The sequence below is a fragment of the Sebastes umbrosus genome, chromosome 13 (assembly GCF_015220745.1).
Source record: "Sebastes umbrosus isolate fSebUmb1 chromosome 13, fSebUmb1.pri, whole genome shotgun sequence".
Taxonomy (NCBI): Eukaryota; Metazoa; Chordata; class Actinopteri; order Perciformes; family Sebastidae; genus Sebastes; species Sebastes umbrosus.
Genome location: NC_051281.1, coordinates 13,096,863 through 13,385,220, shown reverse-complemented (window position 1 = coordinate 13,385,220; position 288,358 = coordinate 13,096,863). Strand labels below are relative to the sequence as shown.

Below are 288,358 nucleotides of genomic sequence, written 5' to 3'. Positions count from 1 at the left end.
CCCACAGCTTGAGAATTACCTTTGTAAAGGTGCACCATATTTTTTGCAAGCCAATCAGAGCAGACTGGGCTTTTTTGGAAGGGGGGCTTAAAGAGACAGGTGCTAAAACGGAGCGTGACAGATAGTATGATAAAAATAATGTGTTTTTTTAACATTACAGCATGTAAACATATTCTAGTAGAAACCCAAAATACAAGTATGAACCTGAAAATGAGCATATATCCCCTTTAAAACCTGAAAAGGTCACAGAATACATTTTTTTTTTTTAAATCACACTTGCCAGGTCATCAACGTCTCCAGTATCTTCAGCTGGTGGTGCAGCCGCCGCCTCCTCTTTCTTTTCCTCAGTAACCAGAAACTGGAGGAGAAAATAGGCTTCAGTCAGTAGGAAAACAGTCTTAAGATCACCTTCATTTCAAATATGTAAAACAGTTTCTGTTTCAACAGCTCACACTGGTTTAAATAGGGGAATTACCTGCTTAGCTTCGGTTTTGGATACAGTGCTTCCTTCGACCTCGTCCTTGCTGATCAGAGTTATGGCATCTGTCAATCAAACAGCAAGAATTAAAAACAAAAACACCAAACTCCTTTTAGCAGACTTGTGATTGAGGCTGCAATGCATTTTTAGGCATCAATCAGCTCCCACTTTTGCATTATTTACTTATTTTTCACTCAAGAGATTATGTGGAAATTTCTTCCCATCTCAAGGGAGGAAATATTTGAGAGAAATCCTGCAGCCTCGAGTAAAGAGGCTTATCATACCTTGAACAAGCAGGTCCCAGAAGACCCCCAGCCCTCTGTTTGGGATGCTTCTTTTCAGGGACTGGAGGTAGCCATTGTACAGCTCCGCATCCCCCAGCTGAATTACCAAAGATATGAAACATTCAAAATCCATTTATGAGTCTCCTAAAAGCTCACAGCTACATGCAGACACATACTCACACAAGAACTGGTCTTGGTTCAAGTCGCGAGAAATGAAACAGACTCATTGCAATCTTCTCAAGTTGACTTATAATCTCCACAGCAAAACCAAAACAATGCGTTCTGATAAAATCATTTCACACAGACTCTTGTAACAGAAACCCCCACATCATCATGCATTTCCCCAAATGGGACATAGTGAATGTTTATTTACCTTTACGGACTGCTCTCTAAAAGCCTGGATGCAGGTGATGCTTTTCATGTAGTACTGTGTGCTCTTATTGCTAAGCAACTGCTCTATCCTGCGAGTCAGTTGCTGACAGACTGGGAAGGACACGGGGGTCACCACAACCAAACAAAGAGACAATTACAAGGGCTGAACATGAGTCACGATGGTTTATAACACAAACAGAAAAACTGTTTATCAGAGAAACTGGACCTCACCCTCTCCGAATGGAAGGCTCTTCTTCTTGATCAGAGTCCGGTAGTCTCTGGCTGGATCCACGCTTCCCACCTGGTTAAGTGTTTAAAATTAATGAGGACTGAAGTGAAATGGAAATTTTGAAGTATGCCTGTTCAAACAAGTGGTGAAATACTTTATTTAGAATAGCTGATTGTTATAGAAAGTGGTTATCTCTCTAGTATTATTATGCAATTCAGCTCCCCTGATTCTCACCGAAGTAACAGAGCCTTCAGCAATGTCAGCCAGGCTATACTCCTCCTCTTCCTCGTCTCCTTTTGCCTTCTTGGCATCTGGCACTTCTGCGCTGTAAATGGCAAAAGGGGTCAGTTAGAATACTGAAAATAGTTTTATTATCACTTAAAAACATCTGCACACACTCTTACAAAACACTACTGTAAGATAATAAAAAACAAAAATCACATTCCAAATGCTTTTACGTAATCTTATACATGAATATTTTGGAGTATTTTGTAACACTCAAAGACCCACCACCACTGAATCAAACTTACTCTTTGCCAAAAATCTGAGCACTAGTCTTAGGCTTCTTTTTCTTCTCCACTTCAGTAAGAGGAAACTTCCTCTTCATCTCCTCTAGTGGAGCCTTGCAACGTTCAGTAATGACATCAGGGCGCTCGAGAGCAGCCTTCAGCCATGGCTCCATGGGGGGAAGAGGGGTGCCGGGGCTTACTGCCCGATGATGCAGACACTGAAAGAAAGGTCGAGTAGGGGGGGTGAGACAGGCGGTGACAGAGGAAGAAGTTGAATATCAACAGCCTCCAGCTGGTGAAGCTCTAGTCAGACAGATGAAGTCTTTTTTTGGTGACATGAAAAAGTGACACCCATGTCTCCTTCAAAACTTTACCATCTGCCTTAACTCAATAGGCAAGTAATAGAAGTACTGTATCTCTTCAATACAAACTGCAGTACCTGGAAGTGCCTCTGGAAGGCAGGGTTGGGAATGTGGTGGACCTTGAACATGTCCTTTTGCTTTTCATTATCATCCTCTACCAACATCATGGAGTCAATGAGAGAGTCCACAGCAGACAGCTGAGTGTCTAGAGGAATCACATAACACGCAAAAGTCCATTCCTCCATCTCTTATTGAAGTCTTATCACTTATTTTTTCTTTAAAAAGGTACACACAGTAGAACTGAAACGATTAATTGATTAGTTGCCAGCTATGAAATTAATCGGCAACTACTTTGATAATTGATTAATCGGTTTGAGTCCTTTTTTAAGAAAAAAAAAGAAAAAATTCTCTGATTAAATGTAAATTTTTTCTGATGTCACATATAAACTAGTCAAGAAAGAGCAGTGGAAGTTAAGATCTGCAAATGTAGACAACCCAACAGTGTTGAAATTGCAACATCTTTCTGCACTTGAGGGGGGCAACAATGTCATGTTCACAACTGCAGGTCTAAATACTGTAGATACGACAATGACTGAAAAGCTTCCTCTTGCAGTCAGTTAAACATGAATGTGTGAGTTTGCGAGTTAGTTAAAAGTCAGTTCTGTGAGCTGCTTTGTACCTGATGGAGTGAACTTTTTGTTGTTTTCAAGAGAGGGAAATGTGAACTGTCTGAGGTCTTCCGTGAAGGGCAGCTGGACGTACATCAGACACTATTGAGGGTGAGAGACAGACCATTAGCTCTGAGATATCTGACATTGATTCAGTTAATATAGTTAAACAGCATGGTTAGGAGTCTGTGATTTCACCTCGTAGTCCTGCTTGATGCACGGAAAGGCTGCTCCTACTTGAGGGTCGCTGTCCTGCTTACGGGCGTAACATACGATGGCCACCATGTTGAGTTCATGTAGCGCTCGGATGAGAGCGGACAGCGCAACTCCTGCATGCTGCTCAGACAGAACAGTAGAAACAGAAACAGGTCAGTATCAACATGTAGTCACCAGAAATATGGCAGGTCTCTTCATTCGCACCTCGTCATCCTTGGCAGAAAACATCTTCATGACTTGAGTCCCCATGAACTGATTGCGACGTACCTGCAGGCAGACGGTAAAAAGAAACAGCAGGTGGATAAAGTAACCACCTCAGTCTCAAAAGTTTCCTTGATCTGAGATTTGTTTTGGATGCCATTTACGTCACACTATTATACAAATACCATGTTCTGTTTGGCGAAGCCGAGAACGGCAAAGCACTTCCCATCGTGCTTGTATTTCATCTGTTCTTGATCTACTTTGGAGAAGGGAACAATATCACTTCCATAACGAAACCCTGCAGACAAAAAAAGAAGCATTTTTTAGAGTGTTGTCAAGTGATAAGTGCAACATTAATTAATCTAATTTCAAACAACTTCCTCACCTTGGATGATATCATCCTTCTGCACCTCTGTCTCATTGTCATCATCCAGACAGTAGACAGTCTCTCTCTTCACGTTGTCTTTCTGGCTGGTTTGAGCATCAACCGTAGTCCATGTTTTCAGTTTCTCTTCTGTCACCTGGAATAACACGATGAGTAGTATTTGTGAATGAGAAAACCTTTATGTGAGCTACTACTGATGAGTTGTCATCTGTGCATTACAATAGTAAAGTGAAAGGATTCCTTTCACATACAGTAAGTGAATGAGCAAAACATACATTAACTGCTACACATTTACAATACTCAGGCAATAAGTACAACAGTACTATGCAATGCAACAAACTTCATTCTTTACTAATTTTATTTTAAGTAAACAAATAAAAAAAAATAACAAACATTTTGACTAAAATTCTCCAACATTATCGACTAACTGGTCTTTTTGGTCTTAGCCAACTAAGATTTCTTTAGTTGATTTGTTGTTCTTTATGCTTTTTATCATGCTGATTGTTTTATTTCTAAGGAACGTATGAGCACATCTCTGGTAAACACAAGATTTAAAGTGTTGCTTTCTTTGTGGAGAAACTCTTTAGTTCTACAGATCTGTTGATTAAATTAATCAACAAAATTGTATGAGTGTTAGTCGACTAAGAATTTCTTTGGTTGAGGACAGCCAGAATACATTTTTGCCATAAGGTGCGAATCGACCAGATTAAAGAACAACAATCAAATAGGCCCTACAGTAGTAACTGCAGAGTGACATGATTACATGTGGAACAGCACATTTTTCAGACATGACAGAACTCGTCATTCTTTCATTCAATAGAGACAGACCGCGCCCACTGGGGGGAAAACAATCAGCGCAATGATATGTAACCAAGGGCTGAAAAACATTAGATTTCAGCATGTCAAAAGGATTATTTTTAGCACCCAATATCTACCAGGGGTGCAGTTGATAACTAAAATAATGTTGGGCCAAGTTAGCAAAGCTGTTTGTTTTTCACTTGACAGAGATCCACACAAGAATTCCAATGCCCTTGTGCACTTTTATCTGAGCAAATAGCAAACAAAAGTCTTGAATCTTGTTAGCAAGCCAATGTTAGCCAGCTATGTGTTGGCAAGCTACTGTAGTTAGGCATTTTTCTGCGTGTTTGCTAACAGATAAAAGTGACAAAGAGGCACCTTCACAAAATCCAAAATCAAGGGAGAACCATGAACTTACTGCTATGTATCCAACAATACGGATGGGAAGACAGCTGCCGATGGTCAGCTGACAGGGCCAGGCCGTGGGTCTGCTCTGGATAGGCTTGAACATGCACAGCTGCTCAACTGCATTCCTACAGTGGGAGAGAAGCACATGGGAAGCCAAGTCATATGACATCATCCGATTAGAGCATTAACTACTTTTAAATGTAGAAAGCACCTTGTGATTCAAAGAGAAAAACACATGTGAAGAAGTGAGACATGAGAAATATCCTGTGTTTAACACGGACCCACCAACCTGAAGGTGTGAATTTGATCCAGGCCGTCCTCCTCATCCAGGCTTAGCATGATGTGTTTCACCATATCCAGGCCACTCTTCTGTTCCCTGGACAGACCTTTGCCCGGGCCCGGGTGACCGGGGCTTCTTCTGTCCCCATCTCCTCCACCATCTCCTCCACCATCTTCATCGTCCTCCACAGGGAAAGGCAAACTAAAATTGGTTTAGCGGAAGGAAGGATACATACATAGAGTAAATGCCATGAAACTTCACTCAAAGAACTTCACAAGAGACCCCTTTAACAAGAAGGAAGGTTTGTTCAGAATGGCTGTTTTATCCCGAGTGAAATACTAATTATTAGTGAAATATAATATCTCACACAATTAGCCTGATTTTGATGCTGCACAGTGGTGGTTCTGGATATTTTAGTCAAGCTCTCACAGCTCTGTTATAATCTAAATTCAAATAATAACTAAATGGCTGCCAATTATTACAAGAAGTAGTGACACACACAAATGCATTATTATTATCATTATTTTATAACTTCATTGGGAAAATGTGTGAGGCTTCTAAATATATTGTATTTAAAAATGACACATGGTGGATGTGTCTGAATCTTACAAAAACTGCAGGGTGATTCCAGCTTTTTTCAGATCTTCGATAATAACGTCCAGCTGCTCCGAGTTGGCCTCAGTGTTGAGGTCAGTCAGGAAGACAATGTTGAGACGATCACACTTCTTCCCCCTGAAAAGGAACCCCAAACACAATGTCAGATCACTGAAAAAACAATAATCCCATCAGCAAAATTAACATTTAAATGCATGGACCTCCGTTAGTTTTTTCTTTGAATCGTGAGAATTCTGTATGAGATACGGGCAGCTTCTTACTTTGTTCCTGTCTGAAGGAGATCCATGCACACAACAAGAGCATCCAGCCCTGTTGAACGGGAGTTAAGGAGATAACAGAGTCTATGATCCTTCTGACATATCATCTAGGATTAAGAAGCTGTACACAAACAGGATCTGACTTATGAATAAAGTCAAAGTACTTGGTCTTTACCTCACAATTCTAACAGAATTGCCTGCTTTATTGTACAATAAAGGCATATAATGAAAATAAAATGCAAACACACAGGAGAGCCCACTTTAGTCAATTAAATACAAAATATAATAAAAATCGAATTGCTATTATTTTTTGACTGATATTGCCACTGCGGTATGAGTGCCATTTAATATATTTATACCGGTTAAATTTACAGGGACAGTGCACATTAATAAATATTTCTGGAAAGCTTCTTGGCTAATTTTCAACTGCAGTATTGGTCAGACTAAACAGCTTAAAACACAACACTGAACCCAAAGATATGAACTCCGTAAACTGTGACGATGACAAATGTCTGCGGAGAAAAGGGTTTATTGAGGGGCTTCCTGTAAGCCAAATGAATGTGAAAGGAAAGCCTTTCATGTTGCATAGCCTGTGGAGTGAATGATGATAAAATCCTCTATCACAGTATATGTGGATTTATATCAAAATATCAATATCTATTGTCATATAATAATTTTTTTCTGGGAAAACAATAAAATAACAAACCAGGAATGTCTTTTTTGGCTTATTCAGAAAATTAAATACACAACAAAAGCACTATTTATTACTGTTTATGTCTGGTGCATTCACTATGTACGTGCATATTAATACACATGTGTTTTGTTTGATTTCTGTCTGTTTGTTTAATATATCATAACTACCATTTACTTGAATGTTGAAGTACATTTACATGTATCTGTACTCAGGTGTATTTTTTTCCTCGTCCTTTTTTCTTTTATATTATTTATTTCATGCACAAATGGAAAACGATACTTAAATCACATTGATGCAAGTGAGAACCTTGAGATGGGACTGATGAAAGTAATCTCAAAACACTAGTCAATTTGTTACCTGACAATGAACATTTTTATTTTTGTACCACATCTTCCACTATAAAATCTAAAGTATAATGTATATATATATATACATATAAAGTTAACTGAAAAAAACATTTATAAATTAAAAGTAATCGAGCAAAAGGATACAATCGGCTTGCTGACTCTCTGGATGGATCTGATTCTCTATTTCCTCCAGAAGCTCGAAATCAGCCATCATAAGGTGACGATGCACGGTGATGTTCTTGGTGGAGTCTGTGCCAAACAGAACTAAAGCCAGCTCATCCTTGGACTCTGCAAAAACCTGTCAAAAGGCATGTTCAGTGTTTGTCATAGATGACAGAGATCCTTAAAGTTAGCATAGATTTTGTTTGTTTTTGCAAATATGTATTATTAGTTTACCTGGCGCTGGACAAACTTCTGGATGACTTTTTTAGCAAGGTCAAAGGGAGGCTCTTCACCCGGAGCAGAGTTGGACATGGAGAACCCAACATCCATACACAACACCATTGCTGACTACAGAAAACAAACAATACAAGAAAGCATTTTACATTTTTACAAAATGTATTATTTTAGGCACCCAATTGTTCTTATTTTTTATTAGCACCAGGAAAAAATATACAAAACAACACAGGGAATTAGTATACATAGATGAAGGGTGGAGTTCAATCAACAATGGTGGAAATGATACTGCAACACAATCGGACACAAACAGTAAACAATAGAGGTACCATTATACTGAAAATCAAGAGAAAAAATAAAAACAAACCACAACAAAAAGAGAGAAATGATCAGGTCAACAGACAAGGCATTGATTTTGGTGTCTTAATGTTTTATGTTGGAGGGATGATTGATCATTTTGATAAATTCTCGAGTGGTATAATTGGTTACATTTAGCACCAAATCTGTGTAACAAATGGTATTAACCCATAAATTGCTGCAACAACTTATGAAATATAATAGAGAATAGGAATGGCCATCATATACTTCTATCATAATATTCCAAGCCCTTATACACTTTCATAAGTTATTATAATCTTTTTTTTTTTAAGATTATTTTTGGGCATTTTCAAGACTTTATTGATAGGATAGTAGACAGATTAGAAATATCTTAAAGGTCCCATATTATATTATTAAAAAGTGAGATTTTCATGTTTTCTTATTATAAAGCAGCCTTTAATCCTATATAAATACTGTGAAAGTATGTAAACACTCAATCCACAGAGAAATACACACAGCCCGTATTCAGAAACTCTGCATTTAAAAGAAGCAGTCGGGATTTCTGTCCATTCGTGATGTCACGAATATACAATATTTAGACTCTTGACACCATTTTAAACGTAAACATTCTAAATGTGTCCCAGTTTATTTCCTGGTTGCAGTGTACGTGATTGACATCAGCTGACAGGAAGTACACATGGACCCAAGCTGTTGCCTAGCAACACAATTCTGTTGCAATTCCGTCAAAATGCGCTAAAACGGAGCGTTTCAGACGGAAAGGTAAATACAAGCATATTCTGGCCGACAGTATGAGGAAAATAAAGTTTTTTTTTTAACATTACAGCATGTAAACATGTTCTAGTAGAAACACAAAATACAAGTATGAACCTGAAAATGAGCATAATATGGGACCTTTAATGAATTAATTCATGTTTATTTCTGATTTGACGCATAGGAGGACGGTCTGCAGGACATATAATAATGCACTTTAGACTAAGCTACTGGAGTTACCCTGCACTATACTCATTTTTAACAGTCTCTTCTGCACTTTTTAATAGTCCTGTATCACAGTCGTTACCCTGCACTATACTCAGTTTTAACAGTTTTCTTCATCTCCTTGTATTTTTAGATCTGGTATATGTTTTTGTACTTTGCACTTTGCACTACTAACTTTTTATTGCCTTTTTACTAACATGGTTTTGCACTATGGAACTGTGATGCTGGAAACTTGAGTTTCCCTTGGGATCAATAAAGTTACTATCTATCTATCTATTGCTGGGCCGCATTTCAAATTAATCCTCAGGTTCCCAGATTTCAGATGATGTAGCTACACCACATCTATGTGACATCTACTGTTGACCTGTTATCTCCCCTAAAGACCCCCTTAACCCCCCTAAAAAAAGCCCTAAACGTCGTCTCAGGTGGTGCAGGTTGGGTTGTGTATGCATGTTCAATGGGAGGGGTGTAGTGACAGCGTTAGTAGCTTCAGTCTCAACATGTCTCAACACGTTTATAACGCCTGAAGCTGAAGCTCATTGATTGAGAACAGTTTGTTTATAATGTTTGTAAACCGCCCGTTTAACACAGCAAACATTAACTAACAAAAGCTATACACAGTGGTAATTCATTTCTTTAAGAAAAGTAAGAGAAAGTAACTTACTTTAGCCATCGTCTTCTCCTGCTTCTGTTCCCAACACTGTGTGTTATGGCTCCGGAGAGAAACTGTGAACAAGAGTTCCGGTTTCCTGTGATAATTTGTTGTTGTCATTTGGTGGTGTTCTTGAGCTTTGGTGCAATGAAATGTACCGTGATAATCAAATATAGGTCAAACGCCCTCCAGTGTCTCATATGCTGCTGTGCACAGAGAGATTATTATGGGTGTGACTGCTCTGTGCTCTTATATGCAAATAGACTGGTAGCCAATTTCACGACTGTAGCCAGAAATTTTATATAAATCGAGGTGATCAATAAATACATAATAAATAAATACGAGCAATAATAATGAATTAATTCATGTAATATAATATACAAACAATTATTAAATACAAAATATGCAAAGTCACACCCACTCCCCCTAAAATAAATTTCTTTTAATTAATTGGATTTTTCCTATTCTATTTAATAATTTTAATTCTATTTTGTAAGTGAAGTTTTATTTCCCTACATAATGGTCTAAATGCAACAGTCTTCACACTTAATACTAAATACTAAAACCCCAAATTTCCGGAAAATAATATTAGAAATATCGAGGTCTAATATGATGATCAATAAATACATAATAAATAAATAAATACGAGCAATAAAAATGAATTAATTAATGTAGTATAATATATAAACAAACATAATTAATTAAATACAAAATATGCAAAGTCACACCCACTCCCCCTAAAATATATTAATTAATTGGATTTTTCATATTCTATTTAATCATTTTAATTCTATTTTCTATGTGAAGTTTTATTTCCCTACATAAAGGTCTAAATGCAACAGTCTCTACACTTAATACTAAATACTAAAACCCCCAAATTTACAGAAAAGATTATTAGAAATATCGAAGTCTAATATGATGATCAATAATTACATAATAAATAAATAAATATGAGCAATAAAATAATTAATTAATGTAATATAATATATAAACAAAATATGCAAAGTCACACCCACTCCCCCTAAAATATTGAATGTTTAATTAATTGGATTTTTCATATTCTATTCCACCCTATTTGAACAAATCTACCACGCTTTGTTTGTCATCTGTGTAGAGCGATTTAGTCTCTGTCTGTTCAGATGCATACTGCCATTAGATCAATGATATTGTGACATTTGGTATATTTTGTATGAGTCATCATCACAGAAAAAGCGACTGTGCAGAATCTAGGCCAGGATAGAGGAGTGCATCATTGTGCAAAGCTGTTTTTTAATGGCTCTCTCTCTCTCTCTGTTTGTGTGTGTGCTTTTATCACTTTGCTTTCAGCCGGACATCCTTCTTGAGATTGAACACTTCAACATAATGGGTGGACATAGTCTGTGCTGCATATAACCCATCAAAAAGCCGAGTTTACTGGATCAGGCCAGAGCATGGCACAGGTGGAGGAGTCTCAAACTGAGCTCTAAATGCAACAGTCTCCACACTTTAAATACTAAATACTAAAACCCCCAAATTTCCAGAAAAGCAATTCTTGAGGACAAAATCTTACTGTCCTCAATCATACAGTAGCCATGACCCCGGCTCATTTTGGGAGGTTTTGACCCATCGACTGTTCTGTGTTATAACCTTAAATTGTTTTCCTATTTTTAACTGAATTAGCCACCTTGTTTCTTCAGAGTATGTAGTTACTGGTTGTATAGTTTTTTGGATAAAATGTTACTTTTGTAAAGGCTTCATCACAGACATCCAACTGCCTTTGATTAAAAAAAAAAATTAAAACAAAAATAAAGCCCTGCAGTGTCCCTTTTGTGCCACTGTATTATTCCACTGGGTTTGTTTTTATATTGATACCAATGCATTTTCAAACAATGTCAGAATCATGTAAAACAACTTAATCAAATCTTTCATCATATAAAATCAATCAATCTTGACTCTAAATTGACCGTAGGTGTAAATGTGAACATGAATATTTGTCTGTCATGAATAGGATAAGCGGTTCTAGATAATGGATGGATGGATGTTTTAACATTAGTTTAACAAAAACAGACTGTAAAACAGGCCACTGCAAGCTGGTAAATATGTGTTGACCCTGACAGTGCTTTTGTCTAACATACTGTTTTGGAGCATATGGATTTTCTTCAGTAAGCATCCCAGTGTAACTCCAGGGTGCCAATAATCAGATCTCAAAGCACCCAAACCCCAGAGAGCCATCTGTATTTGTGTGCACCATGCAGGGATATGTGCTGACTTGTTTTTTCATAGGCATTATAAGCCACTCAGAAAACACTGAGCTGCTGATTTTCTTTTCCACAATATAGATTTAGAAATATTCACATAATTGTTATGTAATGACAAAAAAACACTTTATTTAATTTGTGTACTTCTTTACTTTGCATCCAGTGTTTTCACAACATGTAAAGTGCAATACAGACTCAGTCCACAGCCACTGATCCATGTCTCTGCCTGTATGAGAACAAAATTGAATCACTCCACTCAGCTAGGTCTAATCATAAACATTTGAATCACCAAATATTTAATCCAATCTACTTAAACCAACCCCATTAGCTATGCGTTTCAACCACTTCATGATAGCTGTTTGCAATACATTTACTCCAAAGAGCCAAAGTATAAAACACCTATAGCTAGAACAATTTAAGGTAGTGTACTAGACTTAAATATTCAAAATAAATTAAATCAACATTCAAAATATGACTGTGTGGAAAGGTGGAAAATTACAGTGACCTTCATTTTATTCGTGTGTAGAACAAAATAATGAAAACAACACAAGCAAGATCACAAACATCTGTGTTGATGATGCCTTAGATGAAAATGAAAAAACTTCACCAAAGAAATGTCAGTCTGTCCTGACTATGGCTTCAAATCATGGCTGGATCAACCTGCTAGAGGGCCCTGGGCCAAAAATAAGCAATGGGCCCCTATTGATCCCTCTCCCTCCCTCTCTTGTATGTACTCTGTCAACTACATGTACACATCAAGTACAGAGCACACAGCAGCAACACATGGCAGCTTAGTAATAATCAGCCTAGATGCCCAGAAACCAACAAGTACTCATACGCTGTGGTACTTCTTGATGAAACACAAATCTTTTTAGGAATATGCACCATGTAAGCACAACACTGAACAAATTAAATAGGCTCTGTACCCTGAACTGTTAGCACTGTTGTTGTCAACCGTAGTTTTAACTGTTTTAGTCCTATTTGTCTATCTATCTATCTACTGTATCTATCCATCTATCTATCTATCTATTTGTCTGTCTTTCTGTCTGTCTGTCTGTCTGTCTGTCTGTCTGTCTGTCTGTCTGTCTGTCTGTCTGTCTGTCTGTCATCATCCAGAATAATACAGGTATTAAAGGATAAGGTTGTAATATTCTATATATTTCTTATTGTCAACAAAACCCATGAAAAGGCCAAAGTCAACACCGGATGAATCCCTCTAACAAGTATTTCCTGTGTATCCAAAGCCGGATGTATTCCTCACTCCTCGCACTTCCATTGTTCTCAAAAAAAACAAAAAAAACACATCAATGAGCCACACTGTTGATTTGTTTTACAATAGGAAAAATACAGGGTTGGAAATTAGCATCAGCCACCAGCCAAATAATGGTAAAATATGCAAGTGGCTGCTCGATTTGCTTCAGTCACCAGCCAATAAAAACAATGGTAATCTATCTATCTATCTATCTGGAAGGTGGACAAAAAAGTGAATTTCCAACTCTATAAAGTAACGTCATCCTTATCCTTTAAAATCTTCTTTAGATGCTGACACAGAACTCCTTCACAAGACATTACCCATCTAAAAGGTGCTTATTGTTTCTGTCAATATTGTGCTCAATGGTGCGTATTCACAATCAAATCAGTAACTAATCAAATTTCCACAAAGTAATCAACACATCTGGAGCCCTTGGAGCACTTTTTTCAATAGTAATCCAGCCTTACTTCAAATACAACTTCACAGAGTGATTATGATGACTTGAAATGCATCCTGTTTTTGATCTCAGTGACCACATACATATAATTACAGATATTTACAGATGAAGTGAAACTTGGTTTGACTTTCAGGCCTCCAACAGCGTGTGTATCAGTGTCCATCGCCAGCTTATTTTACAACAAGATGCACCAAGGCCTACATGTATCAAAAGGTTATGAGGATTTGGTGATTGGATGATAACTCTAATGACAATAACAACCTAAAAGTAAAAAAAATACCCAACATTAACACTCCCATGCTCAGAGCAATAATGATCTGGATCCAATAATGATTTACAAAATTTCAGCATTTCAGGACAATTCAGGCAGTGTTTGATAAGTTGCCATTTACATAAAAGTATAGAGAAACAGCTTTCAAGTACTTTCCTGTGACAGACTTGAACATTCTGGCACATGTTTGTCACATTACTTCAACTTAGGCCGACACCAACATGTGACTTGGACCTCAGCGTCCCCCCCACTTCACACTGATGACGTCTGGGCGAGTTCACTGGGGGCCTTGCTGTGCAGAGTACCAGAGACAGTATCAGAGTCAAGCAGCTCTACTATGCTATAGGGGGAGCAGTCCTCCAGTCCCAGTTTCCCACAGGCCCATCCGCAGAAGCCTTTCTCCAGGTCCCTCACATCCTGCCACCACTCGCTGAAGGCCCAGGACACCTGCACCACAGCGGAGTACAGAGCCAGGGACAGCGCCATGGGCATGATGAGCATGGGGTAGAAGATGATGAGGAAGGGGCATATTGTAATCTTGTGCCAGAACGTCCGCTCCTCATTGTACACCAGGAAGACGTTGTACCAGGTGAGGGTGCCGTAGTAGAAGGAAGTGATGAAGGAGAGGAGGAAAATCACGGGAGCGCAGGAGAGGCTCCACAGGACAACATGGGGTCCCTGGCACATGCCTAAGCTGCAGTTGCGTTTATAGCCTTCCCCATCGCACTCTGCGTCAAGACGCTCCTTCGACTTGGCCAGATCCCTGAGTTCCTTCTCTGTCAAAGTGAGGTGAATGTCCACCACCTGACCCTTCTTCTTCCCTCGGGTGATGGTGCCTGTCAGGGTCACGTAGCGGCTGTCTGGAGGAAGGCTCCATCCTCCTCCTGTTAAGAGATAATACAACATAAGACATTTACCTATATGACAAACAACAAAAAAAGTAAAAAGCAAGGCAAGCAAGCAATAAGTATGGTAAGTCCTTGTCTAAAGGTCCCATATTGTGCTTATTTTCAGGTTCATACCTGTATTTTGTGTTTCTACTAGAACATGTTTATACTGTATGCTGTAATATAAAAAAAATATACATTTCTCATACTGTCTATATGCCTGTATTTACCCTCTGTCTGACATTTCACTCTGAAACATTTCAATGGAATTGTGTTGCTAGGCAACAGCTTGGATCCATGTTTACTTCCTGTCAGCTAATGTCATTCACTTCTGGTGCCTTCAAATGGGGGTCGTGTTTACCGTGTTCATGAGAAGAGTCCATATGAATGCCCCCCTCTTGTGGTATTCACAACCATGTAGGTGGAAAGTTTTGATTAAAGAGTTGTGACGTGTTGTTGACATTGTCAGAAATGGCGGAGGCCCTGGAAGTAAATTTTTCTGTACATAAAAAGTGAATATATTGTCTGCGGAAAATGTTGATATTCCCAACGGCGTCATCTTTTTCCTCTGACATTATGCCTTTGCATTTCCTGCATTATGTTACCCACTTACTAGCGTGCTAAATTGTTAGCTTCTATGGCTTCTAGACGCCGACAGTAACGTTAATATTGTCGTCGCTTAGCAGCGGTGTACTCACGTCTTAACCACTTGAACGCCAAGCATATCGTGTACACGACTTCCCATGTTGTAAACACAAGCTCACGAGTTCCATTTGAAGGCACCATTACGTTGCAACCCAAAATAAACTGGGACACATTTAGAATGTTTACCTTTAAAACTGTGAAATGTTGTACAGTTGTGACATCACAAAGTTACAGAAATCCTGACAGCTTGTTTCAATGGCACAGTTTCTGAATACGGGCCGTGTGTATTTCTCCATGGATTTAGTGTTTCGATACTTTTACAGTATGTATACAGCACTGAAGCCTGCTTTATAATAAAAAAAACATGAAAATCTAACTTTTTACCATATGGGACCTTTAATTCTTGCTTTTTCCTCAATGTAAAAGTATTTTATCTTTTAAATGATCCCATATTGATTGCAATACCTCAAATCCTTCTTGTTCATATGCAATCAATTTGCATGGTGTAAATTGCACGGTATATGTCGAACACAAGTGGCACGTGACTTCTTGTTATTAACACAATCTGACACCCCTCTCACCATCGCTTGTAGGTGTGCAGAGGAATTTAGCTCCCTCCTCTGTGCTCCTCTCAGCTCCCTCCTCACCGCCTTGGTCCTCTCCGGGCCCCCTCTCCATCTCAGAGCGGTACACAATGATGGACTCTGGACGCGGGTCTTTCTTCTTCCTCCTCTTCCTCCTTATGGAGGGTCCCACTTCTCCATCGTCCACATGGTTCCCTGACACGTCTGATCTTAAGGAGATCAGCTGGGGGCTGCCCTCTCCTTCAGTTTGAGGCTCCTCTACCTGTGCCATGCTCGCACTACCTGATCCAGTAAACTCTGCCTTTTTGATGGGTTTATATGCAGCACAGACTATGTCCACCCATTATGTTTTAAGTGTTCAATCTCAGGAAGGATGTCCGGCTGAAAGCAAAGTGATAAAAGCAGACACACAAACAGAGAGAGAGAGAGACAGAGACATTAAAAAACAGATTTGCACAATGAGTGAATGAATGAATGAATGAATGAAAGACTTTATTTCGAACATAAAAATAAATAAAAACAGATACAAAATAATAAACAAAACAATATATGCTCTTTGCCAGCTTTGTTCTTACATAATTTATCTGAGGTTTCCATCAGATTTTGTGGTCCAGTATTACACCCAGAAATGTATTTACATATACTCTTTCAATATTCACAATAATGCACTCTATGTGCAGTAATCCTGGCCTAGATTCTGCACAGTCGCTTTTTCTGTGATGATGACTGATAAAAAATATACCAAATGTCACAATATCATTAAATACACATTGATCTAATGGCAGTATGCATCTGAACAGACAGAGACTAAATGGCTCTACATATAGATGACAAACAAAGCGTGATAGATTTGGGGGGTTGCCCCTCTTATGCATGAGAGCACAACGGCAGACTGTGGATATATGCTGCAAGCTCAATAATCCTATTACATGTACATACTTAACGACATCAAAAACTACAAAATGCATAGACGGATTGTGGTTATTTTGCAAAAGAAAGCATCATTTGATAAGTAAAATCGACAATGCAACCCATTCTTCACACAGCTGATCCCCTCCCATTTAAATCCCACCCATGTCCGCTCTTTTGTCTGCATGCAGACGCGCAGCCGGCGAACAACATATTCTCTATAATAGAGTAGAAATAAAGATGTAATCTTACCTTCAATAGATTACACGAGCAGCGGGTAGATGAACTATGTCGTTGTGCGGATAAATCAGTGAATTGGTGTGGCACATTGCAGGAGCCCACACATCCAGAGATACAGATGCGCTGCTACGCAAAATGATTTCCAGAATAGCACTAAACCCGCCCATCTAACCTCTGTCACCATCCTGTCACCATCCTGTCACACCAATCCTGAACCATCAGCATCCTCCTGACTGCACGTCATGTGGAAACATGATGGGGGAAAAAAGCACTATTAAAAGTAGGCTACAAGCACATCTGTCCTAGAGAGAATAGAGAGAATATGACGTGGGAAACATCATAGGCCTAAAATAAAAAACAAATACATACCCTACGAATAATCTCTCTCTCTCGCTCTCTCTCTCTCTCTCTCTCTCTATATATATATATATATACATATATATATATATGTATATATATATATGTATATATATATATATATATATACATATATATATATATACTGCTTTTAATGTGTAATTAATATTGTGTATTTTATATTTTTATGATGTCCTTGTTTTATGATCATTTGTGATTTTATCTGTGTAAAGTGTCTTTGAGTATCCAGAAAAGCACTATATAAATAAAATATATTATTATTATTATTATTATTATTATTATTATTATTATTATTATTATTATTAGTGGTACCAGGCACCAGCAGGTCAAAGTTTTCACTTATGGTTTGGCACAAAATTTTGTAAATTCATGGTTCACAAATGATATCAAATGTTTAGATATAATTATTGGGTACAACTTTATAATACGGGTAAACCGTTCTTTTATTTTGAAAGGGTCTACTTATCGTCAGTGCCGTCGCCTTGACAACAGCAGCATCCCGCCAGAGCTAACGCTGCTAACTGCTAGCCTAAAGATGAACGACCAATATTCACTTAATCATATTGACAGCCTCCTCTTTCAGTTTGGTGAGTTAAGATATTGAGTTCATTGTGCGTTTATAGTTGTAGTTTGGTGTCAGTTGATGTTTGTTTGGTTTACAATGTAAAGGTTTAACTTTAGTTTAACGTTAGCTAACATTAGCTGCTTCAGTAGCTAGCTAGCTAGCTAGTTTTGGTTAGTTAACGCTAAGTGACTAGTTTATAAATTAAATATGCTAATAAATAGCTAATTCAGGTGAGGAGATTATTATTATTATTATGATTATTATTTTTATTATTATTATTATTACCATTATTATTATTATTATTATTATTATTATTATTATTATCATTATTATTATTATTATCATTAATATTATGATTATTATTATTATGATTATTATTATGATTGTGCTCATTATGATTATTATTATGATTGTGCTCATTATGATTATTATTATTATGATGATTATTATTTTTATTATTATTAACATTATTATTAACATTATTATTATTATCATTATTAGTATTATTATTAGGATGATTATTATGATTATGATTGTGCTTATTATGATGATGATGATTATTATTATTATTATGATTGTGCTCATTATTATTATTATGATTATTATTATTATCATTATACTTATACTACTATTAATAATGATATAGATATTAGTTCTTTTTAAATAAGATACCTGTTGTTTGTGTTTGATAGCTCTTCAAACCAGGGAGCTTTCCCTAAAGAAGAATGAAATCAACCAACAAATTAAAGGTGAGGTGATGTCTTAACAGTTCGTCTTCTTAACCCTAACTAAGATATAATTAGACATTTATATGAAAGGAAGGCTGACAAACAAATAGTTTGTTTACCATATATTTTATGTTGTAAAATGATGTCCATGTGTTCACATTTTTTGTCAACAGTTTGCAGAGATGACACTGCTGAGAGGAGGACTTACATTGAAACACTCCAGAGAAATATCAAAAAACTTGAGGAAGAAATCAGGGTGAAGCAGAACACTGGGATGCACAATAAAGCAAATGCTAAAAGGTATGATAACTAGTAGTCAGGGTCTGAAATTAAGTTTTTTTCCTCACCTGTCACTGTGGCAGATCACTGAACATTTCTACCGGCCACTCGATTATTTGTCTGCCACTCCTGAAATCTACGTAGAACGCTTTAGAATCGTAAACACTGAGTCAGTGGTACCAGACACTAAAAATATGGAATATATTATGTAACCTTAATCTAATCCCTGACTATTTTTAACTCAGGAATTGCCTTTTAAAAATAATATTTCTCAATATAAGGAAGTCCTATCTGCCATGGTGGTAGATAGGGTGACGCAATATATAGGTATTGACAATAACTATGATAATATTGTATAAATAATTCAACGCCTCTTAAATCATTTTATATATACAGTTATGGTTACAAACTCTCTCTACCTCCCTACACTTGGGTGTACTGTAATTAATTTGCCAAAAAAATAGACAAAAGGCACAATAAACAAAGTTAACGAAGAATTTGACTGGTAGCTTTATTTTTTATTTTTTCAAATTTCCTATAGATATCTGAATCATGAATTATATTGGCCACAATAATTGTGTTGTGAAAATCTGATATTGTGACATCTTGAGTGGGAGGTGACCTGCCACAGCCAACATTTACCCTGTATTTGGCAGGTGGCCGGTGCTAATTTCATTCCCTGCTAGAAGTAAATGGGCCAAACCATGATGGACCAAGTCAAATTTTACATATAAGCAGCGCAGTGCAGTATGGATATTCATATATTACTGCTTGTCATCCACTTTAGCATGAAGACAACTAACAGCCTGCTTCTTCAGTATGAGCAGACACTGAAAGTAGAACTGGAGAGCAGAAAAGCCAGCTACAACCATGACATGTAGGTTCAGTTAGCTGTGGTGTTAAATTGCATTTAATACATTTTGTGGGCCATAATAAACAAAGCGGAATTGTTGTTAATTTGTAACCCAACAAGGGAAGTCTACGAAGAGAGAATTACAAGCTACAGGGAGACATTCCAGTCGCATAAAGAATATTATTACCAAAATCCTCTTGCTCAAAAGCTCCTCGCGCTGCAGGCTGAAAAAGAGGAGATTGAGTGTAGGATCAAGGGTTGTGATGATCAAATAACAATGAAACAGAAGGAGCTGGACAGTCTCACTGGTAATAAACTTTTTATATCATCATAACTTGCTCTGGTAGTGCTGAAATATTTACAGCTCTTGACACAGTTAATTGAATTTCTGCCTGACCAGGTCCAGCAGTTGATTCTACTTCCACCATGAAACTATCAGACAGGTATCTTTCAGTGAATCTTATAAATAACAAATAGTCATGACACATAGCCTCCAGCAAAGTGCAGTTTTTTCCCTGATTGAGTTCACTTTTCTTTCTAGTGTTTTGGGCCAGCAGCCCATGGCAGAACCAGAGAAACAACTAGATCCTCAGACAGACGAGGAAAGTAATTCTTCCATTGACATCTCTTCTCTTCATCTTAACCAGACAAAGGTACTCAGATACATCGAACAATACTAATGGTAAAGTAAAGCTGGCAAAATTCTAGCAATTATGAAATGTAAAAGTTGAAGCAGGTCCTGTAGGCACTTTGATAAACCCGAACAGATCAACAGTGATGACCAATTTCCTTTACATCTGCGGTCATGAAGGTGTTTGAGCGCATCATTCTCTCTTATTTGAAATCCAACACCAACCCTCTGATAGATATTTATCAGTTTGCTTATCAAGCCAATAGGTCTCTAGAGGATGCTGTTAACATAGCCCTCCACGTCACACTACATTAGAGTCACCCAACACCTTCGCCCACATCCTGTTCATTGACTTCATCTCGGCCTTCAATACAATAAACCCGGTCAATCTCTTCAATACACTGTTGAACATGAATATTGACCCCTGCATATGCCTCAGGAGCATCCTCTGGAGAAGGCAACAGAGGGTTAAGATGAATAGCCTTTCATCTCGCTCTCTGACCCTCAGCACAGGCGCCCACCAGGGTTACGTCCTCTCACCCTGGCTCTTCTCCTTCCGCACAAACCACTTCACATCCCACCACAGCTCAGTCACCATTCTTAAATAAGACACAACCGATTTTGACTCATAGCCAACAACAACGAAGACCGATACGGCGAGCACGTAGCCCAAGCAGCCACTTGATGCCTTGATAACAACCTCCAGCTCAACACATCTAAAACACAAGAACTTAATATAGATTTCAGGCACATAACCGTCACTGATTCATTCAAATTTCTTGGCACACACACATCAGCAACACACTCAAATGGAATATCAATATAGACCACATCACCAAAAAAGCCCAGCAAAGACAACATTCAAAGTAAAACAAAGCCTCCTCCTTCAGTTTTACACCGCCATCATTGAGAGCATACTCACCTCATCAATAACAGTTTGGTACGGCAGTAAGGACAGTTGCACATGCACAAAACTGCAGCGCATAGTCAATAAACCATCCAAGATTATTGACTTCCCCCTCCAATCAGTTGAATCACTATATCAGAAATACACAAGGAAAAGAACAAAAAAAATAAAAAATCTCTGACCCCTCTCACGCTGCCCACCACCTCTTCCAGCTGATGCCCTCTAGGAGGTGCTGTAGGTCCCTGACAGCTTTACTGCACTTAAAACCTTTGTATCAATCTTGTAAATACTGTCACAGATTATACACACATTATAGGAATAATGTCTGTTTTGTTAGTCATGTGTCTAATGTGATGTTGATATGTCTGTTTGATGTTACTGACACTGCTGTATTGAGCTTACCCACTATGCCGTACAAAAAGTAAATTCAAATGACCTTGGTTTTGTGGTCATTAATAAATGATTGATTGAGTGATTGATCTTGCAGAATGGTTATAAAACTTCTGGAGAGGCAAATACTGAAGAAATGACCGTCGAAAATACCGTCTGCAGCCCTTCCCCAGACGAAGAAAGCAATGAGCTGAGGTCATGTCATCCATTGGATGGTAAGTAGAGGAAAGTCCACTATGTGTTTCAGTTAATACCGACACTTTACACACCAGATGCCATGTTTGGATGTTTATGTTACATCAAACCCATCAGAATATTTATTTCTTCAGAGCAAAGACGGCACGATGAAATGGACACTGAGGAGCAGGATCATGAATCTGGACAACAGGACCAAGTCTTGGTAATGTTTGTCTATTATACTTAGACTGTCCTTAAAATGGCCACTTTGTCCCCCCAAAACACAACCCGCTATCGAGTTGCATTATGGGAAACTTAGGAACTAAAAGTCAGGTAATCTAGGCATCTGCTGGATGGATTTTGACCATTTTTCTAAATCTGTCTCTACAAGTGTCCCAACTTTATGGAACTGAGATACTAAATCACGACTATTCTTTTATGGCTCTCACAGCATCCCAATCATATCTGAAAAACCCAATAGCAACATCTCTTTCCAGAATAAATCTTTAATTACAGAGGATAATCCACAGATGTCAATGTTAACAGTTTTCATTGAGAACTATTTTCTACCAAAGCATGATCATCAATGAAATCTCTTCCCGCCAAGATCGCTGGAATATTTCCTGACTAATTACATTGTGTTGGTAAAGAGTTGTTGCAGTTGAATATTTCAAATAACATTCATTTTTGTAATTGAAAATCTGTTGTATCAGATTGTATTAAATCGATATTGTCTATACTCCAAATGCTACGTAACATTTCAACTTTTCCTGTTGGAAATGCTTTAACACTCAAGATGTTTTCTGAGCAGCAATCCACTGTATCAGGAGCGGAGGAGGCAGTAGAGAGTGAGGTGGAAGAAGAAGTAGCTATAGATGAAGAGCAGGCACAGAGCGAAGAGGACAATGAGGGACTCGCTGCTTTTCAGTCATCATCTCAAGAAACATATCCTCAGTCGTCCCCAGCAAAAATGACATCTGTGGCTTCAACCCCAACGTTCCCATTTAAGTAAGTCTTTATCTGACTCGTCCAACACTTTGAATCACAGTCAAGACAGCCGCTGAAAACTACGTTTCATTTGTTCACTTCAGCTTAAGCCCTGCCAGCTCCCCACATGAAGGCACCTTTGATACCAAATCTCCAGCTTTCCTGTTCTCTCTGAACTCTGATCCCAGCACCCCGGGCTTCTCTGGGTTTGGATTTGACGTGGGCTCGTCACACGATGAGGTGAGCAAAAGGAATAAGTGATTTGACAGAAACCGCTGTTTCTTAGTTTTTGGAATTACCTCCATGTTTCTTTACAGGAGTCATCTTTCGCTTTTGCCAGCTCTTTTTTCAACGAGAAGGTACCGTAGTGTGTTTTTACTGTAACCTCTCTTTATTTCATACAGTATCACTAGAACAAAAATACCAAAATATATTTGTCTCTTTTCAGAAAACCACAGAATCAAAGTCTTCAACCTGTAAGTATCAAATCTCTATTTTTGTGATGTGTATTACCTGCTTTGAACTACAGGTATTTATATGATTTTGCAGGTCCTGAGTTCCTGTTTGGCCAACCAGAGCAAAGTGAAGACTTCCAGTTTGCCTTCACCTCCAAGAGCCCTCAGACAAGTAACAAAGATAACACCAGGGACGAGTTTCCATTTTCATTCAACTTTTGAGAGTCGGAAGAACAACATCTGAAATGAGGAATTATTGCGTTTTTAAGACCACTTGGTTACTTATTTTCTTCGGTAATGTTCTCATATAGTTACAGATACCTGAGGTAAGGGTTCATGGGTTAACACCATTATAAAACGTCAACAGTTAAAAATCTAACTTAAGTTTGACATGTAGGCTTTTTTGTTCTGTTAAATGGTATTTATTTCTCTGTTTAACTTAATATGTTATTTCAATAGCTATTCACACTACAAAGAACATATTTCTAACATTATCACTGTCCAATGATTGATTTTATTGAAGATATAGCTTTAGTGTCAAAATAATACACAACATGTGTTCACATTTCTTTAAAGATTTCTCTATTTAAAGTACTGTAGTTGTGAAGTTTATTACACTGTGGAATAATTGATAATTTGTGAATTGCTGTTCAGTTTGCATTAATTAAAGACAGAAGCAGTGTTTCAATCCTACACAGTGTACAAATAAAATGAAATTAACATCTCACTGGTCCCATGAGTCACATTCAGACATTGAGTGAGTTAAACATGAACCACATAGAGGAGGTCCAAACATATAGTAGCTCTCATTTTTAGCTGGATAACATGGATATACGTACATACTACATACTTCTTTTCCTGAAGGTTTCTGATCAGATTATTTCATACACACATACAATCTGCTTTATATAATATATTCAGTAGTAAATCAACGAGTTTTAGCTTCGTGGCAGACCTGATTGTCTTTTTAAGGCAGTGACACAGAGGCTTGCTTGGTACATGGAACAGCAAAATCTGCTCTATTGAATCCCTCATTCAATAAATGACTACTTGAAGTACATTTTTACATTATTATATGTACTGTAGCTACTATAGCATGACACTAACAACAGACTGAGATTAATGCCGGCTATAAAAAGTCTTCAGTCCTGTTGAAAAACATTCTTTAAGTATATAGTCTGCATAGGAGCAAAGGATGGACAGATAAGGGTTAAAAGGTGCAGAGAGCATACTGTAGTTTTAGAGAGACTAGAACCCCGGGTCGATGCTGATGGAGCGTCGAGTCACATGTTCAATCTCTCCTGGGACATATTCACAGAAGCTGGTTTGATACTTGGCCAACATTTTTAGCAGCGGTCGAAGATTATACCACCACTGGACTTTGGGCATCCGGTGCCTGAAAAAAATATAAATCAGATATTATTACGACATATTCAAAATTAATTGTTATTTAACTAAAACTGACATTGCTTACTCAAAATCAGTCACATCCTTCAGTTCAGTGACGGGGCTGAATTTGATGACCTTCCTGTTGAGGCCGAGCACACATGCTGTATCTGGTGAGTTGGCGAACACGCGGCCTGATGGGAAAAAAACTGTTGAATCAGTACATTGCTGTGGTTTGACTTTGGATTTCTGAGCAATTAATTTATGACTTTATACAGTAACTCTACCTTGTCGGAAGTTTTCAGTCAGTCTCTCTGAAATCCACTGGATAGCCTTAACACCCAACTTAGTGCCAAAATTTCTGTCAAAGGGAGAAGGCGACCCTCCCTGGAGCACAAACACACGAGTGGAGTATAAACATATTGCAAGACTCTGTCTCTTCACAGTATATGAGTGTCCCTTATATTGTCACTGTAATTTAAATCATTATTAAGTTGCTAAGCTGTGTGTGGTGTCTCCGTACCTGCTGAAGGTGTCCCAACACATTAACTCTGCAGTCAAAGATGCCCTTCCCCTCTGATGAATACAGCCTATGGATGAAGTCTGTAGTGTAGTTTTCGTGGCATTTTTCATTCCTGTTATGACAGAGCAAATAATCAACAAAGGAAAAAATAAATCGGACAATGTTTCATATATATACTGTGTGATATGTTTCATATATGCTGTACAGTATGTCCTTTTGATTTTGTTTTGTTGAAATCAAATAGTTAAGATTTGTATTATTTTCACTTCTGAAAACACTGACACTAATGATAGCACTGTCCTTCGGTTGGTCATCTTGTTTTTAAGGGGTGCAAGATAACTTTCTTTTTAAATATACAGTTGGCCTATATCTCAGCATTTCACTCATTTGTGAAGAAAACTAAATGAAATTGTTGTTCTTAAAGTTTGGATTATTATTTAAGATAAAAACGAGGTAAAGGCAAGGTGAAGACCTGAACACAAGTTATATTCACAGAGCTTTCCCTCTCTGCTAAACAGCTTCGTCCTGCATTAGAAAAGTATGAAGTTAAATCAATCAAAGACCTAATAGAACAATGGCCAAGCTTCAGGGAACACTGACTTTGTCAAATAAAATAAGCCTATTAAGTATGTATAATTGTTAAAAATTCAAAACAATACATGATACAGACAGTGAATAGTATTAAAAGTTCATAAAAATAACAGGAAAACTCATCGCTGATTCAATATTCACAGGAAATAATCTGCTCAAAATTCATCCAAATCACTCGTTTTACACAAACTTCCAGTTATTGTGATCATCATTTGGGTTAATTGTTCAGTTTATCAGTTGTTCTGTACTGTTATCGTTATGCATTGAATATAATATGAAATATCAATAAATATGCCCCTCAGTTTACTCAATAATATAAAAAGGGTCCCTTAAGGAAAAAGGTTGGGAACCACTTCTAGTCAAAATGTCCAGTCTGTCCAATTCTTTGGTTTATGACCAAATACTTGCAAACTACAAACCTTCCCATCAGCCTCAGCAGTAGCTACTTTGTTTTTAGCAAATGTTACCATGCTAACATTGCATAAGAATCTCCATCTAATCTCTAATGGCTGAGTGAGTGTTATATACCTCAGTACTAGACCCCGCTGGATGTCCTTCTTCATCTTTTCAGTCAAATGGTCCACATTGGTCTGTCAAAAAGCCAGTTAATTAAAGAGACAGTTAAAGCTGTGAACATTATGGACAAAAGTAAAGAAAACAGCAGAGGTTTTTCTTTTGGTCTTACCTTCAGGTCGTGGATGTTGAAGGGGTCTTCAAAGATGTAGGCTGCGTCAGCACCCACAGCTATACCCGTGGAGGTTGCCAGATATCCACAGAACCCACCCATAGTCTCCACCACAAACACTCGTCTCTTGGTCCCAGTGGCAGACTGCTTGATCTTGTCGCAACCCTGAGGAGGAAATCAAAACGGCAACGTGAAAGGAGACATTGGCAATTGAAGGCAAGGTCAAAAGTGTGAGTCTAGAAGTGGAGAAAGAGTTAACTTACTCCTAATTAAGCCTCACCTATACTATACTGTGTACAGTTCTGGAGCACATTATGCAGCCTCTAGAAAGAATAAGTAGTGATAGTGTGTTGTGCTTAAGGACGTTCATCCCTGTACGTCTAGATTTATATAGACGTACAGGGGTGAACTAGCGTGCTGCCTGTCTCCGTCTCCTTCCTCTCAAAGTTTAAAGATAAAAACAAGCTCTAAATACTAACTGTCACCCCTGTTTTCACTCAGTATACAGAGTTCAAAGTGTACCTTATTAATAATACACAGCTCAGCTCATATTACATGTCCTGTTTTCTGGCTTGGTTCAGTCTCTATTTGTGTTAATCCTGAAACATCAAAGTCACTCTGTTAATTTGCCATCTGCTCAGCATTACCTCCATGGCAGCATTGACAGCCGTGTCTGCTCCCAGGCTGAAGTCAGTTCCAGGGACGTTGTTGCTGATGGTAGCAGGGATCATACACATGGGGATGCAGAGCTCATCATAGCGACCCCGGGCTTCAAACAGCTGCAGCACACCTGCGTATGCCTTTGAAAGTCACCAAGAGGAAGATTGAATACCTCTTTGATGTAACACTGACACGATAAAATAATATACTAGTGCGGTTCTGGCTCTTTGAAGGGTTGTGTCTCAATACCTCAAACCCTCCAATTACAAGCAGAGCTGAGATCTTGAACTTGGCGAGGGTTTCCACAATCTTCTCCATGTGTTTGTTCGGAAGTGTTCTGAAATAGGACATGAAACAGAAATCAAACAATCACTTGAAGAAGCGCTCTGACAAATATACATGTCAAAGGTTATTTTAGAAGTCACAGCGAGTATCGCACAGCCTGTGAAAAAACAGTTGTTTCATTTCTCCTGTGGCTCCGGAGGACGTTTTGTCAAGTCTGACAAATGACTCAAGTGACATCACTCTCGTCTCTAAGCTTTGGCTTGGAGACTACATGTATTTTTTACCAGAAAATTTGCATTACAAAACTGGGGCTCTGGAATGGAGTGGTGCAGGAATGAGTCCCGGAAATGAGTTAGCATTTTAGCACTTTCACTTCCCTCGTCTCGAAGTCAATGGGTTTTTTGAATGGATTTTTTGTTAGATTAAACTTTATGGAAGTACAATACTAAACTGTTGGAGTACTCTTAAGATTACTTAAATATGTTCATATTATAGGAATAAAAGTGTCCTGTTGCTCACCGTTTTGTCCCCAGCAGTGAGCCCCCTTGGCCAGTCCATCCCGCCACACTGTGCCACTCCATCTCATAAACCTGCAGACAGACAGGTGTCAGTGCTGAACAGTTCCCTCTCAGTCTCATACAGGTTACGTGTTGCTAAACTCAGTGTGGTAATGAAGTAGAGGTGGAAGCCCTCACCTTTCCAAGGGCAAGTCCTTGAAAGCCATCATGGACAGTATAGACCTTGTGTCCCTGAGCGAGTGCTAACCTCACAGCAGACCTCACTGCTGCATTCATCCCTGCAGCCGGAGCGCCCACGTTCAGAATAGCCAAGGAGAAATTGCTCTGAGGGAACATGAGTCAGATATTAATAATAGGCACATTTGAATTAAGCATTGGTGATTCATTTACACATGTTAAGGCTACTACTGTCTGTATGTGTGTGTGCAGGTGTGTGTTCATGTTAGTGAGAGACTTACCTCAGACTGGACGGGCTTCTGGAAGCCAAGAAGCTTGTAGATGTTCCAGTTGTTCTCAAAACTCCTGCAAGAAAATCATTATTTTTAGCTCAGTCTTGTTGATTATTTGCTCAAAACAACAAAATTATGTGCATGATAAAATGAATATGAATGGATGATGCATTTACAAAAAGGACATACATTTGGCATTTTAATATAATGATATATTTTAACTATCTAATATTCATGAAAAGCATCTCAGCACTCACCCTCCACGCAGTTTGACAGCCTCATCAAACTTCTTCTCGTTCATGGCCTTCTGCACCAATTTAGTCTGCAAATGGTGGTACGGTCAAAAAAATACAGCAACCTCCCACTGTTCGCAAGTATGTCCATTAAAATCAATTATAGAAGAGAGGAGAGCGACTTACCATCTCCACACACTCCATTAGAGGCAGACGAACAGCGTGGTTACCCGACAGGCCGATGGCGCAGGCTGGGGTGTCAGGAGAGGCCTCCATCAGGGCAACCACCGCCTCCACACCCAACTTACTGCTCTGAAAACACAACAGTCCATACTGTGATAGTGCATTCACATGCATAGATAATGAACGTTGAACAGCATCACCTCCTACGCATCATTTTTATGTTACCTGAAGGTCACCCTAGTTCTCAGACACGATTGCAAAACTGAGGTGATGTGAGCCTCAGAGTGCAAAACCGTGGTATTGCCAGCTGCCGACTGACTTCTGTTGCTCCTAAAGTAGTGTTAATATGGTAAGGATGAACTCTGAGCGAGGCGAACGGCGTTACCACACTTTTGCACTTGGCGGCTCAAATTACAGCAGTCTTGGAAAGGGAGTAGTCAGCGTGTGTCATCATAGCTGCATTGTTGTAGTGTAAAATAATTCAGCATGTTGTCCAACTCACCAGTATTCTGTCAAACGCTGAGGGAGTTCCTCCTCGCTGAACATGGCCGAGTACCGTCACTCTGGTATCATAACCCAGCCTCTCTACCACCAGCTTCAAACACACATGGAAGCATTTCAGTGTGTTATGGGTTTGTCATTTAGCTGCCATTTACAACAGATATACTATGGGAGAAAAGTCCTTTACAAACAATTGAAAGCAAACTCTGAACACTGAACTGAACTGCTCTCTGCTAGTTCAACTAGCGCTGGGCGATAAGGCCAAAATCTTCTATCACGATATAGGTCATTTCATATCTCGATAACGATATATATCACGACATAACATGTTTCCCGGTAATTCTATAGATATATATTCTATATGAAATAAACAGCTTTAAGTGAAATTATAGAGAAAAAATAAATAAATAAATATAGACGTAGCCTATATCGCCATAGAAACGATATAGAAAAATATATACAACAGACATTTTGATATTGTTTTGACGATACATATCGTCATATTGCCCAGCCCTAAGTTCAACCTGTTATACATCTTTAAACTTACATCTTTTACGTAAGTTGAGGAGATGGGCTCGCCATTTCTGTCGATGGCTCCCTCTGCGATGATTACAATGTTGAGTCTTGACCCCTTTATGCGGCTCTGGAGATAAACAGATACACACATATTATCCAGTAAGTCAGTTAAGCACAATCCTGCTTCCAAGTCCTGTATTTTAAGAAAGGCGATTTAGCCTCTATTTCTGAAATGCTTATAGACGAAATTATTGTCTATATTTCTCCTACTTCAAAATAAAATAACCTCTCCTGGCCCCAGACACATACATATGTGCTATGGGCCAATCCCATACAGACATGAGTTGACTAGTTTTTATGTCTTACCGACTCTAGACGGGCACACATCCGGTCCTCCCAGCCCTCCTGAGGAGGAGCCTCTGGAATGAAGAGCCAGTCTGCCCCAGATGCCAGCGCAGACACCAAGGCCAGATATCTGCAGTAATAGAACAATCATGTGCTTTATTCAGGGGAAGTGTATGAAGGAAAGCATTATATGTCAGAGTGTTACTCACCCACAGTGTCGTCCCATGATTTCCAGAACAAAAGTGCGCTGGTGGCTGTTAGAAGAGGGTACACAACATTTGAAGCAAGTATGTGAGCATACAAACAGAGAATTTCAAGACTGGAGCAACATGCCGAGATCCAAGGGAGCAAGTCCAGGCAAGCTCATAGAGTTCAAGCCTAAGACTTGAATGGGTGAGTTGAGTTATAACAAAACTTGGCTTAGATGATTGCATTCCATCATTACACTATGCTTGCATTAATACAAATTAAAGGGATAGTTTGGGTGTTTTGAAGTGGGGTTGTATGAGGTACTAATCCATAGTAGGTGTAAATATAACGTACACTTAAACGGATAACGATTTTTTTAGGTGAGCCTTTCTTTTAGGTGGCTAAAATATGTTTTTCTGCCGTCCCAATCCACACTGGATTGCTTTGCTCTGGTACTACTGTCTGCTTCTCCAAGCTGGGGCATGCCAACCGTCATGTACTGTAAGTAATACTCCTACTATCTGCAAATTACTTTACAATCTATCATTAATCATTTTTCAATAAATTCTTTAAATATGCCCATGATCACTTCTCTGAGCCTAAAGTGACGTCTTCAAATGACACATTTTGTCCGAACAACAGTCCAAAATAAATACCTGTATATCTATTACTGATACAAATATATCTATTTACAACTGTTAGCACCAGCTGCTTCAGTGCTGTCACTGTTCAATATCTCAGTGTCTGACCTCTGTGCGGTGGTCATGATGGCATCGATTATCTCCATGATGCGGTGCAGCGCTGAGTCAGCTCCGATGGTCATGTCGGTGCCACAGAAGTCGTTGTCAATGGAGCCCACAAGCCCCACGATGTTCAGGTGGTCATGCTGCCTGGCCATAATGTCTGTGATCCTTCCTGAAGTAGCACACAAACACACACATACACATTGTTGTAGATGTTGTCTAGCAGATTACTATTATAAACACCAAAGCAAAAGGAAATAACCATATTACGACAAAATTATGTGTCCTCCTCGTACCTACGCCCATCAGCCATGCCGATATTCAGTACAACAGCATGACCTTGAGTGTGATATTGCTTTTATACAACAGTTCTACAAGTGACATTCATCAGTTGATAGTAATAAGCAACAACAGATTATGATTTGTTTGTTTATTTAATCATTTATTTGGCTTGATCAGACAGTACGTTGCTCCATCATTTCCTGCTCTCCAGTTTTTAGCGAGCTTTCAGACCTGCAAGTGACTCATCGTAGTCTCTGTATGTTTAAATAAAGCATCTCATCTATGCCCACTCACTGCCATGATCTCCCTCGCCTCGAGTCCTGCATCAGTCAGTTTCTGTATGACAGTGGCTCTCAGACTGTGGTTGATGTAAGACGTGTGTGTCCCTGCCTCTATGCACATTTTGGGTAACATCTGTGACAGCTGGTTTAGTCCCAGGGAAACAGCAGTATACCAGAAGCAGCAGAAGTCTGTTGCAGCTGTTGCTGCAGATAGATGGCTTTTGCACTGGGCGAAATTTTGCTCAGGAGTTTTTCAAGAGATGCTACCGGGCATAAGGGATTTCCTCTGTCTCTCTCCAGTGGGTCTTTATGCTTTTTTGTTTCTCCGTTGAATGTCATGGTGAAATACTTTGCTCCATTCTTGTCACGTTTTAAGATGAATGAGTCAGGTTTGAGATCACGATTCCCCTCTTTGCACCTGCGTCCAAAGTGCAATCTCTTTTACAACACCTTTGAAAACATGATTAGCTGATATGAATTCTGGGTCGTGCATTAAATTCCTGGACGGCTAGCTGGAGGCTCGCTGATATAAGAATTTACACCAGCCCGAAGCCCAAGGTAGCTGCTGATAAAACTGCCTCAAGGCTGTATTCAGCTCCTTCTTCTTAACAGACTGAATGTGGATGTTTATATTTTTGAGACTTAGCCAGGTCTGAAAGCAGTTCAAAGCCCATGTTGTAGTGGTTCATTTTTGCTCTTCTTAATTTGTCTACGTTAGCTGATGTCAAATGAGCACACCTGGAGTTTTGCACTGAAGTATTCAGGCTATTTTCCTTCCCTTCAACCTCTTCTGACAACCATTTATAATTTAACTCAAATGTTATTCGTGGAAATGTGATGCATAATTAAAAGTCTCATTGGTGTTGTACTCTAGATTAACACTCATGGAATGCCTCTTGTCCAATCAAATTACTTGGTCGTAACTGTTGTATAATCATAAATATAAATGCTAACTTTGTGGATGATACAGCTCTTTATCTGTGTTGGCATGAAATGATACAAAGTTGTAACAAGTCGACAATGAGAGCACTTTACCTTTCAGTACGAGCTCCTCCAGCAGACTGCTCCACTCATTGCGAAAGATGTTGGCTCCAGTGAGGCTGCCGTCTCCGCCACACACACACAGGTTGGTGATGCCTTTCTGCACAAGGTTAAAGGCGGCAGAAAGCCTGCCCTCACGAGTTGTGAAGGTCTTGCATCGGGCGCTACCTATCACAGTCCCACCCTGCAGCAGAGACGTCATATAACATGTGACAAACCAAACTGGGACAAACAGGACATTGTAATCTGTCACTGAAAAATGTCATGCTAAGTGACAGAAATATGTCATCTTGCTCTGGCTCCTGATGGTATTGTTAGATACATCTGATATCTGAGATGCAAGATTCACATTAGATGAAACAGATTGGAAACAGAGCCAGATCAGAAGTAGTCAAAACATATTTTTGCTTTGATGCCAGATGTGTACTGCCATGCACCTCCAATACAGCAGTGGTTCCCCACTTGTTGGTTGTGACCAAGCCCCCAAAAAGTGCGCCGGGCTTTGAAGCAAATTTTAGTAGTTGCCAAACGATAGAAATTCTGTGTCCGTCATGTGATGCCATTGGGCCCAAAAAGACCTTTTCCCATAGACTTACATTGGGAAGGAGACTTCTGTAACTCAGCGGATAATTTTAGGTAAATCAACTTCCCAGTATGAACACTATTAGGTCCTAAAAGTTGTAAAATGCACTATTAGCCGAATCCAGAATTATTTCCGTTCCTCTGTTCATGTGAATGAACCCCAGACCGAGGGCTGTACCGAGGGCTGGGACGTGGGGTTAAAGGAAACGCTACTGCGCCTGCTCTATGGGCCCAATGGATGCGGAAGATCACCGGATGATCTGGGTCACTCGGCAGTCGAGCCATTTTGGCTTCATGCGCCACTGAGTAACTTTCATAGGAATGAATGGGAGCCCACCTCTAACGCTGTATCTAGTTCTCTTAGTATATGTATGTATGTTAAACACAACAATATAGATTTGCTTTAGAAAGAGTAGCACATGCCATCCAACACATTTGATGCATAATTTCAAGACAACTAATTCAAAAAGGACAGTGGGATTGTTTAATTTTCTTTTGAATAGTGCAACTTGCTGCTTTTTTTTAAACTGATATTTAAAGCACATGCAGCAAGGCCCCTTACCAGGTTATAAACCAGTATTAGATGGGCAGGAAGAGAGGAGATGAGAGGAGATGGATGAAACAACAAAATTCCTATTAAAACCATAAAAAAGAAAGATAAATAGAGAGAGATATTTAGGACCAGAAAGAAAGAAAAATTCTAAATTGTGATACAATTAAGGCACAATAGGCCTTTTTCACAGAAGACATTTTGACGTGTACCTGTAAGAAAGGTGTAAATAATGAAAATGAATGATGGCCCTGCTTATAGCATAGCTTGTTACTGGGACACCTGTGCTTTTCCTAGTTTGACAAGTCAAAATGTCTACTGTGAAAAAGGCTTATTACAGCTACATTTAACACTGCTGTCAGCAGGGACCGACGGTAATATTTTAACCTACCTGTTGGATGATGTTGGACACACTGTGCCAGTTGGCCAGTTTGATGTTGTCTCCCCCATCCACCAGGCCCTGGTATCCCTTCAAATGAATTTCCCAAATGGTATGTTAATGTTAAAAAGAACAATGTGCGCTGGTCAAGCAGGAATAAAGACCGAACTCAATATTTAATAGGGTCCTTTTAATAGAAACAGCCTGTTTACCTCATAAATAAGATAGACCTTGGCCCCCACATAGATGCCCATTCTGGTCACAGCTCGGACAGCAGCGTTCATCCCTGGGTCGAGGATAGTTGCATAAAAATATTAGAATCACCTCTGCTTCTCGTTACACACGAGCTGTTGCACAATTTACTGTACCCTGCATGAGGAAATCAAATACTGTGGTGGACATGATTTCATTATAGGACCTTTTCACAGCAGCCATTTAGACATGTCAGAGCAAAGTAAACACAAGAGTAATTGATAAAAATTACTTTACTCATTATCATCAGTTTGTCACAGCCATTCCAGTGAGCCAGCGTGCACAATACCAGGGCCCTGGCACACCTACATGGATCTGGTGTTTACTCTGCATTGACATGTCAACATGGCTGCTGTGAAAAGAGCCTATGGGCAAAGGTGCCACCCGATCTGTGGAGACCGTAACCAAAGTCCTTGACAAGCATTACGTGAACATACCCCTGACACTGTATGTGTTACCACAGAGGTGGAAAGTACTCAGATCTTGTTGAGTAATAGTAACATTACCACAATGTAGAAATACTGTTACAAGTAAAAGTCCTGCATTTTGTAAACAATACGCTTATATTTAATTATATAATTGTATTATAATTATTGATGCATTCATGTGTAAAGCGCTTTAATGTTGCAGATGGTAGAGGCGTGGCTAATTTGAATTACAGCTGAATGTGAATGGGTGAACATAGTGTGTACAGTCCGTCAATAAATAAATGTAGTATGTACAATAAATGAATGTAATATGTACACATGTGCAGTCTATAAAGTGGTATATAGGATTTATAGTGTAAAGTAAGTATAAAGTAGGCCAGTGGTAAAGTACTTTACTTAAAGTAAAGTAAGTAAAAGTATAAACACAAAAACAAACAAGCAAACATAACAACATTTAAAAAAAATAATATAATAACGTTTTATCTTAACTTATAATTATATACACCACAATTCATGTGTTAATTACATTTTGTATTATTAATCTGAATCTGCAAAGTAACTAGTAACTAAAGTTATCAAATAGATGTAACGTTAGTAGAGTAAAAAAGTACAATATTGAGCTGAGTTGTATTGGAGAAGAAGTATAAAGTAGCAGAAAGTGACATTTATTTTGATTTAAATTTATTTATTTGACTTTATTTCATTTTAATTATTTGGATTGTTTAAGTATGTGTCCTCCCTTTTTCTCTGAATTCACTTGAAATTATAGTTTAAGATGAAATCTTGTTTTGTTTTTGTGTTTTCTCTCTCCCCTTTTATTTTAAGTTGTGAAATTGTGTAAAAACAAAGAGACAGCTGTAAAATGAAAATAGGAAATAATGTGATGATTATTGTATAAGTTGCTGAAGCTGCAATAAAAACTAAGTTACTTAAGTACAGTACTAGAATAAGTCTGCTTACATACCATATAAGTATCCTACAGTATGTATACAGTGCATACATGACCTTTGACCTTTGACCTTTGACCCATCTTTACAACACTATCCAACTTCCAATCTTGATCAGCTAGTATTCACTCCTCTCCTTTAACAAACTACGGGTCTATTTCATGCTAATGTTAACACATATGGTTATCTTAATGTCTACATGTACTTAGAGGGCTTCTAGCTGCTATATAAAGCTGATATATTGAGTATATAAGTCACCTTGTGCATCTCCACCGCTGGTCAGCACCGCCATGGCTCGACCAGCTCCCGTCATCTTCAGCTTCTCCAAGTCCACCGAGGACATCTTCACAGCCTCAGTTCACCACGAGGAAAACTAAGAAAAGAAAACTCCGTAAACTATCTAAATAAAGTGTGTTATTGAGGTAAATCCAGGTGAATCCAGGTGTCTCTTCCTCGTTAGCAGCTGTTGAGTGAACTGCCGTTTCCAGAGTGACTCCGCCCTGCTCTAAGGAGGAGTACAGGGAGCGCTTACTTTATGATCCCACACCGCCCGGAGGGCTCTGTTCCAGCTGCAGCACGTCTTACGACATTAACCCCGCCTCCCCGCCGAGTCCTGAAGATTAGACAATAATAAATCTCGACAGCAGCACGTACCACACGAGCTGATTTCAACTGTTTTTATTGCACTAGTCCAGGGCCGGCTCTAGACCCTTTAGGTGCCACTAGGGCAATATCCAGATGTGTAGCCCCCCGAGGTTAAATCCCCCCAGAACCCTAATCCTACTAACACACTTCAGATATCGAAATGGCTTTAAGACAACAATTAAGTTTCTTATTTTCATAAATAACTGTATTTATTTTAATATAAATAAACATTTGGTCCCTGATATTGTTGGCTTAAAAGTGTTTAATTAGTTTCACTGCAACTTAACTTTTTTTTTTTAAACAAATAACTGCGGCTGGGCAGATCAAATAGTGTGAGAAAGAGAGTTACAGGGGTGAAAAGTGTATTTATTTTTTTATTTGTTTGTTCATTCGTTACTGTATCTCAATGCAGAAAATGAGGAAGGGTGCCCGCTGGCATTTTTTTTGTTATTTTTAATTTTAACTTTGATTGACTTAAATTGTAGAACTATGTATCTAGAAATTAAAGAACTCAATACTCGGTATTGCCTTAAGAGTGCACTTCTATGATAGAATTTATACATCCCAAAGAATATGTTTTATTTAGATTATTATTATTTATTTTATATATATATATATATATATATAAAATCACCGTTTTCACAATAGTGGCTACTTAATCTGAGGGCCAAATAGAAAAAAGCAGCGAGCACGTCTCCAAATCTTGAACAGTATCAGGTGCCAGGTAGTGGTAAGAACAGAAGAAACAAATCACCGGCACTCCGGCAGATAAAGAGTCTTTTTTAGTTTATTTTAGGCAAACAAAAGAACACGTTTCGTTCTACTTAATCTGAGGGCCCTTAATTAAGGTTTTAATCTTTAATTGCCTAATTCAGTAATATTCTATACCAGTTAGTGCACACTCAAACTGTTTGAAAAAATACAACTCCATAGCCCTGTCCCAAACTTTTGCTTAAAAAAATTAAATTGTAAAAATGTACATTAATGTTTTTTTGTCTTTTTTCCTGTTCAGAATTTGTGTAGGATATTTTAACAATCTGAGGAGGAGTTTACATGTACAATTACAGACGTCATATAGTGTTTTTTAAGTCTACTTCTGGTATTCTTTATATTTAGCATCTTTAAATGTGCCTAGTGTTAAAATGAAGGGATTAAGAGTTCTCCGCCAAATCTCTGGCAGTTTAGAGAACACATTGATATAAAACTTTATGTAGGGAGCTAAACAGTTAAATAATTAAATATAATGTAAAACATATACTTCTTAGGGGCGTGAGGATGTGCGACCTGACCTCAGTACTTCTAAAATCCTGGCTATGGTTGTGTTTCATTGATGTTATATAAAACCTTTGGACTACGGATACTGTAGCCTCTGTGAATACACGTGAAATATGAATGGAATTGACCTTTAAAACTCAATAAATTACTATCAATTAATATCATTTATGGGTATATTTAATGAGATGTAAATCAACAAGCATCTATTGTGTCACAGAAGAGGCGGACCACAGTTCGCTGGGTACAGTACATCAGCATTTATTCCATGCAGTTGTTTGCTCTGATTTTATTCTCCCAGATACCCATTGCACTGTACACTGGATAATACAGGAAACCGACAGGATTGGTTGATCGTAATGCCATTCAACAGGAAAGGGAGTTGGAAATGAGAGTAACAAAGAAACAGATGTTTGATACATGGGATGAGGCAACATGATGTCTACAGTTAGAGACAATTTCACAGAAATTCAGATGTAAGTAACTGGTATTTTGATTAAAAACGAGAGGAAGGGATCTCTGCAGAAGTACAGAAATCGGCATCACGCGTGCCTTCAGGCTTAACGTCTCATTTACCCTGCTGTGACAGTCCACTGACTGGCTTTTGGTTGTACTAGAAGTTTTTTATAGCCTTTATGTCAAGATACAAAAGCTTTAGCAACGCCTGATGTTTCTAATTACGGATGTTAAGTCTGCTTAAATCAATACTTCATGATCTAAATGATGAATGGTCCCCTGCAGGGTCACAAAGACAAATGATGCCCATGATATGACAATGCTTTTGTTCTCCCATACAAATACTGTCCTCTTCCCATACCCATTCATTGTGCTTCCTTTAAATAATACTTCTCAGGAGAAATCATCTAAAGCTGCCTGAAATCAAAAAGAACACCTTACCAGTCATTCATAATAAATTAATTCAATAATCATGTAGGCCAGCTACAAAGAAAAAAAAAAAAAGAATCAAAATTAAATTATAACAATCATACTTCACAGGATATATGCAAGAAAGACAATGTTATTAACAGCTTGATCGGATTACCCAGTCATTACAATACACTAGGTTATTTCACACGTACGTAAACAGAAGGTTGAAGGAGGCTCGAGGAAAGGCAGCAGCTGCTTTCGGTACCAGGTGTAAGCCTTTCCAAAGCTTTCAAGCAAAAGGGTAATTGATCCATCAGTACAGTTTTAGATTCACCTTGTGCTACTCGGTTTCTCATGACTCACGCCCTCCTGCAGTGTTCAATACTGATGTAATACAGATGAAAGAATTTCCTGCTCATTTTCAACCAGTCGGGGCTGGTCATCAGCGACACAAGGCTCTGTCAGAGCTGTGCGATACGTTACAGAGAGAGGACAGAAAACAGATTACATTACATTTACAGATGTTTATATACAGGAGTAACTAACACTGAGATGAGGTTTGCTGAAAACCAAGAGCAGCGTTATTGCTCCGCGGCCTCGTCTCTGGCTTATATTCCTAACCTAGAAACACTTGAGCTAACATCTTGACATCATCGTTAAATTCAACCCTGGCTGGCTATTTTTTTCAACCGCAGAATCATTAAGGTGGATGACAAACACTCACTAATGGGGATAAAAATAAAGCTCTCGCAGATGCAGTATCCCTTTTCAAAGACAACAAGACAAAAATAGTAATATTGCTTGGATTCTGGGATTTGGATGGTCATGTGAAACATCAGATAAATTACCTTAGGATCAATGGAGCCAGGACCTTTTACACAACACAAGGAAAAGTAAGTCATTGTAACTGTCACCATCTAGTGGCTGTTGATATATTGCTCCTGCTCTCAACTGGCAACATAAAACCTGAGCATGAAACCCCCGGAAAGTTCATAAAAATGGGATAATTTAAAAATATATTTGCTGTTTGACACCTGCTACTCTCTAGCCACCAGTCACTGTACTGTGTCTAGCCAGCTAGACGCCCCGCATCCCGAGCGAGCAACTTCTTTCTCACCTGAGCGCCAACCTACATTATTGCCGTTTTATTACACTACAGCACAGAAAACAACTATTATTTTTGGACATTTGCGTATCAGACAGTAGAAATTACCCTGCTAGAAAATGGTAAGAGTGAGGCGCCGCACCAAGTGATTTCAAGAAATGGGATACTGCACCTGGATTGCAACAAAAACGCTCTACATAACATTAAAGTCTGTTACAACAATAAAGGGTTGAACATCAAGGCTATCTGTAAGACCTATTTTTTTTTTTATATTCCTGTATGGTCCATAGTATGTGCCACTCCAAGACTCCTACATAATTGGTCCAGTCCAGTTTCTCACAGTCCTCGAAACAATCCTGAGATGAGACTTGAAACTGTAATGTCTAATGGAGAGGAACGGGCTTTGTGTTCATACACACACACACACACACACACACACACACACACACACACTGATAACTCCCTAAACAACTCTGGTCATGCCATCTGATTGATGATGACAATGACGTTGGCGTGTCTTGGAGAAGGATGAGCTGGATCACAGAGGAAGAGAGTCTCTTTTTTTTGTTTGTTTTATCTTCTCAGCGGAGTCTTCATCTCTGTTGCTCTGCTAGCTCGTCCGCTTCATGCAGTCTTCTGGCAGCGTTAACGTTTTTGCGAGCTGCACAGGCATGCTTGGACAGTTCAGCGGGGATCCTGATGACCGACTAGAGACACATGTAGTGTTTTCTAGGGAGGGAGGGAGGGAGGGAGGGAGTCCGGTTGCGAGGCAGGTTGTTCATGCTGGTGTTTCATAAGCTCCCTGTTCCCCACTCACTATGGTGGGGATGGGATGGAAGTTGGGGAGGCCGTGTACTGGGGCTCTGCACTGTAAACTCATGATAAAGCAGGTTGAGGGGGGGTCCTTGTTGGTTGGGGATTTCGGTCTAAAACAATAAGATGCTGAGAGCCAGATCAAAAGGCTTGTAGTGACACTCCTTGTCTGCGTCAGTCACCTGAAAGACCAACAATCGCAGTAACTCCACACTGCTAGTTATCAGCCTCAGCACTTCCTTCTCATCATCCTCATCATCATCACAACACACACTTAGCCCATGCTCAGTTTCAAAATGTCAGTTTTTTTTTTTTTTCTCTGTTCAGATCAGAGAATTTACAGATGTCCTGAATTTTCCTTCAAAACTCAGACAAAAATAAATTATGAATGTTAAACTATCTACTGTACATTATCATTCAAAAGGGAATCCCTGCCATGGGTTGCCTGGATGCTGTGCTAGAGATGAGGGGGGGATGGAGGGGATGGGGGTTCATGAGGGGAAGGGTAGTTCTGGGAGAGATTGCATGGGGCTTTGCTATAAGGAGCTTTGTTTACAATGTCGTCCTCTTATTGCTGTATTTTCTGCAGGGCAGAGTGGGACACGATGGCCTCCAGGCAAAAACAGAACCGATCCATGGGGCGGTTTTCACCACGAGGAAGGAGCCCCGACTTTGTTGTTTCTAATGGTGGCATCGGAGCACTCTGCTTCTGACGAATCACAGTCTGAGTCCCCAAACTGTAGTGGATTCTGGGAGAAAAAAATTTGAGAGAAACGACAGATTCAGTATCAGACAACTGCTTTACAACACATATTTATAGCCCAATTTGTCATACATTTGGGAAGGTGGTACTCGGAATTTTTAACGATCAGAGATGGGCCTCAAGTTACAAAAGGTGGAGAACCCCTGTTTTACAATCTCAATTTTATCATTTGATTGTTGCTTGCATGGCTAAAATTACAGAGCTAACATGATGGGACCACACGCATCCACGGTACTGACCTCGTAGCTGTGTTCGTCGGAGCACAGTTTCCCCAGCGAGATCTGGGTCTTCACCCTGCGGACGGCGCACTCCTTGTCAGAGAGGCCATCTGACTGGGTGGAGATGTCGATGGGGATGTCCGGTGTGTGCGACAGCAGCTCGTCCAGGTGTTCCTCCTGACTGGCGCTCAGCCTCTCCAGGGGCCCGCTGTGGGAGTGGTCGCTGGTGTTTCCCTCCTCTCCATCAGACACCGACAGGTTCTCTGAGCTGAAGGTGGAGTAGGACTGGAAGCTGCTCATGCAGCGATGAGGTCTGTGAGGGAGCAGAGGAGGAATAAAAAAATGTTGATGCTGTTTTGATGCAGTAGTTCGTTTTAAGACTGCTTCACACCTGGTCCACTGTATTTGGGACATGTCAGTATTATTATTTTGGTTATGATGTGGTGAATGGTCAGACATTTTCTTTTGTCGCACCACATGATGTAACAGTGTTACAACACAGTGAAGGTCAGGGTCGGAAACTTAAAGCTGGGGTAGGCAGTTTTCTGGAAAAGGCAAATAAAACGCCAGAATTTGAAAATACAGACCTCCTCCTGCAGCTCTCCCCTCTCCGTCCTAATCTCCCCCCACCAGACGAGCACGCGCTTCATACAGTAACCTGTACGAGTACTAGTCATTGATTTCAAACATCATCCCGATCGTGATAGTAATCCTGATGCCGTTTTTATAGCGGCAATTCTATAAGAATTACCGTTATGTTTTCTTTGCAAACTTGTGGGCCTGTAAAGCCCAGACAGAGGTGTACTGGAGACCTTCTTCAGGATCCCGAAGATAAACTAGATAAACACATAAAAGGTGGAAAATTCTTTCTTTAGCAACCAACTGTATTTTACCTCTGTCTCCTTGGAAACTCCACTTCACTATCAACCTCCCCCTCTTCCTCTTCAGATGACTCATCGCCACCCTGTAATAGAAGCAATTACAGCTGTTAATCCATCATTTTACACAGTTTCCTTCACACAAACACAAACTACAGACTAACTGATGTAAGGCGACCAGCTTCGCTCACCTTCCTGAGAGGTCTGAGGGTGCGGGGCAGTGCGGTGAGCAGGGTGTGAGTGCGTTGGGACGCCTCTTGTTCCTGTGGCTGAGCCTTCTTTGTGGCCTCTCCGTCTAAGGCTGGATCTTTGCTGGGAGCCCCTAAAGAGGATGCAGTGTTTTCCTGGGTGTTGAGCAGGGAGTAGTGGGGCAACTCTGGGTGGCTGGATGCAGGAGGGGTCTCCTGACAGTGTAGGCAGCCAGGGAAGGGGTGAGCCTGGCAGCAGGGACACAAAGAACCAGCACCAGCACCTGGAACAAGATTGGAGCCGGTGATGGAAGTCCGCTGTCGCGTGTCTGCGTCCACAGCAGTGGATATGAGGTCAGGGCTGGAGCCAGAAACGCGGCGCTGCAGGTGGTCCGTCTGAGGACTACGGAGGGCAGCGGCGGGGCCGAAGTAGCGCAGGTTGTTGGCACAGTTGACAACGGCTTCCTCGCGGCCCTTCAGGGGGAGGAAGGGCCCCTCGGTTGGTGGGTGGTGGTGGTGATGATGGAGGAACGGCTGCTCCTGGAGAGACTGGGTGTCATCTAATGCCCCAGTAAGAGGCCTCAGCACCCCGGGGAACTCGCTGTGGCTTCCTTTACTGTTGGCCCGGCGGTGACGAGGCTTGCTTCGGTAGCGGGCTTTGCCAGGAGGTGTGGAGATCTTCGGGCTGGCTGAGAGAGGCGAAGGGGAGGGGAGAGGGTCGAGGCTGGGGATGCCATCCGAACGAAGCAGGTCTGGCCTAAAAGAAATGCATTCAGCAATATTAACATAATGTATCTACACACTGTATGTCCAATGTCTTCTAAGGACACTTCTGGCTTTACCAGAACATCTAGTAATTCATCTTATTTGACTGAGAATTGTCTTTTTTTTTTTTTTTACAATTAGTTGAATTCGGTTCAGACCTTCTAGTAGGGGGCATCCCAGGTTTGTGGGACATGCTTCCTTTCTTCTTGATGAGCTTCTCTACAGCGTTGGACCTGACGATGGGTCTGACCAGGTGGCGCTTATAGGTCCCGGGATATTTTTTCTCCACTGCCTGCTCTCTCCTACAGGGATGGCAGAATTAGTTTGGAGTTATATGACAGTGAACAGCATTCACATTCAGTTCTACAGAGAGTTGAAGGAAATCCTGACGGGTGACAAAATAGGTCACGGAATTGGCAACAAATCAAGGGAGGAAAAACTCAGTGAGGCTTTTTTATTTGAGTCTTTCCCAAGCAAAAACAAGTAAATGCCTAAGAAGTTTAGGCGGAAATGTGGGAAAAAAATGTCTGACAACTGTTTGTGATGTGACTCAAAAATGCCCTATTGTTCTAGTGACGTCAAACAGACTGTTCCTCTCACTAGTTGAATTTACGGTCAATTGTCTTGCCAGCCATTGTTATAATCTAAAATATTAAACATTACTGGAAATGCCTTTAACAAAGAGGAAATAGCAGTATTAACACAAGTAAAGGCTGATAATGAGGAACAGAGCAGGACAGCAGTAACAATAGCTGATGAATACAGTGATAAAGGATTTATTTACATACTTCATTAGTTCCTTCTCTCGGACCTCCAGCTGCAGCATGATGGCACTGAGCTCCATGTAGAGGTTGTTGGCTCTCTCCAGCTTCCTCTCATAGTGCTCCCGGATGTCCAGTGCATGCCTGAGAGAGTTTGGGAAATGCAGACAAATGTTCACTTCCAACAACTTCTGCTTCAATTTCAAAACTACATCATTAACACAAAGAAATAAATCCAAGCGAAAATAATTAAATTGATTAAAAATACACAAGTAGGGCGGCTGGTTAGCTCAGTCGGTAGAGCGAGCGCCCATGTATGGCCAAGGCTCAGTCCTAGCAGCGGTGGACCAGGGTTCGAATCCGGCCTGTGGTCCTTTCCGCATGTCATTTCTCTCTCTCCCCCTTTCCAACACTCTATCCACTGTCCTATCAATAAATACTTAAAAATCACCCCAAAAAATAACTTGAAAAAAAAAAAAAAAAAAATACACAAGTAATTTTGAAATCAGGAGGAGCTATGGATTACAAGGTGTTTATTATGGTTTTCTTTTCCTATAAAAGTGGTTATGTCTCCTTTCTTGCACACCTGAGTTCATCCCGCCTGCGTCGGATCAGCTCCTCGTCCAGCCTGTGGATACATGTGCCTTCACTTTTGATCTTCTCAAAATGTTTCTTCACTTCCTCCCTCCATTCTGCCTGTAATATGATGGACACAGTCAACAATCTGACAATCCACTCTCACACACAACGCCATCAGATGACTTAAAGGAACAGTGTGTAGGATCTGGCGGTATCTAGCGGTGAGGTTGCAGATTACAAATTGTCCCGTGTGCCAAGCGTGTAGGATTGCGACGATGGCTGACGTGAAAACGCGAATGGCCCTCTCTAGAGCCAGTTGTTGTAAGAGTAGAGTGCTTGGAGACTGTGTGTGTGTAAGTGGGAAGTGAGTGGTGAAGCAAGAGAGAAAGAGCAGCTGCGACGGGAGCGAGTAACGTTATCGACTCCAGCCCAAGCGGGAAAAGTTAAGAGTTTGGTTTGTCCATTCTGGGCTACTGTTGAAACATGGCATTGCAGCACGGCGGACTCTGTGGAGAGGGGACCCGCTCCCTATATAGATATAAACGGCTCATTCTAATGAAAACACAACGATTCTTATTATCAAGTGATTATACACTAAAAAAACATACTTATTAATATTATGTTCCATTTCTGCTAATAGATCCCTCTAAATGTTACACACTGTTCCTTTAAACTCAGCACTATGCCCAAGAGAACAATATTATCTCGAACCAGTAAATGCTGTCTATTGTGTACTACACTCATTATCGGTACACATCAACAAGTGTATAGAGTCCTGTGACTAATACGAAGTGAAGCTTATTGTGTTTTGCAGTTATAGTGCTGACCTGAGACTTGAAGTAGGTCTCCTGAGGAGCTCCTAGGATATCAGCAGCGGCGATGTCGAGGTGTAGGAGGATCTGACGAAACGAAGGCCTATTCCTGGGCTTGCCTTGCCTGGAATCAGCAAATAACAGTGAGAGGAGATTAAATGAGAACGGTAAAGGTGTAATTTTAGGCAATCCTGTGTGGTGCATTGTTAGCATTTATCTTGAAGTATAGACAGAGCACAAAACCTTTTTAACAGACGTGCTGGACAGAGATGCCATTACACATAATATATGATCCACGCTCACCATGTTTGTTTCATGAGGATTTTGAAGCCATCCGGGCAGGTGGAGGGGACAGGAAGGTGAAGACTGTTGCTGCCAACACCCCAAATGATGGCCGAGGAGTCCACGTCTTTGTAGGGAATCTCTCCGGTCAGAAGTTCCCACAACACAACGCCAAATGACCTTCAACAGGAAAGGAAAGAGAGTCAGGTCTCACAACATCAACATCAACAACAGATGACTCTTAAAATATTAGACTTTTATCTAAGATATATTCTGTAACTGTATGTAACTGTAACTTGTGTCATTTTAAGTACTCACCAGATGTCTACTTTTTCAGACACAGGCTCATTTCTTATCACTTCTGGGGCCATCCAGGCCACCGTACCCGCAAATGACATCTTTGTGCTTTTGTCACTGAGTTCTTTGGACGTTCCAAAATCGGAGATTTTCACATTGTCATTGTGGGTGACCAAAACACTAAAAACAGACACAAACAGAAAGCACACAGAGTTGTTAGAAAGGTCAGACTGTTTGATTAAGAGGACCAAAAAAGACACCATCTCATACAAGTTTACGGCAGTCTTACAATAATCTATATCAACTGTACAGTAATTCAAGAGTTGTTATAAAAAGCCACATTCACCCTTTCATATTGAAGCCAAGGACTGTCAAACCGACATGATCTGGGTTAAACCGTTCAGACCGATGCCAAGTTTTTCCTGTGACATTTCCACTGGTTTTAAAAGGGGTATGGCTTTTATTTTGTAGGAAAGACTGTTACAGAAGCACATTTCTGCATCTGAAACGTCCCATTAGCTGAATGAGACTGACCTTTCCAGCACATTCAGCCCTGCTATCATTCTGCTGACTAATACAGTGTTTAGCACTGCAGCAGCATGATGATATTGATTAGAGAAACAGAGCTACAGTGTGCAGGGGATGAGACAGGACTAGCTTTTAATTCTGAGAATGGCATTTGAGTTAATGTCAGACTACTCAGAGCTGAAAAGGATGAATTGTTGTTGCTGCTGTGGGCTAAGAAATCTTAAACAAGGCTGATCAGCTTTAAGACTCGACCACAGCACCCGTGGGCTGCTGCATAACAGCTGCAAACCAAGGTAACATACCGTACTCCTTTGGAAGAACATTTTCATTTCATTTAACTGTATTTCTATTCAACACAATTGTAAATTCTGCTCAATGGTTTTTTGATCATTTTCATAGCAGCAGATTAAACAGTGGTGAGAGTTAAACAGTTATAAAAATCAAACTGAAGGAAGAATTATAACAATTATAATAAACAAAAGAGGAAACTCACTTGGGAGACTTGAGATCTCTGTGGATGATCTTGTGCAGGTGTAGGTAGTTCATGCCGCTGGCAATGCCTGAGGCCCAGTCCACCAGCATCCTGGGGGTCACTTTCCTCCCCGCCCTCAGCACCTCATACAGCTGGCCCTGGGCACAGTACTCCATGATGATGCAGTAACAAGGCGCCTGGGTGCACACGCCCCTACGGTGGACAAAACACAGGAAAGACATTTATAGACCGACGGATCCTGACAATGACGAACCCCAATGTTTCATTTGGACGCCATCAGAGCTTCACCAGCTGAAAATAATAAGACAACATCAGGTAACGTGCAAAGTCAAGTGGTTGTGGACTTACTTGAAGCTGATGATATTTGGATGCTTGAGTTTTCGCAGGTGTTTAATGTCAGTCTCCTTCTGCTCACGCACCTTCTTGATGGCCACCTCCTCATTGCGTAACTTGCCCAAGAAGACAGCTCCCTGTGCACCGCTGCCCAGCCACTGCAACTCCGAAATCTCCTCAAAAGGAACCTCCCACATGTCTGGAAACAAGTAAATTACATTATATATTTTGGCTTTTTGAACTGTATATAAAAGTCTAATTTTGAACTTTAGCGGGGTTTTTTTTCCATCTAAACTTTTTGTGATGTCACATTTGCTCTTTAAAGGAATAGTTTGACATTTTGAGAAATGAGCTTAGTCGCTTTATTTCTGAGTTTAATGAGTAAATTGATAACACTCTCTTTTCTGTACGGTAAATATCTTGAGGAAAAAACACAACACTTTCAAAATAAATGTCATGTACTTTAAGTTTCCTACAACCTTCCTCATCTGAACATATTATTTCAGAATTACAGCAAGAAAAACACACCCAACATGGTTTACACTAGATATCATATTTTCTAGCCATAATGTGCAAAAATAACGGCCGGTGTACCACTGCTATAACTGTCAAACAGTGAGTCATATGCTGCTCCGTACTCATTATGTGGTTTTGAAACCAGCGTAGAGGAGAAGCTGAAATCTCCAGCCCACTACATTTGGACATTAGCTGCCCAACCACTAGACCCAGCCCAGTTCTGTCTGACCTCGACTCGTATCCTGCAGCCTCTGTGTCCAGCCTGCGCAGGCAGCCCTGCAGCAAGGTGAGTCCACCTTAGCCATGACCTCAATTCAAACTGACAGCTGTACAGATTCACCCACTGCGGCAATATGGTGAAGCTGGGGTTGGCTATTCAATTACAGTTTCAGACTACATTAGGAGAAACAGGAGGGAATCTGACGTTTGTTTTTCGGAAGCCTTAAAGAGACATTTGAATTAAACACAGAGCATTTAGTTTCCTAAAATGATGCCATGCAGAAAGAAATGCAACCCAGAACTAACCTTGCTGTTGTAGCTTGTATTCTGTGGAGTATGTCTTCCCGATGATGTTCCAGACAGGCCGCAGACAGCCAAACAGCCCCTCTAAGAACCCACCCGACCCCGGCCCCGCTCTGTGGAAGTGCAGCTTGATGTCATCAGGGTGGTGGTGGTGGTGGTGGTGGCTCTGCCTCCCCTCTCCACTGTGGTCCACGGGGCAGTCCCCTTCTCCCATCTGCTCCTCCATCCCACTGCCACACCCGCCGTGCTCACAGGAGGCCGGCGATCCGGCTTCCTCGTGGTCGTGCTCCTGCAGCTGGAGCACGCTGTTGTCAAAGTGCCCACCCTCGCTCCGTGTTGAGTCCACACTCAAAGCTATGTTTGGGGGACTTGTACCCCCCAGCACTGAGTCCTCGTCCTGGCCGGGCGTCTGCAGCGTCTGCAGGGGAACGGCCAGGTGTGTCGGCGGGGCCAGGTCTGTGATAATCTGAGGAGGTAAATTGGACGGAGGGGCTTGAAGAGGCTGAGTTTGGGAGTTGGGCGAGTTTGATTTCTTCATGGTGTCCCCAGCCACGGTGAGTTTGAGCTCTTCCTTCAGTTTGCCCACCAGCAGACTGGGGCAGGAAGTCCACGAGAGCACCTCGGGGGAGCTACCCATAGTGTCGTGCATGTGCATGGGCTACCCGGTGACAACGAGCGGGGTGCGTCCTAACACACTGTGTTGGCTGAATGTTGAAAATCACCTGCAGAGTGGGGAGATGGATACAGAACAAGAAAGAGAGACAGGTTATCTAAATTATGAAGTCCACAGAAAATAAAAAATGCATATTAAAATAAATAACGGAGTTAAATCCATTTGGATGATTGTAGACACCTCTGATGCAACATAAACACGATGGTAACTGTTGCCATGGGGCCCTATTACTTCCATAAAGAGAAATGCAATCCTCTCATTTCCTCTCATAGATCTGGGATTCAAGGAGCTTACATTAATGATGATTATTTTTAACTATGGAGGGCAAACACTGCAGGGTGGAGGAGGTCAGAAATATCAGAGAGGCTTTAAATCAGCGCACAAGAGACAGAGGTTCTGAATGAAAGATTGCAGAGTAGATACAAATAATGCAATTCTGGGAAATTTCTGGGAAACAGTTGGACTAAACCAATCACACACACACACACACACACACACACACACACACACACACACACAACCGGGGCTTTACCATGTTCTCAGTGAAGCAGTAACAGTATAGCAGGGATTAAAAGTCTTGCTGTGTATTAGGACCGCGGAGAGCAAAACATCTGGCATGCACAGCCCATTCTCACTGCTTAACCAGCAGGAACGGCCATAGCTACCAGCCAGCCAGCCAGCCGCAGAGCAAACATACAACATCACCAGAAGTAAAGTCCATGTCATCTTACCCTGCCTATTAGTGTACTTATTGATATGTACTGTGATACAGACATTTTTCTGATAAGATAATTGAGCAACTGTTTGTATAGATATCATATCTAGATAGGAGTATCTGTGTTTGGCTACTCCAGCAAATTAAAAATCAGAAAAATCAAGATATCATCAGAAGAAATTATCACACTGATGAAAAATTATATAAAAATTAGAGCTACAATGATTAATCGATAAGTCGCAAACTATTTTGATAATCGATTAATCAGTTTGAGTAATTTTTTAAGAAAAAAAGTCAAAAGTCTCTGATTACAGCTTCTTAAATGTGAAGATTTTCTGGTTTCTTTACTCCTCTATAACAGTAAACTGAATATCTTTGAGTTGCGGACAAAACAAAATATTTGAGGACGTCATCTTGGGCTTTGGGAAACACTGATAACACACATCAAAAACCCACAAAGGTTACAGTGATCCACGGCTATACGAGAGCAGGCTTTAATTTTGAAATTAGATGTAATTCTCTCATTGTATTTCCTCCAACACATATTTGAATTAATTTAACTTTAATCAAAACTTTTAAATAACTTTGGAGAGCGACGAGCATGGCAGCTGAAATCGGAGCGTATTCATTTTCCACTTTGATTACAGATTCCTCAGGCAGAAAATATCTTTAAGTACAATATGTCTGTTGATAAATTACATCGTCACTACCACAAGACAACTACAAAAATAATAAATCTGTTTCACCATTTTCTGATATTTTATAGACCAAACAACTAATCAATTTAATCGAGAAATGAATCAACAGATTAATCAACAAAGAAAATAATAGTAAGTTGCAGCCTTAAAAAAAATCCAATATTTCCATTAATTAGAGATGCTCTTTGATTTGCAATTTTGTCCGCACTGGCCAAATACACCCAGAAATATTAAAGGGAGCAGCTTCAAAATCTCCAATGAATTTAAATCATCAAACAGCCCCAAGCTCGTTGTCAAGAGAAACCTGAGAACACATATTTCTCAAACAAATGAGCTCAGCGCAAATATATGTACAGCTGTAAGAATATTTAAGAGCTTAAAGAATAAACCAGGATAAAGAAGGATAATACGGTGCAACATATTCATCTCAACTCGGGTCCACCTACTACCGTTTTCTGAGCTATTAATAACATGTTACAGTCTTCATAAGCAAATGAAACTGCCTTAGGTTTCATCACGTGACCTACAGGTGTGGAACTTTTTGGATACTGTTTTTTTTTTCCCGGCTATTCCTGCTCATGCTTGAATATCCTGTGCTTCACAATGAAGAATGGAAAATGCTTTTTTATTATATCATAGATGTAGTTAAGAAAACCACATCTGTCAATCTTCTTTTTCTTTATAATCTCATTAATACTTGACGCTTTGGTAATAAAGCAATAAAGCATATTGAATTGAATTGTAGCATTTTGCATGATTTTAACATCTAATTATTCTGATGGTAAATGTTTTTGTTTGTAGAAAAATGTGACAATCCTGAAAGAAAACTGGCAGCTGGTCTAAAGTATGTGTTTCTTTCTTTCTCCTCATCTCAGTGTCCCTGGATCAGATGAGATGCAATGTTGTCTGCCAGAGTGTCTTTTTCAACACTACCACTGGGAGTTGCCAAAGTCAGAAATGTTAAAACCCTACACACATGGGGGCTTTAATTTGTTGCAACTGTAGCATACACTGTGTTTTCAGACAAACAGATGGCCATTTATCCACAGTCTGACTGTGCTTGTTTACCAAATCTTGGCAAAAAAGCAGCACAAAGCAGTGAATCAATTGCTTTGTATAATGTCACTTGATTTCTTCCCTCCCTTTAAACCCTGGAGGACATGCCCTTAGAAATCCAATCAAGTTTGAGGCGGCGGTCGAAAACAGAGAGTGAAGGACACAGAGAGAGGGAGATAGATAGCGAGAGGCCGTACAGTGTGTACAGTCGGGAACAGGAGATCAAAGTCCAGGAGGGAGGAGACGCAGAGGCCGAGCAGTGAGCTGGCTCTGTGTTACGTGGAGGTTTCCTGAAGGGGACAGGCATGAAGTCCAATTCAAAACACACTTCGTTGATGTTGCCCTCTGTGGAGAGCGATGGCATGAACGCACAGCTCTTCCTCTTGGCGCAAGTCAAAGAACAATAAAGCTTTAGATAACTTGATTGATTAAATCAGTTTTTTAATGCCAGAATCAATATATTTGCTTCATTTGAGTCTATGTGGAGGTAGAAGAAAGTTATCGCTTTTATTGTTGTAGTCTGAGTAATGTGACATCCTATCCGATACGTATCCGTCACCAAAATAAAATGCCGCAGTTAGCTGAAACGACAAAGCAGAAAACGGTGAAGGTTTCACTTGGATATGACCTGCAATCTCACATTTTAAATCCAACGTGGTAAACACTACACATCCAGTAAAAGTATGGAAACACTTTGGGTTTCACACATTGCCAGGAAAATCAGAGCTAGATATCATGGCTAAAGCTGCATGCTAACTCTGTCATGGACAGGAAACGTTATCGTATTGCGGTAACGTGCGGTCAAGCCAGCTGTCACTCTTATCTCCGTGGTCAAATTAGCCAACGCTACAACTGTAGAGCACCCAAATACTGACATTTATGTTAAATGCATTCAAACGGCCCCGATGGAGCTGAGCATGGATGTATAAAGAGAACGGAGCTGACGGGAGAGCTAGCGACGGACTTGGCAAAGTTAGCGGAAGTATACACGTGTGACTATGTCCGGTGTTCAAAATAAAGGGAACTGTATATACAAAATACAGATATGGAAATAAGATTGATTGGATTACATTCACCAGAAGTATAAAACATTACGTGCCCCTTACCACTAATTTGTGAGGGAAATATATTAATAAACTAGAAGTGCACTCGGAGAGCGCAGACCTCCGCCAAGACAGGTTTCATGTACTTTTACTTTGGGATATTTGACAATACAATAAAGAACAGAAAATATGGGGAAAGACAAAAGGGATTATAAATTCCTGACAGGACTAAAAGTGGAGATGCTCACAGTTACAGGATATGTGTCCAAGTCCGTTGGTCCATCGAGATGCTTGTGCGAATGCATGTACTGTATCTGTGTGTATCTACTGGGGGTAACCCGAGCGCTGTGAGAGTGTGGTGGCTGCCAGCAGCTCATCTATAATGCAGGCCTGTCTCTAAGCAGGTTGCTGAGAGTGCAGGGGAAGGAGAGAATGCTCTCTCAGGTATCCAATAAATCCGTCCCTTCCACAGCAGAGACAATCGAGCTGTGCGAGTAGAGGCCCGTGCTGTAATTCCACCCCACGGACAATTCTCGGAGCTCGGCTTCTGACGTGGGCCGCAGTGGGTGGATGTGGTCGGCCGGACAGAAACACGCACGTTAAGAAATAAACCTGTACAGTAACCCAGCTAAAACTGCACAATTATCTTGCCAAAATAATGACTACAGAGCAGACAGAAAACCTCCATTCAGCCTCTTTGTACTCTCTCTGCCCAATCTCTTTCCTGAATCAGGACTGAGTCTATGCATCTATATCTGACGCCAAGAATAGGAAACGGACCTCTCGCTCTCTCCCATTAATCTCTAATGGAAGATCTCTATGTCCATAGAAATCCCATGAATAATGTCTGCGCCTCATCAAGAAAGGGCCCAGGGTTTCATTTACACTGTCATTTATTTACAGGACTTTCCGAAAGTGACCGTGACTGGGCGAAAAGGACACACTGACCGTCCCTCTGGTGTTCAAATTTGTATTTTGTTGCATGAAGTGCATATTGCTTCAGAGAAGGAAACAATGCAGATGCTCAGCAGAGTGGATAAAAAGAATAAAGAGGGAGAGAGAGAGAGAGCTGAAGAGAGAGAGAGAGAGAGAAATTATCAGGGGCTGATCCTTTAATCCCTCTACAGGGCTCTAGAGACAAGCTTGTACAAACACAGACCCTATTCATCCCTCCCCCTCCATATATCCTCTAAACACTTCCTTTCATTTCTTGCCTCTATAAAGGCGACCTAATGTCAGTGGCCAATAGCACAATGCATCCTGGTTAAGCACATCTTCAGCATATGAACACACTTATAGATGTGGAGCAGAAATACCTCTCTAATACTGTTACTGTACCACACTTTATACGAGTGTATGTGTGTGTTAGTGTGTGTGTACATGGCAGCTGGTGGTGCAGGGGATCAGATTCGGAGACCAGACATGCTCGCACACACACACAAACACACACATATGCCCGGGGCGTGTCCGGCCGGATCCAATAATCCCACTACTCCCAGCAATCCTCTGGGGAAGGGTGTTTTTTTGTGGCGCTCAGCAAACGCCAACGTGGTTGTTTAGATTCGACGTACTGTATTTTCACAAAAGCAGCTGGACCTTCCATAATATATTAATGCAGCAACGACAGACCTTTAACATGCACAGAGGTGCTCATTGCATTCATGCTCACACTCACACAGCAGCAGCAGTAGCATCATCTGTGTCTCCATCACTCTGCTCCTCATTAAGGGAAGCCCTGCTGGGACCCATAGGGGGAACCTCCCTTTAGGTGACAGCTGTGCCACCAACAAAGAACCAATTTAGCTGCTATCGCACCTCATCATTCACACGTTACCATGTCAACACAGCATCCATCCTGACCTTCTGCTACCAGTCACACTCGCTCTCATCCAACACTCAGGTTTGGAGAGGCCAAAAAAGCCCGGAGGTCACTTTTGAATCCACTAAAAGCCTGTCACACAGAGAGCAGAATAGTGTTGCTTTTTAAGAACATAGTGGTCTTCACTATTTTTAAAGTTAGGAAGGGTAAAAATAGTATCTTACATTAATCAGAATAAGGGCTGTAAGATTTCGAAAAAATATCCAATTGAGATTGTTTTTACTGCGATATGACTTGTGATATTAGAGGGAATGATAATTTTTACATTACTATTGTTATTTTCATTGAAAAACATATTAAAATAACTATGGTGTGATTTTTGCAGGGATCTGTACCAAACAAAGATGTTTTCCTAATTCTGTAGGATATGAAGTGCCGCCAGGTCATCTCTGCAGCACAATATTTAATTCAAAATGGTATTTTGACACACATTTCACCTTTAACAAATATTGCAATTTCCTCCTCATCCTGCGATTTGAAAATTGGAGTAGGACATAATGCGATTTCGATAAAATTTTGATTAATTGTGCAGTCCTAATCAGAACATATTGACATTTTTTTTCTGGACCGCAGAGGACCCGCCCTACAAACGCAAAAATCTGTCACTGAGTGAGTGACTGAGTGATGAAGTTACACGAAACTTGGACGAAGCTGTCAAACTAGGCGATCTAGTTCTAAAATTAAACGACATTCAGCCGTGACATAGCCTATTTCTAGCTTAAAATGTTTTCAGGAGTAGATTTTGGTGGACTGTCTAGACAGAATAACAGCAAGTTTACATGTTGTTTCCTGCTGACAAGCAGAAAACCAGGGACCAATCAGGTGCATTCAACGAAAGGAAACGTCACCGCTTGAACGGCCAGTTGAGTGGAGCAGCGTGTCCCCTACTGTAGTGTCCTCGCCGGACCTGGTGGACATGTACTGCTGGATATAACATAATGGACATGACCACGAGCTATTTGTGTAACAATTTAGACACAAATTCGCAGACTGACCGTACATGGTCCAGCCAGATACTCGGTTTTGACTGAGTCTTGTTTTTTGAACAACAAAGAACACATTACAGCTCTTTACCTCAAAAGAAGACGGATACAAATCTCAGCCACATGAGCTACCAACACCAGCACAGAAGATATATAATAAATCTGACTTTCATAGGCTTAAAGAGACATATGACTGCACACTGAGCCAGAGTCAAACCTTTTCACAGATACTGCCCAAGCAAAGATAAATACCAGCTCCAGACTGTTTCTATCCCTCCTGACCTCCTCCCTTAAAACAAACGTAGCAAAAACATGGATAGAGAGAGCAGCACTCGTCTCCACTGAGCGCCTCAACTAACCAATAAAAGGAAAAGTTTAGAGTGTAAAAACAACATAAACTGGACAAATACAAGAGTCTCTTACCATCAGTAGCTCTGGAGCCTCTATAGTCTGAACTACACGTGACCATCTCTTATTCTGGGTCACGGTTGAACAGCTGTACTCTGGTATCTGTACTTGTTTTCCTTGTCAATGCAGACTATGGACTTTCAGGCTCACTCTTCATCATGTGACTAATCAATGTTACGAAACAGAAATCGGGAGACATGCTGCTCACTGATTTCTTTGCCATTAGAGGCAGACAGAATTATAGCATATTTAGCAATATGAACATCAAGTGCAGGGACCTCGGAAACACGACTCTGCCAACAGTCCTGATTTGATTGTCGGGATGTGGGCCGATGTCTAAATCAGCTTTCCCTCGCTACCATGGCCGTGAGTCCTGCCAGAAGGGATTGGACAGCCTGCTGTAGGTGGGTGAAAGTAATAATCTGCTGGTGCGGGCACAGCAGTGGAGGGTAAAATAAACAAATTCTGGCACAGCGTTCAGGCATCTGCTGTCACATGGCTGACATTTCCCTATAATCCCTCTTTCTTCATATTCTGATTCCCTCTGGTGACTCACCTGAGTGGACTTAAATACCTGGTGGTGGCTGGAGGGGAAAGCAGGCCTTAGAGGAATAATCCCTGCCTGCCTACCTGCTGGCCTGCTCGGGGTTTGACTGGTGTTGCTGGGCAAATGGGAACAAGGTCAAAGATGCTCCTGTTAGAGGCCACAGGGAAAATGCCGGGTGGGATCACCTGGAATACGCCTGGATGGATCAGGTCAGGTGGATGAACGAAACTACCAGAGAGAGTTGACTGATAGGAGGATGAAAGTGTCAAAACTAGGGCTGTCAATCGATTAAAATATTTAATATTGATTAATCACTAGTTTTTTATCTGATCAAAATGTACCTTAAATGGAGATTTGTAAAGTATTTAATACTCTTATGAAGATGAGAGTGTGTAAATATGCTTACTTTATGCAAATGAATGTATATATTTCTTATTTGAAATCCATTAACAACACAAAACAATGACAAATATTGTCCAGAAACCCTCAAAGGTACTGCATTTAGCATAAAAAATATGCTCAAATCATAACATGCTAAACTCAAGCCCAAGAGGCAACAACAGTTGTCAGTGTGTCAGTGTGCTGACTTGACTATGACTTGCCCCAAAACTGCATGTGATTATCATAAAGTGGGCATGTCTGTAAAGGGGAGACTCGTGGGTACCCATAAAACCCATTTTCATTCACATGTCTTGAGATCAGAGGTCAAGGGACCCCTTTGAAAATGTCCATACCAGTTTTTCCTCGTTAAAATTTAGCGCAAGTTTGGAGTGTCATTTCGCCTCTTTCCTGCTAGTATGACATGGTTGGTACAAATGGATTCTTTAGGTTTTCTAGTTCCATATGATGCCAGGATCTTTTGTGTTAACGCGTTATTATCACATTAGCTTTGACAGCCCTAGTAAAAACAAAACAGCTCCACCTCGGCCTCTCTTTTTCTGAAGTTCAAAACATCGATGTCTGACGGTGTAGGTTTTCTAGTTTGTCAGTGAGTTCAACAAACCGAACCCAGCTGACCAACTGGTTCTAGAAGAATATGGGTTAACATGGCTGTGAATCATTAGCACTCCAAACACAAAACTTGTGCCTCAAATAGCCTCAGCCGGTACCAGCCAGAACTGGAGAAAATAAATAACTGAAGAAAAGAGTGCGCGCCATCGACACGTCACACACTCTCCCTCCAGCTTCATTCTCCCAGCCTCTCCTCTCAGTGAGGCTGCAGCCAGCGCTGCAACCAGGACACACAGCCTCCTAAAATCTGAAACTACTGTATCACGCATATACTCACAAGAATTCAATATCTGCCTTTTCAGTCAAACAGACTCTTTGTTCCCAGCAATGCTTAACGATAAAGCTTTACAGAGCTCTATTTCTGAATGCTAACCAGATCCGTCCAGATAGATGATGAATGCAAACAGACAGAAAGGGACGGTGGGGCCAAGGAGACAGTGAATGGCTTGGAGAGAAAAGTAGAGGAAGAAAAAGCAGATTAGGGAGACAGAAAAGGACATGAAGGGTTATGAATGAGGGAGATAGCGAGGAAAATTTCATGGCTGGAAACAGAAAAAGAGTGAGAGCAGAAAAAAAAATTAATGAGAGATGGGACACAAAGGAGAAAGAGAAACTGCTTTTTCTGCTTCTGCTGTGGCTGCTTGCGGCGTGATACTGTACCGACCACGCTCCAATGGGAAAGACTCCCAGAGCGACAACAAAGGACACAAGAGGAGCCGGCTCCATGTGAACTGGGCCTGTCTGCCCTGCACTGCACGGCCAGGAGACAGCAGCACACACACAAATAGAAAGACACTCAACACTGCACACCAGAGCAGCTGCTGCCACAACAATCCCCCTTGTGCTCTTTTAATAGGGACGGCCTGCCTGGCCCGCCAACAACAAGGGCCGGGGAGAGAGACGGACACACAAAAAGTGACACAACAGACAAACAACCATATTGCAGGAGACTGGCTGTGGCTGACACCATTTTTTATGGCCGCAATATGAAAATACACAGAGCAAAAGATAAAAATGGGGCATGTGAGTTTAACCAGAGGAAGTGGGTGTTGTACTACATGTCCTTTCATCTGCCTGAAGACAGACTCTACCACAGCAGAAAGCCAGGAAATCAATACACATTAGTGCTTCTATTAGCTCCTGGGTTCATACTATCCCTGCAACCTCATCTATATTTTAGTAATATATGTGGAAACCCAACTTAGACACTCTAGAAATAAAACCCACTCCTCATGGATATGAATATGCAGACATTATTCTAAACACTCTGTGGAGAATCTGGATGGATGGAGCTCCCCTCCTCCTCTCCTCCTCTTCCTCCTACTCCCCTCTAAAGCCCGGCTGCCGGCTACTCATCCTGTGCAGTTACATAAACATGCTTAGTAGCAGAGGACAGAGGTGGGCATACACGGAGCACTCCTGCTGCCAGGCCAAGCAAAATAAAGAGATGGATGCATATGCAAAGCGGGGGGGAGAAGAGTCAAAGATGGTGAAGCAGGCAAGGGAAGATGGATTGAGATAGAGTTAAGACAAAATCTGGGAAAAAAAGTGAATGTGATTTGTGCACTTAAAATGCCCGTGGCGTGTGCGCAATACACGTGTGTCCCAGAAAAGTCTGCCCTCTCTGACCACCAGCGTTATAACGCCTCCGGCTGCTCCATCAGGAGGTGGAGGGCGGGGGGGCTCTATTGGTCTATACCTTTACCTACGTCTCAACCCGTCCTTCAGAGGGCACAGAGACGTACTGCATCAAAAAGCAGCAGCAGCATCACCGCTGATCCTAAATATAGCTCCTGCACGCACCGACGCACGACCGCTCAACACACTCCTGCAGCACTGCTACTGAACAAACACTGACACAGCTGATCCACGTACACAAAAAGCACACACTTGAATGTCTCCTTGCACATACACACATGAAAGAAAACAATATATAAGAAAAAATTACAAGCAGGAGTCCACATCATACCGCTTCCACTCAGACATACAGCAAAGACACAGCATCAGCACATTACTCACAGCAGACAGAGCTCAGATTCATGGTCCTCTCTCAGTTCTGAGGGCAGGGACGGGAAGAAAAAAAGCCGGGGGAGAAGATGCTGAAGTGACGGTCAAGATGGTGAAAAACAGCAAGAAAAGCAAGGAGAAAAGGGGGACAGAGGCTGGAGAGTGACGGACATTCCTCTAACTCCCGCAGCACCTGGGATGTGAGTGGGTGGCTGGCAGCGTCACCGGGTCGCTGAAGACCTGCTCACGTCACACTTTTCATGAATGGAGCTGTCTGACGCAGAGAGGACGCGGCTCAAAGAGCAGAGGAGGAGGAGGAGGAGGAGGAGGGGTGGAGCCTTCTGCACAGACTCAGAGAGGAGGAGTAAAGAGAGATGAAGAGGAGAGGAGAAGAAAAGGAGGAGGAGGAGGGGGGGATGTATTTCAAAGCAGCACCAGCTGGGAACAGCAGGTTAGGCTGCAGTGGCGTCTCTGTAAGTAGGACAGACTGTTTCTGCACAAGAGAAAATCCCTTTGTACAAAATCAGTAATCAGTTTTCTCCATGCCAATTGTATCAACATCTCACATATGACTGCACACTGTGCCCTGTATTCTAGCACGGACTATCCATTTCTGTAGTCTAATTTCTTTAATGCATTAACGCAACTTGCGATTTTCAGGTTGCAGATGGACCGATGCCGAAGTCCAGGCCTTGTTGGGTATTTATGCTGAGGACGAAATCCAGCAGGACTTTGAAAAAGCATTTCGGGCATTTTAAAACCGCTTTGCTACTATCGCTCGTCTCTTTTCCAGCGTTGACTCAATGACCCCATTTGCAAAGAAGTAAATCACGATCAACAGCAGCACGACTTGAATCTCCTCCACGCTTACAGTTGTTGCAGTGTCGCACAAATAATGATGCCTGTTTCGTTGCTTTTTATGGCGCTTTTTGACATTAGTCGCAAACAAAAACGGCGTGTAAAACAGCTGTTGCTTTTTTCATACGGCTAATCTTCGTGGATCTTTAGACCAAGGTGGAAACGCAAACAACAATGGGCTGAAAGAACCTCTTAGTTCTTTCAAAAGTAGTTCCTGGGACTAAAAGTCCCTGGGGTGGAAATCCGGCTTTTATGTACTAATGATAGCAGTTGAATTTGGCCAATTTGCCAAGTTTCTCATGATGCGGAGGAGCACTCAAATCTCAAAGTAAACCCCCTGACAGGAGTCCAAACTCAGGAAGAATAAAAAAAGTTCAAGCTGAAGGTCTAAAGGGCTACGACAGTCAGAGAAAAATCAAAAGGTCAGATCCACAATGTCAGAAGATCCGCTCTTTTTTCTCCCCAAAAGGTCATTTAATGTCTCTCACAATATCTCACAATGTGCTGAAGTGAAACCACTTCATTCAGCCATTCAGCTTCTCAGCACATTTGTGCATTAGTCTGCATGTGTGTGCATGTACTGACCTGTCAGGGGGTTTCTGAGCATCTCACAGGTTTGCGGAGTGATCTGGTCCTCAGGTTCGGCTCCGTCTTGCTTCTCACCTGCACATACACACACACACAGAGAGGTTCATATGAGTGAGTGACATGTTAATGAAGTAAAGACCAGTGGGCAACACGTTGATTGTACTTAACTCCAGCCTTTCGTGTCACTTCTGGTTGCAAATAACCAAGATGGCAACAGCCAAAAACCAAGAAGGCGACGGCCAAAATGCCAAACTCGAGGCTTCAAAAGTGCACAAAGCAATGGGTGACGTTACGGGGACTACGTCCACTTTTTATATAAAGTCTATGGTACAGACCGAGGACTGGTATGAATGAAGATGCATGAGTCCATAACGCACAACTGGAGAGCTGACAAAGGTATCGCCATCTGCAACATTTTAATTAAGAAATTGACAGAACGGTTGAGTCATCAGATATTAAAAAAAGACTGAAGAGAAAAGGGGGTGCAGCTCAGATGGAGGGAGGTAATGGTGATATATACGTGTTTGTGAGTGGTGATGGCAGAGATTGAGACTGACTGCGACCAGAGGGGGTATATTAAAAAGAGACTGATTGAGAGGGAGGGCCTGCGGGTGAAAGGAAAGGCTCGGGGGAGCAGATGCTCCACCCCGTTCTCTCGTTACAGGCCCAAACCTCAGGGGAAGATGAAGAAGGGAAGGGAGTAGTAGGAAGGTAATGATGCATGGTGGGTGGGGGGTTGGGAGATTGGAGCAACATTGTTAAATCTCCATCCTCAGGTCACACCCCCGCAGGGCTGCCAGGGGGAGGAGATCTGGTATCCCGGGGCGAGGCTGAGGGGGAGACTTCCAAACGCGGCCTATAAATGGCGTGAAATGACAGTCAAATGAGTCACGGTGCAGATGGCCGAGGATGCTGCTTCTAATGGGACTGACGTTAAGGGAATGGTGAGTGTGTTTCGCTGATTGTTGGATCTGTGAAAACTACACCTTTGTGATGCAAAGTGCAAAATTAACACAATGTCAAGCATTCTTGTGGCCCCGAGGAGAACAAGAGAGGGTGTAAACCGGAATTACTATTCTCGGCATGTTGCTGGAGACACACTCCTGTAAACACCGCATACACAGAAACACAGCAGGGGAATTCCCAAAAATACTAGTTAAATATTGGCAAATATAGAGAGAGAGAGAGAGAGAGAAAGAGAGGCATTAGATATCCATAACAGCATCTGAGCTGTTTGCTTAGCGAGAACATCTAGCTCTGCTCTATGGTTGAAATTCCAAAGGTCAGCAGATCACAAGCCTGTGTGCTCACGTGGAAACAAGCAAAGCCACATTGTATTACGAAAACAAGCCAGAAACACCCACAACTAAGTACTCTTTCATAGAAATTAAACACTTTTAAAACCAAAACAGCAAATTCAGTTGTGATGATACAGTACAAGGGTTTTATGAGACATGGCCAAAGGATGCTCTGTACTTCTGTAAAAACGTTGTGAAAGAATAAAGAAAACAGGATATCATGAAGATAAAAGAGACCCAAATGAGGAAACATGTGTCAAACTTCCCTCTTGTGATTTCTGGAGCTTTTATGTGCCCAAATCTCTGCCAACAAATGGTTAACTGTCTCATCACAAAATCAGGTTTTGACATGTTTATGTTCCTCAAAGCCTCTCTGTCCTAATATTAGCAGTGATATGGCGATTTCAGTTTGTTGTCATGTTTTCATTTGCAGTATTGTTTAAAAATGAGCTTTTCCAGTGTTTTAAATATGTAGTTAACTGTTTAAAATGCTCCCCTAGTTCTAGCTTCGAACAAATATTGATTGTGTTTACTTTAAGCTCATCAAAGCAGCGTTGATTTGTGAGGATTAGGGCTGTCCTCGACCAAAGAAATTCTTAGTCGACTAACACTCATACGATTCAGTCGATTAATCGATTACTTGATTTAATCTACAGATCTTTAAAAAAATTAGTTTTTCCACAAAGAATCACACAAAAGCACCCCTTTAAATCTTGTGTTTACCAGAGATGTGCTCATAAGTTACTTGTAAATAAGTCATTTATCATGAAAAACAGCATAAAAAACAACTAAAGAAATCTTAGTTGACTAAGAGGGGGCAGCACTAGTGAGGACTATATATTTATACATCCACCCATCCAATACTGCATAAATATATACAGTAGTAAGCCAACATAAAACAGCTCATTTTCAGTACCACATCAAAAACCCATAGAAGTTACAGTGATCTATGTCTATACGAGAGCTGGCTTTCATTTTGAAATTAGTTGTCATTCTCTCGTTGTTTTTCTTCCATCCTTCAACTTCGCAACACAGATTTGAATTAATTTAACTTTAATTAAAAGTTTCAAATAGCTTTGGAGAGCGACGAGCTGAAATCTGAGCGCATTCATTCTCTGGTTTGATTACGACTTCCTCAGGTAGAAAAAATACATTTCAGTACAGTATGTCTGGTGATAAATGACATCATCACTACCACAAGAAAAACAACCAGAATAAAAGCAAAGTTCATTATGCTGAGATTACGAAACAATTATTTTGTGATGATGAGTAAACAAAACACTCATGGCCTCTCAGGCCCTCCTAACACACCTCCGCTGTACCGACCATCTGCTGCATTTACTTTATTTTTACATCATTATTCTCATTTTCATTGAAAAACATATTAAAATGATTATGGTGAGATTTTTTGCAGCAATCTGTACCAAACAAAGATGTTTTCTCAAGTCTGCAGCCCTAACATCGACTACTGGTCCACGAAACATAACCTAGACATTTTGGATCCAAACAATTACGTTTTACATTTACTCATTCCAAGCCCCATCTGAATTATAATCACATATTGATGTCCTTACTCAGCTTTTAGAGGGTTTAAAATGTCTTTGGTGGTCAAAAAATACTTCTTTAAACATTTCCGAACCAAAGAGATAAATAGAGTCTGACCTCTCAATCAGCTTTTCTCCAGCGGTGGCCAAAGCCTCCAATTCTGTCTGTCATCAGCGGCACACAGACATGTTGCACAGCCAGTCAGGGGTCCATGTGCCCTCGCCTTCCAAGTGCAACAGAGCTGTAAACCACACTGGCTCAGCTCCGTTATACACACTCATTACTATTTCACCAGCAGCGGAACAACAGCACTGACAGCTCCTGTGTCCTCCGCATTAATAAGAGAAAAAGCATCACCGCAGCTTACCGTGGTTTACCTTTACAATCTGCCACCGCATGCAGCGGCCAGGTATAGACACGCTGGCCCACACACACACACACACACACATCTATGATTACAGTCACATAAATAAGACTTCCATGGAGGTCTGCTCAGTCTAATGCTGACATGTTCAGGTACGGGGCAATCATACCGCGTCCCATGAAATTATGATAAATGCACTGGTGGAAGAAGTAATCAAATCTAGCAATGTCACCACAAAATCCTCTCCAATGCAAGTGATTAAAATGTCACGCAAGTAAGTAAAAAAAACAGTAATAAAGATTAAATTACACACAGTGGAAAAAAGCATTTTCACTTTCACTGTCAGATGACATCCATGTCTAGATCAAGGATTATATGCTCTTCTTTTTTGGACGCATGCTAGGTTTTTTATGTGACTAGTTTTTAGTTTTTAAAACAAAAAAAGTATTTTTTTTTTTGTTTAATTTGTTTCTAAATTGACATTCTGTAAAAACCTTTGTGCTCCTTTGAATTGAAGATAAGACAATTTGCTAAAACTGTTACGTTTCTTTAATCAGAAAACTTCTGATTTAATTTAAAACTTGCCAGTTTTACACTATTTTATGTGTTTTTTTTAAGGTCCTGAAAAAGTACTGAACCAGCAACCTCTAAAACAATCAATGTGATAAACTTGGAAGTAGTGTTTGTGCAATTAAACTGTCAATAAAAGCCTCTCTGTGATTGGCTCAAGGTCTATTGTTGGCACAGCAATAGTCTGTCTGCACAGAGACACACCAGATACTTCAAGGAGAGAGATCTCACTTTGCTAGAGAACTGAGTCAAACAGATTCATTTCTCAATCCTTGTTCACGTTCATGCAGTAGGGCAGTGAGCTGGTAATGAAGATAGGGCAGTATATACTGTAGATAAGCTTTATTTACTTATTTATCTATTGTAGGGGGATAGTTACTCCAACAAGATGTCTCCTTTATCTGAAATTACTTACATTTTTACTGTACAAAAATCCTTGGTGATGTGCTACTGTGTTGTTGTTTCAACACTTTCACCCAATGTCTTTTGGTACCAGCTGTAATCCTATAAAATCACACAGCCCAGAACCAGCTGCCGTTGGATAAATTGGAGTAATTGGAAGGAGGAAGAAGTCAGATGAGTCAGGGAAATACCTAAACTAATGAGAATAGATTGGTCCCGACGAGTATGTTGACTTTATGCACAACAAGGATAAACCTGTTTGGCTAAGACGGATGATAGAAACAGAGCGGCCCGGCTCATTGGTTGGGTTTTACAAAAGCAGGCATGGACGAGTGAGTCCTGCACACAACAACCACTGATTCTGAGAGACAGATAATGCTTGTGAGATTACCGTGCTGAGCCCACCAACAACCCCACACAGCCTGACCAATCCACACTGACAGGAAATTACATAACAATGACTGTTCAACGCTCCCGCAGGATTCTGCCCGCCGCACCACAACAATCCATCTATCCATGGTTCCCTCTTCATCATGAGACTGCAGGAGCAAACAGATGAGGAGCAGCAGACAGAAAGCCTGGCTGTGCCGTCCTCCCTCCCAACTCTATACGCACCTGGTAATCCCAAGCGTGATTTATGGGATTGCGTGCAGCTATAATGCAGAACACAGCAGCCAGTCTTAGATAACGTAAACATTTTATGAAGGCTCTCTCCAACCTTCTTGCTTCTAGTTATTTCACTAAATAGAAATACAGAAGTGGGAGGAAGTGAACACACGCTGGGATGTCATGTTACACTTCACCTCCTCCTTCCACTGCGACGGACGGAGGATGTAAGAAGTAGTGTGTGTGGCTGCAGTGGGTGGCAGGCGCTGAGATTACAACAGTGTAGCTGGGGGTGTATGGTGCTGCTGCTCGCTGGGGTGAGAGGTTAGACAAATATGTGAGGTGGTTACATGTACAGAGAAACAGGAGGAGGCGGCAGGGTAGGGACTGTGTATTGGCAAGAATCTGACGTATCACGATACAGGCGTTACGATTTGATATATTGCGATACTGTAAGCAAGGCGATATATTGTGATTTTTTAAATCTAATTTAAGAACACTGTCACAACATAGATTTGCTGTTCAAAATGTAGCATTATCAGGGAAAAAATAGTGCGTTTACTGCGTCCCAAAAACATTTTCTATCGTCCCTGGGACACGGGGACGCTGTTAGACTCGAGCCCTGACAGTACCTGCAGTATTGTAGAAAAACAAGTACTATCACATTGTCAGAATTTTGGCATTGATTATAAATAGTGTTGCAGATCATTTTTCTGATAATTGACTATTTGTAGCAGTTCTAGTCGTGTTTTTTTTTTTTATTTTAATTATCAATTAAGTATAGAGTTAAAAAAACAAAACAGTATCAGCTGGGCTAAATATACTGTATGTACATAGTTTGCTTGTTATGTAGGCTTGCTGCTGCTCCAGTTTACCATTAGTTTTGGTCACGTGGTGCCTGCTGCTGCACATTCACACCTTGTGACTGATTTCGGGAAAGTATCCCTACATTGCATTAGACAAGCATAATGTAACAGTGCATCCCTTTTATTCACATATTATTCTACAGATGCACACATCAGAGGTCAGAGATACTGCAAACCACACACACACACACACACACACACACACACACACACACACACACACACACACACACACAGCCTGTATGACTTGTGCATGTGCTCTGGTTCTTGCTCCTCCACCCGTGTGTGTTAATATGCTCCCCATGAGGCGCTGCAGGCTGTGGTAATTATAGAAGCTCGGCTAGCAGACGCATCACAAGAGAGAAGTACATTTAAAGCCATGTGCATTTGCGGGAATACAGTACATGCCTACACAAAACATTGTAAATGGTTGTATAAGAAATAACCAATCCACGTTAACTGCATTTTGATCAAACTTTCTCACGTAGAAAGGGTCTCCTGTGAAGATTTATCATGGTGTTAGGCCACATTAAATATTAATAAATATATAATTTTTTGGGATATATGACTGTGTCCTAACCCATAACCAGCAGACCACTCTCCAACATCCATCCACCATTACTCCGGGAAGTATAATATTAGCAGCAAAGCCCAGGCATGCTTAGGGTTCAACAATCCCCCCTCAAAACTGTAACACCCCTGCCCAAATATAAAGACACGTTGGGCTTAACCCACTTCAACAAAATCCCAATCTTCAAACAGGCTGACCAGCAGAGCGTCTGACTGCGAGCGTGTCCATTAAACCCTTTGACAAACAACAACTCTATCTCCAGGAGAGCCAACAGAACAGAGGGGCCCGGAAGATGGAGGACGCTTCCTTTTCTTAATCAAGCTGAGTTGCTATTATTGGCATTTAGTGGTCTGATATAGATGTGAGGCGTGCCAGGCGGGCTCTCGGTGTGACAGGCTGGCCCTGCGTGTGGCATACAGTAAGCTGAGGATGGGATGGAGGCAGGAGCTCAGACAGTGTCATTACAGAAATGTCAGTCAGAAGGAGGGAGAGGAGGAGAGGGCCTGAGGGAGGAGGGAGGAGGGAGTATGACGATACAGACAGAGAGGGAGAGAGAAGGAAGGGGGGCAAGACATTCATGTTCACATCTTTCAGCCCAACATTTGTTGTTTGGCTTTTTCCACTTAACTGCCCTTCAATGGCTGAGCTGCACGCGATGTGACCGTTCAGCACATAAACCATATATGTGATGTCTATTTTTAACAGCTGCCAGGCATTAACTGTAAACCGCACACACCTGAAACACAATATATTTGATTCTTTTTTTTTACTAAACCTGAGATGATGAACTCTTTAATGATGCACTTTTTTTGTTTTCGACACAAACTTTTATTTTATGATCCATTTGTTGTTGTTTGATTTGCTTAATTGGGTGCAGGACTGTAACTGATAATTATTGAAATGTTTCAATTAATAAATTAATCGTTTAGTCTATAAAATGTTTGTGGAAAGAATGGCCATTACAATCTCCCACAGCTTCAAATTTCTTGATTTGTCCAATCACAGACTGTATATAAGAAGTGGACCTAGTCACCCATGACGTCACCCATTGGTTTTGTTGACTAACATTTTGAAGCCATTTCGGCCGTCGCCATCTTGGTTTTTTGCAACCAGATGTAACACAAGAGGGTTGAGCTAAGTACAGCTCAATGCTGAATAAGACATTTTTTCGGCGACCAAAATGTTACACTTAACTTTCATGAATTGAAAACACACTGTGAAAGGGTCAAAGTTGTAAAACGAAAACACGGACAACTCCGTGACCGGACAAAGCTATTACTATTTAAGGTCTATTTGACTCTAAATGGGACCATAATTTACTAAATGAACATCATGATGTATTGAAGAAGACTTGAAACTAGTGATTGAGTCCATAAACTCATGTTTACAATGTTTACTGAGGTTATAAATCAAGTGAGAAGTAGGCTCATTTTCTCATAGACTTCTGTACAATCAGACTTCTTTTTGCAACCAGAGGAGTCGCCCCCTGCTGGCTATTAGAAAGAATGCAAGGCACTGCCGCATTGGCTTCACTTTTCAGGCCCGGAGGTTGCGCACTGGGTCCAACCAACAATCAAAAATCCAAAGGTATTCAATTTACAGGGACATAAAACAGAGGAAAAAAAAGCTAATTCTCCCATTTGAGGAGCTGGAGCCGGAGAATTTTTACAGTTTTTGCTTGATAATTGACAAATTGTTGACGATTAACTGTTTCAGTATTAGTTGGGCGTAGTCTACAACATATTACAGTGAATTAAAGCACATATTACATTTCATAATGTATCAACATTAACGACAATGTCAATGCCAATTTTCTAAAGAAATTAAAAAAGAGAAATGTAGTTTGACTGTACGAATGCATCAATGAATTGAGTTTACACAACTCAAGAAAAACACTGCAGACCCACAGAGGTGTTTTCAGTTCTGATTAGTCTTGTTTTAATGATGGCATCAAAGCTGACATCAGAGTGATGAAGATGTCAATCAAACAGTCTGCACACGTCAACGCCGTCCTGAGAGGAAGTCTAATCAACCAAAAGTGAAAACAGCTGTCAGGTTGAACCACGGGTGTGTAAGGGGAGTAACTACTTTAGACAAGAGTAATCACTCACTCCAATACATAACCTTTCAAATCAACAGTACTTTTTTCACATTACAGCCATCATAGTTGTAATGGATCTGCAGCACGCTACCGACGACACATAAATACCTTACATGTTAAACGTCGTTTCATCTCCTGAAACACAGAATGAGCTTATTCATTAAGCCTGATGGGACATGACACCGACTGGAGTCACTGCTATAGGCTATAAATGCGACCCAAAACAAACAAGCTGAGTCTCCGGGGCTGGGATTAGAACGATGAGACCAGCTGCAAGGCTACACTGCTGCTGTCGCCACACATGTCAATTACATAAATACAGCTTCCTGTCTCTACGCCAGCATCAGGAGTCAGGACCGCTGCCTCCCCCTCTTCCTCTGACGCTCTGCTCCGCTCCGCTCCACGTGGCACTCAAAAGCTCAGAGGTACAGGTACTCTCCTCGACACCTGGACTAACACCACGTTGCTATGCAACAGCAACAATGACAGCATCACCAGGGTGACCAACTTCTTCAAGCAGAGGGGATTTGAGCGTTGAACCACATACAATACAGCAGACATTACGACGTAATATTACATGAATGTCAGCCGGGTGTCAGCTCCGTGTACATCACCGGAACAAAAGCACCGACACATCTCCAACAGTATGACTATAATGCACTTCCTGTTCCTAGTCTGATAGTCTGTAGACTATGTAGCCTATAGATAAGACATATTTGAATAAAATACAGTTGTATCGACAGCATACAGTAGAGCACAGAAGCCGTTTCCATGCCGCGAGGCAGACAAGCGTTCACGTCAGCCTGTCTATTCACATGAGGAGCGCTGAGACCCGCGGTGCCCAGCAGGACGCCAGTTAAGTAGGTGGTCCTTCAGTTTGGCCCGGGACACATTCACGTACCCACTGCTAAAAGAAAGTGGTCATCGGATCTCAATGCATCCTCAATGCCAATACCAGGTCTGAACAGGGCCGTAGTCTCTGCTCAAGTAGACATTACTCATCTATATCTTTAAAAAGCAAATAGTTGTTTGCTGCTATATTAATGCTCTGGATATCGTATAGAGAACCTTTAAGCCAACATGAATGAGAAGTCAACAGAAACACATATAATATTTCTATTTTAAAAAGAGGTTCAATCCTTTTCTTAAACAGCTGAGCGCTGCAGTTGTTTTTTTAAATGTTACTAAAATGGGAGTAATACTGCGTTGCTGGGGACTATTTTCAGTCGTGGATTAATACACATTTGGTCAGTATTTTCAGCACTAGGATGGTGTATGTGGGGCAGAGCAAAAATAAACTACAGGGCCCATGTTTGTGGTAATAAAGAAAGTTTAACAATATGAAATTTCATTCCATTTGGTGTTCAATGTCAATGCTCTCCTTTTATGAAAAAGAGTTCTTCGCACATTAAAAAATATATTAAAAGAGCTTCAAAAGGCAAAACTGGCTCACGTTAGTAGTTGCTCACGTTTGCTGTGAACCTGGTGTCTCTTAGTTAAGAACACCTGAGAGGTGTAGCTTTCAATACGCTCCTCGTGGGGGACCACATTTGGCTGATTGATGCCGTGTGTGTGACCTGTAACTGCACCACACACGCAGCAGTTAACAAGAGAGGCAAGGCCATCAGTGACACACGTGAACACTTACTGGAAATGTCGCACTCAGCACAATGAGGGTGGAACACAATGGCCGAGCCGTGACAGTACACAGCATCCACCGCTCACATATGTAACGCTCTCCAACCGCTGACTGACCGTCAGAGCATGTGGGACAGAAATGAACTGTTGTGACATGATGAATGATCATCTCTGATTTGTGTCAGATGGTCACTGAGAGCTGCTCGCAGAGAGCAGTGAGATGTTACCAGTCCCACAGCTGACACAGGACCAGTTTAATAGGTACACCTCACTAAATCTAATGCAGTCTAATAGTCTAATATAGGATGTACTGCAGGGTTGTTGTATTAGACTGTACTGGTTTAAGTCTAAGGAGGACGGTCTGCAGGACAGATAATAATGCACACAGTGCACTTTAATAGACTAAGCTACTGGAGTTACCCCGCACTATACTCATTTTTAACAGTCTCTTCTGCACTATATTCACTTTTTTAATAGTCCTGTATCACAGCTGTTACTCTGCACTATATTCACTTTTAACAGTTTTCTTCATCTTCTTGTATTTTTAATATCTGGTATATTTTTTTGTACTTTGTACTTTGCACTACTAACTTTTTTACTGCATGTTTTGCACTATGGAACTGTGATGCTGGAAACTTGAATTTCCCTCGGGATCAATAAAGTTACTATCTATCTATCGAACGAACGAACGAACGAATAAACGAACGGACGATCTATCTATCTATCTATCTATCTATCTATCTATCTATCTATCTATCTATCTATCTATCTAACTATCTAACTAACTAACTAACTAACTAACTAACTATCTATCTATCTAACTAACTAACTAACTAACTAACTATCTATCTATCTATCTATCTATCTATCTATCTATCTATCTATCTATCTATCTATTTAACTAACTATCTATCTATCTATCTATCTATCTATCTATCTATCTATCTATCTATCTAACTAACTAACTAACTATCTATCTATCTATCTATCTATCTATCTATCTATCTATCTATCTATCTAACTAACTAACTAACTAACTATCTATCTATTTAACTAACTAACTAACTAACTAACTAACTAACTAACTATCTATCTAACTATCTATCTATCTATCTATCTATCTATCTATCTATTTAACTAACTAACTAACTAACTAACTAACTAACTAACTATCTATCTATCTATCTATCTATCTATTTAACTAACTAACTAACTAACTAACTAACTATCTATCTATCTAACTAACTAACTATCTATCTATCTATCTAACTATCTATGTAAACATGTTCTAGTAGAAACCCCAAAATACAAGTATGAACCTGAAGATGAGCATGATATGTCCCCTTTAAATCAGAGCCAACTTGTCTCTGATTTTAATCTTTTTTTAGTCTAAAATACTAAACAATTCAGAGTCACATCTTTACTAAAATAAACAAACACTTCTCCAGCACCCAGCACTATACTTTAGCCTCCTCTCTCTCTCCTGCAGCAGCAGCCTGTAATCTCCTGCTCTCTCCTGAGTTAACACAGACAAGGAAAAGAGTCTTTCTCTGCTTCACTATTACAACAAGATTGTCCACTTTAGTTACATAATGAAAGCAAGAAATAACTCAAACTAAAGCTACAGTCTCTGCCTCTCTGTGTTGACAGCTAGGAGTTGATTTGAGGCTGATAAACAGTATAAACAGTATAAACAGTTGGTCCACGGTCGTCGTGGTAATGCTCACAGACTGCAGCTCAACTGACAGCTGACAGCTTTATCTTCACCAAACCATCAAATAAACCCGTTTAACGTCAAACTGTGAACACGTGAAGGGTTTTAACGTCACTACAACGCTGCGTTTTAACATTAAATCACATAAAAGTCAGATTATTACCGTTTAGCTGCGCTGAATCCCTCCGAGATGTCCAGCTGCTCTCCCTCTTCTCTCTCTCTCTCTCTCTGTTCATCCAATGGTTAGGTCTTGTGAGCGTGCTTACGTCACTTCCGCTCACTCTCTGGCCCCGTACACCTGTAAACCCAGCGACACGTCATCGAAGATCGTCTATTAGAGAGAGAGATGAGTTCTGTTAGAGCAAAACAAAAAACTGCAAAGACTTTTAATATTTTAAAAGGAAATACATTTTATTAATTTTCTACTCTGAAAGGACTTAAAATGAATGGACTTTGGATTCCCTGGCTTGTAGTTGTAAGCTATTGAAGTTGACAACATATCTCAAGTGATACATCATCAGTAGTAGGCTCTTTAGAAAACAGAGGCAAGGCAAGGCAGCTTTATTTGTATAGTCACATTTCAACAACAGGGCAATTCAAAGTGCTTTACATAAACATTCAAGAACATTAAGACAAAGTGCAAAAGAACATTAAGACATAATTAAAACAGTTATAAAAACATTAATGATTAGAAAATAAAAACAAGCTAAAAATAAAAGCTATGATAGAAGCTAAAATAGAATATAACACACAAGAGTAAAAGTTATAATGCAGTATAAGATCATTATCTGGTTTAATAAAAGGCAGCAGTAAACAGGAAAGTTTTAAGCTTTGATTTAAAAGAACTCAGAGTTGGAGTTGGTCCTGCAGGTTTCTGGGAGCTTGTTCCAAATATTTGGGGCATAAAAACTGAACGCTGCTTCTTCTGCATGTTTAGTTGTGACTCTGGGGACACTAAGCAGACCTGATCCAGATGACCTGACAGGTCTGGATGGTTCATAACATAGCAGAAGATCAGAAATGTATTTTGGCCCTAAACCATTTAGTGCTTTGTAAACCAGCAGGAGTATTTTGAAATCATTTCTCTGAGCGACAGTACTGAAAGTACTGTAATAAAAATTATGAGGCATTTTACTTGAGTATCTCAATCTCAATTTTCACATTGAGGGAAAAAAATAAATCTGAGATTTCGAGAATAAAGTCATAATATTATAAAGTAGTAATTTTATGTGTTATTTTCTGTTTTTTCTCGTAAAGTTATGACTTTATTCTCGTAATATTACAACTTTTTTTCTCGTAAAGTGATGACTTTATTATCGTAATTGTTACTGTTTTTTCTCATAATTTTATGACTTTATTCTGGAAATCTCCGATTTCTTTTCCCTCAATGTGGCCCTAATACTCTGTCGTACATTTGCACTTGGGCCCTCACTGCATTAGACTTATATTCTATATACTTAGACTATAAACTGTGTTACCTTCATCACAATGCTCAAATGTTTTGCGGCTCCAAAATGGCTCTTTTGATAGTAAAGGTGGCTGACACCTGGTATAGCCTATAATATAGAATTGAGATAATCCTGTTTCTCTATTAATTTTGTTTAATGTTTGCTGTCCATAGACATAGAAATCAAAAATATGCAGTGGTCTGTCTCATCTTGCATTCTTGGGTGCTTTTCACAATTAGTGATTTTTTTTTTATTAGTCTACTTATGTATTTGCTTTTCCACATTTGATAAAATAAATCTGTCCAGACCAGCTAATAACTAATCTATTCACTGGATGTTAACATCTTTTTTATTGTATAAATGTGATGCAAAAAAAAAAAAAAGTCTGCTGCTCTTTGTGAGGCTGTTTGCAGTATCATGAAATACGAGCAGAGTGAGAGCTCTTCATTTTTTTTTCTCTTCTGTGCAGCTGTGGTTAAAAATAGCTCGTGAATCTTTTCAATGGTGCTGCACCGCCGGGCATTTACTGCACAAATAATAATAATGTTAGGATAGATTAGACATGTTGCTGCCCTAAAGAGTTTAATATTTACAAGTCTTCATTCAGAAGCCTGTAGGAACTTTGCAATCAGTTCATTAGACCATATGCATTAAAGTCCAGGCTCTGCAGATCTTCCCAGTGAGAGAGAGAGAGAGAGAGAGCATGCTTTCTGATTTACTGATTTATCTGAAGGAGGAAAAGCAGCAGCGGAATGAAGAGGGTGTGAAACCGATACTGCACTGTCTGGCTACCTCTGTCTGAGCCAATGAGCAGCCTCAAAGAAGCTGCTCCGAAACTACTGCAAGGCTGCACACTTGGCAGGTGGACAAAAAAACACACTGTGGAGAATAAAAACTGATAATATAAGAAGAATATGCAGGAGTTCACTTATGCTGAGATATAAGTGTTGAGTTTTGTGTTTGATTTCTCTGCAGAACAATGTGAGACAACACATGATTTTCTATTAAACACAAAAAGCAGCCAAGACAATTACATTTAAGAAGCTTTCTTTTTTAATATATATATAATTATTAAGGCCAGGAGTAAACTGCAGCATACACAGATACCTTGACATAAAGGCATATTGAGCAGATAAAGTATTTCAGTGGTGGAAGAGGTACTCCTTTACTTCAATAAAAGCATTAAATGCCTGCATTCAAAACTTAACTAAAAGTACAGACATATTAGCAGCACATATATCAGAAATAATAGTCCTCATTATGCAGTGTGGTCCCTCTCAGAAGTTTATTAGTCATGTTATTGCATTATTATTGAAAGGTGTCAGTACCTTAATTCAGCAGTTGCAGCTCGCACACTTTAACAGGCTACTCTATCAAAAAGAAAGTACAACTACAAGTCAAGTATGCCTTTCTGTAGGCCTATAAGGCAAGAATACTTAATCATACTTTTCTTAAGTATATCTTGATCAAAATATTAAGAACAAGTAGGCCTATAAGCCAAGTATACTTAGACTTTTCTGTATACTTGTCAGTATAAGCCAATTATACTTAGACTTTTAAGTATACTTGTCAGTATGAGCCAAGTATACTTAGACTTTTCTGTATACTTGTCAATATAAGCCAAGTATATTTTTGTTAAGAATATCTCTGATAAGTACATAAAAAGTAAACTGAAAGTATACTCTCTTATTTTAAGTTAAAAAGAAGTATACTAATAGCACAGTTGAATAAACTACTTTTTGGTAAGGGATGAGATGATCATCGCATGTGTCTTGGATATATTTATACGTATATCTTGGTAAAATATCCCACTTCAAATGTATTTTTGTATGCATTTCATTACATACATTAGGCCTACAGATGATACATACATTTCCACAGTTGTACATAAAAACCTTTTATGTAGTTATTGATACAAAGCAAATTGTACACAAATATAATATTGCATGTATGCTACAATAAAACCAACTTAAAATAACATATCTGTCTACAGTACAGATTTAATTGGATAATGAGAAGGAACACCAAAAGGCGTACCGGCCCATTTCAGGCACTGATTATTAATGCATTTCCTTGTAAGTGGCATTTTGGTGGAGCTAGTACTTATAGTGATCATCATCAGCATCATTTTATATACAGTAAGATGATTTGCATTTAGATATTTTGTATCGTAAAAAGTAGCAACTAACTGCACTGTCAGATAAATGTAGTGAAGTAAAAAGTACAATATTTGCCTCTGAAATGTAGTGATGTAGAAGTATGAAGTAGCATAAAATGTAAATACTCATGTGATACTCAAAATTGAGGTGTTTATTCTCAGTGTACAGGCTAGCACAGTGTGCGGGCTAAACAGTCTGTCCTATGTGCAAATAAGAAATAATCCCAGCAGCATCCATTATGGCTTCATAGTGTCTTGTTTCAAGTGCTTTCAGTGCAACAGAATGAATAAAAGGCCACATGAAGAGGCAGAAGAAACCCTGCGGTTGATGGAGAGAGGCACGTTTACAGCTGTAGCAGAGTTGAACATCAGAACTTTCTGTTGTGCAGCTCGGCAACCTGCCGCAAAGAGTCTCTTTGGTTTGAGCTGAGTCTGGTTTTGCCGCTCACCTCCCGCCACTGAAGACCGCCGTGGCTGATCGCCACCTTGAGACGGAGATAATCACAAAACAATGAGTAAATATTCACTGTATCATGACCTGAATTTCATCCCCAAATATCACCCAAATGCAGAGGAAACAAAATAATCCATCAGTCAAGTTCCTTCTTGTAAAACAATAAAATACTAATAATGTTCTCACCATGCTGTTGACGTCTACCATCACCTGGCTCGTTCTGTCCAGGTGAATGTTCAGGACGGTGGTTTCCACCCAGGCGTTATCGGTGTTCCTGCAGTCGTCCACATAACCCTCAAACACCTAAAACACAGTAACACAGTAACTGCAGGTCAGAATTTACATGTTCTTCAATATCAGAGTCAAGAAAAGCATGTTTGAATTAATTATGATCCATCTAACTCATTTCATTTTTACACAGTAATCAAATCAACAGGTTTGATGCTTCACAACAGAACAAGGCATCAAGTCTTCGGTGTGATCAGATGTGCCAGCCAGGAAGAGTTTGTTGTGTTGGAGTACACAAAGAGTAGCTTAGTGTTATCTATTTATTTGAGCCAGAGTATACGGATACTCAGATTTCACAACGAGACTCCTCCTTGAGCAAGACTTGGACTTGATAACAAACAGACCGGATCAAGTGAAAGGTCAGAAAGATGTGTTATTTCTCTGTAGGGTCCTTTCCATAATGTTGTCACACACTTATAATAACAATCTGAGCCTGTCAGTGGCAAAAACAAGCACTTTTAGTGGACGTAACGTTGCATTAATGTTGCTCACTTGCCCTCGCAACTCATTTTGCGGGTGCTAGTTACAGCGTTCTCCCTCAATACTGGACCAATTTCAAAAAAGTGTTGACCCCATTAGTCACTTAGACACAAAAACATGAGAAAATACGGTCTAGGTTGAAAAATACTTTTTTAAATGTAATTTCTTATTAGTCTGACTGCTGTCTGTAAACCAAATTGCCCCTCTAGGAACATTCAATCTCTTCTCTATGAAGGGAAATCAAAGTGTTGAACAGACTTACCTTTGTTCCCTCTGATACTATTTCATTTATTTGTTCATACAGCTTCTTCCCCATGGTTCTCTTAAGAGTCACTGGCAAGAGATCAGCAGACTGGACAGGCCCCTGAAGGATTCAAAAACCACAACAGAACGGTACATTTATTTGAACAGCTCAAAAAGTAAAAAAAACAGTGAAGTGAAGAAAACAGAAGGACTCACTCCAGGTAGAGCCAATGTTCCCTGCCTCTCATCCCAAACCACCAGATACTCCAAAACTGATCTCTCGCTGTCTCGCCAGCTAAAAAAAAAAGAAATGTTCAAAGTCATAGATCGGGCCATGCAATCCAGTGGTGGTGGAACAGCTGTTTTAAGGGACATGAGAGGACCTACCGTGTCAGCACGAGGTCTACATTCAGATTTGGACCGAGGTGGCTCAGTGCACCTCGTCCCCTGATGCCCGTCCTCCCTTCTGGGTTTCTAATGACAGATCAGATACTCATCAGACATCAAGACGTGCTGTAAGTGATATTTGATGCCTTGTGTATCTTATCTAGTATCATACTGTACCTGTAATCCTCTATGTCTCCTGATTCTGATCTGTAAGGAGAGAGATTAAATGAAACATAAGAGATAAGGAGCCTCGTAATGAGATAGTGGAGCCGGGGTTAGGTCAGACAGGTTAGTTAAAATATTTCAGATGCATTTTTATATTTGCTTTGATATGTTTTAAAGCGAACCTATTGGGCTTTTGTGCTTTTTCCCTTTCCTTTAGTGTGTTATATATATATATATATATATATTTGTGCATGTAAAGGTTTGTTAAAAGGCCCAAAGTCCACACGAAAGGGAGTTACTCTCCCCCACAGAAACACTGCTCTTGAACTGCCTAAAACGTCTGGATCGAAGTCCCGCCTTTTCTTCCGTAACGTGGTGATGTCACCAAGTAACACATTTGAATAAGAACATTGAAGCATGCAAACATGTTTTAGTAGAAACCCAAAATACAAGTACAAGTATGCACCTGAAAATGAGCATAATAGGCCCTCTTAAATAGGAACATCTTTTGTTATATTGACAAAAACACCCATAATGACTTGTCTTAGCTGCACATATACACACACACACACACACACACACACCAAGCCTAATAGGAACAAAACATCATGTATGGTCCTCTCTTAGTAAAAACATACCCATCTACATGGTCCCCACCGTCTTCAGAGGCGTAATAAGCCGGCATGTATGAGATGAAGCTGACCTGAAAAAAGAGGACATGAAAACAACCTGGATCTGATGTTGTGAGGACCGACAGCTGGTGGTTTTGTGGTGGAAATTTGTGTGAAATACCTCCCATGGCACTTTCTCCTCAGGCACAGGGAAGCGCTCGAGTTTGCTGTCCGGGTAGCGAAACTGACGGGCGTTCACGTGGAACCCGTCCTCTTTCTCTGACGTATTTCTCAAAGTGTCGGGGGACTCGTCTGTTGTAGTCAATACTGTAGAGAAGAATAACAGTGAGCACAAACAAGGAGATTTACATGTGATATGTTAACAATAATAGTGAATGAGGAGGCTGGTTGCTGACCCGGTGGTTGTGCTTCTTTTGCTGTAAAACCTCCACATTTCAGACTTTCCATAATCCACTGCAGTGCTTTGGCTGACTGGACGACCTGATGAGACAAAATAAAAGCGGGTCAAACACTTCTGATGACTGCTTAGACAACGTGGAAGATGACAGATTCTCCATCGGGGACATCTGGAGAGAAAACACGTCATGAAGTGTGTCATCTGTTTTTTGCATCGTGCCTTCAGCGTAGTGTGAAATGTTACAGACACAGGTGCCACATAACCAAAAATCAGGGCACAACCTGCTCCTCTAGTCGAGCCAGTCTTTGCACCACGGCATCAGAGCCCGTCTCCTCTTCCCTCTCCAGTCGATCAGATATGGCGGTAACCCTCAGGAAACAAAGAAGCACAGCGTCACTCCTAGACTGTTTAATGTTATATACTCTTCATGCTTAGTCAATTTGAGCCTCATCAAACCTTAAAAAACATAGACGATGTTGCTGCATTAAAGCAATAGTTTGTGAAATCTTGCCAAGAGTTAGATGAGAAAATTGGTAGGCTACAGCTTCCAGACACTTAGCTTAGCACAAAGAGGAGGAAACAACTCTTTGGCTCTGTCCAAAAGTAACAAAATCCCTGTTTTAGTCTTCATAGTAAACTGCTATGTGGCTCTTGCTTCACATTTAACAGACAGTGACATCGATCTTCTCATCTAACTCTTGGCAAGAGCGCAAATAAGCGCATTGCACAAAACATTGAACTATTCCCTAAAAAACTTGCATTAACTGATTTTTGCTGTGGCTGGTAACAACGCTGAAGACTGCGGTGCTGCAGGGGGAACCAAAACAATGAGCTGCACAGAGCAGAGGGGAACTGCAGAGCTGGGTGGTAATTCTCTGTAGGTTTTTATTGATTAGGGCAGCTTTAAAGTGTATTTCCAACTGGGTGTCAGGCTCCCGAAGGGGGTTGCAACATAAAGCTGAGGGGTCACAAGATGATTAATGGGATACAGGTCATAAAAAAGCTTTATATGCTATAAAAAAATGTTGTGTTGGTTGTAAAATACTGGATAGCTTTATCCCTACAGGACAATTTGTGGAGGTAAAATCACACTTTGGTTCACGACTAAAACATATTTAAGGTGTGACGAGGGGTCTCACATAGACAGCACTACTCTAGAGGATTGCTATGCAGCTACACTGGGCTACAATCCTGTGAGATCTTTACTTTTGGGCCGTGTCCAGGATGCGTCGCTCCATGCTCTGGCTCTCCTCCTGCTGTGTGGACAGCAGGTATCGGTCTTTCATCAAGGCCTCCCAGGACAGCAACTCCTCTTCCTCCACCTGAGGAAGCTCAGTCTCTGAAAAACAGCGCCAGATGCTTAGTCACTACCTTATCTAATACTGTGCATGTGTGTCTGTCATGCAGCATCAGACCAAAATCAGTCACAACATCGACCGTGAAGGGGTCAAAGGTCATTGGACAGCTGGAGAAAGGTCAAAGGTTGCGGTATCCCCTCATAAACAACCAAAAATCCATACTTAGGTTACATGATATTAACAACTGAACCATCTCTCAACTGCATCCTAACACATCTAGTGTATTACATGGAAATATATTTGGGAGGTGGGGGATGGGAGTCGCCATTATTATTATTATTTTTTTTGGGAGGGGGTGGGGGGGGGTATTTATTATTATCATTATTAGTAATAATTTTTTTTTATTTTTATTTATTATTATTTATTTATTTTTCAATTAATGTTTTTTTTTTTTTTTTTAATCATTTCCAGTGCATATCTTTAAGACCAATAAAAACACAAAAACAAACCAAAAAAACCCCCCAAAACTGATCCATTTCCGTGACGGCTGAGCAACCTCCACCCGCTGATGAAGGCTACGAGATGTGCCTGAAAGCTCTGGAAAGATTCCAGTAAGTGGACTTTGTGCTTGAGAATTATTTTTTTGTCAAACTACTACATCCAAGGTCAATAATTAACTTTCATCAGAGACAAAATCAATGCTTGATCTGCAGATCTGGGAATATGACTTCTATTTTTGACTATAACGACAACAATCTGGCTCATAAATGCACCATTGTAGTCTAAAAACAGTAAGAATGTTTTTGCATGAGTGTTTTAACAGAGTGTTGAAGCTAAAAGTAGAGAGGAAGTCTACTTTCAGCGTAGGCAGGAATAAATAAATCAACACTTACTAAACTCTTTGCTCCTGATGGGCGGCCTGCACAGCACCGTGTTCCTGATGAGGAGGTAAAGATGGCTGAAGATGATGAAGGGAGGAGGGGCAGTGGGGCGGCTGTGGTACTCCTTGATTAGCTCGTATCTTTGAAACTTCCAAATCCGGTCTGTGTTGTCCTGAACTTCCTGGAACGTAAAGCTGTGCAGGAACACAAAGAGAGGCAGAGGAGGATGAGAAGGGAGCGCTGGTTATAAAGTGGTATAAGAAGGTATTAGCATCGAAGCTGTCGCAGAGAAAAGCTCAAATTATGTCTGAATTAAGACACAAAGACGTGATGGAGAACTCACTTGAAGATGGCGATGAGCAGGTTGAGCAGCAGTATGTTGGCAAAGAGCAAGTAAATACAAAGCATGATGATGGTGAGCCACTCGGGGAAGGCTGGCAGTTGGTTTTCATTCAGCACAGGACACTTGGGCTTCAGGGGATCGGTGCCGTTCATGCTGCACTTGTCGATTTCAAACGCAGCATCTGCAGAGGGCAAATAGATTGTTTTCTTCCTGGTAATATCTTAATTAAACAACCAGGTCTGAGCCTCATAAATATTCGTACTTATTATAGTTATTTTTCACTTCAAACTACGGCGTTTCGACTACAAATAAGGTAATACTATTATCCATCTCCACTGACTCACAATCAATATTTGTGGGAAAATCCCCAAATATGATGAGGTACGGCTCATAAACAGCCCCGCGGATGATCCAGTCCAGCCGGTTGTCGTTGTGGATGAGGATGCCTTGTTTGGCCACGCCGTACGCCACCACCCAGATACTCAGCAGGAACATGAAGAAGAACATGTCCGTCATCTGGAGGACAAACAGACGTCAGTCACAGGGTAGAAACAGTGAAAAATGTGGACACATCTGAATACTGCAACCGGTGACATGTAATGTGTGTACAGTGGAGACTTTATTTTCTGATGGGTGACATCTACTGGGCTACGTTTTTAAATTTAAAACTTCGGAGAGTTGGATTTGTCAGTCTGCCCGCTGCCTAAGGGCGCTTTCACATGTCATAGTCCGTCTGGCTAGTCTGAATCAGAGTGAAATTGATAGTTTTGGTTGGTTTTCTATTTAGTCTGGTTCGGTTTCACTGCGCACAAATTAAAGTGGACTAAATAAAAATAAATTATCTGCTGAGGGCTGTGTAAGACGGAGCAAATTTATATTTTTCGTCTTGAGAGCTGCCACTTCTACGCAGGGAATCACGGACTTTAATGTATTGCTGTTGAAGTGTTTTCACTTTGACTCAGCACTGATCTACTGTACGCAGGAATCCAATTTATCTCCAATGACTTTATAAACGTCACTGTTTTTGTGGACTTTATTTTGCATATTCTGATGTTTTCTTCCCCGCCTTCGCCCAATGTCAGCTGGGATCGGCTCCAGCCCACCCTGAATAGGATAAGCGGTTACAGATGATGGATGGATGATGTTTTCTTCAGCCCAGATGTCAAGCAAACATCAGACTTGCATTTTGGTTCCCTTGGAAACGGCATGAAACCACCTCTGGCAAGGGGTCTCGGACTGATTATTTTGGTCCGCACCAGAGTACGATTACTGCGTTTGCAATTGCCCAAACGAACCGCATCAGAGTTTGATTAAAACAGACGAAATGTTGGCTTGTGAAAGCGCCCTAAAGCGTCACATCTATAACAGATTATATATTTAGCAGTGAGAAGTTTCAGTGTTTAAAAGGTTGCCCTGTTGCTTCACGTCTAATATCTGCACAAACAATAATGAGGTTTGACTGACTGTTTTGGGAACAAACAGACCAGCTGCGACACTTTGTTCAATAACACCTTTCATTTAACACAAAGTGCACATATTCATCTGCAGACACCAGACGGAGGCCCAGCGAGGCAGAAGCCTCTTTTTCTATAAGATAAAAGGTGTTTTGGAGCGTATAGCATTTGGTGCTCCGCAGTTGCTCCCACATTACATCAGGTCGGCATTCATCACATTTGTGTGCGAGCCTCTCACCATCCTCCTGACTATGATGATTTTGGGTCCCAGGGTTCTACTGATAGTGAAGATGGCCATGAGACGGAGGCAGAAGACCACAAAGTCGATGCAGAGGAGGATTTTACCAGCGTAGAACAGCTCAGTCGTCAGCCTGAAATGGAAAAACAGGGTGATTCATGGATAACTAAGAGAGTGGAAAGCACTTCCATGGCCTAAATTGATTGTCTGGGAGGAAGGAAACGTACCTAAATGCCAGGCCGAGAATAAAGAGGAGGATGGACAGAACATCTAAGATATTCCACAGCTCGTTGATGTACATCTTGGCTTTCTTACGAAACCCAAAGCCATCAGGATCATGAAACAGCTGAGGTAGAAAAGACAAATTGCCAGTTTAGTGATGTAAATATTTCTTAGAATAAAGGCAGCAATAACACGTGTCCCAGCTGCACTCTCTCACCTGTCTGACCTCCTCACACACTAGAGAGAGCAGCCAGATGTAGAGCAGCACCTCCGCAGCAGAGGGCGTAGTCTGGAAATCGATCATCAGCACCACAGCAAACAGGAAGAGGAAGGCGAAGTAAGACACGATATTCCAGTAAAACTTGACCTGCGGAGAGCTGTACAGGTGGACCAGCCGGGACCAGCCGCCCAGAGGCTTCAGGCGCTCCAGGCTGGAGGAGAGGCTGCGGACGGAAAGGTCACTGGATGTCAAAGACATTTCGGGCACTTAGTTCTTGCTTTCCCCGAACTGTCCTGCAAAATCACTAACAAGAATCTAAAATATTAAAGTGTGTATAAACTCAGGTCAGGAAATGGTCACACATTTGCTGTTAGTGTAATAAAAGATGTCTGTCTACTTACAGGCTACGAGAATTAGTTCGAACTGTACTTCCTGTTACCGTCTCCACCGTCTTCATCTCCTCTTTCATCTCAGCTTCTTTGTGAATGACTTCATCACGTCTGGGGAGAATTATAACTCATTAAGTAACCGTAACGTGTTTGAACATCGCTACAGATGTAGTAGAAGCAGTAGCACAAATATGTTAAAACATTCCTTGACCAACCTAATTTTCTGTCGATTAACACTCATACTGTATGATTTTGTCGACTAATCGATTAGTTGATTTAATTGACAAATCTGTAAAACTGAGTTTCTCCACAAAGAATCACATAAAAGCACCACTTTAAATCTTGTGTTTACCAGAGATGTGCTCATAAGTTTCTTGGAAATAAGTCATTCAGAATGAAAAACGCATAAAAATTGACTAATCAACTAAAGAAATCTTAGTCGACTAACCGTCTAAGAGGGGGCAGCCCTAACTTTCAGATATCAAATGACAAAGAAAACAGTAAGAGGTCTTGCTGTATTTTCCTAAGATATAAACCCCTAATATTACACCAAATGTATGCATCTATAATGAATGTTATTACTCTTTTATTACTGTATATATTAGGGCTGTTACGATATCAGATTTACACTATACGATTATTGTGGCCAAAATAATTCACAATAACGATATTTTCACGATATCTATAGAAAATTTGAGAAAAAACAATAATGCTAACAATCAAATTCATCTTTAACTTTGTTTATTGTGCGTTTTGTCTCTTTTTTGGTAAATTAATTACACTCATTTGTTTGTGGGGCGTTGTGGAGGAGAGAGAACAAGAGAGAACGAAAAGAAAAAGAAATGATTTAAGAGGCATTGGATTATTTACACGATATTATCATATGAGTATTATTAACATGACATCAATATTTCATTTTTATAATATCACGGTTATCGTCAATACCAGTATATCGCGACACCTCTAGTATGTACTGTAACAAACATACCTTAAATTTTATTCAGCAGAGGTAATAGGAACTATATTGACTCTTCTGCACAACAGAACAGACCCCCTTGACATGTTGTCATATAAATAAGTCCTAAACTTAGTGAAGTCAAATTTTCCAGACTGTTTCTCAAGAAGGAGCTGCACTACTGAAACTCCTTTATGACACTGATATGAATTTTTACGCTTGTGATTAAAGGAGAGGCATAAAAAGCATAAAACTACTGTCAATTTCATTGAGTATCCATAGCAGCATTATTGTCTTAGGTTTATATGATATCAGGAGGCTTTATATGTCTCTTACAGTTTCACATATATAACTTACAGGACTCACCTGAAAATCAGAAAGCCAGTGTAGATAAGAGGGAAGAAGACCATGCAGACCAGCACTCTCCACACATGGTTGTCCACTGAGAGCTCACCACACCAGATCTGAGTCAGAAGAGCCTTGAAGACAGACACATTATCAGACTGAATCTGCAGCAGTTAATGTTGCGGAGCTTAAATACTCATGACTCATATGTGGGTATCAAAATGAGAGTCTCATTCATCAGGTGGCAGGATTTCATCAGTTTTTCTAATCCAAAAAGTTGTGTTTTCTCTACGTTAAGGTGCAAACAGATGGCAAAATTTTCAAGTCTCAAGATTTCAACACTCCTGAGTTCTAAAATTGTTGAAAGAAAAAATCCCCTAAAGATAAATCTGAAAGTTTTATCTACCTGAACACCTGACTGAGCTACAAAGCTTTTATCATCAGCCTCCAGTGCCAGCCTCAGGCACGTCGTCCTTCCCCAAAACGGAGACGCACGAACCAACAACTTCCGAGCTCGCTCTTCGTCGCAGTTGTGGCACTCACTGAACACACCTGGGAAACACACACACACACACAATGAAGACAAATGCTAACCTTGTAACATCCATTTCACATCAGTAACGTTATCTCTGTAGTAGTATAATACCAATGGCGTGTTGCTCATAGTGATTGGCGAGCTCTAGCATTTCCTGGGCCTCGTCTGCATCACTTCCTTCCTCTGCCATTGTCTTCAGGATCTTACTGGCGGCCAGAGCAGCGGACATGCAGTCTCTACACTGTGCACATGCAGATACAGACACAGAAAGATGCAACGCCACACACACAACAACACACAACAACAACACAAAAACAACTATTTTCAAACTCTGTATAAGTGCTTTGATTACCTGCTCCCAGGCAATCTCAGCCAGCTCCTTGTTGTTCTGGACGACAGCCCAGAGGAAGAGGTCTCTGCCCGGCTCCCTCTGTGCTTCAGCATCCTCCTCCCTGAGTGGCGCCTGGGAAGCCGTCGAACTTTTAGACAGCTAGATGAAGAGAGAAGGAATGTGTTGCATCAAGTGCAGGTTTATGGATGTAACCAGATACTGTATAACAAGTCCAAATCCTCCAAAACATGTACAGACATCAACTACGATTTGTCATATTTCATTATTTTAGTTAACTGTTATTATACCTCCTCTAGATCTTCACATTGGGAAATAAAATGTTAATTCCCTGTCCACAATTCTGGTGGGAGAATAGTGAATCCTTCATCCCTTTATCTATTTGTTGGCCTAGAAGTAGTCTTTTGAAAAAATACTGGAATCAGAAAAATCCCACAATGTTTTAGTTTAAAAAGAAGAAGAAAAGAACAGAGTAGATTGATTTTCAAGTCAAGTCAAGTCAAGTCAATTTCATTTGTAAAGCCCAAAATCACAAATTTGCCTCAGAGGGCTTTACAATCTGTACAGGATGCAACTCCCTCTGTCCTTTACAGTACGACCCTCTCATCTCCCTTTTCCTCTTTTAATATCATCATTATTATTATTTTTATTATTCAGTGGGTTTTATTTTCCATCTTATGCTATGCATTCTATTTTTTAACTTACCTTTTATAATGTGTTTCTTTTGCACTTTGTCTCGATGCATCTAATGTTTTATGCACAGCGCTTTCAATAAACTTGTTGCTGAAATATGCTATAAAAATAAACTTGCCTTGCCTTATAGAAGGAAAATCCTCCCAGTGAAATATAGAGATGCAACAATTAATCGATTAGTTGTCAAAGTCAAAATTCTCTGATTCCAGCTTCTTAAATGTGAATAATTTCTGGTTTCTTTACTCCTCTATGACAGTAAACTGAATATCTTTGAGTTGTGGTCAAAACAAGAAATTTAAGGACTTCATCTTGGGCTTTGGGAAATACTGATCGACATTTTTCACCATTTTCTGACATTTTATAGACCAAACAACTAATAGATTAATAGAGAAAATAATTGACAGATTAATCGACAATGAGAATAATCATAAGTTGTGAAATAAACCCCCGGTTACCAGAATTAATACAGAGGACCTGACGTCAGCACCTTAAATACCACAACCCTAATTTGATTAGTAGGTATGTATACTGTAGTATGAAGCACTTAGTTTGGTTGTTGAACTAGATTGATTCAGCTGTAGATGATGGATAAACAAACTCACTGATACTGATGTTTCCTCCCTGGACATGTTGAAGTGGTAAGGCATGTCGGAGGGGGGAGGGTAGAGAGCCTTGGTGAAACTGCCCAGCAGGTGGCGAACCTCATCAGACACATGAGTCATGGAAATCATTTCGCCCTGCCCTAAGTGAGCCCTTGGCCTGATGCGGAACGCCTTCCTCCTTCTGCGGCAGGCGCTGTGGACCCGCTTGGCCAGCTTGCGGAGAAAGATGCAGCTGGGCAGCTGTTTGTAGAGCTCACACAGAGTTTCCTCGTCCTGCAGGAAATCCCTCAGACTCACACCGTTCTCCAGCAGCAGACTCACAAACTGAGGCTTGTTGCCGACCAGGGCTGAGAACATGGCCCAGTGGAGGTCACTGGACTGGAGGGAACAAGCAAGAAGAACACTTTTTCAGAGGAATACATTTCTCTAATTTAATGTGGAAAAGCTTCTGTCTGTTTCTCCAAGCTAGAGGCGTGCCGACCGTCATCTACTGTAGGTAATACACTGACTATGGATAAGTACCTCATACAACCCCACTTCAAAACACCTAAACTATCCCTTTAATACAGACAAGATGGGTTGCAACACAGGGTCAAGTTCAGAGGATGGCCTTTATTTGGCTATCCTGACAGTCTGACACAGATTGCTGCTGGTGTTAGTACGTTATATAACAGGCGAACCCACCTTCCACTGGCTCTCCTCAGTGAAGATCTCAGTCTCAGCGATGTCAACTCGGTTCCAGGCTATAGCCAGCTCCAGCTGCCTCTTCCAGGACTCGATTCCCAGCGACTCGCTGGTCCTCGAAGCTGAGTGGACAATTATAGTGACACAATTTATGTGACACTCAATTCTGTGTAAATTGAGTCAACAGAACAGATTGAATGCAGGAGAAATTATATGTTTCTGTTACAAGACAGTCTCTCTACTCAACAGTTCATCCACTCTCCTCAATCAAGGCATCTTTTACTGTATAATGATGCAACTATTCAAGTCTATTCTTTGTCAGAATATTCTTAAGCACACAGTGATAAACAGTGATGCTCTTTTTTTTCCCTCAAACCAACAGTTAAAAAGCCAAAGGTATTATTCAATTCACTGCGATGGTGGGGAATATGAATGGAGTAAAGCAGCAAATCATCACATTTGAAAAGCTGGAACTAGAGAACTAGTTTCACCATTTTTGCTCGATAAATTTTCTTTCCTGGGGATTAATTTTCTCTTAATCAACAAATCGATAAATTAACTAATTGTTTCAGCACTTTAACATAACATGTAACATAACCTGGGGTCATACTGCATGGTCAAGCAGCACGTACTTTATTCAAAAACAAAGATTCTACTATGAACTTTGGTGCAACAGAACAAAAAAGAGTGAGCCGGACGACTGCCTGGAAATGCATTTTAATTACATTATTATTGTTAATCGAGCTCAGCGATGGAAACTACAGGCAAAGCAGTTTAGCTGGAACGATGAGTCATCAAGATGAAAACACTTAGTGAATGTCCAGTGTGGTGGACACACTTTGGCTCAGTATACTTTTATAACAATATGCATTAAGCTTGCGCTCAATGGGTTTCATCTGTCTTTCTCAAGACCAGCATTAGGAGGAATTTGTTTGCAAGAAGCACTGCATATATTTAAAGAGTAGATTAAGTGCAGCTATCAGTGTCTCTCTGTATAAAAAAACAATCGTTAAGGTGAAAATATCTGCAAGAATATCCGTGTGGGTTTTTCCATCTTGATCTCGGCCCATTTGATACCACAGTCCATTCGATTAGACTTCTGAGAAGCAACATTATACTTGCTAAGAGCCGATTTGGCACCAAGCCTTTTCCTCTTTATACTATATCGTTGTGTTGTTCGTCTACAGACAGTCCAGTCTGGTGCTGAGCATCTGCATGAAAACCAAATCCCTACCTTTGAGTAGGGCTTGAAGAATAGCCATATCCACATCCCCGTGATTGTCCTCGCTTATTCTGAATATTGTCAGCAAGTGAGACATCCTGATGATGTCCTGAATCTGGCACAGAGAGGAGACACAGTGTGTAAGGTTTCACATCAAACCTGGACGTAGGAGTAGCCAGGAGACCCTTTCCTAGAGGACCTTAGGCTCTGATCGGTTACATAAGATGTCAAAAGTTCACAGGTGTGTTTTGAGGCTAGACTTTTAGCCTTGAAAGTAATCAATAAATTTGTGAAATCAATTCTGAAATCAACTGATTCAAATGAGAAGGGAGGCCAACACCCCCTTTGCACCTGGCATTAAAAAGCGTCTCGTATCCAGATTGTATCTAGATATGATTTAACCTGATTACATTTACACCTGGTATTAATATGTGTCTCTAGTGGCCACATTGAGATCTGATTGAGATCTCATCGCTCTGTCTGAAAGGGCTGAGAGGAAGGCTGCATTACGAACAGGCTGAAGCTTTCAATATTCGATGTTGATCAGCAAAAAATGGTACTCATGACAGCCCTTGCATTACATATTTCTGCCACACATAGTTGTTGTATGTGGACTGAAAACGCAATTGCATTTAAACTTGTGTTCAATGTGGTCACAATGCGTCCCTGACCATCTCCGGAGGTCGTTTGGCCAGTCAGATCACAATCCATCCTCAATACATTTTAGGCACACTTACACCTGTACTTTCATTTGGTGAAGCACTATCTAAATGCAATCCGATCACCCAAAACACATTTTAATGCCAGGTGTAAAGGGAATCTAAGATAGTGGTGATGTGATCACGTCTCCTTGAATTTGTTAAAATCCTTAATCGAGAGAGAAACCAGAAAACAGTAGATGACCTAAAATTGAGCCTTGTGGCACACCACAGTTGAGATAGGAAATGGAGGATGGAGGCCAATACTAATAGTGACCATTCTATCTTTGAGATATTATTGGAACAAGACTAGAGCAGTTTCTGTGCTATGATGGGATCTAAATCCAGATTGAAATTTCTCAAAAATATAACTGGTATTACTGTAATACTATTTTAATAATACTACCGGCATTTAATTTAGATAATACAATGTATTTGCCATGGTTCTGACTGACACTGACATGTCAGTCGGTTGGTTCACCATGTTGGTCCAGACTGAGATCCCTGAACAATTATTTGATAGATTTTATGAAGACATTCATAATCCCCAGAGGATAAAGCCTACTGATACTGGTGATCTTCTGATTTTTTCTCTAGCGCCACAATGAGGTCGACATTTTTGGTTCAGAGTGAAATGTCTACACAACTATGGGATGGATTGCCATTATTGTGGTACAGACATGATCCCAAAAGGATAAATTGTAATAATTTCAATCCCCTGACTTTTCATCTAGAGCCATAATCACCATCAATATGTCCAATACTTTGGTTTATCTCGTTCTCATCAGTCTCAGCTGAAACGATGGCTTGGAAATTGGTCTGTAATTGTCGAGGTCGTCAGTTTGCTCACATACCTTCTTGGTCCATTCTATGATCTTGATGTCGCGGAAGTTGTCATACTCTTGGCCAAAGAACTTTTTCAGTAACTGGTGGATGAGGGCGATTGTGACTCGGGTCACTGGCAGTCCTGCCACCTGGGCGATCACATCTGCTAGTCTCCCAGAGCCCTCCAAGATCACACATGGTGTACCATTCAGCATGGCATTAAAGATGGTCTGAGACGAGACACACAAGACAGTCAGACAAGACAGTGACAGAGACAGAGAGAGACAGAATACTGATGACTCACATTCAGAGTGCCTGGTCCTCCGTCCAAAACCACACACACCGAAGGGATGGTCACACCGCTCTCTGGAGGTTAGACGATAAAAAATCAATAGTAAAAGCAGGACAGATAAAAAAAGAATCAGATTTGAGATGTTATCTGTGACGGCTTGCTGCTTTTTGCAGACATCAGCCATTTTTAACCTTTAGTTCCAAGACGTTTTCCGGAGATGCATTTCTCCAGACGGCTACGCAGTTCAATCTCCACTCCGTAGCGACCCTGGGTCCCATCGTCCACCAGCAGGAAGTGGGTGTGGTTGTTATCGAGGCAGGAGAGTCGGCCCTGGCCCTTGATGTCCAACAAATAATGGGCTGGGAAACAACCCTGCAGACAAGAGGAGGAGGAAGAGGAAGAGAGAAAGGACGTATGCCATGCAGGTTATGAATCTCACTAAAAGAAAGACAAACCACATGTGTGAATGTGTTTATCGTACCTCTGGATTCGCCAAAGCGTCCTTGTTGTGAATTATTCCCCACGTTGCGACTCCGATAGCTACGATGTGGCCCTGCATGGAGCTGCTCAGGGCGTAGTCCCTCACAGCCTGCCCTACATGCTTCATCACACCTGTGTGCGTACCGCCGGTGATGATCCACGCACCTGAGTACAACATGGGCACCAAAGTCAATACTACATTTGGCCATGTAGTATATGTAAAGTATGTGCATATTGTATACTACATGGCCAAAATATGTGGATATCCACACATATGTGATTGTTGTAGTCTCATATCCAACAGACAAAACGAGGGTGGTATCAATTTTCTCGCTATAACTCTTCTGGGAAGGCCTTCCACAATATTTAGGAAGCTAGCAACAGGGATTTGCTCCCATTTAGCCACAAGAGCTGTAGTGAGATCGGCCACTGATACGGCGATAAGGCCTAACTGGCCTAGTCGGTGTTCAGATTAATTTCAAAGGAGTTGGATGAGGTTGAGGTCGGGACTCTTTGCAGGCCTATTAAACTTCTTCCACACCAAACTCAGTTGTGTGCATGGGAGCATTGTGATATTAAAACAGAAAACTTTTGGCACAAATTTGAAAGCACACTATTGTCTAAAATATCATTGTATGCTGTAGCATTAAGATGCCCCTTAATTTGAACTAAGGGGCCCCTAGGTCAAACCAAGAAAAAACAGCCAAAATCAACAAAGGTATGTGGACATGGACCACATACTTCACTACCGTACAGAACAGAACTGTACTCTACAGAAACTGGCAGTGGCTGATGAAAGCTGCTGCCAATTAAACTCAACTAAGAGCAAAATGATTTTCCAAATAAATAATTAATTTGTTTGTTTGCAAAATCCTTCATGTGCTGCCTCGCTACCAACTACAACTTGTTTTGTTTTTTATCTAGCTGTGAGTAGCTTGAAATCTGGCATATTTGAGTAGACACATGAACACACTATTTACTTAAAATCCAGTTTGACTGTACGCAGTATGAAATGGGACACAGTCAGTAAGATCAGTAAGAAGTGAATGAATAAACACCGCACTTTAAATAGCACCAGCTCAGGCAGAAGGAGAGGACTTTTGAGGTGGTATATTTTACCACATGCAGAAACTCCATAACTACACATGTACTCATAAAACATGCTGTCACAGACTCTCTGGCTAATCATTGGTACACCTGGAGTCTGACCTGTTGTCTGGGCCACTTTGATGAGACCTCTGTGGAACATGTTCTTGAGTCGAGCCTTCAGGTAGAAGTTCTTGGCTCCTCCGGTCACAGAGATCAGCAGGTTGGGAGGGGAAAGCTTCCACTGTTCAGTCAACAACTGGTACAGGATGTCTGGGCTGGTGTCTGTGGACACTCGTGCATACTGAGAATGACAATAAGGGGCGAGGATAAAGACACACACAGGCACGTATTCACATGTTATTATAGTGGACAGAAAGGATGGTTTCACCTTGCCAGTCTTCTGTCCCAAACCACCAAAGCTGATGTCTCCGAAAGCATCTGTAGGCACTTCTCGGACATGTCTGTGTCTGTCCCACGACTCTCCTGTGAAGTCCTCTGGCTTGATGGCATCGTCCACATGTTCTGTCTTTGGGTAGCCACACTTACACACACCCTCTCTAGGGGAGAAACAAAAGATAATGTAATGTTTTCATGCAGACAGAGGAAACCACTGGAAATAAGAAAACAGATTACATTAACAGAGTGATTGAGGGCGATGCCTCCTCACTACAGTGTCTCTGTAGTACTGTGCAGCAGCAGCAATATACAAAGTCAGTTCAGAGACTTTCATCACCAACACACAGCACAGAGCAGCGTATCCTACCTGACACCCTTTTCAAAGAAGCAGCATTCCTTCTTGTGGATGTTCTCCCTGGTCCAGGATGCAAAGGCACAGCGCTGGAAAGATGGGGAGGGAGAGACACGCTTAGTGCGTCTGGCTGCACTGATTGCCAGAGTATGAAACCGCCGTGACTTCACCTCAGGTTTGTCCATCCTGGATGCAACATGGAGGAGCTACAGTATGCCACACACACACAGCTGCATCAGGCTGAGAGTTGACAGCATGACAGGAGAGAGTCGAGCCTCTGCAGTCAGAGCTGTGGGTGCTGGCTTACTCAGCAGCACTGCATCAGTGATGTCAGAGCTGCACTGAAGCTGAGCAACCTCCTGAAGGCTGACTAAACCTCACATCTATGGGACAGAAAGGAGCTGGGCGCCAGCTCTGGATCGATACATAACTGCATTACTGAGAGTGGATTAATTACACGCCTGATTAAAAAGGATTTATTTTGTGGTTTGTCAATGATTCAAATCCAAACTATTTTTTGTACTTGTAAGCAAGGATATAGTTCAGGTTTTTCACAGACTGGCAAAAGCATCCAGTTGTGTGAAGTAACCAAGTACATTTAAGGGCTGTAACCAACAATTATTTTCATTGTAGATTAATCTGTTGATTAGTTTCTCGATTAATCTATTAGTTGTTTGGTCGATAAAATGACAGGAAATTGTGAAAAATTTCGTTTACTGTCATAGAGGAGTAAAGAAACCACAAGAAATGACTAAAACCGATTAATAGATTATCAAAATAGTTGGTGATTAATTTAATAGTTGACAACTAATCGATTAATTGTTGCAGCTCTAGTACATTTACTCAAATACAAACATTTATTAAATGGATTTCTGAGGTACTTTGTCCAAGTTATTGTATTTTATGGTACTTTATACTTCTAAAACCACATTTTAACAGGATATATTGTTTTATATATATTATTATTATATATTATATTATATATTATATATATATTTGACTCCACTACATGGATTTAACTGCTATAGCTACTTTACAGATTATAATTTTACATGCAAAACATATCAGATTATAAAATATGATGCATTACTATGCAATACCATGCTCCACCAGCAACAGCAGTGAAGTACTGCTTACATATTAATGCATCAATGATGATGATCCAGTAATATGATAACACTGACAGGGGCCATTCTTCATACAATACTTCTATACTTGACATTTACTTGTAATGAACTTGAATGAATCACACTGGTAAAAAGTAATGTGACAGGCGAACACTGACCTTTTTCAAACGAGTAACCACTCGATTTAGTTTAAGTTTGTGCTGCCGCAGCTGCTCGATCATTGGCTGCGGGTGAACCTTATTCTCTAATCCAGGCAGCATGTCTGTGGAGGTAGAAAAGAAAAAAAAAAGGTGGAGTTGAAACCCTCCTCTTGGAAGAAGTGCTTCTTGTGGAGGAAGTCTGAAGTGCCAAAGAGAGAGCATTTTGTCAGTTATGGACTCCTAATCTATAAATCCTGCAGAGCCTTGGACTTCAGTATTCTGACATACTGCTTTATCTTGCTGGCATGTGACCTCTTCAGCATTATCTTGACTTCCTGGAGACACTGGAGTTTTGGTTGGAGACGATAACGTAACTCGCTGCAGAGCCCCGTCACTTCACAAGACACGGGAAACCTCTGTTGGTCTGGAGGAGCTGCAGCATTTATTTCTGCACAAACGTCCACTGTACATTCACTAGATATTCTCAGAGTTAAACTAACTCTTCTGCAGTGTGTAGTGTGCGCGCATGCACGTCAGAGTGGAGATAAAGAGCGAGAACGAGTGCGGTGTGTGAGCGAAGGCAAGCAGGCAGGCAGAGGAGCAGAGTACAGCAGAGACTCCGGCCCTGGAGACCAAAGCTACGGTCTCCCCCGCGTCCTCCGACCGCGGCCAACACTGTTTTGCAAGACGGGCTTCACTAGATATAACTTTGTGGTTTTGGTGCTTACATGTAGTTTGTGTTGGAGTCTGAGTCTGAATAGCGTATGGGACACCGACCCAGATTGATTTATACGTGTAAGAAGTTACAAACAGTCCCTTTAAAGTCCAACCCGTTGATTCAGTGATTTCCACTGAACAGAGAGGCTGTAATTTCCTTGTTACTGTACGTCGCTCCACCATCTCAAAATAATATTAACCTCCTCCAAGATAATCTGCCGTCCAGTCAGGCCTCACATTACCACCAAACCAAAGCATTGTGATATAAAAAAATGTGAGCTTAACACAGTTTAACTCACAGGTCTGAGTGTTTAATACACATACCTTTACGCGTTTCAATCAGTGTTTTCAGACCCCAGGTGGAAGGGAAGAAAGCTCACTACATTTTGCAAACATTAGTTAAAAAAAACAACATTTAAGGATTTATCATAGTTACATTACCCTTTTTATTGCCTTCAGATCCTCCTTTCATTTGGACGAAGCACAGCAACAACATGAAGTCGTTTCTGGTGTCTTAACTTGACAAAACACACACACTTTGTGGCGTGTGACAGAGCTATGTTTCATTGTCCTTTGCCAGGCGGTTATAGCCCTTGTTGCCAGGTGACATCTCCAGAGTATTCAACTATAGGGATCTTATTACTGAATGCAGCTCTGATTGGCTCTCAGTAGCTGTTATATACTTGTGTTTATGGTTGTCATTCATTAAAATATCACAGTGTCTGAGAGTTCAATAGTTACTGTGCCTGACAGCTCAGCTATTTATCTGGTACAGGGGTCGGCAACCTTTACTATCAAAAGAGTCATTTTAGGCAAAAGAAAGAGAGAAAAAAATCTGTCTGGAGCCGCAAAACATTTGAGCATTGTGATGAAGGTAACACAGTTTATTGTCTAAGTATATAGTATATAAGTCTAATGCAGTGAGGGCAAGAGTGCAAATGAGTATTAGGGCCACATTGAGGGAAGAAACATCTGAGATTTCCAGAAGAAAGTCATACTATTACGGGAAAAAGTCATAACTTTGCGAGAAAAAAGTCGTTATATTACGAGAATAAAGTCATAACTTTACAAGAAAAAAAGCCATAATATTACGAGTATAAAGACATAACTACGAGAAAAATAGTCGTAATATAACGAGAATAAAGAAATAACTTTACGAGAAAATAGTCGTAATGTAACGAGAATAAAGAAATAACTTTACGAGAAAATAGTCGTAATGTAACGAGAATAAAGTCATAACTTTACGAGAAAAAAAGAAAATAGCATGTAAAATTACTACTTTATAATATTATGACTTTATTCTTGAAATCTCAAGTTTATTTTTTTCCCTCAATGTGGCCCTAATACTCCATCTTACCGTCGTACTATAGACCTACAAAAATGATAAATAAAAATGAAAATGTAAACAAAAAACAGTTATTCATTTCCATTTTTATAAATCCACAGGGAGCCACTGGAGAGGAGCTAAAGAGCCGCATGTGGCTCCGGAGCTGCAGGTTACAGACCCCTGACCCCTGACCCCTGATCTGGTACATAATACTGTTTCTTCAGTACAAAGAGTGATGAGTGCCCTGAAAATCTATTCTGTTTATTTACTAGTAAAAGGGGTCAGAGGTGAACAGCAGGAAGTGAGCTGCAGTTTGGTCCTGGGATATTTGATGTTTGAGGCAAAGGGCTCAAATCAATGTGGCAAAACACAATTAAAATTGAAAGGAAATTAAAATCTCAGTGTCTGTAATGGAAATTATTCAAATAAGTGACTTTTTTTCCCGTAAGAATCAAACATTCAGTAAACCACAGTAAAAGTAGATTGCAGACAAAAGGGTGAATTAGAATCGCTGTAGAGACAAATATGGGATATGAATTGTTTTAGTTATCAGAAAGCATTATGTCATTTTCAGGTTCAATTGATTTATATGCATATTAACTGTTGTTCTGAATTACCACCACTAGGTGTCAGCACATCACAACAGCTCCAATCACAAGCTGTATTTCTGCATTTAAGTATTGTCTACTTTTCTTACTGCAATACATTTTGACTTAGAGTGTGGCAAACAGTAACAACTTAAAATAAGATAAGAAATTAATGTATGAGTGGATATTTAACAAAACCTGTTGCATAGAAATAACATTTGACCAAAAAATAAGCTCAATTTACAAAAGATTAACTACAAAAACAACATTTAACTGATCAAATATGAATGCCACGCTTCTTGTTCTCAATTATTTTATTATTAAATATGCCAATATCATTACTAAGGTTGCATTTATTTGTATTATCAATTATTAAGTGGATTATTATCTTGACTGTTAGGTCTATGAAATGTCATTGTTTATTATCTCAGTAGACAATGAAGCAAATGCTCACATTTCAGAAGATGGAACCAGACAATGTTTTGGAAGTTTAAGCTTACATTTTTTGTATTATTATTATTTTATCTTTCTAATTGGCAAGCTATAGGTTATAAATGATTACATAAAAATAAAATAAATATTATATAATGATTATTTATTGCATCATCATATTGCAAAACTTTGGCTTCTGTTTGTAACTATTGTCTCAACCTTCTTAAATTTTGGATTAATAACAAGTAAAACAGTAGTTTAGTAAAACCAAACCGCACATACAAAGCAGACAGACACTCATTTATCCCTTACGGCACAATATTTATTCAACAATATACAGATTAATTTCTCTCTACATCTCAGACTGATCTTCAGTTTTTTATATTTATCTTGCTTTCACCTTTGTACATTTTTCTATTTACAAGATTTAAAATAAGTCTTTCTCTCCATTTATACAACATCAATAGTACAGTGTTATCACATCGTCCAGCAGCTTCCCTCGAAGCGCCTATAGATTAGATTCATCATTGATAATCTGTTTTATATTTCATACACCAGCTGACGTCTTTGAGCCACAGAGCAGCAAACTGACAGAAGGGCTCGACATGCACCAAAAGGTCCCGGTGAGGCTTTTCTCTCTGTGAGGGCAGTCGGATGACAAATGGATGGTCCTCTTATTTCAGAGAGGTCCTTTCGCTCTGTTAGCACCACAACAGGGTGTAGAAACAGAACTGCTGAATGGGGGACGCTGTTGCACTTTAAAAAAATCAGCTTAAATGCATCTGCCCCGTCCCACCCGACACGGATCAATGAAAAGCCGGTAACACCAAAAACTAAATAAGGGGAAAAAATGTTGCATAGAATCAATTCTGACTTCAAGAACAGAAATTTTGGTGCTGCCATTTTTTTTTTAAAATGTGGCTTTTTGAATAAACTCCTGAGACCTTCCAGACCCCCCTAACATTTTTTTTTTTTTTTGGTTTTGAAAAGAAAAAATAAATAGCTGTACCCTTAGAATTTAACAAAAATAGCATTGTGTTGGATGTGACATCACATAAAAGTACTACTTTAAAGAGACTAAAACCCTGCATTGAGTGTATACACGTTTGCACATCTATATATATCATTTCAATAACTATCTTGAGGAGAGAGGTGGATGGATTAAAGTGCATAAAACAAAGCCCACAGTTATCACATGCAGGACAGGAAATGAACTTCAGTACAAATTACTTTTTTTGAAATGTAAGTGGACCCTGTGTGGATTAATATTCTACCAAAATGAATAGAAGATAAAATTTCAGTCAAGTTTTTCTCAACATTCACAGGTCTGCTGTTCATTTCCCGCCCTGATCACATGCAAATAACACCAGACACTGAGGAATATTTGTCTATCCGTTACTCTAAACATACAGTACCAACATGGCTGCTGGTAACCTTGGTCAGGGGGCACTCATATTAATGACATGAACACGTCATCAGTTTTAAAAAACAGCAAAAAGGGTGCCACTCAACTCACGGCAAAATACAGCAAATGGGAACACGGCTCGTTGTGAGCCACACAGCACGAGGATGACAGCAGACAGGCCAGGTGAGAGTGTGAACTGTAGCTGCACTCCTCTCCTCTTCTTCATCCACAGTCCAGTCCAGCAGGAGGAGGAGGAGGAGGAGAAGGAGGAAGAGGAGGCCAAAGAGCCGACGATGGAGGCTTTTTGGCCTGAAATGTTTAAGGCTAAAGCGCACACAGAACTCACTCAGGACCGGGAGAGGAGCAGCAGCTGTGAAGGTTTTCCAGCACAGACTGTGTGGGATTTTCACTGCAGACTGAACTGACTTTTATATACATTTAAATCATCCTCACTTTAAACAAGCACGTGAGCAAGACGTGGGGGAAATGCAACTACAACAAGCTGACATCTACGGAACACACAGACGCATAATATACTGCTTTTACATGTGAACAGCAAATAGTGAGAGTACAGCGTGTCGCGCGCACACACACCTGTGATGAGTGAATTCATGGCAAAAAAGGTGAAGCTGCATCTAAGGGCACGTTGAGCCATATGCGTCCAAACATCCCTTTTTTTTTGTCCCTTAACTTTGAAATAAGACCAGTAAACAGAACAAAATAGGCATTTTTTTTTAAACTTAAGACACCCAAGCAAAATATAATTTCCTTAAGGAGAGGATGTGTATTGGCACATCTGGCGAAGACAAGGACGAGACTTGGGGTTTTGGCTCGCTGGCTGTTTCACGCATCTGAAACAGCAGTGCTTTGCAGGGCACTAAACATGCAGACAAGCACGCCATGTTCAAATCACTCAGCCTGGGCAGGGAGCACTACAGAAGGCTAGCTAGCACTGTGCGCAGATGCAGGCATTTAACAGCAGAGAAGATCCAACTCCATGCACATGAGGATTAAAAAAAAAAGAAGAAATTGCACTTCAAAAATCATTACATAAAAAAAAAAAAAAAGCTGGACATATCTAGGGAATTCAAATAATCAGGTTAATCCTGATGTGGTTGTTTGATATATGACGGAAAAACCTGAAGACAGTCGTGTTCTTGTTTTGCAGCTCGGTTTTGTGCATGGAACTGAAATGCAAGGCCGAGATATTCAGTCACAACTCCTCACATGAACAGACTTTACAGTGTCATTACAGTGTGAAACCAGTTTGGTCCCCACTATCTAATCCCCCACAAACTGGTCCAGTTTCAAAACCTAAATGGGGTCTTTAAATCCTGCGTCTGATTGGGAGACAGGTGTCTGAGTGGCAGGGTGAACACACAATGAGGTAGAACAAAATGTTTCATGAGCGTCCAATCAGAGCAGAGAACGATCGTCATAGCGACTGCTGATGCGCAGTGACTCGTGCTAGCCTCCAGAGGGCAGCACGTCACCGGCTCAGAGACAAGCCAGAGCCTGACAAAACACACCTACAAGTGCTTTCAGATGGAAGGACCCATTAAATGGTTTGATCCATAACAATAATCCAATATAAAATACAGTCATTGCCTTTCAGCTTCAGACCCAAACCTGCACCGTCTACAATGTTATAGTTAATCCAGTTCTTCCACAAGATTCAGCTTCAGATTTTAAATCAAGATGAATTCATTCCTCTTGTAGCTGCACAGTAGTGAGTTCTTCAGATTTGTCCAGTTAAAAGCTCGGGGGCAAGACAAACCCTCACCACATTCCAGTTTGGTTTTTACAACAATCTTAAAAGTCAGATTTTTACAGATCAAATGAGAATATTTCTAATTACAGAATAAAAGGAAGGTCTAGAGAATCACTTTCTGCCAAATCACTGTCAAACAAGTGAAGAAAAACAAAACGCTACCTTCTTTGGATTGTGATTTAAAAGAAACAAAAACATTTATGCCTAATTTTAAAAACAGCAATTTGACGAGGAAGATAATCAGCAAGAACGATTGCACGTGAGCCCGGGAATGAAAGGGAAGGAATGAAGAGAAAGAGCAATAAATCCCCACTCTTCTCCACTTGAGCGACGGTAAGTGTTATTGCTGATTCATTTTTCGACTGATTCAGTCAGGAACTCGAAATAATCTGAAATGTCGTATGTATCTCCTACAGCTAGCGTGGCATCCGTACGCGTTTTCTCTCAACGTTTCCTCCTTTTTTGAGGAGAGTTTGTGTGTGTTGGACGCTCAGCTCGGTCAGACGGGAGGATGCAGTGACATGCTGGACTGTAGTTACAGCAGAGGGCAGTCATTGTTTACTACTTTACTCTTGTTGCATTTTCAGTAACGTTAAACACCGCCAGCAACGACTGCAGGTCACGATTGTAATGGATGTTAAAAGGGTGGAGACACAACTCTTGAACACACACACACACACGCACACACCAACACAGATAGGTAGACAGAAGTAGGGTTGTAAAGAGTTGCAGAGAAAAACTGCATGAGGATGAGTGTTATGAACAGGTATTTTGTGTGTGTGTGTGTGTGTGTGTGTGTGTGTGTGTGTGTGTGTATCATGCCCTGCACGTTAGACCTGTGATATGATTTGCATGTTGAAACTGGGGGAGCGGGACTGCTTGGTGAGAGGAGCTCCAGTAGACAGGAGGTCCTGGGCGTCCTCCGGCCTGACGAGGTGCTCCTCCTGCAGGCTGATGGTGGAGTGGCGGTGGGAGCCGCTTGCTGGAAGCACTCCTTCCTTGTCGGAGCCCCCCGCCGCCTCCTCTCGCTCCTCATCGCCTCCATTCAGGTTGAAATTCATGCAGTCAAAGGACTTACTGGAAGAGGTGCTGCCAGTCCGCACCAGCGTGGGCCCCGCAGGGAAGCTCAGGTGCTTCTTTATGGGGCTCAGCTGGATGGCATCCAAGTTGATGCTGGCCGGAGGCGACGGCTTCCTCTGGTGGTGCCTCCTCACAGGAGCCTGGGGCTCCACCGACAAATCTGGCTGTTTTTCCGCCTCCCTCTCTCGATCCCTCTCCCGTTCCTTCTCCCTCTCCCGCTCCTTCTCCCTCTCCCGTTCCTTCTCCCGCTCTCTCTCCTTCTCCCGCTCTCTCTCCTTGTCCCGAGACAGCCGGGCCGTGATGGCTTTCTTGATGCTGCTGCTGCTGCTGTTCAGGCTGCCGCCCCTCGGCCCCATGCCGCCGCCGCCCGCCTTGGTGCCGCTGGGCTGGCTGCTGTTGGACGCCCCGGAGGAGAAACCCTCATCTGGGTCGTTGATGTTGAAGGAGTCTTCCCCGCCGCTCATACCGTCAGCATCTGAACATGAAACATGCACGAACACAGACAAAAAGAAAGCATGATAGACAAACAGAAAAGTGAGGAAGATCAGACAACGACATTGTGTTGACAAATTTAAGTAAAATCTGACTGTGGACAAAACTTTTAACCATAATACTCTAAGTCCTGTGGCGCATATTCACTTTTTTCTAAAGAAAAATCTTGACACAGCATCTGCAAACAACTTTCAAAATACTAATGAACCAATTACTATTAAAAGTGCCAAAATTCATGATCCAGAGAAAGGGCCTTAGCTGCTGATTCTTGTTAACAGTGATGTGAACAGGCCTGCGACAAACTCTGATTAATCTGCAATAAGATTAAACATGTTTTGAGTGTTTATAAATAATACAGAGTAAATGAGCAGACTGAATTAATAGCCTTCTAGCAGGGCAGCACTAACACTCACACTCAACCGACCGTGTTGCTTCATTAGCTCACTCATTATGCACCAAACAGAGGTACAATTCAATACGGCACACCATGACCTTGAGCCTTTGATCGTCTGATGTAATTCAAATCGACTAAAATCTGACTAGCTGTTTGTTTAGGAAAAGAGTGAGTTCAATAACCTGCCAGATAAGAGAGCAGAGCTTGTCTAGTGAAAGATATCATATTATAGTAGATTAGATTAATATCGGGTGACAGAACAAGCACAACATTGACATGGAGACATCTAAACAATAAAACATTTAATAATCCATCACTGTTTGAAAGCTGAAAGGGAAAAAGATTTGAGTTAGAAAAAAGCATGTTATTGACATACAGTATGCAGGGTAGAGTCTGTCAAACAGGAGAGACAGAGGATCGGGCGTCTGTCTCCGTCATGCATCGTTGGGACAAGCAAAAATTGGACAGGGAACCACAGGCAGCACCAGAAAAGAAACGGAGAAACCGAGAAGAAAAGGTCTGGACTGACATGCACATAACATGAGGAGAAGACACATGCTCTCCTGCCCCATCCCTCGTTTCCCCTGCAGCACTGGCCCAGCGGCCGAGGCGAGCCCGCCAATCTGTGGAGAGCACTGAGGCGAGTCCGCACACCTCGTCAGATCAATAGCTCTCCAGTTAGAGCTGACAGCCCACAAGGCTAAACGGGCCAGTCTGCAAGCCATTACTAGTCAACCCAATCCCAGATGAAGAGCTGAATGTTCTTCAGAGCTCTGCAATTAAAGGATCAAACCAGTGTTTTTTACACGTTTTAGCCTTTTGACTACAATTTGCTTACATTTCTTTGTGCAACACATTTATGTTTGCCATTGGTTTCTGGTCATGACTACATTGTATTGTGTGCTAATGCAACTGTGGAGCAGGGACCATTTTTAAAACTCTTCCTTGATGATGCATTCAAGGACACTCGGAGATGTACAATTTTAGAATTGCTTGTCGAAAATCATTGTGTACACAAGGGATGCTTCTAGGAAATTAAACCCTGGATACATACTGTTTATATGGATAATGTGAAAAGGAAAATTGAGTTTTGTAATAAAAAAGAAGAAGGGAAGCGCTACTTGGATCTGGCAGCGATGCACCACAAAGAAGGTACTCTTTAAAACTTTTTTTAATCAAAGCTACATTATCAAGTCAATCAATCACTGTTGGTCTTTACTTACTTTTTACTCTACTGGAATTAAAAACATGTCAGGCATCTTTGTGTTTTAATTTTATTTTTTTAATTATTATTGTATTCTTTTTTTTTTTAATTATTATTGTTTTTATCCATTTAAAATGATTTTTCTACCTTAAATTATTTTTTTATTTAATTTATTATCTATTTATGTTTCATTTATTCCTATGTTTTTATGTAATTATGCAAAACTGTTATGGATAATATGATTTCGCTGAGAATAAAAATAAAGTAAAATAAATGACTGCCAAATTAACCAAATCAAAGATCCAAGCATCCTTAAACACATCAATAGTGAGAGTTTTTAAAATTGTCCCTTTTCTCAACGGCCGAAAAAAAGAATAAAGCGATGAAATATTCACTATTAGAGTAGCTAGCTTGAGTCTGCATGTGTGTATTTTCACTGTGAAGTGAAATGAATAGAAACCAATGGCTTCCAAGAAGGAATTGAATTTCGCCAAGAGGAATTAATAAAGTACTTCTAATCAAAAATGTATGGTATACCGTGGTTGTGACGTAAAGTAAATGCAATGTGTAGTTAACAGGGTTAAACATGCAAAGCCATCAGTATGGTAATTTCCAATATCACTGCAATGCAACCCCAAACTAAAGGACGTGTGTTAAGGTAGGTGTTTCTTTCTGCAATGGACACTGAGTAATCAATCGTCTTTAAAATATTCACAGTTCTTTCTTAACTGGGTGGCAGATTTCTGTCTTCTCTCTATTCACCACAGCTGCACAGAGTTTAATGAAACATCATGGGAGGAAGACGGGGTGGCACTCAGACAAATGCTGACCTTAAAGCCAGGGAATGAGCGGATCTTCAGTCATGTCAAAAAGATCTGATTGATGTTTCAAGATTTTGAAACACGTAGCAACCGCACATGGATATGGACACAGATTCAACAGGACAAAATGGGCCGTATGACAGGTCCTGGCAGTGGAGTAGCCTTTGCAGTTCAAAGTATTGGATTTGTAAACCTTCCTGCTCACTTGGCCTTATCATTTGAAATGTCAGTGTTCCAGGGTTTCGTGTTTTAGCGGAAGTTTTCGAAGCTTGCCGTAGCGTGCGCATGCATGATGAAGGGCTCGTTCCCACTCACTGAGCTGAGGAAAAGACAGTGTGGCAAAACACAAAAAATTTGCATACAATAAAGCTGCTGGACTGAAAAACGAAATGGAAGGCCTCTTCCTGCAGAATGGCGGCAGCAGATGGTTGCTGCTGGCCCGAGTGACCCAAAACTCGTGGTGCTGTCAAACACCGCGAGGGGCACTGCACAAACAAGATGTTGGGTGCCAGTTTTGTAAAAACTGATGTATTTTTCCTGTTAAAAACTACAGAAAAAATAAATCTCTAGAACCAATTATCAGACATGGAGAGTTGAGAAAGCCCAGAGTCAAAAGGTCAAGCTGCAGACTGGGCACTGAACATGCTCAGTGAGTGACAAGGGCGGCAGTCTCAAGTACGTTAGAGGCATGATGAGGAAAAAAAGAGAGGATATGACATGATGACAGGCCCATGCAGAATGGCCGCTAGCCACACTTCCTTCAAACCCAGAATAGGCGACTCTTCCATTCTTGGATGACACGAAAAATAGTAGCGGTCTGGTAGTAAACGGGTTTTATAGACTGGATGAGTTAGTATACTCTGGGGAAGTGAAGAGGCAGCCAAAATGGGAACGGCAGACTTAACCCCCTCGAATGGAGGAAGGGTAGGAGGAGGAGGAGGAGGGTTGGGAGGGTACAGATCGAAGGGGCAACCTCCTCCTGAGACCCTCTCTGCTCTGCGTGTCCGCCCCTGTCCCCTACCCTCAAATGTGATGGGGGGAATGATGCTGCTGCTGCTGTGCTGGCTCTCCTCATTGGCTGCGGGGTCCCAGGGAGTGTGGTGGTGTTGGTGGTGGTGGTGGTGGTGGTGGTGCTGGGCGAGGCTAGGAGGATTGACGATGAAGCTCAACTCTGCAGCGGTTGAGTAGTCAAAACAATCTGGGAGTCAACAACACAGACGGGGAAACGTGTTTCTTTAGTGGCAGCGAGTCTCAACCGATTTGGACTCTCATCACGGGCACAGCAGGCCTAACAGCTGTCTGTAAATTCATTACAAGATATAGAAAATGAACCGCCCCATTAAATCGCCCATCTACTGGATAAAATGGAGAATCTACAGGCACCATTTTGTCGGGAGTTTCTAATAAACCTTCAATTTAACTGGTGATACGAAGCACAGTACACACTTGATAAGACAAGACGAGCAAAAAAAAAAAAAGGAGCGATAAGGAGCAGTGAGTGGCACAAGCACTGTAACACAGAGACTATATGACCACGATTACATACAATAACTGACACGAAACACCATTTTGATGATGCTAATGGTGTGACTTGGTTTACACAGACTTCCTTCTCACTGCTTCCTTCTCACAAACACCAGACAAAGTCTCTCACCAAAGAGTTCCCTCTTGTGGCGTTTCACTGATCGGAAAAAAAAAGTTTGTAAGTTTACAGCTCAAATCATAACTGTGGTGCTTGATCTTGCAAAACATAACTCCAACCTGCCTTAGATTGCTAAATCAATAATGAGGGCAATAAAAAAAAACTACTGTGCTGTCACAACTACTGAGATCTCTGCTGCACTGAGGCCTGCTTCGCTTCTCTGTGTGCTGCAGCCATGATGGCAGGTCTTCCTGTTTCCAGGGCTGCTGCAGTCTTACCCTCTCTCTTCCAGCGGTGGCGTCGTATGGAGGCGGTGGTGATGGCCGAGATGGAGATGCGGCTGATGGTGGGTGTCACTTCCACCTGGAGCACTTTGCGCCCCCGCGGCTCATCGGGAGCGTTGGCTGGCAGCGAGTTCTTCATGGCGTTCCCCAGCTGGAGATGACACATGCACAGATCAATAACCAGTTAAAATGATAAATCCAGGAAGGTATTGAAGCATGGTTATGACCCCGATTTTGCCCATCATCACTGATTTGAAGGATTGCGTAGAGCCTGTGATGCTTTGTGTGAAACATGGCAGATCAAAAGCATTGTTTACTACAGGGTTCAAGCTCCACAGTAGCAGGATATGCGATTAACTCCACTGACACGGTGCCGTTGCTCTTACCAAGATAGGCTGGGAGTAAAGCTCCAGCTGGGCTCGGTACAGAATGTCCTCCAGAGCATCCCGCCCCATCTCCCACTCTCCATTGTATCTACACACATCACAAAACACAAACGCACACACACCGGCATTTAACAGCGTCATGTTGTGAGCTTATTTGAGTAAACACGACTGTCTGGCGAGATGCCTTGATGTCTGAGTCACATCCCTGTGAACTATTATTAGTTATTTAGTAATGCCTGCAGCTTCAGTGAGGGAGGAAAGGAGCAGTTTATGTCACACTATTGTCTGTTTAACCTGGGCTTTACTTTGTTTTCTTACAAAAGCAATAATGAAGCTGTTCAGACTGCTAATTTGTGTAAAGTCAATGTGTTCAAATGATATGCAAATAGTGTAAATAAAGGATGAATGTTAAGTGCAGGTATAGGTAAATTTTGGGGTTCATCACCTGGCTCTTTGCTAAAGATGAGGGATGTCTTTGCATAAGGTGATGTCATATGGTGGCCTTCAAATGCGGTCATGTTTATCATGTTCATATGGAGAAGAGCCCATATGAACGCCCCCCTCTTGTGGTGTTCACAACCTCGTAAGTGGAAAGTTTCTGAAAGCCCCGAGTTCACGAGTTGTGACGTGTTTCTCGACGTCAGAAATGGCAGAGGCCCAAGGAAGTTCATTTTTTGGTGCATAATAAGTAAATATATTCTTATTTTAATCATATATATTGTTTTTCTTTGTAATTTTATAATATATGTCTGAGGAAAATGTTAATACTCCCAACGGCCTCATCTTTTTCCTCTGTGGCTTCTAAACGCCGACAGTAACGTTAATATTGCCGTTGCTTAGCAGCAGTGTTCTCACGACCATTTGAACGCCAAGCATATTGTGTACACGACTTCCCATGTTGTAAACACGAGCTCACGAGTTTCATTTGAAGACAGCAACAACCCCGTAGTCAATCAAGAAGGATTAAAAGGACACATTAAAAGAAAGAAAAGAGGAAGAACTGCCCGACTGAACTCTCTTTGATCCGGTCCTGCACATGCAATAATCACACAGCCGGGGACAAATGCGTGGGGTTCCCTTTAGACTCGAGATGAAAAGGATGCAATGAATGGGCAGGTAAAAACGGACTCTCTGATGTTGTGAAGGCTGGAAAATCAGTCCAGAATAAAATTTAAATAAAATAAAATTTGGTGCGTCTATTTGTTCTGATATCCCCCTGTGTGTCTCTCCCTCCCCCTCTCTCTCCATGTGGTATTACAGCGCTGTAGCATTAGCGGACATATTAACCTAAATCCCGGAGAGTCCTCGACGAGTGCCAAGGTCCCTCTGCATGTGTGGAGCGGTGGATTCATGTTTATCTGCCCTTCATGTGAGCCTGCTCGGGCCAAAGGTGAATGGGAGAGCTCAGGCTGGCACTGAGGTGACCTATGGTAGGGATTACTAAAAAGGCTATTATTCTTACACACACACACACACAGTCAGTTTTTTTTCTCCCAGCAGCACTGACTGCTCCAATCTCCTGATTGCTGCTGTGTATCCTCGTGGGAGCGATGAAGCAGAATGCATACTCATTCTCTCCCGCCTCTCCTTGCTACAGTCGCTACCGTATCAGGGGATCCATCTCCGAGGACGAGCTATCATCGAGGAGCCGTAATCAGCTTTGCAACGACTGTTCTCATAGGGGATGAAATCACCTGCTCCCACAATGCACTGCCCATGTAATCAGTCTGTACAGTGGGGAGCTTCTATCCTTGGTGGAGTGCTAGCATATGTTGTTAGGAGATTTTCTGCAGTAGATCGCAGCAAACTAGAAGAGAGACTGCCCTCATTAGTGATGTCCCGAGGAGGCACAATAACAAAATGAGAAACATTGTGTCATGTAGCTCATAAAGGAACTCATCATGTACATGATGATATCTGTTAAGGTGCGCAACAAACACAAGATAATCTTCCTCCCAATTATCTGTTACTTAATGATCATCCGATAAAGAGTGGAGATGTGAAAGGGCATGGATGAAAGCCCCTTAAAGCAGCTATAATTGATTTTCTTTTTAATAACAATGCATCAAATGACAATGTGAAAACAATGTGACAATTTGAAAGGGGTCGCTCAAAGTGACGGAAGGAGGACTTTTGCAAAGACATCGGAGATCACAGAGGTTCCCATAGGAGTGAATGATCTTCCTGTTGACTCGAGTGAATATTGGACTTGTATTCACCAGGTGGCCACAAACAGAACTCCAAATGAATTATGATGTTGCTCTGTAACTGCTGGATATGTAAATGAGCAACTGTTTGCTAACAAGTTGGACAAAACTATCAGTTAATGCGGCTTTAAAAGATACATATACAGTATGAATCTAGAGAAAATCCATTATACTACTCCGGGAACGGAGAGCAAGATTTTACAGTGTGGTGCCCCTTCTTTACATTTTTTGAGAATCTCTGAGCAGCTCATTTATTTATTTATTTGCTTGATTATTTTTATTTGTTATTTTTTAAAATATTTTTTTATTGTTTTTCTTTTCCTATCCTATTTATTATTATTTCCTTTATTTCTTGACTTACATTTTCTGTTACTATTAAGATGTATTATAGATATTTTCTCTGTAATGTTGTCTATAATTTCAACTTTATTTCTTCATCATTTTAGAATTTATCTTTTGTTGTCAGCTGTGGTTGCTTGTATGTTTGTTTTTTGTGTGTGATGTGTTGTGACACGGGTGAGTTACTGTTTTATTCAATATTGACAATCAATAAAAAAGACCTTTGAAAGAAAGAAAGCTACATACATGCTGTGATAAACGGCAGTCAGCATCTGCACCATGAACTCGGGGTCCAGCAGCACGCGGTTGCACGGTTCTCTCCAAAGCTTCTGCTGCTGCCGGGGGAAGCCACACACACACAGCCTGAGGAGGGAACACACACACACAGAGTCACGTAAGTAAGGTGAGTAAAGTCATACAGCAACGGGAGGTAGCACAGATCAGATGAGCCTCGATGAGACAAAGAACTAAAGAGAACATCAGTCACTTCCTGAGCAAACTACATTGAAAATGCATCAAACTGAGCAAGGGGAGCAAAATTTAAACTGCTTTACACTTGTAGAGGTCAGGCGAGGCTAGACGACGGGGTGTTACGGGGTCTACACATTGAAGCTAAACACAAAACAGCGAGCATTGTTCTCTGAAATCTTCACAGTCACAGTTGGCCGTCTGTCTAGACCGAGCTTGCTTCAGGCGTCGTCTGACTGCTCACTCACTCACAGTAGGGAAGTCTTCATATCCTGAACCGTCTGCGCGCTGCGGTGGAATAATCGCCGGGCAACGCCGGCGGCTCCACTACAGAGCGTCATATTGTGAATTCCACATTGATCCTCTCTCCTAACTCCAGGGCATCTCAGTGTATCCCAGACGGACAGACTCAGACAGGTATCCAACCGCGATGCTTTCATCTGGCCTTTCAACCGAGCCCTAATGAAATTGTACTTATCAAATCCTCCTGCAACAGGGACAGTCCGTATCGAGGTCAGCGTACGGCTTCAGGGTAGAGGAGTTGATATAATGCTAGACTCAGTAGAGCAAGTAATGGAGGTAGAAAGGGAGAGGGTGGTCACTAATTGGGTACAGAAAGGACGAAACAAAGTCACGTGGTTTTCACATGTGTTTTCCTTACCGTGAGCTCATCCTGCAGACGGACTGGTAGGAAGATACGGGCATGTACACCACAGCAGAGTTGTAGCAGAGCATGAGGAAACACAGCACTTCAAACCTGCAGCCAGAAAATAGTCGGAATCAAACAGTGACACAGACTCTTATTAAGATCCAATTACCTCAGTTAAAGTGAGAAAATCAAGAAAGATATCATGAAAAATCTGATTTCAGCTAAACCCCAACTTGTCCATTTTTATTTAACGTTCTATCCGCTACAGTAATTTCTGTGACACCTTTGCTGAAGACAATTATGTAGAGTAACTCAAGCAATTTATGAACTCTGAACTGTAAAATAGTCTGTTAAGCAAACCGCTTGCCTAAGCAGTTTTGCTCATTGTGAACTACTGTAGTGCATGTAGATGCACAGCTGACTATAATGGAGCCTTAAACTCTCAACACACACCATGTCAGGGGTGTAGAGTCAGGCCAAATGCAAGGTGCGTGAGACTATAGTTTATTGGTACAATATTTGGCAATAAGGCAGTAATTATATGGTGGAAAGATAAATGGTGGTATTAAAATGAGAGCAAAACAAAACTCTTAATTTACAATTATCCGTTTTCAGATATCGGTACAAATATCACTGTGCATCCTATTTGGTGCATGTGTGTTTTAGAGAGTGTGTGTGTTGATGGAGGACAACCGGGAGGAGGACCTCGAGTGTAAAGGCCATAATTGACTCTGTGCGCAGGGGGAGGTAAATGGCCTGGTTGTATATCATCAGACGGAGTGAGCCGGCACCTCTCAGGAGCTTCGGGCTTTCTTCTCATAAACACTATCTCGGGCTCGGGCACACAAATGGGTTTCCAGATAAGCTACGAGGCCTTGCCCTGCTGAAACCCATTCACTATATTTATGACGCTCTGTGTTCATCATGGCTGAGGGCCACATTGCTCTGGCTACAGCCATATCACCCTGAACACGCCCGATCTCGTCTGATCTCGGAAGCTAATCAGGGTCGGGCCTGGTCAGTGGATGGGAGACCGCCTGGGAATACCAGGTGCTGTAAGCTTTGGGGCGGCAGTAGCTCAGTCTATAGGGACCATTGGAAACCGGAGGGTCGCCGGTTCAAATCCCCACATGGACCAAGTACTAAGTGTGAACTGGTAGCTGGAGAGATGCCAGTTTGCCTCTTGGGCACTGCCAAGGTGCCCTTAAGCAAGGCACCAAACCCCCAACTGCTCGGGGCGCCTGTCAGGGGCAGCTCTGACATCTCTCCATTAATGCATGTATATAGTGCCTGTGTGTACTGTGTGTAAAATATAACAGAGTGAAATTTAGTGAAAATTGAATTTCCCCTCAGAGGATCTATAAAGTGCCTTCTGGACAACGCGCAGGATGACCACTGATATCTGAGCTGCTCTTACACATCTGAAGCATCACAGCTGATGATGTGTGTGCGTCTCTGCGCATGTGTCGCCGCAAACAAACAGCTGACCGTTTTCTGGCAGGATTCCAGCATGCTTCATTACTATGCGAAGATTATCATTCATCCACAGCAGCAGCAGAGAAAGTGTGAGAGCCAAAAAAGCTTTCAGGCCTGCTGAGGCTGGCCAGAGGAGGCTGTATGAGAGTCGAGGGTTATGCTCTGATCATCTTGAAAGGTCTTTGTCATCTTATGGGGAAGGAAAAGGGAAGGATGAGATGTGAAGTGAAAGAAACTACATAAATAAATAAATAAATAAATAAGAGAGAATGATGTGTTTACGGAGGCTGAACGACCTATAGCGCTGCCATTTCTCTGTATCCAAAAAGCAACAAAAGGTTTCACCCTCTAGTAAGTCATTCAGTGGGGTGGACTTGGCACGGTGTCTCTAAACTGCTGCAATTTAATCTCTTTTGTGACGTTGCTGCGTCTCAGATTATTCCCTTTCTGCGAACAGCTGGTGGAGTCAGAGTGGTACCTGTTCTGAGCCGTGAAGGTCTCTCTCTGTGGGTGGAGGCCGCTGTACACCACTCTGATCAGGTCATGTTGACAGAGGGCCCCCTCTGTCAATGCCATGGACCCCAGGCTATAAGGCTGAACACACACAAAAGAAAACAAAGTTAACACTTGAGTTTCAGGGACTTTGTTTCCTGCATTCTGGTGACTTTTAAGGAATGAAAATAACAAAATAAGGAGTACACTTCAACAGTATTTTTTATGTTAAATAGGCCTACTTTTAATTCTCAGGAAAGAAAACTGAATAACTCTTCCCTCTGGGGTGAACTTGTGTGAATCTCTGGCATAAACTAATATTCATCAGTTTTAAATCATTCATTCCTATTTGCCCCTGCTTGCTTGAGTATTTTCTTCTCTTAGTACTTAGTTTTTTCTTTCTCCGTCTCTCCCTCACTGAAGGCCCTTTAAGACAACGTGACAACAGCAACACTGTGCTCTGAAACCTATTATTTAATGGCTTGTGCTGCGCCATGACGGCTTTTTGCTGCGTCGAGCAAAACTTTGGCCACTGCACGCTGTGATGTGCGCAGCTCAAACCGCGTTTGTGTTACGAGCAGCTCTCCTCTGCCAGGAAACGCTCTTATTGTCGTCCGGATGAAAACAGTAGGGCTTATAGATGCTACATATAGAGTCAGAAACAGGTTGAAATTATGAAAAGGAAAAAAGGTGTGAAAATTTGGGAGAAATACAAGAGAATTGTGACTCCGGGAGGAAACCAGGGGGGTTGGCAAGTACAACATGCTAGTAAATTAATTGGCAGTGATGATGCTGCGATTCTAGCAGGGCGCAAACAAGCTGCCGTGCCCTTCAAGGTGTTGATTGACAAACTGGGGCCTTTGTTGTGCTCGGATGGAAAACTGCTGTGATTAGTGTTCAGATTTTATTACAGTGGAATGATATTACTACTGGACCTCTGCCAATCTCTCACCTCTTACTGGATGGCAGCGCCTGACTTCTTTCCGTTGGCCCTATTTATCGGTTTCCAAATTCGGTCGATAAATTGCTGACTGTGCAACTCCTCCACTAAAAGTTATGTTCCCTCTATCTTATACAAAGTCCTTCATGCAACATTAAGATCAGAATTTCTGCACTAGTTCCTTTCAACTACTTGATCCATGTTTCTATTTTAGTCTGTCCACTTTCTTAAAAGGGTTCTGCACACCTACACTGACAGGTCAGGGCTTTCTGCAGTGTTTTATGGAGGAAGTGAGCCACCTCACCTGACACAACAATCACCTCTACTCACATGATGAAAGGTGATAGACTTTCATGAGATAAAACATTAACCTTTTCACACGTCACATGAGATTCCTTTTATGAGTCAAGCCCTCATTCAGGCCGTCATCAACTAACTAAACTGATCATGAGATGAGATTTTTCAGGAACCAGGTGGCTTAGTACCTCTGCTCAACAATTTCATGGGGTTTTTAATTGTAATAATAATAATAGTAACTTTATTTATTGATTACTTTTCATTCAAGAGATGTAGCTCAAAGTGCTTTGAAAACTGCAACACATTCAAACAAGGGCAGATAGACAATAAAATTACACAATATAAGGACAGTAGATGCTAAAATATATAAGTGAAAATAAAAGAGACCATTAAGAATAATACAAATTGTGAGAATTAATGTTATCTTATTGTATAACTATTAGCAACAGGTATGTAGAGAGTACACTGTACTTGAACCCTTTGTTCTGTATTGAGTCAGTCCACAACAATCAGACATGTTCCTAGTAAATATGGCTGACATGGCAATAATAAGCACATTAATATTCTCTTTCTTTCATGAATTAAATAGAAAGAGGAAGTGGCACAGGTAACCACTGAAAAAGTGAGCCAATGACTGATTTATGTCCACGTTATTCTGATGGCGTGCAGAGCAAAAGTCACCCCTAAATTGAATTGATATTCTGTCGTAAGTATCTTGGCCGATTCTGAGCAGAGAAGGAGGGGAGGATGGATTAATTCAGAAAGAGAGACTGGAGTGTATGCTAATGCTGGAGGCCTGGGGATAAGGATGTGATGTGTGGAGCCGTACTACAGCCTAGGACGCTTGTTGTGATTCACGCATACACACGAACCCCCCCTCAGCCGCCTCCATGCTTTCTTCATTCTCACAGCACGGAGGGAAGAGCCTCTCGAGCTTGTAATTACAGCGATAAATCGCCCTCAGCGCGCGCCACACACTGTAGTCTCATCAACACTCACGCACTAGCACCCACTGAGGGCCGTCATACTGTATGAAAACATACTGTACACTTTAGACTGGCCAACAAGACACACTGCTTCGTTCTGCCCTCGGTAAATGACCCTGGGTCAGCACGTCCTGTTGAACACCTTCCTAATGAATTCCAGTCAATACTGTGACCTGTTTTAGCAGTCAGGTCAGAAGTTAGGGAGGTTGCACAAACCAAGCACTAAAACTGAATAAAAGAGGCCCTAAAAACCAAAGTTAAAAGTCACCTCATTTTAAAATAATAACAAACAAATCAACAGAAAAAGAAAAGTATGAATGAAGAGTATACGGATTTATTCCTGGCTAGTTCCTCACTGTGGACATGTACTGTGAGCCGCTCTGCTCACGCGGGCTGTGTGGCTGCTCTAACCTGTTAACATGAGCGCCGAAATAAAAAACAAGAGGTTCTGCTCATGCGTCCCGGTCGAAGGCAGGATGAAAAGCTATCCGTCATGGAGAAGAACACAATAAATCGGACACTGAAGCGTGTGAAAAGCCCCTCCAGTTCCAATATGACATACTGGCACCTTAAAACCCACAGATGGATTAGCCCTGGAGGTGAGGTTAATGAAAATGGACCTCCTGTAGCGCTGGAAACTGAGGAGGTGTCATCTTCCAAATAACCACTTAAATAAGTCTCTGTAACAGTCAGTCGGAAGGAGGCAAAGACGGAGAGAAAGAGAAGCAAAAGAGATCAAAAGAGGGGGATAAAGAACATTGATTGAGAGAACAAACAGGAGGAGCCCTACCTCATGATATATCGATGGTTTGGACAGAGATGGGATTGTGAAGGAGAGGAGCTTGCTGTTGCCGTCTTTGTCCACGATCTCCTGCAAAACCAAAGAGAGGGAGGAAGAGAGAAAAGCTGTGTCATTTATATTGTGAGTTAGTAAATGTTGGATTTGAATTCAGATTTTCTAACCCAGTTTAGCCCTTCTCTGCGGACCGGGGAAAGTATTTAGCAGCATACGGTTGGCAACTGCTGTACAGTCCACTATTCCAATTGCTGTTGAGCTGGTGTAAAACCATTCTGCTGGGACGTTATTGACTCTGACAGATTAAATGTCACTGCCAGCACCCTCATTCACTCAATTCCTCTTCCACACTGTGATACAAAGATGAATCCATCCTTGAAAATGATGCCATTTCTAAAACGAAACAATAATGAAGTTCATTCAGAGAGACGTTGAGTTGAGCATTCTTCATTTGGCAGAAAGCACTTGTTCTTCCTACTTTGCTCTGTAAACCAATTATGCAGCTGAGGAGGATTCAAGTGGTGTGTAAGAGTTATCAAAGCAATTGTTTTTACTACATGCGAGCATAGCAGGCTTTGTTAACTGATTGAGAGGCGTAGAAATATTCATGTTTTCTTTGAATGTATAACGTTCCTTAGTTTTATCTGTATAATCTATGGCAGATGTGGAAGAAGGGAATTTATTATATCATTAAATATGGATAAATGTGTTTTTTTTTTTTCTCACATGTGCTGATCAAAGTGGTCAGATTATTATTCCCTGGCTGTGTGCATATAAATGAATGCAAAGCAAACACCAGTTTATTCATCCACCCGTCCAAGCATCCATAATCTAGATTTTGGATTGTGATACCAAACAGGCTTTATCCCTTTCATCTCCCATTCTCCCCAGGTGTACCGTCGGTTCAGGCCTCGTCCTTCCCTTCACTGGCTGGCAGTATATCTCTGAATATCTGATGGGACTGCTGAGAGCAGAGCTGTTTATCAGAGCTCTGTCGTCAATGAGAGAGGTCTATGAGCATGTACAGCACGTGTGTGCGGAGTGGTATAGAATAAATTACGCATGGACATACCTTCAGCGGTGCTTGCTGACATGGAGCTCTTTCTATTGATATCTCTAGCTCTTAGCCCATTTCCCCAAGGGTGTTTCCTAGTGATGCAATCTATCCTAGCTCTATCCATTAACCGGGGCTTTCCCTGTTGAATGTCTTTAATGTCAACGGACGTACAGCCTCACTAATATTCCACCTAAAAGATAACCAAGGATTTGCATATCAACGTTTTGGTGCAGACAGAGAGTCATTCATTGCTATCTTCACGGTTGTAGAAACAAATGTCATCGGATATGTTTTAAAGAAAAGCACAGCCTTTCCTCTAAAAATATCTTATCTACCTACATTCATCCATATTGACCAGTAAAAAAATTGTGTCAAAAGTATGATACTGAGGCTCCTAATGAATAATGTATAAGTGGAATGAGTTCTGGACAGAGTTGAGGCCTTCTTTGTGACATCTAATGTGATGAAGGTGCTGGAGAGGCTGATCTTAGCCCACCTTAGATCTGCCTCATCTGGGAGTGGACGACCATGACGATGCCATTATCTACCTGCTGCAGCGAGCTCACTCGCATCCGGATGGAACCGGTTGCACTGGGAGAATCCCATTCTTTGATTTCTCTCTAGTGCATTCAACACCATCCAGCCACCAATACTGAGGGAAAAGCTGCAAGCGATGAGGGTGGACACGTCCACCATCTTCTATCAGTCTGTTGTGGCCAGTGCACTGTACGTCACTGTAGTCTGATGGGGGAGCAGCATTGGAGCCGGTGACACCAACAGACTTAATAAAGTAATTAAAAAGGCTGGCTCCGTAATGACACTTTTGAAGTTGTGTTAGAGAGGAGGACATTGAACAAACTGTTGGATAATCCTGACCACCCTCTCCACCGCCTACTGGACAGACAGCGGAGCTCTTTCTCTGACAGACTGTTTCAGCTTCACAGTCACAAAGACCCATGCAGGAAATCTTTCCTGCCCAAAGCAATAACCCTCTACAGCACCTCACCTCTGTCTAATAGAGAGATACTGTAACTCTCAGCTTTATAGTTTCTGTCTCAACCATTATACTCCACTCTGTTTTGCTCCTTCAACCATGCGCATGGTGAATTTGCACATCTTTATACTCTCACTCTACCTCATTGCATTTAAAAAACAAAACTGCAACACATCTGCTCACTTGTCTAATGGATATAGTATGTTATCCTTTGTTTATATTTTATATTTTAGTTGTAGTAGTTTGGTATATTTATAGTGTATTCTAATATATCATGTATATTGTGTATTCTAGAGATAATCTATAGATGTATATCTATCTTTCAGTGTTGATATGCTTATTTATTTACTGTGTAATTATTGTCGTGCAATGCCTGGATAACCTGCTGCTGTAACAAAATTATTTCCCTCCCATTCATCCATTCATCCATCCATCCATCCATCCATCCGTCCGTCCATCCATCCATCCATCCATCCATCCATGACGATGATGTGGCAATATAACAGCCACACCATCCTGGTTAGCTAATTATTGCATCATGTGTTTGAAGAGTGAAGTTAGACTGCAGGGATTTGGACACTGTGGCCAGTCCCTGCTGGCCAGTCCCTGCTGGCCAGTCCCTGCTGGCCAGTCCCTGCTGGACATGACCATAATGATAGTGTGATTCTTTGTCAGGGTCAATTACAGGGCAGCATCCCTCAAGCTGCAGGGACTCAGAGTTTCTCTAAAGGACACTTCACCTAGATGATGATTGCAGTCATATCTGCACACACAATCCACGTAAAGGACATTTATCCATCAGCTCAGTTGGAACAATATTCATTTTCTTATTCTTCATCGATCCTTATCCTCTTAGTAGCCATATAGATACTTTGAGGTAGGGATGAAAAATGGCTCACAAACTTTTATCTCACAGATAGCGTGTTCATTGCCCCAAATGTATATATTGTACAAGGTCTTGCCTTTACCCCCTCATGCCCCACTACAGACACCCACCAGGTTATAGATGCCCAGGAGGAGGGCCTCAATGCACCCATTGCTCTGGCGATCCCTGCTGGCTGTGATGCGTAGATATACCCACACCAGCTCAGGTAGGAACTGCAGGGTGAAGCGGCGCAGGCGGTCTTCAGAGCTCCGGTACAGCTCGAACAGTTGGTGGCACACAGGCTCCATCAGCTGGATCGGAGGGGGGACATAAGTAAATGTAAATAAGTATAGGTCTGAGACCCTAGTGGAAATACAATATTCATCAAATTAACACAAACGTATGCCTATCGTGATAGAAAAATTGAAAAACCAGAACAGGACAAGTTGGAGGAGGAGATATGATAACCTGAAAAAAAGAAACATAAGCCAAGCTCTCAGTCTCAGCTGAAACCTTTCTGAATAGCCATCAGAATGAATGAACATTATCCTGACTATACCACGGTGGGACAGACGGAGGGAAAGTTTTGCTGCCGGTCAATAGTGGGAGGTGTGTAGGAGCAGAGGGGATAAATCACTACAATGGAAGTCTGGTCAGATGTACTCTCAGGGGAGCCAGCCGAGCCAGTGTGTTTATACTGTTCAGGGGTCAGTGAAGTGTACTGTGTGTGTGTGTGTGTGTGTGTGTGTGTGTGTGTGGGACTGTTGCTGACCCTGAAATAAGCTGCAACTCATTAATGAACTTGGCAAGTCATTTTGTCCTCCATGTCATCAGCTAAAAACACCCAAACACGCAACAGTGAAGCACACTTTGCAACCTCACTCTCCCTCTCTCTCTCTCCTGGATCACTTGTCCGACCATTAATGGGATTGTGCAGCCAGATTGACAACACTAATGGAATTTAGATCCCTGGGTGCTTGACACCCAAATTCGACCATGAAAAGAGCGGGGGGGTTGGGGGGGGAATTGGAGGCAGCAACTGTATCATTAGAGTGAAATTAAAGTCCCGTCTCGTTGAGTGCCCTCAGGCCTTTGCTAAAACAAAAATGTGTCATTAGGTCCTTTAAAGAGAAAATACTGCTTTAGCCATGCTGGCATAGGAGACATAAAAAAACGTGAGGTGCTTGTGTGTTGCGGCTCACCTAATAATAAAGAGAGGGGTTTTTTTTGTGTGTGTGTGATTGATTCACACGTCAATATATTTTTTTCAAATTGTTGTTTTTGTCATGAATACTTTCAGACACGACGCAAATATTACACAGCTAAAAAGCAACGTAATTATTTTTCGTAACGAGGTTGATTTTCTGAGCTTTCGCACCGCGAAAAAAGGCAGCAACCAATCACGTTTGAAGGACGGGGTGAGTTGGGCCTATATGGCACAACACGGAGGCTCTGTAGTCTGAACCTGACGCCAAACTTTATTACTCCTTTCAACCTTAACAAAGGCAGCGCAGACCAGATCCACTCTTTCGTTCTTACCTTTCACAATAAAAGCCCTAGACATATTATATTCATACTTGCCAACCTTGAGACCTCAAAAATAGGTCTAAATAGGGAGGATTTTACAACAAAAGTGGGGGGTCTGGGGTACCCCCCCCCAGATATATTTGAGATTCAGAGACTTGGTTTCCTGCATTCTGGTGACTTTTAAAGAATGAAAATAACAAAATAATAATCACACTGCAACAGCATTTTTATGTTAAATAGGCTTAATTTTAATGTTACGTTTAATTCTCTGGAAAGAAAACTGAATAATTCGCCCCTCTGGTGTGACTTTGTGCGAATCTCTGGCATAAACTAATATTCATCAGTTCATCAGTAATATTCATTCATTATTTCTTTCTCCTACTCTCCATTTCTCTCTCCGTATCTCATTCGCTGAAGGTCCTTTCAGACACAACGTGACAACGGCACCACTGCGCTCTGAAAAAAATGTATTTCCAATGGCTTGCGCCGCGCCAACATCTCGCGGCGCAAGCATCTCTCCCAGCGGGGAATGACATTTGGTGTAGCTGTATTATCGTCCGTATTGTTTGCCGTAAATCAGGAGAAATGCGGTTTAATTGTGACCCCGGGAGGAAACCGGGAGAAGGCAATGAAAATCAGGAGGGTTGGCAAGTATGATAATCTTCGCAGGCGAGTATTTTGCATTTTTGTGTTGTTTATTCATCACACCCCCAGTCTGTAAAGGCCTTAAGTCTGTGCTCATAAAGTTTCTGTATATTTGTGTTTGTATATTTGGATATGCATGTAACTTTTCCAGTGTGGGCAGCAGATGTTCCAGTCTGTCACAGTGCTTTGTGTGTCTGTGTGTGTGAGAGTGTATAGAGAACACACAGTGTGCCATCTCACAGGTGACGTGGCTGGCATCACGCGCCCGTCCATCATACTCTCCCAGAGTACAGTGTGTGCGTTTTAATCTGTATGTGTAGCTCGCAGACACAGTTGTCAGTTTCTTGCTCACTGCCAACTGAGACTACATCACATGAGTCACAGGCAACACAGAGCTAAAAACAGCCATACTTGGGACTCTCTATGAGCGTGTGTGCCCTCTCACCTCATTGTTGGGGTCCTGGATGACTCTGTAGAGCGCTGGCACCAGAGACTTCTTTAGATGAAGGCTGCCGGCGTAGCTGGGGATGTGTTTTTCTGGTAAGGACTGGATCGAGGACAGAGAAAGGTTTGTTGAGCAATTGCACACAACTTTGTTTTACATTTCTTCAGAATTTTGGTATGACGCACACAGTAAGGCCTCTGCATCATTCAAAAACGCCCTACTGGGGTTTAATCTCAGTGGACAAATGTTGACATTTAGGTTTCAGAGATGGCCCCTACCCTTATTTTCACATGTATCCTTGATTAGACTTCTTCTCAGGACTGTGTGGACCTGTACAAACTGTGATAAAGTGACATGTCCCTCATCGTTTTGTTGCTTCTGTTGCACCTCTTGGGTCAGGACAACTTACACCATTATCATTAGCTGTGCCCGAAATTGCTCCCTTGTTCACTCTTCCACCTCTCTTTACTTCAAAACACTCAATAGTTTACTCAATAGGGAGAAGTACATTGAGATTTTGAGCAGTTACTGTACTAATCATCATCATTTTGAGTCACTGTCAGGTGTAGGGACACACAAATTTAATTTTCGGATCCTTAAAATTCAACGCAATTGCATTGTGAGATTGTTGGCAGAAATAAGTGTACATGCTGCGGACGCTACATATTTTGTGGACATTTTCCCAAACTTCAATCTGATGAAAGGTCTAATCCGCCAGAGTGTTTGAAATCACCTTTGTGGGTGTTCAACAATAATTCAGAAATAAATCCATCATAGTAAAAGGCAGATACGCCAATTTCTCCACCAGCAGCTGCCCAAATAGACCAGCTTTTTGGTCAATTGGAAGTCTATTTGAAACCTCATGCTTTGTTATTTCTAATCACTCTCTCCACCTAGATGTCTGACCCACGCCTGAATGGCACAAATTCACACCAATATACCTTTTTCACAGCAAGAAAATCACAGGTGTTAAATCTTAATGACATTAACATTAATCTCTGTCCTAGTAAGCCATGACAGTGAGCCAGCCATGACAGTGAGCCAGTAGGTACAACACCAGGACCCTGAAACTGAAGCAGCTAAATTGAATTGAGTCATCTTTATTTGTATTATTTACACTGTGTGCTTTTCCATCTGACATCTCAAAACGTCTTTTTGAAAAAGGTCTATTCTCTTAGGTAGTGTTAAAAAGCATCCTGGGAAATGTGGAGAAATCAATTCAGTGAGAGAGGTTAAGTGAAAGAGGATAAAAGTCATGAAAAGGAATCACAAAATAACTCTTTGAAGGAACTGGACGTCACAGAGTGTGATGATATCTGACAGGGTCAGAACATCCTGCGGTGAAATTCTTTAAATGGTCAAGACTGTGTGTTTGCCTGTAGATGACTAAAGGCAGCGGTATCCTCTCCGCACGGCCTAAGTATGGTCATTTTGAGGACAGAACACAATGTGCCCGGCCTGCACCAACTCACACAGTGAGTCATACCAATCCATTTCCCTCACTATTCATCATACTCCCTCTTCTCTCGCTTTCACATTTGTGTGCTCTCCTACACACGGATCCGTTCTTTTTGGCTTGTTACTCTCACTAGATCTCATACAGATAATCTCAAATATTTAATATACAGTGGCCATTTCATGACTTCTCAACAGGCTCAGGTCAGCTGACCTATGTTGTCATGTTTTCCCTGATGTCCACTCGAAGCAGCTGCGTTACGGCGCATTTCCACCAGATCTGGTGACGGAGGGCGTCGGAGCGCTTTCCATTCATTTCCTTTTGAAAGCAGGAGAGGCAGTCGCTCAGTGCATGTTGGGAGTGTTACGGCGCGTTGGAAGGTGTCTGTATTTGCATAATGTTGGAAAATCTCAAATTTATGTAAAGGAGCCCATCCAGCGTGACGCGTCCGGCTTGCAAAACTTGGACCAAGTTGTCAAACTAAGCGATCTAGTTATAAAATGAAACAGGATTCAGCAGAAGCATAGCCTATTTCTCACCTAAAATGTTTTCAGAAATAGATTTTGGTGGATTGTTTAGATGGAATAACAGAAAACATATGACCAGGCCACCGTATTGTTTCCTGTTTGAAACGGTGAGCAGAGAACCAGGGACCAATCAGGTGCATTCCACGATAAGAGTATGTCACCGCTTGAGCGGCCAGTTGAGTGGAGCAGCGCATCATCTGGTGTCCTTGCCGGATCTGGTGGACATGTAGTGTTAAGCTCCGGTGTCCAATGTCCACATTTCAGAAACGGAGAGTCTTCAAGCAGCTGATTTATGATTGGTAAAGTACTAGATTATAACAGTTTGTGGCTGTACTTCACTTGTTTTATTGAATGTATGCAGCACACTGCTTCAAAAGTAATCTATACTATTTCTTCTCCTAAAGACAAAGCCCATAATAAATTAAATATATCATTCAAATTTAAATATTCAATTTCTGGTCAGTTTACAAGTGATATCGGCATTTATATACAGGCATGTAGAGAATTCTGTGCTTCAGAGACTCATCAAAAATGGATCTGGTGAGGAAAGACAGCGCTGTGCAGAAAAGAGCTGGCCGTGCGTCCTGTGGACAACAGAGGTTCGTCATGTTTAAATAAACTTTGTTAGACCCAGATGTACTTTAGTATAGCGAAATGTATCGAAATGCATAGCATGTAGTTCCTAGACAGCATTAAACAAGATTGTTTTTAAATTACAGCTGGACGTCACCTTAAATAAATGCTACCACTAATAGAAGTTAGCAGTTAGAAAGTAAGTAAATCTGTATTATAAAGTAGCTTTGCGTAATCCATACAGACTTGGTTTTGTTCCACATTGAGACATTAGAGCCATGTAAGCACCTGAGGGAATGTTATATGGCAGTAATGGTGGGAACAACAAGGCTTGCACACAAGACCAAAAAATGCTTTGGGTACAGTTTAGCTTGAACTGGTCAAGTTCAGCTCACACTGATGAAAGCAGAGCTGACCCTGAGTTTTAACTGTCCTAAATGCCCACCGTTCTTGCTTGCATTCACTAAAATGAATTACAATTTACAAAGGACTGAAATGCTGAAGAGGTGACACTCACAAACTTGCACGTCAACACTCTCTTTCATCACAGTTGTTACACCCACAGCGTGTGGTTTCTCCGTAAAAAGAGATAACCTCCAGGAGAACATTTCATTGACGTGAGTCATGATGGAGAGGAGAGGAGAGGAGAGGAGAGGGGGGCTTTTTACCTTGAATTCTAAGAGCCATTCTTCGACAACACCGCGCTCTGAACCCAGCATCTTCCTCAGAGACCCCCTCCTTGGCTGCCTGGTAGACAAAGAAACACAGAGGACAGGGGGGGGGGAGAGAGGGGAGATGGAGATATGGTGACAGGAAAGGAGAACAGAGATAGTGAGAGAGGAGGAGACATGAGTGGGGGTAGAGAGGAAGAGAAGCAAAGCAAACAGTTAGTTAGAGGAAGAGAACAGTGAGTACTTACTCAGACCATATGTGAAATGACATAATGAGGGGCAATACCAGTGCTTTTCCATGTTTGTGCCCATTTGCTATTTTCAAAGTACATGGATTTCATATTACTGCCAACCACTTTACAAAGATTACATTAAAAACAAAAAATAATTTCAAATTTAATTTTCCCTACTAAATGGGCACCAATTTCTCTTCAGTTCAGTACTGCATGCAAATTAACCTGCAGAAACTTGAAACCTGCTTGAACCATAGACGTTGTGGTTATGCGCATTCATTTTTGATTTTTTTTTTTCAAACTAGCCTGTGATTACAACTGCATTGCAATGGTAAATAATAGGGATGCAAAATATATATCGGTGTCAATAAATTATCAAATGCTAATTATTATGGATTATTCCGATAATGAAATTATAGCTGCTAAATTATCGGACGACAATACGAAGCCAAATTGCTTTCCTTGACTTAACAAGTGCAGCATCTACACACTCCAATACAGTAGGTGGTGGTATGCTCCTTTAAAGTTGGTTTGCGATCCGCCAATAAACACAGAAGAAAATCAAGCGCAGCACGCTGACTAGAGGCCCAAACATGTCGTCGCTGGTGTGGAAGTTTTATTAGTGATGTCAGTTAGATTAGGTTCGGTCAGAGCTATGGAATATAAAATCATCCATCTTTGCTCACTACATCTAACCTTTCTTACCCTCAGGTGTGAATAAACTACAGGTTTTAAACTTCTTTTTAAAAACAAAAATGTGAAATTATTAGATATCTTATCGGTATCGGCCATGAGAAGCAGGTAATTATCGGTATCGGCTGAAAGAAATCCATACCGTGCATCCCTGGTAAATAATTTTGAAAATAAAAGGAAAACAAATGTTAATTTTACCTGTTTAAAGTCTTGCAAGTTGAAATAAATAAAAAACATTCCCTGCATGTTAAACAGTAATTAAAACTATGATATGCTTTGGAAAGAGTTCAATAGTGATGTTAATTGTGGTAAATGGGATGCAACATGTAGAAACGCCTATGAGTGTGAAAGCTGTGATGCTGACCACCTCACTGTTACATAAGGAGCCACCTAAGTGACCTTGCCTGTCACTGTGGATAAGTGATGACATGAACATGAACCACTACAGGCAGTCATACGGGCTTTCCCTTGACTATTCAAATCTGAGGTGGCCAAGCTTGAGTGTTGTTGGTCCGTGGCTCATATGCATTCTTATGAAAGCTAGCCAATAAAAAACGTAGTTAAATGAAAACATAAAGCTAGAGATCTGAATTTTAAATGTTCATTCATACACATTTTATTCATAGCACACCAAGAGAGATGAGATAACAAAAGACAGTTAGTCCCTAGTCTCTTCATACATATTCTGATCTCGAGCTACAGGCACACTCTTATCCCCGGTCTTGTTCTCGGTATCCAGCAGCTAAAATTAACTTCAGCAAACTGCCCAAAATAAAAAAGCCATTTCTCCTTCAGACATCATCCCACGGAAAATATACTCTCATTAATTATCCCATAAAAAGGCTAGCTATGACGGAGCCACGTGTCGCAGCAAGTGTGTGTGCGTGCATGTGTGTGTGTAGACTGGCGGAGTGAGAGGTGGGGCAGTCTCAGACTCCAGCGACAGTTTGGATACAGACTGTAGGCGATAGAAAGAGACACAGTGTGCCAAGCTGCCAAAATGACAGACATAAACAATGCTTATGTAATTTTAGAGTGAGGGTACATCTTATCATGAATGTCAAATTCCTTTCACACAATTTTACAACATTCACTTAAGACCATCATGATTGAGCTACCATTGTTAGCCTTTAAGAAAGCCTAAAGCACACAAGATGAGCGTGACAACATGCAACAAAACTAGAAAAAATACACTGAGTAAAATCTATAATCATCAACTTTGACTGGGTGGTAAATTCAAAAAGATATTAAAAGGAAGAAAAGGGTCTTGAATGGCAAAGCAACCAAACCCGACTGAGTCACACTGGAGCCTTTCTGAAAACACAGTCCTAAAGTTAACATGCCATGCATCCTCAACATGTCTTATCTTTTCATTATGGAAATGCTTGAAGATTGTGTTAGAAAAACTATGTGGCTAATCTGGTGTGTGAATTTATTTTATTAATATGTATTTATTTTTATTATTATTATTATTATTATTATTATTATTATTATTAATAATAATAATATTAATAATAATAATAATAACAACAATTATAACATGTTTTACTATAATTTTTTATATTTCTTATTTATTTATTTTTTCTTCTTCTTTATTCTTCTTTATTATTATTATTATTATTATTATTATTATTATTGCCATTTTTTCTCCTCCCTTGTTTTTGAAAAACGTTTCCAATTTACAGTTACTATCTGTTATTATGTACATATTACTTTATTTGTTATAGTTTTGGTTGTTGTAGTCATTTCTCTTAAGGAAACAATAAAAAGCATGATTAAAAAAACAAACTAAAAAACAAGAAAAACTATGTGGCTAATCTGGTGTGTGAATTCATTTATTATTTCATCATCATCATTATTATTATTTATTTATTTTCTTTTATTTAACATTATTTATTTATTACAAGTTTTTTACATTTCTTATTTTTTTATTTATTTTATTGTTTTTTTTTATTATTATTATTACCATTTTTTCTCCTCCCTTGTTTTTGAAAACTTTTCCAATTTACAGTTACTATCTGTTATTATGTACATATTACTTTATTTGTTATGGTTTAGGTTGTTGTAGTCATTTTCTTAAGAAAACAATAAAAAGCATGATTAAAAAGAACAACAACAACAAACAACAACAACAACTGTGTGGCTCATAAAGTTGTTATGGTTTTGAGTTGATGGGATTAGGGATAAGGATTAATTCAATATTCTCATTTCAAAGTGGGAAGATCCAATTTAACATTTCAGGCAACAGCCTCTGCTGGCTGAGTGTAAGGTGTTCTTGTAAGGCTTCAAGACATTTCCCTCAGTCTTTTTCTCAAATACTGTGGATTTGACGGTGATATTCAATTGTCATAAATTAACTGACTACAATATAGAGCACATACATGATGATATAGCAGTATGCAATGGTAGTTAATCATAGCATCACCTATTGTTATATGAGAATTTATTTGGGATTACAGGTGACATCATGTTATTTGTACTGATTATTGCACAGATGCCACAGTCTAGACAAAAGATAACAAGACCCTCCTCTACTCAAGAGCTTTGCAATGAGCTATTTAATTAAAACATATGTCTTCACATTGTGATTATCTGTACTGATAACAATCTAAGATCTGACCTATTTACTCTTCTTCCTGCTCCGTGTTCCTCCATTTGACACATAAATGTGCTCCCACAGCATGCAACATGTGACAGAAGAGTGTTGTAAATAAACTCATTGCAGCTGTATCTGGGTCAACGTCCTCGCTTAACTTTCTGACACATGCAGAAGTCAGACTACAGAGATTAGGCAGTTAAGACGTATGAAACTGTTGAGAATCAAGAGGAAAAGGCTGTGTGAGCACAATATTAGGAATATGCACACATAGACTTTTTCAGATTTAGCAACCCTTTGCGCATAAGATGTTCACACGCTGTTCCTTTTTGTAAGTCCCAAACAGTGTAAAACTGTGTGCACGGTGCTAATGCTCACTCCCACAGTAAGCCATAATGTTGACACACCCCAGTTTAATCTTATTTGGTACACCCAAATTATTACAGGCCAGGAAATTTGCACACCCTCTAAGGCTTCTCTGGATTTGCATTTCTCATTCTCTATGTATTTGACAGTTTTTATATTGCAAGACAAGATATGTAAACTTTCTTACTTTAGCTGGCAAACAAATGGCTGGTAGAAACTGATGCAAATAAATAAATTAGGGCTGTCAATTGATTAAAATATTTAATTGAAATGAATCGCTTGATTTCTCAAGTTAATCGCAATTAATCGCAAATTAATCACACTTTTTTTTTATCTGGTCAAAATGTACCTTAAAAGGGAGATTTGTCAAGTATTTAATACTCTTATTAACATGGGAGTGGGCAAATATGCTGCTTTATGCAAACATATGTATCTATTTTAGGGCTGTCAAAGTTAACGTGATAATAACGCGTTAACGCAAATTTGTTTTAACACCACTAATTTCTTTAACACAGTAACGCAATTGATATTTCAGAGGACGTAGTGGGCTCAGTTTTTAACCTAGAGTGACGATACTGGCATCATATGAAATTAAAAAACCTGAGGAATCCATTGGTACCAACCATGTCATACTAGCTTGTCGCAAAGGAGGCTAAACAACACTACAAACTTGCGCAATTTTTTGCAAGGAAAAACTGGCATGGCCATTTTCAAAAGGGTCCTTTAACTTCTGACCTCAAGATATGTGAATGAAAATGGGTTCTATGGGTACCCACGAGTCTCCCCTTTACAGACATGCCCACTTTATGATAATCACATGCAGTTTGGGGCAAGTCATAGTCAAGTCAGCACACTGACACACTGACAGCTGTTGTTGCCTGTTGGGCTGCAGTTTGCCATGTTATGAGTTGAGCATATTTGTTATGCTAAATGCAGTACCTGTGAGAGTTTCTGGACAATATTTGTCATTGTTTTGTGTTGTAAATTGATCCAAACACAATGTGGTTAAATGAAAGTAAAATGCAATTCCATTCTTTGATATTATATTTTATCACACTAACTGAATAAACAGCTGTTTGTAACTCAACTGATGTAATGTGAGTTTTATTACAGAAAGGCAAAACTAGTTACCTATAACATCCAATTCAGTCAGAGGCAAATTGTTGCCTTGGACTACCTACTGTATGTACCCTGTAACAGTTTAAAGGCACGTCAGTATTACCAACCAGTATTTAGAGGTTACCGACTTAAACAAATCCAACATAAAACGATGCACGGCGGCTCTCTGAGCGGTGCAGATTAGCCTGAAAATGTTACGAAGCAGGCTTAGGGGAGCAAAATATCCTATTAGCTGTAGGCCTGGAGGAGACACAGATCATGTTCGCTGATGACGATATGAACGAGTCAAATCTTTTTGTGTGAATCTGAGTGTGTGAATTGAAAGGCTCCGTTTAGTAAGCTTGTTCAGCTCTTCATGAAAGGCTGACTCATTCACTTCCTCCGGCTTGTCAAACTGTCAAAGACTCACTGAAGTGAAATTCTCCATTGGTCCGGGCAGGCTTATCAGTTACCATGGGAACTGTAGTCAGATGACTTTCAGACAACGGCAAATATTCACCAAAAAGAAATGTCCGTTTTGTAAAATCAACTTGGATTATATATTGCTCTTATGATGTTTATAAAACAGGGGGCTGCTGTAAGTGGAAGGTAAAAGATGAGCTGATACACACAACAATTAAGACCTGAGAATGTATAGAAACATGAAAAGATGTCAAATTCTGTTGTTATCCTTCATGTGTCAGTAGCACCATGACGCTTAAATTGTGAGAGCTAATTGTCTTCTATTTTCTTTTTTGGTTTAATTGCATAAAATAGAGATATAAAAGTGTAAACAGTTAACCAGAGTGAAAAACATGTGCTTAACCTTGATGAAAACATCTGTAACTGCAACATTAAGGGGAAAAAACAATCCATCAATGAGATCATTAGGGGACGAATTGTCAAGAATTGTCAACAGCTCACATTTAAATCTCATTTGCAGTTTCTGGCATCATGAGTCAGATTGATATACAGTCATTTTCAAGAGTAGCATTTTACATAATTGATAATGACAATCTATCAATCTATATTGTGCACACCTCACTTATAATTTCCACATAAAGAAGAATGAATTTTATAGCACCAAGGCAGAAAATAAATTCAAGAACTTCCCGATCAGGTGTATCAATGAAATAGGCTCATGTTGTGCGCTTACCTCAGTGTCCCAGAACTCAGATCTCCACTGGGAGAGGCAAATGGTTCTCCACAGTGTCACACATCTGTCAATCACTGAGGGTCACCTACAATCATAGGAGAAGTGGTGGTTATCTGCATTGCATTGAATAATTAAACTGGATTCATATACAGTAGCTTGAATACATAACATCTGATGGTTCCAGATTCCGAAATGTGAGCATTTGCTGCCTTTCCTTGTCTTACATTATAGTACATTTAATATGTTTGGGTTTTAGACTGTTGGTCCGACAAAACAAGGCATTTGATGACATCACCTTACGCTGAATTCACACCAGGCAGCGGCAAAGTGCGGCTCGCTGCAATAAAATTAAATTTGTCTGCTGCTGGGAGGCGTGTTCATGTGTTTCAGGTGGGAAGAAATTCTTTGTAACTTAGGTCAATATGTCACAGGAGTCATGAGATGTGTTTACAGATTGGCTGCAGGCCCTCTCTGGCTGCACTTTGCTGCTAAAAGTTCAACTTTTCCCTACTTTTAGTTTGCCGCCGCAGCTTTACATAGACATTGCACTTTGCTGCTGCTCTGGTGCCAATTCGGTGTTAGGCTCTCGGGAATAGTGATAGCCAATTTTGACAGTTTTCTAAAGTTTTATGGACCAAACAATCGATTGTTTTGTAAAAGAAAGATTGCAGACTTTGAAAGGAATTACAAATAAACTTCAATCAGTTCTTCAAAGAATGGTTTTGACTCTTATTTTGTTAAAAAGGGGAAATTCTGTTGGCAGCACACATGACAGATAATCAGTCAAGACAATGCAAAAGCAGCTGACAACATGGAGACTTGGAAACCAACAGATGGTTGCTACAACAGCACGGCCCTCCACTAAAAGATGCAATTTCAACATTAAAGAGCATTACTGTGATGCAGAGAAGCCTTGCTACAGAGTACTACTAACCAATAACATGCATTTTGTTCCATAATGAAAACTATGCATTTGTTCAACAAACGCTTTGTTTTGAAGGTTATTTGGAGGCATGGCGCAAGGAGTCAATTTTCAAGTTTCTTATTGTTGCATAGCAACAGTCAGCTGGCGAACTTGTTGTCCTCTCCGGCTAAAAATGCATCTCGAGGATCCACACCCATAGTATTTACTGTACTTGGCAGAATAAATCAAGGCTTCAGTGGCACAAAAGAAGATACTGTTAGAAAGCCGTCTCTGCTCTGCTGCGTGTCCCTGAGAAGCAGACGGTGCCACATCACTGAGCACTCCATCTCATGTTAAGCATCTCCAACACAGCCTTGTGTTTATCTGAAGGACTCTTACATTAGCAATTCATCACAAAGACTCAAGGAAATCACCATGCAGAAGTCCCATCTGTCTAGAGTGATGTGGTATTTATTTTCCTTTGCCAGATAAAGCGTACTTATTCTGTGTGACTCATCAGAGCTGAGGGTAACAGTGGCTCCAGGTCGAGTAAATAGAGCGAGGGAGGAGGGTTGAATAACAACACAAACATTAATGACGTATTATATGACGTATTAGATGACAGAGTTATGTAAGTTAAAGGTTTGACGGGAACATATTTTGAGTTCTTTAGGACAATAGACTACCCATTAAATGTTATCAACCTAATTTAAGGTATTTATCTCATTCCTTTAATTTGGTAGTTATGTCTCAGAACTTCACAAGTAAAAATTGACTTTGGGCAAGTAGATTTCTGACCCACTTGCCTGACCAGGCAAGCGAAAACCTGTTTATATTGACGCATCTATCTCTTTAATACCTCTGGGTGTATAAGGCCATTGTGGGCAATGTTGCAAATCAATGAGCAGCACTGTTTGATGGCAATAATGGATTTTTATGTCAATTTTACATCAGTGTAATGCAGTGCTTTGATTTATCAGGCATTTAACTTGCTGGATTAGCCCAAAACAAACAATTAAATCGGTTATTTCATTCATGAACAATTCCTCAATTGATTTTTCCAGAAAAAGTGTCTGTCACAATATATTGATATTGCAATATAAAATTACATAAACTGGAAGATAAATCTATAACGCCAACACTAGCACAAACAATTTAAGGTGTTTTTTTTCCATTGTCTTTATATCTTTTATAATAAATGTATTAGATATCTTTAATTGTTTATCCCATTGTCTATGACTCTCCTGCTTTTTCAAAAAAGCGCAGCTCTGTAACTAGAGCTGTAACGATTAATCGATTAGTTGTCAACTATTAAATTAATCGCAAACTATTTTGATAATTGATTAATCTGCAATTTTTAAAAGAAAAAATTCTCTCATTCCAGCATCTTAAATGTGAATATTTTCTGGTTTCTTTACTCCTCTATGACATTAAACTGAATATCTCTGAGTTGTGGACAAAACAAGACATTCGAGGACGTCACCTTGGGCTTTGAGGAAACACTGATTTTTCACCATTTTCTGAAATTTTATAAACCAAACAACTAATTGATTAATCAAAAAAATAATCGACAGATTAATCGACAATGAAAATAATCGTTAGTTGCAGCTCTATCAATAAAAATAAGGAACAAATAGAGCAGGAGGTATCTCCACTCAAAGTATCTCTGAGGACCTTTCAGAGAATAACAGGTATGTGAAGGAAACCAACATCATCTGAGCTGCAGATTGGTCTTTGAATTGTTGCACAACATTTTGTAGATGTCTCAAATTATACGGTATAAAATCAAAAATTACTGCACTCCAACAAAAGAATATGCATTTTTCAGTTCAACAATTTCAGTCTTGCCTACAGGGTTTTTGCCTTAACCCTGGATATCGGGTCGAGTTGTCCTCATGCAACCCAAAAGTCACAGTCAATATAAAACCACTGTCAGAATACGACATAGTAGACATCTAGACTCTACGGCTGGATAACAGGAATAATGATAATTCTGTCCTTCTTTCTAGTTACAACATTGCATAATTAGCTGGAGCCGTACCTTGGGACTTCAGTGTAATTCCTCCCCACTCTGCACCCGTCTCATCCCAGTATTTGCGTGTCTAGTAACAACAGTGCTCCTCAACCAGCCTTCACTTCACTGTTGGCTAAATATGTCATACACCTAATGAGGCCTGGTGAATGACAATAAGCAAACTTTCCTTCAAGGGCTGCTCTTCCTCTATGCTGGACCTGCTTATTGTCCTGTGGCGGGGCTCACGAGGGAATAGGAGAGTGCCAACCCATCCTGTTTACGCCACTTCAAACCCCAAATCACAATGGCGTTGCTAAACACCCTGCTGAACGGTGCACAAGGCTGAAACAAAGCCAACAAGTGTATTTTGTGTATTTAGTTTCAAGACAGAGCAGTTAACACACAATCTGTTCCAATGTGAATTTGCAGTCAGGCAAACGTCTGTACTAATGTGTGTCACTGTCAATCCATCTGGTAGATTATGAAATATTTTACTGGAGGAAAGGTTCGGGGATTGCCAAAGTCATTAGGAGTCACCTTCTGGGCACCATAGACATCAGAATATAGATTATAGATTCCAATAATACTTCACTAAAGCCCAAACATGTCAACCTCATAGAGACAGAGCTCAATGCGCCATACTCTGAAAACCATACCAGGGGAAACAACCGGCACCTGAAACGCAAACAAAATGCCTGTAGCTAGATAAAAACGTAACATTTCAGCCCGTCAAGGAATTATTTCAGCACCCTATGTCTAGCAGGGGTGCAGCTGATAACTAAAATTTGGACATTTGGACAAAATGCTTGCTGCGCATATAATGTTAGGCATACAGATCCCAGAGTTTTCCCATTCTTCCTGCTGAGGCCTCGTTTTATTACCTCTAGCATCAGTTTGTCAGTCCGGCAGCCTAAAAAAACATAGTTCTGGGTTCTTTACATTGTTGGTAGTGCATCCCATCACACAGCAGCTTTTAGGCATCTGTCTTTTGTTTGCTAGCAGACGAAAGTGACGAGGAGGAAACCTTCAAACAAAGTCAATGGAGAGCGATGAATTGTTTCCTCCTCCGGTGTGGGCAGGACTTAATTGTGCTCTGTATCTATGGTGGCGCTAGAGGAAAGGCCGGGGGATCACCAAAGTCATTAAGATTCATCATCTGGGCATCAATAGAGATTATTCAGTAGTAGACTGACCGACCATCTGTCTAACCAACAGCAACATCCTTAGAGCCGCACTGCTAGCTAGCGTGTCTAAAAAACAAAAATCGAGCTTGTCAAAAACTGTCATGGAGATTAATATTGACACAGTTACTAACAACTGCTGCAATCTTTCATGCATTTTTAATCGGTGTTCAATCGATCCTTTCTCAGTCTCTACACAATATAAATGTACTCTTATGTTGATTTTACGGGGCTAAAATAGTAGACCCTTTCACACGGCCACTTATTAATACATAACTGAGAAAAGGGCTCAGTCAGGCAGATATTGAGTGCTACATGTTGTTCTAACTGCACCTAATAGGGAGGGGACAGCACTGCTCACTATTCACACTCTGACTGAGGTTGTTTTCATATTGGAGTCAGGAACCTCTGCAGTCGCATGACTCAATAAGTACTGTATTTGTTAGCTAAGCTGGTCAATGAAAAATCCCTTTATGCAATCAGTCAAGTCAGAGCTAAAATCCAAAACAACAACGTAAGATTAACATTTTGTACCATGACTCCACTCTTACATACACACCGTCTTAGCCAGTCCTCACAACAGCTGCAGCATTATATGGCAGGCTCTAGTCCAACTGATGAGTATGCAGATAAAAGAACACATTAGCAACAATGCACGACATAAAACCACATAGCTTTAGCCTACAAGCTATCCCCTTAGTAACTGGAGTCTTATTTCAAATGAGTACTAAATGGAGGGCTCCCTCAAGCACCAAACAATGTTCATCATTCATTGCAGACGGATGAATCATACGAGTATCCGTGACTAAGTGACTCATTAAACCAATGTAAACATACACAAGGTTACTGCCCTGCAAAGTACAGAGAACCACTCTTAACCACTGCTGCACCCAAGACAGGGGACAGGAGACGGCGATGGATGATTTAAATAGCTGGTATGTCCAAGTAGAAACCGCCCTTAGTTGTATTAAGATAAACCAAATCAACACTGAGTTTGTATTAGTTATTTTTTGGGAAACAGTTTCACATTTTCCCTGCCAGTGTTGGCAGTTTGGGCTTCTGAATGAACCACTAACAGTCGTGAACTGCCTTAAAAACACTGAAATATGGCTTTTTTTAAATCGTTGATTTTTATTTTATTTTTTTACTTTTGGTGCTTTATTTATTTTATTTATTTATTATATTGTATTTTATTTCATTCATTAATTTATTGGGTGTGGGGGTGGAGTGAAAATGCTCTGTGTTAAATATCTGTGAATAATATTATTTTTCTTGAATAATAATATAAAAAAACCCCACTGAAATAAAATTCTATTGAGCGTGGCTGCAGTTGCTTCGTGATGAAAATAAAATAAACATTTTATTCCCCCACAAAGTCATCTACTTTCACCATGTGTCACTTCCAAACATGAGTCTGCAAAGTGAGCAATCACAACATCCATCAAAGCAGGGCAAATGTAGGGACATTTGGAGGAAAAATAAGTATGGTGTTGCATCGTTATGACAAATGCTGCAGTAGCCTTAGTCAGCGAGTGTGATAACTGCGTGCAATACTTTTCAGCATGACGTGTAAAGAAGTGTCCTAAACACTCGAGGAAATGCAGGCTGTTGTGTGCTGCAGACCTCTAAACAACTGGTGCGATCGCGCCTACAGTTTTTCTCTGCTGCACCACAGTTTTCATGTTTTGTTAGTTTAGGCTGCACGCCTACCGTCACTTGTAATCAAAACTGATACCCACACACACACACAATTATTTGGGAGTTAAATTGTCAGACTGAATTTTGGCAAACGGTCGTGCCATGAGATTAGTGAGAGATTTTTGGCGGAGAGAGGAGGAATGAGGGAACAAATCTGATTTCAGTCCCTTCAGCAAAGCATGATGGGCCTGTGCTCATTGCCATTATTCACTTTTCCTGATGTTTGTACAGTACCAGGTGCAGTAACAACAAATGGAAGAGCTGAATATGAAAATCAGTCCAGACTGTAGAAGTGTTTGCCAGTCAAGATCCATTTTTTTATAGCCATAAAACAGCATGAGTTGCATCAGCGATTGCTATAACAGTTCTTTTTTTAAGCTTTCTCACAATAAAATCTTTCAGAGAAGAGCAGACAGGCTGCTTTCCTTTCCTTACTGTGACACAGTAAGTTACAAACATGTTTCTTTCTCACATGTGAACTCAAACCTAGTGAAGATACAAAAAACAACCAAAGTTAAATAAAGACCATGTGTGAACTAGATGAAAGTTCAAAATGAAAGTTCAAAATGAATGCCCAACACTAAAGAAAAAACACCTTGCCAAAAGGGAGACTACAAATGTACTATGTGCGTGGGTTTGTATCTGTCTGTCTCAACTTCTCCCCGTTGCCCTAAATGAGCAGTGCCAGGTTTCAACAGTGGGGATTTTTCAAGGTCAGCTTAGCTCAGTCAGCCATGAATTATTGAGCTTGAGCGAGCTCTGTGCCTGTTCTGTTTGTGCTACTTCTGACGCTGTCCTTCTTCCTTCAAGTCTGTCTACTGTGACCATGACAAACTAAATATTCAACAATGATGGTATGACAATGTATTGACCCATGTTGGGAAATTTTTCTTTGTGTTTAACCTCTTCAAGAGAAAGGTCAGATCAAAGGGTCAAACAGGGACGGATTCAGTGTAAGCAGGGTGGATGCATGCCGTTACAGGAATTCAAATGTTTTTCTTGGTAAAGATAAGGGATGTCCCGATATCAGAAATTTAATAGTCGATACCAATACCAGTGAAATTCCACTATTCTCGATACCACAGTAAAAAACAAAAGTAAAACAATAAATCCCATGTACTTCCAACATACTTCCTTTATTACTGTTTGCATACTGGTTTCTGTTAGGAAGTTAAACAGGTCATAATTTCCCCTCTATTATCTGTTTTATATTGCTGTGAAAACTTCTCCTACAAACAACTAGATTTATTCAAGTTCCTCGTAAAAAACTACATTTTACAAGACTACATTTGAACACATCATGATAAGGTTAGAATTTACCTTCGTCCTAATTTTTTTACTGAATAGAGCCTGAACGCATCACAATGTAAATAAATGTCATCTCCTGTTAACGTTAGCTGTTAGCCCCATGCAGGACTGTGCTGCTTACTGGCTGCTAACAGCTAACGTTACCTAGCTCTTGTCCTGCTAATTTCAACACGGATTAGTTGATCACAATGTAGCATTATCAGGGAAAAAATAGCGTGTCGATAGTGAGTTTACTGGGTCCCAATCAGTGGGCAACTCCAAAGTCTGAAAAGTGAAGCCAATGTGGAAGTGTCTTAAACTTGCATTCTTTCTAATAGCCAGCAGGGGGCGACTCCTCTGATTACAAAAAGAAGTCAGATTGTATAGAAGTCTATGAGAAAATGAGCCTACTTCTCTCTTGATTTATTATCTCAGTAAACATTGTAAACATGAGTTTATGGTCTCAATCACTAGTTTCAAGTCTTCTTCAATACAGCATGATGTTCATTTACTAAATTATGGTCCCTTTTAGAGTAAAATAGACCATAAAGCAGGGGATGCTTTAGGGCGTGGCTACCTTGTGACCAAAATGCAGAACTCGAGGTTTCAAAATGGCAGTCCACAAATCAATGGGTGACATCGCGGTGACCACGTCGACTTCTTACATACAGTCTATGGTCCCAAACACATTTTCTATCGCCCCCGGTATGACGGGACGCCGTTAGTATCTAGCCCTGACGGTACCTACGGTACTGTAGAAAAACAAGTACAGTCACGTTTTCAGAATTTTGGCATCGACTTGGTACTGAGGTACGGCTTCTCGTGACATCCCTCCTAAAGATATCACCTCGCTGTTTCAATATTGTGATACTGAACTCATACAGCACACTCAAATATTGTGAGATTTTAACATGTTGTACTTTCTAAATTAGGGCCATATAACTGCTCCAATCAGAAAATATAAGTTATTACCAATAGCTGAACTGAGTTGAGTCTACAGGGGCTTAAAAGTCTAGTTTAAGAATCTGTGTCAGGTTCATGGCCACTGTGAGTTTGTTTCAGTCTGCTGATTTGCACATAAACACGTAGCACAGCCCAAATGCATGAGCAGGCACGAAATCACACATATGCGTGCACTCATTTTGTTTCCTCGAACACATTTATTTTTGACATAGTCATGAGGGAATTTTACTCGACCTCTTTGGTGCATGTGTGTTTGCAGGTGGCCATTCCTCATGAAACACATCATGCTACACACACACTTTATGCAGACACTTTCCCCTAGGTAGAGGGATTAACTCTAATACCTGACCACAGTGAACCAGTCGGCTGTAATCTCTCGTTCGTAAGAAGAAACAGCCACTCACCAGTGGAGCAGGCTGTCTGCACAGGAATAGAATGAGGTTTATTTATAGCAAATACAGCACTGGAAAAATACCCCTATTGCCTGGTTTTCTATACAGAATAATGACCATAGATTATAAAGATAGTGAGGCCGAGAGGTACACACCTCAGTGAGACGCCAACTGACAGAAAAGACTTTTGGTGAGTAAAGGTCACAAACAGGCAAATACAGTCAATATACTGTATGTTCCTGTGCAAATCAATAGTTCTGCCCTGAGGACACGTGGACATAGAAAATGCATAAATAATACACAACTCAGGTAATAATACAGAAAGATGGAAAAAGAGAGCTGGGTGCACAGAATAGAGGAGAGAAGGAGAGAGTGAAAGATTGGCTCCCTCATCCTCTCCTCATCTCTCATAGGCCAGGCGAGGGGAACTGAGGCGTACGCACATCCTGGGCTAAAATTAGCTCTGCTGCAGCTGCAGGGCCAGACGTGTTGGGATGGGCCCGTGTTGCAACTAAGCACACACACACAGACACGCACACACACACACACACGGTTCCACCAATTAGACAGGGTGAGCCACAACACAAAACAGCACAGGTGAATGCCAACAGCATCCTGCCTCCTTCCGCTCTGCTCCTAAAACTGAGGCATACAAACGCTTTCAATGCAAATGTTGCGTGTATTCACATCTACATACAGGATAAACACATACAAACATACCCTCCAGAGTGCCCCACACTAACCTCACCTACACGTATTAGAGCTGGGGATTAAGGAGAAACAACTCGATTTATAAAAGCCAATGGCATTTGCTATATTTCAAGCATTTGTGATCTCATCCAGGATGACATACAATGGGTTGTTGTGTACAACACCCTATCATTTTAAGACAAGCATCATAATAAGCAAGGAACCACATAGACTGCCAAGAGTAGTGTCTTGACAAGTCATGGCTTTCCTTACAAAAGGAAAAATAACACCTTAATACTCGACTGTATTACCAAAGTAGTAAGTTGAGAGTTGTTGTGCATTTCTGGTGTATGATACATAGAACATAATCAATAATGCACCTTAGAGTAATTCTGGGGGGGAACACTGTGGTGCAATAAATCCTCATGAAGGTTGTAATGTTTAGTTGTTGACACACTGTGTCACACAAGTCTATCAATTTTCTAAGCTGCGGTTAGTGGTGGTGTTTTATTGGATTTCATTTTTAAAGTGGAAATGTAGCGTTCAACCAAGTTAATCTGTACTCTGCTGTCTCATACAGACTGTTCAAAGACAGGGTCGCTAAGAAAATAAACGCTGAAAGCACTACGTTATTCTGAAGCCCACGTAATAGCGTTTGTTTATGTAACTCAACGTTAGCATACCAAAACTACCGTCACAAAATAGAACTCATCTCCAAAGCAAACACTAGAGACATTATCGCCCTAATGTTATCCGTGTTCTCCTTTAACTTACTAACTAACCAACCAACTATCTAACTCGGTTATAATCCCAAGCCGATGGACACATGGACACCACAGCATGAAGACTCCCTCATCCACACCGCTCGGAGATACCTCTGACAGCAGCCCACCAAAGTCGGTCCGCGTGCATGTCAGTTTGGGAGTATAACCGAGTTAGATAGTTAGTTATTTTATTATTGGTAGATATAGACTGTTTTGTCCTTGGTTTTAACATTGTAAAACTCTTTACATCCAGGAACAATACGATAGTGTCCCCTCTTATGTTTTCTTCTGTCATGTGTCTCCTCAGTATCCGTCTTTAACAGTCTCTACCGTTGTATCTGTGCAACTCAGCTGAGCTAACCAATCTTGTGACATCACGGGTTAGAGTACTGCAACATGGCGGCACTCTTGCCATGCAAGATAAAACAGAGCTTCATTTTTCTTTTAAATGCTGACATTTGTCATGTTTGTTATATAATAGTTCATTAGAGTGGAAATCCATTTAGTAAACCAGCTTAACTTTCATTTCTGCTTTAACATTCTGTTCCCCTCATGTATATAAGACAGGGTAAACATTACAATCACCTTATCTTTATGATGCTGTACAATATAGCATCACCAATACATCCTCAAATACCATAGAGGTTAATCAACCTTTGTCTAACAAAAACTGAACATTACAAGTTTCACAAGTAGGATTTATAGCAGTCTATTGTACTGTTTTGCATTGAACATAATAAGTATTGTAAAACAAAGAGCCATGAGGTGGAGGGGATTGTTTTTTTATGAAAGCTTTGGCAGTCACAAGTTCACTCACTGACAGTAGAGACACATGACCACTAATTCCACAGCATTTAGCACAGCTGCTGACATGGTGCGTGTGGGGGAGCAGCTAAGTGTTTAACTTTACTCCAGAGAAACGGAGGAAAATGCTGTGCTGCCAAATAAGCTGCTCAGCAGTCTTCTAACAATAGGCCACCTTGAGCTTTTGTGACATGCCAAGACCATGGCACGGCCCACCGGCCTGAGACCGCCGCAGCTTGCGTGACCAAAAGATCAACTAAGGGGAAAACAGAGGAGAGTGGGCGCATTACTAAACTACCATCTCAGATAATGGGGGGTGGGCTGCAAAACTGCTGAATACCAAGAAAATCAAGCCAGAGAGCTTGGCCTCCAGACTTCCTCCCACCCTAGAGACTCATAATGGTTGTTAAATCAAATTGTTTCCTACAGTATGAAAACAACAACAATGTGGGCTCCATCTACCCCACTGCAGCAGACGCAAAGAAATTACACAAGCAGGACAATGACAGTGTTCCGCTAGAAACTGTAGCCAAGCATCGAGCCCGGGCCAGACTTTGGACCTAGACATCTAAAAAATGTAATTACGCCATGCAAACAGTTCCTTTTGACTGAGTTTTGACTGTCTATATTTGATCAGGTTGCATAATTTGAGAAATCCTCCACCCCCTTATTACCAAAGAGTGCTCAGTACACTAGCAGCATTAGCAGCTAAGCCTCACTAAATGCAAGGCAACACTTTTGTTAACATGTGCCTCACTCTCCAGTGCTCAAAGCTTGAGCCAGCAAAAGCCACCGCTTCCCTTCCATGTCTTTCCCATCATATCACAACAACAAATAACTGGCAATAATTCAAAGGCTCCTGGAATCAGCCGGGCATTGGCATCTGTTCAACTTGAGAAAGGCGCTGAGTCGTGACCAGCAAGCTGAGCAGGAGAGCAGAGAGCCGACCGACAAGGAAGGCAAGGCCCAGCAGAAAACAGTGGCTCTGAGAGGATGACGACCTATTATCTTGGCTTAAACAAACCGTCTATGCCACCACATTAATGATACAGAGCTTGTGTTTCCCCACTCACATCAAGTGCAACAGTGGGAAAGTTCAGGTGCCTTTCAGTCTGTTATAAATTGCGTTCAGATCAACAACAAGATCTGTTGTTTCCTTTTGTTCAGGAGTTGCCGGAAGGAGTAGTCAAATGCTCAATATGCAGCTGTAACTTTTGTTGGAGCAGTCTTAAATAACATGACTTTTTCAACATACTTTATGTGGTTACTTCTTCGTAAAAATGTATGTTTACAGCGAGTGGCTCCCAGAGAAACTAATCTATTCCTACCACACAGTCCTTCAACTGAGTTTGCTCCCAGTGTGCAAAACCTGTGTGATGTTCAACCATCCAAGCCATGTTGACCTCTAGGGCACTACTCCTGATCAGCAGGGTTGGTCATTTATCAGCCAAAAATGTCAAACATTCACAGAATCCAGCTTCTCATGTTAAGGATTTGCTGCTTCTCCATCACTGTAAATTGAATACTTTGGGGTTTGGTACCGTTGGTCAGAAATAGAGCTCGTCAATATATTGGATTTAGTCAAAAAGTAATGTTCGTGACAGTTTGCGACGTTACCTGTTAATAATCCCATAAACTATAACGAGAATGGTTTAGAGCTGCAACAATTAATCGATTAGTTGTCAACTATTAAATTAATCGCCAACTATTTTGATAATCGATAAATGGGTTTGAGTAATTTTTTAAGAAAATAAGTCAAATTCTCTGATTCCAGCTTCTTGAATGTGAATATTTTCTGGTTTCTTTACTCCTCTATGACAGTAAACTGAATATCTTTGAGTTATGGACAAAACAAGACATTTGAGGATGTCATCTAACTAATCGATTAATCGAGAAAATAATAGACAGATTAATTATTAATGAAAAGTTGCAGCCTTATTTGGTACTGTTGTTCGGAAATAGGACTAGTCAATATATTTAAATAAAATGAAAATGTGTACATTGTGAAAATTGTGTTATTGCAGTTTGCACAAATAGGTTACTTTTAGTCAAAAAGTAATGTTTATGTCAATAATCCCATAAACTGTGATGAGAATAGTTACACTATATGAGCACCTGTAGCAGTATGGGTTGAAAAAAAGACTCGTATGTTGAGTTTTGCTCTCTCTTTTGGATCTGATTATTAAACTAGATGTCTCCGCTCTACCTTGTTGAAACATCTAACACTGATAGTCCATCGCTGTGAGATCTTCTGTAGTTTGCTATTAAATAGAAAAAATATAGCTTTAATTATATATTAATAGCTATCTTTATTTCTTTCTTTTCAACAGTGTATCAGACAGATTTGGCTAAAACACAAGCTGTAAATTAGCTGTGTCAAAACCAGAATGGTGGATTAAAGGTTAACCACTTGCTCTACCAACACAGCGTCATATTAATGGAGGGTTGCAAATGTAGCACTCACTGAAATGAAGAGAAGGAGGTGAGAGTCTAGTGTGGCACACTGAAATCAACCGGTCATACTGTACAGCAGAACAATAACAAAGCCTTTCACCACTTCCATAGGGAACCAGCCATTTCCCCGGAGGGATAATACAGTTAATCCAACCTAATCAAAACATTCACACACGTCCAGCAAACCAGCACTCCGACGATGGCAGCATAGTTCAGAACCATAGGCTACTTTACACATGTAAAGTGAGAACTTTTGAAAATCTTACACTGCAAGCACACATATTCCTCTGTCACATGTCAACTACGTAAACAAAAACTAAGTTTGAGTTACAGGTTTGACAAAGAATTTCTACGATGTGTTCTCCTTGGAGAGATTAGTGACAGACTGGCAACAAGCATGGATGGTTTTGATGGATTTCCCAGAGTCATTTCCTAATTTTTACTCTTCTTTTAAGCTTCATTAGCCAATATTGAAAGTATTTGAGGTACAGTAAGATATGGCAGAGATGTATCCATCCTTTATGACACACTTAATGCTGCCAACATTTCTGCTTTCTGGCAGTTCTGCATTTTACCGATTTATGGCTGTTTATGACTTTTGTTGGATTGATAGTACATGTGTACATTTTGCTGTATCTGTGTTTTAAAGGGTAAAGCTACAGTTTGTTATACACTTATACTTCCTCTAAAATTCTGTAAAACTGAATCATAATGCAGTGACTTAATCCTATAACTTTAACAACACAACTAGAGCTGCAGCAATTTGTCTATTATACTACTTTGATAAGCGATTTTTCGGTTTGAGTAATCTTTTATAAAAAAACAAGTCAAAATTCTCTGATTCCAGCTTCTTAAATGTGAATATTTTCTGGTTTCTTTACTCCTCTATGACAGTTAACTGAATATCTTTGAGATGGGGACAAAACAATACATTTGAGGACGTCATCTTGACCTTTTGGAAACACTGACCGACATTTTTTTCTGACATTTTATAGACTAAACAACTAACAATAACTTTTCTATTTCTAATCCATTAATTGAGAAAAATAATCTGCAGATTAATTGATGATGAAAATATTGTTAGTTGCGGCCCTAAACACAAGTATTCACCCTCCTGACGTGCATTGCATTTGGCAGAATTTCCCGTATGATAATACCGTCATCATTAGCTTGGGCAATATACCCTGTGATTCCCAAACCAATCAGTTTTGAAAGCATTGATTCATTTACAAACAAGAGAGTACACACATTATGCCGCTCCACCTCTTTGGAGCCCCCGGAGGAACAGTATGAACTCGTGTTTGGCTGAAGGAGAGACAAGTCTCTGAGCAGGGGGGGGGGCGCTGGGGGAGAGATATACTGTACATCATGGAGACAGCCAACACACAGACAGACCTCATACCTGGCAGTGCAGTGAGTCAGCAGCACCACAGCTCTCTCAGCATGCAAACCACATATCCAGCTGATTCTCAAGACTGGCTGCACGCAACACGACTGGAATGACTCCACTGTTGACTTATAAGTACATCAAGGACTGATTTGGATGCTGAATGACAACAAACAATAGGAAAATACCACAATCAATTTAAGAAATGCCCAATGTCCAAACTGATGCGTCTCGTTTGCTTGGCCCGGAGGGGACAACAACAAACATGCCAATTCAGATTTTCTCTACTGGAAGAAGAGGAAGGACAGTGGGCTGGCTGCCTGTGTGATCCTCTGGCTCTGTGGGAGCGAGTACAGTGGAAAATAGTCCCCACTGCTAATCCATGGCAGGCTAATTACAGCTTTGATCCCCTAGGCGTGTGTGCATCACCATAGGTGGGAGGGAGGCAACACACTCTGGGGCTCAATACACTTACGGCTAGATTTGTTTTGGTTTAACGCTGTCTCAATAAGCTCACATCTGCTGCAGACATGTGGGCAACAAACGGCAATGTTGTGCATTATTAGTCAGCTCAGAGTTCATAAGAGTTTCCCTCAGCTTCTAGTGAGTTTTATACAGCACATGACTTCAGAACTATACTGCTGATTTCACCAACTCCACATCTGATGCATTTTAGGGCCTTCTGCTCCTCATCAAAGAAACACGGGCTGAATAATTTACCATTTGTTAGACTGAGCAATAGAAGAAACTCAACTCCTGGAGACAGGGACACAGATTAAGTGGGTAAATGGGAGTTTCTGTCTAAAATAGGCCACAGCTCTGATGATAGCCTAGTCCCAAAACACATGGTGGCAGAGACAGAGCGAGGAAGGAGGAGAGAGGAGGAGGATGATGATGATGATTGAGGGTGAGCAGCAGATGGCATGGAATTATCTGGATCTTCAGCTCTACATCTTTGCCCATGATGACGCCATTACTTGAGGGGTAGTTTACCTATCGTGACCAAATATCACTCAAAGTAGCATTCATTTCATTTACTGATAAAAACAGCAGTGTGTCAACAGCAACAAGAAAGCAACTTGGCAGAAGTAAAACTGGCTTGGCAGAGCAGAGAGGAATGAATTAGTGATGTTGCTGTTGTTAGGAGTGTTGGTTGCTGGTAACTTTGAGGACTGAGCTACTGGTCTGATGTAAAAACACTGTTCGGTCCAAGCACAGTTTATCAAACATCACTGGGGTAAGAGTGAGAACCTGTGCTCCCCGGTACGCACTACCAGTGACTTTTTCTTGCGTACCGGCACTTCTCACAAACTGCCGATACTCTTCTCTGCCCTCTCCATATCAGGTTCTCTGGGAGATTCACAGTGGCATAGCGCCAGCGGATTTGTGCCACGCCTCATAAGCCGTATGAACATAAAAACTATGTGGGGAGCACCTTGACGAGAGGAGTGGGAGTGAGAATGAGGGTGCTGTAATTTATCAATACAATGTTCATGTCCTTTTTGTAAAATAATGAGTGAACTTTTGTGAACAAATATAATTAATGAAACATTATTTTAAGTTATCTGAATCTGCTCTTTTGATTTATATATGATTTTACAGGGCAAACATTTTCAGAAGAATTGAATGTTCAGGTTAAGGCTGTGATAAATAATAAAAATAATCATTTAACTAGTAATAATAATTGTCCCAAATTATGTAAAATTGCATAGTTTTAAGTCAAAAACCTTCAAATTGTCTTATGTGTTTTCTTATGTGTCTCTTTATCCTGCTGTATAATATGTAGGAGCATCCTGACTGGGACACTGCTCCTAAAACCTGAATGAACAGCTCACACACCTGAGCTCTGCATGTATACCTGCCTGCCTGTCTGTCTGTCTGGCTGGTGTTGATTCCAGGCTGTAGACATCCTATAACATATTATAGAGTGGTACTACAAATAAAGCAAGAAAGCACTTGAAGTATTAACACTATATACAAACACACCACCTTAACCCTATAATGTTCCAGTTGGAATATTATTGGAGTATTACAGGCCTACTGCAGAAGATGCATAGCCTAAGTATAATAATATAGCACTGTTTTTACCTAACAAAATTGAGACATGTACATACTTATGGTGGTCATTTAAATCACATGGTACTGCTGCATACTCACATACATGATAGTACTAATGAGCAAGAAATAAAGCATACAGGTCACTAAAACAGGACACTCGGGGTAGCTAGAAAAGGCTATTCAGAGACTTTTAGCTCTGTACATGACAGTGATTTACTCTACATAAAAACCTACAAGGGGTGCCAAGTTGAGACTTCCACTTATAATTTCAAAATAAAATATTTTTTTTGAACAAACGAGCTGCAGCTGTTTTTGTAGAGTTCAACTTCAAGAGTGGAGATATTGTATACTCTCTTATTTTAAGTTTAAAAGAAGTATAGGCCTAATAATAGAGCACAACTACAAGCCAAGTATACCTTTCTGTAGGCCTATAAGGCAAGAATACTTAATTATACTTTTCTTAAGTATATCTCGATTGAAAGATTAAGTAAAAGTAGGCCTATAAGACAAGTATACTTAGACTTTTCTGTATACTTGTCAGTATGAGCCAAGTATACTTAGACTTTTCTGTATACTTGTCAGTATGAGCCAAGTATACTTAGACTTTTCTGTCTACGCTTTTCTGTATACTTGTCAGTATGAGCCAAGTATACTTAGACTTTTCTGTATACGCTTTTCTGTATACTTGTCAGTATTAGACAAGTATACTTAGACTTTTCTGTATACTTGTCAGTATGAGCCAAGTATACTTAGACTTTTCTGTATACTTGTCAGTATGAGCCAAGTATACTTAGACTTTTCTCTATACGCTTTTCTGTATACTTGTCAGTATTAAACAAGTATATTTAGACTTTTCTGTATACTTGTCAGTATTAGACAAGTATAATTAGACTTTTCTGTATACGCTTTTCTGTATACTTGTCAGTATGAGCCAAGTATACTTAGACTTTTCTGTATACTTGTCAGTATGAGCCAAGTATACTTAGACTTTTCTGTATACTTGTCAGTATGAGCCAAGTATACTTAGACTTTTCTGTATACTTGTCAGTATGAGCCAAGTATACTTAGACTTTTCTCTATACGCTTTTCTGTATACTTGTCAGTATTAGACAAGTATATTTAGACTTGTCTGTATACTTGTCAGTATTAGACAAGTATATTTAGACTTTTCTGTATACTTGTCAGTATTAGCCAAGTATATTTAGACTTTTCTGTATACTTGTCAGTATGAGCCAAGTATACTTAGACTTTTCTGTATACTTGTCAGTATGAGCCAAGTATACTTAGACTTTTCTGTATACTTGTCAGTATGAGCCAAGTATACTTAGACTTTTCTCTATACGCTTTTCTGTATACTTGTCAGTATTAGACAAGTATATTTAGACTTGTCTGTATACTTGTCAGTATTAGACAAGTATATTTAGACTTTTCTGTATACTTGTCAGTATTAGCCAAGTATATTTAGACTTTTCTGTATACTTGTCAGTATGAGCCAAGTATACTTAGACTTTTCTGTATACTTGTCAGTATGAGCCAAGTATACTTAGACTTTTCTGTATACTTGTCAGTATGAGCCAAGTATAGTTTTGTTAAGAATATCTCTGACAAGTACACAAAAAGTAAACTGAAAGTATACTCTCTTATTTTAAGTTTAAAAGAAGTATAGGCCACAGGGGGTAGCTAGAAAAGGCTATTCAGAGACTTTAGTGATTTACTCTACATGAAAACCTACTAGGGTGCCAAATTGAGACTTCCGCTTATAATTTCAAAATAAAACCTTTTTCTTTTTGAACAAACGAGCTGCAGCTGTTTTTATTCAACTTCAAAGAGTGGAGGTATATTGTATTTCAGGGATTAAATGTGTGAGTGACAACCTACCTGCTGTTTTACCTCAAACACTGTTAACAGTAGCTATAGCCTGTGTGTTTCTACGCAGCTCTGTTAGCCAGGTAAACTGCTAACTAGCTTAACCTTCATTACAACACTCACTGCCACGACAGCCTGAAGAGCTCAACGTCAGCCTCCTTTAGCTCGGCTGCTAGCAGCTTGTGGACATCCTCATCTCAGTCGTGACCAGGCCACACTGTTAGTTAACTGCCTGGCTCCAACACACCGGAGCATCTGTCTCTGTTGTCCCCTAGCTAGAGACAGTTGAAGCCTCCTCACCGACACACACAGAGCTGATGATGATGATGACTGCGACTACCTGGAAAACCTGAATGTTTCACTGAATACTCACCAGGACTGAAGCTGCTTTATGGTAAATATCACGCGGTGACAGTAAAGGTGAGAGCGGTCACCCTTAGGTCGAGTATCTTTCCTGTTAAATGAACCCTCTTCTCTTCTCTCAGCTGAGCTACACCTCCAGTCTGATCTCTCCTCCACACTGCAATGGTGCTGAACTAGTGATGTGTCGGTCAAGAACGATCCGGTTCAAAGAGCCGGCTCTTTTAAGTGAACGATAAGAGCCGGTTCCTGTCCCAGAGTCGTTTTTTTTCTCTCCCCTTTTTTTCTTTAATTAATTCAAGGCAGAATGATAGGATGATCTTCTAGTGATGTTACGTGCTGTGCCGAGGCTTCGGAGCGTGTGTTGAGTAATCCAGGAAGTTTTCCACAAAGGCTTGCATCGTTTTAGACCAATGACGTCATTGATGACATCCGAAGCCTCGCTGGCCGGCCATACCACATGACTGGTTCAGGAAGTGGTTCAGATCTTCACTGGTTAAACCAATGCCACTTTTAAGAAGTGACACAGAACACTAATATTACACCTTCTGCCATTATTATATTATATTACACTACACTACAATACAATTATTGACCAAAGGATTGGTTTACACACATAAGATGCATTACTCACAAAACAATTACAGTTTATTGTACATGTATGTTATATACTCATAATATACTTACTAGAAAATAGACATTATATTATATATTCTATAGATATGAATGGATTTCATGGTAATATAATTTTTTTTTCATTGCTTATAGTCGTTCCCAACAGCCTTTACTGGCGCAAAATACAGTATATCACAGATCACATGGTTAAGATCATATCTACCTGTTTTACACTCTTTGGCCACCAGGTGCTTTCGTGTGCACATGAAGCCTCGAGAAATTAACCCTTCTCCGAACCAATTGCTGGAAAGCTTCAATGCTTCATGAAGCTTCAGCTCGCCATCACTAGTGAGCGGCACGCTGACGGTCTACAGGTACAGAGCTGGAGGGAGAGGAGGAGAGAAAGAGAGAGAGGAGTGTGGTGCGCGAATAGCAGACAAGATGAGTGACAGTCGGAAATGAAGCAGCATGCAAAATTACGGTATTCTGGAAATTATAAGGTTTAGTATAATTATATTGAATAATTTAAGTGATATATCTGCACACATACTAATCATAGGTCAAAACAGCTAAAGCTAAATTTGGCTGAATTATAAAAGGCAGAAGTGTTAAAACGAAGAGCCGTTTGGGAGCCAAAGGAGCCGGCTCTTCTTGGTGAGCTGAGCCAAATGATCTGGCTCACTAAAGAGAGCCTGAATTCCCATCACTATGCTGAACCTCCGCGCGACACTGATTGGCCAGAACTGAGCGGAACTCGTGCGCTTTGGTAAGCAGAAAAGCTCGAGCGACAATGCAGAGGGGAGCGGAAGTGATGCCTTCAGAAGCTGTCGGAAAACTCCGTATCACGGGTTTCAGCGCAGTTGACTGCATTAAAGCTGCAGCAGGCAGTATATTTTTGGCATCATTGGGCAAATATTCCATGATAACCTTTCAGCATGTTGTAATTCAAGTGTTCTGAGAGAAAACTAGACTTCTGCACCTCCTCATGGCTCTGTTTCAGGCTTTAAAAAAAAAGGATAATTTCTTACATTTTGGGTTTAAATTTCTTCACTGGAATGAAAAACAGAGTCACTTCTTGATCTAATAAAAGTAACAGCCAAAAAACTCAAAATTAAGTTTCCTTGTTGTTTCATGTACAGCTCAACCAGCAGCTCCACAACGACATAACTGAAATTAACCGACTGAATAGTTTCATTCCTTTTTTAAGCAAAATATTCACAGCTTCTCAAATGTGAGGATGCTGCTTTATTTTGTCAGATATGACAGGAAACTGAATCTCTTTTGGTGTTTCACAATACATTTGATTATTAATCAATAATGTAATAAATTCCTGTTGTATTTTATATTTTGTGCTACGGGTACCTTATTAATTGCTTACTCATGCTTTATAGATCAGTAATAGGCCATTAAGAAGAACAAATTTGGTTGCCAGGTTGTGAAAAATTCAACTGGCTGTTGTTTATCCTTTTCTATTTTGTAATAATACAGTTAGAAATAGTATTGACGCATTTTTTTAATCTATTTTATTTTATTTTATTATTTTACTATGATTATTTTATTTTAATTGTATATTTGTGTGTACTTATTTATTTATTTATATTTATTTTTGAACACTTTTTTTTTTTTTTTTAGTGCCTTCGGGGTATTGTCATGGGTGGGTGGGATATCTATCAGTCCAAAGTTTGTGAAGTGAATTGTCAGAGTTGTATTAACAAAATTCAGAAATAAAAAAAAAAGAAATAGTATTAATCAATTTATAAATGCTGATGGGTTTCTCACTCTCCAGTAAGCCATCACATCCAACGTTATACATTTTAATAAGTCATTAATAAAGGGTTTGAATACATCTAGTTTGTAGTTTTAAGTGTTGGTAAATTGTCTTTAAATGGACTTTAGTCTGCTGCTCAATGTGCCTTTAAGAATGTGTTATCGTCCTTGTTACTTTCACTTTCACTTTACTTATCAGTGTTGTGCAGCTGTTTATAACATAGAAGAAGTACTAGTATTACCTCGCACCTATCGAGTCGTCAAGTGTGAAGATCTTTAGATGACTTTCAGAAACTCAGCGTGCACCATTTAAGGGGTTTCTGTGTAAGTCTAAGTTGAGTTAAGGTACTTCCCCAGAAGCGTACTTTTGTGGTGCGTCATCGTTCGTGCGTGGGCTAACAACATCCTCTAAATTCCTCTGTAGGTTGATCTGTTGTCACATTTCGACGGTGAGGTAGGTTGTTTCCATAATCTGTTCAGTTTGATGTACTTTAATGATGGTTTATTCGCAACTAACTTTCAGTCTGGTTCAGTTTACAGGCTGTTCATAAAATCAACTCTTGTACCAAAGTCCAAAGTCCATGGCTCTTCCGGATCAACGTCAGCTCCAGGCCATTAATCAAACAGCAGAAGCTCTCAGCAGCTGTGAACGCAGGAGGCTCTTCTACCTGTGTGACAGCCTGGACACGGACAACAGCGTGGCTTGTATGAAGGAGATGCTGAAATCTAAAGTGATGTGCCTCGAGAGGGGCAATCTGTTTCTGACTGAGCTGATTCTGCAGTTGAGACGTTTTGATATCCTGAGAAAGGTGTATAAAACCAGCAGGGACGAGGTGGAGAGGGCTCTGAAACACAGGGAGGTTCTGCCAAGATTCAGGTAAGATGGGTTTTTTCTTCAACAATATTTTTCTATTATGCTTTTAAACACTTACACAGACAAAACACACAGTGGCAGCAAAAACTAAACACCAGACTTACGTAGATCCCTGACACATGATATACATACATAGCACATAATATACTAAAAAAGGGATGATTGTACACATGTAAATATGTAGTGGAAAATGTCATGGCATCTATATATGTATGTGTATAAGGATAAGGAAGCGCTCAGCCCATTACAGTTGATTACAATCGACAGTGATGCACCAACATGTTAAAAAAAAAATAAGAAAACAAAATAAATAAGTTAGTAACTAAATATCTCGCCTTACAACCCAAAAATGTCACTTTGCCAATTTTCAATATTGCAATCTATCACACCCTTTAGTACAATATTTTGTAAATCTTTTACCAGCATACAGTATTTAAAGAGGGTCTTAAAGAAATCACCCATTTTACCTTTAAATCTGTATGTTATTTCATTGGTATTAGCTCAAATATCCGTTTATGCCACACCACAATTGTTGGGGGTGTGTCATCGATCCATCTAAGCAATATAGTTTTCCAGGCAGCAAATGTAGGAATACTGAACAGCCTTCTTTGATGAAAGCCTTTAATACGAGGACTGGGTAAACGGAGAAGCATCACCTGAGGTTCAGTGTTTTAAAGGTGGACATTAAAAACCAAGTTAACTTAACAATTTTACCCCAGTACTCCTCAACATGGATACATGACCACATAACAGTGCCTATAACTTCCCCCCTCTACTTGACCTTTTGAGCACATTTCTGTCAAACTTTGAGTCATCCTGTGACTAGGCTTTCTTAAGTCTCTCTGGTTCTATTGCAAGTCTCTCTGGTTCTATTGCATAGTTAAGATGTGTTATAAAAAGTCATACTTATATTTTAACAATCCAATCCAAGTTAATATACATGCGGTTCCTAACGTAATCATTGTTTCCCTTATTGCAGAGTATTGATGGCTAATATAAATGAGGATATGGCCAATGATGATCTGGACAGTGTGAAATTCTTGTTGAGCAGCGAGTTGCCCCGTGAGAAGGTGGAAAATGCAAAGGTAAAAAAAATAAATTAAATTTTGCTTTCACTTACTGGATTTCCCATCTTTATGTGAGTGGGAGGGGAGTTTTGGTGGGAAGTTACTTCACCCAAAAATGTCAAAGATAAATTTAACAATTTTAACCTGCATTCAAACAGAAAACTTCCCCCTCTCTCTTCTGTGACAGAGTTTCTTGGATGTGATCATTGAGCTTGAGAAGCTGGATATGGTTTCACCTGAACGAGTCGACCTCATAGAGGATTGCTTAAGAAACATTGGTAGGATCGACCTGGCCAAAAAAGTGATGGCATACAAGATGTCTGGTGAGACTGCCTTTTACTTTTATGAACGGCAATAAGAGTTTATGAATCGTGAACAAGAAAATCCACCTTGATAAAATGTGAAAGGAAAGTCTCAGGTGAAGTTTGAGGGTCTACAGTGTTCATGTACAGTTCATGTGACTGGAAAATGATGAAATAGGAACTGAAAATGATTGTTTCGTGTGTTCCATACCACTGAAACGGTCCATGACGCTTATGCAGAGGAACAAAAAGAGACACATGTAGTTCCTAAACCACATAGTTTACATTGTTTCACTTGCCATTATTATATGTACATATTTTAACAACATTTTTTCATTTAAAAACAACAACGTGTTTGTAGATTCAAACACATTGCTTTTGTTACAATGAATAACTTTTATAAATGTTTTAGTTGCCTTAGATTCAAAATCACATTACTGTTAATATAAAATAATAATAAATATTCGATATATACTGTATATATATATATATATATATATTAATTTACTTATATATTATATAAACAATTTAGTATAGGTAAGGTTTTGCCCACTCAGATGATACTGATATCTAGTGTGGCCCACAGACTAACAGAAAAGAAACTAAAAGACATGATTTACACAGAAACAGAACAAAAACTGTATATAATATAAAAGCCACCTACGCTAGACAATTTTTTCCAGTGAACATGCATTGTCCATACTAAAAGTGCATTTCATCAAGTTCCAACAAAAAGTGATTTTTTCTTTCCCATATTAAATTTTATATTTTAGATAATTTTCACTACTAAACTCTGTATTTATCAAACCACATGTTATAGATTTGAACTTTTAGCCTGCTAAAAAGTGGATTTATATGAAAGAAGAATCACAAAGTACTTTAAATGATACTTTACTACTGTACTTGTATTCACTTGTATTTCTGTTAATGTGCACCACAGTTGGAACATCTGAAGGACATTCATCTCAACCGCAAAGGCACAGAGCTCCTGTAAGTAGTTTACTAAAGTTATTCAACATTTAAAGTTTTTTCTCTGTATTATAAAACTAATACCTTTTTAAAAAAACATCTTCTCTTTAGTGTCCATTCCCCACTCCAAGTGGTTCTCATTCTCAACAGCAAACAAGACAAGCACAGTCCCTCCCCATTGGTAAGACATACTAGCAAATTATATCAACTTGAAAAGATATGTATTTGAGATACTGTAAAATACCTGGAAAAAGCATAAGCAATACTATTTCACTTGGGGCTTTATAGCTACGCAGTACAAACAGTTGGAAAGCCCCCAGGTTTCTCATTGTGTTTCATTTTAATATTCATAATACTGTATTAATCTTTGTCATCAGCTACAGAAAAGATACATGTACAAGTGCCTGCATTCAGAGAGCAGAACTGTCAGGTAAGGTTTTCACTCACTATTGGTGCAGTTTTTTCCCCTGATATTTTTAAGTGTGTTAAATTAGTGAAGTGTATTTATGAAACTTGTTTGCTTTCTCTTTTGCATTACAGAGTCAACTAGATAGGTACAAATGTAACACTAAACCCAGAGGAGTTTGTGTTATCATAGACTGCGTGGGTAATGACGGAGGTGAGACACAAAACACTTTGTACCTTACAGTCCAGTATTAATCTTACTTAGGTAAAAATACAAAAGTATTTATCACCAAAAGGTACTTGAAGTATCAAAGTAAAAGTACTCATTCTGCAGAGAAATGGATACTGATACATCAATGTGTAAGCAGCATTTTGCTGTTGTGGCTGGAGCTAGTTTTGAACTACTTTATATACAGTTAAGTAGTTAGTCCAGTGGTTTCCAAGCCAGGGGTCGGCCCCCTCCAAAAGGTCAAAAGATAAAGCTGAAGGGTCGTGCAATGGTTAATGAGAGAGGAAAGAAGAAAATACAGTTCTGCTACATAAAATTAGTTTTTACTTTTTGGACTTTTTCCTTATCTTTGCTTTTTGGTGAAACAATACATAAGTATACCTTTGTTGGCTTCGAAGAGTTATTTAAATGAAACCATGTGAGAAGTTTGAATATTGTCTCATGTGACAGTAAACTGAATATCTTTGGGGTTGTGTTAGTTTTTTTTATCTTTATGATCAAAAATACAAATCAAACATCATCACATATAAACTACATAAACACAAACTCTTTCATTGATCTTTTGAGTGACTTATTATCAGGGTAAAAGTTCACTTGTGGTTTCACCTTTCCTTCCTCACTCAGACATGTTGGAACAGACATTTAAGGCTCTTCACTTCAACGTGGTCCTCCACAAATTGCTGAGTGTGGACGAAACTCTTTCAGCTCTCAGAGGGATACTCATACAGAGAGAGAACTTCGAAGGCGACGCCTTTGTCTGTTGCATCATCAGCCGTGGTAAGGAAAGCCATCTCCTGGGCACAGACTCGTACGGCACTGGTCTACGTCTGGACAACGTCAGACGTCTTTTCACGGCGGATGCATGCCCCAAGCTGGCTGGCAAGCCCAAACTCTTCTTCATCCAGAGGTACAGCATCCCCGAGTTCACGCCTCGTGTGACGATGGAGCACCGGGATGAGGATCTGGAGACAGATGGGTGTGACGGGCTGTCCAGATATGATATCATCCCTACAGATGCAGATGTGTTCTGGAGTCACTGCTGGACGGATGAATGTCAGCTGGCGCAAGGACACCATCGCTCCATTTACGTGAAGGCTCTGACAGACGCCTTACACAAAGGTCAAAGAAGGTACGGGCAAACACTCAACAGCAAATCCTTCTTTTGTTTAGCATTTTTCATATAAGCCGAAAGACTAAACGGTTGTTTGTTGTTCTGACAGGAAAACACATCTTATTGATGTTCATACCGAGGTGAATGGGGCCATCTATGAACACAACAGGAGGAATCCAGGAGCAGACTACCACCTCGACCTGAAACATACTTTAAGGAAAGAACTTTACTTAATATAGCGGATTCATCACCATCACTTTTTTATCAGCCACATACATTTTATTAATAAAGCCTACTCCTTGCCTTACAAGAACATATTAACTGTATATGCAATGACACCTACTGGTTATAAGCACTTAAAACACTTCTTTTTTTTTCATATGAAGCAAAACTTATTGAACAGGTTGTTTTGATGAATATTTATTTAATGTTTGAACAGTTTTTTGGACATATATATTTTAATAGTTTCATAACAGACATACAAATTTACACACAACACAAATCAGTAATGATAACAATATCTCCCCCCCTCTTCCCAGCATCAGGGAGTTACAAATTAAAATTACATTTATTTATATTTACATATTAATTACATTTCACAAGAAATAATCACAAAATAATCACAATCACAATATACCAAATACATTTTAATTATACATTCTTTTACCGATGTAGTTAATCGGAAACACGTTTGAAGCTTGTAGCACCTCTTATTGTATGGGAACAGTCAACATATTGTGCAGCTAATGTTGCACGTTGATTTTTCTCCCCACATAAGTATGGTATTTTCTGAGGATCGTGGCGATGGATGAAGTCAGGACATATGTTATTTATTTTTGAGTTACAAACAACACACCCAATCAGAGCCTCACAATAGCAGCACATTTCAATTCATTCAAGAGAAAAAGTAGAGTAATATTAAATGCAATAAAGACTCTGTATGTTTTAGTCATATAAAACTGTACATGTAATCATGTGTAATTTATTTTGGTTTTGAAGCATTAATGTGAATAGTCTTTTCTTGCCTAACTGTGCAGCTAGAACAGATTTGTGGAAGCTATATTTGTATTTTTTTATAAATCGTATACCATTTTTGAACCTGTGAAAATAAATAGTTGAATGAAGCAAACACTATCTATCTATCTATCTATCTATCTATCTATCTATCTATCTATCTATCTGTCTATCTATCTATCTATCTATCTATCTATCTATCTGTCTATCTATCTATCTATCTATCTATCTATCTATCATCCATCCATCCATTTATATATCTATCCATCTCTATCTATCTATCTAACTATCTATCTATCTATCTATCAATCTATTCATTCATGCATCCATACATATAACTATTACTAGTATTGTATTTGTTATTACTTTTAATAATATTTTTATTTATTTTATTTTTTAACTTTGATTTGTGCATTTTGAAGGTTTTGTCTTTTTGTAAAGCATTCTACTACATATATAAAGCTGTTTATGCTACAGATGTAATTTAATTCAAGAGTGATTTTAAGAGAGATAAACTCTTTTTCAATGAGTAAGTAAACGCAACAATATATTTGCACCTCAAATAGTGTGAAAGCAATTAAATGTATGAATCCATATATTACGTTCAGTTTGTTTTTTATAATAATAATTAACTTACTTATCCCTGGTATATTATATATATTGTGTTCAAATATTCCTATGTTATACCAATATTTTTGTTTGCAAAATTGAAATAAAGTTCAAGAACACTGAAGGAAATATAATGACCAATATGTGTAAGTACATTTACTCAAGTACTAATCAACTCTGAGATGTCAGCAGTTCTCACTTTATGCATCATGTAAGCAGCCAGATTACACAAAGTATTTAGGCTACAATAGAGGCACTATTGAGAACAGCTTGGAAATGTAACCTGATGCAACAACTTTATCAATTCATAAAAAAAAGACATGTTTGTACTTCAACGTGTAACCCACAGACACAATCGTTCACTACAAAATGCACACACTGCATGCACTGACGGGCTGTTAATGTGAAGAAATTGCCAGGAAATAACAGTGAAGTAAAATCAGTAAAATCAATATAATGACAAGTTGTAGTACTAGAATTACTATTGGGTAATTATAGAGTAAAAAGCAAAGACTGTGCGACTTTATGACAGCTGCTAAATCAGGCCATGTGGCAGACGGATGCTTTGGATATAAATATATCATTTGGCTACAGCAATAAGTCTTCAGAGAAAAGAAAATCAAAAATGGGTGTTTAAGGTGATCCACTGAAAACATTTGAGGCGAGAAAATAGGTATTACAGTAACAGAATATTGATTCATATTTGATCAGTGCAAGCACTTTGAAACTATGTTTAGAAAGGTGCTATACAAATAAAGATGATTATATTATTATTAAAAGAGATTCTTCATCTCAATGAATACTACCTGGTTAAATAAAGGTTAAATAAATAAAAAACAAAATAATAATAATAGTAGTAATAGCAGTTTTTGTGTGACATGCAAAAAAAATTACCAAATGCAAAAAACACTCTTTTAAAAACCCATTTTTATAAAAAGGCTTTTTTTTTTAACTCCGTAAGGCAACAGCTTGGTGCACCTTTTCCCACACCTTATATTGTCCTCTTTTGGCCTATGTGTAGTAACTTATTGTTTTGATACCATTGGTTCTGGGTTTTAGTTTTCTCATTATTTGGTCTTTATGTTTTGTTCTTTTATTGTTATTGTTATTTGTTGTTGCATATTCAGGCTGACGGTATGAGGAAAATAAGGTTTTTATTTTAACATTACAGCATGTAAACATGTTCTTGTAGAAACATAAAATACAAGTATGAACCTGAAAACGAGCATGATATGGCACCTTTAGTAGTCCACTACCTCAGTGGCATCATGCAGTGCTGTGATTATGACAGTAGGAGGCAGCAGAGTTATATAATGAGGAACACATCAGGAGACGCGCACACACAGGAGTCTCGTGAACGCGCACGGTCAGAGCTGCTGTTGCTATGATGCAATGGCGACTGCGCCGTGGGAAGCGCGTCAGCGAGGAGTTGAATGAGTTCCCTCCACAGTTGAAGTGATATCAGCAGCAGTCAGGAGGACACCGTGGGGGACAGAGACAGCTGGGCACGGAGACACCAGCAGGACAACACTACATGGACATACAGCCAGCCAGGTGTGTCTGCTATAGCCTCGCTGCTGGCCGCGTCATGACGCTTGGAGAGATTCCTCACACATCTGGACGACGTTGCAGCGAGCAAACGAGAGCACCAACACCCAGTTTGCCCTCCTTAGAGGAAACCAAGTGAGGAGGGGTTGTTGTTTTTTTATTTCTTATCTCATTGTCCTCCTCATTGGCGACTCAGTGGACCTATTTTGCGCTCCTCTGTCTCTCACCATGGCTGAGAGAACCTCCTCCGGGTTGCTAACGATGATGTTGGAGCCCACGCCGGCTGTCGCGATGACCCTGCCGGCGGAGGTCCGGGAGAAGCTGGCGGAGCTGGAGCTGGAGCTCTCTGAGGGTAAGTTAACATGAACACAAACTATACCTGCACCGTGTGGACAAAATGCATGCTGCTTTTACCTGGAGGGTTAAACATTATTCATGCACATGACAAGCAATGAGAACCACCGCCCTTTATTATCTTTGAGGCTTCATGTTTGAAAACATGCCAGCATCTACTGCTACTATCAGATATATCACACAAAACTGAACTTCGTTTCAAATATTTTTATTAAGAAGCATGTGCATGTCAGTGATACAGACTTCTGTGGGGTGTGTATCATGCCTTATTTTTATATATATATATATATCAACAAAAACAGACAATATTAGGAACTAAGGGCAAACAAACAATTGTGGAAAAGCAAATACAAAAACACAAGTAGTGAAAGGAAAACAAAACAAAAAAAATAAAAATAAAACAAAACAAAAAAACCCCCCAAAAAACATGAATAAATAAATAACAACACCCTAAGGCACATAAATCAGGGAGACCCCAAAACTGAACTTTTCTCCTCATCATGACTGGTATAACTACTGCAGCACAAACTACACTACACTGTTTTTCACCTCTAATGAAGTCCAGCTGTTCCTATTGTCCAGAAGATACCAGACTCCTAACACCATATTTGATCAGATGGCTATCTGCCTCTAACAGCTGGGCTGAGTCAGCTGACACACCCATGCTACTGTTAATGTGGCTCTGTTTTCACACATGCATAATCAAGGGTCTGTTATTTTTTTTTAATTAAATGAAAGGGAGAAGTGAGGAACTATTTTTTAATTTTTATTTATTTAACCTTTATTTAACCAGGTTAGTCCCATTGAGATTAAGAACCTCTTTTCCAAGGGAGACCTGACCAAGACGGTCAGCAGCAAGTTGCAGACACATTGACACAAATAGAGATAAAATACAATTCACAAAAGCACTAAAATTTGCATTAAAAGAGAACTATCTAAAGACAAATGGGGGGACAAAAAGGAACTTTTCTGGGAGTCAACTGTACAACAAGGGGGCTAAAAACATTGGCATGCCACAGAGTCTGCTTCTAAAGCCTTCATTTTATATTTTAAACATATTTAATGATACCAGCTTCTTGATTTTTAGATCATTTTGGAGCAAATTCCAGGCTGAGGGTGCAGAATATGCAAAAGCCCTTTCCCCAATTTTTGACCGAGCTTTTTGGACAGAGAGCACAAAGAGGTCCTGTGAACGCAGTGAATACTGTCCACAATTTTTTTGCGTAGTAAAAACACTTAAGTATTGTGGGAGCAGACCCAGAATCACCTTATATATAAGGATGCACCAATGGGAGAGCCTACGGGTTGCCAGTGCAGGCCATCCCACCCGAGAGTACAACTCACAGAGCTTTACTATTTGTAATGAACCTCAAGGATGCATGGTAAGCTACATCAAGCATATGAAGGCACTGAGCCGAGGCGTGCATGCCAACTATTCTCTGGTTTCTTTACTCCTCTATGACAGTAAACTGAGTATCTTTGAGATGTGGACAAAACAAGAGATTTGAGGATGTGATCTTGGGCTTATTGGGAAACACTGATTGACAACGAATCCATTAATTGAGAAAGTAATCAACAGATTTATCGACAGTCAAAATAATAATTATATGAAGCCCTACCCTTAACTATCATGCTTACCGGCTGACGGAAACAGAAAGCACGTGCTTGTACAAAGTCCTGAAAGCAACATTTACTGATATGATTTATTACGCTACATAATCACTTTCCTTGATATTTGCTCTAAAGGACAAATGTCACTAATACTGGACGTAACATTTATGTAGCTGACTGTATTAAAATGTCAACCCTTGGACTTCACATTTAAGTGTAGTCACTCAGCGCTGTAGAAAGTAAATAAAGCTGGGCTCATCCTCCCGCTGACTTGAAACCCTTAAGAGTTTCAGTACACTGTAACTAATGAAGAGGGTGTTTGTTTTTCACAAAGCTTTTGTTTTTTTGTTAGCTAGTGACATTCAATGTTTAACTGCTCCTCACATGGTGAAATTAGCTGAGCTGTGGTAAAGTAATACTGATTAATGATCTACATTAAGCCTGATTAGATCTGGTGTTTGACCCCAGGGGGTCACCTTCTTTCTGTGTTCACTCTACAAGACAATAAGTGCAGTAGAACTTATAATATAAAACACACTGATCCATAGTTAATTTATGCTTTTCTTTCTCTGTGTTAGCTGCAGTAGCACCGTCCAAGGGTTAGGAATGGACCAAAGGTGCACGCTTTGATAAGCACGTTAACTGCCACTGAGGCCCCTAATGGGATAGACATGTATTCAGGAGCGGCTAGCAAATTAATCTATATCTGTCCAGTTTCCTCTTCCTGCTCTCCACATGTCACATCCTGCCATGTTGGAGCTCTGATAGCAGCATCTCCCTGACTCTGTTTCTTTTTCTGGCTTTTCTTCCACCGACTCTCTCTTTCAATGCCTCTCTCCATGACTCCCCACCTCCACATTTCATTTATTTTCTCCCTGATCAAAGAAGAAAATGTAATTCTCTTTTGGGTAAAGAGAAATCAACCTTTTTTTCCCCTACTCTCAAATCCTATTCCTGTACACTGCTGTGAACTCTTCACCTCGCGATGATGCCCTTTGGTTGCCTCCCCGTCGCATCCTGTCTCAGGAAAGAATAGACGAGTGGTTTTATTGGAAGGAGATGAGAGCCTGTGAATCCTGCAGGTTTTTCTATCCTTCTCAATGAGCTTGTCTCGCAGGGATTTAAAGTCAGGCACGTCTGTGTCACACTAAGAGACACATCTCGGCTTGAGTGTGCCAGTAGGTGCACACTGTATTATTCATGAAATTGAATAGATGTGTCATGTATGTTTTCTTAAGCAGTTTAGTAGCAGCAGTCATTGGAAAAACATGAGTTTGAGACAATCCAGCAGCTCAGCTTGATAATATTCCAGCATCAGCAGTTTAGGCCTGCTGAAGTGTGAAATAAACAATCTGTGCACTCTTATTGTGGTTATAATAAATGGGGTTTCCTCTAGAGATGCATTTATTTTCAATTTATCCTACTCTGTATTTATTTCTTAGTGAACATGTGTTCTAAAATGCTTGGATTACTTCACTCTACTTGTTGTTGTGGTAATGAGAACCCACCCACTTACTCTTTCTATGCCACTTTGAATGTGCATTTGTTCTTTTTTGTTTACAACTTCTCTCAATGTGTCTATGTAGTTTAATAATTTGAAAGCACTTTACTGTTTACGCTCGGGGTCTGCCTCGTGAAGCAGGATTACTAAATAATCAGGATACCTTCACTGAGTTAAACCTGGAATCGCTTTAAATGTGGAAAATGGACTTAAAGTAAGTAAAAGAGCTTTTCTAGGTTTAAAGCCGCTGCAAATTTTGCTTTGAATCTTTGGCATTCCTCCATAATATTAAATATTCATAACTTAATAAGCAACAATCAAAGTAAAAAAACAAACATCTTAGGCATTATTTATTAAAGGAATGGTTTGATATTATGCAAAATATGCTTGCTGGCTATCTTTTGTTAAAGGTCTTATTGATAACATTTTATGTAGACGGATATTTTCTAAAAAATAATACAACCACAGAGCCTTTAGAAAGGTGCTGAATAAAAGTATGGCTCTGAAATGAATGTTTTGTTTATCTCTGTGGAAGATAGCTGACATTTGGTTCCCACTTCTAACAAGACTTATGAGCCAATATTAAAACGGCGTTGGAATCATTTGGTATCTCTGGGTCATCAGTCAGTGTAGAAAAAAACAGATAAATAGCTGAGATCGATGGTAAGTGCCTGGCAACGACTTGTTGTGAAGTAAATGCAATGGAACGGGGGAGGGAGAATGAGACATCTAGTTGCTGAATGTTATCGATAGCACCTTTAACACTTTGGTTTTTATACGGATTAAATGACATATAACATTAATTAGTGAGCGTTAGAGGTGCTGGTAGTTGAATTTTGACACCTTTGTACAGAGCCAGGCAGTTTCCCCATGTTTCTAGTCTTTGTGCTAAACTAAGCTATCCAGCTGCAGCAACATAATTACTGTACTGGGCGCTATTACTGAGTGATATCAATCTTCTAATCAAACTCTTGATAAGAATGTGAATTATTTTATTTCCCAAAAGTAGTCCTTTAAGTGTTTAACAGTCAAAAACTGCCAATCTGCTTCATCAGGACCATGTGGGTGTGGTTTGATCAGATTAGATTGAAAGTAAACAAACAACCCACCAACTGACATCTGATTCTGAATCAGGTGTTGCCAAATCCTGATTGGTGAACGGAAGTACGGCTGAACGAGTTTGAAAAAAAAGTTTAATTCTGATCATTTTGACTTATATTGCCATTGTGATATGATCATTGAAAAACATTTTTAAATGATTATGGTGTGATTTTTGCGGGAATCTGTACCAAACAAAGATGTTTTCTTAAGTCTGTAGAATATGACATCTCTGCAGCACGACAATATTTTATTTAAAATGGTATTTTGACACACATTTCACCTTTAACAATTTGCTAAAGCAAATCTATTCCATCTTAGCAATAGAAAGCAATTCGTTGAGCCACCTCCTGAAACATGGTGATGATGGAGACTTCGAATTTAATAATATTATTTTTTTAGCCGCAATCATGCCTGCTTTGAGAGCCTGCTTTTGATGGGAGGGAAGGGCCCTTGTCCTGTCAGAGCAGCCAAATATTGCCAAATTACAGTTTGTCTGAATGTTTTTTTAATTTTGTTTGCGTTTTTGATAAAATTTTGATTAATTGTGCAGCCCTACACGAAAGTGTGTGACATCACATCTTATTAATTCATCCCCACCCACTTCAAACCAGCGAGAAGAGTTCAAACAAAAATACATAAATCTCTCATGTCAAATAACCCAAACTTTAAATTGTGTAATCATGTCGGACTGCACCACTCACAATAGAAGCTGATTGAGAAAATGTGTTTTTAGGGCCTGTAATCAGTGCAGTTATCATGCTAGTTTGGTAATTGTGCTTTGTAAGTTTTGGCAGCTGTGGTTTAGGAGCAAAGAGTCCTTTAGCAAGACACAGAACCCCAAGTTGCTCCCGACGGGCAGGCAAGCGTCTTGCATGAAGCGTTTTGTCCAGTAAGGTAGGAAAGCACTATATAAATACACTCCATTTACCATTTTTCCCCAAAATTGCAGGTATACTGAAATCCCCTCCTACTAAATCCTCCACATCATAGTTATTGGAGAGAACATGTGGTATTTCTCAGCTGACCTGGATGCAGATGAGTGGTCCAAAGATGTGGCGTAAAGGAGGGCAAGAAGATGGATGATCCCCATTATCTCCTGCAGGGAGTAAAGAGGGAGAGACGTGTCTGCTGAGTAATTCATAGACTCACTCGATTCCATTCGCTGGTTTTCTTCCCTCCTCCTTTGTTTGCTCTCTAAACCCTCTGATTACAAAGTCATTTTTAGTTCAGTGCTGCTGTTTGCTGGGATACTGCCAAACCCCTGGTTGGTCATTCCGCTTGTTTTGCCCGCTCCCATTCAACAAACATTTACAGAGGAACAGTGCAGGTTTTTGGTAGTTTAGGTAGTAGTGCCTGGCTTGTTTATGGTTGTTTGTATTCATAGAGAATTTTTTTATTTTGCAGGTTTAAGGTGTTTGAAAGGAGATCCAGCATCATAAATGTGGCTCAGATTACTCAGTTTAATGGTGGACACTGTTTTCATTTGTTCCTACTCTTATCTATATCCTAGTATCTGCTCCTGCAATGACCCAATATCCCCCCACGGAAATCATTAAAGTTTCCCCTTATCTAATCACATAGATAGAATGAAACTTTACTCACTGTAGACCTGTAGGTGATCAGGCACAGTGCTGTCAAGTGCTGGTAACTGTAGTAATGAGATGGTGATGATTAAACTGGCACTGACGGAGGCTTCATGGTGTAATGATAAGTGGTGTCTATATTAATGATGTTAATGGACAACTGTAGCTCCAAATAATTGTTTTAGAAAGTTTAAATTGGCCTTAAAGTAGAGCAGGGCCGTTAATTGTTATCAATCTCATTCTGACCTGATGACTCTGCAGTATTTTTATTAGCAGGGAGAGCCGCTTCATCAAAACAAGCGCTCTTAATTTCTCCCTGAACTGTAATGACAACACTGCAGTACACCATGTGATTTAAGTGTGTACAGGCAGAGCGGAGAGAAGCAATACTAAGTTAATGTGTGTGAGAGAGGAAACAAGACCAAAAAAAGTCAGAAAGTAAGTTGCTGTTGTGTGAAAGGTTTTCAATTTCACACATGATGGTTTTTCATATAAGCTAGTATGACATTCTCATTGGTTGTAGTTTACTGTAGATCCACAGTAAACAAGTTAGAAGCTTTCCAAGACTTCTACAGGACTTGTAGCCTCAGTTAATATCCACGGCAGCTGTGGTTCAGGAGGTAGAGTGGTTGTCCGTTGATCACAAGGTTGGGAGTTCAATACCCGGCTCCTCCTGTCTGCTTGTCCTTGAGCAAGACACTGAACCCGAATTTGCTCCTGATGGGCAGGCAAGCATCTTGAAAAAAATAGGTCTGTCCTGTCCTCGACCAAAGAAATTCTAACGCTGAATTCACAACAGAGCAGCAGCGAAGTGCGACGTGTGGCGAGCTGCCATGCAATGTCTATTAAAAGCTGCGGCGGCCGCTCCCGAGCTCAGCAAGCTGCGGCCGTTTGATTCTGCGGCGAAGCGCGGCCAAACAAAAGTTGGGAAAACTTTAACTTTTAGCTGCGAAGTGCGGCCAGAGAGGACCCGCTGCCAATCAGATAACAGATCCCGTGACTCCATATTGACCTATGTTGTAAATAATTTCTTCCCCACTGAAACACAGCTGCTACCTGGTGTGAATTTGGCGTAACACTCATAAGATTTTGTAATCAATTACTCGATTTAATCGAAGGATCTGCAAAACTGAGTTTCTCCACAAAGAATCACACAAAAGCGCCACTTTAAATCTTGTGTTTACCAGAGATGTGCTCATACGTTTCTAGGAAATAAGTCATTCAGCATGAAAAAAACCAAAATGACTAATCTTCTATGGAAATCTTAGTCGACTAAGACCAAAACGAACAATTTGTCGACTAAGTGACTAAGAGTGGGCAGCCCTGTAATGGCATATTTTCCCCGGATCCTTGAGTAAGTATACAGGCCTGTTATACAATCAAACCTGAGTCAAGCCAAGGTTATAGGCCTGCACAAGGTTAGGGTTAGCGGATAGCTTTGGTGGTCAGCAGTAAAACCTCTTTTTGGAAAGTATGAGTGTACAGGAAACTCCAGTGAGTAGGACCACAGTGTTTGTTGAGGAAAGACCACTCAGTGCAGAGAAGAACTGCTCACTGGTCCTGACTCATTCCTATCTGTGGTCACTTACTCCCACCACCAACTCACGAAGAAAGAACTTCCACTGGGCTCACCCAGTGAGTTCAGCCTGTTGTTATGCAAAACCAAACATTTGATGAATGTACAATCACATTGTGCATTTAGAGCTTTGAGAACATGTAGGATTTAGGGCGATTACTGAGGGGACTTTGTAAATGGCTGCTGGTTAGCTCTGTAATAGGATCCAAAAGAGAAGAATGTTGAGCCTCGGAGCGAGCTAGCTGGCTGCTGCTGTAAAGTCCAGTTTGGAGATAAAGAGCCAGCTATGCCGTGCCCCTGCCACGGCGGAGGATAGAACGTGGAGGGTCATAAATATTTCAAGGGTGTGCCTCAGAGCGGAGTAGAGCTTCAGATTCTTGTGCTGCTCTCATATGCTTCTACTGCCTGTATAGTTTATGAGAGTCTGTGCACATGGAAGAAGTGTGTGCATGTTTGGTCCATTTACTTTCTGTTTGTGGATTGTTATGGCGCTCCTAACAAACCACAGAGCTGTTTCATTTTAGCGTTTTAGTTATTGTCCTGGCTGTCCCGCTACATTTTGTTGCTCTCTACTGCAGGTCCTGCCTGTTTGTTTTCTTTACAGTGCTCTTCAACATCCTGTCTCTGTCGTTATACGAGCCATGAATATTTAATGGAATGGGATTGTAATATGTAGAAATATGTCCGTTCTTCTCTCTTTGTTTATTCAAGCGTGGATGAGTCCACAGAGTGAGATTCCTGTCAGCACAGTGATTTTAGTGTCCCTGTGGCTTCCCTCATTGGAAAGGTTTTCAGTATTGGTTATATCATTATCATTTGATCTATTGTTTTGAACTAGGGCTGTCAAAGTTAGCGCGATACATTTCAACACCATTCATTTCTTTAACGCATTAACGCAACTTGTGATTTTTAGGTTGTAGCGGGCTCATTTGTAGCTTGAAAACATATGAAATCAGAAAACCATTTCAAAGGGGTCCCTTGACCTCTGACCTCAAGATATGTGAATGAAAATGGGTTCTTTGGGTACTCACTGGATTAATCGCGATTAACTGTGGACAATCATGCGATTTGAATGACACTTTAATCGATTGACAGCCCTAGTTTTAACCCATTAACTATTTAACAATGTAGTATTTAAAATGGAAAAAATAATGTCTCAATCTTGTCAACGAACCCGAAGGCATTCATGCAACTGTTGTATGAAATTGAGAAAAGAATGCATCTAATTTTAGAAGCAGTAAATATTTGCCACCATATTTTTACTCGACAGCTGACTTTAAGGTTGTTTTCAAACGACTTATTTTCATTTTTGCTATGGTCACATTTTTACATGATGAGCATGAGCACCAACTAATTGTTCCAGTAATGATTGATTCCCAGCTACCTTGTACGTCCCTATGGATGTATTGTAAAGGCTTTTGGCTCAGAGGGATTTTAAAGTTTGTTCTGAAACTTGCATTTCATTCTCTCTCAACTGTCTCAACCATGAAGTGACTTACTAGTGTTATCTCAGCAGTGTTTATCACATATAGCGCTTTATTGCTGTGGCAGAAATTGCTGAACAATTTGATTACACAGCCACACTGATTCCCACAGTCACCAACTTGTGACTGACAAACAGCAGCATTTTCCAATATAATGTGTAAGAAAGAACAAATGCTAAAAGTGCCAATGTTAGTAACTAAGTATCAGTGAAGCTTGATTGACATGTAGTACATCTAATTACTCTGGTCAGACATGGACCTGTGATAACTAGTTTTGTGACGCTATTGATTTCGGACCCGGACGCTACTCTGTCTTTCAGACATTGTAGCGGGGTCAGTTTTAAAGCTAGAGTGAAGGTACTGGCGTCATATGAAACGGGAAAACCTAAGGAATCCATAGATGTCATACTTGCATGTCGCAAACTCTCCAAAGTTTGCTACATTTTGGCGAGGAAAAACTGTATTGGCCATTTTCAAAGGGGTTCCTTGACCTATGACCTCAATATATGTGAATGAAAATGGGTTCAATATGGGTACCCACAAGTCTCTCCTTTACAGACATGTCCACTTTATGATAAACAGTTTTGGTCAAAAACAGAGTAGTTTTTTGCATGATGTTATGTGTTATTTTCGCCTATTCTAAAATGATGTATTTGAATATTTCTGCATACTGGGGTCATGATACGTATCGTATCGCCAGATTTTTCACAGCCCTAGTGTTAACTGTCACAGACAGCTAGCTGTACACTTCATTTACTGTGAGAAAACACAGCAAACGCTGAATCAATTCCACATGATTTGCTCCAGTACTTTCTAGAGAAATGCAATGCCGTAATCTTTTCAACCACTGAAAATGTATGCTGGCTAAATGGGGAGCTAACAATCTTTCAACTGGTTCATTAATGTAGAAAAACAGATAAACAGAGATTATTACTATCCATACTATATCAAAGCTTCGATCAGTTTGTTATGAGGCAAATAAATACAGTAAAGCCCCAGATCATGGACTCTGTCTTTGCATTGGCCAACACCCAATAATATTTGGCTCTTACTTTATAATACTGTATGTCTGTCTTCACTTTTCTGTTGACTTAAGTCTCCTGCAGTTGAGTTCCTTTAACCTTTTAAATCAGATGGCTGTATTGAACCAGGAAGTTTGTCTTTTTCAAGCCAACCGGAGACTTGGCCCTTTGATAAGACAACAGTAGAGAGATAGTGGTGCAACGGTTCAACAAGCCCACAGTTTGGGTGGGTCAGTTTTTGGATCACGGTTTTGGTTCTGTTTGTTTTGCACATTAGGGAGAAGAAAAAAATTAACAATTTCCAATATGTCTGAACTCAGATAGATTAATTGATTGATAGTAATTGATATTTCTATATTATATGAAGCCATAACACTGATTTTATTCGTGAAATAAGGCAGGCTACTTAATGCTCAAGTAGGCCTATGTTCAGATAATTAAAAGCTTTATTACATTAGTCATATACATACAGGTACATACATGAAATTTGACCTCTGCATTTAACCCATCCTAAGTATTTTATGAGCAGTGGGCTGCTGTGAAGCGCCCGGGCAGGGAGCAACTTGAGGGTCAGTGTCTCGCTCAAGGAAACTTCGACATGCAGACAGTAGGAACCGAGTATTGAACCGCCGACCTTGTGGTTGAAGGACGACCAATGAGCAATAATTGCCTCTTCTATGTCACTGGCACCTCATCAAATAAGCATTTAATAGTAATGCTAATACTATAGCATTTAATTGTGATGCGATTCAAGAAGCCCACGGTTCGGTTTGTATGCAATTTTTACAGTTCAGTTTTGCATCCCTAGTATAAAGACAGTGCCAGCATCCTGCCAGGCCACCATACTGTACTGCCCATCCTGCTTCAGAGAGACCACTGAGCTCTGTGATTGACCAGAAGGTACATTTGGTAGCACTCAACCAGGGATTGTTTCTAAATGAATAAAGGTGTGAGCACCATTTTTGCACAACTTAATAAATATCTCCTCAGTTTCAGAATATTTCCTTTGTCATAATGGGTGCCACCAGGTACTGTGCTTGTGGTGACACTGTATGTGTCCTTGCTGCAGGAGAGATGGCATGCGCAGGGCAGTGCAACGGGCACCGGCGCCAGGGAGATCTGCTGACCAAACAAGCCGCATGCCCCACTTCAAGGACACATTGCAAAATCCACTCTGCTGCTTTATGCACCGCATTCTTCTGCCCAGCAAGGCTTTTGTTCTGCCTCCATCAGCTTTCTGGTGTAAATTCTATGCTGCCCATTCGCCTACCTGTATAGGTGTGTATCTGTGATCTCTCTCTGTGCCCATCTGATGGAAACAGCATGAGAGTCGGATGGCACCTAAGGAGCCCTCCTCTAGTTAACACCACAGCTCAATCTGTCCTCCCTCGTCTAATCACAGTCACAACACATACAGCGTCCTTCTCAGATAGCTGAATTCTCTCTAAATCCTCTGATTCACACCTCTGAAAGATAAAATATTGGCTCTATTATTCATGGTTCCTGCAGAAGTACAGCATGTTCACAACATTTGCACTGCAGTGTTTTTCAAGGTGCTTAGCGAATTGCTTGCAGAGGATAGAAGGAGGCTGCAGGGCTGAGGTCACTGAGCTGTGCAGGGAGCCTTTATAAAGTTTTTCAGAGCTCAAGGTAAAACTTCATTAATAGTCCTTCATTCATTCATCATCTCCTTTTTGCTGTCTTGATTATGTAATCTCAACTTTTCTCATTTAATATTTTTTACTGCTATACGTTCATCGTTGAAACATTATACACATTGCTAAACATAACACATATGCCCCTTAACACATTCAATCTGAAGCATTAATGGTGTACATTGCCTTGACTCTACTGCCTCTCAATTACTCTCAAACACTTTGTCATTATTCTGCACATGTAAGCAAAAGAGTGTCACATGTCAGATCTGGAGTTAGTCGTAATACAGAGTGGAACTTTTAGTGATAATATTACACCCTCTTGAACCACCAAGCTGCTCTAACTGGTTTTACTTCCTTTGCCCTATCGGCTCCCTATTCACATAATACCTGTCAGGTTTATAATAAAGGCTGATAATGTGAAAACACATCAAGAGGCATCACAGAAGCTCCTGATTGTCTATCAAATCTGCTCTGTCTCATCAGAGAGCGTTGGTTAGAGTGCCGTTTGGAATCCCAGTTAAAGGTCCTATAATGCGCTCATTTTCAGGTTCATACTTGTATTTTATGTTTCTACTAGAACATGTTTGCATGCTGTAATGTTCAAAAAACCCTTTATTTCCCTCATACTGTCTGTATGAATATGCCTGTATTTACCCTCTGAAACTTTACATTTTAACGTAATGGAATTGCGTTTCTAGGCAACAGTTTGGGTCCGTGTTCACATCCTGGCTGCGTCCAGAATCACACACCATGCACTACATACCCAATATCTGTACTATCGTTCAATATATCTTTGTGTGAATAAACAGTAGTATGTATCTTTTCGGATGCACTGATTAATAATTTACTTCGTCACTTCCTGAGAGCCTCCTTGCCGGTTGGAGACGTGTAACCATGGTAACCCGTGCTAACCTCATGTGACCAAAATGACGGTTTGTGAACGTCTGAATTCATTTAAAATATATTTTACACCCAGCAAAGCGAAATCTTATACTTACTGTTAAATTGAAGCGTTATCGATGTTACAGAGCTGTCCGTCAACGTCCGTTATGAACGGTTTCGTCACTACCGCATTGCATTGTGGGATACTTGTGCCGCCGTAGTGTCCAACGTTGCATACTGTAATATTCCACCATAAATAGTATACAATTTGCATACTATTGGTTTCATACTAAGGTTTCAGGCATACTAAAATATCTCACAAACCGTTTTAGTGTACTAAATAGCATATTAGTATGGAATTTCAGGATCGCAAAATTACAGAAATCCTGACAGCTTGTTTCAAAGGAACAGTTTCTGAATATGGGCTGTGTGTATTTCTCCATGGATTGAGCCTTTCGCGACTTTCACAGTATTTATACAGCACTTAAACCTGCTTTATAATAAAAAAGACATGAAAATGTCACTTTTTACATTATGGGACCTTTAAATAAGCTGCCACTGACAGGAGTTGGCAGTGTTGAATTAAGATAAGTGATGATAATTCATTCCAGAGCGGTGGTGTAATGATGTACCGGTCAGTGGCATCAACACCTATTAGCTTCTTTTGACCTTCTCTGGCCGGGGGAGCTAGCAGAGGTCAGCCTGGACAGCGTGACGGGACCGTGGAGGCTGTGAACTTAGCTCCATCAGCAGCTGGCCAACAAGCAGCTCTCCGTGAAAGTGTGGAGGAAGCACTACAAAGGGGAACTTAACTTAACTCTTGCTGCTTTACTTACAATAGATGTTTTGCCAGGAAATGTATAATTCGGATTATGCGTTTGTTGCCAAGAGTGGTGTCTAATCACATTGCTCTGACTATAGTCACCTCATTTTTTTTTAGAGATGTCTGAGTAAACCTTAAACAAGTTTGAACTTCAATCGATGTCTAGGCCTACTCAGGTGTGATGTGCAGATCAAAGACAAACAGCCCTTTGTAGCAGCAGCAGGCTGCATTGTGAGCCTTCCTGGTGGAAAACAAACAGACAGAAAATGTCTGGAATGTGCCATGACCTATCAACTTAACCGTGAGGAGAGGGCTTTCTAAATCCCCATCACTGCTGGAGGGCACGACTACACACACCAAACAGGCATACAGCATAGCAGGTTGTCCCAGCCTTTTAAAAGAACAAGGCCAAGTTGCCCCCTCCTCCTCTTTCCCTGAGGTGTCCCAGTAGACTATGGGAGGGAAGGAATAAAATAAAACTGAAGTGAGGTTGTTTTTTTTTATTGTGGGGCTAAAGCCAGGCTTTTTTTAGATCTAAAACTCAGCTCACATACCAGAAAATGTGTTTTCAGCCTGTGTCTCCGAGCAAGCAGACAGTTTTAGGCAAACTCTGCTGCTGTCGCTCTCCAGAGACTTTTCCTATAGTGCTTTATTCAAAGTGTACCTGTATAGCCAGAAAGACGCAAAGCGAGGGCAAGTCAGGACTGCCTTTAAAGCTCCTAAGGCATAACTGACAAAGTGTGGACTCTCTATCCGCATTTAACAAACACTCACTAACTAATGTCTGTAAGTTGTAAATCATCTCGATAAACATCCAACCTGTTTTTCATGAGACAGTTCCTGGTGCTGCATTTAAGAGCTAGAGGACATGCATTCAAAGCACCCTGAGGTGAAAGATACACCCAGGAACAGCTGAAGTGACTAGTAATTGATATAAAAACATGACACAAATATTAGCTTGTTGATGTATGTTTTGGTTTATTACAACTTGGGTCATATATTTGAAATTTTGGCCATCATTTCTATGGGTAATATTAACTTTGTACTCACCAAGTTAATTGTTGAAAACTCATGAAATCACTAAAATGAAGTCAGACGAGGCCAGAAACACAAACGTTCAGATTGTTATAGAGGTTTAAATGAACCCACAGCTTGTTTAAACTAATTTACAAGAGAAAACAAAAGTAAACCCGAAATTTATTACTAAAACTGTCCTCAAAGATCTTGTTTCGACTTTGACCACACCTGCCATAGTTGTGCTCATGCACAGTTTTCATATGCAATGAGGGACTATTACTGACATTTTAGGCACGCTCACTATAAGTTCTACCTCCACATAAAGTGTTTTTTAAATATCTGGCTTAACTGTTGGCTTGTTTGCAACCTGTCTGGTCGACTGACTGCTCATTTATGTTGTCATGGCCAATAGAAATGATGGCCACAGCTGCTAACATGAGACTCACGTTGTAATAAACTGAAATGACCCTTTAATATTGAGGTAAGGAGATAGTGATATAGATGCTTTTTCCATTTAAAACAATGGAGAAATCCATCCTACTGCTACTTTAACCTACACAACCATCTGCTGGTAGCCATACACATTTGAGAGAGAAATGTCACATGCAGGCTCATTAGAATATATCGCCCACGGCTCGAGGACAATCTTTGCAATGGTGCACCATATTTTCCTCTCAAGCCAATCAAAGCAGACTGGGCTTTGTCAGGAGGGGGTCTTAAAGAGAGAGGCGCTAAAATAGAGCGTTTCAGACAGAGGTTGAATACAGGTATATTCATATTTCTTCATGAAAGCACAGTTGCACGTTTTTTAGCAAGTTAATGTTATTGCACTTGGCTTTCCCTTGTGGCCTTTGTATTCCTCTAACTATGAAAATATAACTAAAACATATATTTTTTTGTATAGATTTGACATGATTTCGGTGGCCTTTTTTTATAGTCTGGTTACTATCCAAGGAGATTTCATCCAATCTCCATTCCTGGGTAATGATGTGGTACCTCATACTAAGCAAGTTCAAAGTCTAAACTAATCGCTGTAATGTTTTCTCTGGCACTACTACTATAGCACACCAGATGTTTTCACTGATAAGGAGTTCAGAGAGTAATGGAGAGCTGTTCTGAACCAAGTTTCTTACCTTTAATTGCATTTAACTTAACTGTTTAAATTGAAAGTTCTTATACTCATTGTCCATGTGCCACGTGGCAGTATCCAAAATGACCCCTGTACTGATCGGTGTACAGTATTTGGCACCTTTTTGTCACTGCACTAAAGCACAGTTTTGCTGCTTGTCAACACACCCTAAAGATTTTGAATAACCTTTTCACCCACTGTTACTTGTGGAATCCCAGGCGCTCAGGAAGGAACAATGACATGGATACAACTTTAAGCTGACCTGTAATCTAATATAACACACATGCACACGTCTCTGTGCTCTTACTCACAGCATTCTTGAAATAGAGGTCACAGCGGTCGATGGCTGTGGTCCCATAACGTGTGTGCGACTCGCTCCATGATGACAGTTGGAGCTCAGTTGTTGAATCTCAGAAGCCTGTTCTTCATTCCTCGTCGTCCCCGTTTCCTCCATCCAAGAAACTCATTAGACAGCCAAGTTTAACCTTTCATAAACTTTTCTTCTTTGTATGACGCATCAAACATTGGTGTTCTGTGTGGGTGGGCGTGATTCTTTACAGCTTTTGTGTGTTTAAGTATGTATACTGTCTGCTGGGGTGTGTATTTGTGTGTGCTACGATACAACCTATTCATATATTCATATGACTCACTGTCATATTCCCACATTTTGAAGTCTTTGTTATTAAGTTGCTTGAGGGCTCTAAACTGTCTCTCAACAAAGCAGCAGTGTGATATAATCGCTGATGATTCAACACTGTCAATAACGCCAGATAATAATAATTACAGTGAGCCCATATATACTGTACACGCTGACTCCACCCTGTCTGTCATTAGGAGGAAGTCTGAAATGCCAACAAGTGGCAGATGACTGCTGCTGTGATACCCTACCCCGATGACACACACACACAGACATACTTGAGGGCAAACTTTCTCCTGAGGCTTATTACTACTGCAGCCTCCAATTCTTATCGTAATTGGCAATTGCGTGGTGTGTGCGTGTGAGTAAGAATCCATATGACCTGAAAATCCGAGAGCTGCTAACCCATGACAGAGTCTCTGCTTCCTTGCCTCCCTCCTTGTAATCTAATTTGATGAGACAAACTGAATTTAATTGTACTGTTGTCGTGGTCAGGCCTATATTTAGCCATCGGGACATTAAATCATAGTGCTCTGATAACCAATGCGGAGAGAGGAGAGTATAAGAGGAGGATGAGTTCCTGCATGCGTGATGAAGGTCTCATCAATAGGACTAAACTGAGAAGGATTTACACAACAAAGGCTTGCTGTCAAAGCAGAGAACACACCACCTATTACAGCTGAATCTGTAAATCCTGCTGGTTCTCAACTTGTGCACCTTGTCTCCTTTCATTATTGAGTATTGTCAGTGCATCGTGAAACATTTCATTATTCTATTTGTGTAAGGAGTAGTTAACTCTTGTTTGTGGGAAATGTTTGAATTAATGTCATGTTGACAAGGCTAAGCTGTTGAAAACTTACTGGAAAATAGAAAAAGAAATTCAGTGGGGGGAACCAGTCTGTTTCTATTTAAAGATGGCTTGCAATTTGGTCTGGTTTTCTGAGGTTAAAGTCAGTTCTTCCAAGTCAAATCTATAAAGAGAGTTGTATTTACATGTCTGTGTCCAGAGGGTCAGAACAAGGGAGGAGGAGGAGTGGGAGGAATAGCGAGGCCTGGATTTAAATTTACCCTTTCATAGAAACATCTGGAGTACGCCAGACATCAGAGAAATAAGCAATGACCAATTATTGATATTGCTTGTTTTTAATCTGTTTACCAGATGTGCGTGCTTCACGACATAGACTAACACAGTGTCTAACACAAGTCTTTTTTTTGGGATGACTTCCTCCTGATTATAGTTCTCCTGATGCAGTAAATACCATGTTGAAACAAATGCTAAGAACTAAGGCCGTGTATTCCCAAACTCTGGATGGCTTATATGGTGTATTCACTAAGGTGAAACAGTCACAGTATGCGCAGTAAAATATGTGTGTGCAGCCTATGTGGCATTTTTGAAAAGGGATTTGAGATCACTGCTTTTTGTAGATGCATATTGATCCTTGCAGAGTAGTAAAAATACATTAGTTCTGGGTCATTATAGCGACAGCAGAACTGGCTACTGGAAATATTGCGCTTTATCAAAAGCACCGGCAATTTACTAGCTTTTCATGGCGGTGCGTACAGCACGATTTGATCTTTTGTATTTATTTACTCCTAAAGAGCTGCATTACTCCAACATCATGCATCAAATGCACCCTTTTGTCTTCTTGAAGTGCTGTGCAGATGAACTGTCTACAGGCCTCAGCAGTGTCGTCCTCAAGGCTTTGACCTTTAACCTACTGTTTCTGATGCTGCGTCAGTACGAGGGCTGTATCCCCAGCAGGTCACAGAAGACGAATGATGGGCTAACGCAGAGCTTCAGCAGGGCTGCCATCAATCTGCACTTTCTCTTTAGGGCAAAAGGAATCTGCCACTGGCTAGGGACCATCGCCGACGATCATCTGGGACTCTGCCCCGTTTGGTGTTTTTTCGCCGTCTGCAGGCTTTGCACATGTATGCGTGTGCACATAAATACACACACACGGACACTCCTTCCCCCTTCCCCTCGTGTCACAGCCTGTTTGTTGAGTTAGGCTGCGGGTTTGGCCCCTGGATTACATGTGTGTGAGGATAAGTGCAAAAGCAGACCCTGTGCTGGCTGCCCCGTCTGTCTCTCTACGGAACTGACCATTTATTCTTCTTGTCTGTCTTTTTTTCCTGTAAGGAGTGGTGGAGGGTTTGAAGCACTGAATGCCTTGCTCAGTGAAAAGATGCTATTACAAGACTTAGCCGGGACAAGAGTTTGTTTTTGTCCTGGAATCCGCTCCGCTTGTTTTCGAAGTATCGGCTACAAGTTAAACCCTTAGCAATCTAACACCGGTTCCATAAATACGGGATATTTGGTCTGGTGTAATGGACTGGTATTTATTAATTGCATTTTTGGAGATGATCGTTTTAAAACAATATGTTACAGAAGTTCATGCATTCCTGCGGTGAAACCTTTGACTCACTATAGATCCTCAAGAATGGGACAATAATTCCTGAGGTTTCACCACTTGCAAGTTGTTTACTACTTGAGAACAGCTCACACAGTGTCAGCCACACTAAAGTGCCACTTTATTTACTTGGAAACCGCCCATTTTTCTGGCTCTCATTAAGGCTACATCCACACTAATGCATTTTCATTTTAAATGTCATTTTAGGGCCGTCTCAGAATTCATCTCCGTCCACACTACCACGCCTGAAAACACATATCACATGACCATTCACGTACACTGGGCATGAGTGTGCCGTCTAAACAGGAAGCAGCGCTGGACACAGGAATTGATGCATAGCGCTCGAATAACAGCTTGCCTCCTGAACATGTAGGCAGTAGTAGCATTATAAAATGCAGAATTTAACTGCACAACAGCTGTTAACACAGACAACAAGGTCAGCTACGCTTGTAACTCGTTATCCATGTTGAAATGAACCACTGGTGGTCGAGGCTGATGTGTTTTTCTTTCTTACGGAAAAGGTTCACGTGATGGGGCGTGACAAATCAGGGAAGGACATGTCATGACTGATGAGACCCAATTAAGAAGCGAAAGTGGGTGTCTGCGTCATCGTTTTCAAAGGTCTCCGTTTCTGTCCGTCCAAACTATAACGCAACCCTAAAGTTTTAAAACTGAAACGGGGTCAGCAGCATTTCCAAACGTCTCCGATTGAGGTGCTCGAAATGGCAGGAGGAATGTGGACGCTAGGCATAAATATAGTAAAGGTTATGCGTTTTAAAACAAAAACATATTAGTGTGGATGTAGCCTAAGTTACTTATACACAAGCTTCAACCATCTCTCTCTCTCTGAGCAGGTTGAATCTAATGCGAAGAATTATGTGCAAATACCTGACACAGGTCTGAATGCAACTTTGCATAATGAACACCTGAGGGACGTGCTTGAAACTCTTTTATTTCCCCTGCGAGGCAGCAGAGGCTTCACCGCGTCAGCTAATAGAGGCCGATTAGCCTGCAGTGGAGTTGGCAGACAGTATCAGCTGGCTAGTGTTACAGAGCAAGAACAATATCACCACAGCTGACTCTCTCTTATCTTCCACATGTCCTGGAAGAACAGCGAGCAGCCGTGCCGCTGCTTGGTCCGAATGTTGCCTGACTTTGAATTGTGGGCGTATGTGGAATGCGTGGCTGGAAAAGGGCCTGGGAGGGCTTTGAGAAATTTTTAGAACAAGCATATTATTCAGTTGTTTTTCCCCATGTATGGGGAAGCGGTGAGAGCTGGCAGTATACCTCAGGAAGCTGGTGAAACGGACCTCAGGCTGTTGTCTGTTTGACAGACATGAGCAAACAAGCCCCTGTGGCTGCTGCTGCTATGCTGTTTGTTTGTTTGCATGATATAACACCCATTATCTATCCTACATCTGTGGGATTGTTCTACAAATTGATGAGTTATTTGTCTTCGCTTTGAAGTCCCATGTTTGTCAGAATGGAGGTTTACCTACAGCTTAGCTTCAAGACAAGTTGCATTTCTCCGAGGCACATTAGTGCATGTTGCTGCAGCACAGATGTTCTGAATCTGTCTGCTGCTGTCCATCCCTTTCTTTCTCCTCTACCTCTCACACAGTTCAAATTGCATGAGACTAACCTCAGCTCACCTTAGCCTGGAATCTACTATATCTTCTCTGGGTTAATTTCTGTCTGGCTGCCTGTCAGATTCCTCACTGAGAGGCTCACCCGGGGCTTTGACCACTGACAACAATGCTTGAGGTTTCAGCGGGGAGGATATTGATTGAGGAGCTGGAGAATGGAGAAGCAAAGGGAGAGACCGAATGAGGGAGACTGTGAAAAAGGGAGTAATGGCAGGCACTGAGAGGGAGCATGAAACATAGATACGTGGAACTGAAGGATAGCAGGAAGATAACAAGACCTGCTGAGATAAAGTAGAACAAAGGATGAGAGTGTGATGGTTGGAATAAGAGCAAGAGAAGATCTCTTCAACATGGTAAGAAAGAAAACATGCTGCAGGAGGTTTGGACCGATATGTACCGTGAGACAATATAAACTATGTTGTAATGCCATTTATAACGTAGTCAAGTAGACTCATCAACTACTATACATTGTGTATCAACATCCAGTAGATAGAGACGTGTCATGGACTAAGACTTCAGGCTATGTCAGCTATGGGATCGGCCTGTCAGTGTCTCACTTTCAGCTGCTCAGGTATGGCATGTCATGTCCCAATGAAAGAAGATGAGAAAGATGGTCTCAAAGCAATGCAGAGAAGCTCCGAATCACCTCGCTGTAAAACGATCAGGCTGTGAAACGATCGGGCTGTAAAAAATCTCTCTGCTGGATGGTTAAGTTACCTCAGCCAGCAGGTGTAGTAGCGATAGTGTCAGTTTGCACACAAGATCCAACAGGTTCTTTTGATGCTGACATCATTAGAAGAGATCTGATACTCTGCCCTTTTGACTATCGGTATTGTAAAGGTATTTGTGGTTGGCTTGAATGCAGTCAGTCATGAGGTTTCCTGAAGCATTTTATAGTGGATTTCACTCATACATTTTCATGAAACTTATTATGCCTATTAAGCTTTAGGGGAAAATAGTAGTGCTACATGACACAGAAAAGGCCACACATTTAATGAAGGAATGGATTGTCTAAATCATCAACTACATCAATAACGCGATGGGATGGGCCAGGATCTGTCTGATTCAGCTCAGCAGGAGGTCGATTGTTTGATCGACCAATCGTATGTTCCTTTCGTAATTAATTAATCAGAGCAGCACATTGCAATGTCGGGGAAAAACAAAGCCTTCTGAGTTTTTACAAAGTAGAGACAAACAGCCCAATCAGTCACAATCAGGTTCACAGATGTTTGAGAATATAGCTGCACAGCAGGTTAGACACCAGGCTGAAGTCAGTTTGATAATCACCACTTAGAACATGTTTTACCCAATAGAGATGCGAAGTCCCGCCCCCTCCGGTGGACCCCATGGGACCTAATTTTGGAAAGAATATTTACTGTATCTGGTTTGAATTGCGCCATGAATCACACAACTGATGTTTGTCAATTTAAAACATAATTTTGCAAGTCGAGAAAGTCTTAGTTTGTCGTAGTATCATTTAGTTTTGTGTGAAACCGCTCAGTGAACTACATCTCTCGTCTCGCACAATATACGTCATCAACACTAGCTTGCTAGATAACTTAGCTATGTTCCACTCACAAATGTAACTGACCTGATGTGTTTTATCCAGCGACTCCTGATCTTTTTATCAGCCGGGAAGAGAAAGAACGAGCGAGACCTGTTGCTCGTGTGAGTACATCCCTGTACGAAACACACAGGCATCGTAGCTTCAGTGAGAGAGACGTCTCTTACTTGACTTTTGGGTGTGTAGTTTTTCTAATTATGTATTTTCACAGTCCTATACTTCAACAGTTTTATAACAAACTGTGACTTTCTTCACTTGCAAAATTATGTTTTAAATTGATAAACATCATATGTGTGATTCATGGTGTAATCCAAACGGGATCAATATTTGTGTCTCTCCGTTGACTACCGTTCATATTTTCTCTGAAATAAGGTCCTCTCTTTAGACTCTGCAGTGAGTTGAAGTCAGTCTAAAGTTTGTATGGGCAGCTTGTGTCCTCACTAATGGCTGTGATCAACTGGGGTATGGTGTTGGAGCACTTATCAGCTCCACTAACCAATGTCCTGACCTGTTCATGGTGTACACTGTTAACCTTTCGGCTTTTTCGTTCAATGCATGCTGGGATATGTTCCAGTCCCCCTCAACCCTGCACTGGATAAGTGGGGTTATACAATGGATGGGCAGCGGTGTGGTGTAGATCTGACATAAATGCAGCATCAGAGGAAAGTGTAGCTGTCACCTAGTTAAGTCACAATGTATATGCAAGTGTTAGGCAGGCCCCAGTGCACAGCACTTTCAGTCCCGCAGCACTTGTTGACCACTAACTGTAATGAGCCTCCAGGTCACAGGGGACCACTTTCACTCTGAATCTTTGGCCATTCAGGCCATTTGTGTGCTTCCTGTCTCCAGATAAGACCTTTAGAAGTGGCTTTATCCCAGAGCTGGGATGTGTGACTGAGCAGCCATGCATCTCTACTAGCTGGGACACATTTTCTTTTAGTAAGAAGCCATTCTTCTTCTCATGTTTACCCCAGTCGTGCTGCTTGTGAGCTATTTGGAGTTGATGTATGTGTGTGTGTGTGTGTGTGTGTATGAACATATATATCTGCCTGCTCAGGCGAATGTGAAAGTGGATGATGTGTGTCCTGTGATTGCAGGTTGGAATGTGTGTTACGTTAGCGTCTGCAAGCAAAGCAAAGCACAGTCACGGGTCAGCAAGTGCCTCAGTCAGTCACACACTTCCTCCCTCATTCCCTCCTCTCCCTCCTCTCCCTCTCGCTCTCTCACTCTCTCCAGGAACTGGGCAGCGTGCCTGCAGACGAGGAGTGGTGAGGTTAACACCAACCCTCCAAAGTATCACTGCACTCCTGTCCTCATTGTCCTTCAATATGTAGCAAGGCCCTTCTGAATATCTGATGAGTCAGTGTGTGGATGTCGCTTTTATAACGATGGTGTTGCTCCGTCGTTATCATTGAATAGTCAAGCAAAGGTCAAAGGATAATTCCACTGACTTTCAAGAGGTAGCAAATGATTTCTTCACCTTCTGGCACTGGATCTCTTCTCTAAAATCTAAGAAACCATGCAAGGGTATATCATTTCATTTTCGTTTTCAATGACAACTGAGACATAAAGCAAGGCCCCAGATGTATATTTTGACACTCACCTGTGTTCATAAGCTCTGTGTGTTGTTGGCTTTGTTGACTTTGTGGTCTTTGTGGTATTAACTGGCACATTTATACCAATAAGAATTTGTTTTATGGTTTTGCAAGCGGCTCACCTCTTTCAAAGTGATGTGCTGCAGGAGTAATCATCTGTAACAGCACAGCACTCTGGGCTGAAAACTTATCTTCTGGTTGTCATATAGTGTTCAGTCAACCAAAAGAACAGTCCTGAGGTCTAAACAAAACTCCTTGAAATGCTTGTTGTCTATGGGCATGTAAGTAAAACACATTATTAAATCCTTTACATCCTGAAATTCCGTGCCGCTCTCCTTAGAGGTATTGCGCTGAAATGAACCCAGGCTGTGCTGCGACTGAATCTTTCATATGAAACATTCAGTTTTCGACTGCTCGGGTGGTTGGCAGTGCAGTAAAGTCTTTTTTCGGATGAGGAGTTTGCTATGAGGTAACCAGTGTAAACAGTGTTATCAGGGAGACTGCAGGAGGAAGTGTCCGTCATCGACTGAGCGATCAAACCACGGCTCTCCGTCACGCTGGTATTTCCGACTTTTGGATGCAGGACCCTGTTCCCTTTTTAAAAGTCGGATATTAAAGGTCACGCACTGATGAACGTGTGTTTCTCTATACAAACACTTAAGTAATTTCATTCATAGTGCAGGACTGACAAAATAACAAGTCTACTTTTCCAGTTTTATTTCTTTATTTACATTTTTTTTTTTAATCCTGATGCCAAAGCAATACATCAAATCAAAATGAAATACATTTTTTTTATGCTAGGGATGTGACAGTGAGGAAATTTTCCCATGGTTAACAAGTTGTGACAACACCGGTGTTACCGATTAAGAAAAGATGACGCTCAATATCTGTAGAGCGCTTACTTTGATCTTTACCGTTGGATGGCGGTGTGTCTGGCCTCTCCGCTCCAGCATTTGCTGCGGGGTCGCAGATTTTCACCTGGCGCCGCTGCGCCGTGCACACCGGCTCTGTCATCGCACAGTGATTGCCTCATTAACATTTTGATTCCCTTATAGCATTGGATTTGAACCCAAAATATTGCCAAATAGGCGCTTTTGCTTTTCACTTTGATACTAAATCCTCCGCCATCATCGTGTGTGAAATCTGACTCCTGCCACTTTGTGCTGAGACTCCGTACGGAGCAGACACTTTCACTTTCAGTTTGTAGTGTCCGTTGTCCGACTATGTATTGATAACACGGCTCTGATACACGAAAATTAACTAAATGGGTTTTATTTCTATAAAAAAAAGTGAAACAACAGTCGAGGTGGTGGGCAAGTAATGTAATCGTAGTGTGCCCAAACACCGTGTAACACCAGTAACACCGACTACATAGGCAAGCCTACCCTATGCACTTCAAGGCATTTGCAGCCACTTGTTTCTTTACCTTTGAACTATTGAGTCAGCCGGCCAGGCAGGCTGGATTCAGCTGCTCACTTTGTAGCCGGCTGGCTCTGTCCACATGCTAAGGTCATGCGTGACACACGCAGAGCTGCGGGCTTTTTTAGCCTCAGTCAGGGGCCATCAGCTTCAAAAGAGGCCGTGGCCTGAGGTTGACCTTTAATGCCTTGCCGACAAAATTATACCTCCAAGCTGGAAGTTGCGTTGGTCTGTGTCCCCTCATAGCTGCTAAACTAAAGGCCACTCTCTCAGATGAGCCGTTGCAGCTTTGCAGCGCCACCAAATTAACCAAAGGTCAATGAGGTCACACACCTGGCAGGCAGCCTGGCTTCATGAGATCAGTTGTGCGGCGCGTGGTGAAACAGAGAGAGGGGGAGAAGCTGCTCCGGATTAATGTTATTGAATTCTGTTGGGAGAGATTAATGGAACAGTGGTTTCATTAGGATCAAGAGTATAAAACTGTATCACTGCATCCTCCACTTGAGAGACCGAGAGAGCACTACAGTAATTGTATTATAGCCTCTTATAGCCTTCCCTTATATCTTTCCTATAGTGTTTTTCGTGTGTCATATAGCCTAGCCCAAACAAAAGACAGTTTCCATTTTCTCACTTCTAGCTCGAGGAGGTTGAGATGGAGGTTGGACTTCTGAAAGATGAGACAAAGCTACGAAACTCCCTTCAGGACACCGTGAACGCAGACCCTCATTTTTTTAGAGCTCATTTGAGAAAGACATAAAAGGATAGACATGAAGATAGATGGCAAGATGAAGAAACACAAGAAGACAGGGTGAGAGTAAGAAAGGACACGGAGGGAAACGGGGAGAAAGACAAGAACTAAAGCCCAGTGTTCCTCCGTTATACGTGGCAGATCTCCAGCCTGCCTTTACCCTGATGTCATCTAACATATCTCTGACCTCAGCTAGCATCTTGCCTAACAGCGTAGGACCAAATGGTATGGCAACCAGATGACTGATGTTTATCCAATGATGTAGTGCTTTTTATAAATCTTTTTGTGTCGAACCTCACCATACATGGTCACAGTGAATTATTTGTTGCCTACAGATAATGAAAGAAGGAAAGAACAAAAAGTCTTTGTGTGTGTAGTTTGTATCAGACCCAGAAAATCTGATTCAGTTGTTCATCCTGAGGGAAATTCAATATACCATGTCAGCATAAAACAGCAGAGCACCATATGTGCAAACAAGGACAATGTTGTACGCTTACGCAGGTGAACAACTACGCCACTAAGCAGCACTTAGTTAGTTGACAGCTTGACCTTAAAGGGCGGGTCCATTACTATTATTTTTTTTGTGGTCTTCCTTATGTATTCAAATCCGAACATTCAAATTTTGGTAGGAGTATGCATGTTTTGGCGTCAGAATGCCCTTCTAAAAGCTTTTTCCCACATGACCTGATGTAGGTTTCTGCATGGTGACACTTCTACATATACAGTAATTATACTATACATCCTTATGGTCAGTGTATTACCTAGTAACTTAGATCGGCATGCTCCCGGTTTGGAGAAGCAGATAGGAGTACACAAAAACACAAGAACAAACAAACTAACCGATCAATGCAGTGGTAGACCAGCAACTCCTTCTGTGAGGTAAAATTACTGTATCTGTGAATGGAGTCTGGTGGCTTTGAAGACAGTGATATAACAGCTTCAGTTCCTTGTTGGAAAGGATTGTCTGATGGCGAGGTAAAGCGGTGAAAATATTCTAAATATAGCGTACACTTAAACGGATATTGATTTTTCTTTTAGGTGGCTAAAATAAGTTTTTCAGCTGCTCCTGTCTATAGCCGCTTTACCTCGTCGCCAGACTGCCCTTTCCGACGGGGAACTGAAGCCGTTATATCGCTCTCTTCTAAGCCACCAGACTACATTCACAAAAACAGTAATTTTACGTAGCAGAACACAGGAGAATACATACAACCCCACTTCAAAAAATCCTAACTAACCGTTTCAGTTATTTCCAAACTTAGCACAGCTAACTTTGACTCAGCTAGTTCTAGCATTCACATTATTTATAACCTTATTGATTCGCTTTATGATTAGCTTACTTTTGTAACCTGTTTAGTAATGGCTGAGTGGGCGTTTCCATTTTCAAAATAAATAAAAACGGAAAAGGACGCAGATGGATATGCCCTTTTAAAAAACAATGGCGTTAACAGCATACGGTGAAGCATAAGTTCAATAGTTAAACAATACAAATATTATACACACATAAAACAATCTCACCACAAGGTATATTTAGTAGCTGTTCTGGAGCTTTTACATGATCTTCAGATGGAGTTTACCCACTTTTGGGACTTCTTGCCCATGTCGGTTTGAAATCTGTGTTTCAAAGTTCATTCTCTACTCTGGAAACAGCAATAAAAAAGCCTCCATCTGCGGATGAAGACCATGATCTTCGGCTGATGGAGGTTTGATGTGATCAACTGTTCCAGAAAAGCAATGAAACTGATGTCTTGGTGAGATTGTTTTCTCAATTGCTGTTTTCAAGGTCAAGACTGCACTTTGAACATCAGCTCAATACTCCAAATGTACTGAGAGTTGAATAAATGTGCAGTTTCTGCTCCACTCAGTTTTCTCATCACGCGGGTGCTTTCACTCTGAAATCAAAAATGTCCGTTGATGAACACAAATAGCACAGTCTGCGTTTTGTGATGTAAACACGAGTATAGTCGGTGTCAGTTACTTTGTTTTGTGTGGTGTGCACGTGCAGTCAAGTCTTTGTGTCTGTATGTTTTTAATTGGGGCGGTGTGTGTTGTCTGAGCTGATAGCGGTAGACTGGCCGTGACTTGTGTCCCTTGTTTCCTGTTGGAGGACGACTTTGCTGTGTCTCCTGTAAGTGTGTGTTTATCTAGTGTCGCTGTGCTCTCATCCCTCTTGTCACTCACTTTCCTCTCATCTCCCACCTTCCCTCATCTGTCTGCCAACCTTATATTTCCCTTCTTTTCATAGCTTTTGTGTCCACACTTCTTTCTCCTCTGTCTCGTTTCCTTCCTTCTGCCTTCTTACACGCCCCTCTCTCTTCCTGCCTCCTGTCCAGTCCTATTCAAGTCAAACTTCCCGTTGTACTCGATGAAAGGCGCTGCAGTGTTTCTTTACCTACAGCAAACCGACTGTATCGCTGCATCCCCACCAGTCGATTGGTCCTTATATGGAAATTAGCTCAGGCTGCCTCAGAGAGATGTTTAGCTGATGATCTATTGTAGTGCCTCATTCCTGGGCCTTCATTTGGCCGGCACATAGCACCCCTACATGACCTGAGTCAGCATTTGTGTTTATATACTGCTGCGGAGTTGTGCTAAAGATCTAAGCCCAGGTTACTATTAACATGTTATCACACAGCCAGGATCTCTGTGGATCTCTGTTATTGCTATAATAACACACCTTATTAAACAAAGCGAACAGTTGGCGATAGACAGATGAAATAATCAAGTCTGTCGGTGAAGCTGCCAGACCGTGTCCTCCTGAGTCAGAGAGCACATGTTTACATTAGTAATCCTTCCAGCACAATGGATCTGTGTTATTCATGTCACTCATTAGACCTGGACAGTGTGCCAGAGAGGAGATAAAACCAGCTGAGTGGCAACAAGTCAGGTTTTAATAGGGATCTGAGGTAAGCTGCACACTATTTAGGTTACGTCTGCATATCATGAGAATCCGGGTGGATTAGGAGTCAGGATTAAGCTATTGTATGTCAAATGTGTCTTTATACTGTGTGGGTGTGTGCACTCAGGTTTGTGTTATAGCATTTATTGAGTACATGTGGTGTGAGAGCAGAGCAATGCATCTGTGCGTGCTCATGTGTCTGTATGGATCTGCTGCAAAGCATGTTTGCACGTATGCATATGTATTTTCTCTTGCCCACCGGCACATAAAGCAATGATGGTGTGATGTTGAAGGCCACGAAGGGTAGTGAGCATTGATCCAACGGCAGTTAGCAAACTCCCCTAGCTGGTTTCACTCTCCGCTAGCAGTGGAGATATGAGGACTCCAGGACAAACACACACGGCAGAGTTCACAGGTTCACAAAAACAAACACAACCCACATTGATATCTGGAGTAACGGATGGCTGCAAGGTGGGGGTTTTGTAAAAACGACACGCAGCACTCGAGCACTGTATATACACACACACACAAAAACACAGACACACAGATGTATGAGTGCTTATAGAAAAAAAGGGAAATGGTTTGTGAGTCATAGGTCTGCATTAGGATCAGTTCAGGATGTGTTTTGCAAGGGAATCCAAGCGTGAAACAAAGGATTAGGACCGCTTGTGTGTGTGTGTGTGTGTGTGTGTGTTAATGCAGTCTGTCATTAGGTGCAGATGTGGCCTTCGGGTGAAAAGGGTATTGTCCTCTTAGGTAAAAGAGTTGAGGATGTGCATAGATATCCTTTCGGCGTGAAAGTAAGAAAAAAATCAGTGGTTTACCTTCCATAAAAACTGCACTTTAAGACAGATGTAAGAGACATGAACTATTTATTAACCATTTTAAGTGATGGACAAATATTTGTAGGGTTGTTCTTGACCCAAGAAATTCTTAGTTGACTAACACGATTTTGTACACTTATCGAGCTGTAAAACAACAAAGAATCACACAAATCTTGTGTTTACCAGAGATGTGGTCACAAGTTTCTTAGAAAGAAGTTATTCAGCATGAGAAAAGCATAAAAAATGACAAATTGACTAAAAAAATCTAAGTGTACTAAGACCAAAACTACCAATTAGTCGACTAATGGACTAAGAGGGGGCAGCTCTAAGTATTTGTAATGTTCTCTAAGATTGAACTAAACTGGCTATATTTTGCAATTTGTCCTAATTGTGTCCTTTATTTCCTTCTCTGTAAGCTCCCATTAAAATGTTGCCTCTCTATCATGACCAAATATCTCATTCATTTGTATAGTAATTTACACACTGTGTTTATATCAAAGGACTGAAGGTTTCAGTTAGAATGGATGTGTATAATTACTGGTGTGTCTGTGCACTGTGTGTGTGTGGTCCCTAAACTATCAGTGTCGATGTTCCTTTGTAGTTTCCATCTCACGTTTTGCTTCTTTGTCTGCCTGTTGGTGTTAAGGTGTTGCCTAGTAGCATGTGCAAACAGGTATGTGGGTTTACCTGTGTGTACATGTGCATTAACCGGTTTGTTTATGCTTCCTTCTTGGTAATTTAGTATGTGAGCATTTGTGTCGTCATACGGGAAGACATTTCTAAAGGGGTGTGTGTTTGTGCATGTGCGCGTGTGTGTGCGTGCGTGTGCATGTGCGTGTGTGTGTGTGAAAGAGAGAGAGAGAGAGAGACATAGCCAGCGGGGCAGGTGTCAGGTGGAGTGACAGGTGGCAGCTGGGAAATGGGAGGATTTCCTCTTTTTAGCAACGGCTGATTAACTCCCACTCCCTGCACCGTCCATTCACAGAGATTATAGATTTCCAACCATGCAGCGCTGCTCAGTAAAACTATGTGTGCTGCCATTTTTAGTTTCTACAGTTAACAATTATAGTCAAATATAGCAGCAAGCTCAGAAGGCTTACATTAAGAATGATTGCTGTAGTTGAAAAATAGTGGAGATAGTGGAGAATTCTCACTTTGCAACGATTAATCGATTAGTTGCCAACTATTAAATGAATTGCCAGCTATTTTAATAAGTGATTAATTGGTAAGTCATTTTTTAAGAAAAAAAAATCTAAATTGTCTGATTGCAGCTTCTTAAATGTGAATATTTTCTGCTTTCTTTACTCCTCTATGATAGTAAACTGAATATCTTTGAATTGTGGATAAAACAAGACATTTGAGGACGTCATCTTGGACTTTGGGAAACTTTTTTCACCATTTTCTGACATTTTATAAACCAAACAACTAGTCAATTAATTGTAAAATAATCTACCGATTAATCGACAATGAAAAATAACCGTTAGTTGCAGCCCTACTTGAGAAGCTGTAATCAGAATACTTATTGGTATGGACTTAAATGATGAATACATTTTCATGTCTGTCAGAAAATACTAGTGTTCTGTTGATCAAATGTTTGATTAATTGACGTATTGTTCTTGCACTAATCTCTAATATGGCAAAAGTGAACTAAACAGGCAAAAAATAGTCAAAAAGGACAGACAGCAACTCAGATATCATTGCTGTTTCTCAACAATGTTTAGACACGAAGGTCATGTGACAAGAAGAGGAAGGGAGAGAGACAGACAATGAAAGAGAGAAGGAAAAGGGGTAATGGAGGGTTAAAAATAAGCTCATAGGGAGAGAAAGAGAGAGAGAGAGAGAGAGAGAGAGAGAGGGAGGAAAGGCAGTACAGTTGTTTGTTTTCCACAAACAGTCCTGTCGGAGGGGATTGCCCCCGTGAGAAAAGACTCCCATCATCAAAGAGCAGACAGATACTGTATAAATACCACTCTGTTTTCTATCGTGTTGTTTCCGCCTCTCTTATCCCCCCTAAAAACTAATTTTGATTGTCTGTCACTGTGTGTGTGCGCTGCTGTTGGAAAAATTGATCTGAATCCGTTACAGATCAATTTCATCTCCTGCTGGTGTGCTATTGTTTGTGATGTTTTTTAGGTGGCACACACACACATGCTCCTCTCCCTTTCTTCTCCATCCTGCGTTGACCCCGAGTCAGTCAGGGTCTCTTGACCTCCCAACACCCCCACAGATTAGTTGCCATCATTATCACACTCCATTAAACCTCCATGAACGGCTGAGATGGCCAGAAGTCAAGGGCCCAGCTGTCTCCTCTGGTAGTCTAATCTACAGATCCTCATCATCTTAGTGTGTGCCTCGGGTCACAATGCAGGCACACACACACACACACACACACACACACAGATACACACTTATAGACGGACAAACATGCACGGGGTCATCCTGCCTCCAGATTAGTGTTTGATCTGAAAAAACACACGTAGACACACTCTGAGGCTAAGAGTGCTTGAAGTGACTACAATATAAAGCAAAGCCTGTCAGAGGAGGGGTGGTTCATCTTATTTGTTCTGTTACTATTTGCTTTGAGGGAGGAAATAACAGTACTGGATGTGTGTCACACTGTAAGGTTTTGGGGTGGAGATGGACACAATAGTGCTGACGGGTGGCGGTCAGCTCAACTGTAATTACCTCGTCCCCTTCTGGCATCGGGATGATTTGGTGCTGAAACACGTGTCATTTAAATGTGAATGTAAATTTTGGAATGAATGAAATTACAACTAAATTAAATAAAACTAAACTTTTGTTTTCTGGGACTTTGACCTTTTGGGCTTGAGGAAACAGAAAGATGGAGGAAATAGTCAGAGAAGCACCCTCTAATCTAAAACTTAATCGATTTTAAAAGTTATTGCTTCTCCTTCTGCATCCTCCATTAATCTTATTGCTACTCAGAGATGTGGCAGATCCTCGAACTCACAGTGACATCTGACAGCACAACACAACGCCAGGTTTCCTCTCACCTCCTCCTTTCGCTTGTATTTCTTTTTATTTCCCCCTTCAGAGAATTTACCATGCAGACGAACACACACTCTCGCCCCGCTCTGCCAGCCTTGTGAAACAAGGGTCTGATTAGATGACGCCGGGCTGTCGTTACTCTGCTCTCTTTAAATCAATCTTTCCGACAGCCGCTCTCACGCCGCCCGCCTCCCTGCTCCGTTTCCCTCGCTGTCCTCATCTTTCCGTCTCTTTCTCTCTTCTCGGACCTGTCCGTCCAGTGGAACTAGTTTCTCTGGGTGTCTATAGCAGCATGTTGACCTCTCTCTCTCTCTCTCTCTCTGCTTTACTTTCTGTTATTTAAAGAGACTGTACAGATTTGTCATAAAAATGAAATGCAAATTTTTACTGTGACTTGCAAAAAAAACAAAACTGTTATCGACTTTTAAGGTGCACTCCACACAGTTGAGTGCAAAGCCTTGTCTCTGAATAATTAAAATGAAAGTGGGGCATTGCAGTGGTGAAGAGGAGCATGTATCAGAATACAACAAATAGCACAGCTATAGTTAATAGAGCGGTAGAACAAAAATAAGATAATGCAGCAAATAAAGCATATTGTAAATAAAGGTATGACCTATTTGCCATGCCGCATGTTGGTTTGAACAAGTTCTCACTTTGCTGATTGCTGACAGATTTACAGATTGCGTAATCAGGTGTAAATGGAGTGTGAAAGTGTGAAATTACGCTGAAATCCAACAGATTCTTTAAAAACCACACAGATTCCTGACTCTGAGCCGAGTTGAGTGTTTTCCATTTAAAACATCCAGTGGTTGAGGAAGTATTCAGATCCTTTACTCAAGTAAAAGTACTAAAACCACATTGTAAAAATACTTTATTACAAGTAAAAGTCCTGCATTGAAAATGTTACTTTAGTAAAAGAATGTAAGTATAATCAGAAAAATATACTTAGTGTTAAAAGTAGAAATTGTCCTCTGACTGTTATAGTAATTACATCATTAGATTATTACTCATGCATTAATGTAGAAGCAGGATTTTCCTGTTGTAGTTGCTTAAGGTGGAGCTCATTTTGAACTATTAACTAATGACTATTTCATAATGGATTAATCTGCTGATTATTGTCTCATTATGAATCGATTGTTTGGTTTGTAAAAAAGTAGTACAAACCTCAAAAATATCAAAATGATCAATAAAGGAAAAGCAGCAAATCCTCACGTTCGTGAAGCTGGAACCATGAAATGTTTTGGCATGAAAAATTACTTAATTAGTAAAATAGTTTCTAATTAACTTTCTGTCAACAGACTAATTGATTAATCGACTAATCATTTCAGCTGTACTTGTATAAACTACTGTAATTTATAACAAAACATTATGTTTTATAAGCTTTTCATATGTTTGGTATGCAATAATCTTAATTTTTTTAAGTAACTAAAGCTGTCAGATAAATCTAGTGGACTAAAAAGTACAATATTTGACTCTGAGATGTAGTATAGTATAAGTATAAAGCAGTATAAAATGGAAATACTCAAGTAAAGTACAAGTACCTTGAATTTGATGCGAGAAGGAAATTGCTGAAGTATGTGACAGACTATTGAGTGATCTCTGTTAACAGGATCTACTGACTAACGTTGTTTACCCTCGGTGAAGAGAGAAGTGAGCTGAGCATCCTTGCATGTTGTTTCTGTGTCTACACTGAAACATTTAGGGCCACATATTTAATAGCTTTTAATCTTTTTTTTTTGATGGAGCGTCGTGATAAATTCCCTCTTTTCTTGGCAATCAGCCGTGCAGGGTATTAAGAGGAGGATGGATGTGCTATTTCAAGCCAAAGAGAGCTCCCCTCTTCCAGAGGCTATTGTGTAGGCGTGAATCAATAGAGAGTGGTAAATAGAGTTGGCTGACATGACATATGTTGTAACTGCCATTGATGATTTATTCCGTTCCCTGATGAGTCATGAAACTGATCAAATTAATCAGGAAGGATCAGGTGTCTAATCAGACCAGCTTTAATGTTCGGCATGTGGCCGTCTGCCTGCGTTAAATGTCTGTATATTAAGTATCTGGTATCGCCACCATCTGTGCATCTACTGAACAAGCCTCCTCCTGTTTGTTGAAGCGAAGCCCTACACTCTGTGTTTCTAAGTGTAAAGGTCTCCACCAGGAGCTCCTTCCTGGTTACATGCAAACACAGCGTGTGTTGTCCCCTCCCTCCCCAGATCCACACACATTCCTCTCTTCAGTGTGCTCGACACCAACAGGAAGGAGGGAGGAAACAAAGAGCCCACTTCCTGTACGTACAGCCAGCATCCTACACACAATGGAACAGGAAGTGCCTGGCAACTGTAAGGAGTGTGAAGGAAAGATAAAGTGCTCTTTCTTTCCCTGCTCCCCCTCTCAGGCCTGCCTGTCATTTTCCATCACCCTATCTGTCAGGGCTCGACCTGCGTCTGTTTATTTTGTCTCCATGTCCTTTTTCTCCTATAGTCAGATCTATCAAGTTTCTCAATAGTCGATGGCTAGTTTTTAGGGCTATTCCGAATACCATTTTTTGGGGTTTTGAAGCTTCGGTGAGAAATATTCAAAGGTATTCAAAGGTATTCAAAGGTATTCAAAGCTTTGGGACAGTGCCCGGGCCGCCCTACTGTACACACACGCACCTCTACACATAGTAAGGGATAATGTACAGAGAGCCGGTCATTGTTGTGAAATAAACACCGACAGGGCGATGCCGCACCTCGACGCGAAGCAGAGGGGTCTTCGCCCTGAAGGGGTTTATTTCACAACAATGAATCTCTAGCTGTACATTATCCCGCTTATTACACAGCTACTTACTTAAGAAATCAATAATTTGACACAAAAACGGTTCGCCAGAGTCCGAGATCAGGACTGCGATCATAGCAACAGTCTGTTATACATAGCAACGGTCTGCTACAAAGAAATAACAGACCGTAGAACGTCGTGATTGACCAATCAGAATTGAGTATTCAACAAAGTCGTGTAATAAACAGCGATATCCATCTGAGAATAACTAATAATAAATAATGTTGACTATGAATAATGAACAATATTTCATGGGCTATTTTGGATTTATACATTATTATTACACTTACATATAAAAAAACAAAAAAACGAAGCATTCGAATACTGATTTGGAGGTCGATTACCATGGCAACAGTCGATGCTTCGAAGCATTCAGGTCAGCCCTACTAGTTTTCTTTCCTTTTCGGGACAAATTTGCAAAGAAGACACTGCGCTCGTTTGGTCTAGTTTCTGTTAATTTGGTGTTATTTTTCTCAGTGAAAGTGGAACAATCAATCTTTTTTAGTGCATTCACTCCCCGTGTTAGACGACCCTGGCGAGCACTGCTGCTGCTGTCACCATGGTGACCTTTGCTTGGGACAGACAATCTTGGACGGCAGGACGCTCTGGACTAGCGCTGCAGATGCTGAAAGCCTTGCTTTTAAATCACCACTGCTGGCCCGGCTGAATCACACTCACATGCTGCCAATGAAAAAACAGCAAAGAGAAAGCAGTCTTAATGCAGATGGTCAAGCAAGTAAATGTAGTAAAGACATCAAAGTTGTTCAGGTTTTTTGCCCCTGCTTCCTTGTTTTATGTCTTTTAAACAGATAAAACATGTCGCACGGAGACAAACAGAAATATGGAGACTGAGAGAGGTCCACTATCCAGCCCATCATGATTCATCACCTTTCCCCCAACCATCCTCTCTTTACGATTGCAGACTCTAACCCTCCCCCGGCGTTACTCTTGGGAGGCAGGTCTTTGCTCGGCTTGTAACTTCAAAGCGCACGCCCCCCTCCTCTTTTTCCTGTCCACCTACTCGCTCCCTCTCTTCCTTTATTTGTATTCTCTCTCTCCTCTCCATTGTTCAATCAATATCTTTCCCCTTTACTCTCTCTTTGTCATCTCTTCCCTTTCCTGCTCCTTCCCTCCGTTTTCTCACCCTCTCTCTCTCTCTCCGAGTGAATCCCACCAGCCCAAAGACATCAAAGACACGTCTCCCCCTCTTGTAGCAGTCATTTGCCCAGTCGCGGCATTTCATGCCAAGGCCAGGTACCCTCAGGGGAGGATCCAGAGCGGCGTGGAGACACACTGCTTCTTATCTGGCGAAGAGAGTGTGGAAAAAGTAACGGCCCATATAAGGAATTGTGTCATACTTAGTGGAATGTATGGACAAATGGCGGTGAAATGTATACGAGGCATTGTTACTGTAGGCTGCGGGAGGATGAATTAAAGCTCTGTTTGAGGACTAACAAGGCTATAATTTGCAACTTTCTTACTTTCCATCTTCGCAACTATTTTTAGAGGAGCTTCCTATTTTCCAGGAAACGCCATGAAGCCACGAAATATATACAAAACAGGCAGCACTGTCTGAGAGGCACTGTATGGCATCTACTGTATTTTAATAGGCGCTGAACTTTGTGCCACATAATATCTCCCTCCAGCTAGGATTGTATAGCAGGCCTAACTATGGGTCTTTACAATGACATGCCTCTATCAAATTTCCTGCTGCTCTGTCATGCTTCAAACGAGGGACAGTTTGGAATGTTAAATGTGCTCTTTTGAATTCAGTTCATTTACAGTGAAGCTCAGAAAAGGAGAGCAGCATGTAGACTAGTTTATCTGATATCGGTTTTCTTTCAATATAGTTGCATACTGATACATTGAAGTTACCTTTGTCCAGTTGTCTTTAGTGGGTTGGGTTGTTGGTGACTCACCAGTGATGAGGCCCCTGTTCCTGTCAGGTCAGGGCTGCACCCTCCGCTCTGCTAAAGGCCCTGACACACCAAGCCGACGGTCGGCTGTCAGACAGTTCGGGGCCGTCTGTGAGCGTCCGTCGGCCTAGTTTGTGAGGTGTGTCTCGCACCGTCGGCTCTAGTCTGCCCGTGTCGGAGTTTTTTTGGCCAATTCAGCGTGTTGAATCGGTGGCGGAGCCCGTCGGTGAGAGAATTCACTCTGATTGGGTGTTCAGCTTAAACGAATCAGTGCACAAGAAGAGAAACGGACATGAGGAAAGCAAGCCAACAAGTAAAGTCAAGAGGACACACACAGAAGGCTCTTCTCATTTTGCATCTTCATCTCATCTGATCATTCCAATACACGGATATTTTCACAACAACATTTCCCGCCTGGGATGAAGCTAAGTGGTGAGTGAGAGTGGTGTGAAAATGGTTGGCAGACGCTGCTTTGTTTCATGTGCGTATCATAACAACGGCTTGTATATCCGTCGTCTATTAGGTGTTCTTGTTTCTGCTTGTTTGGAGAGTTATTTCCTCTCACGCAGACGCAGAACGTATGTGGTAGTTGGCCGTAGTCTTTGCGGTGTGTTCAAATGCAACTTGTCGGCCAAGACAAAGGCAACGTGTGGCGACGCAACAGTCGGCCTTCATCGCCGCTAGTTCTTTGATGTCGGCTTGGTGTGTATGAGCCTAACGACAATACAGTCAGCAGACATCATGCTACATGACCAAAAGACACACACAAACCTGCAGAGCCATTCCCTCACATGCATATAAACAGAGGTAGGCCTACGCACACAAACTCCTACGCTCTTGTCCCTGTTCAGGCAGTGGTGACCTTCAGCCAGAGGGTAGAAGGTAAATGTCCAGTGTCGCTGCACAGATTAGTTCAGCCTGAAGGGAGCTGTGCACTTCCATTAACATTGTAAATCCCTTTGAGGTGTAGGTCACAGCAAAGGCTGGCATCACTCTCTCTCTCATAGGTACAGTAGACATCTGTCACTCACCGTTGCACCCCTTCCTTCCTCCCTTCTCTCACCCTCCTCTCTCTGCTTGCAATGGCCCGCATCTGCATTCTCAGCACTCTCGTAACGCATAAAGACACATGGCACATTTCTAGGGAACTGCTTTTGAGATCAATATCTGCTCCATGTGTTGCAATCAATGCAATGGGCTCATAAAGTCACTATCAAAACAAAAATACATGGAGTATACTCTATGTATTTAGTCAGGGATCTAAATAAACAATGCACAGTTGCAGTGTTTGAAATTAGCTTTTTTGTCCACATGCCACCGTGGCTTGTATATTACAAAATCTACCAGCCTCTCAATAGATTACCATTGTTTTTTGGCTGGTGAGTGAAGCAAATCTAGTTGGCACTTGCATATCTTCCCAGCATTTGGCTGGTGGCTGGTGCTAATTTCCAACCCTGGTTGCAATAACAATCATAATATTGGCATATTCACAATGCTGTAACATTTATTACCACTGTTTACTTGTCTGTCTGTTTGTTAGGAGGTCATAAAAGAACAGGCCGGTAGTTTGTGGTGCAGATGCAGGAATTTTTCTAATGATTTCTCAACATTGCATTTTTTTTATAGCATTTTTACTATTTTTCTCATGAACTATTGCTGTAACTTTAATGAACAAATAAATCCTGATTAGGGCTGTCTCCTCCTAGTCGATTAGTCGATTAGGATTTCTTAAGCCAATTAGACGTTTTTATGCTTTTTTCATGCTGAATGACTTATTTCCAAGACACTTGTGTTTACCAGAGATGTGCTCACAAGATTTAAAGTGATGCTTTTGTGTGATGCTCTGTGGAGAAACTCAGTTTTACAGATCTGTCGATAAACTAATCGATTAGTTGACAAAATCGTCTTAGTCGACTAAGTACTACTTTGGTCCATGACAGCCCTATTCCTGATACAGATAGAAAATGTCTTAACACATGTTCTGTTATTATACAGTAACACATGGCTTGCGCAGCTTTAACAGAGCTATCTGCTCTTCTCCCTGCTGCAGATCACCCATAGATTAATAGATTATAGCTCTTAAAATAATAGAGATTATCATAGTGCAGCCCAGCTTTAAACACACTGATGTAAACATAAACCCATATGGAAAGATGAGGGATACTACTACTACTTGGCTGAGTTGATATTTAATGTAAGAATAGCTCTTTGCTTGTGCTGCTGAAAGTGAAAGTAAAGTAATTGTTTTTTTATAGCTTGGCCTTTTGTTGAAGAGAGCTGATCACACAGAGCTCAGCCTCATTAAGAGCACACTCATTAGAAAACACACACACACACACAGGCTCACACACATACACACAAACACACACACAGGACACAAGCACTGTGATGGATGAGCTCAGGCTAAGTGCTGCCACTTCTCATGCATACACACTTTGAAGCCAAGGTTTACCTCCATGCTGCAGCTCAATCTGTCAATCTATATATATATATGAGAGTATCAGACTGTGTGTGGAAGCTGCTGGTGCTCAGATAGAGTTTGACTCACACACTCGTTACAGAGCCCAGAGGCGCCCGGGGCCATAGTGGAATTATGCTGTTAATGGTCTCAAATAGTGGTGTAATGGGGTGTTATCCATGAGAGTTTGCACGGTTATACTTTAATTGAAAAATGATTCTTATATATTTTATGCAAGAGACTGGACAGACTGGAATTTTGGAGCTCAGGATGGGAAAAAGAGTCATTTAACATGTAAAAACAAACAAGAAACTCTTATATAGTCCTGTGCAGTGTGTGCAGAGAAAGAGGAGAAGAAGAGGAGTACAAGGAGACAAGGCTAGATGAGATGAAGGACAAGGCGGTCAGAGAGGTGACGGTGTGGTGGTGTCGCTCTAGCACCCTCTGTTGGACAGATCAGACAAAAGCCCACCACTGTTTTACTGTCGCCGTGCACTCCGGTGGGGTTGGGCGAGATGCTATCTTGTAACAAGATAAGCCTGTTTGACAGGAGCGCTATTCCCACCGTTATCATGTTGTGTGTGGAGCGTCAATTTATCACAGCAAAATGAATGTGTCATGTTGATGTGGGTCTGATTGTAGCTCAGGGGCAGAGAGGACGCCTTATTTTGTGAATATGCAAAACAGGAATGTGTGTGTATTTGCATGTGTATGTGTGTCTGCCTCTGTGTGTGTGGTAGCAGTTGTGGTTGCTGTGCCACTGACTAATGGACTCATTAGAACAGGAGCTCTGCACATGTGCTCCAGCTGGACCGTGTCCTTGTGCTGCCTCTGCTCTCCTGATGAGAGTTTGGGTGAGCGGGCATGTATCTGTAGGGCTGCAACTAACGATCATTTTCATTATCAATTAATCTGCAGATTATTTTGAAGATTAATCAATCAATCGGTCTATAAAATGTCAGAAAATAGTAAAAAAAATATCCATCCCAGTGGCTTTAAGTCCATGTCTTGTCATTCCAAAACCCAAAGATATTCAGTTTAATATGATATGATATAAAACAGAGAAAAGCAGGAAATCTTCATATTTGAGAGGCCAAAAACAGCATTTTCTGCCATTTTTGCATGAAAATGTACTTTTAACGATTAATCGATTATCAAAAGAGTTGGCCATTATTTTGTGGATTAATCGATTAATCGTTTGGTCTATAAAATGTCCGAAAATATTAAAAAATGTCCATCCCAGTGTCTCATAGTCCAAGGTAATGTCTTTAAATGTCTTGTTTTGTCAGTTCAAAACCCAAAGATATTTGGTTTAATATGATATAAGACAGAGAAAAGCAGGAAATCTCCATATTTGAGAGGCTGAAAACAGCATTTTCTGTCAATTTTGCATGCAAATAAAATAGATGCTAATTATTTTTCTGTTGATCGACTATTCGTTGCAGCTCTATGTGTCTGTATCTAAGTTTAACCATTTGTTTGCTATAGGTGTACGTGTGTGGCATATATACTGGTGGTTTAACGCTGCAGGAACCAGTCTAGTAATGTGGTGAGAGGGTGGATTCTCTCCCTCTATCACACACCCACTTTCCTTCCTTTAAACCAAGTGATAATCCAAATATAATCCCAAAAAATAGTAATTCATGTCCACATAAGGATGTCAAATTGTTAACAAAAAACACCACAAAACATCTGCTGTTGTCAATAAACGCGACTCTGCTGACTGTCAGTATATGTTCAGTAATAAATATCTTGTCTGAGGACAACCATATGTCCCAGACAGCCCTGGTCTTGTTAACACGGGCTAGGGCAGCATTGAGCTGTGGTGTTAAAATTTAAAAGGCTTAAGTCCGGCCTTGAGAGCGCTATCACCTCTCCACTTAATTGCTCGGGCGCAGCCAGAGGAGCACAGTTCAGACGGTTGCTTGGTGGAGAAAGTGAAAGTGCCACGCTGCTGAATTATAGATGAGCAATCGCATGCATACATGCGCTGGAAAGTGTGTAAGAATGTGCATATACTCGCATACACACACACAGACACACATATCCCTGTGGGAGCACATGACAAAGGTTTTTAAGGGTTGTGTAGCTTTTTCAATTTGAATTTTCTTCTGAATTTTTACATTATTAAAACTTTATACTTTGGCATAAAATCTGTGGAGGAGGGTGAACACAGCTTTGATGCTGAATGATGTAAAAAATCAAGTAGAGCAAGAGGAGAAGGGCAGAAAGAAGGGAGGAGAAACAATAAGGAGGAAGAGGAGAAAAAATAACCATGGGAGAGTAAGAACAAGGGAGGAAAAGAGTGCTTTGTTAAGGTGTTAGTTTGCTGTAAAGTGATGGGAGCTTTACATTTTTACACTGAGGAAATGCTGGTGTAGATGCAGATGTCATGAAAAATATTTAAACTTCCAGGTTCTTGAAAGGTTTTTAGGAAACAAGTAACAAGGTTGATGTTCAAGTTTGATTCATATATGACACCACTTATAGAAACCCATGGTTACTATACTCGACTGTATGTTTGTGGGTGTTGGAGCGGTGGGTTTGTGATGCAGAGAGAGGAAGGGAAATGGAAAGAGAGGAACAGATGGTGTTTGGTAGGAGGTGAGGCTTGTGGTCATCCTGTCCAGAGCCTGGTGAGTTCGGCCTGTTGTACTGTTTGTTTGTGTGTGTGTTATAGAAAGAGAGAGAATTGCAGTCGACCACCAGCGAGTTTTATTGTATCTGTGTATGTGAGTAAAAGACCGTAAGACACCCCAAACTCACAGTAAAAACCTTGTACTGTACCTGTGATAGTGCTGTTGTTGTTTCTTATAAAATGTGAAGAATTGCTTTGTTCCTTTTTGTCACTGTGTATATGTAATTCCTTTGAGATTTGTACCATTTGTCAGATAAAATAAGCAATTTGAAGACATCGCCCTGAGCTCTGGGAATTGTGGTGGTTATTTTTCTCCATTTTCTGACATTTTATAGACTAAGGATCAGTGTGTAGCATTTCGAGGATCTATTGGCAGAAATGGAATATAATATTATAAGTATGTTTTCTTTAGTGTATAATCAGTCAAAAATAAGAATCGTTGTGTTTTTGTTACCTTAGAATGAGCTGTTTATATCTAGTGAGCAGGTCCTCTTCCCGGAGTCCACCGTGTTGCCCCGCCATGTTTCTAAAGTAGCCCAGAACGGACAAACCTAACTTTTCCTGCTTGGGCCGGAGTCGATAACATTACTCACGTCCGTCGCCGCCGCCACCGCTCTCTCTCTCTCTTGCTTCACCACTCTTATCACACTGATAACAGTGCTGTTTGCCAACAGTGCTGTCACCATTCAGTTCGGTTCTTGGACCATGTATTGCAGACTCCATTGCTACACAGATGTGTTATGTCCTCCATTGTGTGACCACCTGCTTTGTGCTGTTGACCTGCACTTATGCTGTGTTGATCCTCTCTCACCTGGATAACCACGCTTTCTCTTGCTGTCTCTAAAGAGTTATGTGTATATATTTGGAAACATACAATTTCACATTAGCCGCGATGACAAGAAATAATGGTCCTATAGTATGTGATGTGATGAAAAGGGTAAACACAGGCGCACACACACACACACAGGCTTTCATGTAATCGCACACTGATGCTGGGCTCGTCTCCAAGACCCCGGTCATGAATCACAGGCGAGGAACAAAAGACTTTGCCGTATGGCTTGTTAGACTTTTGGAGGAGAGCTAGTTAGCCCTGGCTGCTGACATATAGATATGGATACACAAACGCACAGTTGGGGGCCGATAGCCTGCATCGCTAGTGTCTGTGTGTGCACCCTTTAATTGGATTGCCACGCTGCCCATGTGTAGATGTTTAGCTGTTTTCATGCAAAACACACCCGGCTCTCTCTCCCCCTACCCCGCTATCCCTCACTATAGCACATAGGTGTTTATGTGTGAGTGTGTGTGTATATGCAAGGAGCTTAATGGCTAAGCCTGTGTCAGACCGGTGAAAACATGGTCATTCATATGGTAATAACCGGGCAAAGAGGGAGACAATAAATCTCTCCACATCCTCTGAGACCGTACAGAGAAGTGAGCTTCAGATGGGACACTCAAACACCAGGGACGCAGGGTTTATCTCCACAAAAGTAAACGCTGGAAGCCGCCAAGTAGGTGGTAGCCGTCAGTAAGTTCTTCATAAGGGCTTTATGTTATTTTTTAAATTATTGTCTCTGTGTCTGTAAGGTTTTATATGGAGGACAAAAAGGGAAGTAATGATAATCTGGCTGACTTTTGACCCATATTTATCTTATGCAGAGAAGACTACATTTAACAAACAAGTGTAATTTTCATCCCTTTATTAATCAGAGCCTTTTAGTTTCCTGCTCAGGTTATTTAACAGGTCCTCTGAGGAATGTAAAACTCTGTATGTGTGGCTGAGCACGTTGAATAGCATCTGGACAATGGCACAAGATTTCCCATCAGGGTAGACCATTCTGTGTTTTAAACTCTTTTTGAATGGCGACAAATTAGCTTGTTGAGTTTGAGAATAGAGCTGTGATGCCGTGAATGGAGGATTGAGTTTGACTTTGTTTGACTTGATTTCTTACTTCTCAAAACTGCTCACAATGAGGAACATAACAACCTAGTTCATAGTCTGATTTCAGCCTCCTAATCATGTCACCTAACAGTGGGGGTCGATCGCTGTGTGTGAAGGCTGCTTCCAGCTTAAGTGAAAGCTGCTGAACACACACAAGAATCCGTTTTCAAAGCTGGATGGAGCTCCAGTTTTAGACTGAGCTATTCATTAGCAGCTAGTTAGACACTAGTCCTCCTTTTTGTGCTGATCACTGCAGCTCTGCTCACCGTCAGCGCCGTGGATGTGTTGGCCAAATGACAGTAGCACACGTGTTTTTTTCCTACAGCTCAAGAGAGACGTAGAAGCTGTCACCACCAGCCGAGCTGATTTACATGCATGCCATCAGGGAGTACAGTAAGGTTGGCACTCGTACGCCAAACATGTGAAATACAGTAGTTAGTCCATTATAGCTGAAGGCAGAGTTGTGCTTGTTGGCTGTGAACAGATTCTTGTGTTTCATGTCTTTGCTCTAAGGCTCCCACACTGGTCACGCCTGTCACACAGATGTCTTGCTCCACAAATCACACACACACATACTCTGTAGAGACACACACACTAACACATAGGCGACATGAAAGGACTCCGACAATGAGAGAGACTGAAATACCATTTTTGCATCGCACTTCTCTTATTTCTCAAGCAGGTTTAAATAGTAAAAGAAAATGTGCGAAAGACTAAAAAGATGCTGTATATCTGATGAGCTCAACAGTATTACAGGTTAGGCCTATTGTTTTCTGCACTAGTGCTCTTTCTTCGTTGTGATTTGGTCTGGGTGCTTTCATACATTGAGCCACGTGTACAGAATCACTGATGTTGGATAGGACGGGTTCTGCTGCTGTCCGTGTAGGTGAGACACATGTTTACACATCATGAAATTCTGGCCGAGAGCCAGAATAGCAGCACATCGCTCAGTTACTGTGCAGCTCAGTTTGGACTGCAGCCAGGTCTCTCTCTCTCTCTCTCTTTCTTGCTGTCTCTCACACTAACATATTTAGAGGATTTATGAGGATACCCATTGACACGATGCGTTCCCGGGCCCATTATCCTAACTTGAACCATCATAATTAACCCCAAAACTTAACCTAAAATCAAGTCCTAACCCTCAAACAGCCCTCTGATTAAATGTGGACTGCCAAAATGTCCCCACTTTTCCAAAATGTCATTATTCTAGGTCTAAAACGATAGACTGCATATAAGAAGTGGACGTAGTCACCGTGATGTCACTCATTGGTTTGTGGACTGCCGTTGTGAAGTCTCAGGTTTGGCATTTTTGCCGTCGTCAGCTTGGTTGTTGTCCGTTGCCATGTTGGTTATTTGCAACCAGAAATGACACGAGAGGGTGGAGCTAAGTTCAACTGAACTCTGAATAAGGCTTTTTCAGTTGACGGAAATGTTTCATGAACTGAAAACACACTGTGAAAGGGTTAAAGTTGTAAGACAAAGACGCTTACAACTCCCAGACCGGACAACGCCATGGTACCGACCTGTCAATCACAAAATAGCCACACCCTAAAGCATCCCCTGCTTTATGGTCTATTTGACTCTAAATGTGATCATAATTTACTAAATAAACATCATGCTGTATTGAAAAAGACTTGAAACTAGCAATTGAGACCATAAACTCATGTTTACAATGTTTACTGAGGTAATAAATCAAGAGTGAAGTAGGCTCATTTTCTCATAGACTTCTATACAATCAGACTTTTTTTTGCAACCAGAGGAGTCGCCCCCTGCTGGCTGTTAGAAAGAATGCAAATTTTAGTCACTTCAGCGTTGGCTTCACTTTACAGACTCGGAGGTAGGCCACTGTCTAAAACTCAAAATGATCCTCACAAAGACCACGTACATGCAGGTGAGCAGTTCACTCTTACCCAAGATGCCAAGCCTTCACATTTGACACAACCAGTGACAGCAGTGTGTAAGGTTTGTAGCCTGTGTTAGTGTGTGTCTTCATGTGTGAGCAACGGCCTGATCCCTCATCTGCTTTAGTATTTGCTCTGCATCTGTGTCTTTGTGAGAGCTGGTGCACACATTGCACATGTGTGTGTGTTTCTTTGATGTGTGTGCGTACAGTATATCAGTGTTTATTTGTGACTGTTAATTATGCCCCCCCCCCCTCTTGTCTGCTCCCCAAATCAGTGCACAGCTGCAGGGCCCCCTGAGTAAGGCAGCGCTGCATCTAATGTCTTATTATTCACGCTGTCTGTCTGCTCACCAGCCATACAGAGCCTGGGGGACGGAGGGGGATTTTTTGGGCTGTGTGTGTGTGTGTGTGTGCGCGCGTATGTGATGAGGGGGTTGTGTATTAGCGAAGTGGCAATGGAGGGTTCGTTGCGTCCCCTAATTCGTTGGCACTACTTAATTAAAAGCGATACGACGGTGTGATTGGAGCAGTTGATGGATGGAGACTGAGCGACGGCCATGTGCTTTAGGATAAGGGATATCAGCATGTGTGTGTGTGTCTAGTGAAAGGAAGAGGAAGTCATTACCTTTTAATCATATCCTCCTTTATTCCTTATCCTTTTTTTCCTCCTCTCTCTTTTCTCTCCTCATCCCCCCTTCTGTCTCTAAATTCTCCCTAAAGCCCCCTCCGGTCGCCCCCCCCTCCGTTCCTCCAGCTGGCTCTCAGTGTCAAGCTCCTTGTCATCTTCAATCAGCCCCTCTTTTCTGCAACACTTACCCTTTTTCCTCCCGTCCCTGACTGTCTTTAACCTTCCAGTAGGATGTGTGTCGCATAAATGATCCTAGACGTGCATTGATGTCATTCAGTGTGACTCGAGCTGTACAAAGGGATACATCTTCACGTATTTGTTATAGCCTAGAGGTTAGATGACATCTCTTGGCTTTATTGAAAGGTACTGCACTGCTGTGTTCAGCTGGGAGCGACATTCGCTGTGTGACTTTAAATGGTTTTGCCTGGAATCAAACTGTGATGGAAACTGGTCCAGGACTAATGCGTAAATACAGACTCTGAGTGACTAGAAACATAGAAAACCTTAAGCAATATGATGCAATTGAATATAATTTTCGTGTCTTTTTACTTCAATTGGAGGTGTTGAAGGGCAACATATAAAAACATCAATATAATACAGTATTGCAGTCCACTACAGCTTCTAACATTAGACGAGGCATATTATTTATACAGTATGTTTTCTACCAACTCAACCACTGAGTTGAATTACAAATGTATCTTTATATAAAGCGCAAATCCCTGCGTGATAAACTCTATTCGGTGTCTCTGAAGTTTGCTGACCTCATTTTAGCTCTCATGTTTCCTCTATACTGGTCACCCCAGGTGAATTAGGTAAAGAATTTAACTAAAATATATCACCATGAAACTTCCCTAGTTGATTATTTACTTTAAGACAATTATTTTTTGTATTAAAAGTATTCTGAAAATTTAAGTTTAAATATGCAAATGAGGCATTGTCTTATCAAATATATTATCATTTTCATGCATTTCAAGAACAGAAATCTGAACATTGGATAAAACCAGGTTCAAAATTTTTGTTTCATTTTGTTAACATATTAAGGTCAAAGGTTTTTACAGAGGGGTTTTTGGATATCTCTTTTTATCACTCCATAAATCAGAAAATACTGTCTCTCCTGTTTTTAGTAATAAAATATTCTATAAGTCCGGCTATAAATGATATATGAACAACCCCCTCAGTACAAACCTTCAGAATATAGATAGGAATGAAATTGGAAGGTTGGATGTAAGAGTAACTGAGGTGGAGTTTTCTGGCTCAGACTGAGAAAAATCTCATTTTGAGAAAACGGCCTTTAAAGATATGTATTGTAAAATTCCATACATTTTGAAGACACTACTACTTTGTATTACAACTTTTCTGAAATGTTATGTTTAAATAAGCCAATGAGGCATTATCTAATGGTAATTTTTGGTGAATTTAGGAGAAATCTATTTATTCTATCTATCTATTTTGGATGGTTTCTTTCTTTCCATTAGTCTGAAAGAAGATATGTTACGGAAGCAAAATAGCCCAAAATCTCAAAATTGACATGCACGAAAAACAATGTTTTTGCCTGTAGTGTCTCCCCTTAAGTTTAAAATGCTATAAAAAATAAAAGTAAAATTAAATGTGATCATTATAAGTAGGGATGCAACGATCATTTTCATTATTGAGTAACCTGCTGATAATTTTCCTGATTAATTGATTAATCGTTTTGTCGATAAAATGAAATAGAGAAAAATGCCCGTAATAATTTCCCAGAACAGAAAACATCAAATTATTACATTTGAGAAGCTGAAACCAACAAACGTTCGTCATTTTTGCTTTAAAAATGACTGAAATGATTAATCGATTATCAAACTAGTTGCTCGACTACCCAATTGACCGACTTATTATTTCATCTTTAATTGAAAGTTCAAAAAGGTAGTATTGACAGGTTTTTCTATTGGACTTCAAGGTTTCCTTTTTCCACTTCAGTTTATCTGGTGTTTAACATGTGAATAGCCTCTTATCATGTGAGTTTAAGCCAACATAAAGAAGGTGACTGACCCGCTAGTCCAAGGTGACATGTCTTTAGAAATAGAGGAGATGATCTATTGTGTGTGTGGGCGTTTGCTGCTTGAGTCTTTGTGCAGGTCCATTAGCGTGCGTGCTCGTGAGTAATAATTGAGCCTAATTATATGCAGCTATTCATTAAAACTTACTGCCATAGGGTAAATAGGTTTCTAATTTCTAAAATGAAACAGAAATGCACACACACACACACACACACACACACACACACGCACACACACACACACACACACACACACACACTTTTGTGATAAACCTGCTGGGACTGCTGTCGTACTCCAACCAGTCTAAACACAGAGTAGTGTTTCTGTACCGGTGTATTGTCAGGCAGGTTGTCCAGGTGGTTATTATGTCTGCGTCTTTATTTTCCAGCTGTGGTCTTTGTCAAGTTGTAGTTAGCATTAACTCTAATGCTGTGGTTTGCCTGCATCAGTATGGAAGCTTCCTCTTAACAGCGTTTGCATGCTGTGTAACTTGACCTGTATAAACGTGTTGTAACAGGCTAACGAAGCCTCTTCTATAGTTCTTGTACAGTGTGTGTGTGTGTGTGTGTGTGTGTGTGTGTGTGTGTGTGTGTGTGAGATTGGTATGTGGGAAGGTGGGGGGCAGGGGTCTGCTTTGACACCCTAATCCTGAAGCCTAGTTTGGCTTTGTGTGGAGACCTTAGCTGTGAGGAGAGAGGGATGGAAAGAGTGAGAGGGAGGAGGAGGAGGAGGAGGAGCAGGGGGAGTCAGGGGTAGTCGATTGAAGAGGAGGGGGGGAGTCGGGAGTTTGAGAGAGGGAGGGGAGTGATGGGAAGGCAGAATGAGGGAGATGGGGTTCGTTCATTCTCCTGCTCTCACTATGAAGGGAAACAAAGGATGCTGAAGGGCCTGACTTATGACAGCAGGACTTCTTTTAGAGTTTAGCCTGTTAGCTGGTTAGCCTCCACTGACCTGCCTGCCTGCGTGTGTTCAACCGCTGGCCTCCTCTTCATCTCCCTCCATCCATCCCTCTCTCTCTGTCTCTCTCTCTGCTGAAGACGTCTCATCGCTGCTCTGCTTGCTTCCCTGACTTCTGCATGTGAGTTATTCTGCCTCTGTCTGTGTGTGTTAAAACAATTTAATGATGTGGTCATTGCACACTGTACTTTTTACCATACTTTTTCCTGCAGTTTTAGTGTTTTAATGTCATGTAGACAGACAAATAAGCTAGACATGTGGTTGAATCTGTGGTCTATCCCTCTCTTATTCCCTCTTATTCATGTCTCTGCTCCTTTTTCTCAGCAATAACTGGTACATTTTCTGCATCTGTCAGACATAAGTGAGGAACAAGTTGTGTGTGTGTGTGTGTGTGTGTGTGTGTGCCCATTTCCTCTAGGCTGGAAGAATTAGAGGAATAATAGTGCAGAATCAGCAATACACACCTGAAATACTGTAGGTCTCGTCTGGTCCTCAGATAAACTGTCCACTGCAAATATGCACTGGAAAAGACAAGGTTCAGCGGCTGTCTATGGTAATAATCCAGATGCGTAACCTTTGTATGCCGGAGAGCTAATGCTAAATGACAGCTGGCTACATCTGCTTTTGTTGGAGGCAACACACACACAAGCCTGGAGAGCAAAAAAAGCTGCCGTGCCTGAATGTTTAGCTGTGGTTTTCTGTGGCTGAAGGGCAGACGGCTTGGCAGCAGCGTTGGCACATTGTGGGTCAGCCTGGCTCAGGAACTGACATTAAGTGTGGGTGGGGCCACCTCTCCGGCTGGCTGTCACTGAGGAAGAGAGGGTGGCAGTCTGGCAAAGACAGGAGGGGTTTTATTTCAGGGTAGAGAAGAGTCTTGGACTATTGATTAGCAGTGGCTGTTAAGGACACAATTAGTATTGCACTAATCAGCACAGCATTATCACAATATTGATATGTTTATTAATGTCCGATATGTGAATTAAAAATGTATATTCAGATCTCAGATTCTGTGAGATTTTGGTAAAATTGAACTGCCATCATTCATTTTAGAGCTGAAATTAGGGCTGGGCAATATGACGATATATACAGTATATATATTGTCAAAATGATGTAAAAATATCTATTATATATATTATTCTATATTATTTCTATCATGATATAGGCTGGACCTATATCTCTTTATTTCCTCTCTATAATTTCACTTAAATCTGTTATGATCATTTTGCACTAAAGTTCTTAATTAAATGAGAAAATACTCCGTACTTTTCATTTGTCAAGTATTTCATTCACACAGGAGTATACAAAAATAGGCTTTACCATGTATTTAGTTCATAGACTTTTATTTATTGGATTACCAGGGATGCACCGATACCGGATCGGATATCGCTGCAAAAGGTTTACACTTGAATAGTAATTCCTGTTAATTTTGAAGATTTTTTACTATATATATATATATATATATATATATATAAGCAATGTTAAGTCACATAAAAAAAATGATCCCAGTCACTTCCACACCTTGAGGCATACAGCTTATTAATTAAACACTGGTATTGGATCTGTACTCTGTATCGGCCGATACCCAAAACCCAGGTATCGCTATCGGTATCGAGACTGAAAAAGTTGGATCGGTGCATCCCTAATTACCAGAAAACATACTATATCATGATATATATCATTATTGAGATATGAAATTACTTATTTTGTGAAGATTTTCCATATCGCCCAGCTCTAGCTGAGATGATCGACAGAAAACTTATCAGCAACTATTTTGACAATCAATTAATTGTTTAAGTAATTGTTTAAACAAAAATGCCCAAAATCGCCTAGTTCCACCTCCTCAAACGTGAAAATCTGCTGTTTTCCTCTGTCTTCTGTGATAATAAGTTTTGGACTGTTGGCCAAACGTAACGAGCAATTTAAATACATCACTTAGGGTTTAAGGAGATTATAGGCATTTTCACTATTTTCTAGGGGCTACGACTAACGATTACTTTCATTGTTGATTTATCTGTTGATTATTTTCTCGATTAATCGATTACTTGTTTGGTCTATAAAATGTCAGAAAATTGTGAAAAATGTCGTCAGTGTTTCCCAAAGCCCAAGATGACGTCTTCAAATGTCTTGTTTTTTCCACAACTCAAATCTATTCAGTTGACTCTCATAGAGTAGTAAAGAAACCAGAAAACATTCACATTTAAGAAGCTGGAATCAGAACATTGACCTTTTTTTCTTAAAGAATTACTCAAACCAATTAATCAATTATCAAAATAGTTGGCAATTAATTTAATAGTTGACAACTACTCATTGCAGCGCTATTTTCTGACATCGATTCATTGAGAAAGTAATTGGCAGATTAACTGATAATGAAAATAATTGGTTGCAACTCCTGTTCATTTAGAAATTAGTGAAACATATCTCAATATGAGAATTTGAAATAATACAATTATCTACAGGGATGATAGGATATAATGTTTAATTATCACCCAACCCTAATGTTGCTTACTGTGGTAGACTCATAGCCAAGTAGGCAGTTACATAGACACTGTGCCCTCATGACTACACACACACACACACTTGCTGGTGGGTTATGGTTTTTAATAGGCAGCCGGCAGGAGAGGAAAACACACAGAGATTGTGAAGCTCTCGCTGCTGCTGTTTCCGTTACTAGTGTGTAGGTGTGTGTGTGTGTGTGTGTGTGTGTGTGTGTGTGTGTGTGTGTGTGATACCCAGGCAGGGAGATAGTTGGGAGCAAGAGTTGACATCCCTGTCTGGCCTTCTGCATCTAGAAGAAGAGAGAAAATGACCACATGGATGTCTAAATCTTGTCCAGATTCATTTTTCACTTGTTAAGTCTCACACCACCTTAAGTAAAGCCAACCTCCCCTCGTCTTCATTCAGAGCTTCATTATCTGTCCGTAATGTGTTTGCGCTGGCTAGTAGAGGAATGTGCTGTGTTTCAGTATTTCCCTCCTGATTGAAGAGCTCCGTCAGATGCAAGGTAATTCTCTAATGGGCCTCAGCTCCACTCAATAGCCATCAGTCAATTATACTCAATAGCCATCAGTCAGTTATAGTCAATAAGACAAAGCAGAGGACAGCGGGCTCTCTTGCTGTCACTGTTCAGAGTGTCACAAGATTGACCGTCTCTTTTTTCCAAATTGGATTCAGTGCAGGGTGAGAGGAATGTTTACGGTAACAACATTGGATGATGCGGCTGGTAAAAAATGCCTCTGGTCTCTGGGAAATAAACTCTTGCCACTCCAGATGGATAGAGGCTCAATGTCCCAGGACTATAGCCCTAAAAACTTGGACATTACACATGGTAGCCCTTTGCTCTTTTGCTTTTTGTCTCCCCTCAGCAAGAAGAACTGCTGCAGGTAATTAAAAAGAGAGGTCAAAAGATGACTGGGATGATCAGTATGCGTGGACAGTGAGCCCTCCAGGGTGGAGAAGAAGGTGAAGAGGTTAGGGCCACAAAGGAGGTGAAGGTGGATGCCGGCTGAGGAAAGAAAACCCAGTCTTCCAGCTGAGCCCCTTGTGATGTTCTCTAACCATCATGACATGAGAAATGCCTCCTCTCTCTCACCCCTCCCTCTGGTTCATCTCCCCCTTTGACACATTCGTTCTCAGTTTTTATTTACTCCCCACCCCCCCCAGGTGCTTGTTTGGAGATACACCCTTTCCCTCTTTCTTTACAGCTCAATTACATGGTAAAGCCTGTAGTCAGCGCAGAAGGGTGAAGGGGGTCAAATGAAGTGTTTCCCGCTCTGCTGTAAATATACTGGAAGCTACAGCTTGTCCCTGTGCAATTTGGTGTACGTGCTGAGCTTTCTCTCCATCCGTCGCTCCATCACTCTCTTCTCTGCATCCCACTCCCTCCCTCTGTTATTCCCGAGGTGACAGGCCACATATTGACCTTTGAATCCTCCCATTTTTCTCTTACTGAGGCACTCAAAGCTCACGCAGAGAGAGGAAATGGAGTATCCGTATATATATATATATGTGTGCAAGCATATGCAAACACTTCATACACACTTGCACAGTAGATATAGTGATCCTTTGGTGCCTCACACTTGTTTTGCTTTTTTAGACTCTTTGTAAGAGTCATTGTTGAACATTGAATGCTTGAGTCCATTCCTCCATATTTAATGACAAAGCTGTTTGTTCTCAGATGAAAAGATTAGCTTCACTGAGAAGACATAACTTGATGGATCAGTGTGTGCAAGGGGCCGCTCCGCCACCGAGGCCGCTAGCCAGAATTTGCACCAGAGAATAGCCCTCCATTGTGTGGTTGTCAGGCCGATCGGCTGCTGTGGTGCGCACACTGAAGACGTGCTGGCATGCACGCAAACATATACTGATGTACACAAACAGAGACACTTATCACCAGAAAGAGCCAGTGTCAGGTCAGCCGGCTCGGCCCTGTGGACAGCGCTGTATTGTTGCTAGCCTCCAGCTCTCCTGGACATTTAACAGTGCGGGCATTCAGCTGTTACTGGTGACTCAGGACCAGCGCGGCAACCAGTGTGACCAACAACACCTGCCTTCACACTGGCACACTGTTGTGTTCAAGAGGCTCGAGGAGCAAAGATAAATCAAGAACATTTTGTTTCAGAAATGTTGATAAAAATACATAGACCGTATCTGAAATCACATACTATACACTACATACTCAGTAGGTGTACTATCGTTCAACATACTTTTGTGTGAATAAACAGTAGTATGTATCTTTTCGGATGCACTCAGCAGTAATTTATGTCATCACTTGGAGACGTGTAACCATGGCAACCTGTGCCAACCTCGTGAACAAACGCTGATTTATGAGAATCATAAAATCTGAACTAATTTAAAAAAACGATATTACACCTAGCAAACTGAAATCTTACAATTAAATTGAAGCGTTATTGATGTTACAGAGCCGTCTGTCAATGTCTGTTAGGACGTTGTCGTCACTTCCGCATTGCATTGTGGGATATTAATGCCGCTGTAGTGTCCAGTGTTTGCACACTGTAATATTTCACCGAAATAGTATGCAATTTGCGTACTATTGGTTTCGTACTAAGGTTTCGGACATACTAAATAATCTTACATACTGTTTTAGCTTACTATATAGCATGTTATTATGGTATTTCAGACGCAACCATGATCATTAACTGAGTAACATACATAACTTAATAAAAAAAGTATCAATATGAAAGGCCATAAGTTGACGGGGGAAAGGTAAAAATCAGAGTGTGTGCACAGTATACCTTTTATGAATTGATATATTGAACATGTCAATAAGGAGCGAGTAAAGTAAAGTATTCCCCACGGTGAGATGAAAAAATGGGATCACATTGGGAGGGTTTTAATCAATTAGTTCCTATCAGATAGCCCTATTGAACGTATTGCTTTTTCACTTGACCTCCACCCTAATGACCCCTACTGAGAGCCTGTAGAGATTAATATAAAGCACACAGTGGGATCCCTATTCCACTGAGATCTGGCGAGATCTGGCGACTGTTGTGAGCATTTCTAGCTTCCTGCCAAAACAATGCATGTCATGTCAAGTGTCTCTTTGACTTTGACACTCCTTCCAGCCCGACTGCTTGAAAGACATATTTTCCACGAGGCCCTTCCTTTTTGTTTTTTACATCCATCTTTAGGGGTGTTGGAGCTTGTTTGAGAGGTCATATATATTCATGTATATTCTCATGGTTTGTGTGTTAGAGGTGCTGTCAGTCAGCCCTCTCTCAGCGAATCAATATGTCTTTTGTCTGCAAAAGAGCGAGCCTCCAACCCGCCAGTCAGCCCACTCTGTCTGATATGCAGAAACAAAGTGACATCTCACATGCCCAAATCAACCACAAGCAGCCAAAACACTCAAGTCAGCGACCTACTTCTCTGTCTTTTGAACAGGTCCCACGTGAACATGGGGTTGTTTCAATTTTAGGCATATTGGTGACACTCAGACTGTATTTCACTGGTTTATGTCTTCTTGGAAAAAGGGAATAAAAGGCAATTGCATATTCTGTGGAGTTGGTGAAGCAATCCACTCTGTGATTAGGGATTGACCAATCCAACTTTTTCTCATGATATCTGTATACCTCATCGTGCTGATTGGGATCATTTTTATGTTTATGATATGGATATTAAAAATGTGACTTTATCCTCTTAGATCAGCAACCTTACAAGCAACCATTACAGAGGCAATACTAGGGTCGTGTTTTTTTAGTCTGTTTATTCCATAGACTGTATATAAGAAGTGGCAGTAGTCACTGTGACATCACCCATCGGTTTGTGGACTGTCATTTTGAAGCCTTGGGTTTGGCAGTTTGGCCTTCGCCATCTTGGTTTTTAGCATCGCCATCTTATTCTTTTGCAACCAGACGTGACACGAGAGGGTGGAGCTAAGTACAACCAAATGCTGAATAAGACATTTTTAGGTGACCAAAATGTGAAAGGGTTAAAGATCTAAGATGAAAACATAGACAACTCCCTTACCGGACAACGCCATGGTAGCAACCGGTCAATCACAAGGTAGCCACGCCCTAAAGCAAACCCAGCTTTATGGTCTATTTGACTCTAAATGGGATCATAATTTACTAAATGAACATCATGCTGTATTGAAGAAGACTTGAAACTAGCGATTGGGACCATAAACTCATGTTTATAATATTTACTGAGGTAATAAATCAAGTGAGAAGTAGGGTCATTTTCTCATAGACTTCTATACAATCTGACTACATTTTGCAACCAGAGGAGTCGCCCCCTGCTGGCTATTAGAAAGAATGCAAGTTTAAGGCTCTTCTGCACTGGCTTCACTTCTCTGACCCTGGAGGTTGCGCACTGTTTTATTTATGTCAGTATCTTTGTCAGTTTAGAGAAACCATAGCCATATTTTTCATCACCATCTTAACAAGCGCCATAAGTTTATCCTCGCTCTGTCTGTTCCACACCTTGCCAAGTCTAGAGACAATTAGCAGAGTTTAGTTGCTGCGTCTACAGAGCCATTATATCACTTTCCCTCATACCTTCACCCTATCTCTCTCTCTTTGCCTCTATCTGCCCTCATTTTCCCTCTCTTCATTTACTCGTTAAATTCCAGACTTGGAAGAGCTTGTACATCGACGCTCCTTTCAAACAGGGCTATTAAAAATAACATGCAGCTAGATCTTATTTAACAGACTGCCTTTTAATTATGTGCAGGGAGACAACTGAGGCGGATTCAGTTCATGCTGACATCAGCAGTATTTTTTACTTCTGGTAAAAAAAAAAAACACAGCGAGGGAAAAATGTTCCAGGCGCACCAGACAAATGATCTTTTAAATGCCTCTTGCTTCGTCGATGTTATCATTCAAGTAGTCAGTCGGAAATTCGACACACATTCCACCATATCTGTGTGTCTGCTAACACATCCAACAATCCAACAATTACTATGTCACTTCCTGTGTGTGTGTGTGTGTGTGTGTGTGTGTGAGAGAGAGAGAGACGTCCAGCTGGTCATCTGCTACCGCAACCCTCTCTGGTGCCCCGCCGTGCCAGTGTAACCAGCCTGGCAGCACACACACACACACACACACACACACACACCACCACCAGGGCACGGCTGAGCTAATGACTCATCTCTCTTCCCCCCCCCACTTCTCTCTCTCTCTCTCTCTCTCTCTCTTTCTGTCTGTATTTCTCTGTCTCTGTCTGAACAGGGGACATCACTCAGAAGGGCTATGAGAAGAAAAGAGGCAAGCTGTTGGCGCCGTACATCCCACAGATACAAGGTAAGACACACACACACACAGGCCTGCAGAGAATTTACTGTCCAGGATCAAGTTTTTTTTTATCTTTGCTCTGGTTAGCAGAGTTAACAGTTAGCATAGTGTCCTTGCAAGAGCAAAGATAATGAGAAAAAGTATCTTTTTTTTGTTTTAATAATGATGATTGTAGGAGTTGCTGAAAGCAGCAGTAGGCAAGATTGGAGCAAATATGATTACAAAAGTTAATTTTATAAGACAGTCACTATATCCTGACAGTAGTGCATGTGACAGGTAATCTGAAAAAAATCAAGTGTCTCTGTGTCCTCCGGTGTCCTCCGGTGTCCTTCTATGCTCCTAATGGCATCTGCAAGATTTCACAGACCGGAGGAAGACAACCAATCAGAGCCGAGCTGGAGCCTGCTGTCTCTTAGCAGAGCGCTGATCAAATATGAATCAATATTCTGTTACTGTAATGCCTATTTCTCGCCTCAAATGTTTTCAGAAACATCTTGTAGTGTACTGTTTAGCTGTAAAATGAGAAAGTTTGCTCTGGCTGGTGGGCGGTACTTGGTATTTCCTCAACTGATCTCAACATGGTTGCAAGGTCACAAACTTCGTTGAATGAAAAGCCAATAGGAACGCTCTCTCTCTCTCTCTGAAATTACAGACACCATTACAAAATTACATTTTTTGAAGCCTGAAAACAGAGCCATGAGGAGGTGCAGAAGTTTAGTTTTCTCTCAAAACACTTGAATTACAATATGCTGAAAGGTATAATTTGGAATTTTTGCCCGATGCTGCCAAAAACAATCTGCCTACTGCAGGTTTAATTTACATACAACACATTTTATGTTTTTTTTTTGCAGAGACAAATAAAATAAAAGAGAAATCAATAATAACATTCCAAGACATAAAACAAACCGCATACAAGCAAAGACAAAAATAGAGTAAATTGAGTGTTTTTAATATCACATGGTCATAAAGTTGTCATGACGGATACTGTGGAGGCTTTTCATCTTGATTTTAATCTATACTTAATTCATCTGGTGCGTCAAGCTGCTGTGTCCTTGATTCTTTAGGTCAGGACTTTAACTGTGGTTCTGTGACTCTTGGGTCTGTTACTAATGCTATAGCCCTGCAGCAGCCATATACAGCATCATAGTGTATGTAGGGGCCAAATAAAAATAGACGCTAACCAACCAAGGCAAGGAAAACATACTGTAATGGAATTGTAAATATTAGGTGTCTCTACTGGATTGACAACTAGTCTAGATTTGGTCTCATTATATTTTGAGTGTGTTTGTGAGTGTGCTGCTTTCACAATGCAAATGCTAAGCTCTTGTCTTACTGAATGCTAATTATTTAGAGGAATGTTTTGTTTATTTAATCGGCAGTTTGTGTGTATTTGTGCCTGCCATCCTGTGTTAGGCTGTGGGTGTTTGAGATGAGAGGTATTAACTTTGACAAACAGGGAGGCGAGAAGTTATGTCACTCCTTATTATTTGTGTGTGGCTTTTGTCTTGGGCTACATACATTTATACATCAATTCAGAGTATTTTTAGCCCCGGTCGAGCAGTCAGTCAGTTCGTCCGAGCCGCCTCGGGCAGACTATAAGGTCGAGGTGGTTTGTGGTGAATCGCTGTCTGTATGCTTCATGCCTCTCTGTCCTTTATCCGGGGTCCGTGGCAGTCTTTGGTTTGGCCCGCTAACAGAACACCAAGCCTCAGTGGAAACCAGTCTGTTGTGGGTCGCTCGCTCAAGGCTTTCCACTGGAGTTAGCAAGCCTGTTATTTAGCTTGGGCGGATCATCTCCTTCATACTCTATCTTTCCCTTTTCCCTCACCCTCCTTGTTATCATGCATTATTTCTGTCGTCCATTGTTAGATCCACTCAACGCCTAAAGAAGGGAAGTGATAGATATAGGGCGGAAATGGATGGGCTTTGGAATGGGTCATATTCATCCAGTGGGATGAATGGATGTGTTGGGAATTAATGACACATCCATCCAGCACGGTGAATCAGTGGGTTAGCGTTTAACAGCTGCACGGTTGAAATAGGAGACCAATAGACTGAAGGCTCCTGAGCTCCATGCAGAATTTCATAAGCTGTTTTACTGCCTTATATTTCACTGATGTCACAGGACCGTACATATGCCAAGTACAATAAAGTAGGTACAAAGCCAGATTGTTAAGATCTATGAGAGAGTAGATTATTCCCTATATTTATATTTTAGTGTTTTGGCTGCACTACGAGCTTTGAGAGTAAATAATTGCTTTAGGTGTTGACCATACTGGGAAGTCAAACATTTAGGAAAAGTCGGCATGTCAGTGTAAGTTTATCAGCACCAAATTGAGCTCTGTGGAGGATATTTTGTACCTTCTCACTAATACAGGTATGTTGTCTTATCTTGATTGATGATTTTTAGACATCTAGTTTTAATTTTCTGACTATGAATGCAGTTGCTGAGTTGCCATCCATTCGTTTCTATTAGGCACGTGTCATCTCAATCAATTATTTATGCATGTGATTCAAATATACGACTGTGTACTCGATGCAGGTCATTAGCCAAGTGTATTTGTTCTCTAGGAAGTGAGACACAGCGTCCGTGTCATCAGCCGCCACACCGGTAAGTGTTGGCATCAGACAGGGGGCTAAAGATTCATCAGAGTTCGCTGTGGACCAATAGCAACGTCCACTGTGACGGAGCACGCCTCTGATTGGCTCAGTGCGGTGTGTCTCTGAAGTGTGTTCTTCCCAGCAACCGGGTCTGGTGTCCTGGCTTGTTTTTATAGACCTGTTTCCTCCAGGAGCTGCAGGGAGAGGCTGGTGTGTGACTGGGCTGTCAGAGCGATATAAGGGACCCGCATAATATATTGTGTCTATGCATCCTCAGGGGGATACTGCGTGTGTGTCAGCCTCCATGCATTATGCGTCCTTAAATGACCTCAGGCCTTAATGAAGCTCGTCTAGTATTTGAAACTCGTGTTATTGAATAGATTTAGTTGAAGCGTGTGTGAATGTTGCTCAGCATTTCCGTGTGTGTGCTGCTGATGTCTGAGAGTTGCTGACAGTGTGGAGCTCACTGATCCTCTCTAAGCTGCCGCTGAAAAGCCGGGCGAGCTGATGGCTGGCTGGCTGGCTGGCTGGCAGGCCGGGTGTCTGACTGGCCAGCCTGCTAGGTGTCGGATCTAGCTGGCTGAATGTGGCGTGGTAGGACTCTGTCTGTCTCTCAAAAGGCTGTTTTCTAATGGACAACCACTCTGTGTGGTTCATTTGGTCAGCAAGGTTTGCAACATCACAGCAACTTATAACCGGTCCACAGTGGCAGCCACTTGTAGAGCTCTATAATTCCACAATGGGACTTTAGTTTTACTCATATTTGGCCTCCACAACGGATGTAATGTGTTTTCATTTTAACTTAAAGATCATTTTCATTTTCAGATGCATATTTACATGCTTTAAAGTAAAAAAAACAAAACACATTATTTTTCTATTTATGGGCCAATACCGATGTTTAAAATAAAAATTTGGACGACAGCCGATACCAATATTTTGTTGTTGTTTATTCTGTTATTTATTCCCCCTATGGTGCCAGGGAAAAAAAAGACATCTTCATTATAAAAAAATAACTGTCTTCACTCTTAATTCAGCCCTTCATTCATATTTTCAATGAGCACAGATTAAATCGTACAAATCTATGAAACAAGCTTTAATATAGCCTTCTTTCACATGATAAGTAACTGCTTCAAAAGCCCCTTTAGCCTGTATACAACTACCTACTCAATGAGAGGAATTTATTTTTCAGTGCTTACCTAGCCCAACAAAAACATTTTGTTTAAACATAAATTAAATGTAATTAAATCAGCAGCTAACAACACAATCATCTTTAATCAAGGTACTGTTAGTTTAATTAAGTGTCTATTCATTTTAAGCCACTTATTCAGCTATTATTTGGAGACTCTCCTACAATAATTCAACCTTCAACTGTCAATCACCAATGTTAGGCAGCTTTGACTCCCTAAACGTTCGGCTGAAGTGTATGAATATAGTTGTACTGTTGTGATGTTAATGATGAGTCCTTCATACTGTGTCTTCAGATTGAATGTGTTGGAATATCACCACTGGCATGAAACAACAGAGAAGCAATAAGATGCTTCTTTCTTATCAGTCGTGGATTATGGTGATGGTTTATAAATCCATGCTTCAGATGTGACTCTGAAGCCCCTGGATGGTGTTCATCACTCTGCACTTTATCACTGGATAATTATAATACTCATCATTGTGAGCTGTATGCTAAAGTTGGGTGGCCCAAACTTAACCTTATTTATTTATAAGGCCCTTACTGTTTGTTTTTTTACCCCCTAACATTGCTTGTCTTTTAATGCAGGTCCTTATCAAACACACTCAAATGATTGGATTATGTTGCAAGTGCCTGTTTTAAATGAGCTTGGAAACTGCACCTGCAACATGGAATAACATGCAAAGCAATCTAAAGCTTATCTCACTCTTATCCATCGGGGAGTTTAAATAGTTAATTTCATCCTATTTCTTTTCTAGATGTTCCTGTTTTAGTTGATTAATTTGCTTTAAATTATAATAGCATTATTGGTTATTTAGTTTTTTATTTGGGTTTTTTGATGCCTACGATGTTTGTTTATTTATTTTTTTACTCGACTATAGTGTAAACGAGGTCTCTACCTCAATATATTTCCGTGTTATAATAAACATCGAATGAATGAATGTCCGCAAAAGCATCTCAAGTTCTTGCTAACCACCAGAGAGAGGTGGGATTCAATTCGAGGTAGTGGTATCACTGGCTTGGTTGTGCGTTCTGAGAAACTTAGTTGTCTATGTAAGCATATGAGTATTTGCAGGGCTTAATATCTCTGTTACTGCGTACTTTAACATCCAGTTAACAGGTTCTGTTGGAATAAATGGAATAAAGTCAAGCTGTGTTCCCTGTAAAACACCTCTGTAGCGTGAACCTGGGCCCATGATGTTTCAAGGTTAGTGTTTGTCACCTCCACATGGGCTATAGTACTTTACTCACACAGAAATGTAATGCATTTATTTGTTGTGCTGCTGTTTTGATGTATATCTGTAAGTATAAAACATGCAGTGTTTAGGTATCAGAAAGTAGACTCAAAGCACAGGCAGAAACCGGCAGGAGGCTATGGAAACATGGCACTAGTTGGTATTGTTTATTGAGACAGAGCTACAGAAGCATCCTTTTAAACTCCTCTTTGTCTCACTGTTGGGAACATATACCTTGTAAAGCTGTCGGCTGTATTGCATTACAAGTTATAGTACAGATGCTGTTCCTTTGATGGCTTCCTGTTCCATTGTGTGTGAAGTTGTCCCTCAACTCTGCCTAAAATAACTGCTGAGGCCTTTCATTACTCAACACGGAAATACAAGCAAGTTGTAGGAGATGCATTTCTTTAGCTGGTGTGTTCATATATTAAATATTGCCGTTACGTATTTATTAGGGCTGTCAATCGATTTGAATATTTAATCAGGATTAATCACCTGATTGTCCATAGTTAATCGTGATTAATCGCAAATTAATCACAAATTAATCACAGTTTTTATCTGTTCAAAATGTACCTTAAAGGGAGATTTGTCAAGTATTTAATACTCTTATCAACATGGGAGTGAACAAATATGCTTGCTTTATGCAAATGTATGTATATATTTATTATTGGAAATAAATTAACAACACAAAACAATGACAGATATTGTCCAGAAACCCTCACAGGTGCTGCATTTAGCATAAAAGATATGCTCAAATCATAACATGGTAAACTCAAGTCCAACAGGCAACAACAGCTGTCAGTGTGTCAGTGTGCTGACTTGACTATGACTTGCCCCAAACTGCATGAGATTATCATAAAGTGGGAATGTCTGTAAAGGAGAGACTCGAGGGTACCCATAGAACCCATTTTCATTCACCTATCTTGAGGTCAGAGGTCAAGGGATCCCTTTGGAAAATGGCTGTGCCCGTTTTTCCTCGCCAAAATTTAGCGTAAGTTTGGAACGTAATTTAACCTCCTTCATGACAAGCCAGTGGTTGGTACCAATGGATTACTACTTAGGTTTTCTAGTTTCATATGATGCCAGTGTCATCTTTAAAACTCAGTCCACTACAACCTCCGAAACATGAAATTGCATTAATGCGTTAAAGAAATTAGTGGCATTAAAACACATTTGCGCGAACGCATTATTATCGTGTTAACTTTTACGGCCCTGATATTTATATTTGCATTTGGATCTTTAATATCCAGAACATAATATACCATAGTAGGGGTAAGATGAATATTTTCTGTCAATAAGCACCGTGTTCGGAGGTTCATCTGGATCAAACTTGTGATGTACAGTAAAATATGTATTATATATATAGTCATATCTTATATCCTCTGATGTATTTGAAGTATTTGTACTTCCTGCATACTTCAAATACATCCGTACGGGAGCATGAGAAGAAGAAGTGAAGCCAACTGCAAACAGCTCGAACCACAATCTTCCTCCAGGCGGTAGTCTTGGGTTTCCCCTGTGATGTTAACCACTAGTTACTTAATGAGGCTCAAATGAGAATTGCATAAGCAAAAGGATGAATCACCGACTGTGTCACGCAGAGCACAGAGAGGTTGACGGGTTTGAGTGTTTGATAATTTTAGACCGCTCCAGTTAGAAGATGTTGTCTGTTTGACATTCATGGTGCTTAATCACCTCCTTTCTGTTACGTCTGTGTAATTTGCATTTGCTCCCCTTGGAAAGCTGGAAGGCAGCGGGGAAGCTGCGAGAGAGGCTGGATTAATTTAAGTGAAGACTTTCTCAACTACAAGCTACTGTATTAGAAGAAAGCAGCCTAAGTAGGGATTACCATTAAGCTTGTGGATACTTGATCTAGTCGAGCAATATTCAGAAGTGTTGCTCAATGTCCAAAGCTCATTCTGCAAAGAGTGAGTGTGTGAGTGTACAGTATATGCTCATATTTCTGCTTTTGAGTATTACATGAAGGTGTTTCTGATCCTGTTATGAACTGTCCTCTCCCTGCTTTGGTCTTGTCTCTGCAGGCGTAGATCCTTCTCTGCAAATTGACAACAGGATCCAGGCCTCTTCCCAAGCTGTTCTCCCAGGTTCCAAACACAACAAGTCCCGGGCGGCCAACACCCGGGATGAACGCTTCAGATCTGGTAATCATGTCTCAACATAATGCCTGAGAGTTTCAAATGCCTGGTGCGCTTCTTTTACGCTGTAGCTTAACTGTGTTGATGTTTTTCTCTCTTTTAGATTTGCACACAGAAGCCGTCCAAGCAGCTTTGGCAAAGTACAAGGAGAGGAAGATGCCAATGCCCTCCAAGAGACGATCTGTGTTAGTTCAGTCTTCTGTTGAGGCATGCACCCCGCCAGGTGAGACCTCTGTTCCTCTAGCACTGTTCGCCATGGGCCAGGTTTATCCTGTGCACACACAGGTTTATGCTCACGCTGGGTTGTTTACATGTGCTCCCATGAGCATTGGCGTGTAGGATGCTGACTCTCTGTTGTGTCCAGTGGTGGAAGATGATGTTTTCCAAGCATTCGCTACTGGAAAGAAACATGCAGTTTGATGAATGTGTCCATTCTTTGTGACCATAAAGGGCTCGGTTCTCACTGTTGTGTTCCCAGGCAGACCTTCCCACATGAGTTGCATAATGGATGCATAATCAGATTTTTAACATAGCCTCAAAATGTCGACCTTTCGCCTGCTTTTATAGCAGTTTGTATTGTGTGGGCATGTTCATTCTGATGTCATTTTACTGCGTTCTGCAGCTTTTCAAGGCCCCAAAAACATTTTTGTGTTGTTAGTTTTGTCCAGATGTTTCCCAAAATAAGTATTTAATCAATGTTTAATCAGTCGGGAAGATTTCTGTGCAAGATTTGATGACAGGAAACTTGCCAGTCTCTCAAACGCTGCAGTGGCTTTATCGTTGGTGTATAAGAGTTAATTGGTGGGGGGCCTCAGAGCCTCATGTCTTGGGTAAAGAGAGAGGACACAGCGGTGGAGCGAGTAAACGGATTAAGAGCTCAGACATTGGGGTTTGAACGGGAGAAGGAGGGGTCTCTTCATGGTTGTTTTCAGTCCCTCTGAGTGATCTACTGGGATAAAGTACATAGGTACTTTATACACAGACCCACAATATCACATACTGTACATACAAGATAATCTGGGGCTCTGCTGTTTTCAACGCCAATGGCAGCAGCTACAGGTGTTAGTGTGCACACAGTGGCATCGTTGTGTTACTTATATTAACATTTCAGTTTTGATTTTAAATGGTCAACTTCATGAGATTGCATTGGTCAAAGTTCATCAGGAGGTACTAAGGTGGTGGATTTTTTCTTCACTAATGGAGCTGTTGAGTAATATTTTGATGAACAAGTCCCAGTATTGTTGGTATCTGTATTTAACACACTCCTTTTCCATCTCTTATCTTGCTAATCTGCAGTGGCTGGTTTACATCTGGTCACACTCCATGTGTGATTGTGAAGAACCAGTTTGTGAGCAAAATAATTTTGCTGTCATTCAGTCCAATGTGGCGTGATTGGATGTAGAAGATGTATCCAGACGACATACAGTTAATGTAGCCATGTACAGACCAACAGTTACAATTTACACAAAACATGCAAAAAACACATTTATCAACGCCTGACATTAATGTGTTTTGAGCAATGCTAGCGGCATCGCCCTGGGAATGGCAATGTTGATTTGTCAGTCAGTCGTTCAGTCCACTATTTCACTCCAGACTGAAATAACAACTTTTGGATGGATTGCCATGAAATTTGACTCATCTCGCTTTATGTACCAGGTTTTTTTCTCGATTTTGTTTTCCACTGCAGATAGTACCCCTTCAACGTAGGTGGGATTCTCAGCTGATTGTCATAGCGATTGGCAACCAAACAGAGGAACGTCTTTGATTCGTCAATTGACTACAACGTGTTTTTTTTGGGCTGCCATTTTTTAAAATCTGAGTGAATAAAAAAATTGCTAAATTAAATAGCTTTGCAATTTAATAATGGCGTGTTTGTGCAGGATGTGTTGTGTCATGCAAGTGACGATTCTCTCTGACCAATCAGTGATCTGCAGTGTTTTAACTCCACCTTCTAGTATCGGCTCAGCTCGATTGCAACCTCAACTGTGGTGGTACCAAAAAAGTACCAGGTACTCTCCACACCTTTTGCCAGTGGAAAACCAAAAAAGAGCGGTTAAGTCGAGCCGTGCCGTAGCATGCAGTGGAAATGCGGCATCTGGTGATCTCCTCACTTTTTCTCTAGCACCACCAGGAGGTTTACGTTTGTGGTTTTGTGGACAACTATTGGATGGATTGCCATGAAATTTGGTTGAGACATTCGTGTCCTCCTCAGCATGAATTAAAATCACTTTTATTGTCCAGCTCTTTGGTCTAGAACCAAATGCCTGCAAAGCGATTGGCATTCCCTTCAGGCTCAGCTATACTTTGTATTTAGAGCTTATTAGCAAATGTTAGCATGAACATGGTAATATACATCATTCCTGCTTAACATTGTCAATGTGAGCATGTTAGCATGCCGTTTTCAGTACTAGTAGACAACAAGTAATCAGTAAAAGTGATTTACCATTTATACCACATAAATGAAGCATAGAAGATTGAATTGATTTTCTATAGAAACAAGTCAGGAAAAACCACCTCAAGCTTCTAACTGCTGGGCTGAAGCTTTATTAATATACCTGTCTTTGTTTGCTTCAACACAATATTTCATTAGTGCACAAGAACAACAGATCTGTCTCTGCTCAGGTTTTCTCTCTTTTATATTCCTCCCTACCTCCAGATCCTCCATCACTACCTGTCTTCCTCTGACTCACTCTTTACTATTCTTGTTTTTGTCTGTTTATCTGTGACTAATACCTCGTTTTCTTTTTCAGTTTCCTTCGCATTATTTCCACCTCTGTATTTCTACTTTGCATTTGTTCTCTGACCCCCTGTTTCCCTCTCCCTCTGTGTAACTGTGTCAAGGTTACTGAGATTGGGAGAGAGGCAGAGGAATAACAAACAGAATCATAAATGCGAGATAACCCCCATGAGTCCGCTGGTTGTGGAGACATAAAATTCTAGCTTGTTATAATCAAACCTCCTCCAGCCTTCCTCTGGCAGTCTCTGCAAGGCCACGAGAAAGTCTGGCAGTCATTTTAATAGTTTCTCAATTGATGGACTTTACTTGTAACTATGTACTGTGAGTGATTAGGAGGCAGATTAATCGCATGAAGGCTCATTAGTTTAGAGAACATCATCAGGTGTGTGCTGGTCACACACACAGGCTTAATCTCTGTTTTATAAATGTCTGTGGCGTATCCTCTCATACCCCCTTATGTCCAACTCGAACCTACACCCCTGGCTTTGCGAGTCTACATTGTCGTCCAAACACCTCGATGCTCCCTCAAGTTGAATTTCTGTGGAGGACCTAAAAGAACTAATAACAATTAATGTTGAATATGAATATGAATAATGTTGTTGAATTATTCCTTATTTCATGGGCTATTTGGGGATTTATACATTATTATTACATACTCATATGTATATGAAAAAGCAAAAACCGAAGCAAGAATTGGAATACTGATTTTGAGGTCTATTACGTGGCAACGGTCAACGCTTCAAAGCATTCGGGTCAGCCATAATTGGTAACGATAACCCCATCCCCAGCCTTTGACATATGCAGTTTGCGGTTCTAGTCTGGACCAGCCAAGTGTTGGTGCCGCGGCAGAACCAGATTTCCTGGCTGAGTGACTTTTTTTTAGCTGTCGAATCGCACAGAAGTGGTTTGAGATTCGATACCACAAAATGCCTTGGTGGAAAATGGTAAAGTGGACTTGGGATAGGTTTTGTTTTGTAAAGTATACTCAGAGACTTTGATACGTGTGAATGAGTTTTGTACTTAATATGAGTTATTGCTGTTTACTTTGTTAATGATACATAATGGGGCAAAGTGTGACCTTTCTTGGTGATTTTTGAAAACCGCTGTGATTTTCTCAAGTGAGTGATGCCTAAGCCCGTTTAGCCGTTTCGTTGCACTCAGTTCTCTGCAGAATACAAATCTCAGACTGGCCTGCTCTTGTGTAACTTCAGTGATCCTGTTGAAAGAACAGATGTTTGTGGGAGCTTGGCAGATGAAGTGGATTGTGTTCATTTTGAATGATCCTTACCTTGCTTTGAAGTTGTTCCTGTTTGGGCTATTTTTTGCTGAGACCAACTGCTCACAGCCGCCTCAAGGGAGAGGCGGTAAAAATCATCAGTGACTCTGTTCGAGTCCAAGCCATAATAACCTAAGCATACATTACACTTAGCTAAGTATTATACTACCATTATATAGGAAATTTGGTCAGGCTATTTCAGTTTTTCAGTTTGTGTGTGTATTATATGCAAGTACAGTATGTATGTATTTTTTCAAAACACCTTCAAGCAGGAATACCAGTATCGGTTAGATAATAAAGTTCTTATAACTGCTTAGCTACTGTATCAGCTGATTAGACTGTTGTCAGGCTATTAAATAGGACCGCGACCTCTAGCGACTGTAGTAATTATGACAGGAGCAACCAACAACGTGTAGTTGTCTTTGTGTTCGTAGTTATTTAAACCCAAAATAGTGGTTTTCCTAAACTTCATAAAGTGTTTTCTTTGTAGTTTGTAATTTTGTTGCTTAAACCTTACTGTTTTTTTTGCCTCAACCTAAAGAAATTGTATTTTTGTTGCCTAAACCTAAAGAAACCTTTTTGTTTGTGTTCAAAATGTGACGTTTCATTAAGTTTCACAGGTTGGAACGTGTTGCTTTTAAGTCTCACTTTCACTATTGAAACGTAGTAGGTGTAATAGGCCCCCTAATGACCCACATCTATGGTGCTTATAGTGACCGATAATGCCTATTTAATGTCCTGATAACAGTTGAATTGGGTGGCCGTATACATACCATAACTTTGTGTAGTTTGTACCATAAATATTTATCTTAAAAAGCTGCCTTTGTTAGTTGTATTCCTTCATTATTGTTATTCCTGTTTCATTCTCTCGTCGTCTACAAATATGAAATACTCTGGTTTGTTTGTTGACACTATATCATTCATATATAGTACATGTATAGTTGCAGTGGACTGTCTTTATGACTGTGTTGTTATTATGGCTACTTTTATAGGCAATCAAATATCAAATACTTCAGCATCCCTCAGCCTAACAACTCCCATCCCCATTGAAATCATCTGGCCATCCCACCTGCTTATATGTACTCTCTCCAGTGTATATATAAGTAGAATAATGTATCATCTGCATATCATCTGAATCCTGCAGCCCCATGTCTTTGTCCACTATTGTGACGCTGCCCTGTCTTGACCTGTCAAACACAGACACCTCCTCAGCGTCGGAAGACGAGGGCTCGCTGCGCCGGCAGGGACGTCTGGCCACCTCCACGCCCTACCAGGGCCACGGCCACCCAGCCGTTGAGCACTGGTTTAACCGTGTCATCCAGGGTTCGTCCACCTCATCCTCCGCGTCATCCACTTCATCCCACCCGGGAGGGAGATCCGTCACCACCACCAACACCACTGCCCACGCAGCTCTCAACGCCAACGCAGCAGCTACCGCACTGGCCGACCTAATGGCACACACCCAGCTAGGTCAGTGACACACAAACACACAGTATCACACGCCGTCACATTACGAATGGTCGATCTGTATGTTCTTGTCCCCTTTTAATTGATGCAGCGCTTTCATCCCATTAGTTCAGAGGTGGTTGTGAGCTGAAGTAGGAAGGTGTTGTAGAACTAGAATGAGATTACGTTTTCATTGCCTTCATGGTAAAATCACATTCAGTCCTTTAACAAACCCGCAGAATCCCCTGCTTACCTGTATGGTTTTGAATTCCTCCATCTAGATATACATGAATAACAGAATCTGCAGACAGATTTTTTTACTTTTCCTATTGTCTTACTTTTGCTGATATCAGCAGAAGTTGTATTATTGCCAGTCAATTAGAATTGATCTTGTCAAAGGAGACATCTTACTTGTATTATGTTGCTCAGACAGTTATCGCAGACAGACAGCGATGTCTTACACATCTGCTACTGCCGAAGCCATATCTCCCTACGGATACACAAAAGCATTTGATGAGGAAAAGACAAAGGAAACCAGCGACAGAGTTTTAGGGTGCTTTCACACCTGTAGGTCGGGTTCTTTTGGTCCGGACGGAGGGAAAAAATTATATATTGTTGCATCGTAGTCCTGGTCTGGTTCCCGTTCACACTGACTTTTTTCAACGAACCAAGAGGAGTAATCATGAAGTTATACAGACGGACAGGTAACTCCTTGATTGGACAGTTTTGGCGATTGTCATCCTGCATCATCAGCCCAAAATGAAACGTACTAACCGAACGGATTTGAGTTTGTTTTTTGGTTTGCAGTCTTATAATACTAATAATGCATATTATCAGTTATTTCTTCAGGAGCTCTTTGTGACACTAAAGAACATAAATATACACATCAGAAGCATTAATGTGCTGCATAAACTTCTGTCAGTCACTGGAATTTGATTTCCCCCACGTGGGTCCTGATGATACAGGAAAACAATGAATGAGTCTGCTGTCAGACTGTATAACTTCATGTTTACTCCTCTTGGTTTGTTAGTAAAGAGTCAGTGTGAACAGGAACCGAACCAGAACTAAAATGCAACAATGGATGATTTTGGTCCAGACCAAATGAACCGAACTACAGGTGTGAGAGCACCATTAATTTACGTCTCTCTAATAGTCGTCTCCGTCTGCCATCTCACTGTCATTCAGTCATGTGAAGGGGCAAACAGCCACTTCCCCGTTAAAGCTACTCGTTCCATGTTGCCATGCGAGTGTCACAAGCTAGTTAATGAGCTTCAGTGGATTCATCTCCATCCGTCTCTCTCGCAGCAGCAAAGTGAGACGGTTTCTCGCTCGTATGTGTGTGTGTGTGTGTGTGGTCATGTGTGTCTGCTGGCAGAACGATATCCTGTTAGGATGGAGCTGTCGGATTTCTGTCCAGCCCGTCTCCCCTCAAGGTTGCTGTCATAAAGTAGCAGCAGTGACTGCTGGTGCTGAATGGAGCTGTAAATAAATCTCCCATATTATGCTGTTCCTTGACCCTTCAAAATGATTCTGTCTGTCATTCACTTCAGCGATAGACAAAGACTAGTAGGCCTTCACTCTTTTTGGTTCCAACAACACTGTGTTACACTTTAGTGTTTATAGGTTCACATTTATTAGTCCATTTTTTATGCTTTTTCCATGCTGAATGACTTCTTTCCAAGAAACTTTTATCAGTACATCTCTGGTAAACACAAGATTTAAAGTCGTGCTTTCTTGTGATTCTTTGTGGAGAAACTCAGTTTTATAGATCTGTCGATTAAAACAACTAATTGATTCAACAAAAGCATATGAGTGTTAGTCGACGAGGACAGGACTAATTAACGCCTCTCAAAACCTGAACTTTATAATCTTCCTAAATGTAGAATTTGTGGCAGATCTGTAGTATTGGATTGCTTTCGGTTGTAAACTTAATAAAGTAGACAGGGTACAGTATATCGCACTGCCTCGCTTGTGCTATACAAATATGTTTGATTTAATAATCATTTTTGTTTTATTTGCCCATGTAGCATTTCCAGGTGTTTTGATGTTTCCCATCAGGTTTACTGATTCAGTTTAAAGAGGTCTTGGCAGCGTGTTGTTAACAGATCTGTGAAACTTCATTGTGAGGCATCATTTTTAGAGTTAAAGTGATTGTTCGGGTGTTTTGAAGTGGGGTTGTATGAGGTACTTCTCCATAGTAGGTGTATTACACCGGAACAAAGCAATGTACTGCTGTGGACAGGGGCAGCAGCAAAATGTATTTTAGCCACCTACAAGAAAGGCTCACCCAAGTGTATGCTATATGTAGAATATTTTCACCGCTTTACCTTACCGTCAGACAGCCCTTTCCTTCTCCTTGCTGACGGGGAACTGAACTGAAAGTGAAACTTATCTCTCTCCAAATCCAGCAGGTTCAGATGACAAAAACAGTATAGATATGTTTCATTTTCAGTTCAGTTCGCCGCCAAAAAATATTTAGATATAGTGTACACTTAAACGTATATCAATTATTTTAGGTGAGCCTTTCTGTTAGGTGGCTAAATATGTTTTTCTGCCACCCCCGTCCACAGCAGTACACTGCTTTTCTCTGGTTTCGGAGCTCCTGTCTGTTTCTCGATGCTGGGGCCGTGCCGACCATTCATTCATTATCATATCAGGTAGTTAAAACGGAGGTAAAATATGAAAACCTTGTTAAAACACACTCCTCTGCACTTGCAGTTGACAAAATCAATCAATCACACCCCTCAGCTGTCAGATCAGTTTGTTTACAAGCTCATGAAGTGGACTTTCATTTAGCAACGATAGCCAAAAGCAAAAGCCTGCCGTTTGACCTTTTAACCCCCGACGCCCCACTCACCACAGATAACCACTCAGCGCCCCCCGATGTGACGGGGCTGTCGGAGCGCTCCTCGCTTCATGCGGAGCGGCCCCAGGTGGCCTCGGTGCGAGGCGTCTCCCGGGGCTATAACCACCACACCAGCGTCATGGAGACTGCAGATGGTGAGTTTCTTACTCACACACACAAAGACACACACACACATAGTCACCTCCCTTTCTCCCCTGCTGTCTGTCCCTCTGTCTTCTCCTTAGTCAGTCTGCCTGTCAGACTGGCACAAGCTGCTGACTGACCCTCTTGTGTTGCCATGGTAACACTGCACCTCTCCAACCCCTCCCCAAAGTAACACCATGTTTCTACCTTGATGCTTAATATGTCATTTTCACTAATAAAACACACACAATTGATAAAGATTAATACAGGAACAGTGTTTCATGTGATTCAGTTCTTGTCGTGTTGTTAGTGAATCAGTGCATGAAATTAACAGCCGCTAAACATCATTCATCATTCACACAGCACAGTCTAGTATCCACCCAACACTGCCAGCAGTTTCCAGATGGGCTATCGGATATATTGACAATTGGATGCTGTGCATTGTAGAGATGGATAACCACTGTAAAGCTGAGACTCTTGTGGATCCAATGAGTCCAATTGTATTCATGTGTGATGATGTTAGTCCCCGTAGTAGCCATTTCATTGTAGTGAGACAATTTTTTGAAAGTTGACCTCACTGTATGAAATGATGTGGTGACCTCTAGGATAATCACAGCCTGATGAAACTTTACAACCACAAGCTACAGACCTAGGGCATTCAGAGGATGTATAGCTTTCCTAGGTAGACTGAAGATAAGGGGGTTTCTGAGCAGTTTCCAGAACAGAAGCGCTCGCCATCCAATCGCCGAAAAATGTAATTCTTGCAGAAATTTCCAAATGTCAAAAGTTTTTGATTCCGAATCACGGCATAGCTTTTTCTATGGTGTTCCTCAAGGTCTTGGTGTCTTTATGTGGTATTTTGGAAGGGTTATTGATCATTTTTATCAATTCTCGAGTGGAAAAAAATGGTTAAATCTATCTCCCCATAAAGACTCTCTGTACCCCCCTAAAAACGACAAAAATGGGTTGAGTGAAGTGGAAAAGATTTACTTTCATGCGTTAAGATAGACGTTTTTACAAGCACCAAGTTTATTGCCATCATTGACAATCTGGTCGAGCAGTCCTTTAAAAGCAGCGCCAATGTGTTCCTGTCACCCTTTCATCTTCATCCATTCAACATCAGAGCTGAAATGCTGCTTTGAATTAATGTCCCATGTACTTAATAAGCTAGCAGCCAGAAAACTGGAACAGCGCTTCAGCAGAGCTGTTACCTTCCTGCCATCCATCCTCTGTCATTAAGAGTGTGTGCGTCACCGGGGTTTTCACTGCTAATAAATGCTAAACCAGCCCACCTAGCTGACACATAAAGAGGATGAGAGTTTTAAAAGATGTCATTTTTTATCCCTTCTGTCGGTGTTCAAGATGTTTCAAACCCACGCTGCAAGTTTTCGCACAGAAGTCATTAAAATAATGACGAAAATAGCAAAAAAACAGCAAGAAATCCTATCTTAGTTGTCATGGTACCACAACAACAGTGTGTGTCTTTATAAGCTTACTCTCACCTTCGTCTGGCTGCTGCTGGATTTCTCTATCGCACATTCACACGTTCACAGTCTCACACACAAAGTTAGCAGGACTGTTTCATTGACATCCTGATGTGTCTCTCCTCCAGGCTGTGAGTGGAGAAGTGAAGGATCCCTCAGTTTAATGGATGGTATTTATAACTGTTCTTCCAACTCTATGGCAGTCCTCTATATGTGCACTCTGCTGCGTGTGCATTTGTGTTCATGTGTGTTTCCGCCTTCGCCTCCACTGTCAGGTCTAGCACTTGTCCAAGCCGTGTGTGTTTTCCAAAAATATATGCAGCGAATTCAGTAATTAGATTCCTGTGTTTGTGTGTGTGTGTGTGTGTTTGTAAAGCTGCGTGTGTTGCAAAGGCTTCAGCATTTATAGCATCTTCAAGCCTACAGTATATGCTCTTTAAATTGATGATGTTGAGGCAGATTGTGTGAAAAGGCGTTTTCCATGACAGGTCTAACTATTCATTCGGGGTTGTGAGTAATTACCATGTTGACATACTGGTTTCTGCGCACCCACTGAGACACTGAGACTTGTCAGTTTATGTTTCTCACTATGACACAGGCCTGTTAGCCCGTAGCCACACAGTGGGCTCTCTGTGACGGCAGCCGTCTAGCGCTGTCGCCATTTTAATAACAACACATATTTGGGTGTAGAAAACATGCCACACAGTAACTTTGGTTCCATCTGGACTCGGTTACTGACGCTGTATGTGTTGGTGTCTTGATGGAGCATGCATACTGTGGTGCATTTTTGTCAACAAATCCCATGAAAAGACCAAAACCAACAATTAATCCTACTAACAAGTATTGTCTGTGTATCCAGAGTATGATATAGCTGATTCCTCTGTGCCATAGACCTCAATTATGTTCAAAAACAGTGAGCCACACTGACATGACATGTTCCTTCATTATGATAAATGATATTTTGAATCAACCCAACACCGTCGTTGTGCTGCCCCCTACTTGTATATAAGAAAAGCAGTTTTTTGACCGCAGTGAAAATGTTGTTTTTGAAAGGCTAAACACCAACAAATATGGATTTAGGCAGAATATTTTGTTGGATAAAAACATGTGAATTTTTTTAATTAGTACATCAATCTTTTTGTCCAATAAGGAGTTATTTGAGATATTTGGATCACACAAGTCCGAAACAATGCTCTGCTATGCAACCACCACTGGAATATAATTCTACAAATAGTATAATACTAGTTAGTGTTGCCTAATCTCTACCTTCAACTGTGCACAAATACTGGGTTTAAACTGAATATGACCTACTAAGTAGCAAAAAACGTAATTTTAAATACTTTTATATAGAGACGTTTGTATAAATTATCCAGCGAGTGTGTTATTATGATTTTAGCGCTAATCAAATTTTGACAACCTTAGAGCAGGCGCACCCCCTGTGATGTTTGGCGCCCCCATAATGGGGGCCCGGACCCCAGGTTGGGAACCACTGCACTAGAGCACCAAATGTTTATTAATCCATGGCTGAAAATAGTCCCCAACAAATGCTCCTCCGTTTTGAGTAGGGATCAGGGCCGGAGCTCAAACAGAGCGTTTCAGACAGAGGGTGAAAAGAGGTGCTGCAGCACAGTCGGTGTGCGAAAAAAAAAGTGTTTTTTGAACATTAAAGTATGAAAACATATTCCAGTAGAAACCCAAAATAAAAGTATGAACCTGAAAATGAGCATCTTTAAAAAAAACAAAAAAAACTACAATGCCCAGCAGGGCATTAGGAAATTACTTCCTAAAAATTAAACTATATATTTGAACCGTTTTAAAATAATTACAGCTCCAGTAGGAACAAATGAGCTTGTGGCTTAGAGCCACAGACAGGGTAAGGAAGCCAAACATATTAAGAGACAGACTAACACATTGTTGGTTTTGGTCTTTCCATGGAATTCATTAACAATAAGAAAAAAAAAAAGATCTCCATCTTTGTTATGGTCATAGCTGGTTAGTAAATACACATTACTACGAAAGCATGGTGTGCCATTTTTTCCCAAAATTAAACAAGAGCCAGTGTTTGCGTTGTAATTTAATACTGTGGGTGGATAAATTATGAAATTATGAAATCACAGGCGGGTGCTGGTTGGCTGTGATATTAACGATCAAGGCATCAGTGAGTGGATGGGGTTCAGGGCCCTCAGATGTTGTCCCGTGTGTCTGGGGCTTTCTAATTGGCCCATCAGGTGCAGCGCTGACCCCCACGCGACTCCTCCCAGTACATCTGTCCCTTCACGAGGAGGCAGAGTCTGTCTGAGCCGGGCTTATTATAGTAAGATAGATCAGGCGAGCTGCGTGCAGCTGTGGCCTTCGTCTCCTGTGGCTGTCTGGAATGTCTGACACAGACCACCCCTCCCAAAGTAAAATCATATGGAGGAAATGATGTCCGATGATGATTATAGTCTGCACATCCATGTCCAAAATGGGAGGGAAATCTAACCGGACACCTCTTCGTTCATTCTTAGTCTGTTGTTTCTAACCTGTCCTGCTCCTTCATTCATGTGTTTACAAAGATCCATGTCTCTGCGATTATGCTTCTTGAGTATTGTATTCATGTCTGGTGCGGCAATTTTAACATACATGTCAAATGACTTGCATATATTTTGACTTGACTGGGTTATAGTTGGTTTTAGCCTCCCACATTTATGAATTTTGCAGAGCGTATGTGAAACAGACACCTTTAGAGACACCTCGTGAATCACTTAATGCAGGGAGGACATCGTTGTTGCTAGGCAGCAGGCGAGGAGGCTCCTCATTTTCTGATTTAACAGCCTGTGAGGTTTGTCGGTGATTCTAGAGAGTATATCTGGACTGAAAGCCTGTAACCTTTGACCTCCAGGTGACTGTAGAGGTCCGCTGTTTTGTTGTCTTGCTACAGTGTGAGTGACAGCTGGTTGTCCTCTATGTCGCATTAGAGCCCCACTCTGACCTTTTCTCTCTTCTTTTCTTATCCGTCCTTCCCTCATCCATCCCCGTCCCCTCACTTCATCCATCTCTCAATCAATTTGTCTACACATCTTTTCTATCTATTTCCACCCCTTTTCTTCTCCATGTCTGTATTTCTCTCCATATCATTGTCTGTTTATTCCCCCCTACCCTTTTCTTTTCATCCCCTCCGATCTCATTGTGTAGGTGTTCCAGTCAACAGTCGCGTCTCCTCTAAAATCCAGCAGTTGCTCAACACTCTGAAGAGACCAAAGCGACCGCCGCTGCGAGAGTTCTTTGTCGACGACTTTGAGGAGCTCTTGGACGGTAAGCTGGCCTGAAAGTAATTACATTGCTTCTATTAAATCAATAAATCATGAAAAAACGCATCTGTCTTACTGTGGTTTGATCAGCATACTGATCAGAGACTTCAGCAGTTAAAGGCTGTATTTGATACAAACAATCCTGCTCTTTAAACATCCACTTTAAGATCTAATATCTTCGTAGCTTTCAGTGGAGTTTTCCAGCTTTGGCCGAGATCAAAATGTCATATTGACCTCACCACGCCTCACAAATAAACAGTCAAGGCACACCTTTACATCAGTGGTTGTTATTTTGTCTCTTGGTGGAGCTGAGACCACCAGGTGGGCTAAGGGAGTGGTTCACAGTGGACCTGCCCTGTCTAACCATTTCCTCCATTCCTACTAGCCCATCATGGGTTTTGGGTGACTCTCTGCCAGGCTGAATAAACACAAAGTGGCAGGAATAGTAATACATCAGCAGGTAATTGTAAAGCCTCCCTGACTTTGGCACATGGAACTGTGGCATGGCACGCCTCTGTGGTCTGCTTGGTGCGAGCAGCAAAACACACAGAGCTGAAATGGCAGCAGGCTTAACGCTATCTGTTCCTGATAGAGGTGTTTTATTTGGTGGGGGGACATCTTGCCAGCTCGGTTAAACAGTTCTGAATTCCATTTATGAGAGTTCAGGAGAGAGTGTGATGGGAGAATAGTGATGGAGAGATGGAAGTCAAAGAGCGAGTAGGGTGCTTGGTTGAGGGAGGAAAGTCGAAGGATAAAGGGAGCTTCGGCTTATTGAAAGGCACATGTTTCTCTAAGTTTCTCAGGAATTGGTATCTGAGGCAGCTAAGACTGATAAGGACAGAACTCAGCTCACATTTAATCCTTCAGCCAAGTCGGTGTCTTTCAATCCCCACACCGCTTTCATTACCCTGCCTCCCTTTAAAGGTACAGTGTGTAGGATTTTGCAACATCTAGTGGTGTGGTTGCAGATTGCAACCAACTGAGTACCCCCTCCGCCCACGCCTATCTTTCCAAGACTGCGGTAACGTGAGCCGCCGAGTGCAAAACTGTGGTGATGCCGTTCGCCTCGCTCAGAGGCCATCCTTACCATAATAACACTACTTTGGGAGCAACAGAGGTCAAACAGGAGCTGGCGGTACCATGGTTTTGCACTCTGCTGCTCACGTTACCGCAGTTTCACAAGCGTGTCAGAGAACTACGGTGGCCTTCAGGTAACATAAATACATGAAAGGCTCTCTCTAGAGTCAGTGTTGGTTTGTCCTTTCTGGGCTACCGTAGAAACATGATGGTGCAACATGGCGGACTCCATGAACAGGACCCGCTCCCTATGTAGATATGAAGGGTTCATTCTAAGATAACGAAAATACAACGATTCTTAGTTTCCGGTGATTTTACACTAATGAAAACATGTTTATGAATGTTATATTCAATTTCTGCCAATAGGTCCCCCAAAATGTTACACACTGTTCCTTTAAAGGGCCAGTCCGCCATGTTGCACCGTCATGTTTCCACAGTAGCCCAGAACGGACAAACCAACTCTGTTAACTTTTCCTGTTTGGGCCGGAGTAGATAACGTTACTTTGTCCCGTCGCCGCCACTCTCTCTCTTTTGCTTCACCACTCACTTCCCACGTACACACATGGACCGGCGTTGCTCCAGATGGCTCTAGAGAGGGCCATTCTCGTTTTTACGCTTGGCACACAGGACAGGTTTCAGTTCAATCTCCTCACCTCACCGCTAGATACCGCCGGATCCTACACATTGTTCCTTTAAGAGAGTTGTATAATAGATAAATTTAACATTTCTTTGTAATTCCCTCCACCAAGAAACAGGCATTCATTGAGCCACCCTCACACTGATGCCTCATTCTCTTCCCCATCTAGTCCAGCAGCCAGATCCCAACCAGCCAAAGCCAGAAGGCCAGCACATGAGTCCGCTGGAAGGAGAGCCTCTAGGGGTGGTCAACAACTGGCCTCCCTCCTTGCCAGCAGCCTTACAGCGGTGGGGCACCACGCAGCCCAAGAGCCCCTGTCTGACGGCACTCGACAACGCTGGCAAGCCCGTCTACACACTCACCTATGGTAGGCATCGACAATTACAATGGAGATGGAAAACAACAGCACCTCTTTTCATCCATACTGTGTGGGTTTTCTCTGTACAAATAATGGACAAGGAAGTGCCTACGTCTAGGAGTGTAAATCACAAGTTGCATCCCGACACAATAATATATTTATTATTTGGACAGCGATACAATAATTGCTGATATCACAAAGTCTGCCATGATATGATTTCAATTTGATTCAATTCAGGAGCCTAAGAGACAATATCATCATATGTCTATTCAACACAATCAGTTACATTTAAAAATATCATTTGACAATTTTATTACCGAGCTCTTCCAGACATTTAAATGAAAAACAATCTATTCTTTTTAATAAAAAGAATAAAAATAGACCTCCTGTTCACTATTAAGTGCCACATTTCTCGTACTTAAGCACTGTTTGAATGTTTAGGACGAAGGTGCGCTTGGATGGAAACGGTGACACAGACATGCCATGGGAATTTCAAAATAAAGGCATATCTTAAAGATGACGATATGTATCGATGTTTTCACTATGCATCGCTGAAATTGGATTGTTGATCACTGAATCGATACATTGATCCATATCGATGTATCGTTACATCCCTACCTGCATCCGTCTCTACACACAGTACCTTATTTTGTATTCTGGTGTTATTCTCAGCTATTGTGTGTGTTTTTATGTTGATTTGTGAGTCTGGGGTTGTTAAATCAAACGAAATATTTGACGTTCATATTTGATGTTCACCTCTGTAGGTAAACTATGGACCCGCAGTCAGAAACTGGCCTACACTCTTCTTAACAAGCTGAGCACCAGAAATGAGCCTTTGCTCATGCCCGGAGACAGAGTAAGTCCTGAGATAATGTTCAATGATGGTCAGTTGTATGTTACATTCCTTGTTGCATTTTGGGCGTTTGGCTGAGGCTCCTAAAACGATATTCAGCAAGTGCAAGACTGCATTTCTCTGAACATGAGTCCTTAAATTATCATTGTCAGCCTGTTTGAAATCTTGATATTTCTGATTGCTCCCTTGCAGAAGGCTGCATCTCTGTGATCGATTTTCAACCATCAGTTCTCATGTCCTTTCAAATATAATATCACAGCCTCATTATTTGTCAGGAGAAATGTTTAATTTCCGATCTCGTCCTTGCCTCCCATACTTAAACGTAAAACAGAACTGCGCATAACATCATACCGTAACATATTGTGTCTGTTATACGCCTGTAGGTTGCACTTGTTTTCCCCAACAACGACCCAGTGATGTTCATGGTGGCCTTCTACGGCTGTCTCCTGGCAGAGCTGGTACCTGTGCCTATCGAAGTGCCGCTGACCAGAAAGGTAAAGGCTAAAACCGTCTCCTGGGAATGTGTGATGTTCTGCATAAACAGTGAAGAGCATTAGTGACCCCTGCTGGACATGTGACCCCTAAATGAGAGCCTTAAAAGTTGTGCACACTTGTTTCAATGTAGATATTTATCCCAGAACATCTTCTCTCTTGTTAATGTGCTGCATGATTACAACCCCGGCAGCAGCATTATCTTCTAAATGTTCTAATTACAGAGTGTTATGATGCATCCAGCACATCCTTCAGCTCAAACTGAACCAAATTCACCCACATTAGTTACACAGGCTGAATATTAATGCCTGTTCTTGTTTGCCCTTTATAAGCGTACTGTTGGAAGACGCTGTGCTGTAATTAATGAGATTTGACGGAGGTGAAATGATATGTAATTCCAGTCAAAATAATAGATCACAGGCCAACTTTTCTCGGTAGTCAGAAACTCATTCGCTCAAATGTTTCCTCCCTCTCTTCCTCAATCCTTCTTTCTTTTTTCTATGCCCTTTTTCCATCCCAGTATCTCACATTTTTTCTGGCTTTTCTGCACAGTATGGTTTGCTCAGCGTGAGTCTGGCTTTAAGCTAATTTGCACAGCCAATCAAATATGAGTGAGCGCGTGTCAGATCTCAGGCTTCATTCCTGCTATGATTGGGCTTTGATGCTCGGCAGTAGGTTTTTAATAGTGATTAGCCGTCACTCTGCTTTCTTACCTGCTGCTTGTTTGATGTACGCTGCTCTGAGGTTTCCTCTTCAGTCGTCGTCCTTCTTTCTCAACGTTACAACTCCCATATTCCTTCCGAGCGTCATTCTGTTCTGAATTTTGTCGCTCTTAATAGTTGATTGTTGTGTGACAGACACGGTTTGAACTTCTACTTTTCATCCTCTTTGGTCCCCCAGGATGCAGGAAGTCAACAGATTGGCTTTCTGTTGGGCAGCTGTGGTGTCACGCTGGCACTGACCACTGACGCCTGTCAGAAAGGCTTGCCCAAAGCACAAACGGGGGAGGTAGCCACTTTCAAAGGTACGGTATGCTTTTTTTTTCATTTTGACTGTCTGTCTGCATAGTTACATTTGGTTTGAACTGACTTCATGTCTCCGTCTCTGCAGGCTGGCCGCGGTTGCTGTGGTTTGTGACAGATGGAAAACATGTTGTGAAGCCACCAAAAGACTGGCATCCTCCGATACGGGAAGCCAGTAATGACATCGCCTACATTGAAGTATGTGGAGTTTCATACCAATAAAGCAAATTTAGATTGATTATATTTTAATTGAATCATCAGCTCTTCTTTTTCATATAATCCACAACTGTTCAAATGTTTTTCCGTGTTTCTTACATCCAGTATAAAACCAGCAAGGAGGGAAGCACCATGGGGATCACAGTGTCCCATTCAGCCATGCTGGCTCACTGTCACGCCCTCACACAGGCCTGCGGCTACACTGAAGGTGAGGAGGACACTCTAGTACCTACACTTCATTTTAATCTGGTGGTGTTAGCGTGTGCTAAAGAGAGAGAGAGAGAGAAAGGAAGAAAGAGACAACTCAACCAGATTTAGTAATGATAAAAATAAAAACATATATACATTAGGCTTGACTTTTGGACTTGCTGTGTTGTTTCCCTCTTATTTATACTGCAGGTTAGATAACGCTGAGCACATTCATCAAACAAACCTATTTTATAATCTATGATATTATAGAATCCCCCTTCACGTTGCTCACAGATCCTATCAGAGTGTAATTACAGTCTAGTTTGATAAATGCAGCGTCTCAGCAGGTTGTGTCTCTTTCTGACAACGTAAGGCACCTCCTCTCCTCCAGTGTCCCAGTTTGGCTTTAAATAACTCCAAACAGCCCCTAGAGACTCTCCAGGTCTGTTTCTGAAACTCAGTTTGGTGCTTCGCTGAATCCAATACTGCTTCAATCAAGATTTAGTAGTAGACCTCAGAGGTATTTTTGGCATATACTCACAGGTGCTTTATTTTTATCATTGCAATTTTTCATGACTTTGTCATCAATTTCTTCCTAATGACTTCATATCATTGTTTTTTGTTTCTGTTTTAATTAGTGCTTTTTAAAGAGACCAATATATTGAAGTCCTAGGGTACCCCAGTCAGAAGCACCCAATTGCAGCCTGTGTAGTTTTGAAAGATAAAATGTTTGTCATGGGTCCTAATTTAAAGTATCACACACTATCAGGGGGGTTAGGGCACTCTGTCCATCATTTTGAAGGAGACAGATGCAGCAGACACAGATTTCCTCATGTGCTCTGTCTATTTTCATTTTACACAATATGCAAATGAACTAACTTTCTTGAAATAATAATAATTTTATAATATTTTTTGTTTTCCTCAGATGGCATTAATTACATTACTAATAATGTTTTGAAATGAAATATTTTGCTATGCTGGTTGTTTCTAACAGTAGTTTATTCTTGGGGTACCCAGGGACCCCAGTTGGTAGTATTTGTATGTTAAATAGGTTGGTAGGATGAGGGTTAAATGTCTCAAACCTTAATCTTGGGAAAATCTTCTTTTTGATTTGCAGCTGAGACCATAACCAACGTCCTGGACTTCAAGAGAGAGGCAGGATTATGGCACGGCGTACTTACGGTGAGTGGGCTTGAACCATCTGGTAATGCTAACAAGACGGTTATATAATTAGAAATAGAAGAGATTCAGTTTGCTGAAAAAGCGTGATTTATCTGACAGACATCTTCCCTATGAGGACATTATCAATATGTAAACACATTCAAACTAGTGATGTCTTAGTCATCTTGTCTCATAACACAAGAGTTTGAAACATGTCGTGGAATTTACATACAGCTTATATATCACCTGCTGTTACACGTTTAAACTCCTATAACAGTAGCCCAAACAATGTTTCATTTATACTCTTATCTCTAATAAAACCTTGTCATGACTCGCAGCTTGTTTACAGTGACATCATGTAGTTGCACTGCATTTCTGAAATATTTTGGTGCTTGTCTCTTCTCGTGGCAGAGCGTCATGAATCGGATGCACGTGATCAGCATTCCTTACTCCCTGATGAAAGTCAACCCCCTCTCCTGGATACAGAAGGTGCACACGTACAAAGGTGAGGGTCAGTCCACCTCGACATTTGTCACTTTTCACTGTTTGCTGCATCTCAGCCCGACGAAGAGGGAATCCATACGAGATAAACAAACCTAATTTTTTCTATTTAGTATGGAAATTGTATTATAGTGCATTGAGAAAAATCCTTTGGTAGCTCTGGCTCTATGGTGAAATGATAGTTAACCAACATGTTGTTATTGTTTTGAGTGTCTGTAAGCCTGAATAAGATCAAATTTTACTTCCAGAGAGTCTGTTTCTCATAACGGTTTTGATTCTCGCTGCATGTTTGACAGGGGACGATGGATTGGAGTAATAGTTTGTTGGACTCATTGATTTCTAGTCCAATTGTGTTTGCCCGTTGGAGGTCGAGGACATAAGGCCTGCTGCGCTGAATAAGATCCATCTCCTTTCTGGTCCAAGATTTGCTGAGTCACCTGTTGGCAACTGACTCAGACTGAGTCGTGCTGCTATTTGCTGTCAGATTTAGTGATCTGCTATTGGCTGTTAAGCTGAATGACAGAGGTGTTGATTGGGTGATCCTATTGTGAGCCTGTCTCTCTTGCCTTTGTGTCCCCTTTGCACAGCACGGGTTGCAGTGGTGAAGTCGAGGGACATGCACTGGTCTCTGCTGGCCCAGAGAGACCAGAGAGACATCAGCCTGAGCTCGATTCGCATGCTGATCGTAGCAGACGGAGCCAACCCATGTGAGTCCACCTGCAGGTTCTCATTTAATAAAATAACCTCAATAAATACCCTGAAGCCACAAGAGATTATCATTGATTTGTTTGTGTTTACTGGACTGACTGTGTATGTGTGTGTTATCACAGGGTCGATATCCTCCTGTGACGCCTTCCTCAACGTGTTTCAGGCACGTGGGCTGCGACCTGAGGTGATCTGTCCATGTGCCAGCTCTTCAGAAGCCATGACTGTCGCCATCCGCCGGTGAGCTGCTGTTACTGCACCCTATTAAGAACAAAAGCAACCTGCTACCGCTTTGCCTCTCTGTGCTGTTAAATCACACTGTAACATTAGCTGGAATCTGCAGGGAGAGGAGGGAGATTTGTGCTTCTTTAACACAGAGATGAGGCAGAGGATGTGTCAGCTTTTTGCTGATCACGGCGCTCAGTCATGGAGGAGGATTAGGATGACAGACAGACTCAAAACACATGCTTCAAATAGGCTGTTTTTGAGAAATAGTGTAGAGATGTAATGGATCCAGAGAGTCTGTATCTCATAGATTCATATTTTAAGGTGCCCGTACTGCTGCAATAAAGACAATGTACTAAACAGTGGTGGAAGAAGTATTCAGATCCTTTACGTAAATAGAAGTACTAATAACACACTGTGAAAATATTACAAAAATACTAAGTCCTGCATTCAAAACTCTACTTAAGTAAAAGTATGTAAGTGTTATCAGCAAAATATACTTAAAGTTGTGCAGTGAAATGTTCCCTGTCAGTGTTTTACTATTATATATGATGTTTCTGGATTAATGTTGCATTTTACTGCTGTAGATGTTGAAGATTGTACTAATTTTAACTCCTTTATATACTGTTAGGTAGTTTAATATACAGCAATGCATCATATTCTATAAGATCATCACATGATTGTAGCGTCTCTGTCCTGTGAGAACCACAAATCTCTAAAAAGTCAGTTTTTCATGAGAAAAATAGCCCTGTTTTCAGCTTTGTGACGATGTATTTTCCAGCTGATCCAATAGTTTATTTATCTTCACAAGTAGGAGAACTTTCTCAACACATAAAAAAACACTTCATCCTTCAGTTTATCAGAAAGATTCACATTAAAAATAACCTAATTTGGAGCTAGATGGTTTTCACCGGACAGGAAGGGGATAAAAAACTATAATTTCTGAAAAATAACTAAAGCTGTCAGTCAAATATAGTGGAGTAAAAAGTACAATATTTGCCTCTGAGATGTTGTGAAGTAGAAGTATAAAGTAGCATAAAATGTAAATATTCAAGTAAAGTATTTCGAATTTGTACTTAAGTACAGTGCTTAAGTAATTGTACTTAGTTACTTCCCAGTGGATGGCTCAGTCTGCTAACAACTGCTGTATTTGATGAACTAAGATGGAACTTGTATCAGAGGTTTTGTTTGCCATAAAAGGCAGAGATGGCTTAAACTACAAGTCTCTCCATGTGTGTCACTTTGTTCACTAATAACGAGTAATTGCATTAATAATGTCTTGGTCCTGCAGACCTCCAGAGATGGGTGTTCCTCCTCCAGGGAAGGCGGTGCTGTCTATGGGAGGGCTGAGCCACAGTGTGATCCGGGTGGACACAGAGGAGAAGCTCTCTGTCCTCACAGTGCAGGATGTGGGACAGGTCATGTCTGGAGGTACAGAGCACTGCGCTGCTTATTAACATTTTGTTGCTGTTAATGAGTAAAATGCTGAAGATAAAGATGAAAGATATATTTTTATAGTGACACCACCGATCACATGTTGTAAGATATTAAGAAAAACGTACTTCCACTATGTAAATGTTGACAATGAAATATTTTACAATAATGCTTTAACTTTTTTATTCAATGTCGTCATTAGCATAAAGCAGTTCTTCCTGTTGAAAAATGAAATTTTGCTGGAATGACCTTTAAAGGACCAGTGTGTAACAGTTAGGGGGATCTATTTGCAGAAATGTAATGTAATATGAATAAGTATGTTTTCTTTTAGTGTATAATCACCTTTAAAACAGAATTTCAAAACATTTTTATGACAATAATAAAGCAATTCATCCAATTAAAGAAATACATTTTGCTGGAATGAACTTTAATCAATAACTAACTTTTACTTATTGAACATTTTTTAACTTTTTAGTTCTCTTTTTAGAAGTTAAGAATTAAGATCTGTGAGCCAATTTAGACATCTACTTTAAATTATATTGTATTGCCCTCCTGTCATCATGTGTCTCCAGCTCTGGTGTGTGTGGTGCGGGTGGATGGGACGCCCTATCTCTGTCAGACAGACGAGGTTGGAGAGATCTGCGTGAGCTCAGGTAGCACGGGTGTCGCTTACTACGGACTCCCGGGGATGACCAAGAACATCTTTGAGGTTGGCGTCTTATTTCTTATTTGAATCCAGAGTGCAAATGCTTTCATAGACTTCCTCATATAGTTATTTTAATGGAAATTTTTTCTACTTCATCCATGAATGTGTGTGTTTTAATAGTGCTGTGTCTATTTGCAGACCATCCCAGTAACACCATCTGGGATTCCCATCAGCGACAGACCATTTACCAGGACCTCACTGCTGGGCTTCGTGGGGCCGGTAAGTTCCGCCTCATTAACATGCAGTTTTTTAACCTTACTTTACTTTGATGTCTGTCTTATAGTATTAAGATAGCCCTGTTTATTTTAACACAAATATATTTATTGGCATTTCGTTTTTACATACACAGTCACCCTCGTCCCATCTCCCTCTGTCAGTAATGTTTACTGAAAGCTGACAGCCCTGTGTTAAACATTATGAGTTGTGATATGTTGTAGTTTTGGAATCAGGCAGACGGTAGACACACTGGATATCATGTTAGTGGACGAGAGCAGGGCGGCAAAATTAGGTGAAGCCGGCAGATAATACCGGCAACGGTAGAGGGCATTGCTGTGGAACATTAAAATATGTTAACTTTTTTTTATTTAAAAACCAGATGTAACATAGCTCCCTCACAGGGGGTTAAAGTGTTTTAAGTTTGTAATAGAATATAGAGAGAGCTGCATTTTATAGCTACATGCATAACTAGAATAATTACATAAAATAATAGACACAAAAGAATTTTCTTTCATACATTTTATTCCATCCTTTGTAAACAATACGACATCCCCATACCAACATATTGTCATGCACATTTTGTTTTGCCGTCTTGTCATTCCAACAGACTGTTTGTTTGTTTTCCCGTGCTGTCCAGAGGCTGTTGTCCGTCTGCCGTCTGCCTGATTCCATGTGAATGCAGCATAAACCTCAAATAGACTTAATTTGTCATAAATCATCAATCTGTGTGTCATATCTTTTTGATATTCTACTCAACCTGCTCCTGTCCTAAGTGAAGGGATCAGTGTTTTATTATGTTCAATTTATGTTCTGCTGGGACCTCAATGAAATGGAGGAAAATTCATTTGAGCCAGAAAAATGATTTGGAAAAGATTCAACTGCAGTGTGTCCGTCCAGAAACAACATCCCAGTTACTCTGGATAATTCATAGACCTCTCTGTGGACAGTTTCCATAGTGACTATTTGTCCACAGAGAGCTCTGTTTACTTAGAAACCTTTGGCTGACGTTAGAGCAACTGTCATGTTTTTTTGTTTTTTACACGTTTTTTTAAATTAGCGAAGGAAAGAATCATATTTTATACAGCCGTCGCAAGCTAAATTCATCCAGGGCCAGACAAGAGTCGACAAATAGTGATATTTTTCATTCCTGAGCTGAAAGAGTTCTTTTCCCTTCAAGGAACCTTCAATTTCCAATGTACCATTACCTCAGTCAGGTGCTAGTTGTGTGGTTGCACACTGTACTTTAGATTGGGGTAAATGTCTAACGGTGTGTGTGTGCTTTGTGTTTCCCACCAGGACAGCCTTGTGTTTGTTGTGGGGAAGATGGAAGGGCTGATGGTGGTCAGTGGGCGGAGACACAATGCCGATGATGTGGTCGCCACAGCGCTGGCAGTGGAGCCCATGAAGTTTGTGTACAGGGGGAGGTAAAAGAGGAAGCTACACTTCTCTATCGTCTAATCTGCACTGTTTTCTAACTCTCTAACGCAGTTTGATTGCATGTAGCTGTAACAGTGTTTTTTTATGTGTGTTCCAGGATAGCCGTGTTTTCTGTGTCCGTGCTGCATGACGAGAGGATCGTTGTTGTGGCAGAGCAGAGGCCAGACGCCTCTGAGGAAGACAGCTTCCAGTGGATGAGCCGCGTCCTTCAGGTGCTTTTCACATCTTGTCACTTAGTCACAGATAACTGAAGGACGATACTTGTGGGTTTGCATGTTTTGCATATTGCATATTCTAGTAAGTGCAAATCAAATATACATAGTTACTATTACTCCTTACTTACTGTTTTCTACAGCGTGTCACAAGGTTTTAGATCAATTTTCGACCTTCAAGTTTTCATTGTTGTTTTATGCCAGTTCCTTATGAAAACCAATTTGCAGAACCTTCAAACTTCCTCGAGATAATTTATTATAGTGAATTATTCTTAAATCTGGGATGTTGAATGTTCTTTGAATGCATTAAGAGAGGTACTCAAGGATGCTATTGCTATGCAGCTTGAGGATACAAATTAAGTCAAGCCTTATTGCTTTGGAAAATTGTCATTAGTAAAGTCATGGTGTGTAGTTAATGTGGCGAAGAATAAAGAACCAATGTTATGGTCCCTTTACCCAGTCAAAGCTGAGGAAATGTCAATATTTTTCATTTTCAAATCTACATATTCATATAAAAGAGATTAATATATAAACTAGAATAACTGCAAGTTAAAACATCCCTTATGGTGTTTACTGAAACTGAAACTGGACCACAACTTTCTCTGATTTACTTACTAATTTCCACTTCTCCTCTGTTTCTGTTTCCAGGCTATAGACAGCATCCACCAGGTCGGGGTCTACTGCCTGGCTCTGGTGCCTGCCAACACGCTCCCTAAGGCTCCCCTGGGCGGCATCCACATATCTGAGACCAAACAGCGCTTCCTGGAGGGCGCCTTGCACCCCTGCAACGTCCTCATGTGCCCTCACACATGTGTCACCAACCTGCCCAAGCCGAGACAAAAACAGCCAGGTAGACCACCACATGTCCCAGCATGGATCTGGTTTATGTAGCATAAAGACTCGTTCATTTCTTCATTTTTTTATTGTGGTGCTTATATTTATGTCGATATGAATGTAAGTCTTAACTTCCCTGAATGTGGTTGGACAGAGGTCGGTCCTGCTTCTATGATAGTGGGCAACCTGGTGGCAGGCAAGAGGATAGCACAGGCCTGCGGGAGAGACGTGGCCCAACTCGAGGACAATGACCAGGCACGTAAGGTAGATAGTCATCCTCATTTCACCCGCTCATCACCTCAACACATACACTGCAGACACAGGTAAGCATGCACACTGGAGGGAGGGGAATCTGAAATACATGCAGCTGGTGGAGAGGACATGAGTTTGACTTACTGCTGTCTACACTATCTGAATAAACACAGGTGTTGTGTAATTCAGATTCCACTTCCATCATGTGTTATACCCATCACATAAACTCTACCCCATCACACCCACCTCGTGCCATCCATCATTTCTACGTTGTTTGTGTAGCGATTCATCATTGTCTCTGTTTGTATGTCTTTGCTGTGTGCTACTCTCTGTAGTTAAACTTGTGTGTGTCTCTCTCCTCTATAGTTCCTTTACATACAGGATGTGCTACAATGGAGAGCTCAGGCCACTCCAGACCATCCTCTGTTCCTCGTTCTCAACGCTAAGGTACTGCCTTTTCATCATTTTATGTAGAATTTAGTTTTGCCATTTCCTGGAAATTCAGTTGAGAAACTGTTTATAGATTAAAAAAAAACACTCAGAGCTGCAACAATTGTGGGAGAAAAATCTTCAGCTGGGCCAGATGTCTTCAGGTTCCCTACCACACTTTATAATTACTCTTAAAATAATAATTCAATTCTAATAAAGATTTACCGTAAAATCAAAGACTCTAAATTGCCCATAGGTGTGAATGTGAGCATGAATGGTTGTCTGTCTCTATGTGTCAGCCCTGTGATAGTCTGGCGACCCGTCCAGGCTGTACCCGCCTTCGCCCAATGTCAGCTGGGATCGACTCCAGGACGTCATCTTGGGCTTTGGGAAACACTGATAATTGACAATTAAAATAATTGTTAGTTGCAGCCCTACTAGCCATTTTCTTGAACTTACAACTTTTATTTCTGTAAAATAAAGTGTAGCCTAGCAGTGTAAATTAATGTGTTTTCTTATCTGTTGCTCCTCAGGGCACGGTGGCCAGTACAGCTTCCTGTCTGCAGCTGCACAAGCGGGCGGAGCGGGTGGCTGCAGCACTGATGGGACGCCTCAACACTGGAGACCACGTAGCACTCGTCTACCCGCCAGGTAAGAAATGCTCCTGCTACAGCTGCTGCTGTGCTTCTTGTCTTCACTATCCCTGTATTCAGTTTTTAAGTCTGTCTGTTAATCATAATCACACACCAGAAGAGACTCAATAAAGTTATTCCACTGTTATTCCATTGTCCAGCGGTTTCATCAGCTACAAGGTGTAAAATGTTAAACACTGTAGGTATAAACATTTATGTGCAGGGATCGACCTGATTGCCACCTTCTACGGCTGCCTGTACGCCGGCTGTGTGCCGGTCACCGTCAGACCCCCGCACCCCCAGAACCTGGCGACCACGCTGCCCACCGTCAAGATGATTGTTGAGGTAACCGCTGAGAGTCCGCTGACCTGCATCAAAATGCTAATTTAATCCCTCTCTGCACAGTTATTACAATCATTAAACCTGGTGAATGTATGGTTTAACTGAATTACACACAAAGTCAGCTCTGCTCCGTGAGGGTTGAAAAATGTGTGAATTAAAGTGATGTAATGTATTATGTACTAATCCTGTAGTATCTGTGTGTTAAAGGTCAGTAAGTCAGTGTGTATCCTGACCACTCAAGCAATAATGAAGCTGCTGAAATCCAAAGAGGCTGCGGCTGCTGTGGACGTCAAGAGCTGGCCCATGGTGCTGGACACAGGTGAATTATACACACATACACAGTTTATGTTCTCATGTTGCCACCAAAGAATAGGTTTTTAAATAAGCAAAGGACATGGTCTGTTTTTCTAAACCTCCTCTCCCTCTGTTCATCCTCTAGATGACCTCCCCAGGAAGAAGAATCCCCAGATGTACAAGCCCCCGACCCCGGAGATGTTAGCGTACCTGGACTTCAGTGTGTCCACAACTGGCATCTTAGCAGGGGTCAAAGTATGTGGAATGTTGAAGGACTCACTTAAGCCTCCTGGGTTCTTAAAGGGATAATTTCAATATCAGTTTAAGTTTACTCGATACACTAAAGCAACCAGACTCGCATAACACGGGAGTTGCTGGTCTACCGCTGCATCGATCGGTTGGTTTGTTTGTGTTATTGTGTGACTTTGATTACTTATACTTAAACTGATATTGATTGATTTCAAGTCAAATTTTCTGAAAGTTCTGAGCATCAAGCAACCATCCACACACTTCTGAGGTGTCAGTCAGTGAAATAATTAACGGATCCCTAAAAGCTCAAGGAGTTGTTTTTAAGTTGAATTTTACTAAAGGATCCAGTTTTGATGCATCATTCGTGTCTCTGTGTATCACATCATCTCCTCTAGATGTCTCACGCCGCCACCAGTGCCTTGTGTCGCTCCATCAAACTGCAGTGTGAGCTCTACCCTTCACGGCAGATCGCCATCTGTCTGGACCCCTACTGCGGCCTGGGCTTCGCTCTCTGGTGCCTGTGCAGGTAAACCTGAACAAATGAATGACCTTGCCTGTGCTAGTAGAAGAAACATTGAGTTGTTTCTTAGTGAAGGCTTTTTATTCTCTATGTTGTCCCACTCAGCCTCTCTGTCTGCATGCATGTTTCTGGTTTCAGTGTGTACTCGGGCCACCAGTCGATCCTGGTCCCCCCTCTGGAGCTGGAGAGCAACGCGTCTCTGTGGCTCGCGGCAGTCAGCCAGTACAAAGTGCGCGTCACCTTCTGCTCGTATTCGGTCATGGAGATGTGCACCAAGGGCCTGGGTTCACAGACGGAGGCACTGCGGGTCAGTTTGTCTCTTCAGGTGTTGAGCGTTGTCTCTTGGGAAGCAGCAAACTGCAGCATTTTCCACGACTTCAATTACTCCTTTTCCCTGTGGTGCTGTTGCTATAGCGCTGTGATTATCGAGACAGAGTCAGAGTCCTCGGGGTGAAACACTTCACTCCTGTGTATCTGTGTGCTCATTACTGTCTGCAGCACTTGAGACTCGTATTTTTTTTTACAAATCGTGTCTGTGGTTTAATGAGTAGAATCTGATTCTATTATATGAAAATGAAACCATTAAGTTTCTATCATCGGCTCCTAGTTTACATGCACCCACAGCCGTCTTTGCAAATTGAGTTTGATTTCACACAATTTGCACTTAATTATTATTATTATTTTTTTTACTGATCTAACTCTTCTTTTTTTCATCTGCAGTTGCGAAATGTGAACCTGTCTTGCGTGCGTACGTGCATGGTGGTAGCAGAGGAGAGGCCCCGCATAGCGCTCACCCAGTCTTTCTCAAAGATCTTCAAGGACTTGGGGCTTTCGCCGCGCGCCGTCAGCACCACCTTCGGCTGCAGGGTGAACGTGGCGATCTGTTTGCAGGTGAGCGGCTGGTGAAGTACGAAGGAGAGGAGGAGGAGGAGGAGGAGGAGGAGGAGGAAGAGGGTGGGAGAGGTCCATAGTTGTCAACGGTTTAGGGGGCAAAACTGGAAATGAATCTATGTAACGATTCAGATAATCATCCAAGAAATCATTGAAAAACGCAGGATTGGCAGCACTTTCAAAGAGCGAATGTTAATGATGATATAATGCAACTAGCTTACTAAAAAATAGGAAACTATTTCATTTTTTTACCAACTAATTTGAGGTGAAGGGAAATGGATAAAACTTTGTGTTTTATATTTTTGAACAATTGCAAAAACACAAGAGTTGTTTCTCAGTCTGACACATTTTTCTTTTTTTCCTGTGGCCCTTCGATGTTCTGTTTTATTTGTTTCTCCCTATCCCCGGTGATTTTGTTCGTGTGTGTGTGTGCATGTGTATCCACATCTATATTTATCTGTCCTGCCCTGTCCCGTCAGCCCAACAGGTTAGGGAAACTGGCTGAGCAGGTAACCGTAGGATAAGAGTTGCTGTTTGCTCATTGGGCTGCTGCTGGGTCTGTGTGTGTGTGTATGTGTCTGTGTGTTCATGTGTGTGTTTGTTAATGTTGCATGATTTATGAACACGCTTAACCTTAATTCACTGATTTTTCTCTCGGTTTTGTTTGTCTCTGACAAGCTTCGGCTTTACGTTACCGCTATTCATTTTAGCCGAGTCTGACCTGAACCGACTGCTTTATGATGCATTATACCATCTAGAGCTAGCAGCATGAACTCTGCCCTGATTGAGTTAATATGGGGTTGCCATGTCAAACCCTAAGATCCTTATTCCACAATGTGATACAAAGATTTACACAGAAGAAGAATCGTTCATGTATGTTTTTGTTGTTGTTTGTTTTCAGTTTTACCGCACTTAGTTCAAGGTTCAAGGTTCTTTATTTGTCATTTGTCAATTCCAGGAAAGCAATCATTGGCATTGAAAATCTTTGGTCTCAGTTTCCTTCAACAATGCTCATAAAATATATATATATAAAAGGGGAAAAAGTAAAAGTAAAAGCAAAGTAAATATAAAATAGTAATGTAAATGTAAATTTGTCATTTTGTTGACGACAGTATTTCAGATGGGGAAACTGTATTGCACATGAGAATAATAAAATGATGGGGTAGTAGCTGCAGACGGGTGAAATAAGTCTATGTCCAGTCTATCGACTTAGAGTCTCTGACACTCAGAGGGAGGAGTTGAAAAGTTTGATGTTCGGCAGGAATGACTTCCAGCCAGCTGTAGACCCCACACAGCGACTCGATGCTAGCTGGTGCTCTGACTAAACAAAGGAGTGATGGAAACCATAATGCGTTGTGACCAGTCTCACAACAGTAATGATGACTAATCCCAAAGCAGAAGGAATCAATATCTGACACCCAGAATCACAACTTGAGAAATGGCTCAATTAGAATTCAGTTGCATGGCAGAGCTATAGATATTTAATCCAAACAAATGGTGCTCAGACATTTTTAGACACTTGAGTGCATTTTGTTTTGTCACGGAAGATAAACATTTGAAGGAAACAGTTCATTTATATTTTTTTATAGCCTTCTAATAACAAGCATCTTACACTTGTTAGAAAACAAACCGGCAGCATTAGAGCAGGTGAATCTAACTGTGTCTGTGGCTACATGGTTGAGTTTTGCCAAAGTCCTAACTATCGTAGCCTGGCTGGTCGGCTTCTGGCTGCCCCCTCGCCCCCCTTCCCTGCTTTGTCAACAGTTGTATCATAATCAGCTTCCACTTCCCCTCCACTCAGGCAGCATACAGCATAAATGTCAGCGCTGTTTGAGTTATATTATCAACTCATGTTGCCCTCTGCTTGTTTTTCTCCAGGGCACAGCCGGACCAGACCCCACTACCGTTTATGTGGACATGAGAGCACTACGACATGATAGGTAGGGGGCGCCACCACGGACAACAAGAGTTCTCTTTGAGATATAAAAGTGTACATGTCCAGACAGTTCTATGCATTGTGTAATTATTAGGGTGGTACATCAGTTTCTAGCATATGAATAAATACTACAAATCTTTGAACCGTTTTGACTGTTTTTCACACTTTTTTTTACACATGTTGTAGAAACGGAATGAAAATGGCGATATGAAACTTTGTCCTTTTTTTTTTCTTCAGGGTTCGCCTGGTAGAGAGAGGGTCGCCACACAGCTTGCCACTGATGGAGTCTGGGAAGGTACGTCATCATGTAACTAAAACACTACAAACAACTGTGAGCTCACACTGCAAAAGGATTGCTCTTCTCTAAAGCTTTGAGACTTATTACTGTCATATTACTGTCTGTTGCAGATCCTTCCAGGAGTGAAGGTGATCATTGCCAACACAGAGACTAAAGGACCCTTGGGAGACTCCCATCTAGGAGAGGTAAGTCACAACCTCATCTGATTTGTTTCACCGTCGCCTGTCCCACAATCCGTGCGTTTACATCGCCTACCGAATAGGTCGAAGCTTCATTCATAACGCTGACATTCAAATTATTATTATTAATAACTTACAGAAACATTGCGTGCAATAGTCCACCTTCTCTCTCTCTCTCTCTCTCTTTTACACACATCATTTCCAAAATTCACAACATATGTTTATTTAACGAAATATTCTACTTCAGTCCATATTTGTTGGTATTTAGCCTTTCAAAAACAAAATTTTTTTTCACTGTGGTCAAAAACGGTTTACTCTCCTGTATCAACGGGGTGGTTTAGCAGCAATGTAATGGCACCATAACATTACATTTATACAACCAAAATAACACAAAATCATATTTTTCCTATTTTTTTAGGGTGATTTTAGACTGACATTTGAAGCCTCATTCAAAAACCTCAATAAAAACTACAAATGTAAAAGAAAGACTCGCTTTCTTCCATATCTACTTTTGATTTTGTAGTGGTGATTTCACATCATTCGGTGGATTTTTGCTGTTAAATGAGCGGGGGCCTTTGGGTGCTGACAACATTGAGGGAATTTCAACATTGTTCATGATACAAAGCTGGTTGAAAATCAGCAAAGTATCTCTTTTAGTTATCAGGTTACAGTCGGCTTTCTGCAGTAAACTGATCTCTTTTAAACGCCATATAAACAAGACAACAAATTCTCTTTTTATATAAATTTTGGATGACGACATTACTAGATCCATAACTTTGATCAAAAGAGCGACAGATGTGTGTGATCATCTGTGTAACAGTTACCATTATTCTGTGTGTAACACAGGTCTGGGTGAGCAGTCCTCACAACGCCACAGGCTACTACACAGTTTATGGCGAGGAGGCGCTGCATGCTGACCACTTCAACACAAAGCTCAGCTTTGGCGACACACAGACCGTGTGGGCGAGGACGGGCTACCTGGGCTTCCTGCGGCGCACCGAGCTGACGGATGCCAGTGGAGGTGAGAATCAGCTGCGCTCGCTCTAACTCGCATTGCTTTTGCCGTAAGCTGGACTCGTACTTTGATTTTTGTCACCACAGAGAACTTTAGGGCTGTCAATCGATTAAAATATTTAATCGTGATTTATTGCAAATTAATTGCACATTTTTCACATGTTCAAAATGTACCTTAAAGTGAGAATTGTCAAGTATTTAATAATCTTATCAACATGGGAGTCCACAAATATGCCTGCTTTATGCAAATGTATGTATATATTTATGATTGGAAATCATTTAACACAAAACAATGACATATATTGTCCAGGAACCCTCACAGGTACTGCATTTAGCATAAAAAATATACTCAAATCATAACATGGAAAACTGCAGCCCAACAGGCAACAACAGCTGTCAGTGTGTCAGTGTGCTGACTTGACTACGACTTGCCCCATAATGCATGTGGTTATCATAAAGTGGGCATGTCTGTAAAGGGGAGACTCGTGGGTACCCATAGAACCCATTTCCATTCACATATCTTGAGGTCAGAGGTCAAGGGACCACTTTGAAAATGGCCATGGCAGTTTTTCCTCGCCAAAATTTAGTGCAAATTTGGAGCGTTATTTGGCCTCCTTTGCAACAAGCTAGTATGACACGGTTGGTACCAAGGAGGTTAATTAAAAATCACAAGTTGCGTTAATGTGTTATTATTGCGCTAACTTTGACAGCCCTACTAAAGATATTTCTACCTCCTGTTTTCCTCTCTAACATCACCTCAATCTTTGCTTTACTTAACTTATGTGACTGTGTGTGTGTGTGTCTCAGAGCGCCATGACGCCCTCTACGTGGTGGGCTCTCTTGATGAGACTCTGGAGCTGAGGGGAATGAGGTATCACCCAATCGACATCGAGACCTCCGTTATCCGTTCTCACAAGAGCATAGCTGAATGGTGAGAAATTTACATCACTGTTTTATTACTATTCTGTTTAAATTATTAGTTATGTAGTCATATGTTTATCTAGCAACATGAATTCTGACTACTATCTTGTCTGTCTTTCCCTTATGCTCACCTTCTTTATTCGTCTCCTTCCTTTTTTCCACCTCCTCCTCCTCCTCCTCCTCCTCCTCCTCCTCCCTCCAGTGCGGTGTTCACTTGGACCAACCTCCTCGTGGTGGTCGTGGAGCTGGAGGGATCGGAGCAGGAGGCCCTGGACTTGGTGGCCCTGGTCACCAACGTTGTCCTGGAGGAGCACTACCTCATCGTGGGAGTGGTGGTGGTGGTCGACCCCGGCGTCATCCCCATCAACTCCAGAGGCGAGAAGCAACGCATGCACCTCAGAGACGGATTCCTGGCCGACCAGCTGGACCCCATATACGTGGCTTACAACATGTGAGGGCCCTGCTGCAGGAGGGTTAACCCCTCCACGTGGCTTATCACGCAAACAGGAGACGGCAAATGCGGGGCTCGTAATTGTAGCAGGCCTGGGGGTCAGTTTGACTTCTGCTGAAAGAAAGCGAGCTCTTATTTCAGCTCGAAGAGGGGAAATATGAAAGAAACGTGGATGCAAAACTTCACAGCAAAATGGAGAGAAATTCCAAGAGAAATAGTCTGTTTCTCCCTGTGATTTCTTGCCTCAACAAACTATGTTTTAATTTTGTTGAAGAGAGTTTCGTATGTATGTATGATAGAGCGTCTGACTCCTTAGACCCAGGATACCCGATGGAAGTACAGCAGGCGGCAAAGGTATAATACTACACTGTGCCATTAACATCATTTACTTTGTCAATCTCCACTATTATGAATGTTAGTTATGTTTGCCATACACTTGTGCCATAGAACAGGACTGACGCCAGTACCCTAACCCTGGTTCAAACTAGCTCTAACATGTTCACAGAGCCTCCTGTGCCATTGCAGGTCGTATGCTTTTCACAGAAAAAGTCTATCCTACGTATATTTGTCATTACATCCCATACATACAACCCTGATTTTGTGATCCAGCTCAGTACAGATCATGTTATTGCATCAACAAAAAAGCACACATTAGTGGTGTCGGAGGAGCAGTTGGCATTATCCGTTGCTCATCCCAGCAGTAGTCCTTTAGTTTGTGGTGTCAGTAACCTAACGCGTAGAAATAATGTTGTTTGACTCGATCTTGTTCTTTTCTAAATCTTAAAATGTGTAATATAGTTATTGTTTTATCTGAACAAAATGCAATATGAGTGATGTGAAAGATGTTGCTCTGAATGACTGCAGACAGTAAGTGCCGATCATTCGAGATCGTGAGATGGCGAGGAATATAATCGTTGCTTGTTATTTAGCAACGTGCCAAATGATATGAATCAAGCCTTAAGTGTTTTTTCAGACGCCTCTTCCTATCCCAGCTCCGGTTGAACTTAATTTTGTGAAGTTTATCAGCTGTTGGATAGATAGGGAGGGAATATGCAGAGGGAGGTTAGGTGTGGGAAATCTTGCTCTTATTGCACCCAAAGTCATCTTTTTGGCTAAGATGAATATACTTGATCGTGACATCAGCCATTACAAACACACTTTCTCCATAAATATTTTTAATAATGTCTGTCCCTATCGTCCGTTGTGTTGAATGTGTGTTTTATAGCAAAAGACTGGAAGAAATTGCAGTTGGTATGGGTTTGATGCAGAATGTCAGAGCCTCGCTTCGAGTGCCATAAGGTCGAATGAGAAAAATGTTGCATGTACCGTATGAAGGTCTAATATGCTCGTAACACCTTGACCTCCCACCTTATCACATTGACTTTGTAAAGATTCACTTCACTTGTTTGTTGCTTCTTTTTTTCTATGTGCACATCCCTTCAGAATCAGGCTCCAGCCTGCTGTAAGTATGTACAGGTTTTGTGTAAATTATTAATAGACGGAGGAGACGACAGGAAGCTTAACACAAAGACTGAATCTGGTATATATGTGTGAACTTCTCCCTCACAAACAGAAATTATTTGAAACTCGTGTGTGGACATTGGGAAGAGACATGAAAAGCTTTTTTTATAGTATGAAAGAACAGTGGGAGCTGGCCACTTCCAGGACGAGGCGAAGCACACTCCGAGCACAAGGAGAAGACCGTTACGCTCTGGTGACCGTTGAGACGTCACATCCTCCAGAGCAAACTTTTGTTGTTAACATATGGAAAGATACATTTGTCTGATATATGGTTAGTTGTCATTATTTTCATAACATGATTTCTTAATGAATAAAAAAGTGCTTTTAACTTGAAATGTTTGTCTTCACTGAAAAGTGGACGTTCAGGTGTCCTGTCCAATAAGAATATTCTAAACTGGGTTTTCTAAATGCTACAATCTGAACACATTTCAGTTCAGTTCCAGCTTCTTGTAAAAGACGTGCACGCCCACACAGGTGTGTTCAATATCCCAGGTGATTAGACTGTCAGTTGAAGGTGAGCAGAGCTAAACTGGAAATAAATGACGTCAGCAGACTCCATTTACTAATACAAAGCGGAAGTTATACCGGAACTAAGAAGGTAAGAAACCCTTTAAATCTCATTGACGTTTTGTAACTGTGCTAAAACTCTCTGGATGATAGCCTTTCTCAACAGTATGTTGTGTCGTTCACTCCATATGTTTAAAAAATGTTCTGGAAAACTTCAGGGTCAATCTTCACTTAGCCCAGTTGTCCTTACTTGAATGTATAAGTTGATTAAAACAAACAAGGCATCAAGATGTATGATAATTTAACAATTACAGCTATCAAGCTCAAACAAGGTGCATCATTGATTTTTTTGTTTTATTTTATGAACATTATAGTTTTTTATTTTAAGCAGTGTATTGTTAGTTGGTTAACAAGCTACCTAACTGTTCAACAATTATAGCCGTTAAATAAAAGTTGCAACAAGTTTCTTTAAGGGGACCTCTAGCTCACCCACTAGAGCGAGCGCCCCATATAGACATTTGTTAAAGGCACTAATAAAGGCAAAACAAAGCCCTAAAATAAAATCTTAAAAAAAGTTGATAAAAGTTTTTTTTTTAAGTAGCTAAATTTGCTGTTGTTTTTTTTAAGGGCCTGGGTAGCCGGGTAAAAAAAAAGCTAAATCTAGCAACAAAATTGCTAAAATGGCATCACTTGGAGTTAGAAGAGGCTAGCCCGTGTGTGACATCATGACAGTCCTCGATTCTGAGCAGCTGGCTGGTTAAAGTAGGCCTACAATTGAACACCCATGGATGGGACCATAATTCATTTGATCAATTACACCTGTGTTTACCCTGCTATGACATGTCAAAATGGCTGCTGTGAAAAGCCTTATACCCTCCAAGTTGTATGTTACATGATGATAAATGACGCTGCAGTGAAGAACCACCAGGCAAACCACATAACGTTCTGCTGGAACAATTTGTGGGGTATCATCCAATACCAACAAAGCAAACAAGAGTCAATGAGACGTCGATCAGCCGCGGTCTGTTGACACCCACACAGTTCTGAGAAGAGATCTAATCAGTCAAAGTCATTTCAATCATCTACGTAGGTTTAGCATGGGTGCTTACTTTAAAGCTCAATTTGAAAATAGCTCCTCAAACTCATACTGAGTTTTGATGACTTATGTTCTGTCACTCTAGCCCACAGATATAATATAATCTTTAACTATTGTCAGTACTTAATATTGGAGAAATCTCCCTCAAACAACGGGTGGGTTGCAACCAAGTTCAAAATAAAACAAACAATGGATTACGCTTTTTCAGAGAGTGGTAATAGAAAATGATAGAGGAAGTAAACTCCCTAGTTATAGTGATACTGTGTCTACCCCTGACCATTAAGTTTAGTATGGTATTTAAAAATATGAAACAGGAAATGTTGTGACAAATATATGATGATATGAGAGTGAGTAGGTATAAATGATAACAAACCAAAAATTCCATTTTATTTATTTATTTATTTCTAAGGACAACACAATCATTTCTGTATGTGCCAGTGTTTCAATATAATATAAATGATAACATTGCAAAAAAAGTTAATATTTTCATTTTCATAACAAAGTTGTACAGTGATTATATTGAAGCTAAATGAGTATATATAAATGATAATGCAAAAACCTTTGATATTTTCATTTTCGTAACAAAGTCATACAGATATTATATTGATCCTCAGTGAGAAGTCGTAAATGATAACATTGCCAAAAAAAGTCTTCATATTTTCATTTTCGTAACAAAGTCATACAGATATTATATTGATCCTAAGTAAGTAGTTGTAAATGACAACATTGCAAAAAAAATCATATTTTCATAACAAAGTCATACGGTGATTATATTGATCCTAAGTGAGTAGTTGTAAATGATAACATTGCAAAAAAAAATCATATTTTCATAACAAAGTCATACAGTGATTATATTGATCCTAAGTAAGTAGTTGTAAATGACAACATTGCAAAAAAAATCATATTTTCATAACAAAGTCATACAGTGATTATATTGATCCTAAGTGAGTAGTTGTAAATGATAACATTGCAAAAAATAAATCATATTTTCATAACAAAGTCATACAGAAATATTGATCCTCAGTGAGTAGTTGTAAATGACAACATTGCAAAATAAATCATATTTTCATAACAAAGTCATACAGAAATATTGATCCTAAGTGAGTAGTTGTAAATGATAATATTGCAAAAAATCATATTTCCATTTTCATAACAAAGTCATACAGTTATTACTTTGGTCCTTGGTGAGTTGTCATAAATGTTTACAACAATGCATAAAATGCTTTGATATTTACATTTTCTCAACAAATACCTAAAGTGATTATATGCTTAGGTCTTCAGAAATGAGTCACAAATAACACAAACTTTTTCATTTTCATAACATAGTCATGTTTATGTCTGTCCTGTTCAACAAATGATACCGTTATTTTGTTTATAGTCATGTTTCAATATCACAATATGGCTGACAGCATTTTTATCATGTCAAAATATCTTAAATTGCCAACATGACACGTCTGTGTGTCTTGAGTCCCTAATTCACATATGCCTCCACTTTACGGAGAAGCTCAGATGCCTGCTCCACTGCCAACAGTTCATTCTCTGATTTGAACTGTTCATTTGGGATATGGGGAAATCGATGGCAGTTTGGATACTGAGTCTTTTTTGCGTCCACTCCCAGCGTCTTCAGACTCTCCACAATTTGAGGCAGACCTCTCAGTTGGAGGTTGTAGAGAGAAACTTGCATGGCAAGGGCTGAAATCGAGCTGCTGGCAGGATGTTGACCATCTCTTTTATACTTTGCAGCTATGAGAGACTTTTCCACTGCTTGATGGATTTTGAACAGACACCACTCTGTGCTCGCCCCACCAACTTCTTTGTGAGCGGCGTTGAGATCACAGCGAGCTTGTCTACACCAGCGCTGGGCCTCCTCTTTGTCCGGCCTTGGAACATTTTCATTATGGGTCCAAAAGTTGTAGGAATGGTTGCCTCTAGAGTATCTCTCTCGGCCATCTCGGTGATGCCTGGCCTCCTGATTCCATTGCTGATAGAAGTTGCTGAAATTGGAGTTTCTGTTTGGGGAGGACGGGCCTGCAGTTTTGCCTTTGCCTTTTCCATTGTTGAGCTCATCAATTCGATTCTGCAAGTATTTGAATGCCTCGGTGGCGAGAAGTTGACAGTCAGGGTTTTTGTCAGGATGCCATCTAAGGTACAATCGTTTGATGGCTTTATGCCTCTCCTCCTCGGGAAGAGTCCAGATCTCTGTCAAACATTTGTCAATTTCACGTTTAGCTTCGTCAATAGAGGCCGGTGAGGATCTCGTAGATGACGAACTTGTAGATGATGGTTGGGAAGAATGTGGCACAGCTCCTGCTAGTGGCACCAGGTCCATGCAAGAAGCTTCAGCAGATGTGCAAGTCCTCCCTTTGGGTTCTGGCTTCTTTTGTCGTTTGAATTGATACAGGTCAAGACAACTGACTTCAATTGGCTCACCTTCTCCAATTTCTATTTTGTATCTCTGTGAATATGATCCAGAGTGCCCAGGCAGTTCTTCAACAATAACTGCATAAATGTACTTGTCGTTAGTGCTGTAGCCAACATATTCCCCCTCTTCAAAATTATTGAGCATGTTCATGTCCAAGGAGTCATGCCATTCCTCTGGAATTTCTGTTCCAGGCGCTGCTGGTTTGGGGAGGAGGCTTTCAGTTTCAGCACTGTCATGGATCCCATTCTTAGCCAGAGTTTTCAGAACATCTTGCAAACTGTCACACACGAGAAGTTGTCCAAGGACTAGGAGGTGATTTGATGCCATTCGGTTCCCTAAAAGAGCATTAATCTCCTTTGTCAATGTCATATTGATGTCATTTAGCACCATGGGCCCCATGGCATTGTTGTGTTTCAAGTAAAAGATGCAACCTTGTTGCCCTTTTTTAACAAAAACATCAATTTCGGTGGCAGTTTTGTTTAGTGGCTGTTTATTAACCCAAAGCTCTGTTTTCAGACTTTTGCAGCAGACAATCTGAATACTGCCAAAGGTCTTCTTGCACATGTCAGTAGCATCTTCTTGTGTTATTTCTCCCTGAGACTGTTCCCTGATAAGACAAATGAGTCCATGTGTAAATGCTCTGGAAGACAGATGTTTGTCAAACCATCCACTAAAGTCACAGTCAGTCTCAAGCTCACAAAGCTGCATGTGTGTTTCCACTACTTTCTCCTCAGTGAATTGAGACAGCATTGTAGGCTTGAATTTCTGAGGCAGCAGTTGCAGCAACCGATGATGCAAATATATGTCACTGCCCAAATGACATTCACCGAGTTTCTCAAGCAACAGGAACTTTTTCTCCAGCGCTGTTTCTAACCTTTTGGTCTCAAACACTGTATCATTGTAGTGGAGTGTGCATGATGAGTATAATTTCCCATCTACTGCAGGAAGATACAAAGTCTTTACATCGTCAACAAGGGACTGGCTTTCTTGAGTTTCCAATAACTTGAAAAACTGCTCAACTGCCCGTTTCACAGTTTTCTGTTGGTTTAGCTGTAGTTGTGGTTTATCACAGGAATCTGCATAAACTGATGCCAGAACATTACAGTACTGCACTGCAGTAGGTTTGTCCTTTACACCAATTTTCTTGAAGAAGTCTGCGAACATGACATCCTGCGGAGAAACGTTGTACAAATACGGTCTAAACTCGCGTTCATGGGGGAGTGAAAAAGAGGCATCATCAGTCCTCACAAGTTCTTTGTCTTTTTCAACCAACAAAACAGGAAGACCAGCCAATGGTTGGCCTTCAAACCCGTTTGCTTGCAGGTAGGCGTATGCACTTCGAAACACATTACCACGGGTTTGGATCATCTGGTCAGTTTTACAACGCGACTGACAGATGTTGCTCATGTTCCTGGTTACACAGTGTGAGGGTGGTTGTTCATGCGCTCCTGCATTTGTCATCAATTTCAGGAGATTCTTTGTCTTATAAACCGGTAGATGTATAATCGGCATTGAAGACCAAATCAGGTCTTGATGCTTAGGATCGCTTTCCATCAAAGATCCTCTGATTTTAACAGCAGTTGTCTCAGCAGCAAATGGTTGGTGATAGTTGCACAGTTCTTTTCGAATTTTCACAGGAAAAATGAACTTGATGTCAGCTATGCTCTCCAGCAATTTTTCCTCTTTGTTTTCTTTATTACTCACTATAGCCCAGGCTGCTTTGAAAATTAATGATGATTTCAGTTTCAACTCTTCAAGTTGGCCGTTTCCTTTTGCTTCTGATTCTAACTGAAATGCAAAATTTATTATGTCCTCTTTTGACACATCATGCTTCATGCCAAGGTCTCTGAGTAAGTCTTTTGGGTCTTTTGTTGTTTGTAGATTTCCTTTACTCAACTCAGTCCAAAATCCTGCAGGCACAAATCTCTCTTGGGGCAACATTTTCTTGTATAGCTCAACACTCTCATCAAAGTAGTGTGATGCTGTCTCCAATCTGCCTTGAGAACTGCGAATGAATTTCACTGTCTTCATTGAGGAGATGATTTTGTCCTTGTGCTGAAAATAACTGAATTGTGGTGACAGTAACAGTTTGAGGCAGTGAAGCATTTGCATCTCTGTGAGTGTGTGTACAACGGGCAGGATGAACTTCATGAAATAGTCCACGTCAGTCAGGGTTTTGATTTTCAATGTTTGTGACAGACTGCAGTTCTCTGGACTGTTTTGGAGGAAAATGCTGTTGCTGTCGGACAGGGAGAACAAATCTGGAAATGTCTTTGAATATGTGCTGTTGAGGATAAACACCTCTCTTGGTCCGTCAATCCTCACTCGGTTACCATGTATCGTTTCAAATAATGGCAAGGATTTGAGCTTTCTCTGATACTCGTGTTTGTCTTTGGACCTGGATTCTCCAGACTGCAGGAAAAGCTGAAGCTCTTTCATCTCGTCATTGGAAAGCTTGGAAAACTCTGAGTGGTTAATGTTGCAGACCTGGTCCAACACAGAGCTTTTATCATTCACATCCATAAGTTCAGCATATAAAAGTGAATGTAGGCCTACATGCATACCAATGAAGAATACAGTGTCAAGCTTCATAAAACCAAGTTTAAAGAGGCTGCCTGATATGTCCTTTTCTGAGGCGAACTGAATCACACTCGGCATGTCTTTCATTGCTTGCAGGAAGTGCTTGTTGTTCAAACTTGGACACACAACGGGTAAAATGCAGCAGTCATTGAAGAGCTTCCTCACATCACTTATTGTCAGACTTTGTTCATCACCACTAGATGTTGCAGGTTTAATCTGACTTGTTAAGAACATCCAAAGTTTTTTCAACCACTTCAACATGGTCTCGTTTGGGACATGAAGACCACTGTGTAGATCAACTTCACAGTCCTGAAGAAGCTGCTGAATTAACGGCTTCAGATTATCCGCTGCACAGGGAACTGTCAAACTGTTGACAAGGCCTGAACTTTGTAGAGCATGACTATGAGCTGTGTTGGTCTGATAATCTGCAAAGTGGTCCTCGTAGCCAAAGAACAGACTTTCATATCTTGATATCAGCTTGGGAGATTTTGAGTCAAACACTCTCAAAACTTTGTCTCTTGTGAGAAGAAGTGGAAGCCCATCGAGTACATTGGAGTTGACCTTTTTCAAGTCGAAATCTTTTAAGCAGAAACTCAAGAGCTTTGAACATCTTGTTTCATCTCTGATCAGAGTGGCAGTTATGGGCAACGGTAAATCCTCATCCGTTTGGGTTGGGTCATTGAGGGGTTTTTCTCTCAGGAAAGTCTGCACAGTTGAAGGATTCACATCTTTCACTTCAATGCCAGCGGCTCTGAAACTTCTCCAAACTGTGTTCATGCAAGAAGGAACCAATGTCATTCCAAGATCTTCCAAAATGGGATTGATCTCTTCCATTCCTGAGAGTGTCAGGTATGGTAACTTAGTTGTTTCAGTTTCTCTGACGTTGCACCAGTCAAAAGAGTACTCCTTTAGTTCTTGGCCGGCAATTACGCGTGTTGAACTCAACACTGGAATCATATTAAGGCCTCTTTCTTTGATTGATCTGTATACCTCATGTATCATTTCATGCCAATCCTGACAAACATCTTTGGACACAGTTGGCCAAAAACACAAGTACGAGCTACTGAAGTATGACTCAACACGTGCAGAAGAAACTTTCTTGTCTGCAATGCTACGGCTGATGTAATGAAGGAGATCTGCATACAGTGGAGCAATGACATTTTGTTTCAAAGATTCATTCCAGTTAGATTTCAGACTTTGCCCGTCTTCTTTCCAAAGGCTTCTCCTGGCAGAATCTACCTCAAAGTTTGCATTGACATGCACTGGCAGTCCAGTTTTCCCTGGCAAAGGAAGCGAACAAAAGGCTTCTCCATTTAAAATCATAGGTCTGGATGGTGGTATATCTGAACCTTTGCCCATCTTTCTGCTCACACGTGCCGCTATTGCTGCTTGGGGAAGTTTGTCCGATAGTGTTAGTTCTCTGTTTTTGAATGAGCCAAACTGTTCTGCAATGATCCATTTAGTTTGTCTTTTGTCAGAGGTTGAAATCACGGTTCCGTAAATGGCCTTGTCTGGCGTTATTGGTTTGTCAGATTGCAGCGCATTTTGTTGAAGTTTTACAAAGGCATCTTTTCTTTCTCTGAATTTCTCTGGCAGACTTTTTTCAACCATGAAGATTGTTTCAAGTTTCTCTGAATGTTCATTGATTTCATGGACTTGTATTTTGCAGATGTTTTTCAGAAACAGAATAAGTCCTTCAGGATCTTCAGAGAGTGCAGAGCATAGCTCCTTCATGTCATGGTCAGTGACTGCCTGCTGTGATATTTTAGAGCTGTTTGCCATGGTACCCATCCTTAAAGGTAATCTGAACATGGTGCCCTCTTTAAGAGAAAATTTGTCTGGAAGAAAGGATTCGTAGACATCCATGTACATGGTCTTGAAAGTATCAGCTAGTTTATAGCCAGTGCCAGCTGGTGGTTTGTTTGAATGGCATTCAATGTATTTTTGATTGGGATCAGAAATGCAGAGTAGTTCATCTCCAGTGAGGATTGATGGGCAGTCAGTCAGATGGTAAACAGAGTTGAATCCTACTCCATATTTTCCTATCTTCCCTGGAGAGTTGTGCTTTCCTCCTTCTCCCAGCTGTTGAATGCCAGCCAGGTCAGCATCAGAAAACACTTTGTTGTTGAACACACACAGTGCTGGACCCTGCAGTTGGTTCCATTTCTTCCCAAATGTTTTTTCTTTGCCGTGCTGGCGTTTGTCCCAAACAAAGTGAATCTCTGTAGCCTCTGCATCATCAGCATTTTGGACAAGCTCTTTAAGGATATCCTTCTTTGATGGATAGGCTGAAATTATGTTTTTAATTCGAACAGTTAGTTTTTCCTGCTGTTCAAACTCAAAAGCGAATGGTGAAATGTTCTCAACTACGTGGTTTTGCAGGGTATGATGCCTGGTAGTTTTGATTCCAAAGTGGCGAGCCATAACACGTGGAATATCCTCGTGACATAATGTGACACCTGAAGTGACTGGCATCCATGGGCTGTCGTCGAAAAACATCTCACTTGCAGGTTGTAAAACTCCATCTGCATTGGGTATCAGATAGTCAACCGTTGTTTTCTCTTTGGCCTCATATATCCCTCCTTTTAGAATTTTGAGGCAAATTGTTAGGTCACTCTTTGGCAGGGTCTTCTTACCATGTTGAGAGTGCAATTCCTGGAGCACAGTCAGAAAGTGACCTGTTGTAAAACATTTTTCAACACCTACACTTTCCCAGAGCCTCCTGAAATCAATGAAGGCAGTTGGGAGTACATAGAGATAGGGTTTTGCTTCAAATTGCCCATTCTCAGCTACATGATTCACATTTACAAATGTACTGCCAACAAGAATGAATGGGAATGAATTTGCCCTCTGTGAAATGAAAGTGGGGTCCCCAGAATCACTGAGCCACTGATTCAGGAAATGATAGCATTCACACGCTATTTTGTGAAGCACGGATGTGTCAATGGATTGAGATTGCTCACATGCTTCTTGTAGCTGCTGGAGCACATTCTCAGGCCTTGGACTGTCATGGACTCCCAAATTTTGCAGGACTGGATCACTGTTGTGTATTTTCAGATTGGTATGATCCAGCACGTGTTGTGTCATGCTAACGAGTGGGGAGCATTTGCCACTAAAAATATCAGTGGGCCTTTTAAGTGTGACACTTCTTTCCATTTTTGTATCACCGGGGGAAAATGCTGGGAGAAATTCAGTCATCCTCAGTGTTTCCCAGTGGAGAGAGTCTTCATCATTCATGTGATTCTTCATAAGTTCAAGAAGGCAATTCAAATGCCCCCATGCTTTCTTTTTGTCAGTGCTCCAGGTTTTGGGGATTGTGCCTGCTTTCTCTGTAATGTCTTCCAGTGGGAGACGATCATTTGCCATTCCAAGTTCCAACAAGCGTTGAATCCTTTTGGGGGAGCAGAAGTCATTTTTGGTACCACCAAGCAAGCGTCCTTCTTCTGGTTCAAAAAGACAGGCCACTTTCCCTGACGGATTCACAAGTTTCCTGATGTGCTGGAGCTGTCCGCCTTTTGTAGGGATGCATGGATAGCTGACCAGTAGTTTGTCAATTTCTTTGAAATCAAGGTCAATAGCATGCAGCACAAGAGTATCTCTACTCTTAGGGTCCATGGTACCAAGGTTGTTAAACACTGCTTCTTGGTAAAACTTGTCCCAGTTCCATGTTCTCTTCTGTAAAACCTTCTCTAGGCCAGCCTGTTTGAAGCTATTTCTCAACCACAGTGGAAGGGAAACAACATGGTTGGGTGCTTTTGCATGTTCCTTGCACACCTGCACTGCAAGTGCACTGATGTCTTCATCCTCTTCGATGCTCTCGTGTAGAAATATGGCATTGTTCATTGAGCACCAATGTTCTCCATCACTAAAGAGCTCTGGGCCAATGGAGTGCTGAGCAATGGTGGAGTACAATGCATCAACCAAAGGCTTGAACGTTTCACTCACTTTCTCTCTATCAGGCCAAAAGGTGTGGTAACAGTAAGTTTCCAGTTGCTCGTTTTCAGACATTTTCTTTAGTGCCAAAAGTGCAGTAACATATGCTGTCAGTACAGGATCCTGAAGAAGGGCTTTGTTCCAGTCATGTTTCACCCCACTCTCCCACAGACCTTTTCGGTTGCTCGTCACAGCAAATGTTCCATTTACATTGACTGGAAGACCCGTGTGAATGGAAAGAGGAAGGAAGCAAAATGCCTGTCCAACAAGATCCGTTTTTAATGGGGCCAGTTTCCCAGTTTCTGGATCTTTTTGCAAAGGCACAGCAACCCCCCCGATGGGCAAAGAGAACTTAGCTTGCTTGTTTCCTTGAAGAGCCATTTGCAAAGACTGATGTGTCCCAAAGCAGTTGTACAGGAGCCAGGATTGGACTTCAGTTACACCAGATTGCTGACTGGTTATTTGGACAATGTTGACTGTGCAGCAGTCAATGACCTCTTTGCATTTTCCATCAAGTTTCCCCAATGATTTCTCAGCTTGATGCTGCTTTGTCACATTGGTTTCATCAGGAATCTTCATTGTACTCACAGTGGTTTTGGAGACAGTGAGGACGGTTTCGATTTCATCATCTCTTGGCGGAGTTGAAACATCGTTTGAGATACTTTGTAGAGATAATGTATTGATGTTCTTCAAAAACAGCAGGTGAGTTTGTGAATTGTTAGTTAAGTGCTGTTGAAAAGTGATGATATCGTGTTTGTGATACACCTTTGCACTTATTTCTGACTCAAGAGCCTCTTCTTCAGTTCGGAAAGGTAGTTTGATCAGAGTGCCCGGATAGGGCTCAGGGGGACTTTGTCTGCTGAAATTACAATCAAAAATGCGTTCGTATGGTCCAAACTGACCAGGAAAGCAATGAAAAAGTCGTTTCTGTGAGAGATCCAGCTTGATTCCCGGATTTGCTTTGTGTCTGATGTGCTTCTTGAGGTGAGTTACATTTGGATCAAGTATGAGAAGACTGTTGCCACTGAGGATAGAAGGAACATCTGTCACATGATACACTGTATTGAATCCAAGTCCAAACTTTCCAATTTTTTCCACCTTGTTTTCCTTTGAGGCAGCGCCAACTCTGACAATATTTTTCCAATCCTCCGCTGTGAACTGCTCATTATTAAATGCCCAAAGGCAAGGTCCCTGACAAAGTGTCATGTCAGGGTCAATGAGACTTTCAGGGGCATCTTTGTGCACTCTGAAATCCACCAAGAATTTGCATGCTTCTGCCCCAGCATCCTCTGCATTTTGAATGAGCTCTTTGAAGATGTCACTTTCTTCATCATACTCTTTGAGAATGTTTTTAATCCTCGTGGTTATCGGTTCAGATTGTCCACACTGTTCTATTCCCACTAACTCTGGATCGAGGATGTAGGTACTGAGAAATCGGATGTTAAACCATTCAGCAGCTGCTTTTGGGATTTCCTCATGTACGACATGAATTTCCTCCTGGCTGTACTTGAGCTCTTTCAACCCATTTTTGCTCACGTCACAGAAGACTGCTGTTGACATTGGTTTAAGGGTATGTTGTTCACCCTCTAAGAGGACTGGCACTGGGATGTCATCCTGAACGGTCTTCTTCTCTCTCCAAAGCCAGTTAAGGATTTCTATTGACACTTTTACCTCAGAGGGACTTGCAAATGGCTGTTGCCTTTCTTCAATGGTTTGCTGGATAGATTGAAGAATGCCAACAATTTCTTCATCTGAAAGCACCGTTCTCAGGCCAAACTCCCGGAGCAACTTCTTGTATGGCCGAAATTCTTTTGGCACCTTTCCAATGTAAGAGCTCAAATCAAGATTTTGTGGGTAGTCTAGAACCAGATCCTGAAGTGATACAAACTTGTTGTGGCTCCACAGCCAGGGCGTGTCTTTGTTCATCACTGTTGAAAATTCAGAGATGTGGTCTTGCATGTGTTTGTAAATGCTATGCAACTTCCTTTTGAAATCCACATTTGTGTCAGGATCACTCATTTTCTGTGCTTTTGATGTCAAGACTGACAAATTCTCTATCACTTTTTCAGGTGGGGGTAGGCGTTTGAGACCAAGTTGGCTGCTAACTCTGTCACTGAACTTTCCCACCAGAGGCATTACATGCGCAACAATGTCCTTGTACACAGAATCTCTTATCTCATCCGGGCAGAAGAAACAACTTGTCTGAGATTTTTTGTCATTACCAGGCTTAGCACATGGGACCCATTTTAGCATTTTGAGGCGATTGAGTTGCTCATGAGAAAACTTTGACAGCAGATCATTAGTATTCAACATCTTCAAGAGCACCTGAGCTCTTTTGAGAGCCTCAGTTTGAGAGTCAACATGTGATATGTCAATCAGTGTGGCGGCATGCATGACGTGCTCAGGTGACACATCTACTTCTTTATTTAGCAATCCTAGATCTGTTAGGCTTTGCAGCATCTGCGATGTGTGAGTGTATAAAGGTGGGGGGAAGAAATCAGACTCAAAGATGACTTTAAAGGTTTCAATTCTTGGATCAAAAAAGCTGGAGGCCTTTTTCAGCTTTCCATTCACTCCAATGAAGCTCAAGTCCTTACATCTGCGTTTCAAGGTCTGATTTTGAGAGAAAAGGACATCACCGTGCTGTAAAATCCAAGTCATGATTTTCTCAGTGTCTTCTTTTCTGCAAGCCCCCTTCTCAATACAGTCAATGAGGAGATTGGCTGCTTCGGTGGTGTCCAAGAGATCGACTTTGAGCAGCTGCAACAGTCTGCGATCAGCCTCAGTTGCACACTGCACAACTGAATCGGGCATGGGGAACTCTGTTGGTACTTTTAGACCAGAAATTAGAAGCACAGCCCGTTTTGATTGAGCAGCAACGCAGGATCCTTTCATGGTTTGAAACAGAGGCAACTTGGAGAGCAAATCTTTCTCAGTGACTGAGAGAGAATCCAGACGAGAGAGATAATCTTTCAGTTCTTCTCGTGCTCTGTTAGAGGCAGTCTCGAGTTTTCTGATGACATCCTGTGAAACTAAATTCACCAAGACTTTCATGACACTCTTTGGAGATGGGCACAGAACATATGAGTCTAGGTCTTCGTGCTTGAGCCACTCGTTTCCTCTCACCGCTGTGCCACCGACTTTGTTCACTAACTGAGCTATTTGTTCCGGCAAGTTCCCCTGCTTGTTTTTCTGAAAAATGAGGGTTGTGTTCTGCTCTAGTCTTGCTAGTGATACAGGCTGACTGACAGACAGAGGACTGACTGGTATTAATGGCATTCCAGTGAAATTACTTAACTCTTTGAAGTGAGTGTTGAGAAATTTCCAGAATTCTTGGAGCCAGTCTAAAGGCGGATGTTGGCTGCTGCTGATGTCCCAGGTAACAAGCCCCGTCCTCGTCTGCTTCCAGTCCTGTGGCAAATACCTCCTTGTATATTCAGCCACCCGGTCTGCGTCAATGTTGATGACCTTGAATAAATCTGAAAAATACATATAAAAATGTTTGTGTAGTGTGAAAACAAGCAGGTGACAGATGTAAATAACTTTTAAATCACTGTTCAATAAAATTAGATTCCTACTTTTTCTGGCCAGTTCTTTCAGGTGGGTGCTGCAGGCTGGACTGAGATCATCTGGGATGAAGAGGTGTTTGCAGTATGGTAGCAAGACTCTGCATAGAGGGTAAGTTTGTTCATTGTGCATGTAACAAAAACAATGACATTTGCATATTATCTTAGTGTACATTGAATGACCAAAAAAGATATTATTTTAAAATCTAAATAATTAACCAAAAATTAAAGACCTACCTTGGAAATTCGTTGCTGTCAATTAAAGCAGTGTCCTCCTCTCTGTCTGTGAAAGATCTGAAAGAGCCATCGTTGAGTGGAAGCAACTGAAGACCCTTGAGCTCTTTGTATTTTCCATCGCTCAAAACGTACTCCAAAAGACAGAGTTTGTCGTCTTTAGAGACGGTGTGCACGCCAATCCTGCGGAGAATGTCTCTTAGGAAAGTTGGGGTCACATGTTTTAGGGTGTTGCGGTGTGGGTGGGCCTCATGTATAGCTCTTGCAACACTACCTGGTAAAGTGACAAGATTTTCTTCACAGGAAACCAAAGTCCTTTTAATGGCGGCCAATATGGCAGGGCTTGTTGGACCATTACAGGGGAACACAGCTTCCGATGGAGTGATAAACTGTCTTTCATCTTTGGCAAGAGAGAGGACAGCCACTTCCTGTCTGAATAAGTGATGAAGAACATCCAGAGCAACGCCATACCATTTTTCTTTGTGCTTTATCTGGTCGATATCTGGCCACAGGTCGTACACGGAAGAGACAGGCAGAACAGATTCCTGGGCAAGTTTGATGGCATCTTTAATGATCGTGAGGTATGCCTGTGGGAGCACCTCCTTCATCAGCAGTTCATTCCACACAGCGTGTTCGTCGTGTTTCTGGTCTTCCTCTTCCCACTTGATGTGTCTTCTGTTGTCTGTGAGGCCAAAGCATGCGTTGATGTAAACTGGGAGTCCTGTCTTGTTGGATTCATTGTTTGGGAGGGGAAGAAAGCAGCTCAGTCTACTCTCACCACAGTCTCTCTTCTCACCACAAGGGAATGCCAAGTCAACTTGAGGGAAAAAGCTCAACTTTTTTGCAAGTGAATCAAGATTTTCTACGTTGCCTTCTTTCATGGTACAGGTTGTCAGAAGCCACTTTGTTTCTTTGTGGTCTTCTGAGTTGAGGGTTATCACTTTGAACTTTGTAGAACCCTCGATTATTGACTCATCTTCTGACTCCAGAACCACACCTGTGGGGACTGAGGATTTCACTTCAAGTCTGGTGTTAACGGTGCCATGTACGTCGATATGTATCAAGGACACAGAGGTCACATTTTTCAGGAACAGAAGGCTCAAGTCTGCATCCGCAATGAAGCTATCAAAAAGGTCAACCACCTTGTCAGAGTCATACAGATTATCTGAAATATCTGATGCCTCTTTGCGCAAGGGGAATCTGAAAATTGTCCCTTCAAAGTGTTGATCCTCCATGATGACTTCTGACCATTCTGGTCTGCTTACAAGCGAAACTATATCTCGAAAGGGTTGAAACTGATCATGCATAGACGTTAGAGCTTCTTGGTGCTCTGCATCATCCAGAGACCACAGAAAACCTCCCGTTCTTTCTCCAAATATTTTTTCTTGGGGGTCCATCATGCCAAGGTGCTCTGAACTGAATATACTTGGCACATCTGTGAGTAAAGTAAAACACATATTGTCCCATTAATCAACTATGCATGTTCTCTAAAGACTCAAATTTAAACTGACACAATTAGGTATACGTGTGTATCTGTACGTAGTTTCACCTGTTATGTGGTAAACAGAGTTGAAGCCGATTCCGAACCTCCCAACTTTGTTTGGGTCATTGCGTTTGACACTCCTCCCTGCCATCTGGATTCCTTTCCAGTCATCCTCAGTGAACGCTGCGTTGTTGTAGGCGTAGAGAGCAGGACCTTTGCAAACACAAAAAAAGTACAAAAGTGCTTATGACATTAGGTTAATGCATCTGTGTGTTCATTAATTCTCTCCGGTCTCTCTGTAACTGCTTATTTTTAAGTCTATCCAGCATGCATTGAGCAAAATGTTTATGAGGCTGAGATTGTAAACATATAATCAGTAGACATAAGGCAATTTCTGCTAGAAGGTCTCAATATTGTAAACTGTTGACTAAGACGGGTACACTTCAAGTTCTTTTATTACAATTAAAATTAATGTTAGGGTCTTGTGGTGAATATGGTTAGCACAGTCTACTGTAACCAGCGACATATGGAGAGACTTCCTTATGTCTGCTGAATTTAATCAATCAAACGTTATTTGTATACCACCTTTCCTACAGGTTAGATTGAACAAGTGTTGGACTGTAAAAACAACACAAAAGACAAAATAATTCAGCAATTTAAAATATTTGAGACTAATGTACGCGAGATAATAAAATAATAAAAATGCACTAAAATAGAATTGAAAGCCATAATAACAGTAATAGTAGTAAAATAGTGAGAAGTAAAATCTAGATTAATAAAAATAACAAACTATAAAACAGAATAAAATCATACAACTTAAATACAATAAAACAAGTGATTAATAGAATAACAATAACATATAATACAATTTTACAACTTAAATACAATCAATTAAGTGATTAATAAAATAGAATAAAATTGTACAACTTAAATACCATAAGTGGTTAATAAAATACCAATAAAATAGAACAAATAATATAAATACAATAAAATAAGTGAATAAAATAACCATTCTTAATCAAAAGCCTGGCTGAATAGGTAGGTTTTAAGTTTAAGTTTAAAGATTTCAACACTTCCAGCAGCTCTCAGATCCATTCATTTATGAAAAATGAATGTCTGGACACTTTATAGCCCTGACTTTAATCCACAATGTGCAATATTTTAATTCTTGTTGTCTTTATAGCATATCAGATCCTAATGCCATCTTATCAAGTGATCATGAGAACCAAGTTTGTGTTGGATCGCCAGAGCAGGCAAGAAGCCGTTATTGTCAAGGAATGTTTTTTTTTTTTGTGGTAATAACAAAAAACATTACACACACACATCCTCTTTGGCCAACCACACTGGACTATGGGAGGAAACCCACATAAAAACAAGCAAAACATACAAACTCTAGGGCTGATATTTGAGTATTGGACTTCTTTGCTGGGAGCTGACAATCATCGGTCATCAAGCTACCTCCTATTTGCTCTATTATCAAATTTTCTGATATACATTTTTGTTAAAATTATATGATAACCTCCCTAGAGCATGGCTATTCTCTGATCATCCTGCATACCTTGGTATTCTCCCAATGCATCAGTCCAAAGGCTCTCAGTCCCATAGCTTCTCTCATCATGGATGAAAATCACTTCTGTGGCTTGAGCATCATCTGCATTTTGAATCAGCTCCTGTTGACAAATACAAACAATAACCATTAGAGCTTAGCAGACCAAAGTTAACACTCACGGTTTGCCGCCACATTCCTCTGCTCTACCGCCACTCTGCTAAGCTCCAAATCTGGGCTACACACGAGTATAGTTAAAGTTAGTCCACCTACACAGGTGTTTTCTTCTAATTAGATCTATTCTCAGGATTGTGTGGGCGTGAACAAACTGCGCTTTATTGACATCTCCCTCACCTATCTGATGGTTTTGTTGTATTGTTGTTTTTTGTGTTTGGTGAAATGGTATTTCCGGCTCATCTCCACCAAGTTTACACTACACTATGCGTCTAATCAGAGACTTGGAAACTTAAAACTGCAGTGAGAAATTGATAGACTATCAACATACATGGAGTTACCAATTAAGTACTCCCACTGAGGCAAAATCGAATGAAATCAAATTCAACATTTTAACATCAACGTTTAATACAATTAAATACTAATGTGATCAATGCGTTCATTGTGTGTAATGTTGTTTTATTGGAAGGACAAAAAAAGCAATTTGAATTTTTTTTTCATATTTCATATTTCATAAAATGTCTGTAAATCAAATACAAATCATCTATTTTTAGGATTCAATATAAATTTAAGCAGAATCAACATGTTTAGCAACCACGCTGGTCACACCAAAAGAAATAGACGTCCAAACTCCAGCTGTGTATAAGCTAGATCTAAAGAATAATGCTATGCATCAGTTAGAAACATATGAAATGTTATGTAAAGTCATTATTATATGTAATTATTATAGTTAATCAATATTTGACAGCATTGTACCCACCTTCAAAATTTGTCCACCATCTGGATATCGACGTAGAATATCTTGCAGGTAGTCAATGAAGGGCGGCGCTGTTGCCCCAAAGGACGTCCTAAACAAAGCAGGAGGATTAAAGAGTGAGAAACAAAAGATAAAATTCAAATCAACACAAGGTGAGTATATATATTTGACTTATATGTTTAGCCATAAAATGTTTTACTTGAAATTAGAAGATACTATTTCCTTGTAGGCCAATAAGAGCCAAAATGTTCACCAGTATATTGTAAACAAGGCACTTTCTCTACCTAATGTCCACTCATAAAACATGACTGGTATGGATATGAATTTTGAATCTTATAGCTGTAACTAGTTACAAACAGTTGAATTAATGTAGGGAATTTATGCAGGTGGGTGCTACAAGACTAATAAAAAACTCTCCTGTATAGGGGCTTGTAAATGGTTATGAAATAGTCATATATTGTTACTGTGCATAATCAGTCATGCCACTAAGCTCTCATTTCTACACCAACACACAACACTTGCCCTCACTTACCATGAGTAGTACAAATATGAGCTCTGTCTTATTAGTTATACTAATATGTTTAAAGGTCCCATATTGTAAAAAGTGAGATTTTCATGTCTTTTATTTTATAAATTAGGTTTGAGTGCTATATAAATACTGTGAAAGTATAGAAACGCTCAATCCACAGAGAAATACACACAACCCATATTCAGAAACTGTGCCTTTGAAACAAGCTGTCAGGATTTCTGTCCATTTTTGATGTCACAAAAATACAATATATAGACCATTTTACAGTTTTAAACATTACATTGTAAATGTGCCCAAATTTGTTTCCGGTTGCACATTGGTTGCATCCGAAATTCCATAATAACATGCTCCAACGAAGCCTGTATGTGAATGACGTCAGTTGACAGGAAGTAAACATGAACCAAGCTGTTGCCTAGCAACGTAATTCAGTTGCAGTTTTGTTGAAATGCACTAAAGCGTTTCAGACAGAGGGTAAATACAGGCATATGCAAGCAGACGGTTTGAGGAAAATCGTGTTTTTCTTAACATTAAAGCATGTAAACAGTATGAAAAAGTATGACCATGAAAATTAGCACAATATGGGACCTTTAAATTAATTATTCATTATTATGCATGTACTGTATTGGCATATGCAACAGGTTTCTTCAACGTCTATTTATTGAACCTACTCTGCAGGATGAACCTATCAAGTAAAAGTTTGTTATCACGTATTGTTCTTGAGATATTGTGTTTGATACACAGATAGTCGCCATGACAACAACATGATCTCTCAATACTCATGCATGTGTCACTGCCCGTTTCTCTCACCATGCCAAACTTAAACCAGATTTAAAGGTCCCATATCATGCTCACTTTCAGGTTCATACTTGTATTTTGTGTTTCTACTGGAACATGTTTACATGCTGTAATGTTAAAAAAAAAACTTGATTTTCCTCATACTGTCTGCTTGAATATGCCTGTATTTACCCTCTGTTTGAAACGTTCCGTTTTAGTGCATTTCAACGGAATTGCGTTGCCTGGCAACAGTTTGGGTCCATGTTTGCTTCCTGTCAGATGATGTTATTTACATACACTGCAACCAGGAAATAAACTGGGACACATTTGGAATGTTTACGCTTAAAACCATGTAATGGTCTAAATATTGTAGATTTGTGACATCACAAATGGACAGAAATCCTAACGGCTTGTTTCAAACGCACAATTTCTGAATACGGGCTGTGTGTATTTCTCTGTATATTGAGCGCTTCGATACTTTCACAGTATTTATACAGCACTTAAACCTGCTTTATAATATAAAATACATGAAAATCGTACTTTCTACAATGTTGGACCTTTAACAGTGAAAGTCTCTAGGTCCACTGGTTAAAGTGACATAGATCCATCTGTTTGATACAGCGTTAATGTTTTGTACAATACGATGGTGCTTAGGGAGGTCAAAAATTAAAAACCATAATTTTCAGCTGATTTTAGGATGGCGCTCTTTTTCCATTTAAAGCCTCTGAACCCCCACTCAGGTGTTCTCAGTTATTGTGGTTGATTAGACCTCTGCTCAGGGTGAAGGTAGGTGGAGCTATGATGAAAACATATTATAATCTTCATCTACCATTAGGAATGATAAATATGCATTTGTCCCGCCCTAACAGGTGCAACAACAGGTGACAGGAAGATATCAATCAATTAGTCTTTACACACCCACACAGTCCTGAGAAGAGGTCTAATCAGCCAGATTATCTGAAAACACCTGTGTGGGTGTGCAGAAGCTTTAGAGGCAATATATACATGCAGGTATGCAAAACCTCCCCCCAAAAAGCAATCTAGGCAGTCATATGGCTAGGGATTTCTTAAGTTTCTTAAGAAATCATTGTCAGTAACTCAATATTGCTTCAGTGCACTTTGGTCAAAATAGCATGTTCCTCTATTGTTGGTTCAGTTTGCACATAAAACAACATAAAAACAAAGAGGTGCAACTCACCGCGTTTTTTTCTTTGTCTTGGAACTCATCCTTCCTGGCATGCATGCTGTAAGAGAGTCAGAGGACAGTGCATTCCATTACAGAACAAACTTCTCATTTTATCCACGTGATGGCCACACCTGCTACCACACAGACCATTTAAATGTCAGTAACTCTCCTGCATGCACTCAAGTTTAGAGTTTACACTTAATAGTTGAACCTGCAGCAGGCAGAATGTTTTTGGCATCATCGGGCAAAAAATCCATAATAACCTTTCAGCATATTGTAATTCAAGTGTTCTAAGAGATAACTAGACTTCTTAAACTCAGATAATTTCTGAGTTTTTTCTTGTATATTTGTGAGTTTAATCTCAGAGAATATCAGATTTTTTTCTTGTACATTTGTGAGTTTAATTTGAGAGAATTTCAGATCTTTTCTTGTATGTTTGTGAGTTTAATCTCAGAGAATATCTGAGTTTTTTCTTGTATATTTGTGAGTTTAATCTCAGAGAATATCTGGGTTTTTTTTGTATATTTTTGAGTTTAATTTCAGAGAATATGGTGGAATAACAACTTCTGTGTCCGTCACGTGATGCCATTTTGAGAACTTAAATTAAGAATCAAATGATCTTAATTAAATTTTATTTTGTGGATTAATTTCACTGGCATTAAATACTTTCAACTTCCTGTTACTCCAACTTCCTTATTGTTGAATCATTCCCCCCCCCACCCCCAGACCCAACAATAATGCCACATAATATGTTGGTTAATTTACTCAGTTATGCTGATAAAGATGCTAGTAATTAACTACACATTAGTAAAAAACAAAACAAAAAAACAACTGTACCTCAGTCATATTTGAAGAGTCTCATCCGTTCTGGTGTCCACAAGTTTGCCAAAGAAACGCAGTTCCATCCGTTCTCCTCTTTATAAAGGCTGCTGATGCCCAACCCTAAAAGCACGCTCGTTTCCCGGTACATTAGTTTCTTTCGTTTCCCAATAAAGTCTCAGTATCATTTGTAGGAAACGAAACTTTAGATGGCAGCAGCATCAAAGCTGAAGACAGACCTGTTTCTCCTGAACTGCACAATGAAACGCAACTATTCAGAGTTACTGTGAGCTCATCTGAGCACAATGAGTAGAGGTCAATTTTCGATAAGATTTAGGGGAACCAAATTATGGAGTAGCTTTTCACATCTATCAATAAACTGTTCATCCGTCAAATGTTTTAAAAGTCGCTTAAAGTATCATTTAATTTAATTGTTGTCTTGCAATTGCTTTTCCCAATGTTGTCCATGTATCTGTTTTTATGTTTTTTATTTTTTTCCCACTCACAATGTTGTTTGGTTATGATTTCCCAGAAGTCTTTATATATATTCAAATCAATATCCTCCTCACAAACTCTAACCATACACTTCCACGTAACACACACACACACACACACACACACTTGTCTTGTTTTATATATTTACTGTATTGTTATTGTTTTTATTATATATATCTTGTCCTAATTGTTTGTTATAGTCATATTATTTCTTTATATTAATCTTGTCTCTATAAGTGGAGGCTTCAGAAAAGCCCAGTGGGTTTTTGGCCTCTTCCTGCACTGTATATTATTCATTTTTGTTATGTTGTATAGTCTTAAATTGTGCGAAACAAATAAACAAATAAACAATGAACCACAAGTCTAACCACGATATGACATTATTATAAGTGATGTATATGTAAACTTAATGTTAGGCAATCCTTTGTCAGGGGATGATTCATATTCACTTCTGTTCTCAGTGTTTTGTTGCCTGCACCTCTCCGACATTATTATTATCACATATAAATCATGTTATTCCTCCACTGCGCTAGATGCTGCTGCAGGCTGCAGCTGCTGTCACAGCAGGGCATGAAATGCGACCCGCCCATCTGTTATTGTGATGTTTAACTGCGCTTCACAGCTGAATTAACTCTCGATACATGCGCATCTTCTTATTAGGAATGAAAACGGTATGTACAATCTTTTGTTTGTGCGCCTTTACGAGCATCGAATAAGCTCATTGTTCAGGTTGCAGCCAGGCCCAGGAGGCTGCTGCACAATACAGCTCATCTGTTGTCAAGGTGGATTTCTTGGTTTTGCATGTTACGGTTTGGTCAGTTCATCAACCATAAAACAGGACAGTTTATATATTGTGCCCTGACATACAGTACAGGATAATATAATCATTTTTTTCTTCTTTTTTTTTGCTTTGTCAGCTTTATTAGTACTGCTAACATATGTATTCTACTTTTTCCCTTTGCTGTTTCCGTATGGTTTATGTTTTGGCATTTCTCCATATTACTCCAAATATTAATAGTAGTACTGTGCATATTGTTATTATTATTATTATTATTATTATTATTATTATTATTAGTGGGAGTATTATCGGATTTATTTAAAACGCATACAAACCTACATCCACAATACACATCAACCAAAATATATATATTTTTTTATTTTATTTATCTATTCATTTTCTACCATGAATACATCTTCCATTGTTTCTATTCCTTTTTGTAGTCGCCCCTTCACTCACTGATCTTTTGTATTTTTTTATCTGTAGTATTATTATTATAATTATTATTGTTATTTTTTGTTCTAATAGAGCTGATAGGACACATGTATGCTTTTTATATAATGGATGTCTACCCTGAGCTCTGTAAACCATAATAAACATTATGTGTTTCAGATGTCCTTATGATGTGTCAAAGAATGCACCATGTTGGATAAAAGCAGTGATAAAGACCAACAGACTGCTCACTGCTGCTCAGACTGTGGATGCATCCTGCCACAGCCTGACTCTGATTCAGCCCCTCCTAAACAGCAGCGTGTACACAAAGCGGCCGGTCCTTCCAAGTGTCCATCCTGCCAGGCGGGCAGCGCCACCGGCCCCACCGCCGCATCCGCCTGGACCCTCACAGCTGCAGCAAAAGACTGGAAGAAATTGCAGTTGGTATGGGTTTGATGCAGAATGTCAGAGCCTCGCTTAGAGTGCCATAAGGTCGGATGTGAAAATTGTTGCATGTACCGTATGAAGGTCTAATATGCTCATAACACCTTGACCTCCCACCTTATCACATTGACTTTTTAAAGATTCACTTCACTTGTTTGTTGCTTCTTTTTTCTATGTGCACATCCCTTCAGAATCAGGCTCAAGCCTGCTGTAAGTATGTACAGGTTTTGTGTAAATTATTAATAGACGGAGGAGACGATAGGAAGCTTAACACAAAGACTGAATCTGGTATATATGTGTGAACTTCTCCCTCACAGACAGAAATTATTTGAAACTCGTGTGTGGACATTGGGAGGAGACATGAAAAGCTTTTTTTGTATAGTATGAAAGAACAGTGGGAGCTGGCCACTTCCAGGACGAGGGCGAAGCACACTCCGAGCACAAGGAGAAGACCGTTACGCTCCGGTGACCGCTGAGACGTCACATCCTCCAGAGCAAACTTTTGTTGTTAACATATGGAAAGATACATTTGTCTGATATATGGTTAATTGTCGTTATTTTCATAACATGATTTCTTAATGAATAAAAAAGTGCTTTTAACTTGAAATGTTTGTCTTCACTGAAAAGTGGACATTCAGATGTCCTGTCCAATAAGAATATTCTAAACTGGGTTTTCTAAATGCTACAATCTGAACACATTTCAGTTCAGTTCCAGCTTCTTGTAAAAGACGTGCACGCCCACACAGGTGTGTTCAATATCCCAGGTGATTAGGCTGTCAGTTGAAGGTGAGCAGAGCTAAACTGGAAATAAATGACGTCAGCAGACTCCATTTACTAATACAAAGCGGAAGTTATACCGGAACTAAGAAGGTAAGAAACCCTCTAAATCTCATTGACGTTTTGTAACTGTGCTAAATCTCTGTGGATGATAGCCTTCTCAACAGTATGTTGTGTCGTTCACTCCATATGTTTAAAAAATGTTGTGGAAAACTTCAGGTTAATCTTCACTTAGCCCAGTTGTCCTTACTTGAATGTATAAGTTGATTAAAACAAACAACAAGGCATCAAGATGTATGATTATTGAACAATTACAGCTATCAAGCTCAAACAAGGTGCATCATAGATTTTTTATTTTATTTTTTGAACATTATAGTTTTTTGTTTTAAGCAGTGTATTGGTAGTTGGTTAACATGCTACCTAACTGTTCAACAGTTATAGCCATTTTTATTGATTAAAGTTGCAACAAGTTTCTTTAAGGGGACCTCTAGCTCACCCAGTAGAGCGAGCGCCCCATGCAGGCTGCGTCCATGGCAGCGACATGGGTTCGATTCTGACCCGTGGCTCTTCGCTGTGTGTCATCCTGTCCCTCCCTACTTTCCTGTCATTCTCCAGCTGCACTAATAAAGGCAATAAAAAGCCCTAAAATAAAAGGTTTTTTTTTTTTTAAATGGACTGTTTGTAACTTTTTGAGCGTATAAATGTACCGGGTCGAGACACATGCGCGCTCGCATATGCGCGCTCGTGTGTGGCCGCTGTCTCTGATCCTCTGCCTGCCTTCACTTAGACAGCGCGCACGTTCTCGCGTACTCGCTCCACCTCTAGACGTGAACGCACGCTCACTACACACTGCAGAAGAGTCAGTTTAGCTCTGAGAATATCTAGTAAATGTACAGTGGACGTTTGTGAAGAAATAAATGCTGCAGCTCCTCCAGACCAACAGAGGTTTTCCGTGTCTTGTGAAGTTACGGGGCTCCACAGAGAGAAACGTTATCGTCTCCGACCGGGTGACGGTGTCTCCCCTGCTCTCTCCGGCTGCGGGCGGAGACGACAACGTTACTCGCTGCGGACCAAGCCAACACTAGGATCAGCATTGATTCATGGAGAGACCTTTGTCTGGTCAGCTAACATTACTGCCAAGCAGGTGAAATATAAAGTGCTATATTGACGTGTGTCGCCACACTGTTTTGAGCGATGCTCGTTCAGGTATATGTAGAGCGAGCAAAGCGCGATCTCGACGCTGACTTTCGTTGATTTCACGGCCACAGGTGTCGCTGTTAACAAGCATTTCTGAAAGTTAAGAATAGTCCCTTTAAGTAGCTAAATTTGCTGCTGTTTTTTTTTTTTAAGTTATCTGAGAAGCCTGAAAAAAAGAGCTTAATCTACAGTAGCAACAAAATTGCTAAAATGGCATCACTGGGAGTTAGAAGAGGCTAGCCCGTGTGTGACATCATGACAGTCCTTGATTCTGAAGTAGGCCTACAATTGAACACCCATGACGCAGGTTTTTGTTTGTTTGGCTTGTTTGTGGTTCTACATCAAGGCACCAGTTTTAAACTGTAGTAAAGATAGGCTTGGTTTAAGTTTAGCTAAAGTGCTTGATGCTTGGATTATTTGTGTAACCAAAACTGAACAGACTGAGAGAGACGGATTCTTGTGAAGAAGATAATGCAGGGATTTGTGAGAAAGCAAGGGAGTGATAGATGGAGATAGCTAGTAGGATGCAATGCTATTCACTATTGTTGAAGATTGACTTAAGAACAATCTCTTTCTCTCCAGGATCACTCATTGAAAAACCAGATCAAATTATTAGTTTGTAAAGTAAACAAATAAGTGATATTTTTGATCATGTATGGCATTTTGTTGGCAGGTGGTATAACAAGCAAGATAATAGGCACTTTTCTTAGCAGCCATTTTGACACGTCATTGCAGGGTAAACACAGGTGTAATTAATAACATTAATTGTGGCCCTGTTCCATTTAGGTGGGCCAGGGCCCTGGTGTTGTGCATGCTGGCTCACTGGATGGGACCATACATCATTTGATCAATTACACCTGTGTTTACCCTGCTATGACATGTCAAAATGGCTGCTGTGAAAAGCCCTATACCCTCCAAGTTGTATGTTACATGATAATAAATGACGTTGCAGTGAAGAACCACCAGGCAAACCACATAACGTTCTGCTGGAACGATTTGTGGGGTATCATCCAATACCAACAAAGTAAACAAGAGTCAATGAGACGTCGTTCAGCCGCGGTCTGTTGACACCCACACAGTTCTGAGAAGAGATCTAATCAGTCAAAGTCATTTAAATCACCTGCGTAAGTTTAGCATGGGTGCTTACTTTAAAGCTCAATTTGAAAATAGCTCCTCAAACTCATACTGAGTTTTGATGACTTATGTTCTGTCACTCTAGCCCACAGATATAATATAATCTTTAACTATTGTCAGTACTTAATTTTGGAGAAATCTCCCTCAAACAACGGGTGGGTTGCAACCAAGTTAAAAATAAAACAAGCAATGGATTACGCTTTTTCAGAGAGTGGTAATAGAAAATGATAGAGAAAGTAAACTCCCTAGTTATAGTGATACTGTGTCTACCCCTGACCATTAAGTTTAGTATGGTATTTAAAAATATGAAACAGGAAATGTTGTGACAAATATATGATATGAGAGTGAGTAGTTATAAATGATAACAAACCAACAATTCCATTTCATTTATTTATTTATTTCTAAGGACAACACAATCATTTCTGTATGTGCCAGTGTTTCACTATAATATAAATGATAACATTGCAAAAAAAGTTAATATTTTCATAACAAAATTGTACAGTGATTGATGCTAAGTGAGTATATATAAAAGATAATGCAAAAACCTTTGATATTTTCATTTTCATAACAAAGTCATACAGATATTATATTGATCTTATGTGAGAAGTCGTAAATAATAACATTGCAAAAAAAAGTCTTTATAATTTAATTTTCGTAAACCAAATTTGACAGTGATTATATTGATCCTAAGTAAGTAGTTGTAAATGATAACATTGCAAAAAAAACACATATTCATAAAAAAGTCATACAGATATTATATTGATCTTATGTGAGAAGTCGTAAATGATAACATTGCAAAAAAAAGTCTTTATAATTTAATTTTCGTA

General features: G+C 40.7%; 10 protein-coding genes, 3 long non-coding RNA genes and 1 pseudogene across 26 annotated transcripts; 5 read left to right on the top strand and 9 right to left on the bottom strand.

The window, feature by feature from the left end:
* Positions 1–143: 143 nt before the first annotated feature.
* Positions 144–9,515, bottom strand: LOC119499978 (X-ray repair cross-complementing protein 5-like). Its single transcript, XM_037789298.1, has 20 exons — positions 9,478–9,515; positions 7,500–7,613; positions 7,248–7,401; positions 6,066–6,114; positions 5,800–5,922; positions 5,200–5,391; positions 4,921–5,035; positions 3,705–3,840; positions 3,505–3,617; positions 3,323–3,385; positions 3,101–3,238; positions 2,914–3,004; positions 2,312–2,439; positions 1,894–2,090; positions 1,598–1,688; positions 1,366–1,435; positions 1,136–1,245; positions 763–859; positions 476–543; positions 144–358 (listed from the first exon to the last, which is right to left on the bottom strand). Exons 1-20 carry the CDS (start codon positions 9,484–9,486, stop codon positions 266–268), a joined length of 2,151 nt encoding a protein of 716 aa, XP_037645226.1. The 5' UTR covers positions 9,487–9,515; the 3' UTR covers positions 144–265.
* Positions 9,516–11,811: 2,296 nt separating this feature from the next.
* Positions 11,812–17,172, bottom strand: LOC119500471 (transmembrane protein 169-like). Its single transcript, XM_037790191.1, has 3 exons — positions 16,960–17,172; positions 15,796–16,179; positions 11,812–14,566 (listed from the first exon to the last, which is right to left on the bottom strand). Exons 2-3 carry the CDS (start codon positions 16,067–16,069, stop codon positions 13,935–13,937), a joined length of 906 nt encoding a protein of 301 aa, XP_037646119.1. The 5' UTR covers positions 16,070–16,179; positions 16,960–17,172; the 3' UTR covers positions 11,812–13,934.
* Positions 17,173–17,795: 623 nt separating this feature from the next.
* LOC119500470 (protein SIX6OS1) lies at positions 17,796–23,533 on the top strand. Its single transcript, XM_037790190.1, has 14 exons — positions 17,796–17,912; positions 18,583–18,639; positions 18,792–18,918; positions 19,685–19,774; positions 19,871–20,058; positions 20,151–20,193; positions 20,292–20,403; positions 21,776–21,893; positions 22,008–22,078; positions 22,667–22,863; positions 22,947–23,082; positions 23,160–23,201; positions 23,291–23,318; positions 23,392–23,533. The coding sequence occupies exons 1-14, from the start codon at positions 17,861–17,863 to the stop codon at positions 23,517–23,519; spliced, it is 1,389 nt and encodes a 462-aa protein (XP_037646118.1). The 5' UTR covers positions 17,796–17,860; the 3' UTR covers positions 23,520–23,533.
* Positions 23,534–23,791: 258 nt separating this feature from the next.
* On the bottom strand, positions 23,792–36,389 carry pfkla (phosphofructokinase, liver a). Its single transcript, XM_037790189.1, has 22 exons — positions 36,105–36,389; positions 34,432–34,505; positions 34,232–34,309; positions 32,703–32,892; positions 31,111–31,276; positions 30,382–30,426; positions 30,194–30,302; positions 29,859–29,954; positions 29,313–29,405; positions 28,814–28,939; positions 28,652–28,716; positions 28,404–28,467; positions 28,123–28,269; positions 27,947–28,017; positions 27,392–27,479; positions 27,130–27,282; positions 26,483–26,647; positions 26,326–26,387; positions 25,207–25,318; positions 24,971–25,070; positions 24,772–24,877; positions 23,792–24,693 (listed from the first exon to the last, which is right to left on the bottom strand). The coding sequence occupies exons 1-22, from the start codon at positions 36,187–36,189 to the stop codon at positions 24,546–24,548; spliced, it is 2,343 nt and encodes a 780-aa protein (XP_037646117.1). The 5' UTR covers positions 36,190–36,389; the 3' UTR covers positions 23,792–24,545.
* A 1,619-nt stretch (positions 36,390–38,008) lies between these two features.
* Positions 38,009–68,503, bottom strand: LOC119500251. Its single transcript, XR_005209581.1, has 2 exons — positions 66,777–68,503; positions 38,009–40,187 (listed from the first exon to the last, which is right to left on the bottom strand). It is a non-coding gene; the product is annotated as an uncharacterized LOC119500251 (long non-coding RNA).
* si:ch211-45c16.2 (mitogen-activated protein kinase kinase kinase 13) lies at positions 39,994–72,864 on the bottom strand. 2 transcript variants are annotated; one of them, XM_037789896.1, is made up of 15 exons: positions 72,788–72,864; positions 60,947–61,024; positions 48,487–49,205; positions 47,461–47,644; positions 47,113–47,304; positions 46,113–46,271; positions 45,816–45,974; positions 45,528–45,636; positions 44,708–44,817; positions 44,149–44,265; positions 43,519–43,662; positions 42,599–43,352; positions 42,423–42,493; positions 41,551–41,842; positions 39,994–41,297 (listed from the first exon to the last, which is right to left on the bottom strand). In XM_037789896.1, the coding sequence occupies exons 3-15, from the start codon at positions 49,136–49,138 to the stop codon at positions 41,196–41,198; spliced, it is 3,045 nt and encodes a 1,014-aa protein (XP_037645824.1). In that variant the 5' UTR covers positions 49,139–49,205; positions 60,947–61,024; positions 72,788–72,864; the 3' UTR covers positions 39,994–41,195. The 2 variants fall into 2 exon arrangements, with proteins under 2 accessions (XP_037645824.1, XP_037645825.1); XM_037789897.1 differs by lacking the exons at positions 60,947–61,024; positions 72,788–72,864 and adding an exon at positions 59,516–59,644.
* Positions 72,865–75,697: 2,833 nt separating this feature from the next.
* On the bottom strand, positions 75,698–94,146 carry trpm2 (transient receptor potential cation channel, subfamily M, member 2). Its single transcript, XM_037788837.1, has 32 exons — positions 93,854–94,146; positions 93,479–93,647; positions 93,211–93,391; positions 92,003–92,166; positions 91,713–91,893; positions 91,534–91,595; positions 91,259–91,459; positions 89,719–89,821; positions 88,485–88,606; positions 87,801–88,178; positions 86,509–86,646; positions 86,268–86,397; positions 86,028–86,173; positions 85,643–85,755; positions 84,334–84,432; positions 83,930–84,155; positions 83,718–83,836; positions 83,491–83,623; positions 82,143–82,314; positions 81,799–81,979; positions 81,468–81,649; positions 80,483–80,615; positions 79,558–79,645; positions 79,275–79,359; positions 79,040–79,185; positions 78,886–78,950; positions 78,260–78,289; positions 78,083–78,169; positions 77,912–77,990; positions 77,715–77,816; positions 76,871–76,987; positions 75,698–76,715 (listed from the first exon to the last, which is right to left on the bottom strand). The coding sequence occupies exons 1-32, from the start codon at positions 94,021–94,023 to the stop codon at positions 76,599–76,601; spliced, it is 4,419 nt and encodes a 1,472-aa protein (XP_037644765.1). The 5' UTR covers positions 94,024–94,146; the 3' UTR covers positions 75,698–76,598.
* Positions 94,147–98,468: 4,322 nt separating this feature from the next.
* On the bottom strand, positions 98,469–150,288 carry LOC119499923 (protein FAM126B). Of its 7 annotated transcripts, none has more exons than XM_037789159.1 (14): positions 150,035–150,288; positions 145,753–145,896; positions 131,200–131,284; positions 125,055–125,129; positions 121,831–121,932; positions 119,345–119,524; positions 116,292–116,372; positions 113,265–113,380; positions 111,323–111,418; positions 110,440–110,556; positions 107,648–107,735; positions 107,256–107,412; positions 106,357–106,533; positions 98,469–102,899 (listed from the first exon to the last, which is right to left on the bottom strand). In XM_037789159.1, exons 4-14 carry the CDS (start codon positions 125,103–125,105, stop codon positions 102,175–102,177), a joined length of 1,890 nt encoding a protein of 629 aa, XP_037645087.1. In that variant the 5' UTR covers positions 125,106–125,129; positions 131,200–131,284; positions 145,753–145,896; positions 150,035–150,288; the 3' UTR covers positions 98,469–102,174. The 7 variants fall into 7 exon arrangements, with proteins under 7 accessions (XP_037645087.1, XP_037645084.1, XP_037645086.1 ...); XM_037789156.1 differs by having other exon boundaries at positions 125,055–125,133; positions 150,035–150,287; XM_037789158.1 differs by lacking the exon at positions 145,753–145,896.
* Positions 112,258–112,372, top strand: LOC119500940 (annotated as a pseudogene).
* LOC119499925 (CASP8 and FADD-like apoptosis regulator) lies at positions 149,635–157,731 on the top strand. 5 transcript variants are annotated; one of them, XM_037789163.1, is made up of 10 exons: positions 149,635–150,055; positions 152,937–153,280; positions 154,257–154,362; positions 154,532–154,667; positions 155,587–155,636; positions 155,727–155,796; positions 155,993–156,045; positions 156,156–156,234; positions 156,874–157,378; positions 157,470–157,731. In XM_037789163.1, exons 2-10 carry the CDS (start codon positions 152,985–152,987, stop codon positions 157,597–157,599), a joined length of 1,425 nt encoding a protein of 474 aa, XP_037645091.1. In that variant the 5' UTR covers positions 149,635–150,055; positions 152,937–152,984; the 3' UTR covers positions 157,600–157,731. The 5 variants fall into 5 exon arrangements, with proteins under 5 accessions (XP_037645091.1, XP_037645094.1, XP_037645093.1 ...); XM_037789166.1 differs by lacking the exon at positions 149,635–150,055 and adding an exon at positions 152,389–152,852 and having other exon boundaries at positions 152,944–153,280; XM_037789165.1 differs by lacking the exon at positions 149,635–150,055 and adding an exon at positions 152,389–152,852.
* Positions 157,732–160,354: 2,623 nt separating this feature from the next.
* On the top strand, positions 160,355–261,003 carry dip2a (disco-interacting protein 2 homolog A). Of its 3 annotated transcripts, XM_037789661.1 has the most exons (40): positions 160,355–160,883; positions 218,005–218,076; positions 225,129–225,248; positions 225,346–225,465; positions 230,456–230,725; positions 233,564–233,701; positions 235,303–235,344; positions 238,349–238,468; positions 240,348–240,545; positions 241,301–241,392; positions 241,773–241,883; positions 242,782–242,905; positions 242,992–243,101; positions 243,225–243,327; positions 244,426–244,490; positions 244,881–244,974; positions 245,558–245,677; positions 245,801–245,915; positions 247,192–247,331; positions 247,907–248,043; positions 248,179–248,259; positions 249,553–249,680; positions 249,791–249,905; positions 250,554–250,755; positions 250,894–251,003; positions 251,358–251,438; positions 251,954–252,071; positions 252,276–252,397; positions 252,602–252,713; positions 252,834–252,943; positions 253,333–253,463; positions 253,596–253,764; positions 254,178–254,348; positions 254,828–254,857; positions 256,227–256,288; positions 256,522–256,579; positions 256,693–256,767; positions 257,608–257,782; positions 258,583–258,706; positions 258,899–261,003. In XM_037789661.1, exons 1-40 carry the CDS (start codon positions 160,760–160,762, stop codon positions 259,149–259,151), a joined length of 4,842 nt encoding a protein of 1,613 aa, XP_037645589.1. In that variant the 5' UTR covers positions 160,355–160,759; the 3' UTR covers positions 259,152–261,003. The 3 variants fall into 3 exon arrangements, with proteins under 3 accessions (XP_037645589.1, XP_037645592.1, XP_037645591.1); XM_037789664.1 differs by lacking the exons at positions 235,303–235,344; positions 254,828–254,857 and having other exon boundaries at positions 160,356–160,666; positions 160,728–160,883; positions 250,894–250,994; XM_037789663.1 differs by lacking the exons at positions 235,303–235,344; positions 254,828–254,857 and having other exon boundaries at positions 160,356–160,666; positions 160,728–160,883.
* LOC119500151 lies at positions 193,496–209,049 on the top strand. The gene is made up of 3 exons (XR_005209563.1): positions 193,496–193,981; positions 195,606–195,625; positions 209,039–209,049. It is a non-coding gene; the product is annotated as an uncharacterized LOC119500151 (long non-coding RNA).
* Positions 214,988–226,595, bottom strand: LOC119500152. The gene is made up of 3 exons (XR_005209564.1): positions 226,585–226,595; positions 220,591–220,592; positions 214,988–215,118 (listed from the first exon to the last, which is right to left on the bottom strand). It is a non-coding gene; the product is annotated as an uncharacterized LOC119500152 (long non-coding RNA).
* LOC119500421 (sacsin-like) lies at positions 260,170–282,454 on the bottom strand. Its single transcript, XM_037790127.1, has 10 exons — positions 282,293–282,454; positions 281,468–281,513; positions 278,970–279,057; positions 278,048–278,159; positions 276,556–276,702; positions 275,010–276,441; positions 274,785–274,873; positions 267,258–274,685; positions 260,998–261,010; positions 260,170–260,173 (listed from the first exon to the last, which is right to left on the bottom strand). The coding sequence occupies exons 2-10, from the start codon at positions 281,506–281,508 to the stop codon at positions 260,170–260,172; spliced, it is 9,354 nt and encodes a 3,117-aa protein (XP_037646055.1). The 5' UTR covers positions 281,509–281,513; positions 282,293–282,454.
* Positions 282,455–288,358: the final 5,904 nt, after the last annotated feature.

Excerpts from the sequence above, each read along its gene's own strand:
- trpm2 (XM_037788837.1), bottom strand. The coding sequence starts at position 94,023 with ATGGACAAACCTGAGGTGAAGTCACGGCGGTTTCATACTCTGGCAATC. Across the intron at positions 84,433-85,642 it reads ACTGGCTTTCTGATTTTCAG|ACGTGATGAAGTCATTCACA; the intron begins GTGAGTCCTGTA and ends AATTCTCCCCAG. Across the intron at positions 77,817-77,911 it reads GAACATTGGCTCTACCTGGA|GGGCCTGTCCAGTCTGCTGA; the intron begins GTGAGTCCTTCT and ends TGAATCCTTCAG.
- LOC119500470 (XM_037790190.1), top strand. The coding sequence starts at position 17,861 with ATGAACGACCAATATTCACTTAATCATATTGACAGCCTCCTCTTTCAG. Across the intron at positions 22,079-22,666 it reads GACAACAGGACCAAGTCTTG|CAATCCACTGTATCAGGAGC; the intron begins GTAATGTTTGTC and ends TTTTCTGAGCAG. Across the intron at positions 23,202-23,290 it reads GCTCTTTTTTCAACGAGAAG|AAAACCACAGAATCAAAGTC; the intron begins GTACCGTAGTGT and ends GTCTCTTTTCAG.
- pfkla (XM_037790189.1), bottom strand. The coding sequence starts at position 36,189 with ATGTCCTCGGTGGACTTGGAGAAGCTGAAGATGACGGGAGCTGGTCGA. Across the intron at positions 28,270-28,403 it reads AGAAGCCCGTCCAGTCTGAG|AGCAATTTCTCCTTGGCTAT; the intron begins GTAAGTCTCTCA and ends ATGTTCCCTCAG. Across the intron at positions 24,694-24,771 it reads AAGGATGTGACTGATTTTGA|GCACCGGATGCCCAAAGTCC; the intron begins GTAAGCAATGTC and ends TATTTTTTTCAG.
- LOC119500421 (XM_037790127.1), bottom strand. The coding sequence starts at position 281,508 with ATGCCAGGAAGGATGAGTTCCAAGACAAAGAAAAAAACGCG. Across the intron at positions 278,160-278,969 it reads ATGGTGGACAAATTTTGAAG|GAGCTGATTCAAAATGCAGA; the intron begins GTGGGTACAATG and ends ATTTGTCAACAG. Across the intron at positions 274,874-275,009 it reads GACAGCAACGAATTTCCAAG|AGTCTTGCTACCATACTGCA; the intron begins GTAGGTCTTTAA and ends CCCTCTATGCAG.
- si:ch211-45c16.2 (XM_037789896.1), bottom strand. The coding sequence starts at position 49,138 with ATGCACATGCACGACACTATGGGTAGCTCCCCCGAGGTGCTCTCGTGG. Across the intron at positions 45,637-45,815 it reads ATCCTCATGAAACAAACATG|GCAAGGCAAGCCCAGGAATA; the intron begins GTGAGCGTGGAT and ends TGCTGATTCCAG. Across the intron at positions 41,298-41,550 it reads CCGACGAACACAGCTACGAG|AATCCACTACAGTTTGGGGA; the intron begins GTCAGTACCGTG and ends TTTTTCTCCCAG.
- LOC119499923 (XM_037789159.1), bottom strand. The coding sequence starts at position 125,105 with ATGCTGGGTTCAGAGCGCGGTGTTGTCGAAGAATGGCTCTTAGAATTC. Across the intron at positions 121,933-125,054 it reads AATGGCTCTTAGAATTCAAG|TCCTTACCAGAAAAACACAT; the intron begins GTAAAAAGCCCC and ends TCCTCGATCCAG. Across the intron at positions 106,534-107,255 it reads CCACCGCTGGAAGAGAGAGG|ATTGTTTTGACTACTCAACC; the intron begins GTAAGACTGCAG and ends GTTGACTCCCAG.
- dip2a (XM_037789661.1), top strand. The coding sequence starts at position 160,760 with ATGGCTGAGAGAACCTCCTCCGGGTTGCTAACGATGATGTTGGAGCCC. Across the intron at positions 225,466-230,455 it reads TGAGGCATGCACCCCGCCAG|ACACCTCCTCAGCGTCGGAA; the intron begins GTGAGACCTCTG and ends TGTCAAACACAG. Across the intron at positions 252,944-253,332 it reads GCATCTTAGCAGGGGTCAAA|ATGTCTCACGCCGCCACCAG; the intron begins GTATGTGGAATG and ends CATCTCCTCTAG.
- LOC119499925 (XM_037789163.1), top strand. The coding sequence starts at position 152,985 with ATGGCTCTTCCGGATCAACGTCAGCTCCAGGCCATTAATCAAACAGCA. Across the intron at positions 156,046-156,155 it reads TCAGAGAGCAGAACTGTCAG|AGTCAACTAGATAGGTACAA; the intron begins GTAAGGTTTTCA and ends TTTGCATTACAG. Across the intron at positions 156,235-156,873 it reads CTGCGTGGGTAATGACGGAG|ACATGTTGGAACAGACATTT; the intron begins GTGAGACACAAA and ends TTCCTCACTCAG.
- LOC119500471 (XM_037790191.1), bottom strand. The coding sequence starts at position 16,069 with ATGGCACAGGTAGAGGAGCCTCAAACTGAAGGAGAGGGCAGCCCCCAG. Across the intron at positions 14,567-15,795 it reads CTGCACACCTACAAGCGATG|GAGGAGGATGGAGCCTTCCT; the intron begins GTGAGAGGGGTG and ends ATCTCTTAACAG.
- LOC119499978 (XM_037789298.1), bottom strand. Across the intron at positions 5,923-6,065 it reads CTCCTTCAGACAGGAACAAA|GGGGAAGAAGTGTGATCGTC; the intron begins GTAAGAAGCTGC and ends GTTCCTTTTCAG. Across the intron at positions 359-475 it reads CCAAAACCGAAGCTAAGCAG|TTTCTGGTTACTGAGGAAAA; the intron begins GTAATTCCCCTA and ends TTTCTCCTCCAG.